Source organism: Pinus tabuliformis, chromosome 5_1 (assembly GCF_031772625.1).
Source record: "Pinus tabuliformis cultivar Carrire ecotype Pingquan chromosome 5_1, CPIR1, whole genome shotgun sequence".
Lineage (NCBI taxonomy): Eukaryota > Viridiplantae > Streptophyta > Pinopsida > Pinales > Pinaceae > Pinus > Pinus tabuliformis.
In genome coordinates this window covers 214,231,375-214,519,732 of record NC_142305.1, presented here as the reverse complement: position 1 = coordinate 214,519,732, position 288,358 = coordinate 214,231,375, and the positions used below count along the sequence as shown (strand labels likewise).

The following is a 288,358-nucleotide window of genomic DNA, read 5'->3' as shown; positions in this document are numbered from 1 at the left end:
TTCTATTAGATTAATTTTATTTGATGTTGTTGCTTTTGATTTTGAGGTAGAATAGATGGATGACAGATGTGAAGACAACATTTCTTCACGAGGATCTAGAAGAAGAGATCTACATGAAACAACCTGAAGGTTTTGCAGTGAAGGGTAAGAAAAAACTAGTATGCAGGTTAAAGAAGTCTCTGTATGGGTTAAAACAGTCACCAAGGATGTGGTATCATAAATTTGATACATATTTACGAGGACTTGGCTTCACCAGAAGCAAAGAATATCATTGTGTGTATTTTAAATTAATTGGTGACCATGTTATTTATTTGGTCTTGTATGTGGATGATATATTGCTGATTGGAAATAACAAAAAATTATCCAGGAATTGAAGACCTAATTGTCCTCCAAATTCGACATGAAAGATCTTGGTGCTGCAAACTATATTTTGGGCATAGAAATTAAATGAGATCGGGCAAAGAGAAAGCTCTCATTAATCTAGAAGAAGTATGTCGAGACAATACTGCAGAGGTTTAATATGCAGGATAGTAAACCAGTGAAGGTTCCTACTCTTGTATCTATAAAGTTATCTGTTGAATAGTGTCCCAAGATGTTGAGAAATGGCAACAAGAAATTCGAGTTTAATTTGTCCTTGAATTAAACTGAGAATTAAAATCGAATTTTATTCTCATAGCAACTTGTAAATATTTAATTAAGTTTAATTAACTTAATTAGATTAGGAATTTTGAGTTGGAAGTCTTTCTGTATTCATGTATATGTTCTCCCTAAGTTTAGGGGTCTAGGATGAGTTTAATTGTGAGTTGTAATTAGATCACTCAGTTTATTGAGTTATGTTCAATTAAATTAGTTCCAAACTATTTGTGGAACTAATAAAGAGTTAGCAGTTAGTTGGTGCACTAGTGCATCCATAAGTGCCACTCTAGTTAATTGAATATTCCCTCTTCGGAAACTCATGCATGTCGATTCTGAGAAAGACCCAGTTGAGACTAGAGTGTAGGGACAATGTACTATCAGTTGTGTGATTTATTGAGTTGTAAATATCATGCATGCAATCATAGAAGGACCTATGTTTGGATTGCGCAGTTTGGAAGCATGAATTCCCTTTAAATACAGGTTATTCATCCTAGGAATTACGCAAGAGATTAGGGGCTTGGAGAGCTGCTGAATAGTCTAAGGATTTGGCTTGAGCTAGCTTGTAAGTTGAGAGAGTTGAGAATAATTGTGTGGAATTGTTCTAGCAAGAAAAAGCTTTGTAGCATCACTCATATTTATGATATATGCAATACAGATAGCGGGGTTTTGAGTAGTGGCTTTCCCCAGATACATCTTGTGTTATGTGCCATTGATTTATCTTCTTCTTGTTCATATTGTTTTCATTGATATATTGACTTCCTCTGGTTGAAAGTAGAAGTAGATTCTAGTCCTGTGCTTTAGTTCATTGCATGAGCTTGTGAATCTACAAGATTTTCTACATGGTATCAGAGTTGAGAACAATATACTAGAGGAGATTCCAAAGTTTTGAGTTTTGGGTTACAGGTGAAATTCAAATTTGAAATACATACTTCAGGATCGACATATGGAATTCTACAGTTTGTGGCTCGAATATGCGTTGGAAGGCAACTCAAATTTTATAACCTGGAGGGACAGAATGGAAGCTGTGCTAGAGAATAATGGCTTAAAGGAATTTGTTGATAAAGAAATTCCTAAGCCAGCAGCATCAGATGCACAAAATTTGGTCAAATGGAAGAAGTGTGTGGCGAAGGTGAGGCGGATAATCCCTGAGAGGGTTCGATACCACATTGTCTCGAGTTTTCATGGCAAGGAAACTTCGTATGTTATGTGGAAAAAATTGACGGACTTGTATCAGAACAACAACGACCAAAGGAAATTGGCACTGAAGGACAAACTTCGAAAAATCAAAATGGAGAAAGACGAGACTATTCCAAAATACTTGACCAAGTTTACTCAATGTCGTGATGAACTTGGAAGTGTTGGAACCATTGTTGCCAATGATGATATGGTGAGTCTTGCTCTTCTAAGACTCCCAAATAGTTTTCATAGTTATTAGGACTCTGTCAATGGTCGGGAGAAGCTGCTAGATTGGGAATGACTGTGGTCCGATTTGATGCAGGAGGAGATTAGGAGGAACACACGGGATGGTTCTTCATCAAAGAATGATGATGAAGAGAATTGTGCCTTAGTGATTAAGGCGAAGAAGCGGAAGGGAAAGCTTCCCATTCCAAATCGGATTCTTATCATGGAGATAAGAAGAAAGACATGATGAAAGTTAAGTGCTTTCATTGTCATGCGCTGGACCATTTTTCTACAAATTGTCCACTCAAGAAGACCAAGAAGAAGTCCTCAAGAGGAGCGATGGGTGAGGCTTTGGCCTCTCAATTCGAATTGGACTTTTCCCCCATTGCATGCATGGTGTCATCAATGATGGGAAGTGTATGGTACCTAGACAATGGAGCTTCATTCCACATGATTGGCGACAAAGAGCTATTCAGTAACCTGGAGGAGAAATATCTCCAGGTGCATATCAAGATGGGTGACGACGGGAAGTATAGTGTTACTGGATTGGGCACGATTACTTTTTAGAGGGAGCATGGGGCTCCACTCACCTTGAAGAATGTTATGTATGTGCCCAGACTGAATAAGAACTTGGTATCCATTGCCATGCTTGAGGATAGAGGCTATGATGTGATCTTCTCGAAAGGAAAGACGTTCCTTCGACACATAGTCATGGGTCAAGTAAAGAATATAGGGATTCAGGTGAAGAATCTCTATAAGTTGGAGGTAGAGGAGTGTGTTGCTTTGAGCACAAAAGTAGAAAGGGTGCAGAGCCAAGACATTGGCAAGTTGTGGCATAGGCGATTGGGCCACTTGCATCATGGGGCTTTGAAGATATTGCAACAGATCTCTACTGGTCTTCCCAAAGGTACACTTGAGCAAGTTGATACATGCAAGGGGTGTACTTTGGGAAAATACACCAAGCCTTCCTTTCACGACAAAGACTGTCGAGCATAGGCTATTCTAGAGCGAGTCCATTCAGATGCGTGTGGACCATTATTGACAGCATCCATGGCCAAACACAGGTATTATGTTATATTTGTTGATGACTTTTCTCAAAAATGCTGGATATTTTTCATGCAGAAAAAGGATCAAACTTTCACAAAGTTTTGTGAGTTTAAAGCATTGGTGGAGAAAGAGTCAGGCAAGAAGGTTAAAGCTCTACGAAGTGATAATGGTGGTGAGTATGTATCAAACAAGTTTAAGAACTTCTGTGCAGTGGAAGGGATTAAACGGGAGTTGACGACACCCCATAACCCTTAGCAGAATGGGGTGGCCGAGAGGAAGAACAAAAGCATAGTAGGGGCAGTGAGGGCAATGTTGCATGATCAGGGCCTACCACTACACTTGTGGGCTGAGGCATGCAACACAACAGTTTATGTTCAGAACCGTAGCCCACATCAGATACTTGAGATGAAGACACCAGAGGAGGCTTATTCCAATAAGAGGCCAGATGTTGGTCACTTCAGGATTTTTGGGTCATCGGTATATTTCCATGTGACCAAAGATGCATAGAAGAAGCTTGAGTTGACAACAGAGTTGGGGATATTTGTGGGGTACACTGATACACCTCACAACTATCGGGTATACTTGTCGACCAGTAGGATGACAGTGGTTCGCAGGGATGTCAGATTCAATGAGGAGAAGGCCATGCGAGTTTCCCTTGAGAGGGAGCTTGAGCTACATGCATATGATGAGATTTTAGCTCCTAAGTTTGAGGAGCCTCAACTTGATGTGGAGCAGCCACATGCAGAGGATCCGGGAGTTGAGACATCCACTTAGGCAGAGTATTCCAGAGAGGGAAGAAAGTGCACTAGAGAGACTGACAAATTATTGGATGATGTAGGAGAGAATGTGGGAGCACCCACTTCTTAACGTAGGCAGAGGAGGTGACTTGAGAGGTACACTAGATACATGGATCTTATGGGAGAATGTGTTGTGACAAAGACACCTTCTTTTAAGGAAGTAGTGCAACAACCAGTTTGGGTTGATGCCATGGTGGAGGATTATCACTCCATAGTTCGTAACAATGTTTGGGATGTGGTCCTGAGACTGGAGGACAAGTCAGTGGTGAGCTCCCATTGGATTTACAAGGTAAAACACACTGCAGATGGTAGTGTGGAGAAGCATAAGGCTAAATTTGTGGCCCATGGATTTTCACAAGTAGAGGGGATTGACTATGATGAGACCTTTGCTCCTGTTGCAAAGTACTCGTCAATCAGATCCATATTGGAACCATTAGCGTAGATGGGTTGGAAGATACATCAGATGGATGTGAAGACAACCTTCCTTAATGGCATGATTGAGGAAGAGGTGTATATAGAGCAGCCTGACGATTTTGAGACCTTTGACCATGAGTCGCATGTGTGTTGGCTCAAAAGAGCGTTGTATGGGTTGATGTAAGCACCCCATGCTTGGTACACCGGGATAGATAGCTACTTCACCAGGTTGGGCTTCACGAAGAGTGAAGTAGATGAACCTGTACCACATAGTGGTGGAAGGTAAACTGTTGATCATTGTAGTTTATGTTGATGATCTCAGACCGACAAGTGATGATCAAGTGATCAAGTCTTGCAAGGACCTTGCAAGAGAGTTTGAGATGAAGGATATGGGGCTCATGCATTACTTTCTTGGCATGGAGGTATGGCAGGGAGATGGGGAGTTGTTTGTGTCTCATGGAAAAAATGCCAACGAGATACTCAGGAGATTCCGCATGGAGAGCAGCAAACCCATGGAGACTCCTCTAGAAGGTAACTAGAGGAAGGGGGATGCTACTTCAGGGGAAGTAGTGAAAGCTACTATTTACAGATAGCTTGTTGGTTCACTCATGTACTTGGTGAACACATGACCGGATATATGCTATGCAGTTAACCAACTTAGTCAAGCGATGGTTAGGCCTACCAAGTTGTATTGGAAGGCGGAAAAGAATGTGTTGAGATACCTCAGAGGCACTTCTTAGTATGGATTATGCTACAGACAGACAGAGGGAGTGAAGCTTCAAGGCTTCACCGATGTAGATTGGGTAGGGAGTCCATCTGACCAGAAGAGCACATCAGGAGGGATCTCCATTATTGGGTCAGCGATAGTTTCTTGGTATAGCAGGAAACAAAGATCGGTTGCACTCAGTTCGGCAGAGGCAGAGTACATGGCTGCAATTCAGGAAACATGTGAGGCCATTTGGATGAGGAAGACCCTGGTTGGTCTGTTTGGTTAGCAGATGGATCCGACAGTGATCTACTGCTATAATCAGAGTTGTATCAAACTCTCTGAAAATCTAATTTTTCATGATCGGTCCAAGCATATTGATATTTGATATCATCATCTCAAAGATTGTGTATTGAGGCAGATTATGTTATTAGACTACATTCACATGGAGGAGAAAGATGCTGACATTTTAACAAAGGAATTGTCAAGATGTAAATTCAAGTTTCACAGAGACAAGATCGGGGTAGCTGATAATTCCTTTCTTGTTGAGAGGGAGTGTTGGGAAATGGAACAAGAAAATCTAGTTTAATTTGTACTTGAATTAAACTGAGAATTAAAATCGAATTCTGTTCTCATAGCAACTTGTAAATAGTTAAGTACATTTAATTAGCTTAATTAGCTTAGGAATTTCAAGTTGGAAACCTTTCTGTAATCGTGTATATGTTCTCCTTAGGTTTTTAGGGTTCCAGGATGAGTTTAATTGTGAGTTGTAATTAGATCACTTAGTTTACTGAGTTATGTCTAGTTGAATTAGTTCCAAACCGTTTATGGAACTAATAGAGATTTAACAATCAATTAGTGCACTAGTGCATCCACAAGTTTCACTCTAGTTAACTAAAGATTCAAGCCTCAGAAACTCATGCATGTTCATTATGAGAAAGACCTAGTTGATACTAGAGTGCAGGGACAATGTACTATCAGTTGTGTGATTTACTGAGTTGTAAATATCATGCATGCAATCAGAAAATGACCTATGTTTGGATTGCGCAATTTTGGAAGCACAAACTCCCTTTAAATACGGTCTATTCATTCTAGGAATTATGCAAGAGATTAGGGGCTTGGAGAGCTATTGAATAGACTAAGGATTTGGCTTGAGCTAGCTTATGCGCTGAGAGAGTTAAGCATACTTGTGCAAAATTGTTCTAGTGAGAACAAACTTTGTATCTTCACTCATATTTGTGATATGTTCAATACAGATAGCGAGGTTTTGAGTAGTGGCTTACCCTAGATACATCTTGTGTTATGCACCATTGATTTATCTTCTTCTTGTTCATATTTTTTTCATCGATCTATTGGCTTCTACTGGTTGAAAGTAGAAGTAGATTCTTGTCCTGTGCTTTAGTACATTCCACGATCTTGTAAATCTACATGATTTTCTACACAAGACACAATAAGAGGAAGAGGACATGTCTCGTTGATCCAAAATGGATATATCATAGAATTCTAAGTCTATGAATTTTCCTCACAGAGGAAAAATGAAAGTCAAAGGATGATCTTGGGAATATATAAGCTTTGGAGTGGGAGAGGTTCTTGTAAGCTTGACAAGAAGCCTTTAGAGCCCCATATCAGATCGGGTGGTATTGGAGCCTCAAGTTGATTAACCCCACCTTCAAAGAAGGTGATATCAAAGCCCAAGTTATACTAGAGAAGGTGGTATCATGAAGCAGGTGGTATCATGATGCAAGTGGTATCAAATTAGGATGCTTGATTGACAGAGCAATCTATTTGCTTACGTAACTTGAAAGGTGTTTAAATAATCAAGGATTGATTGTTTGATTGTTTGTAAACTGACTATTGTTTGAGTTTGTAAAAGGGAAAGCTATTGATAGCTAAGTCCAAGAGAGGACAAGAAGGAAGAAGGGTTGAAGGCATTCTTCTTATTCCAAAGGACCTCAAAGCAATCCTTGAAGCACAAGAGGTTTGTTGCAAAAGGTTGCTTGAATAAGTTCTTTGTTAATCTTGTTTGAAGTTCTTTTGTTCATTTTGATAATGACTACTTCTACAAATGAGTCCTCAAATTCTTCTTTCTTCACAAGATTCTTTGATGAAGACATGAAGCAAGACTTGTTCATCATGATGTATATGGTGAGCGAAATGTATGGGGATGGAAGGAAGAGCATCATACTTCGAGAGCAGTTGAATTCGATGAAGGAAGAGAAGCAGTTGCTTTCTAACAAATTGCAGGAAATGGAGAGACAACTTCATATTGCAAATATGAACTTGAAAAGGATGCATGAGTTGGAGACACAGCTCCTTGTTTCCAAAGAAGCCTTAGTTAAGTATTAGCTTGAAGAAGAGGTAAGAAATTCCTGTTTGTCTTCAATTTCCTCTAAGAATGTTATATTGGTTCCTTTGAAAAACATACCAGAGGCATAGGTTCCAAGTTAATGTCCAAGATGGGCTATGAAGGAAAAGGCTTGGGAAAACATGCACAGGGTATTGTTGAGCCAATAATGGTTGAGGAAAGGCCTAAGTATTTGGGTCTTGGCTATGGACAATCTTATGGAGAAAGTTCCAAAGCTGCCATGAAGATGATTAAAACAGTTCCAAGAAGGAGTTTCTTTGCAAGTCTTCTACCTCAGAAGTGTAAGGATTGTATTCATGGGGAATGCAATTGCTTAAAACATCATTTTCAGGATGAAGGTGTTCATAAGCATACACTTGAACCAGAGAGTTGTGGAAACTATGAAACCATTGAAGAGGTTGATGGTGTTCCAAAGGGAGCTACTTCTTCATTCAATTCACCTCCTCGTGAAGGTAATAAAAGTGAAAAAGAAAGGTATAAATCTGGTTCTAATCATATTCCTTTTGATTATGTTCAACATGGTAAATTTCCATATAAGTATGGGAAAAGAATTGCATGTTCTTTTTGTGGTTTGGATAACCATAATGTTTTTAGATGTTGGAAGAGAATGGCCACATACAGGAAACTTTTGAAGGAAAGGAAGCAAGAAGCCAAAGGTCCACTGGACAAGGCAAATCATGTTGTCAAGAGGATGCACATGTGTTGCACGAACTGCCATAAGCAAGGACATATTGCTGCAAAATGTTGGACTCTGAATCCAACAATGCTTCCACGAAACTTGAAGAAGGTGGAAAGAGATAATGGCATGAATGGAAAGAAAGATTCCATGGATAATGTGTTTTAGGATGATTCACATGTTGTTGTTAATGTGCAGACAAAGGAAGGACCTCTGAAATGGATTGGTAAGAAATGGTTAGAATTCTTATCCAATTAAGATTGCATGTCTATTGATATAATGTATCTATTTGCATTTCTTTGTTAATTGAATGCAAGTTGCAGGGTTTTTACCAAGAAGGTGAATAGAAAAGTTGAGTAGGAGACTTACTTTATTGTAGCAACATTATGTTCATTTCAGCTTCAAAAGTACAATGTACTTAAGCGAAAGTTGAAAGATGAAATGCATGCATAAGCATGATATTCATGAACACAGGGATGTTAATGATTTCCTTGTATTTAAACATGTATGTGTGATTAACTTGAAAGATTGATTACTTTGTTGTAAACATGCATGTAATGCAATATTGACTTGGAAAAGGTTGATTTGGTCTCCAAGATGGAGATGATGATGAAGTGTTTCATATTTGAAAAAGAACTTTAGGGTCAATTGTTTATTTTTATACATGCTTAACTTGAAGGGTCAATTGTTTTAAAGGCATGTTTTATTGGCTTGTTATCTAATCAATCATTTGTATGCAGATGTAAAGACATGGAGGTGTTCACAAGATGTGAAATCTGTGTCTTTTGTTGAAGCAAGAGTTTAGGCCATCCATTTGTTGTTTGTAATCCTGTTGTTGCTAATAGTTGTTGTTGACATTATGTTAAACAGGTACAAATGAAAATTCTGTGGAGTAGATGTAACTTCACATTGGTTTGAGCCACCTTGGATCAATGATCAAGGCAAAGAAGTTCAAACTACCTTTTGTGACCTCCTCAACAGGAATTCTGCAGGAAGTCAAGGAGGAAGACAGTTCTTCCCAGGAGGAAAAGCACATCCAGGAAGAGAGTGTTCAAAGGCTTTTGTTCAGAGGCACTATGTAAGGCAAGTGTATGGAGGCTAAAAGAAGAGGGTGAGGTACTCTCATTTACTGTTCAGATCAATATATTAGTCTTTTGGAGTCCAAAAGCTTTGTAGTGGGAAGGCATGATCCAAAATGGATCTAACATAGACTTCTAAGTCTATGAATTTTCCTCACAGAGGAAAAATGAAAGTCAAAGGATGATCTTGGGAATATATAACCTTTGGAGTGGGAGAGGTTCTTGTAAGCTTGACAAGAAGCCTTTACAGCCCCATATCAGATCACTCGTGTTACATATGAAAGTGCAATCGATAGCCTGATATATGCAATGGTTTGTACTAGACTGGACATTGCACATGCAGTGGGAGAATTGAGCAAGTTTATGTCAAAACCAGGGAAGGAGCATTGGACAACAATGAAGTGGGTTTTCAGGTATTTGCGTGGCACTAGTGATTATGGTCTAAGCTACCAAGGAAGGCCAAGATTGGATAGAGTTTTGGAAATCCGTGGATTTGTTGATGTAGACTGGGTTGGAGATCTAGATCAGAGAAGATCTACAAGTGGGTATGTATTTAACCTATTTGGAGGTGAATTCAGTTGGATGAGCAAGAGACAGTTTGTAGTGGCACTTTCAACTACAGAGGCAAAATACATGGCAACCGCTCATACAAGTAAGGAAGAAGTTTGGTTGCAGAGATTGTGTTCAAGTATGGGGTTGGTACAACGAGCTATAAGGATATATAGTGATAGCCACAGTGCAATTTTTTTGGTAAAGAACCCTGCTTATCATTCAAAGACAAAGCACATTGATGTTCAATATCACTTTGTGAGGGATATGGTTGAGGACAAAAATGTGTCGCTAGTAAAGGTAGACACTTTGAAGAATGTTGCAGATGTACTGACGAAGTCTGTGAGCACTAAGTAGTTTTCTTGGTGTAGTGAAAGAATGGGTGTTACAGGGATGGACCAATGAATAAGCTCTCCTGTGGTCTCCCGTGGAAAGAAAACAAAAAGTGGGAGAATGTTGGGTGTGTGTTACATTCTTTCCAAAACTAGCCCCACGCGTGGGGGGGTCACAAGGGGGGATGAATCCCTCCCTATCGGGGTGTTTGAGGGGGGCGGTAGCCCCCCTCTATGGGGGTCAGGGTAGCGCCCAGAGGATTTTTTTTTGGACCCTACGTTAGGTGGGCAGACCCACCTAAGGTTTTGTGTGTGGTTTTCGCACATGGTTTTGGGCATGAAGGTTTTTTTCCCATGGTATTTTGTAGATCTGTTCAAGGGAACTACGATTATGTTCTAATCCAGGGTTAATAGATTGGGGTTTATGGATGCTTCGACATGTATATATATGTATTGTAACATTGAAAGGAATATAATGAAAAATCAATCTAGTAGTCCCGATTTTGGGATCCAGGGAAAAATCTCTGTGTATATTTGTTTTATGTTTTATGCCCTTGCTATTGTTTATTTTTTGTTTTTAGAATTTATAAGTAGGTAATTTATGTACAGGATTAAAACCTACACTCCTTGATTTTAATTTCTTGGAGTCCTTGATGGAGTACTCTTGTCTAATGAATATACTTGTGAATCTTTTTGTTCAACCTGATATTCTTCTGCTACATATTTAGTGCGCGTAATTGTTGTTTCAATGATTATGGATTTGTCTATACTTCCATCCCATAACTCTTCTTATTTAAACACTACATATTTGTTGATGATCACTTTCTTAGACATTGGATTGTATAACTTGTAAGCCTTGGACTATTAATTGTATCCAATGAAAATACATTTCTCGCTCTTGTCATCCAATTGCTTACTTAGTGTTTAGGTGCATGGGAATATTCTATGCAACCAAAAGGTAAGTGTGCTACACAAGAACTCTTACCCAACCATGCTACCTGTGGAATTTTATTTTTCACGCTTCTTATGGGTGACCTATTCAAAATATATAAATACAAGCCACTGATTCAATGTAAAATTCACGTAACAAGTTTTTCCATTTCAACATACTCATGGCCATGTTCATGATAATTTTGTTTTTCCTCTTGGCTACACCATTCTACTTTGGTGTATATCTAGCCATGAATTCTTGTTTTGTGACATGTTCCTTAAAAAATTCATTACAATCATTCAAATCATATTTGCCTCCTCTGTCAAATCTCAACACTTTAATAGGTAGCCACTATGTTTCTCGACCAATGATTTGAATTCTTTGAACTTTTCAAATGCTTTTGATTTCTTCCCAAGAAATTACACCTAGGTATTTTTGTTATAGTCATTTATGAAAATAAGAAAATATCAACGGTTTCTAAGTGAATGAGTCTGAATTGATACAGATAATTTAGCATGAAACAACTCTAGGGGATCCCTTGCTCTCAAGGATACACCTTTAGGGAAATTGTTCTTGTGTTAATTTAGAAGAATACAATGCTCACATGTGTTAACTAGTTCCTGGATGGAAGGTAGAGTTCTTACCATCCATTTTCTGTTACAATAAATCAAACTAGATAAATGAAGAAGACCATATTTAAAATGCCATAACCATAAATCATCCATGCATGTTTCCTTTTTGGAAAACAAAGAATTCTATTTTCCAAAATTCATGACAAGAATATACAATTGGTTCTTGGTCATCTGAATTTCAACAATTAAATTCTCACTAGGAATATCATCATAATTGAAACACTTTTCTCCGTTGAAGACTACGTTGTACTCTTTTTGAGTGATTTAGCCAACACTAATTATATTATGTTTCAAACCTAGGGCATAGAACACATATGATATATGTTTTTGTTGGCCATGTTTCGTCGTGATATTGACCACTCCTTTACTCTTCACATGAACAATAGATTCAATGCCTAATTTGACTTTTGTTTCACTGATTCATTCAAATTTGACATCAAATCTATATTTCCAGTCATGTGATTACTACAACCACCATTGAAAAACCATCCTTTGAGGTTTTGTGGGCAGAAACACAAACAAAGAACATAAATTCTTTATTGTTAATAATTGACATTGTGTTTTCTTAAGTTAATCCATTTTTCCCAATATTCATTTGTGTAATGAACTAATTTATTGCAATAATAACATTTGATTTTATATTTATCATAGCTATGAATTCTTTGTGAGCCTTTCCCCCCACTCCCCTGCCCCTTCTTGTCCTAAATATTCATCATTGTCTTTCTGGATTCTACCTCTACTTCCTTTTCCTCTTGATCTTCTTCTTCTTTGGAAAGGGAAACTTGAGTTTTTAATGCATTTTCAAGCGAGTACTTGTCATTTCTATTGATTCTAGATTCGTGGGAGAGGAGAGACTCCAATTCATCTATAGAGAGTTGACTTAGATGTTATTCTTATTTTATCATCATGACTATCGAATCAAACTTTTTAGATAAGGTTTGGAGAACCTTTTATACTACCGATTCATCACTTCTTCACAACATATGTTCAAATGATTTATATTGGTCATTACTCAATTCATGTACTAATATATCAACTTCAACTCCTTCATTACCAAGATTTCAGAGTCTCTCCTGGAATTTCACAATGTCAATTTTTTCACCTTAGTGATTCCCTAATAGGTTCTCTCTAACATATCCCAAGCGGTTTTAGATAACTTTGCAAGATAAATATTGGGGAATATGTTTTCATCCTCAGAACATTATGGATGAGATTTAATTCCTTTTCATCCTTCATTCTGTATTTTCTTGACTAATTCCTCCAAGTATTCATTAATTCCTATTCAACTGCTACATTTTTTTTTCTAGATGCATAATGCCAAGCACCTTGAGCACTGAATGAGGTCATCATTTTGATCAACAACATTAGTTCTTCCCCGTGAAAGTATGAACTTAAGCTAAGGCTTGGCTACTCGAATCCATTTCTGCTTGTTTTATGACATTTTATCCTTAAAACTTATGCTAACTATAATGATGCAAGAATGGATTCAATCTAGGAAAACAAAGATGCCTTTGATGACAAGATGATGGCATTAGGCTTGTGGGATGTTGTGCCAAATTGTTTGAGTGGTTTCGATATCACTAACTCTAAATTTTCATGTACTGAATAATGATCACTACAAATCAATTAAAGATGTACAATGAATAAGTGATGGATTGAAAGGTAGTAAAAAAGGCTCTCAAAACCCTATGCAAAAATTTCAATAGTTGTGGTGATCGAAGAAGAAATTGATCTAATTCATATCTTTGTAAATGAATTGTTGGATTCTAAATAGAAATGACAATTCCTCACCTGAAAATTCTTTCACGACTCAAGTTTCTCCATTTATAGGTATAAGAAGATTAAGAGGGAGAGGAGGGAGAAAAAAATACAATGAAGAAGATTTAGAACAAGAAAGCAAGAGAAATGGAAAAGGCTCACAAAGAATTTAGAGGCATGACAAATCTAAGATCGAATTTTATTATTGCAATAAACTAGGTCATTACTCTCGTGAATGTTGGAAAATGCAGATTGACCTAAGAAAACGAAATTCCAATTACTTAAATATATTTAAGAACAATGAATAATTTTTGTCCCTTCCCTGTCTTGCTACCCATGAAACTCAAATGATGTATGGTTTTTAGATAGTGGCTATGGTAATCATATGACTGCAAATATATATTTGATTTCAAATATGGATGAATAAGTGAAAACATAATTTAAATTAGTCATAGACATTGTTGTTGATGTGAAGAATAAACGAGTGGTTAGTATCATGACCAAACATGACCAAAAAAATATATCATATGTGTTTTATGCCCTGGGTTTGAAATTAATTTGATTAGTGTTGGCCTAATCATTCAGAAAGATAACAATGTGGTCTTCAAGGGAGAAGAGTGTTTCATTTATGATAATCCTCCTAGTAAGAATTTAATTATGAAAGTTTATATGACCAAGAAATGAATGTATCTACTTGTCATGACATCTGGAAAACAAGATTCTTCATTTTCCCAAAAGGAAACCTACAAGGATGATTTATGGTTTTGGCATTCCATATATGGTCATCTTCATTTATTTTCTTTGAAGTTGTTGCTGTGGCTACTAGATTAAAGTGTTGAGATAAGAAAAATGAGTCAAATATGATTCAAATGAGTATGGTGTGAGGAACATGGCATCAAATGAAACTTCATAGCTAGATATACATTGTAGGAGGATGATGTAGCCAGGAGGAGAAACATAACTATCATGAACATGGCAAGCCTAATATGTTGAAGAGAAAAACTTTTCACATGACTTTTTTGGGAGAAGTAGTAGCTTTTTCTTTATATATTTTGAATATCACCCACAAGAAGTGTGAAAAATAAAGTCCTGCAAGTAGCAGAGTCGGGTAAGAGCTCTTGTGTAGCACACTTCAAAGTTTTTGGTTGCATAAAGTATGCCCATGTACCTAAACAACTAAGCAAGGAATTAGATGACAACAGTGAGGATGTATTTTCAATGGATATAGTGAATGGTTTAAGGCTTAAAAGATATATAATATATTGACAAATAAATTGATCATAAGCACAACTATAGAGTTTAAAGAAGAAGAGGTATGCGACAAAAGTATATATAAATTCATAACCATCAGAATAACAATTCTACACATTGAAGATGTAGTAGAAGAAGAACATGTTGAACAAAAAGGTTCACAAGTATAGTGACAAGACATGACTACTTCATCAAGGAATCCAAGAAATTCAACTCAATGAGAGTTATCAAACTCATAAGGTATGTGATTTCCTAGTTCTAAATCTAGTAATAATTCTAAGTCACTTCCTAGAAAGTGGAGAAATATGCAAGATATATGTGAAGATCTAGGTTCTCATTCAAATTATTCATTGTTCACTTTTTAAATGACATTTTTTGAGGAGAAAATATGATATGGACAATGGGTTTTGGAAATGGATGAGAAACGATTATATTGAGAGAAATGAAACATGGGATCTAGTAGACTTGCCTAAAGACGATGAATGTATTGGAGTGAAATATGTTTATAAAATTGAATGAAAAAGGTGAAGTGCATAGATACAAGGGAAGCCTAGTATCAAATGGATTTTATTTACTCAAAATTGAAGTTGGAGAAACATACACACCTATTTCTAGATTAGACACAATATGAGTAGTTTTAGCATTTGATGCCCAAACCAAATGGAAGGTGTACCAAATGGACGTGAATTTTTATTTCTACATTGATATTAGATCCCAATGCTCAAAATGAAAGAAAGAGGTGTGATCTATAATGTTTAGTCCTTGTTGAAGGAGAATGCTTCATGTAGTTGCATGGAGAAGTTCATTGTGAATAGGAGGAGGCTTCGATTGTTGGGTTGCTATGTTGACACATATTTTAGGAAGACTTGTTAGTAAATGAGTGCCACTATTATTTTCAGGAAGGATATCCCCGAATCAGACTTGCTTCAATAATTTTGAAAGATCGGTTCAAATCCCATAATCTTGGAGGCTAAAATATTTGAACATATATTTGAGTGTTCTGGATTGGGTTGATATTCCTTGCTAGATCTTGATTTTGATCAATTTTCTTGGAGCAAGATAACAATTTAGAGTTAATGACATTGAAACCATTCAAGCAATTTAACGCAACATCCCCCATGCCTGATGCCATTATATTTTCATTAAAGGAATCAATGTTTCATTATATTTTCTTGTAAGTGGACATTCTATTCATCAGTAGAAAAATATTTATATCGTTTACCAACATGCCTCATTTGGCGGCATAGTTTTCCCTATTCTAGAACATTAAACAACATTAAATTTTCTCTCTTCTTGGATTTAGGTTCTAGGATTATACACTCGTTTTTCCTTTTTTCTTTCCTTTTCTGGACGTCTACCCAATTCAAGTGTTTGTCAGGATCTTGCAAAGATTGTGCAACGATTGCATTTCCTTAAGATGTACCCGATGCCTCATGCTCCAACATATTTTTTGGCTCTTTATCACTATCATAATGGTCAAATTTGTGGGTGCATTTTTTACCACTCATTTGTGGTCCCAAAATATTGGCTACCTCATGCAAAAAATTGGCCAACGTGTGATCTTTCTTTATTGCTGATTGGGATGTCACATCATGGGCCCGTGCAAAGTCTGAATGAGTGGTTACTTCATTAGGTGCATTCTGGTTTTGAGGGTTCTCAGGCCCGCGAGCTATAGAGGAGTTAGAAGATTTGGGTCGTTTCTAATCTTGCCATCCACACTTATTCCTTTTTATTTTTGGATGCAAAGGGTGACTTTGAAAATAAGGGTAGGCATCTTGAAGGTGGCCAATTGTTGACAATTTCTGAAACTAAAAGTTATGCTCTCATAATCCATTGGTTGTCCATAACCCGTCCTCTCCATTTGAGGATAATTTTTGTTGGAAGTCCTTTTCTAAGGTCCACTTCCACACATATACAGACAAAAGTCATGATTCCTTTTGAAATTCAATCAATGTCGATTTTAATGAAACACCCAAGAGCATTTCCGATGTCCTCCAAAACAATTGGGTGAGCCATATGGACAAGCAAATCAGGAAGCTGAACCCATACTGGAGTTGCACAAAATGGCATAAATAGAGGGTTAAATTTTGGGAACCAAGGTTGAAAGGAAATACCATCCTGACCCCAAAACCAAGGACCCTGGTCAAAAACCTTTTGCTCGTCCTCCATCTTCTAAAAGACCACAACAAAAAAACCTTTAGAACAAAAAAGGACCTCTGCATCCCGAGACTAGTTTTGATAAAACCACTCTTGAAGAGTTGATGATGATGACCAAAAGCCATCAAAGCAACAAATAATCAGTTTCCACTCGTAATCATTGGAAATGATGCTACATGAAATATTATTAACCTTAAGAGAAGGGTTTTAGCCTTCTGATCCACAATAAATGTAGGACCAACAAGATATTTAGGGTTTGGCGAGGAAAACCTAGGATTCAAAATGTCCTTAAAATATCTCGACAGAGTTGAGATAAGTGCACCCCCTCTGGATCAACCTCTAATTCTAGTAACAATGTGAATCTAGGCATCCTTGGAAATGTCGTAATCCCTGCGTGATTTTTCCTCCTGAAGCTTATGACCTTCATGAATAAGTCAGAAGCTTTTGTGAGGGATTTACACCTCTTGAATTCACAATGCTAGAGAGGAAACTAGATCTGTGTTTGAGATCTGCAAACCAAATGAATCCCAGAAATTGGGTTTACCAAGAATGAGAAAATCAATGGATATGGAGGAGAAAATGCATCATTGGCACAGTGCCCGCCCAACCCATACACTGATATAGAGATTTGTGGGTTTCTACTAAGATATGAGGAGAAAACTTGTAGATCTCGGATTGCATGGAGTAGATTTATCCCTGGAGTGGAGATAGATCTGTCCTTTAGGCCCGTACTAGGGTGAGGAGCTCATCCATTTGCATTTCATTTGAAAGTTGGGGTTGCAGAGCTCACAACCATGGTTCTACTATGCTTCATTACATTGAATACAATAGTGCATAATTATTATTAAAGTATATTTTAGGGAGAAAACACCAAAAATTAGGCAGGAATGGCTTCAAGCAACCAAACTTTGCTTAGATTCCCATTTTCATTGGGAAGAACTTTGAAATGTGGTTAATAAATGATGACCTTGTTGAGGGTTCAAAATGTTTTTGGATTGTGTATATTGTGGGTATACAAAACCAACATATGTTAATGTTTTTGTGTTTTCATAGGTTTGCATTGAAGAGAGTTTGGAGTCCTGCATGAAATTTTTTTAATTGATGTTTCAGGCTAAGTATCACAACCCAACTTTAGGAGATTCACGGAAGAATCTTAGATTAATTTAGTTGATAAAATATGTGAATGAATAGTAATTAATTCATAATGTTAAGGGTGTTATGTTACCAACATATGTATCAACCAAATAGGCCTTGACAGATACCCATAGCTTTGTTATTCAGAGATGAAAGAATAGAATTCAAATTTGATTGTTGCTATAGCCATGAAAAAGGCAGAACTACAAAAATGAATTGCAAAACCAATTCTATTTACTATTGCATCAATCCTTCTTCTATATTCATATGAAAACATTTTTTACAATGGTATAACTGACCAACAACCTTATAACTATCAATAACTGAAGAAGTTGTAAAGAACCAACTAACTAGCATGTGTAATTATGTTACTGTAACACTCCGCCTTAATTACTTTTGTTGAATGATTCAACATATATCACTTCTAAATTTTTCCTATGAAATTCAAAAACTTCTATTTCTAATGGATTTTGTGAACATGTCAGTCAATTGGTCTTGTGATTTACATAGTTCTATATAAATGTAACCCTATTTACAAATTCTCTACTAAAATAATATATAGTATCTATATGCTTTCTTTTCGAGTGGAAATACATGATTTTTGGACAATGCTATGGTTGAGTTGTTTTCGTAGTAGATTTAGGTTGTTCCTTTTTGTCTTTGTTGAAAACTATGTGTAACCAGATTGCTTGACAAGATGTTATTGTTGTTGTCACATACTTTTCGTCTATTGATGGGAGCATCACACTTGGATACTTCTTGGATGCCCATGAAGTTACCCCTAAACCATTGTGGAAAACATATGTTGAATTTATCTTCCTATCATATATACTACATGCAAAATAATTATCCATATAGCCCATCAAAAATTGATTCTCTATCAAAATGGCATATCATGTTGTTCCTGCAATGTATCTTAGAATTCTATTTCCAAATTTTGAATGCATGTATTTAGGTGTCTCCATAAATCTAGAAATAAAGCTAAGTACATAAATCATATCTAGTATAGTAGTAGTGAGATATATGAGACTTCTATCTAATCTCCTGAATGATGTCAGATATGTGTTTACACCTATGTCTTCTTTGCTAAGTATGTTCCCATTATTACAGGCATGGGTGTTTCTTTATATTATTTTAGTTTAAATCTTTTTAACAAATCAAATGCATATGTTGTTTGACATATAAAAATTCCATATTCTTACTGAGTCACCTCTATCCCATGGAAAGAATTTATCAAGCCCAAACAAATCATCTCAAACTCTTTTTTTATAGCAGATTTAAATTGATTAAGCGACAAATATCCTATATAAATCATATTATTGAATACAAGTAAAAAAATAAAATTTGGCCATGTTGATTTACCTTTGTGTAAATTGTAGGTTCATTGCTATTTATACTCAAATCATCCTTGATCATATATGAATTCATCCTACTATACCAAGCTATTGTAGTTTGTTTAAGCCCATAAAGAGCATTCTTTAAACGATACACTTTGTCTTCATGTCCTTTTTTTCATATCCTAGTGGTTGTTTGCACATAAAATTCTTCTTCTAGTATGCCATTTAGAAATTCATATTTCACATATATTTGGTGCACCTTCAATTTGTTTTGAGCTATCAATGCTAAAACTTCTTGTACTATCTCTAATCTAGGAACATGTGCAAATGTTTCTCCAAAGTCAATTCTGAATTGTTGTGAAAAACCCTTTGCTATTAGTCTTGAATTACATATAACCACTTCATGTTTTTCATTCAACTTGGTTCTATAAACTTATTTCACTCTAATAACTTCTTTGTATTTCGGTAAGTCTATTAGATCCCATGTTTCATTTTTCTCAATAGAATCTATTTTCTCATTCATTGCCTTAATCTATATAATTCTATCTTTTTGTAATCTATGAAGGAATTCCTATAAGGCCATTTCAATTCTTTCCAAACTTATCCTCATGCACCCAATTCTATCTTAAAAAAGCTGGTACGTCGCTTACAAAGTGTTGTGAAGACTTGTTTATTTGTTGGTGCTAGTGTTCGAGAATGATTGACAATTCTCTAAGGAAACCAATTACATGAGTTCTAGTTTCCCACATCTCTCCATGTGTGGAAACATTGGCAAATTTGTTTTATGATGAAATAATTAATAACCAATATAAATCCCACCTACTTCTTATGCCATCATACCGCCGATGTAATTTTTTGGAGGAATACAACATTTTTCATTGGTTCAATTAAGGTTGATATTGTTGCATTGAGAAGTATGAAGGAAATATTGTGAGGTGGCATTAGATAGTGTTCGATTAAAAAATGATAAGAAAATACTTATATTAAAAATAAAAAAAGTTCAAGTAGGTTTTAAAGTAAAAAAACTACGTGGACTCTAAAGTAAATTCATATTTCTATTTTTGAATTAGAACTAGAAATATAAAATATTGTTTATTTTACCATATGCCACTAATTATAATAACAACGATTCGCTCTTAAAGAAAATATTAGGCTTTAACTAAATTTAAATTTATGTTTTTGAGTTATACTTTTTTGTTTTTTGTTGTATGTTGAAAGTTTTTAATAATTCAGAAAGCTTTACAATGCATGACTTGCTTTACCAAAATTATTTCGGCCTCGTTCTAATTGGATTTGTTGGCTAGAAGGAAAACAAACATAAAAAAACCCGGATGTGGGTGAATTAACTGTGCATTAATGCAAGGGAGATGGAATGACGACGCTCAACCCAGCCAGCTGGTGGCCAGCGCACCATCCCAGGCTCGGCCTTGGCACTTGCAAACTTACCTCAAGCGAGAGCAGGCCAGCATGCAGAATTTCATAAATGCTCGCTCTGGCCGAGAAATTCAGACAGAACAATTCATTATGGCGCCTATTAACCCCTTTGCTCGCCCTCTGTCCTACAGTGTCTACCCGCTCCAAGCTGAAATCCCCTGCAATAGAACTGTTGTAGGAAAACACTACTGCCTGCTTTGTTGTCTGGCGTTCGGCAATGAATTCCATTATTCTCATTCCCAGTTTTTCCCTCTGAGCCATTCCCTGGCACCCTCTGCTCATTCTCAGATTTCTTCCCAAGCCCTCAATTCTCCAAAGCCTCTCATCCAGCGTAGCAAGATGGTTCGGCATCGTATGCGGAGTCGCAAAGGAGGGGACCTGGGGGCAGCTCTCGCTCTCAGGTTGCACGCAATGAGGCTCCGCCTCCACCTCCTACTTCTCCTCCGCCTTCTCAGACCAACTCTCTCCCTCCCAGTCCGCCTAGATGTCACTACCCTCACTCTGCCTTCCACTCGAACCATTTCAGGTTCCAGAGCAACCTGAACCGGCCCATAATATCGGCTAATGTCACCATTATCTTTTCTGAAGAAGAAAGCTAGCTTAGTGCTCCTACGCGCTTCTCTGCGAACCAAACTCAGAACATTCGCAGAATGGAATTCTGTTCGGGCCCTGAGCAGCCTCCGATGGATGAAGGCGGAGTTGCCTGCCGTGTCGACCTGAATGTTGATGGTGATTCTGGAGGCTACACCCAGCACCCAGGTGGCAACACTTGGGGAGCCACCACTTCATCTGCCTTCATGGGTAGCTCAAGCGGCACTCCTCCGGTTACGGGGATCCCAGGTGGCAACGCTCCTGATGCCATTGCTGGTTGTTCAAGCGACTTACCTCTGGCGACTGGTCCTCCAGCTGGCAGGGCAGACGGTGATGCGGCAACAGAAGGCGTGGTTTGGTATGGAAACAAATGTCCAGTTGTCGAGGAGGCTCCAGACTAGGATTTCCCAATGTGACGACACGTGGCCTCCCAAAAGCCACCTCAGAGTTCTCATGCTGAATGGTCAAGTCCTGGTTTCTGTGGTTTTGTATTTAGTTCTATCTGGTCTTTCAACTGTTTCAGAATGGTGATTTCTCATGTCTTCATTATGGTTTTGTTGTTGTTCTCCCGGTCTTTAATATGGTTTTTTGAAATTCCAAATTGGTTTCCCCAAATTTGGGGTAGTTATGTTTTCCAGAAGGGACTTAGTTGCTCTATGCTGAGGCTACAGCCACATTGTAAATATTTTTTGCCTTCCTTTTAATAGAATTAGCTTTTACAGAGAAAAAAAAAACATAAAAAAATAAATCAAAATGGAAGATCTACAACAAAAAGATATCCATATATCCCCTAAAAACTAGAAGGAACCGAAAATCCATATGCATATACTATTCATCCAGGATCAGAGGAATAAACCAATGGCGGGTACGCCAGTGCAGTTCTAAGTGAAGGAGGTAGACTGAAATCAAAGTGGAGATGTTTCTCCATGTGCTCTAACCTACTCTGCATCCTCTCCATTTTGCAAAGAGGTGTTGTTGCCATCTTTGTAGGGAATCCAATATATCCTACATTATCCACTGAGTACGTCGAATTTCATTTAGGAGTATAAACACCGCGTTGTTGTCCTCTTGTCTATATGTGTTCAACCTCTCCAAATGGGATGAAATGTCCAACAAAATATCATCTAAGGAGTCAAAAGTATGGGGGAGCTCTACATGGCTCAGGGACTGACAAACTGGAGGATTTACAACTTACCCCAGGTTTGCATCTCCTTATTCAACAAACCCTCCCTCGACTCGAGCACCACCTCCATGGCAGGGTCTACCCCTTTAGCACATAATCACGATAAGCGATTAAACCAACTCTAGAGACTCCCTTTCACCCCCAAATGCCTACTCACCAAATACCACCATGTGAAGCTCACTTCTTTCCAGATAAAGTTATCAACCATTTTACATCATAAGCCACTTGTCACCGACAAAGGAGGAGAGCAATGCACCTCCAGTCAGAATTCATGACAAGCCCCCAAAGATTTAGAGCACAAAAATATATGAAAACTCCAAAAAGCATTAAACATCATGTCACCCCATAACCATCCTAGGGAAAGCGGCAATGCTCGCACTAAAGAAATCTCTCCTTGGGACCGCATGAAAGGGCTTAGCCTCCCCTACTAACAACTAGACCCACCCCTATAAATCAAAGAAACAAACTTTATGCCCCAAAGTAAAAATATCAACAAAATGGATGACTCGTTCGAACTAGATAATAGAGAATTCACCTCCAAAATAGGAAACACATGGAAAAGACCAAATTCAAAGGCAAACCCTACCTTATTCGAATTCTAACTAGTATGAATAATGTCCCATCCAAGCAAACCCTTGCCATACAGACCGACGACTACGATCCCTCTGTGCCAGCTCCAACAGGCATTCTCGAAGTCTCAATCCCCAGGGGAATACTAGGTGGATGCCAATACACCACTCTCACATTATCACAATATCAGTAAGATCCCATACCCAAACCACATCTACATCACTGATTTTTCTAGCATTAACCAAACTAAAGCTCACCAATTCTTATCACTAGGGAAGCCCCAGTGAAGGCACACACCAGATGCCTCCCAGGATTAATAGAGGCTTAGAATCCTTGCCAATACCATATCCTTCTTTCACCCTCGCAATCGAAACTGTGCCTTTTCCAATACTCTCAGCTAAAATAAACATCAATCTCTAGATAGCGTGTAGATTCCCTCATGCCTGACGCATGGAGGGCACATATTGTCATCATTGGGCTGAGGTGGAGACATCCAAATGGGCTCCCACAAACCCACTATTGTCATGTCTTCCCACCCCCATCAGGGATTTTTGAGTTATAATTAAAAATAGAAAAGATTATCAATTTTACCATATGTCATAATAATAGGAAAAAATAATTACTTTTGATTTTGAGTTGGTTCTAAAAATCCATACTTTTGAAATAAGAATAGGCATCGAATAGAAATAGAAATTATAGATGTTGATACTTTCAAGTTCATAATGTAGAATGAACTTGAAATTACAAATGTTGATAATTTTTAGTTCATAGTGTTGTGAATAGTAAATTTTATGCCCTGGACATTTAACCTACATAAAGAAAGAATGATTATGTAAGACAAAAATATACGATCAACGTAAACCAACATTTAACCTACATAAAGCAAAGAAGGATTACATAAGACAACAAGATACAATCAACGTAAACCATGTTACCTCAAACTGTAGCACTTAATTATGTAATTTAAATTCTTAATTGCTAATGGTAAGATTAAATGTGAATAGAAAATATCTACAGTTTCAATCCTAAATAGTCAGTTTAGAAAACATTACCTAAAGTAGAGAGCATACTTATACCAGAAAACATATATATAAAACATTTGAAATATATATAAAACAAAGGCCTTGATAACATAACCACCAATACTTTAACACAAAAAGGGAAAGAAATTTAAACATTACATTATCTTATACCTTTAGTTTTAACGAGCAATTTAAAGGTGAGGTCTCATTAACATTGTGAACATAAGTTAGTAGTACAAACTTTGGATTTTTTAAAAAGTGAACACATTTTATTTTATATCATGTGAAAAACACAACTTATATGGACCTTAACTAGTGACCCGACCCTATTATTTCAGGAAGATAGTCACTAATATACACCAAGGATTGATATAACATATATCTCTTATCTATGGAGTCTGCAATACATTGTATTTATCTAATAAAATCATTTAATTCCTTTATGTTCTAGTCGACCATCCACTTTAACCTTGGATATTTAGGTCCACATATTTCAATCCCCTCAACTTGGTATATAAGGTAGTGTTCTTGTGTATAAAAGAAATTGAACATAAATAATTTGAATTTCGCACAATAATCAAGGAATTTATCTCTTTCAATACTTTAAATCTTCTTTATAGATTTATTTAGATGAAAACCACCTATCAATGATGCAAGCAAATCATAGGTTTCAACAAAAATACAAATAAATCACATATTAACAATTTTGAAACTAATTATCTTTCAAATATAAATTGTTACTTCATGTACTTGTTGAGATCATATATAGCCTCTTTCATGTTGTTATCAAGGATGACAAGGAGAGATAGAGGTAGAAATATTTTAACACAAGGAAGCTACGCTTTTCCCAATTTTTTATACTTCATGTTGTTATCAAAGATGACAAGGAGAGAAATATTATAACACAAGGAAGCTACACTTTTCCCAATTTTTTATTTTTTATTTTTATCAAATTGCTAGAAAAAAAGCATACTAATACAAGAATATATCAATTTATATTAATAAAGGCATATTAACTGTGGGTTTTTACCCCCACCAAATTCACCTTTCTTTGTAAATATTTCATTTATGTTTGAAGCAAAACCAATGGGAATTTAATCTTCCTAATGTCAACTTTCACAATATCGTTTTGCAACTTTATAAATAAGCATGGAATATTGTCTAGTTTTGCATCACTAAAAAGGTGAATCGAATTTCGCGTTACATGATTGACTTCATGAATGTCATTACAAGCTTTGATACTTTTATCTTATTACCCTCTTTATCTAATATTTTCATAATTATTATGTAGCATTCTTCCCAATATACATTGTAAATGAGCTACTTGCAAGTTCTTAGTAGGGAAACCTACTAAATTAGAGTATCTTTTCCCTCCTTGTGGAAGCCTAGCTAGTCTTTATAAAATGTAAATGAAACATGAATACTTGCTAGAGATGGTAGAAAGAATTGAATAAAAATAAACTATAATTTTACATATGATATAGAGTGCAATTGCTTACCTTGATAATTCTCATTATATTTCAATTTTTCATAGTCAAAGGTGCAATTCCTCATGGTTTTATTCTAGTCTCTTCCTTCTGAAACAAGTATTTTTTTAGTAGTTTGATCTTATAGTTCATAGGGAGAAGTGCCTATACTCATCAAAAGACCTTTTTTTCCTAAACTTGTTGAATGTCAAAAGATCATTTGAGCACAGCAAACTAAACATGCAAAATTTATCATTTGTTGAAACCCTCTAAGATATGGACTAATGCCAATACTAGTATACAACGTACTTATTCGAGAAATGCATTAATAATTGATAAAATTATACAATCTTAAAGTGCAATATTTTATATACTATAACAGTTTATTAGCCCTAGGGTATCATGAATTGCTCGTGTAATTATTCTATGGACTTGAAATTATTTTTATCCTATTGGCTTGAAGATGTCGTACAAAGTGATGTTAAGTCAAAAATTTAAAGTTAATAATAAGAGGATTAGTGTATGCATCCATATTTTTAACTTGGTGCCTAACTAATTATTTAAAGATAACATATTTATTACCTTGTACATATAAGAAATTATTTAACAAATGAGATAAATGAAATGTTTTTACAAAACCATTATTATAACTTTTTTGACATAAAACAATCATTAATTGCATTGTGTTGTGCGCTCCCACATCCAAGGAAGCTTACATCCTCTTATTATAATAATATACATATGTTCCTCACATGGAACATATGTATATTGTTATAATAAGAGGATTAGTGTATGCATCCATATTTTTAACTTGGTACCTACCTAATTATTTAAAGATAACATATTTATTACCTTGTACATATAAGAAATTATTTAACAAATGAGATAAATGAATGTTTTGACAAAACCATTAGTATAACATTTTTAACCTAGAACAACCATTAATTGCATTGTGTTCTCCCATATTCAAGGAGGAAGCTTACATACATACATATATATATATATATATATATATATATATATATATATATATATATATATATATATATATATATATATATATATATATATATACAATGTTATATATTCCATGTGACGAACATATGTATATTGTTGATGTTGTAAACATCCATCATGTAACTTGTGAGAATTGGACTAGAGTGGGGATGATTTCATTCCTACAATCCTGACCACCTGGGATAAGCCCAATTAAAATTATATATACATGCACACACACACACACATAAATAGAAGACGTCATACTGATTAAACAACCTGAGCTCTCCAACGTAGGACCATCTGCAAGCATTTGTAGAACCCATCTTCAGTTCTATTTTATGCATGGAAATCCATAAATTATGATAAAGTTTTGCACCTAAATAATCAAAAGTGAAATTATGGGAATATGATGAAGAAACTTGCGGTGCACCTTATTTGTTATTTAATCGGTTCAATAACTACTAATTCCACATTGAAGGCATTCTAAGTTTATTGCATGTTGTCCATAGTATATAATATGGTCATTAAAAAGTGTTAATGGATTGATACTCCAATTGTATAAATCAAAGTTTAATGACCATTTGCTTAAATACATACCTTTGGCCCCCAAAAAATAAGGTCCATTTCAAAAAATTACATTTTTATCTTCCTTAAATTCAAACATGAAGGAAAAAAAACCCATTCGTGCATGCATACATTCCAATATTTCCTTTCATCAATGGTTTCCATGTTTTCTCCACCATAGCTCCATGAATCTTGGGGATGACCACATTCCTATGAGCTTCCCCACTAAATCTTGTTATGAATATGCCAAAGAAGTTCTTCAAAACCCTGTGGGAAGGGACACTAAGAGAATAGTCTCTTCCTTCTTCATAAAATTTTCATGCAATTCCTTAGATCTATGATTTTTGGAGAGTGAAGCTAGAGGGCCTAGAAGGCCACATATTCATCTGTCGACAAGGGAACAAATCCATCCAAAGAAGACAATTCAAACTGGAGATCACACTTGCATAAAACAAGGTAGAGAGAAAAATATCTTCATGCCTCTGAAACAATGGCATCAGCTTACGAGGGATCTTGATGTAATAAAGTGAGGTGACGACGACACACCCAGTTAGCCACTAACCAATGATTTACGAAATTCAAAAATTCAGACAACAACAATGTTATTCATCGAAGCTACGATGGAACCTACGAAGCATCTATGCTTGAACTTGTAAAACTGCAGCAATTAGGGAAACCCTAGCCTCTAGGAAATAGAAGCCGTAGATCTCCACATATCTTCCAATGTTGATTAGACCAAATGACCATTAACAATGTTGACATAGTCAATAAATTTGACTATTGTAAATTTTCGTTGCTATTTCAATGATTGTATAAATTCTATATGTTAAAACTTGAGAGATATAGAAACAATTATGTGATACTTGTGAAATTTGCAATAATTTTTTTAGTCATTTTCCAAAGATTGAAATAACCTTTTTTTATATATGCTTTCAAAATCCATTTTTATTTATAGAGTTTGGATTCTCCACGTGGAAGAAAAGGTGATTCCTATTATTGCTTCAAGCTCTAGTTAAACTCCCATGGCTCAAGTGGAGGTGGCATAAATATACCAAGCCAAGGATAAGTCATTAAGGGGAAAAGGAATATTAAAAATATTATTACTTCTAAATCTAAGAAGGAATTTTGATATGATAATGAATTAGAGAATATAAAAAAAATAGTGAGGAAAATTTGAGAATTATTAAGTTAAAAGATAATGATGACCATGGATGTTATTTCCCTTGTAAATAATGCAAATGCTTACGAATAATAAGAATTAAAAGGGAATCCACTAAAAACATTTTTATTAGTTTGGGAACTTTGAAGGGAAATGAATATTACCCTTTGAGAAATTATTCATTATATATTTTTGTTATGGTCATTCTATATATATATATATATATTGTTTGTAATTACAAATATAAAATGTCACAAGCTTGAATTGTTTAAGGATGTGTTAAAATGTAGTTGAAATACGAGTGAACAAGTTGATGGAGATGGAGCAAATGGGGATGAAGATAATTCAATAGAAGAAAATGACATTCATATAATCTATAATGAAGGAATAAATAGATTGATCCATAATACCTTTTCTCCAGTTAATTATATATTTTATTATATTCATAATGTACCTCAAATTGATAAGACATGTAAACTCATATATGAAGACTTGAGATTAATATTGTCTCTAGTACATTGTTGTTGGTGAACTTGAAGGTATTGAAATATTTGTCAAACACTTGCCTCACACACATTCAATGGTATATAATATAGTTTTTCATAAATAATAATATTTTTTAGTTTTGTCTATTTAATTATTAGAATTATTATTTTATAAAAATGTGAATTGTTAGGTGATTTTATTCTACCATCAACAAATAATTTACATCACACATACCAATAATTGTTTATCATTATTAAATATAGGATTAGAGTATCAATCCATTGACACTTTCTAATGACCATATTATATACCATGGAAAACATGCAACAAAGTTGGAATGCATTCAATGTGGAATTAGTAGTTATTGAACTGATTAAATAACAAATAAGGTGCACCACAATGTTATTCATCATATTCCCATAATTTCACTTTTGATTGTTTAGGTGCAGAAATTTATCATAATTTATGGATTTCATGTTGGAGTGATGATTGTTTGCGAGCAATCAGAAATGAGTTGGGGAAATATCTTGATAGGTACAAAACCAAAGGATTCCAGTTTGCATGCATAAAAAAATGCGTTGAAGTAGACCTAGAGAAAGGGTTTCTCATCATAAATAAATCTCATATAGGGAGAATGGTCCCATTGTTACTCTTGACTATGAGAAATTACCTTTCAAATACAAATACTGCCATGAATATGTCCATTTTGCAAGGGAATGCAAGAATTCATAATCTGGTAAAGGGTCATATATGACATCAGGTCAAGAAGAGCAATGGTAAAATATAAAAAAAAGGGTTGGAAGAAAGGAAATATGGAAGCATCTAAATCCCAATCCACACAGGGTAGAAAAGCGGCTTCAACCTCAGAAAACCCTTTTAAGCTTGTAGTCTCAACTAGAAAATGACAAGGTGTAATAAGAAATAAGATCAGAAGCACCACATAAAAACAAGAAAAAAGAACTTCCGGAGGAGGAAAAAGTAACTAAAAAAGATGAGGAGGAGGAAATTCATGAAAAATAACATACAAAAGAAACAATTTCAATGGAAAAAGAGCAACCCCTATCCAGGGCTCAAATCAACAATCAAAACTCTCTAGTTTTAAAATAAGTTAACAAATCTATAAGGAACAAGGGGTAGAAAATGGGAAGAATGCTTACAATACCAAAGGAATTAACTAGACAAGAAAAAAAAAATGAATTGGGAAGATGAAAAAAGCAACCAAGAAACATGAAGTTCCAAAAGAGGATAAGGGAGATACTCTAAGAAGGAAGTCACAAAGACAGAAGCAAAATTAAATAAAAAAATTTGGAAGCCAACCTCAAATCAATGAGGTATTCCAATTAGTGCATTGTAAACCCCTTTGGTCAATAAACCAAATTAGTGAAAATAGAATGTAAATGCATTTGGATCTTGGGAGTATTTTGTAAAGTTTTTAGCTAGAATGAGTTTGAAATTTCTATATCATGGGGTAATTTCTTGAGAGATTGGATTGATCCTCTATGCTTAATCTCAATCCAAAAATGAATATTGATAATTTTGAAGAAATGTAATGGTTCTAGGTTGTATCCCAACTTTATTTTTTAATAAAATACTCATACTTGTTTCTTTAAAAAAATGGTCATTTGGTTTAATCACATAAACACCAAAATTATGTAATCCTAACATCGAAATTTAATATTTAAGAACATAATCACAATTCTAACATATATCGAGGGGGAATTAAGAAAGGAACTTTTTCAACAATTTCTAAAAGATTGACATCACAATCAAAATTTTCCATTAATGTCAATAACAAGTATTAGATTTAACTCCCAAATGTAGTAATGAGTACATGCAATGATGTTTTTGGTCAAGTGTAAGTTTGAGGAAACTTTCATGGAATAGATACCCCAATTTACAACTACATAGAAAAAGAGAAATTGGATTAATTTGTGCTAATAAATCTCCTATAATATTAAATTTAGAATCAGTATCTCATCATAATAAAATTATGTTTAATTAAAAAAGAAATTCCCACCATAAAATTTTGCTTTCTCAACCCCATGCAACTTTCAATGCTCATATACAAAACAAACACTTATTACAAAAAAAAAATATTATATGAACTCTCTTTAAATCCTTTGAAACCTTACTTCACTCACCGTAACTTTCCGTAATGTTGGAAACTAGAAAAACACTAAGAGAGTGGGGGGGCGGGGGAATGAATTAGTGTTTGATAAATTTTAACAATTATTTGTCTAGTTAAACACATTCAATCAAATAACAATGCATCAACCACATAAATATTGAACATGAGATATTTATTTGGAAATCCATACAGAAAACCACAAATCTTCTTTTGATTTTTAATGCAAATGCAAGCACCAACTTCAGTTTACATTAGACTTTGTAGGACCAACCCCATTTTCTATTATGCAAGCACCCACTTGCTAAAGAACCAATTCCCACTTGTTTGCAGGCACCAATCCTTGATATTTACAAGCACCAACATGAATAAGAGTCCTATTAGTTGATTTACATGCACTAACCTGCTTCTACCACTTAGATCCCTCTTTCATACATTTTCAGACTCAGATCTATGGCACCACAATTAGATATCACTCTTACAACAATATTTATTCTTAGACAATAATTAAAGTTTGCACTATTTGTTCACATAAAAGTTTTAATATTCAACCAATCTGATCTCTCAACCTCTGCACAACTCTCATTTCAAACTTGGTACTTAGATCTATACCAATTGACACACAACATCTCCATTCCTCCTTCACAACATTTCTCTATGTTTTTCTTGATTTGAATATTTGTTCCTCCACATGTGCACTGAGATCCTAATCATTGATTTGTATTTATAGTTTACTGGGTTTATTACCATGGGTATTGATCCATGGTTTTCACCCATGATATCATGAGTTGAATTTAACATTACCTTAGCTATTCTATTTGTATGTAGTAGTTTCATCATTAATTTGCATGTAAACAACTAAATCTCACATCATTTGTATTTCCATTTATAGACATAACTCAAATTCTCCTTTAACAAATTTCGGGCCCTAAATCACTTTCCTTTTACTAAATTTTGGTTTTTGAAACACTAGCCATGGCTACCTTAAGTGCTTAATGCCTAGCCCCATGTGACCTGTTATAAAACCATGACTTTAAATGGTACTTTCTGAATTTTCTGGTTCGCTTCCCATTGGCCAAGTCCATTGATGCTAACTACACCGTCAAACTACGCGATTCGGTAGATAGAAACTTCAATTGATAGTCATCCTATCCCATTACTTGATGCCAATATTTTCTCATCTATCATCCATCACTCATCAAACGCATTTTCTTGCTATTTACAACACCCTCAAACTGAATAATCCGATAGAAAAATGCATCACTTGATATTGATCTTGTTTTCTATAGATGTTCGTAATTTCTTCATCTATCAACCCATTGCTCATTCACTACCTGTTTAGTGCCCTCAAACTAGGCAATCCATTAGATGGAAACATTGCTTGATGGTAATATTTCTGCTTGATGCACTTGAAAACATTTTATCTCTTTGTTGCTCGTTGTCTAAGTTCACCAATGGTTACAACACTCTCCAACCATGTGGTTTGATAAATAGACACGTCACTTGACAATGATATTTATTGTTAATTTTTATAGATTGTTTCCTATCTGTCACTCACCACTTGTCAACCACATTCGTTGTTGTTTTGAAGTTCCAATGATTCGGTTCCCCAGTAGCCCGATAAGTGACATGCATACCATGTCACCTACCACCTCTGATTCCATGTGATTTTACATGTCATCTGTATCAACCAAGCAGAACATGCCATGTGTCTACTACCACCTGTCTAATTTGGCCACCCAAAAATGCCTAAAATGGGTGCCATATGTCATTCCTCAAGCTAGCATGTCAACTTCTTTAGCCACATCATCATCATTGCCACATGTATTCCATTGTTTCATCCACCTGTGTTGGTCCATTGCTTGTCAGCCAAGTTCATTGTTGTGTGCAAAAACCTTCAAACTAGGTGGTTCAATAGAAACCTGGGTGATTACTACTAAGTCCCTTATGACTGAGAGTTGTGACTTTAGGCTCATTCTGTCGATGGATCTTAAGATCTATGTGCCACCTCATCTGCCAAACTACGCATACATGTCATTTGCTATGGCTAATAAGTTTTCTCCACATGTCCTATTTCACACATGTGCCTGCCACATGTCACTCACCAATTTTCCATGTTTCTCTTCAAAAATGTTGAATCCACTTACTAAGTGCCACACTCACAAGCCACCACATAAGTATCCTAACATACAGTGTCCACTTCATCCAAGCCACATGGCGTCCACCTGTAATGTTCTATCAAGAAAGTCATTGATATTGCATGGGGGACCCTTCCCGGTTTTGGTACATAGTAAGGGGGGCCCAACCAATGATAGGATCCCACATGGCCGGTGGTAAACCATGATGGTTTCCATCATAGGGGCAGGTACCTCCTTATGAAATTTCAGGTGGACCTGGACCCCCTCCTATCATATATTTTCCCAATGTGCCTAGTCCGATGACGCGTCCCTTTGCAACTTGGTTGGATTGTACCTTTGTCAGCCATTTCAACCTTCTTCTTTGGCAAATGATGACTCACGTCGATTCAGTGAGGGGTGTTTGGTGGGTGCTAAGTTCTCAAAAACTCACTAGTTGGATTTTCTTGACCCAAAGCTCTAAGAATTTCCTTGTAATACTTCACTTAAAACCCAATTTTGTCTTTACTCTGTGGGAGTTAGACAAAGTTCTATATATCATTGGAAAGGTCTTTGAAGTAACTATCTAATAAAACATCTTTCAGGCTCAAATGGAATAAAAAAATGTATTCAAGTTACCTGCAAAAATAGGCTACTCAAACTAAAACTATCAATGACACAACATATTCAACAAGATCCCCTCGAACTTGACATCAATGACAACACTTGACATCAATGCCAACACTCTCAACAATCCCCCCCATTAGCATTGATGGCAACAACATAAGAAATCGCTGGTCCTTGATGGCTTTGTACTTGACTACCTCTGTCATGATGTAGGAGATAATGTTTGTGTACTCTCCCCCTTTAATATTAATGTAAAAGAGGTCTTTTATATTTCTAAATCCCCCTAAGTATGTGGTACTATTATCAATTGTGCATCTCCCCTTGATCTTATGTCATTTGTTGACCTCTTGGCACGCAACCATCCCTTACAAAATTGAACAATTGCCTTCTTTCCTGTGGAAAGGGTCGATGGAAGGAATGAGGGATATAACATTCCCAACATCTACCTTAAATATGAAAGGGTTCTTTTATTAGAGGTTTGGAAAATATATAAGCTATTTATTTCTTTGTTGATATATATTCAAGCATTGCAATTTGATTAGCCACCTGTTCTAAACAAAGTGATAATTTATGGGTATATTTTTGGTTTTTGAATGAAGAACATGGTTCTTGGACATACTTATAACACTTATATTATCACATACAATGTGAATCGATCCATCATAGGTTACCTTCATGTCTCGCAAAGTCTATTTCATCCAAAAAATCTGAGTTCAACACATAGTAGGTGCTATGTACTCGGCTTCAACTGTGGATAGTGAGATTCATGTCCACTTCGTCCTTAACCAAACCACCAAAAAGTCTATTAGGAAGAATGCAACACCACTTCTGATTTTTCAATCATCTACACTGATAGCTTAATCAACATATGTGTATGCAGTTAAGGAAAATTTCAAACCCTTTTGATACCACCAACCAAAGTCCATTGTGTCTTTTAAATCTCTAATTTTTTTTTTGCAGCTAATAAATGACTCTTTTTAGGGGTTGATTGATACCTTTCCATTAAACCAATAGCTTGGATTATATCTGGACTTGAGGTTGTTAGGTGCATGATGTTGCTAATCATTGTTTTGAACATTATTTGTTTGACCTTAGGTGATTCATCATCTTTGCTCAACTTACAACCAAATACCATGGGAGTGCTAATAGGTGAACAATCATTCATCCCAATCTTTTTCAACATTTCCTTGAGGTATTTGCTTTGGGAGATAAACATTCCTTTTTCTCATTGTATTATCTACAAGCCAAGGAAGAAGGATAGTTATCCTAACATTGACATTTCAAAATCATCTTGAATTTCAATTGCAAATTTTTGGCATAGCAAATCTGTGTCACTTACAACAATTATGTCATCAACATAAACAATAATGCTAAAATATTTTCATGTTCAGACGTGTTATACAAATTACTATCATCCATCCCTTTTTAGGAATCTTGATTTTGTAGATGTTTGTCTATCTTGAACACCATGCTCTTGGTGCTTGCTTTAGCCTATACAAAGCTTTCTTAAGTCTACACACATAATTTATATTGTCTGACAGCTATAACCCTTCATGTTGTTATATATAAACTTCCTCTTCAGGTTCTCCATTTACAAAGGTCAATTTCACGTCCATTTGATAAATTTTGAACTTCTTGAGACAGGAAAATGCTAAAAAAAAATCTTGTTTCCTCCTATCTTACATTAGGAGCAAAAGTTTCTTCAAAGTCGACTCCTTCAACCTATTCATACCCTTTGCACACTAATTTGGCCTTGTTTGTTATAAATTTTCCATCCTCATTTAACTTGTTCCTAAAGACCCATTTTGTGCCAATGATATTTTGATTTATTGGTCTTGGAACTAATTCCAAAATATGATTTTTCTCATTCTGATATAATTCCTCAGTCATGGAATTTATCCAATGCCTAGCCTGACTTTCCTAAGAAAAATATTTGGGTTCAATCATGGATAGTATGGAAATATGTGCTTGACTAGACGTGCATATTATCTTTCTTCTAGTTTAAACTCCTACTTCTTCACCACCTACAATTTGATTTATAAGGTGATTCTTTTGTACATGTATTGAAGGGGTTTTTGGATGAGATCATGATATCTTGTTTTCTTCTTCTTCTTTTGATTCCTCATGTTGTTCATCTTCATATTCACTGTTGATCTAATTAGGTGGGATGATATATCTTGGCTAATTATTTTTGAGAGGTAAAGCTTCATCCACCTTCACACCAATGTTGTCAACAATATTGCACAATATTTTGTTATAACATATAAAACCTTTGCTATTAGTTAAGTATCCTAAAAATATGCCTTCATCAACTCCAACATCAAACTTACCCAAATTGTCATCATTAATCTTGATGTAGCACTTGCTGCCAAAAACTTTGAAGTGCTTGATTGAGGTTGGTTTTCTATACCACAACTCATAGGGAGTCTTGTCACTATTTGGACTAAAGTGTGATTTATTTAAAATATGAATTTTTGTATGAATAGCTTTGTCAGACCAAGAGGTGACTCCTTAAATGTAATCGTATTATTCATTCAGGTTGTTCATTATTATATACAATAGGGAGTGACTCTTCAATTCATCTCCTGATGGCTCTTCATTTCCTTTATTATGTATTTACACTAATTACAATTGTTCACCCAATCCCTATGATTAGGTGTCAACATTCCCCCCCTAATCTGAAGGGATGTCGGTGAGTCTAAGCATCGTTCTGAATTTTTCAAGATTTTCTCTTCCAAGCGCTTTGGTGAAGATGTCTGCAATTTGCTCATTAGTGGAACAATGGCGAAGATGGATTGTTTTGGCCTCAACATGATGTCAAATCAAATGATATTTTGTATTGATGTGCTTCGTTTGATCATGGAACTTTGGGTTCTTGGCAACTTTATTGCCAAGGTGTTGTCAACCATGAGTGGAATCGATTGTACTTGTTTTACCTGCAAATCTTCTAGAATTTTCCTGAGCCACACAATTTCTTTTGTTGCCTCAATTGCTGCCACATATTCTGCCTCTATTGTGGAATCTGTTGGAACTGATTGTTTGCATGATCTCCAAGAGACATCTCTTGATCCAAGACTCACAGCCTAACCTAAAGTAGATACCCCAGTTTCTTTGTCTCCATCGAAGTCTGAATCAGAGTATCCAATTAAGCTGAAGTCGCCCACCTGTGTATACTTGATTCCAAAGTCTTGAATTCCATTCAAGTACTTTAGAACTATTTTTGCAGTAGACAAATGTCCCTCACAAGGCTTTTGCATAAACCTAGAGAGGATTCCAATAGCAAATGACATGTCTGGTTTGGTAGTAGTTAGGTAGTTGAGACTTCCTACAAGTTGTCTATACTTTGTTGCATCCTCAAATTATTTTCCTTCAATGGATGTGAGCTTTAAGTTTTGTTCCATTGGAGTAGTCAGAGGATTGAATTTAGTCATGCCAAACCTGTTCAACAAATCTCCAATGTACTTCTTTTGAGAAAGGAATATGGACTTCGGATCTTGAGTTACTTCAATACCAAGATAGTAATGAACATAGCCCAAATCAGTCATTTCAAAACCTTTCCTCAATTCCTTCTTTATGGATGCAATGTAGCTCTCATTATTCCTTGTCATCAAAAGATCATTTACATATACCACAAGATATACAACTGTTTTGCCAACCTTCTTGACAAACAAAGTTGCATCATCAAGATCATAATGTTTGAAATTGAGTTTCAGAAGATGCTCAGTTAGCTTTTCATACCAAGCTCGCGGTGCTTGTTTGAGGCCATGCAAGGATTTCACAAGTTTGCATACTTTATGTTCATGTCCTTTTATAGCAACTCCTTCAGGCTGGGACATGAAAGCATTCTTTTTTAGATCTCCATTCAAGAAAGTAGTTTTTACATCCATTTGATGGACTTTCCAACCGTTCTGAGCTGCTAGGGCAAAGAGTGTCCGGATGGTAGCCCATTTTGTTGTGGGAGCAAAAGTATCCTAATAATCGACCCCTTCTTTATGTGCAAAACCTTTTGCCACAAGCCTGGATTTGTGCTTGTCAAGTGAGCCATCAACTTTATACTTGTTCTTGTAGACCCACTTGCAGCCAATTGGTTTGGTTCCCAATGGAGGATCAACCAGCTTCCAAGTGCAATTCTTTATCAAGGCATCATACTCCTTTTGCATTGCTTCTTTCCATTCATCATGAGAAGTAGCTTCTTTGAAAGAAGTTGGTTCAAAATCTGTAGAAAAATTCAATTCACAATCATAAGAAACATCCATATCAACAGGTGAATCAGAGTCGTCTACATCACCTCCATTTTTCCAAGTTGAATTTCTAGTTCCTGTCTTTCCAACCTCATCAGGATGAACACTTTCAAGTGTCTTTGTCAGCCACTTTGGGGGACCTTTCTAAGATAGTCCAGGCTGCTCTGTTGATTGAGTTGGGACTACATCAAGATTGAGTCTCCCAATTCTATCAATCACATCACTCAAAGTATCATCCGTTGTTGGAGTTTCATGCGGGGGAGAGAGTGCTTCAGAAGAAGATTCCACAGGTTGATCTAGTATAGGAATCTCCCCTTCAAGATGTGGAATCTAATTATCAAATTCTTGAAATGATTTTGTATTTGTGAATCTATCCAAGCGATCAAGTTTCCGTTCAACAACATTGTCAGTTTTAGATGATTCAAGAAATATTACATCTCTAGATACAACAAACTTTTTATTGACTTCATCATAGAGACGGTATGCTTTGGAGGTGTTTGAATACCCCAGGAAGATACACTTACGACTTCTTGCACCAAGTTTGTTTCTATGTACCTTTGGTATCAAGGCATAACATGTGGAACCAAAGACCCTGAGATGCTTTACCAAAGGAATGTGCCCATACCACATTTCATAAGGAGTCTTGTTTCTAATAACATTAGATGGACATCTATTCTTTACATATACAACACATAGAACTGCATCAACCTAAACCATCATTTTTATATTTTTGAAAAACATCATGGAGCGTACCATATTTAAGATTGTCATATTCATTCTTTCAACTACTCCGTTCTGTTGGGGATTATAAGGCACAATTGTTTGATGTTTGATCCCATGTTGGCGAAGATAGTTTTCAAATTCATTTGAAGTGTATTCTTTTTCATTATCAGTGCAAATAGAGCCAATATGAGATTGTGCATCATTTTCAATCCATGTATGAAAGTTCTTAAATGTTTGAAAAGCATCAGATTTGTTCTTCAATAAATAAACCCAACACATTCTGGTGTAGTCATCAATAAATGTCATCATATATTTATTTCCATTTGCAGAAGGAACAAGCATTAGACCACATAAGTCTGAATGAATGAGTTCAAGTTTTCTATGTGCTCTAGAATGTGAATCATGAAAACACTGCTTGCTATGCTTTCCTAGAATGCAAGCATCACATTTCTTAAGTTTCCTAGGAATTGTAGGCAAACCAGTAACACCATTGTTCTTCAACAAGTAGAGACTGTCATAGTTCAAGTGTCCAAATATAGCATGATGTAATAAACTTGATGGAAATGTACCTTCTTCCTAATGTGAATTGTATGAGAAATTTTGTGCACATGCAGAGGTACCCTGCAGCTTGAGAAGCTTTTCTTCTTCTATCCCCGTCATGACAAGTGAGTGATTTGATGCTTTTCTCACCTCAAGCTTGCCATCAAACATATGAATGGAGTGTCCTTGCTAGTGGATGTGGACCAAGGACAATAAGTTTCTCCTCAGTTATGGGAGATATAAAACATGATGCAGAAGAAAGTTCGGATGACCAGGAAATTTAAGCCTAATTGTACCAAGCCCTGATGGCTTGAGTTTTGATTTGTCTGCAAAGTATATTGCTCCATCAACATTGTCAGTAAATTCTTCAAAAAAATCTCTTCTAAAATTCATGTGGCAAGTTTCTCCTGAATCAAGCAACCAATCATTTTTCCAAGAAGCAAGTGAAGCATTAAATAAGTCTTCACTTACTCCAATATTACAGTGTGCCACAACATAGTGAGCGGATTCAGGTGCTTTACCTTTCTCTTTATCATTAGTTTTACCTTTGGGTTGGTTTCTTTCATGCTCAATTCTATCCCAAGGCAACTTGCATGTGGATGCATCATGTGATCCATCTCTTTTGCAGTGTATGCAATGCAAATCTAAATTTTCTCCTTGAGAGTGTCTGTGCCCCCTGCGACTGAAATATTTTCCTCTTCCTCTTCGACCACCTCTTCCTCTTGAAGAATCTTGAGCAAGATTCTTCTCTCTATGCGCAAGGCACACAGCCTCTTCAGAAGACTGAGGAGCTGTCTTCTTCCCAAAAGCTTTCTCTCTTTCAACAATTTTTTTCACAAGGGAGTCAAAGGTAATATCTTTGAGGTTTCCATTTTCTTGCAATGACTCAAGATAATTTGAGTAACTGGGATAAAGTGCCTTGAGAAAAGCTATCAGAGGAATGCCTAGTTCAACATTAGTGACTTTGATATCATGCATAATAGATTTTACTTTTGATGCAAGAGCAAGAGGATCATCATTTTGTAATTCAAGGGTGAACAATTTAATCATGAGTTGAACAACTTCAAGTGCAGAGTCTGAACCATAGAGTTCCTTTAGTTTTTGTAAGGCTTCGAAAGTATTTGAAAATGGCGAAATATGGCGACTCACCTAATCATTTACTGATGCTGCAATCAATGCATAATCCTAGCTGTTCTTATTTTCCCAAATGGCTAATTCCCTGTCTGAGGTAAGCTGTTCTGGCTCTTTGTCTCTGTCTCCAACACACACTCCTTTCCACAGCTCATTATAAATGAGAGTGTGTTTGACTTTTCGCGACCATTCAGGATAGTTCTCCTTCCCAGTGAGAACCACTCCCACAATAAATATCAATGAATTCATTTCAAAAAATGTGTACTGTGTAATTCGACTACTAGTTAACTTTGTAACCAATCAGCTGCGCTTAAATCCCGTTTTGTACGTGTATTTTCCCCTTGAGGGTCCCGCTTATTTGACCAATCACTGTCGGTCCCTCATTGACTTCTCCTTTTATCAAGCGCTTCATTCCGTGCCGTTGATCTCACTTCTCCAGATCCAATGGATATCGCGTCTAATGAAACCAAAAGGAATTAGAAACTCCAGTTCATAACCTTTATCGTGTCCATTTTTAACATGAACTTGCACGCACTTTTGAAAGCGATATGCGTCCGATCAATCAACCAACGAATGGTCTTGATGGCTGGAACTCAACGAGGTTTTAATCCCGTTGTATAAAACCATATCACATCCGAAATTTAAATTAACTCACATGCATCTTCCGATGCGATCACAGTCAAATCTGACCCGTCTAATCGAATGACTATCGCGACACCCGCTCGCCAGCTAGCTTGGCCAATCTCCACTGTTGATCAATCCCGCTTGATCCAACGGCTATAGGGTAATCTCGCATGAAATCTTGCACGATGCATAATAAGTCGAGAGCGCGCGAGAAAAGTAGTTTTCTCGTGCTATGTGTTTCCTACTAAAGTTAATCGCGTGAAATTTTGGAATTCCACTTACAGCCTTTAGGGCACACGAGATACCGCTTACACTTATCAATACCACCCACGTGCTTAATTCATATTTATAATAAAAGCGTGCTTAAGGAAAGGTTTTGCGCTTAAACTTAGTATTAACGCTTAAACTCAGTATTTAGCGCTTAACACTAATTGACTGTGATTTATAAATAAAATGTATGAACAGAGAAAAAATACCTGATAACCAGTCAAACGTCTACAGCAGTTGCCAAAGAGGGTAAAACCTGTAGAACGGTTATCAAATTCTTGAGAGAGGCACACCTATGGTCAGTTCTGCAAAATAGACAGAACATAGGCACAAGGGAGTTACAAAGCAGAGAGGGAAGCCAAAAATGGCGTTGGCTCTGATACCATGTCAGACCAGGAGGTAACTCCTCAAATGTAATCGTATTATTCATTCAAGTTGTTCATTATTATATACAATAGGGAGTGACTGTTCAGTTCATCTCCCGATGACTCTTCATTTCCTTTATTATGTATTTACACTAATTACAATTGTTCACCCAATCCCTATGATTAGGTGTCAACAAGATTCAACCCAAAAGGTGTTTGGAAAATTTCTCTCATCTAACATTGCTCTAGCCATTTGTTGCACTGATATGTTTTGCCTTTCTACTACATTTTTCTGTGGGATGTTTGCTATTAAGAATTGCTTTGAAGACTTTGAACTTACAGAATGCTTCAAATTTCTCTTTCAAAAATGCAACCCAAGTCACCCTGGTATAATAATCAATAATCTACATAAGATATAATTCTACACTTGGGGTTTCAGTTCTTGAAGGTCTACATAAGTCTATATGAACCAACTATAGATGCCTAGTTGATTAGTTTACCTTAGTCTTCAAGGGTACTCAAACTTGTTTAACAATTTAATATAATTTACTAATTGTGTTGCTTGGCTTTGAAATCTTTGGAAAGTCCCTCACTTGTTGCTTTTTATTGATTTTCACCATATGATCAAAGTTTAAGTGTCCCAAACTTATGTGCCACAACTAGCTCTCATCAAGCTTCCCAAAACATCACTTCTCATTTTCCTCATTGAGTATGTACAAATTGCTTGGAGTTCTCATTGCCTTCGCCACTATTTTTCCTATGTTTTCCATTTTTATTTCACATCCTTTGGAGTGAAAGGTGACATCATACCCCTGGTCACACATTTGAATCACACAATAAGTTATGTTTGAGTTCACCCACATAAATAAAATTCTTAGCCTTTCCTCTTCCATTGTCCAAGCTAATTGTGCCTTTTCCCATGATTTTTCTTAGAGCATCATTATCAAAGGTAACACTTCTTATTTTATCTTCTCAGAGTGACTAGAATTTACTCTTATCACTAGTCATATGTTTGGAGCATCTGATGTCTACATACCAATGACTGCCTTGGTCTAGAGCATACAAGAATGATCCATGTGGATATCTTATCACTAGTCATATGTTTGGAGCATCTGATGTCTACATACTAATGGCTGCCTTGGTATAAAGCATACAAGAATGATCCAGGTGGATATTGATGGCCACCTGCCTATTCCACTTAGACCCCCAACACTATTTTCTATCAATTTCAGCACAATTTATTATTTTGGTAGTTTTCTATTTTTGGTAGTTTTTGGGTCTTGAACTTTCGGAGGCATTTTGAGGCCCTAAATGATGTTTTTTGGAGAAATGTTATTGTCCTTGGATAGACTTTTATAACCAACGATCATGCACATCAAATATAGATTGTATTCCAAAGTTACGCCACAGGAAGTTGACGTTCCAATAAACCCCATAGGGGACCATACCTTTTAGCGCTTCATCTCCTAGGGTTAGGTTTTTGGATTTTTAGGGTTTCTCATTGTTTCTTCATGATGAAAATGCCTTTGAACCTCATTGTAACATAGTTCAAAAGGCATGTAGCCATCACATGTCTTATTAGAGATAAGCTACCATCGTTGATCCAGGTGGATATTGGTGGCCACCCGCTAATTCCACTTGGACCCCCACCATTGTTTCTTTCAGTTTTTCAGTTTCCTTATTTGTAGCACAATTTACTATTTTTGGTAGTTTTTTGGGTCCTAAACTTTCGGAGCCGTTTTGAGGCCCTAAACGACATTTTTTTGGGAAAACTAGGAGCAACATGGGTCTATGAATTGATGTTACTCATCCCAAAGTTGTAGTCCTCGGATAGATCTTTCTAACGAGGTATTGTGTGCATTAATTGGAGATCGTATGCCAAAGTTACGACCCCGGGAAGTTGATGTACCAATTTACCCAAAACAGGGCCCATAGTTTGGTGCTTCATCTCATAGGGTTAGGGTTTTGGATGTTTATGGTTTTCCATTGTTTCTCAACACTAAATAGGCCTTCGAGCCTCATTGTAAGATATTTCAGAGGCATGTAGCCGCCACATCTCTCCTCAGAGATAAGCTACCATCCCTGAGCTAGTTTATTTCCATTTATGTTTGTAAGCATATTTCAATATTTTACATTAATGAAATGAAGTATTATTTTTGATGTATCTCTGTATTTATGGTTATCTCTGTAATTTGTTGTATTCCTGTTTAAATCTGGATCAGTGGTATCAGAGTGGTTTGCTCTTTCTTTGTTTTTCTTTGCATGTCCCCAACGAGGTCGGGATATAAGGAGTTAGGACTTGAACTGGTCGAGCCTTTGCAAGACCAGCCTCACAAATCCTGATGGCCTCCCATGGCAGATGAAAAGTGTTATGAAACCAGCTCACAAAAAGATAGAAAAGATAGATCAATGCCTTAGAATTCAGCCTCTTTGAGGGGGCAACCTCCTTTACATTACATAAATGAACAATTTTTGGATGATACAAATGAAAATACCTCCTTTCTATATATAGGAGTCTAAGGGGTCATAATATAATCAAAGCCGACATAACAATAATAATGTAAGGGCACAATAATAACAATAGTGGGCTTCTATGGGGCACAATAGTAACAATATGGGCACTACATGGGTACATCAATATAATAAGGGGGTTGTAGTAATAACAATAAGGGGTTACACTAGTAGTATAGGGGCCTAACATGCCCCTCTCCTTCAAAAAGTGTTGTCCTCAACGCTTGAGTAATTCTTGATGCTTCTGTATAAAATTTTTGTCCTCCCATGTGGAATCTTTAGTGGGTAAGTTCTTCCACTTGATGAGATACTCTGAAATTGATCGATTTCGTCGCTGTCGGGTTCTTGTTTCTATGACTGCTCCAAGTTCCAATATGATTTTTCCTTCCTCTTCAATTTCTGGTAATATTGTTTGAATTGGGATCTTTTGCAACTTTTGAATAAGTGGCCATACTTCTTCGTCCTTCTTCCATTCATCCCTTGCTTCATTTATCTAATCTAGTTGGATAATAGAAATAGCACAAAACAATGCTTCCACATCCTCATCCTTTCTTGAGAGTGCATTTGCAACAAAATTTTGCTTCCATTTTATATAGATGATGTCAAAGGCATAACCCAACATATTTGTGACACATTTTTTCTGTTCTTCTAAAGATAATAGTTGTTCTAAAAAGTATTTAAGACTATCATAATCCATTTTTACCTTGAAGTGTCTTCCCATTCGGTAAGGTCGCCATTTTTTAAGTGCATGTAGTATTTCCAACATTTCCTTCTCATAAATAGCTTGCTTGAGATGTAATAGTAAAAATACCCAATCACGATACGATGATCTCGATGATGGATGAGTACCGCTAGCGCTCGATCCATGATGATGATCACGCTCCATGCGCCCATGATGATCGCTACCGCTCGATTATACGCCCCGCTATCCATGCGCCCTGCTACATACGCCCTCATGGTGATGACCACTACCGCATATGCCCCCATGAGGAACGAGACCGCTCGATACCGAACCAGATGAGTAACACTACCGCTCGATACCCGGGGGAGTAAGCTGCCGCATAGCCGAGACACTTGATACCTCGTGAGAGATGGGCGGTACACCGGACGGAAACAGATACTCATAGATGGGCCAATGGATGGATGGATCGATACTGAAGAGAGAAGGAAGGATACATAGTTGGTTCAATTCGCCTGCATCCCGCCTGCCATTCTCGCATTCACGCATCCCCAATCCGCCCGCAGCCATGCAGCCACCCGCTTGTAAGTTCGTTCGTATTCAGTACACCCAGTCCACCGTCACCTCCCAGATACCCCATTCCATGAAAGTATATCAAAACATTTTTCACTACAATGTTGATCTACCTATTGTTTCATTCGATTTTGCACCAAAGTGGTGTTATCCTTTAAAAGTTGGAGAACTTGTTGTTGATGCTCGATGTGATCTTTCACTGCTTGAACCTTTTTCTTCTTGATATGTCCTTCTATCTTGAGAGTTTGAGGAGTGGTAATTTCTTCCAATGCTTTACAGGATATGGTTGGATTCATTTCTTGATGCTCGATGTGATCTTTCACTTCTTGAACATTTTTCTTCTTGATATGTCCTTCTATCTTGATAATTTGAGGAGTGGTAATGCTGGCCAATGCATTACAAGATATGGTTGGATTCATTTCTTCTTTCTCAAAGCGATCTTTCACTTCTTGAACCTTTTTCTTCTTGATATGTCCTATCTTGAGAGATTGAGGAGTGGTAATTCTTGCCAATGCTTTACAAGATATGGTCGAATTCATTTCTTCTTTCGTTAGGGTTGGTTCCTGGTGTATATACTCTTCTTTTGATGTTTCTTGATCCTTTTCTTCCTCCTCTTCGTAATCTATGTAAAATAATTTCTTCTCGGCACACTTATGACCTTTAGTGCATTTGCTATCACAATTGTAACAAAGCCCTTTTTCTCTTTTTTCTTCCAATTGTTGTGGTGTAACCCTTGTAGGTTGTGAAAGGCTAGGAGAAACAACACTTCCATCTTTATAATTGTGAGGGGTAGACTTCCTTGTTGCCATATTTTTACTTTCCACTATGTCACAAAGCCCTTTTACTCTTTCCAATTGTTGTGGTGTCGCTCTAAAGAAGGTGTTGCTCTTTGTATCCTCATAATGTGGTATCATTTCCTCCGTGAGAATTGACCACGTAACAAGTTGTTTACGAGAACAAAGCCCTTTATACCATAAAAATTGATCCATTTCTAAATATGAAGATGTAATACATACCTTTTGTAATAGTGGTACACCATGTAGATAAAAATATTGCTCCATCTGAAGTATCCAATTTACCGGATCCTTGCCATCAAACTTCCTCATATCACCTTTTCTTGATTTTAGGAGCTCGATCTTGAAATGACTATAACTCTATAATTTCGGTTCTTCCAGTTCTAAAATTGTGACCTACGGTAGCTCTCTGCGTCCTCTTTCCAATGCCACTAGTCTGATCCAAATTGGATTCTCCAGGGAAGAGTTATTCCAAATCTCCCACAGTGACCTAATTATAGACTAGTTCAGTAGAGCGACCTTGTATGACGTCCCATGAGTCACTGTTTCGACCTTTGGCTCTGAAAAATATACAAAAGAAACTATAGTCCATCCTCCTTTTGTACCTTCTTACGAAATTTCAATCCGATGCTCAGAGAGAAAGTTATGACGATTTTCCCAGGTCACCTGTTTGGAATGAAATTCAAGATTCTTCAACAAGACCCACTTCCTCAGATCATATCTCCGTAAATATAGTGCGAAAAGCTATAAAATTCAGACCCGAGGTTCAGTGCGATTTCGTCTCAAATGGATTTTTTTTTTAGCTTCTGAAACATCGCAGAAAGAAAGTTATAGTGAAAATGCCATGATGACCTATTTGGAGTAGCGAAACCCTACAATCCAAAGCTCTGATACCAAATGTTATGAGACCAGCTCACAAAAATATAGAAAAGATAGATCAACGCCTTAGAATTCAGCCTCTTCGAGGGGGCAACCTCCTTTAAATTACATAAATAAACAATTTTTGGATGATACAAATGAAAAGACCTCCTTTCTATATATAGGAGTCTAAGGGTCATAATATAATCAGAGCCGACATAACAATAATAATGTAAGGGCACAATAATAACAATAGTGGGCTTCTATGGGGCACAATAGTAACAATATGGGCACTACATGGGTACATCAATATAATAAGGGGGTCGTACTAATAACAATAAGGGGTTACACTGGTAGTATAGGGGCCTAACAAAAAGAAAGATGAGCGGGCAGGAGATCCTATCAAAATCTTGCTCGAAAAGGCCCTCGAGTGACAAAGGAACGCGATGATGGACAACTTTGCCCAGATCCTTCAGCGGCTACCCATGGGCGACACATCTACTTCCAGAAGCTACTCTGGAAGCACCACACCCTTTAAGGTACAAGTTAACTTTAACATTCCCATATTTGAGGGTCAGATAGATGCAGACGTTGTAGATAGATGGTTAAATCTGCTAGAAGGGTATTTTTTTGTTCATGATTTTTCCGATTGGGAAAAGATTACTTTCGCTCTTCTCAAAGTCACCCCTCACATCAAGGACTGGTGGGAAACCTATTGTGAGCGGAAGGATGAAAGTACGACCTCACTATTTTCATTCGCACCCACTTGGAATTCATTCTGGAATGCCATCAAAGAGCAGTACTACCCTGTCAGAAGCTATGAGGATAAATACCTAAAGTGGACCACGTTGCGGCAGGGAAGGGACCAAGACGTGTTGAAGTTTACCAATATTTTTCATACCCTTCGCATAAAGTTGGGTATCAAGGATTCTGAGCTACATTTGGTACTCAAATACCACGGCTGCCTACACAGGTACATCCAGGACGAGATGGAGTTCCTGGACATCTCCTCGCTCAGCACGACGTACCGATACGCTATCAAGATCGAGCAGAAGTTTAAACAGAAGAAGGGATACTTTGGATTTGCAAATCTGAAGAAATGGAAATGCACCCCCAAACCACTGAACAAAGGACAAATCCAAGGTGAGGTGGCCCAGGACAACTTGCCAAAGCTGTAAGCAAAGAACAACACCGCGAAGCCGCAGAAAGACACGGGAAAGTGGTGTGAGTTCCATAAGAGCTCCACTCACAACACAAGTGAGTGTCAAGCCAAGTAGTCACTGGTGGCCGAGCTAGAGTCTTCAGAATTATATGCATGTTCAGAGTCTGAGTCAGAACCCGATAAGGGGAATGAAAAAGGGAAGAAGATTATCGATGCAGAGCCCAACGCCACCGTTGCCACCATGAAGATCCAGAGGAGGAACCTGAAGATCTAGAGGAGGAGGAGCACCTCTTCCACTCCTAGATGTGGGTAAAGGGATCCCCGCTACAGTTCATTTTCGACAGCGGGAGCTAAAATAACCTCATTTCGGTAGAGGTCGTGAAGCGGCAGGGCTTACCGACCACAACACATCCAAAACCATACACCATCGGGTGGCTTCACCAAGGACGGGATCTTCGCGTAAGCCAACAGTGTCGCCTTCCATACAACATCAAGCCCTTCACGGATGAGGTATTGTGTGACATTTCTCCCTTTGATGTTTGTGATGTATTATTAGGCCAACCATACTTGTGGAAGCGACATGTTGTATATGATTCAAGGCCTTGTGATGTTATTGTTACTTTGGGAAATAAGTTGTACAGGATACCAAAGGTAGCACCACCTACCGCCATCTCTTTGGTTACTGCAAAACAATGCAGTAAGCTCATTTCCAAAACTGGGAAATTTGTTTTCCTGATGATACACCCTCAAGTAAAGAAGAAGACTGTGGCCATGACCTCTAGAGAGGGCCCCTCCGCACGAAAACTACATATGGACAAGGTTGTGGAGGAGTATGAGGACATCTTCACCTCCCCCGCAAGGCTTCCTCTGCACTGTCAGGTCAAGCACTCCATCGATCTGACCCCAGGTGCACTGATGCCCAATGGACAAATCTATTAGTGCTCCGTTCTGGAGAACGATGAATCGAGAGGCAAATTTGGGAGCTGCTGCAGAAAGGTCACATCCGACTGAGTTCATCGCCCTGTGGGAGCCTGATCATGTTGGTACAGAAGAAGGATGGGACTTGGAGGCTTTGTATTACTATTGGGCGTTGAACAAGATCACTGTCGGGAATAGGTACCCAATCCCATAGATTGATGACCTTTTGGACCAACTAAAGAGGGAAAAATATTTCAACAAGATCGATTTGAAGTCAGGATATCACCAGGTACCAATCGAACCCTCCGATGTGTGGAAGACCGCCTTCAAAGCCAAGGAGGGAATTTTTGAATGGCTGGTTATTTCTTTCGGTTGACGAATGCTCTTGCAACCTTCATGAAGCTAATGGATGACATCTTGCGGCCATTCACCAACTCATTTGTAGTGGTATACTTGGATGACATTTTGATCTTCAACAAGAGTTGGGAAGAGCACCTCCACCACATCCAACAGGTTCTCCAAACACTGCGGCAACACAAGTTATGTGCCAATTTGGAGAAATGCACTTTTGGCATGACCCAAGTTCATTATGTGGGATACATTATTGATGAACAAGGGGTGCATGTGGATCCAACTGATATCCAAGTCATTCGATATTGGCCATCTCCAACCACTTTGACAGAGCTCTGCAACTTTTTGGGTCTTGCTAACTTCTACCGTAGGTTCGTGTTGGGATTTTCTCATATCACTTGGCCCTTGAGTCAAATCACCAAGGGAGGAGCGAAAGCAAAATTCTTTTGGTCTGAATCTCAACAGAAGGCATTCATAAAGTTGAAACAACGCCTCTGCTCAGCACCAGTGATCACATTACCAGACTTGCAACAACCATTTGAGATCAAGACAAATGCCTCTGACTATGCTATTGGGGCAGTCCTTACTCAACATGGGCATCTAGTGGCATATCACAGTGAGACACTTTCAAACATAGTCCGAAAGTACCCCACTTATGACAAAGAGATGTATTCCATTGTGCAGGTCTGCAGACAATGGAAGCATTACATTTTGGGGAAGGAAATGGTCATCCACACAGATCACCGGCTCCTGTAGTTCATACAGACGCAAAGGAAGTTGTAAAATGATCGCCATCAGAAGTGGTCCACATACCTGCAACAGTTCCATTTGAATAAGAAGGGCAGCACCAATAATGTTGCAGATTGCCTCAGTCGACCACCCATCATGGCATTAACCACCGTGCTCAACTCTTGTGGGCACGAGACTTCTGATTGGCCATTTCTCTACAAAAACGACCCAGAATTCGGCCACACATACCAGACACTCTTCGAGGGTCAGCATGTTCCAGGTTTTCACTTCCAGGATGCCCCGTTATGCCACCTGGGTCACCTTTGTGTTCCTTCAAGAGAGCGTGCCAAGATGATTTGGGAAGCACACTACATTCGGGCTACTAGGCATTTCGGGGTCGAGAAAATGGTGGTAGTACTGCAAAAGTATTTCTATTGGCCAAATCTTCGACAAGACATCGGGAAGTACATCAGATCCTACACTGCCTACGCCATTGCCAAATCGACCATCAAGAAGCAAGGCCTCTATGTGGGATCCTTTTGTAGTTAATTTTACTTCTTTCAAATGCTTTGAAAGTATCTTCATGACAGGTTTCTTCTATGGAATGCAACACAGGGTCCACATTCTTAACATATATGTGCCATACAATGATAGGAAGGTTTTTTTTGATAGGTTGGACGCTTGCGACATTCTAAATATGGAGTCCTTTATTCTCGCAGGGACATGAGCCTGACAATATCCAGGGAGGAGGTTTCAGGTTCAAATGGTAGATTGGACCCATTGGGGCACTATTTCTATGAACTTTTCTTTGAAAACCACGTGGTTGATATTTTCCCTAATCACATCATGCCAACTTGGAGGAGTGGCATTAAGAAGTCATTGTTACAATAATAAAAATTATTTTCTTTATTCTTTTGACAAGTACATTTCATAATGACTCAAGTACATTATTGAAGACCGAACATAGTTACATTTTCTAACACTCCCTGTTAACTAGGGAGGTATTCATAATGTACATATACAATGGAAGATCTCAAAATATATGAAAAAATGAAGAACTTTTAGGCACCGCAATGGCAAGGACTAGATTCCTGACCAAGGAAATCTAACCAAACAGTCACTCAACAATTTAGGCACCGCAATGCCATGGACTAGATTCATGACCCAGGAAATATATCCAGGAGGGACTCTGGCGGACTTAAGCGTTTAGCCCCTCTAGGTACCATTAGGCTTACTTACTAACCACCAACCCAAACATACAGGTGTTTATCCAAAATAAATCTCAATAACTAGCACCACCTTTTCAACTTCGAGTTCCATACATCAACACAAAGTGTTGGCCTGATGTCTCCCAGGAAATGCTTCACTCGCAAAGTGCCAACAAATCTCTTACATTTCCTTATCATTAATACAGTCACCAATATCTACCAAACCCGACAAGTTCCCTAGATATTCAAACTTCTTATCAGGAAGAGCCTTTGTCAGTATGTTTGCTACATGTTCATCTGTCAATACATACTTTAACTTCACGATCCCATCCTGCACCAAGTTCCTAATAAATTGGAACTTATTATTGATATTTTTTTTCCTCGAATGAAACACGAGATCTCCAGACATCTTGATACAACTTTGATTGTCACAATTAAGCACAATAGGACCCAGAGACTTCTCGAACAAATATGTTAGAAGATTATTTAATGAAACAACCTCTTTTCATACTTAACTTCCGGCCACATATTCTACCTTGGCACTACTCATTATAATGGGGTCTTGCTTCCTACTCATCCATGAGATCATAACAGTTTCCATACTAAAGCATCCTCGAGTAGTTCTCCTTCCACCAATCTCACTACCACCCCAATCAAAGTCTGTGAATCCAATTAACTTAACTTCCTTACTATCATACTTTAGGTAGTGATGTATAGTGCCACGAAGATACCTCAATATATGTTTGGTAACTACCCAGTGACATGGTGAGGCTCCAACTAAAACTGATTAAGAATGTTCACTACAAAACATATATCTGGCCTAGTATTTACCAAATACATCGGGGAAGCCACCAACTACCAATATGAGGTAGGATCCATGATACTGGAGTTATAGCTCCTCAACTTCTTGAGGTTGGTGATCATAGGAGTAGTCATTGGCTTGGAATCCATCATCCCAAATTTCTACAATAACTTGATGATGTACTTTCCTTGCCCCAAATATATCTCCCTAGGTCTTTTCCATACTTCTAGACCTAGTTAATAGTGCATCAGTTCCTAGATCCTTTATTTCAAATTCAGTTGCCAACATCTTCTTGCATTCTTCACTCTACACCTGTGATGAATAGATCATCCACATATAGTAGAATAATGATGGGTTCATTTTTCATGACCTTGATGTATAGATTTGGATCAACAGAACTCTTCATGAACCCAATTCTAAGTAGATATGCTTCCATTCTTGCATACCATGCCCTCGGTGCTTGCTTCAAACCATATAGGGCCTTATTGAGTCTACAAACATGAGAGTCCCTACTGTTCACTTCAAATCCCTCAAGTTGTTCGATTTACACTTCCTCATCAATGGTCCCATTTAGAAATGTGGTATTAACATCTATTTGATGGATATTCCAACCCATTGTAGCAGCCAACGAAATCAATGATCTAATGGTAGTGTACCTTGTTGTAGGTGCAAAGGTTTCTTCATAGTCAATACCTTCCTTTTGATAGAAACCCTTGTGACGAACCTTGCTTTGTACTTGTCTATACTTCCATCAACAACATGTTTGATCTTATAGATCCACTTCGATGTGACAATCGATTTGTCAATAGGTCTAGGAACGATCTCCCAAACCCCATTATTTATGATGGATTGATATTATTCCTGCATAGCTTTCTTCCAAACCTCTTCATGCTCAACTTACTTGAATGTAGTTGGTTACTTCAATTAAATTTGTCATATATGCAGCATAGCCAAAATATCTCTTCAGTTTCTTACTTTCCCTAGAGGACCCTTTTGCAGCTTCATGTCCTTCAGCATCTTCTAATGTAGCTTTCAACCAATTTGGCCTCTTCCTTGTGGTTGGGACAACCACCAATTGAATAGGCTCACTTGGTCCTTATTCTTCAACATTTGTAGTAGAGTTCTCATGATGAACTTCTTCTTCTTCAAGTACGGGAACTTATTCATCATCATAATCAATAGGAATATCCTTTTATTTCTTGTAAGCTTGATTTTCATCGAATATGACATCCCTTCTTACTTCAATGTGTCTTCCTTCCTTTATGTCAATTCTATATGCTTTTGAGGAAATACTATAACCAACGAATATTCCATTGATACTTGTCAATTCCAACTTCTTTTGCTTATCTTTTGGAACATGGACATATGCTGGACTTCCAAAGATTCGGAGATGACCACACTCGACTTCTTCCCTATGAATACTTCTTCGAGTGTAGTATTATCGAGACTCCTACGAGGACTGCTATTTTGAATGTACACAACAGTCATCACTGCTTCACCCCATAAGAACTTCAGTAGATCTTGATTAAGGAGAATAGTTTGAATGTCTTCTTCAATTGACCTATTCTTCCTTCCAGCTAATCCATTTTGTTCAGGAAAGTAGGGAACAATGAGCTCCCTCTTAATACCTGCATCCTTATAATATGCAATCAACTCTTTATAAGTGTATTCCCCACCATTGTCAGGCCTCAGAGTATTTATCTTTCTTTCGGTTAAGGTTTCCACTTCAGCCCTGAACTCCTTGAACTTATCAAATACTTCATACTTAGTTTTGAGTAGGTAAAGCCATGTCTTTCTCGAATGATCATTAAAGAATGTTACATAGTAAATATGATCTCTAGGTGATTTGTTAGACATGGGCCCGCACACATCAGAATGGATGAGTTCTAATATTTATTTAGACCTAGTTTCACTATTATGAAATGGATTTCTAGAATGTTTCCCTAAAGAGAATCCCTTGCACACCTTCATGATCTAATTTCATATTAGGACTACCATGAACCAATTGACTGAGAGTACGGATGACCTTGTAATGAAGATGACCATACCACTTATGACATAGCTCAATGGGACTTATTTCCATATGAACCAAGGCTTGAGGAGATGGTGTAATGACTCAGTAAAGACTTCCTTCACAAACTTCAATAACCCTAGCTTTATCAATGCTATAGTCTTTTCCCCAAACCAATACTTTTCCATCAACAAAAGCAATTATTTCCCCTTTATCTTCTAAATAAGAAATAGAAAGTAAATTCTTTTTCAAACCTGGAACATAGATAATGTTGTTGAGATGTAGCTTCAATCCATTATCCAGCTTCAATGATGTTGATCCCAAGCCTCTAACAACATAGCTTTAGTTGTCACCCAATTCCACTTCATGAGAGGATGGCTCCTTTGATAGTGTGTGAAGTTGCTTGCGTTCACCTGCCATGTGTCTCGATGCTCCACTATAAATGATCCATGCATTGTCATCAGTAAGAGAACCTGTAAGGGAAACCAAGAATCCTTAACTCTTAACAATGTTAAATAAGTAGTAGATGACCTTCTTGATCCATCTTTCAATAGTGTTTTAACCCAATCTTATGTAGTTCACCATAGAGGGAGAATCCATGCCAACAAAGTGATCTTCAACTTCTCTTGACCTTAGCTTCAATACCATGTTGGAAAATCAAAGATATTATATTAGGGTTTGATTCTCCTTTCTTGATAATTACTGGTGAGTGTGTTGGCTTCTCTTCTTTATTGTCTTATCTTTCATCAAACAATTACCATATAAAGATCACAAAACAAGAGATACAAAATATAGGCACATTCTAGGGAAAAACCCCCTTCAAAGGGAAATGCCAGTCAAGATAATTCTTCCTTTCAACAATATTCTTTGAGACTCTTTACCCTAGACCAAGACAAGACTTTCCCTCCACACCATGTCAGCCTCCCAGATATTCGACCCCTTCTGGCAACTTCAACTAGGCAACAGCTTCCGACGACAATGAAATCTTAGGAGACTTCGATCTCCCAATCCAGAACACGAAACAGAGAGAGAGAGGCACCAAAATTTTGATTTTCTTGTTCTCTATAGACTTCCCCAAACTCACACTTCTTTAGACCTCCCGACAACAACCTTCGCACTTCTCCATCTCTTCTTGAGATATCAAAATTGCTTGAGAGTGAAAGCTCCAAATGACTTCGACTTCCTTATATATATAGGCTTCTTGTGGGTCGAATGAGGGTCCTTAGTCCGACTTGATCTCTCTTAGGCTGACATGATGCGGAGGGCACATAATTCATATTTGACTTGATACAAAACATTTTTACATGATTCAAAAACCCAAGAAGGGTCTCTTTGAATGTACAATGATTCTATGAACTCAATATTAATCCTAGGAGTCCAAAATGGGGACTTTGACTAATATAATGATGAGCCAAGCATGAAACGCATGATTTTATAAGTCATTGTTACAATAATAAAAAATATTTTATTTATTCTTTAGACAAGTACAATTCATAATGACTCAAGTACATTATTGAGGATCGAACATAGTTACATTTTCTAACATTTCTTTTGCATGAAAATTTGTTGGAATTGTTTTGGGTTGTTAGGATGGATATATCCTTATTTGATCTATAAATTGTTGTAGATATTCTACTGGATATTTCCTCACAACATTTACGATAAAATTATATTTAAAATCTGAATTTCTACACTATTACAGTTTCCTTAGATTTCTAGATTTGTAGATTTTAATATAAATAATGCATGCATGCAAATAAAACTTATGCAAAAAAAAAAGAGAATGGAAAAATAAAAGCTCACACACACATAAGACACAATATTTTCTTTGGGAAAGCCTTTTGGGAGAAAATCCCCGCTGGAAGGTGAGGTTGCCCTGCTCTCTTTCTCTGTCTGGAAATATGGCTACAAGTTAAAAGAAGTATGGCACGTGGCCTGTGGGCTGCTATAGTGCCAAAATGCTCTTTGTGTTATCTACCTTCCATCCCTTTTGGCTATTTTTTCTCATCTATGGAACAAATGCAAGAATGGAAAATCTCTTGGCCTCCTAGTGGCCTGGTTATAACACAATCCGGTATCCTACTAGTGGTTAGGTTAGACTACCTCAACTCTTAACCAAAGTTACAATATGGACTCTTCTAGAGTTTTTTTCATCATAATCATGTGGCTAACCCTTTTTCCATGAATAACGAGAGCTAACATGGCATCCTCTCGAATTATGGTGGTGAAAACAGGAAGGTCAAATTTTGAGTGGCATAACTTTCACATACAAACTTTCATTGACATGCTTCTAACATCATAGGAAAGGTCCGTGTGTGTAAAATAGAAATAAAAGGTGTACCACTAAAGCACCAAAGTTTTACCCATGAAAAAATCCATTTGATCCCTCAAAGAACTCCCAGAAGTTTTTAAACATTATTTTGCGAAACTGGGTCTTGCAAGTAAAAACGGTCTCGTGAGCTGATTCCTCTATTTTTTCCACTCTAAATGAAACGAAATGGATGAAAAAAAATATAATGATCCAATCTAACTCATCGACAAATATTTTAGGCCATGCCTTGATTTTTCCTCCAATGATAGGGAGAGAGAGCTTGGTCTAGTCTTCTCATTAAATTTAACCATCCATGGTTAGAAGACCAGAGATTATGTGAATTGATTGAAAAGACGTGGACTACATGTTTGGACTCTTTGGGAAAATCTGGTATGGATATTGTGGTTGCTAAACTGAAAGTTTTAAAAGGGGTTGTTCATATATGGATAGCTTAAAAGAAGGCTCAACACAGAAAATAACTTAAGGAAATTGATGTGGAGATGACCCTGATTAGGGATCCAAATATAAAGAAACTCTTATCTACAAATTTGCACCAAAGATTAGTGGAGCTTGAAACCCACAAAAGGCACATAATACTTATGCATGAAAAAGAATGGAGATTAAAAAGTCGTGCAATTTGGATTGCATGTGGGGATAAAATAACTATTTTTTTCTAGAAATTTGCTACAAACATGAAGCAAAACAATATAATATGTGAGATGGAGGATGGTAGGGGTCATAAATTTATGAAGATTGAAGAGATTCAGAAATTGGCAGTGGATTTCTTTGAAATTTTCTATAAAGCAAATGATTATGTTGAGTTAAAGAATCAATTGTCTTTCATTGAACATTACCCACAAATGTTCAACAAGTAGGAAGATAATTTGGTTGGTTCCCTTGTTACTATGGAGGAAATGATGAAGGTACTTAAATATTTTTCCAAAGACAAGTGTCCAGGACCGAATGGCTAGACAATCAAGATATTCATTCATTTTAAAGACATTATGGGTCCTGACCTGTTCAGGATGGTGGAGGAATCTAGGATACAGAGGGTTTCTGGTGCTATAACGCGACTTTTATCGCACTGATTCCCAAATCTTCGGCCCCAAATACTTCCAGGGATTTCAAACCGATTTCACTATGCAACATTGTGTACAAGTTGATCTCAAAAATCATTGTAAACATGATGAAGAGGTGTCTCTTGAATCATATCCCTTGTACAATTTGATTTTCTCAACATCTGGAATATACAAGAAGCGATTGCAATAACACAAGAATCTTTACATACTATCAAAACACATTGTAGGGATCAATTATTTTAAGACTAGATATCCACAGGGCATATGAAAGTGTGGATTGGGCATTCTTGAGATTGAATTTACATAAGATCAGACTCTTTGTAATGGTGACAAAATGGATTATGGTTTGCATTCAACTGGTTTCATATGTTGTTATTATAAAGGGTGTTTCGTCAGTATTTTTCATGCATACATAGGTCTTAAGCAGGGGTGCTCTCTATCACCATTGTTGTTCCTACTGGTCATTGAAGGCCTCAAGAAGAAGATTCTGAAGGACAAAAGTCATGGTCTATTTAGGGGAATATAGATCACAAGATAGGTATCTATTACACATTTAATGTTTTTAGATGATGTTTAATGTTTTAGCTAGGTTTCATTCAAACAATGGATACATTCGCAACATATTATCACAACCTTTGGAGAGGCCCCATGATTAAAAATGAGTTCCTCAAAATATGGACTTAGATATTCTTTTGCCAAGTTGGATTGAGTCATGAGGATTGTTGACTTTTGAGATTCATGACACTTCCTTTGGAGATGGGCTTGAAATAATTGGGATTAAGGATGAAACCTAATAGATACCTCATATAGACATATTCAAAGCTAGATTAGGAATGTGGACTTACAAATGGTTGTCTCTAGGCGGAGATTGGTACTTGTCCAAACTGTGTTACTAAACATATTGGTGTATTGGATGCACCTATACATACTCCCTAAGGAAATTATAAGGCATATTGGTTCAATTATTGCAAATTGTATATGGTCTGGTCCAACAGGGAGTAGGAAAATACACCTAGTTAGTTTGGATAAGATTACCAACAAGACCTTTGGGTGAGGCTAGGGTATTAAGAGAACATAATTTTTTTGTTGGGCATTGTTGTAAAACAGTTTCTAGAACTAGAATAGGGAATGAGATTATTATGGACAAATATCTAAAGAATATGTGGCGTATGGATTGGTTGAGACATGGCACTATCTCCACAAAGAATGGATCATACATGGAAAAGTCTATTGATGACCAAGCGGTGGACTATTGACAATATCAGGAGGTTTGTCAGATTGGGTTCAGACATCATGATTGGCATCAACTTAGTATATGGTTTGATGGGCTTGGATAAGTTGCCTATACAAGTCATGGAGAATTTACATGTGAGGGGCATCTTTTACTTATCATAGATTATGAAGGAACATGATTCTTTACATTTATATCCCATTTGAATGAATGTGGAGAATCTAGGTATGAGGTCTGACTTCTTGACTAAATGTAATGAATATATACACCAGTTACAAATGTTGGGGATATAATTGAATCAAAGGGAGGACAATCTTTGATAGCAAGTGGGCAGAAGCAATGGGAACAACTCGGTCTGCAATAAGTATAGACATATCTCAGATACTCTCAGAAATAGCCATGGAATTAGTTGGTATCACACAGTATGGACATGAAATATGCCGAGGGAAATTATACTATTTGGTTGGCTTGTGTGTAGGAATAATATACTTACTTGGGAAAACTTAGGTAAACATGGTTTCATTGGAACATGGATACATGTCTCCCAAAAACTCAGAATAAATATCAGTGGGGACTTCCCTACAACTGAGGTGGGCTTCAAACATTGGATTGTCTCAACATAAGTAGACAACATTATACCTTTCTTTATTTGTTGGCGTATTTAGAAAGGGCACAATGCATCCATTTTTTAAGACCGAAGATATGACATCGGATATATAGGCTCCAAAATTTGTGCCCTGTTATGTGAATTTAGGAGGGTCCCTTGCTCAAAGACGAATCACATTGTAAAGGCTCGACCTCCACAGTACTTTCCTAGAATCCATTTTGATGGAGTGGCACAGGATCATGCTTACAACTATGGAGCAAGCATCGCTACTAGCGAAGATCTCTGTTTCCATTTTCGGTGGAATGGAGGATAAGATACTAATAATAGAGTGAAAGTAATTGCTTTATGGGGTTTATTGTATTGTGTCAAACATCTGAAACCTTAATGTGCTCCATGCCTTTGGAGATTCTCAAATATCCATAGATTGGACTAACAAGGGTTGCAATTTTGCCCCGCCACACATGGCACAATGGATGCATTAGATACACTGAATCAAACGACTCTTCCAACAGGTCACTTTCTCTCTTTTGCATAGGGAATTCAATTTTGTTGCTGATGGATTATCAAAGGAGGGACTTTCAATGAATCTAGCAAGCATCAAATTTTCAACCTACTTGTAGGGACAATACATTAGTTCTAGTTTTTCCCCCTATTAGTAATGGATAAACCATTTGACGTTCACGGTTTTTGTTCTAATTTTTTGTTTTGTGGCTACTAAGTCTCCTTATTTGCTTTTTGGGGAGATTTTCCACCATTTTGGGATTGGTAGAATGTATATTTATATTGTACTCATTGGATAACTATTGAGTTTGTTGGTATTTACTTTTTGGGTGGAAATGGCCTAGTGGCCCTTCATGACTAGTTTTATTTACCATTTGGTATACAATCTCTCTTTATGTAAACATGGTTTTGTTAATAGAAACATGTTGGTTTTTCTTCAAAGAAGGAAACAAATTAGTAGCTTAAATAAAAACTGATTTTTATCTATATGATTTAGTGTTGACTTAGCTATCCAAATCTTTTCTAAATTAATTATATTATTTCAGAATTTATGAAAAAAAATTATTAATGATTTTCCTCACTAATTTACAATCTTAATCATATCTAAGTTAGCTATTCAATTTTTCTCTTTATTCACTCAAAAAAATACTTTTATGTAATTTTAATTTATATAAATTTATTTTAATAATTTCAATATAAATATGAAATAAATAACATTTAAATTATCTTATATATATATAGATATTTGATTGAACCTAGAGGCTCATTCTACAGCCTAGTATGATATGTAACTATGTCTATCTATTATCAAAGTTGAAATTTAGATCCTTTTCAGGCATGTTAGATCAGTATTTAAGATATATCTATATTAGTATAAAATATTTTAACTTTTATAAATTTTGTTTCATTTCATTTTAACTTTATAATGTAAATTCAATATACTAAGATAGATAATTATATAAATTTACAGATTTATCAAGCTTGTTATGATCTTGTGGCATCCTTTATGGAAGACAATAACATCAATGTATGAAAGACGGTAAAATTTTCTATAAAGGTAGAAAAATATTGATTGAATTCAGATAAGTTGATGAATTAAGTTAACGGAGTTGTCTATAGTGCGAATTTTTGGAATTTCCAGTCAGGAGATGAGTCAAAATAATTGACCATTTTTCTCACTTTCAAATTTTAGAAAAACTCCAGAATCTGCAATCACTTGGTAAATCTGAGAAATATCTTGGAATCTGACAGTCAGGAAAAGAATCAATTATACCATTTTTGTTTGGTTCTAAAATATTCCTGAAATCTGCAATCACTTGACTCTTCGGAATAAAACTTCCTCCGGATTTGAAACCATGTAATGAACCATCCCAGTCAAAGAAATGCCAAAATAAATTATCAAAGGCTTCTCCATACATAGGAGCTATTTGTGGCAGCCGGATTTCATGGAACATATGATCGGTCTCCAAAATGGCTTTCAATTTCTTAGCACGAGCATCACGGTAATAAGGGAAATACTTCTCATACATCAGGAATTCACTGAAACTGTTGCCTAATATGATAATTTTATTCAGATTGGCAGCCGTCCAATTTGCCTCCAGTACATTACCATACATGAAAACATCACAGTGAGGCATGAAGAACAGCGTGGGTCTGTCCACTGTCCTTTTGCCATTTTCGTTTACAGAGAGACAGTTGCAGTCCAAGGAATTAATGGCTTCTCGATCCGCTGCAGACAGAACGGGATCATACACGACAATATCACTCACCCATGGACAAATTTCTCTTAATAAAATGGCCAAACATAACTGCATGCGGTTACACTCTAGATGAATCTCAGTCTCGTACTCATCAGTCTCAGGTTTCTCCTCGTTAAAATCCATCCTTCCCACGCCATAGAGAACCAGTTGTAACTGTGAATGCTGTGGGTCCGTGCCTATCACTTTTTCTATCAGTGCGACAAATTTTGGGTCCTCGATTTGTTCGATAAAGTCGGCATAAAAAGAAGATTTCTGTAACTTTTTACCAGCGAGCTGTATTTTCCTGATTATTTGCCAAACTTTTTTTTTAGGTTTTACTTGGGAGGCAACGATCCCCATAACTGTCAATCAAAATATTCAAAGGCAGGAATTATTTTATGGAATGATTGGACATGCTAGGTGTATGTATAAGCCCCCTGTTTTGTTCAGATTGAAATATAAAGGGTGTAGGTCACAATTACGAAAAGACATGTCTCATCAATGTAGCTATTTACAAACCATTATACATCCAAAAACAACTAATAAATTTAATTTAAATCCAAATATTTATTATAATTATTTTTACTATTTTAAAATAAAATTAAAATTGTTTGTCGTGTGTTTTTTTTTTAACCATAGTGAATTGGTAATTCTTAATTAAGATGAGGTGTTTAATTTTTGAGTCTTATTATAAATGTTAAAGATGTTTCCTCTTGAATTTGAATTGGTAAAAAGATTACATCTATTGTTCCCACCACTTAATTTTCCCACGAGAAATATGAATTGGTAAAAAATTGCATCTCATTGTTCCCACCACTTAATCTTCCTACGAGAAAACATACCCTTAATTGTTAATTTCACAAAAACCTCCTCTAGAATCAAAGGATTCTAGAGGATAAGTCATGGGATGCATGTAAAGGAGAGGCCACTTCAAATAGTAGTGCCCATGAGGCTCCATTTCAAGGAAGCCTTCAAAAAATGATGTGAACCCAAAAAAAAAAATCTTGAGTTTGATTCTAGAGGATAAGTCATGGGATGCATGTAAAGGAGAGGCCACTTCAAATAGTAGTGCCCATGAGGCTCCATTTCAAGGAAGCCTTCAAAAACTGATGTGAACCCAAAAAAAAAATCTTGAGGAAACCTTTAAACAATGATGTTATTTGAAAAGAAATACTTTGTTAGAATGTGAGGAGATTATCAGAAAGAAGAATTGATTTACATTATCAACATTGAGGGTTGAAAAAAAAAAAAAAATAAGATGGGTTTGTTTATAAAAAGTTTTTATAAAATAAAAGGGTTAACTTCAAGAAAATAAAGAGCTTAATTTATAAAATTATAGAGTTTTTATTTAATGAATTAGAGATATGGTATGTACATCCATGGAATAATAGAGAATACCTTTAATTTCACTAAATATTGATAAATATTTTTGAAAATCTTTTCATTGAATTTACTTCTCAAAATATTTTTTCAAAACAAAAAAACTCCTTATTTTTATTAAATATCTCTCATCTTTGCTAGATATAGCTTCTTATAACCCCAATACTTGTAGATCCCCCTTGTATCTTACATCCATCCCTAATACTTGTAATTATTATTTTGACTTCATTTTTCTCAATTTTTAAAACCTCTTTTTTGAATGAATGTGATAAGATATTGGTGAACAACCCTATGTACAAAATTTGCAAACACAAGCACCAAGAAAACACCAAAGGAGAAGGTCATTAAAGCCAAGAATAATGCTAGGAAAAACAAATTTTGCCAAAAAAATATCATATTTTCCCACACAAAAAACACAAGGAGATGAGACAATATTCTTATTACTCCAATAGGTGTGTCCATTTTGGAATAAGGCTTTCACAATTTTAATTTAGTTATCCATAATCATTAAGTGGATGGTAGATTTAACCTCCACAAAATATTCTAGAAAAATGTTAACAATAGTCACATATCAAAGGTTGAGATTTATCTTAAAAGTAGTTTGTTGGACACAGATTGTCATTGATGTCAATATGGAAATATTCAAGGAGTAGACAGAGCCAAGAGGAGCACACAGAGTTATCGGAGCCAAGAGGAGGAGATAGAGCCACCAGAGGAACAAACAGCGCAAAGAGCAGACAACCATCGGAGCAACAGAGGAACAAGCAGAGCTATCAGAGCAACAGAGGACGCAAACAACCATCAGAAGAAGCATATAGAGCCATTAGAGGAGCAATATATATATATATATATATATATATATATATATATATATATATATATATATATATATATATCTACACACAGGGTTAAAGGAAACAGCGGAGAAATATATATATGCAGGGTTAAAGGAGTGGAGAATATATATATGAATAGGCAAATGCATTATCGGAGGAGAAAACCCTTATATATATGTGTTTAACGCAAACGGAGGCCATAGCATACATATTACAAATACACTATCGGAGGCGGAGCAGTATATTATATCGGCGGGTTCATTAAGTGTCACACCCAAAACCTCCGATTGCGATAAGGTATGTGGACCCGATGGTCCTATTATATCACACCCTATTGTTATGACGCATCTGCGGTAATCGCAATGAATAAAGAGTGGTCACCCCCGAACGTGCGATTGTGATTATAACACAGACCCAATGGTCCAATTGTAACACAACTTAATGCTAGATCGCATCCGCTGGAGGATCGGCCCGTCGGCCATCGACGATGTCATGGGGTCGATGTATAAAGGACCCCCAGAAGTCTTGAACGCCGATTGCGATTGCAAGTGCGGACCCGCTACGGAATTGTGTTATGGTTGAATGCTATATCGCATCCACCCATCGCAAAAATACACAAAGGAATTACACTCTCTCGAGCGCCGATTGCGATGTAAGTCACGAACCCGATGGTCCGATTGCAACATGGTCCAATGTAATATCGCATCCGCTGTGTCGCTAGTCTCGAAGGGATGTTAAATCCACCGATTGCAATGGAGCTATGGACCCGATACAGGAATAGAAGCGGGTAAACTAAATTTGAAATCCGCCATTAGTGTTTCTCACCTGTTTTTCATATATTTTCCTGTGTAACCATGTTTTTGCTTGCAGGGTGGTTTTAAGCCAAAAGGCTTACGATGGCTGTGTCCGATGGTTTTAGAAGGCTGAACGTCAGGTAAATGGGGTGATTCATGGCGAAATCTATTGCGATTGGACGGTTATCCGTTAAATGAAGCTGAACTCTGTGCATGCCCACAATCATTGTTAAAGGAGCATTGTTACAGTCGTAACCAGTAAGATGTGTTCTCCGTGGATTATTTGGCACTCTCTTATGAATTAACGTGTCCTATGAGCACGATGAGACAGAGGAAGCTACAGCGACAGACAAGCCAGTGGTGAGGAAGCTGAAGCAGGCGAGAAGGAAGCCAAAGAGCCAGCGAGTAAGCGGAAACGAATGGACAAAGGCATGAGAATGTATAAAATAGTAAAAACAGAGAACTGTTGGTGCTGTTGTTGTGGTGAAGAACCAGAGCGTGAGGTAGCAGAAGCAGCAGAGGCAGAAGAGGCTGTAGAAGCAGCAGAGGCAAGAGAATAGGAGTGAGAGAACCTCAGCTGAATAGAGTGTAGCAGCATAGCAGTTTATACCAAGGTTGGGTTGGAGCCCAAGAGGTTGGAGCCCCAGAACTGAACATGACTAAAGTCATTAGGGGTAGGTGCTCCTAAGTGCAGAACCACTGCAAAACGGAGTTGGTGCTTTGGAGGTTGGAGCCTCACTGAAGTCCAATTTGGAGCTTGGCAACTATTCACAATCAGATATATACTTATATTGCATTTATTTCATCGCACTGTCTTGAGTTTTAATAAAAGCATTAATTCCAACTGTTGATTTCTGTGTTTTGTGTATACATATACATATCTATGTATGCCTTTGGCAGTCACTAGAACAATTAAAAAGTAAGAAATACTGATTCACCCCCCCCCCCTCTCAGTATTTCCAACAATTGGTATTAGAGCAGGCTTCTTCATACTAGCCTAACAGCTTGAAGAAGGACCCGCAGCCATGATGAGAAATAACGAAGCATCAGGAAGACCTCCTTTGTTTGATGGCACTAACTTTGGTTTCTGGAAGGAAAGAATGACCTACTACTTAATGTCCCTTGGACCTGAAGTCTGGCATTTTGTTCAAAATGAATACCGAACGACTTCCACTCTTCCAACAGACCCAGACGAGAGGAAAGCCTACATCGCAAATGCAAAGGCCATGAACTCCATCACTAGTGGAATCACTGATTCCGAGTTTACAAAAATCATGCACGGTACCTCTGCCAAAGAAATGTGGGAGAAGTTGGTTGGCTTGTACAATGGAGACTCAAAAGTAAAAAAGGCAAAGCTTCAAACTCACAGAAGACAATTTGAAAGTTTGAGGATGGAAGATGAAGAAGATATTGCAGCATACCTCCTCCGAGTAGCTGAAGTGGTAAATTCCTTGAAAGGATTGGACGAAAAATTTGAAGAAAGTACCATTGTTCAAAAGGTATTAAGGTATCTTCCAGACAGAATTGACTCCAAAATAAGCGCTATAGAAGAAGCAAAGGATCTAGATACCCTCAAAATGGATGAACTCCATGGAATTCTCACTGCTTATGAAATGAGGAAAGGTGGCCCAAGCTCCAAAGATGCAGCATTCAAGGCTTCAAAGTCAAAGAAGGGGAAAGAAAGGAATGACTATAGTGATGAGTCAAATGTGGAATCCGAACTGGCTCAATTTGTATAAAAGCTGAAGAGAGGATCTAAGCTTTAAGGCAAGTATCCACTTATTTGTTTTAAATGTGGTAAAATAAGTCATTATGCAACAAAATGTCATCATAAACATGACAATGATGATGAAGGAAATTCTAAAAGAATGGCACACAAAAAGAAAGGGTTCAATAAGAAAAACTTCTTCTCCAAGCAAGATGAGTCTGATGAGGATGAGTTTATGGTCATCAAAAAGAAATTAGATGAGGAAAGTGATCGTGATGAAAGCCAAGAAACATTATTCATGGCACTCACAGATGATGATGACTCAGGGCTGGAAGGAAATGTAGATGAACTGTTAATTAGCGCCATTGAAGAAAATGAAAAACTACAGAACAAACTCATTTCTCTCAAAGTGGAAAACGAGGAAATAAGAAGGAGAGAAGATTTCTTGGAAGCAAAGCTTAAAGAAAAAGAAGAGACTTGTGAAGAACGTGAGGCCGAAATAGTGTCTCTGAGAAAGGAGTTGGAGAAAATTAAAAAGGGCTGTAAAAGCTCTCAAATACTTGAGACTATTCTGAAAAATCAAAAACCTCAACATGACAAGTCTGGAATAGGTTTCAAAGGAGAATCCTCAAGCACTAAGAATAGTGCAAAAAGCTATGCCGATGCACTTTCCTGCAATCCAAAAGATGAAAAAGTATGTTATCAAAAGTGCATCCCAGATCCCAAGAATGAAGAGAGAATTACTCCAAAGAAGAATGTGGAGTCGAATCATGGACACTACAGCAAATACAAACCTGTACTCCACCAAGGGCCCATTGGAAATCCAAAGAATGAGGGAGGAGTAATTCCCAGGAAGGAAATCGACTCAAACCGTGGTTGCTTCAACAAGTACAAAACCATCTTTCTTGGACACTACTTTCACTGTAAAAACTTCAGTCATCAAGCCAGACATTATATGGCTTGCAGAAGTGAAAAGACAAAGCTAAAGGACAGAATAATCAACTCATATGCCCCCAAAAGGCAGGGACAAATCAAAACCTTCAATTCATTTGATCCCTTAACCAAATTTGATCTGATTTGCTCTTTCTGCTACAATAATGACACTATGAACAACACTGCCCACTCAAAGGAAGAAAGACAAGTAGCAAGAACTATAGCATGGACAAATGCGGCCTGGCTCTATATGCTCAAAATAATGGAAACCAGTGGTTTGTAGATAGTGGGTGCTCCAGACACATGACAGGAGACAGAAGGAAGTTTGTCTCACTGAGCAAAAAGGAAGGGAATGTGTCCTTTGGAAGTGGATCTGGCAGAATTGCAGGAAAAGGAATAGTTACTCTGATCAATGGAAAAGGAAAAGCTCAAGATGCTCTGCTGGTTGACGGACTCAAACACAACCTCCTGAGTGTCAGCCAAATCTGTGATCAAGGACATAAGGTTGTTTTCAGCACCAAAGATTGTGAAATAAGGAACTCTGCCTCAGGGAAACTTGTGGAAAAAGGGGTGAGAACACCAGACAACATTTACATTCTGAACAAGATTCAAGAAAATAAATGCTACTTGAGTCAGACAGATGAGAGTTGGTTGTGGCACAAGCGACTTGGACATACAAGCTTCGAAAATCTGATCAATATCAGCAAGATCAAAGCTGTACGAGACATCCCAAGGCTGTTCAAACCAAATCAAGTAGTATGTGGTCCATGTCAACATGGAAAGCATATTAGAATCAACCACAAGACAAAGGAGCTCTCTACATCGAAGCCCTTGGAGATCATCCATGCTGATGTGTGTGGGCCAACTAGAAATCAAGCACTCCAAGGAGAAAGGTATTTTGTGTTATTTGTTGATTATTATACTAGAATGATGTGGATATATTTCATAAAGTATAAATATGAAACTTTTGAGTGTTTTAAGAATCTAAAATCCCTTGTAGAAAATGAAAAAGATTCAAAAATTAAGTGCCTTAGAACAGACAGAGGAGGAGAATTCACATCAAACGAGTTTAGTGAGTTCTGTAATATTCATGGAATTAAAAGGGAATTCTTGGCTGCCAGAACACCTCAGCAAAATGGGGTAGTTGAAAGAAGAAACTGAATAGTCCAAGAAATGGCAAGAACTATGCTATTAGCAATAGACTTACAACCTAAATTCTGGAGAGAAGCAGTAGGGACAACTGTCTATACACTAAATCGAACTCAATTAAGACCAAATTGTGAAAAAACTCCTTATGAGCTATGGAAAGGAAGACCTGCTTCGGTGAAGTACTTCAAGATCTTTGGAAGCAAGTGCTTCATAAAAATAAATGATGGCTCACCCAGAAAGTTTGATTCTCGAGTTGCTGAAGGGATATTTCTTGGATACTCTACACGGAGCAAGGCTTACAAGTGCTATAATTATCGACTGAAGAAAATAGTGGAAAGCATCGATGTAAAGCTTGATGAAGATCTTCCAAAAAAGGAAATTGAAGAACATGAAGATGACTCTCTCATTGAAGAAGAAGAACCTAAAGAAGAAGAAATAGAAGAGGAAGAAGAAGAAAAAGAAGAGGAAAGAGAACCACCTAATACCCCTTCAAAGATGAAGTATGTCCAAAGACATCATCCAGAAGAGCAGATCATTGGCGATAGAGATGAAGGTGTGCAGACCCGAAGAAGGATAACAATCACACCTAAGAGAAAAGTCATTGCCCTCCTATCTATGATAGAACCAGAAACATTTGCAGAAGCAAGTAAGGATCCTCATTAGGTAAAAGCAATGGAAGAAGAAATGTCCCAAATTGAGAAGAACAAGACATGGGAGCTAGTACGACGTCCAAAGGACAAAAACATAATAGGAACCAAATGGGTGTTCAAAAATAAAATGAATGAGGAAGGACAGGTTATCAGAAACAAGGCAAGACTTGTCTGCAAAGGCTATTCACAAATTGAAGGAGTTGACTTTGAAGAGACATTTGCACCAGTGGCCCGTATGGAAGCTATCAGGATGTTCTTGGCATTTGCTTGCTCAAGAGGATTCAAAATCTATCAAATGGACGTGAAATCAGCATTTCTAAATGGGGAACTCAAGAAGGAAGTCTACATGGAGCAGCCAGAAGGTTTTGATCTAACAATAGGAAGGGACTTAGTTTGTAAGTTTAAAGAGGCTTTATATGGGTTGAAACAAGCTCCTAGAGCTTGGTATGCAAGACTAGATCACTATTTACAACAACAAGGCTTCAAAAAGGGAGTGGCTGGAAGTAATCTATACATAAAGACAGATGAAGGTAAGTTACTAGTTGCTCTTGTTTATGTCGATGATCTGATTTTTGCTAGTAATAATGATGAAATGAGCCATGAATTTTCTCAAAGCATGTCAAAAGAGTTTGAGATGTCAATTATAGGAGAGCTGTCCCACTTCCTTGGACTTCAAGTATCCCAAACCATAGCAGGATTGTGTATATCTCAAACCAAATATCTAAAAGACATGCTCAAAAAATATGGAATGGAGGACTGTGCACCCATGAGCACACTTATGACCACAAACTGCAAACTGAGCAAAGATGATGACTCCCCTCTAGTGGATGCAACTCATTACAGGTCAATGATTGGAGCCCTTCTATACTTAACAGCTACACGACCAGACATAATGCAAGTAGTAGGAATGGTGGGAAGATTTCAATCTGCTCCCAAACAATCCCATTTATTAGCCGTAAAAAGAATTCTCAGATACTTGAAGGGAACTTCTGATTTCAGTCTTTGGTACCCAAAGAACTCAACACTGACTGTAACTGCATACAGCGATGCTGATTGGGCTGGAAGTATAGATGATCAGAAAGTACTAGTGGAAATGCATTCTTCCTAGGAGACTGTTGGGTATCCTGGCTCAGCAAAAAACAATCATCCATATCATTATCCACAGCCGAAGCCGAGTATATTGTTGCAGCAAACTGTTGTACTCAGATACTATGGATGAAGGAAGCTCTAAAAGATGTCGACATATGTACAGATCAACCCATTACCATCTATTGTGACAACACAAGTGCTATCAGTCTCAGCAAAAATCTAGTGATGCACTCAAGAACCAAACACATACCAATCAAGTATCATTTCCTCCATGAACAAGTAGCTGAACAAAACATCGTCCTGGAATATATCAGTACTAAGGAGCAAATAGCTGATATTTTCACAAAACCTCTTCCTCGAGAAGCATTCGAACATTTGTGTCAAAAGATGGGGGTTATTTCTTTATCATCACTTAAGTTCATTCATAAAGATGTAGCAGGACAGGGGGAGCAGGTTGACAGGGGGAGTCCGTATGCATTCCCTTGCCATTGATGTCAAAGGGGGAGAGAGCAGAAGAATATTGCCATCAATAACAAAGGGGGAGATTGTTGGACACATATTGTCATTGATGTCAATATGGCAATATTCAAGGAGTAGATAGAGCCAAGAGGAGCACACAGAGTTATCAGAGCCAAGAGGAGGAGACAGAGCCACCAGAGGAGCAAACAACGCAAAGAGCAGACAACCATCAGAGCAATAGAGGAACAAGCAGAGCCATCAGAGCAACAGAGGACACAAACATCCATCAGAGGAAGCAGATAGAGCCATTAGAGGAGCAATATATATATATATACACAGAGGGTGAAAGGAAACAATGGAGAAATGTCTATATGCAGGGTTAAAGGAGTGGAGAATATATATATGAATAGGAAAATGCATGCCCTTATATATATGCGTTTAACGCAAATGGAGGCCATAGCATACATATTACAAATACACTATCGGAGGCGGAGCAGTATATTATATCGGCGGGTTCATTAAGTGTCACACCCGAAACCTCCGATTGCGATAAGGTATGTGGACCCGATGGTCCTATTATATCACACCCTATTGTTATGATGCATCCACGGTAATCGCAATGAATAAAGAGTGGTCACCCCCGAACGTGCGATTGCGATTATAATACGGACTCGATGGTCCGATTGTAACACAACTTAATGCTAGATCACATCTGCTGGAGGATCAGCCCGTCGGCCATCGACGATGTCATGGGGTCGATGTATAAAGGACCCCTAGAAGTCTTGAACGCCGATTGCAATTGCAAGTGCGGACCCGCTGCGGAATTGTGTTATGGTTGAATGCTATATCGCATCTGCCCATCGCAACAATACACAAAGGAATTACACTCTCCCGAGCGCCGATTGCGATGTAAGTCACGGACCCGATGGTCCGATTGCAACATGGTCCAATGTAATATCGCATCTGCTATGTCGCTAGTCTCGAAGGGATGTTAAATCCGCCGATTGCGATGGAGCTATGGACCCGATACAGGAATAGAAGTGGGTAAACTAAATTTGAAATCCACCATTAGTGTTTCTCGCCTGTTTTTTCATATATTTTCCTGTGTAACCATGTTTTTGCTTGCGGGGTGGTTTTAAGCCGAAAGGCTTACGATGGTTGTGTCCGATGGTTTTAGAAGGCTGAACGTCAGGTAAATGGGGTGATTCATGGCGAAATCGATTGTGATTGGATGTGGCTATCCGTTAAATGAAGTTGAACTCTGTGCATGCCCACAATCATTGTTAAAGGAGTGCTGTTACAGTCGTAACCAGTAAGATGTGTTCTCCGTGGATTATTTGGCACTCTCTTATGAATTAACGTGTCTTGTGAGCACGATGAGACAGAGGAAGCTATAGCGATAGACAAGCCAGTGGTGAGGAAGCTGAAGCAAGCGAGAAGGAAGCCAAAGAGCTAGCGAGTAAGCGGAAACGAATGGACAAAGGCATGAGAATGTATAAAACAGTAAAAACAGAGAACTGTTGGTGCTGTTGTTGTGGTGAAGAACTAGAGCGTGAGGGAGTAGAAGCAACAGAGGCAGGAGAGTAGGAGTGAGAGAACCTCAGCTGAATAGAGTGTAGCAGCATACCAGTTTATACCAAGGTTGGGTTGGAGCCCAAGAGGTTGGAGCCTCAGAACTGAACAAGACTAAAGTCATTAGGGGTAGGTGCTCCTAAGTGCAGAACCACTGCAAAACAGAGTTGGTGCTCTGGAGGTTGGAGCCTCACTGAAGTCCAAGTTGGAGCTTGGCAACTATTCACAATCAGATATATACTTATATTGTATTTATTTCATTGCACTGTCTTGAGTTTTAATAAAAGCATTAATTCCAGCTGTTGATTTTTGTGTTCTGTGTATACATATACATATCTATATATGCTTTTGGCAATCACTAGAACAATTAAAAAGTAAGAAATACTGATTCACCCCCTCTCTCAATATTTCCAACATAGTTATGCTCCTTTTAATATTTTAATTAAATTGATTAATTAGAAAAAATGCCATATGACAAGGGTCATATGAAATAAGTTATGATTTTTGGGCATGTGGTATTGATTAGTCATGGTATTGTAACAAATCATATTTATAAGTTAAGAATATTCATGGCAAAGTCGGGTTTAATATTCATGGTTAAGAATATTGTTCCATTGTTTATGTTTTTATAAAAGTATATATGTTTAACTCATATGATGATGATGATGATGATGATGATGGTTAACGTCCACTGAGACCAAATTGGTCTATCGGACCTACAATTTTCTTAATTTTTACTTGTCTGGGTCCTCGTCTTTCTTGGCGAGATTGGTGTTGTAGCTTTCTTTCTTTTCTCTACGGTCTTCCAACTTCCTTTGTCTTGCATCTCCTCCATCTCTTCTGGTTCTTGGTACATTGGTGTCTTAGCTTCGCGATCTATAGTCGGAGAAGTTTGGTTTAGGAGATCTGCTTTGCTGTTAAATGAAGATTTATTTTCTGCGGTATTCAGATCCTCATACCTGTTGATTTTTTGGGGCGGGCTTTCTCCTTGCTTGCTTTGAGAGTTGTTTCCTTCTTCCTTGATTTCTTGTGACTCAGAGTTTTCTCTAGAATATTCTTCTTTGATGACAGTGTAGTGTTCTTTTTGTGCTCCTTCCCACCATGTAGATCTGTGATGGTTTTTTCTAGCAAAATTTTTCTCAGAGGCTTTTGGGCAATTTTTGGCTAGATGCCCCGTCTCAAAGCACGATCGACATCTGAAGAGGACACTTTCATAATCAAGCTTCTGGTTCCACACATAGTCTTTACTTGTTAGGTTTATTTCAGCTGGGAATCCGGCGCTGAAATCCATTTCCACACAGATGCGTGCATAGGTGGTTCTGGTATATTCCTTTGTTTCTGGGCACCTGCAGTAAAATTTCCCAATTGCATTTCCGATGGCTTTTAGCGAGGAGAGATTCCAGAGATGCAAGGGTAGGCTTGGCAATCTCACCCAAACTGGTGCTGAGGTTATCACTGCTGTAGAGGGATCGAATGATGGGTTCCATGGCTTCATGAATAGGCCTGATTTTTCCCAAAACCAAGGGCCAGAATCTAGAATACATTGTCTGCTTTCAGGATTTTCAAAATCTACTATAAAGAAACCTCTAGCACAGGGGTAGATATTAATTTCATCAGAAATGATAGGCTTCCATACCTCCGAGATCCAATTGTGGAGTGCTATCAGCCGCGGCCAAAAACCATTGAACCGGCAAATTAGGGCACTTTCGGAGAACTTCAAAGCTTCATCGAGTGAGTCCTAGACCACTTGGATAGTGGGAGCTGGGGCTTCACTTACGATATGGGCAGGAGATTGCCCTCCAGAGACGGATGAGCCACCAGTTATTTTTGCGAAGCTCGGAGCCATATTTTACGCAGATCGAAAGCCAAACCGCAGATCTGAGAATGCTGGAACAGCAGCAAATATTTGAACGCAGACCCTAAGAATGCTGGAGCAGCAGCTGTGTCCTCCACATGTTACGTTGCCTCCAAAAGATTCGTCCTCCACAAGTTCCGCTGCCTCCAGAAAGAGATCCAGAAGAGATCTGCGAATACCGTATCTTCGCAGACGAGAAGAGATCTGCGAATAGACGAGAAGAGAAGAGATCTCTCTGCGAATAGACGAGAAGAGTACCGTATCTTCGCAGACGAGAAGAGATCTGCGAATAGACGAGAAGAGAAGAGATCTCTGCGAATAGACGAGAAAAGATCGGAAGGTTTCAGAAGAGATCTGCGAATACCGGAAGGTTTCAGAAGAGATCTGCGAATACCTCTGCGAATAGACGAGAAGAGATCCAGAAGAGACCGTATCTTCGCCAAGAGATCTGAGAAGAGATCCAGAAGAGATCCGCGAAAAACCGCGAAGAGATCCAGAAGAGATCCAGAAGAGATCTGCGAATACTGTATATGTGTATGTCAATCTGCGAATAGACGAGAAGAGATCTAGAAGATACGGTCAATCTGCGAATAGACGAGACGAGATCCGATCAGTCCCGGAATCGGGGGGCTCACATGGTTGGACGGTAAACAAAAGCCAAAGTACAGATAGCCAAAGTATATACTAGTGCAACCATATAAATTAAATTCCGATAAACATCGATAAGTGTCAATCCATAATAATTATCAAAACTTACTTTATGGTACGTCCAAATTAACTAAATTAATCATATCATAAGTTGCTAGTAAATGTTTACATGTTTACATTACATTGCATTAATCTTTTTATTTTATTTTTATTTTTATGTATTTCGACCGAGTCAAAATATAGGACAAGACATTACAACCTCTCTTGCATATTGAGCTAGGATAGACATTACAACCTCTCTTGCATATTGAGCTAGGACAAACATTACAACCTCTCTTGCATATTGAGCTTGAGCTTGAGAGTGTTTCTAGGCACATCTAAATTAAACATACTTTAATATAGTTTTAAAATAATATAATATTAAAAATTAATATAAAAAATTTAACATAATAAGAGCTTAATAAATTTCATATTACAATTCTTTACATCTTGTTCCTATCTATTTTTTTATGCAACTTGCACAACGATCCACATGACATTGTGTTGTGCAAGGACTGCTACACTTCACGAATATAATTTCTTTTAGATTTTGTAAATTTTAATATCTCACAATTTATTTTAAAACCACATAAAATTACTCATCAACCAATTAGAAAAAAAACAATTTACATTTAAAATTTAAAAATATTTCTCAATTTTCAAAATGTTCCGTTTGATATTTTTTTTTTTCAAGTTTTCAATAAACTTCATAAAATGTGTTTAAAAAATTGAAAATTAATTGAAAATCAAAGTTTTTGATCAAAATAAAAAACAATATAACCTAGGTGTAATTGAATGAAGAAGCTCATTTTATAGCCCAATATAGGTTTAATTGAGTCGAGAAGCTCATTCTACAACATAGTGGATGTGTAAGTTTGTCCCTCCTTCCATCTAGTTGACAAGTGTCCATTTAAAATTAAAATACATTATGCTTTAAATATAAATAAAAAAAATCCTTTAAGTGTAAAAAAGTGAGTAGGATGTTTAAGCCTTATATTTTTTTCCAAAAATATTTCAATGGGAGATTTAAATAAACTATTTGAAGATGCATGTTGTGTCATATCAACTTCATATATATTTATATATAGAAAAATAATGTTAAAATAAAATGTTTTAATGTTGTATATAAAAAAATATTCAATTTGAGTTATCAATAAAATATTTTAATATGAACTAATATTGACATATATTTAAAAATATATTAATAATAAAAAACCATTTTAATTTATGCTGATAAAATGTGTTGATGTAAAATATTTTACTGTCAATTATATATATATATATATATATATATATATATATATATATATATATATATTATGTCATTTAAAAAAATATGTATATATCATGAAAAAAATTAAGCTTTTATAATTAAAACGTTTATTTAATCTTATATATAACATTCAAAAATACAACTTAAATAATGAAAAAATACACATTTTATTTTGCACTGTAAAGAAGTTTGCACATGAAGAAATTTGATCCTTATTCACTCATGTTAAGATGTGTACTTAATATGGATCTATGCGGGTAATATGCAAGCCAAATTGAACTAGACCAAACATTACAGGGTTATATATTTCATTTAAATACAATGATGCTATTGCACATTGAATTATTTGAATAAAATATAGACCAATAATCTTGACTATTTTAAGGTTTTAGAATGCATATTTTCATAATACAAGTTCATGTTGAAGACAAAATTTCCGGAAAAATTGTATGTTGAGAAATTGTAACGTGTAAAAAATAAACACTTCATCCATCTTGAGAGACTCAAATTCAAAAAATTTCTACATATTTTGAAATAACATCATAAAATTACAGATAACTCGCACACTGAAATTATTTCAACAAAATATAGACTAATAACCCTAAGTCTGGAGGGTTTCTCAACAAAATATAGGCTAATAAGCTCCTAGTCTTCTAGGGTTTCTATATGTTTGGTAAAAAAACACATTTCATAGGAAAAGGGCCATTTAAACTAAATGAATGGCATTGTCGAAAATATGAAAATGACTAATAAGCCGCATAATTTAATTTAATTAATCATAATATCTGGATATGTTTTTCGTTGAAATCTACTTTATCCAATGTGAGGGCATTTCACACCGAAAAGAATGCACGAGGATTGATTTACCACGGAAGGAGGTTGAAGAGAAAAAATCGCTGGTAATCTCGGTCGCGTTTCTCGGTTTTCTGGTAAGTGGGTATTCATCTCTCCCTCACTTCGCTCAATATGGCGTCATGGCATAGGATTTTTAGCATCGATATGGCATTTGCTTAATTTGAAGTAATGTTTATCTTAACAGATGGGTTGTACTATGTTTTATTGCATGTTGAATGTTGTTATGGCTTTTCAAGAAATGAAATGGATCTTTATGAACTTTGTGCTTTTAACCGATCGCTAAAGGCTCTAAATTTGAGTCTATGTTTCGAACTTTTTCCAAAATTTCAGCACGAATCAGTTACTAATGCCGTAGTCTAACGAGGATATAATTTTGCATTGAAAATGTTGGTAATTTTGATAAGTTTTCTTGAGAAGATTTCGCAGAATTTTTTCGAAATATAGGTTAAGTTAAAACTTAGGCTGAATCTATTTCCATTAAAATCATTTAAACACTAAAAACATTAATAACGGTGTTAGCAATTGCGAAGAGCAATTGAGAAGAGGGAAGATTTAGAGGACAGAGTAGCAGCATCTGCCGATTTCCTTAGCCATTACTAAGCAGCCCTAAGCAGCCCTAGTTCATGGTCATAAAGAAATTTATCTTAGGTTGGGATCTATATCAAGTTTAATGGGACAACTACTCGAGCAGTGGTTATTAACTAGATAACGGCTATGAGCGGCCATTCCAGCATAGTGGTTCTGTACCTATCTTACCAGAAACCTGATAAAAAAAACCTGATCAAGAGACTCATTTCGTGTTCCATTCTGTCGCCATTCCTGTCTTGACACTGCATTAGTATATTACTAATACTCTGGGGTATTTCACGTTACTTATCCTCCAAAACCCTCGAGCCCCATTTCTTGTTCTATTCCCATTTCTTTCTTATTTCAGTTTCTGTGTGTCATTCCTGTTAACATAGGTTTGTACCAAAGCCTGGTCATGTTTGTTGTAATTCACTTCCTACCACATTCTAGGTTTCCCTTAGAGTTGCCATCAAAGTTTTTATTTAAAAGGAGGAAGATCTAATCTCTCCCTTTTTCAGACATGTGATTATCCTCTTGCTTTTAAATTAATCAAAGTCCAGTGGGTTATCTAAAATTTAAATCGCAATTCCTAAGAATGTCTCTTCTACGTTTTCTCTTTAGACCTCCTCTGAGCCAGTTCTCTTTCCATGCAAGGTTCCTTTGTTTTAAGGCTTAAATCTCATTCCAATCATGTCTGTTCTATTTAAGACTTCCTTATACCTCGGATTCCAAATGTGCTAACATAAAAACATGGCGTCACAACTCCAAATTTTGTAAGGGTGTACTTCTTTAAACTTTTGTCTCGTTATCCTTTTCCATTTATTAAATTTCTTTATAAGTCCATATGTAGACTTATTGTTCCTTGCACAGATTTCCATGCCAAGACAGATTTTTGTCCTCACTTGTCTGATGTACCAACATCGATAAAATGGCTAAATAGTGACTCCTTTTCAATGCATCATCTCCTCTAAAGATGTGATTTTTTTTGCAGCCAAGCAATAGTAGTATCACATAGGAACAAGCGACATGTTTAAAAACAATGCAATATCTATATCAAAGATTTGCAACCAGAGTAGATGGAGGGTTGACCGACTTCTTCTTTCTCTTCATAATGCATTTTTGTAAAACATTGAAGTTCTCGATAGCTGCCCATTCCCGCATTCACGGCACATTCCCGCATTCACGGATGGTACCTAGTGCAAACCTGTTTTTGTTGTTTATGACCTTGACCCCTATGTCCCCTAACCTAGTGGGAACATCAAGTAAGGGATGCAACATAGGTAGCGCAAATCTGCTGGTGTTAATCATGACTCCTAACTTGGCGGGAACATCAAGTAAGGCATGCAGCACAGGAAGCCAGTGTGGAGAAGGGGAAACTACCCTTAGACCTTCTGCATCAAGTCCATAGCGCTTAACCACTCGGGCCAACCCACTGAACTAATCAATCATTTGGCCTATTTAGATCAATGTTCTAATTGTAACATCATCATGACCTATTTATATAAATGTGCTAATTGTAACATCATCATGTAGCACAAACCTACTGGTGTTAATTATGACTCCTAACTTTTGTAACATCATCACGTAGCACAAACCTACTGGTGTAATAATGACTCCTAACTTGGTGGGATTGGCAACATCAAGTAAGGCATGCAACACAGGCAGCCAATGTGGAGAAGGGGAAACTTTTAACTACCATTAGACCTTTTGCATCAAGTCCATGCTACCATAGCACTTAACCGCTTGGGCCAGCCCACTGAACTAATCAATCATTTGGCCTATTTAGATCAATGTTGTAATTGTAACATCGTCATGACCTATTTAGATCAATGTGCTAATTGTAACATCATCCTGACATATAACTTTAGGAAAATTTAGGGACAAAAAATCCTCTAACATTTTCTCATGTTCTAAATCTCCAGCTCTGAAACATGGACCAAAAGACCCTGGTAACCAACCTCAACGATTGCCATAGTTATGGACTAAAACATCCTAATGGTGCAATTACTATTTGTCAATCTGATTGGGTATGGGTATGCTGTTGCGATAGTCTCTATTTCTCTAGGGTAGTGCTTTATGTATAAGGCTTACTGTGATTCTTCTACTTTTCATATAAACATATCGAAACTCGAAAAGAAAGTGTTAGCCACAAGTTGGCCATCATGTCATAATCTGTCTCGTCTTTTTTTATCTTTAATGACATGTGGTTGATGGCAGTCTTATTATGGAAATTTGTTTTTTCTTTTACAGAAACGAAATAACACATTCATTATTAAATAGTCACAAATTGTACATTGTCTTGACTATAACTGAAAGGTGTGCCGATCCGCGTTTTGAGTATTGGCTTAGCAATAGTAAATGAGCAAAAATTATTGCTATGAACCAATAGCATAGCCATGATTTTTTTTTTATTCACCTCTACATTATGCTTTTATGTTTTGTTTCTGCATAAAATCTCCAAAATTGGGAGCTGTTTTGCTTCCTCTTTTATACAAAACTTATGATCTTAATCATTATATATCCCATGACTTTTATTTTTTACTTTGCTAGAGATGAATGCCATGGTTCTCACTCTATATATGACAATTTTTTTTGGAAGTTGAATGTTGAGAATCCAATGTCATATATTTATATATATGGCAATTTCTTTTTCGAAAGTCGAATGTTGAGAATCCAATATTACATATATGACAATTTTTTTTCAAAAATCGAATGTTGAGAATCCAATGTCATATATATGACAATTTTTTTTTCAAAAGTTGAATGTGGAGAATCCAATGTCTATATATACTAGTGCAACCATCTAAATCAAATGATTGGTAAATGCCAATAGGCATCAAAACGCTCACCTCAGGATACATCTCACATTGCTAAGATTAAAAAAACAACAAAAATTAACTCAGTTATAACTTAATATTATTAATTATAAAAATAATTGATATATGAGTTAAACATATATACATTTAAAAGAACATGTATGATGTAACAAGATCCTTAAAGATTCACTTCCACTCTACCATGGAGATTCTTACCTTGTAAATAGACTTTGTTACAATACCATCGTTTGTCAATACCACATGCCCAAAAAAACATATTATTATTATTATCCAATTTTAAGGTCACAGCCAAGGTAGACACCAAATTGGTGTATGAGACCCCCTCCGTGCAACGATTTGACAGCTAAGTCTATAAGGCATAGATACTCTACCCCCATCTGATTTTTGAACCCGTGATCTCTTAGGAAGAAACACATGCTCTAACCATTAGGCCCTCTCAAGCTGTACTTCACGGTCAAACTATTTTATATATGTTTTGTCAATTGGGGTTATCTTGGGTGGTTAGGCAGAATGGTTGTTATCTCTTTCACAAAGGTTCAATTCCCAGTGAGTGACGTGATGATGAGAAATATTGTTGTAATGGCTACGTGCCTATGAATATTGTTGTATTGACCCGCACTCGAGAGAGGATGATTTCATTTGATTTTGTCTTGCTTTTTTTTAATTATAATTTCTTAATATATCTTTTATTTTAATTTACACCATTTTTTTAATTAAATTGAAAAACAAAAAGGGAATAACTACCTTTGAGATAAATCCCAAACCTTTATCTTGACTAATACTAAAATATTTCATGGATATTTTGTAGAGGCTAAATCCTTGCCATCCACCTATTATTTGTTGATAATTAAATTAAAATTATGGAAGCCCTATTCCAAAATAGCACGCCTATTGACGGAATGACAATTTTTTTCAAAAGTTGAATGTTGAGAATCTAATGTCTATACTTTATCTTGTCAACATTTACGTTGATATATGCAATGTTAAAAAGAAGTTAAAAATATTCTAAAGAAATTAAAAAGATTTAGTGCCTAGGCCAAGGTCATGACCAAAAGAGTTTTATATATTTTACTAAGAAGCCATAAAGGAACTTGGCTCACCCTCGATGTTTTGAGAAATGTAACTAGTTTCGGTCGTCATAATTGTTGTACTCATTTCAATATGTAAACTATGTAACAAACAAGAAAAGAAAAGAAAAAATATTATTTTTAAAACATGGGTTTCATGTTTGTTGACCACACTTTGTCAACAATCCAAGGAAGCAGAATGCAAAGACATGAATAAATTTTTTCAAAGTTCAAAGTCATCAACCAACACAATTTTATCATTGTAAACCCAATTTTTGCAAGTTGTATTGTAAATGATGCTAGTATGACCGTTTAATTATGTAACAACACCTAGGTAAGCCTCTGACCTCACTGAATTATGTGTGTTTGTAAACCCGGATAATTGACATAGTTTCTCTTCCAGCTTAAACCCCAAAGCTAGGGTGGAATTCTTTGACAAAGGATTTAGGTGAGTCCTAGTGTTATATCGAGTCTTTTAAAAAATGTGTTTGAGAATAATTTAAGCACATTTGGCCAAATTATTTTATTACAAACCACTTGGTCTATTCTAGATCATTCTATGTTGCAGAATTGGATAAATTATTGAGGGTATGAGTCTAAATGTGTTTTACCCTTTCAAGGGTTGATATTGTAATAATTCAATGTGAAGAATATTTTAGTGCATGGTCCCTCGTATTTAGATACCATGGCTAAAATATTTGAGGGTGGAAAAGTTATTAGTCCCCTCTAGTGTCAATTAATTAATTTTTCTAGCTTAAATAAATAAAAATACTAAGCCAAAAAATTAATTAATTCAAGTAAAAAATAATTATAGAGAAATTAATTCATCTCCAAGTGGAAAATAATTAAAAAATCGTAGGCCAAAGAAAAGTCAATTTTTGGAGGTCCCCCACCAAGCGAAAATTGGATATTTTAAAAAAATGAGCCTTTAGACTTTGGTGGTGTTGTACTGTACAACAACCCCCCCATTTGTAAAAATTTGTATTAAAAACTTTAAATAGAAATGGGTCCCTTTTTAAGACTTAGTTGAAATTCAACGACTCAATAAAAATCGCTTGCCTAAAATTAATCATGACACATGGAAATCCTTATCAAAAGGTCCGATGCGATAGAACTAATATCCAAAACATTTTGTTAAAATGTAATATAATATGAGATATCCTTCTTTGAGAAGCCCTCATAAGCAAATTTCCAATGCGATAATACGATCGGAGATCGCATATCGCAAAATTAAACAAGGATGCATCCCAGATGGTTTATACTAAACCTCCGATCTAATAACGTAATCGCAATCGGCGATCGCACATATCACATGACACATAGCGAAAGCCCTTTCGAATTCCCCGATTGTGATATCATAAAGTAAGGCGCGCGTTTCAAGAAAAGACCGTCAAAAGGTATTATTAGTAGGCATAAATCTTAAAAGGAATAATAAATGAAAAAGCAATAAATCAAACGGTCCGCTAATTATTCCTCCGCCTTATTATATTCTTTACCTTTATCGCAATCGGGGCTATCAGCCCAAAATGTTAAGCCTGACCGATGAACCTCCCGATTGCGATTTATCGCTGATCGCTGAGCGGAAGATCAAAAGATACATTTTAAAGGACCATCAAGCATATGTGCGATGCGACAGATAATTATTACATTTATTAACTATGATTGGCGGTTATGGAGGTCATTAATTTTGCAGTTAAGGGTGAATCCTTCGAGGATTTCACCTGTGGTAATACTTAATTACATTTGGTTTATCATGCGTAAATTACCATAACTCTTTTCATTTCATATTAGCTTTGAGCAGGTATATTTCTCTGTTACGTTTTTCATTGTTTGTGCAGAGCTACTTTGAGCTGATGAATCTAGAGAAAATGGGAAAGAAGGTGAAGAAACCCAAGGCCCCTGTTGTAGCCAAAGATGAACCAAATAAGAAAGGATTGATATCTGATACTACCTGCCTTGGTTTAGGCAAAGCATCCTGGGAGAGTATCTACAATTTGCTGGAAGTAGAGGAGCCTGAAGAACTCGAAGAAGAAGCAACAACAGATTCCAAGAGCAAATCAGAGAATACTCTTAAGGAATTGAACTGTTCATATCTACATAGAATAGCAGCTTGTGCCAAGGTTTTACCCTATAATGATGTGGTCAAGTGGATTGTTGAAAGAATTGCGACCACAGACAGGACATTCTCTACAGTTGATGGAAAAGTGTTCGGGTCGTTTAGCATAGAGGATTTTAGATAAATGTACCATTTACCTCAGCCGGAGAAGCAGTATAACAAAGCATTTTTGGAGGTTTTTGCCAAGGAGAACGACATTGAATATGACCCTATTAGACAATAGAGACATTTTTCGACCAAACACAAGCACGAGACATCGGGTATGTACTATGTAGATTCATTGGCTTCTCCTTATTGTTATGCTAGTGCAATGATGTGCAGACTCTTCGGAGTCCATGATTTTGCTAAATTCTCTATAGATATGGTCCCATTAATGGAGGCTGCAATTAATGGTTATATCATGGACTGGGCAAACATTCTGTCTGATAAAATGGCCATCGAGATACTTGAATATAGAAAAAATAGGTTTGTGTCTACCCGGGTGATACCTCCCTTTTACATGAGTGCCTATATCATGGACACTATCTGTTTTAATTCCGAATACCCCGTTCTTGGATGGAAATGGACTCTGCAAGATCCCAATCCCATTCACATCTATCATAAGGAGCTATGGAAAGCCCATTATAAGAATCATCTGTATAGAATTTGTCATGGTTTTATTCTTCCTGTGTATTATGCCATATTCAATAAGCCTGCTCCTAGGTTATCTGAGGAAGCATCAGTCGACCTAACTGCAATTGGCAGTTGGTTTGGAGAAGAAAGATTCACCTATATAAGACTTTTTTCGGCAGCCTTGCCAACCCTCATGTTCTTCCTCTGTACATCCCTGATAAACTATTGGCCAGAGAATTAGCACATCAAATAATAGTTGAAGGGATGTCAAGGACCCTTAGAGACTCTAAAAAGCAAATGTGGCTGACATTTCCCCTTCGATGTGGAGCTTTTACCTTGCATGATTTTAAACATGCAGAGAAGGAGGCCGAGAAAATAAAGTTGTTAAAACTTGCCACTATCCCAAAAAGGTAGTACGATCCTAGAAAGGTTGCCTACAATGTTACCTCTCAGGCTAAAATCGCCAAATTTGATCATGAGGAGGATAGCTTCGATGACTTGTTTGTTTCTTCAGAAGTATTTTCTCAAGTCAAACATATGGCCAAAATCAAATTGGGAGCAGGACTAGAGGAATTCTATAAGCTCAGGGCGCAGAGATTGGAAACACTTCCTCTAGACTTATTAAATATAACTTCTATGGTACAACCACAAGGCCACAGTGACAAGGAAATTACTAAGCAGACTCCTGAAATTGAAAAGATTTCTGAGAAGGAGAAGACACCAGAAAAGGAGCAGAAGTAGGTAACAACTAGCGAACCCCTTGATACAGATATTAATATTGATCCCAAGTTAATCAAGGAATGGGAATAGTTTGATTCAATCATCAGTAATCCCAAGAAAACCCAAGGGTTCACTACACCAGAAGTGTCTACAGCGCAGAAATCAGTAGTCAACACAGTTCCGATTGTTGGAACAAGCGGCCCACCCAAGTTCCAGAAAGACATAGAGATTATCCCTGAAAATCCCACTGAGGAGATTGTACTACAAATTGAAGAAATACCACCACTGGATGTCTTCTACAGTCCTAAGCATAGGGTTGTAGTCAAAAGACAGAGGAAGAAGAGGAAAATTGATCACAGTCCTCTTTTCACTCCTCAGGTAGAAATGATGAACGTGGTATGGAGAGAAGAGGTAAATTCCTCAGAAGATTTAACAAAACTGTCACAATATGCTGGAGCTTATACAATAGTGACAATGGATAAGGCTTCAGAGGTTAGCCATCTGTTGAAGGAAAAGACTAGGCAATCATTCAGCTAGAGGCACAATCGACAGAATGACAACAAAAGATAGAGCAGCTTGAACAACAGTTGATAGAATAGAGGCAGCTTAATGAACAATTAAATGAGCAGTTAAAACATGAAAAGCAGAGGATTGATGAACATGCCATCCATAAACAACATGAGTTGTCTCAAGCATTGAGCAAACTACAACTATTGAGCGAGTAGGAGAAGAAATCAAAAGAAGAGCAAATTGTGCAAATGAAAGATCAGATAGAGCAATTCAAAGGATATCCCCAGGTAAATGAATTCAGAACTGAAGCCCTGGAAATAACCAAGGCTTTGTCCCGACAATTGGATATTCTATGTCATAATATATCATCCTTATGTGATATTTCTGCATCTATGATTGAAAAATCAGTGGATGCAAGGCTTGAATTAGATAAGGTAGATGAAAGATTAACTAATTTTCTATCATGGCAAGATTCAAAAGAGGGAAAAGCTGCCAATCTGCCAAGAATATAGGAGTCACATAAGGAAATCTTGTTTTCCTAATGGGAGTCCCAATTAATGAAAGCTGAGAGAGCTACATCCAGATGCAGAACAACAACAAATAATCTGATTGAATTAATCAACAATAGTTTGCATTTATCTAATCTAATTTCAGACTGCTCTCCAGGCCATTGTTTTACAAAACGGCTGAATCGACTCCGACTCGCCCGAGTCGAACCGAGTCAAAGGCCTGGGGAGTGACTTGGCCAGCTACCCGGTTCGGTTGACCGAGTCACATATGACTCGGCCGAGTCATATGTGACTCGGTCAACCCGGCCGAGTCACTCCCCAAATCACAATATAAGTGTTATTACTGAAGGTGAAGATTTGCTGAAGGTGTATAGTGTTATTACTGTTGCCAAAGTTTCACGGTCATAGTCACATATCAAAGTAAAGGTTGTCTCGTTGTCAATACTAATAGGTCACTGTCTCACAATATAGAAGTCACTGGTGTCAAATTTCAATAGGGTGACTGCTAGTGCTAATGCTGTCACATACCAAGGGCATTGTGATGTCATGTAGATCAATGGTATTGTCTAGAGGTAATGTCAACATGAACATCCAGTCATACATCCATGCAATGCATCTATATCATGTCAACTTTATTATATACTACCATACTATTGATAGTGTCATTGTCACTGTACTCAGAACTTACTCCTGTAGAGTTGTAGTGACTGTGAAACCAGGGTATTGATAGTGACTACGGTAGAGTCAATATTTAGACCTAAACCTTCACATGTGATGGATCAAAAGTTACAGAAGAGAAGGCTGCATCTTCTGTCTATCACAGTATGGACAATAATGTTTATGAAAATACTCATATCAACAATACAAACCCTTTCAAAAATTTTGATCAAGGATCCAAAGATCAATGCACATGTATGTGCTCCACCACCATACTGTTACCAAAACTTCTTCAATCACCTTAATGCTGCAAACAATAGGACTGGTTAATTGTGTAACTTTTACATGCTGCTGTAGGATGAAGAGTCACCAACAAAACTGTTAATGCAAACATTGTCATAACCTCAACAGAACTCATACTTAGCATGTGCAATGAACATGGAGATTCAAGCATTTTATGTGACTGCTCAAGATTATAGTTCCAGGTAGCTTCAATGGAGCCACAGATACTTCATAATACATATGTGGTCTAGAAGAAAGGGCCAAGCACCTTCAATAAATTCCAAAACTGTCTTCACCCACTGTGTGTTTGGAAACATGAATGAAAATCTTTAAAATTATGTTTAAAATATTTAAAATTATGTTTTTTAATAAAAAAATAAATATTTAATGTATTTTTTACAACGACCGAGTCATTGAAATCGAGCCGGCCGAGTCATTACTGAGTCGGAGTCGGAGTCGGAGTTGATCCTCGGCCGAGTCGGAGTTGTAAAACATTGCTCCAGGCAAACTCCCAAAAGTAAAATTGTTAGAACAAAAGTGGAAACAAGAGCTGACGCAAAGGGAAAAATTGATCGGAGGCATTCAAAGCCTAACATGGGAAATGTTCTGGTTTTTCCTTGTTAAACCACACAGTTAGCAAATGGCGATGAAGTGTCTCACGGATGCGATCAACTGCATGATCCCCGAACTTGTCGATGCCACCTATACAGCTCAGTTACACTCTCGGATGAGTCAGCCACCAGAAATCTAGCCAATGCTTGCCATTTGTCAACTGCAGTCACAAGAAGATAAGCCGATACAGTGAATCCATTCGACCGCCACAGCACTGCTATTTTCAGAATAAATCCCAGATTTCTATGTTTTTTGTTATACTAATGCATAGCGACTTTCTTTCATAGTTTGTTATTATTTGTAGTATTTAAAGACCCTTTCATGTTTTTAGAAGGGGTCCGCAATTTTGTATTAAGACTTAAATTGGAGGTTGCACTACTGTACTTCCGATATATATTTTTTATAAAAGACTGGACCAGAATTCTGAATTTTGACAAAGAAAGTTTTTATGAGATTTTCACTTTTGCATCCTGTGAAAGTATTCCCAAATTAGAAGGCAGAATTTGAATGTGATTTACATCAGAGGAGATCCAAATGCATACGGTACTATTATCTATGTTTTCGCTTTATTTCTCTATGTGAATTAACATTTATCAACTTTGCTATTATTGATATGTATATGTTTCTAAAACAATTCTTTAACTTGTCACTTTTGAATGTTTCAGAGTTGTCATCTTTTAAATATATATGTCAGTGATATATTATGATCAATGCAATAATGTTTTAATTATTACTTTGTTTAATTAATTAAACAAAGTAATCATCATATGAATGCATATTTCTATGTTATGAATAAGTCATCTTTATGTTTATTTGTTAATAGAAACAATCAAGAATCGCATTGTTAGAAGAACACCCAGGATAGATTAGTTATCTTTGTATATTTTTTGCACTTTAGAATAGAGCACTTATCACTCTCGTTATACATTACAAACCAATCACCCATCAACTCATATATCACTGGGAAACTGGTCCCATTACATCCAGTCGGAGCCACCACACCAAACGGAAAAGGAGCTGCTCTAAGGTCCGGACCGGGTGGTTTTCCCCGATGTTGATGCAGCGATTTTAGAGGCATCAACAGGTGGTTAAGTCAAAGTCAAAATTTTGAGGAAATTAATCCAAAATATTAGTTTTTGGATTAATTAAAAGTGGGTTTTAAAAACAAAATCTATTTTTTTTTTCTCAAAATTAAAAATTCGACAGTGGAGATTAAAAAATAATCAAGCTATATTCAACGGTCGAGATTATTTTGATAAGGATCAAACCAACTAGTCGTTATTTTCCACTTGGAGGGGTTTCTCTATATAAAAAAAGTCATTTTGTTTCTATTTGAATTTTGAATATTTTTGGATGATGTAAATCTTGAATGTTGGTATTGAGTTGCTGCTCTGCTAGGAACATTTTGTATCATAATAGAAATACTTTGGGATTCAATTCATGGTCTTTTTCTTTCGTTGAACTGTGGTATGTGTTAGCTATGTGTGATTCTATATTGTGCTAAACATTGCTAATAATTGTTATTTTATTTGTCAGTGATAAGAACATTCTATTGGTACATGCTATCTTAGGTGATCTGATTCACCATATGATCTAACAATTTTCTTGAGAATAGTATAGATATTTACAGGTACACTACCTGTTGGGCTCCAAGTTCACAGACTGTGTCGGGAAGAGCTGACTGTGTTTGGGCTTTGATATTTCTTTATGATATTTGATTTTACAGGAGGGTTTTAGCCAATATTTAATTTTTTGAAATATATTCATCCATTGTTATTTATCCAAAATTATTTCTCATTTTTTTTTTAAATTTGTAAATATTGTATATTTGTAAATAATTTGTAACTTATTTCTTACCGATCTGTTTTGTAGCACTTGGGGTTTTATATTTTGTATATATATTTGGGGTTTGGCATTTTTTGATTCATTTGTGCAGGTGGACTTCAGGTTGATCAAGAGAATTTTGCTGGGGCTTTGAGGCAGATCTAGGCCTAGGAAGGCGAGATCTAGCTTCCAATCATCGTCCAAGTTCAACATCCAACAATATTTGCAGTGATTTGTGGCAAATATGTGTTTTTTGCAGAGTTTTGAAATGTTTTAAGGCCTTTCGGCCTAGTCGTTTTCCTTCTTAGGTCTAGGAGCCTCCTAGGGCCCTCGACCTTCCCTTTTCCTAGGCCGCAAGCCCTTAAGGGCTAGTCGTGGCCCTTTACCCTAGCCGTCAGCCCTTCTAGGGCTTCTTTTCCCCCTTGGCCCCCCTCTAGGCCTCTCGTCTAGCCTCAAAAGGGCCTTGGCCCTCGTCCTTCCTCCTTACCATGGCCTCTAAGAGGCCTTTCTCCCTCTCGACCCTCCATTTGGCCTTAGCCGCAACACCTAAGGGGCTTTTGCCTTAGCCGAAGGCCCTCTAGGGGCTTGATGTCAGCCCTTGTGGGCTCATCTCTGCTCATTCATCTCTTTTCCAGCTTCATTTGTCCTATCTTTTCCCTTCTTTGGCCTCTAGCGTTGTCTTGTGCCTCTTCTGGCCCTAGTCTTAGGGTTTTCCTAGCCTTGAAGCCTTGTATTCAATCATCTCTGAATTCGATATTGTTTGAGTGGGCTAACATTGTGGTTTTGCAACAATATTAGAGCTAACTTGGTGGTTGCAGGTAGCCAAGCTCATTGGAAGTCAAACTAGCCTTCAACTAGGCCTTTAGGCCTCTTGGTTTGCCTCTCTTCCTCTCATTATCCTCTCTGTTTTGCTACAACCATTTTATTCAGTCATATAACTCTAATAAATCCATTAATATTAACCAAAGATCATCTAATAATCACTCAACTTGATTAGCTAATTGTTGGAGCATATTTGGCATTGATAAATTGACATCTTGTTGGCTTATGATGGACTGAATCATAAATTTTCTGAGTTATTACAAGTCTGATATATGTTATTTTGAGGTCTGGTCTGAATATTATATAGCTTCTAAGCAGTGTCATTATCAATTGGATATCATTGGAAATTTAATGCATTGATTTTTTAGGTTATATTTGATATCTTGCATTGTTTCTTGACTGCCGTTATAAAATTGCAGACCTCTAAAAACAAGATTGCAGCAGCGATAAATCACATTTTAGTCTCTAAAATTGGCTAAGGAATTTTTATAATTCATAATCATTTATGGTTGAAGTGATTTGGACTTAAAATTTGGTCATTGGCATCTATTTGCACTTTTGCATTCACACACATAAGTGCTCTAATCGAATTGATAAGTGTTAAATAAGATTGGCTAATTATTCTATATGACATTGTGATCTTGCTTCTCATTGCTATTTATTGGATAATTGGGTACATTGTTCATTGTTAAATTGGATATCTCTTGTGGATGCTATTGTACCTAATGAGCATATTGGTGATTCATTGATTATAATATTGAAGATTGCTAGTTGTCTTAAGCAATTATCTATTGGTAATATCGACAACACTTTCTGGCACCGTTTAGTTTGAGCACTTCCTTTTGTGGTTGAGATTGTTCATAATTGAAAATCATTATAATCAAGTACTTAATTTTTTTAATAATCTCACCTTAAGAGCACTCACATTTTGCACTTGCATCTTAGGATTAACCTCTTGCATTAATTAATTTACTTCCAAGCATAAGCTTGGTCGATAGAGATATAGGCCCACCTTTCTCATCTAGCTTGAGGAGTTTAACACCTCTTTAGTGGTTAACACGGTGACCTTGCAGTTGTCAGAGCCACAGTCTTTATAGTGCCGGAGGCATCGGGTGGTTAGAACCTAAGGGGAGGTATCATTAATCAAGCCTTAGCTTGCTTCCCCTTGGATTCTCTCTCACAACCTACTCTAGAGACTAGATTCAAAACAACTAAGAGGAAGGATACATTTAGAATAGGCATATAACTTAAAATAAACCAAGATTTTGCATCTCACCTAAATTGTAGGATTTGCATCTCATTTAGGATAGTGAAGCATCCTTAAGCAACAATTGTTCATCCGGTAACTTGGTAAATAATTTGTTTTAAGCAAGTAATTGACTCCATTAAGGCACTGGTCTTCCACGACAATCTCATTAAATCATTTAACTTGCTAATTCAACCAAGTTGCTAAGCCATTCAATCGTGTCTCCCGGACTTGTGTGACGCACTGGTTTCGGAAAATTAACGAGTTTGACAATTCGATACTAATTATTCAAACAGTGATATTTTAAAACATAATTTACCAATTTTATACACAGTACATACATGGCTTTCGCTTTTGAAGTCGATCCCGGGCTATCGTCGCTCCAAATTTGCTCCAGCTACCAAAATGACCAAATCCTCCCTGCCAAACTAGGCACAACCTTGGTACCCAACTCCAGTTACCAATATGACCAAATTCTCCCTGCCAAACTAGGCACAATTTTGGTACCCAACTCGAGAATACTTCACAATTGAAGCACTCTAGCCTCAGTGCCCAAAAACTTCAAGAACAATTGCTCAATTTCCCAGTTCTGATTGAATTTTCCTCCTTACTGCATTTCCCTTTCTTGTCAATCCCCTTTCCTCTTCCCTTTTGCCTTTCTTATCTAGAATTTCTTTTCTGTCTCCCCCCCAAACGATGGCCGCCTTGCCTCCCCGTTCAATTAATTAAGCGGATAAGGGATAAGGTTAGTTGGTTTCCAACATACATCTATCCCTGTACTGTACGTAGCTTAAGGGGCTAAGTTGATTTTGTATTTATATTTTGAAATTTTAAAACAAAATAATATATAACATTTGTTTATAACTTTATTAATTTGTATTTCTATTTTGAAAATTTTAAAACAAAATAATATATAACATTTGTTTATAACTTTATTAATTTGTATTTCTTTATTATGTTTATAAATTTCTAATATTTGTTTGAAAATATAATTTAATTATATTTCTTTATTAATTTAGTTATAATTATGATTTTATAACATTTATTTATAAATATAATTTATTTATGTTATTTCATTAATTTACTCAGAAATATAACTTAAATTTTCTTTTGAGTTAGGTATTTAATTAGTATGCATACTAATGCAATACTTGTGGTGCATGCATATGTAGCTATCATATGCATGCCTTGTATGTAAGCTAATATTCCATTTTGCACGTAATTTGATATGGGTCATTACATGTTGGTTGCCAAAAAGTCTCCCATCTTCACATTTCATAAGGACTACCCCCCATAGCTTGTTGTAGGGAGACAACTAGAATGGAGAGGGCGGGGATCAGAGTGACAACCCCCATCATGAGCGTTGTCGCATTTTGCCTGTACAGTTTGGGCGACAACATTTTCTAGCGCCATTGCCAGGGATAGAGTTTTTCTGTCCTTGGTTTTCATGACATTCTCTCCATCTCTTCATATTTTCATTCTATCATTTTTAATCCTCTCATCACCTTGTTCCCCTTTCTATTTGCACCTTTAGCACTTGGACATTTGGGTTAGTTTCCTGTTTGGGTGGCAACTCCACTTATTCATCCATTTACAGGAGATTATACTAGACGAAATCTTGGTAGCTTGGTTAACCCTGCTCTCAGGGCTTGGTTAAACAAATTACATTCTAGTAGACATTCATTTTTCTCAAATGGATAGCCCTCCCTGACATCCACTTGCTTTTTCTTGACCCGGGGATATAATTTTTCTTTTTCTTTTCCTGGTCCTTTACTAACCTTTCGGTTTTTTGCCTTTTGGACTTTAGAGTTAGATTCATGTTCAAGTGGTGACTCCACTTCTTTCATTTTTGGCAAAAAATTCTACTAGAAGCTCCCTTCTTATAGACTTCTTGTTTTTCTTGAACAAGGACCTTTCCGTGACATCCATTGGCTTCTTTTCCCTTTAAGCAAGTCATCATGAATGACTTGTTTGCCCCTTGTCATTTTACTAACATTCCTCATGATATTCTGGAAATTGCCATTAATAATTTACCTTCTTTCACGGGTAATAATGCAATCACTGCTAAAAATCATCTCATAAAGTTTACTCATTGTATGCTAAGGTTCTTTGACTCTCCACGTTATAATCATGAAGATGTCAAAATGAGGCTCTTTCTCATTTCCTAGGAAGGTGATGCCAAGAATTGGTTGTGATTTTCCTGACAATTGTTTTGATTCTTTGCAAGCCATTGTCAATGCTTTTAAAAATAGATATGAAGATCAAAGGGATTCACCTTGTACCATTAGCGCTATGAAGAAAGATGAAAGTGATCTTGTGAAAGACCCAACTATCTTAGAAAGGTTCCAAGAGAATGTGTTGTTAGTTTTTGTCGCATCGAAAGTGTTCTTGTCTCAAAACTTTGTGGAGAGGCTAAAACACAAGAGTTTTTCATAACCCATAAATCGTTTATGGAAATTCCACCTAGAAGTGTCTCAATTAGATTATTAGCTTACTTTTAAATATTTCTTAAGTGTAGACTTAGGAAAAGGGTTTAATTAATTTGAGATAAGGTGTGAATCATCTAGAAACTCACACATATCGACTGGGAAATAATCTGAGCCCTTGATTAATTTTAATCTTGGTCGTTGGAGGTCCAATAGAAGATTATAAGAAGAAGTCAGTGGGTAGATGGAGAACACATTTGAGGTCAATTTCCTTGGAGAGTTTGATTTTCCAGTGTTAAGTTATGGTATGTTCTATGCTTATAACAGTTTACTTATTTTTCTTATTATATTCCATCGATTAGCAATCACATGTACATAAAGTAAAGTGCAGATAGAACATTAAACGATCGACAGAAAACAAGCCAAGACAAGAGACACAAGATGTGGCGGCTAGCCAGGGACAAACCCCACAATGTGTGGGGAAACCCTTTGATCAAATCTTCTTTTATCTTCAATAATTCAGCAGAGAGAAATAGTACAATAAATCTGATTCATATCAGCAGTAGCAAACCCTAGATCAGTAGCATCAGCATTAGCGACTTCATTATCAAACTAGGGCAGACCATATCTCACAAAACGACAGTCGGATTGACTTCATTCCACCACCAAAAGTTTCGGCTTCTAGAGGAGGTTCAGATGAACCTACAACGCAGTTCAGATGAGGAGATCTTCTAGGCCACGCAAGTCAATTTTTACTTCTGCAGTTGCAGCTTCAGTTTCAGCAGTTTCCGGCTTCAAACTAGGGCAGTCGATATCTTGCAAACCGTTCGTCGGATTGACTTCATTCCACCACCAAAAGTTGCGGCTTTCAAAGGAGGTTCAGATGAACCTACAACGCAGTTGCAAAGAGGAGATCTTCTAGGCCACGCAAGTCAATCTTTACTTCTGCAGTTGCAGCTTCAAATTCAACAGCTTCCGGCTTCACATGTGTGAGAGAGAGAGACCCATTTCAGCGCAGTAGAGAAGAGACTCATATCAGCGCAGTAGAGACAGAGAGATGTGATGAGATGAGTGAGTCCAAATGAGGAAAATTCCTCTTATATTTATACACAACGTTGGTGGGTGAATAGATGCGACTGTTGGGCTTCTGAGCCTACATGAGTTGTAGGTCGGCTTGATAATAATTCCATAATCAAAATAAATTCATATCTCCATGAATACTTATCGGAATTGGATGATCTTTATATCAATCCTACACCTCTCGACGAGAGGAATCTAATAAAAATATTATTAGCCGTGAATAAGATGACCCACATGAAGTTTTGCCCTGGTTGCCAATTTTAACACTCCCTCTCAACCATGGAGAACTTCATCTGCAATCTGTCTATCGGTCGTTACTATTCATCCATCAAATGCACTGCCTTGTACAGCCTGACCCTTGCCCCGCTCTTCTCTATTTTGCCTGTTCTGCTTTGTCTTGTTCTGCCCTGCACTGATCTGTACTGTTTTGTTCTGTTCTGCTCTGCTCTTGCATTGTTCTGTTCTATTCTGCTTTTGTCTGAATTATGAAGAAGAAGAAATGATCGAGGATGTATCATACTGACTCAAAGTCAGTCTCAGAGTATGTACCACTGGTCCCAGACCAGTCTCAACCAACCCAAAGTCAGCGTCATAGTGAGTACAACTCTAATGGTCCCAGACCAATATCATCCTCCACTGTCTCAAAGTCAGTCTCAGAGTATGTACCACTGATCCCAGACCAGTCTCAACCGACCCGAAGTCAGCGTCATAGTATGGTACAACTCCTACCACTGGTCCCAGACCAGTATCATTGATCCCAGATCAATGGAGGTCATCCTAGCGTAGGGAGTACGGTAGTTACAATGATGCGTCCATCGGTACTACTATGGTCCCTAACTTCATTTCCTTGCTCATTGATCAGATGAGAGGTACTTCCCATGAGTCCCAGACTGCATGGGTAGGATGCCTCGACAGGAGAACTAATCAATCCTGTCCTCACAGGAGAACACATCAATCCTGCTACAATTTCCATGGAGAACACATCAATCTAGGCCTCACAGGAGAACACATCAATCCTGCTACAATTGCCATGGAGAACACATCAATCCAGGCCGCCATGGAGAACACATCAATCCAGGCCTCACAGGAGAACACATCAATCCTGCTACAATCGCCATGGAGAACACATCAATTCAGGCCTCACAGGAGAACTAATCATCCTCCTACACAGGAGAGTGAATCATCCTGTTCCACAAGAGAGCGAATCATCTTGTCCCACAAGAGAGCGAATCATCTTGTTCCAGTGTGCACCACCAGGGGAGGGTGAGTCACCCTGTGGTCGTATGTTGCTCCACTAATAACCGCAAGCCCTCAGAGCTCCCAGAGCTCAATGTATGCAACATGCAGGACCCTTGTACAAGGGTTTCTTACCGACTCCAAGTTGTTTGGGAAAATCACAGATTAGATCTTTCCTCGGGGCTTTGACAAGGTGTATCAACCTGTACATCATCTTAATGTGATGGAGCCTCCTTGCTCATCAACTTACCATATCCAAGATGATGTCTATCTGCTGGAGCAATCGACGAATACGAGATTCCTCAATAATCGAATCCCACCTCTGGTTGTTATAGAGAATCACAGTGGTATCCAATGTAAATCCAAACAGCTCTCTGAAGAGCTTTCGCAACTAGACTACCTCACACGAGGTTATGCTAGCAACAATATATCCTGCTTCGGCGGTGCTCAAAGCCACCGACTTCTGCTTCCTGCTCATCCAGGATATCGAAGCAGATCCCAAGGTGAAACAGCACCCGGAAGTGCTCTTACGGTCCACCACACTGCCTGCCCAATCAACATCAGTATATCCAAGTAGTCTCACATCTCCGGCAGTGTATCTTAATACATGAGAGATTGTGTCTTGAAGACATCTCAGAAGATTCCTGGCATCAATCCAGTGAGGCTCAACCAAATATGAGCTCACAATGCTAACTGCAAAAAATATGTTCGGATGGAGGTTCACCAAGAACATCAATGCGAATGAGTTTATGAAACTCAGAGGCATTTCCCAAATCTGGTCCGACATCACTACCATATAACTTCTAAAAGTTAAGATCCTCGAGGTAGTCACAGGCTTGCAGTCCATCATACCAAATCTTTCCAATATCTTTACCACATATTTCCCTTGAGATAGGAAAATTTCCCTTGGCTTCTGCCATACTTCAAGTCCTAGGAAGTAGTGCATCAGTCCTATGTCTTTCATTTCAAATTCAGAGGCCAGCTCCTTCTTACATTTGTGAATGAAAGGGTCTGCACCTGTTAGAAAGAGGTCATCCACATACAACACCAGTATGAGAGGCTTGTCATCTTCAACCTTAAAGTAAAGGTTAGGATCGGCTTCACTCCTAGTGAATCCCAGCTTCATCAAGTAGCTATCGATCCTCTCATACCATGCTCGGGGTGCTTGCTTCAGCCCATAGAGAGCTTTCTTCAACCTGCATACATGAGATTTTCGATCATAAATCTCAAATCCTTCGGGTTGCTCCACGTAGACCTCTTCTTTGATCGAGCCATGCAAGAACGCAGTCTTGACATCCATCTGATGTAGGTTCCATCCTTGTGAAGCGGCGAGGGCTATGATCGAGCGGATGGTCGTATATCTGGCAACAGTTGCAAATATCTCATCATAGTCTATACCTTCCTTTTGGGAGAAACCTCGAGCAACAAAACGAGCCTTATACTTTTCCGTGCTTCCATCTGCTGCATGCTTTATCTTGTAAAGGCATTTGGAAGTAACAACAGTCTTGTCCTGGGGTCTGGGAACTACTTCTCAAACATCATTCTTTATGATAGACTCATATTCTTCGGTCATAGCATCCTTCCATACTTGATGCTTGACGACATCTGAGAATGACGAAGGCTCATTTTGTATGATCGTGCTCATGATGGTCAGGTATCCTTGATACCTATTAAGTTTCTTACTTTGACGGAAGGTTCCTCAGGGTGCAGCATGTCCTTCAGCATCATCAAGTAACCCCTTAAGCCATGAAGGCCTCTTCCTAGAAGAGGAAGGCTCATATGGAGGAGGATCAATCGGATCCATGGGTTCTTCTACATCAGGCATTGATTCATCATCCTTTTCTTTCGGTTCCCTGGTGTCGGCTTCTCTAGAGCTCCTCAAAGTCGGAAGATTGATCACCTTGCTGAGAGCCATATCTTCGTCAAAGGTGACATCATGACTAATTATGACTTCCCTTTGACCGGCTACATAGATTCTATAGCCTTTAGTATTTTCACCATAGCCCACGAAAATTCCCTTCTTTCCAGATGCTCCCAATTTATTTCTTTTCTCTTTCGGCACATGAAAGTATACAGGGCTTCCAAAAATTTTAAAATGAGAAACATTAGGTTTCTTACCGGTGAATTTTTCTTCAGGAGTCTTGGAACCCAATGCTTGATGAGGGCATCAATTTTGTACATATGCGACGGTGATTGTAGTTTCAGCCCATAGAAACATCAGAAGTCTTTGATCATGTAGCATGGCCCAGACAGCTTCCATCATCGTGCGGTTCTTCCTTCCCACCACACCATTCTGCTGAGGAGTATGTGGTGTAGTAGTCTCCCTCTTAATGCCAACCTCAGGTATGCCTGAGTGAACCAATTGTAATATATCAGAGGTCTTGCTTTGGCTTGAGGGGAATGGTCCCCTTTTGAGCTTTCCTTCAGCACATCCTGGACATAGACCTTCATTCTCTATTCAGAATTCGGGCATCCCTATCACCATTTGTCTTACACCGAGTATAACTTTATAATGAAGGTGGGCAAACCTCCGATGCCAAAGTTCGGACTGAAGAGATGTGTCATAAGACATGACACCTAGCAGACTTCCATCGACCTGATATAATGAATCAACACTAAACCCAAGAGTAAAGGCATCTTTAACATTATTTTTCCATATACATACCTTGCCATCACTGAAGGTTACCTTGTAGCCTTTGTCTTCCGTTCCCGAGATGGACACTAGGTTCTTTTTGAGGTCAGGTGCATTTAATACATCCTGGAATTTCTGACCTTCTTGAATGCTTGTCCTCTTCCTTGATTCCCAACTCTCCTCTTACCTTTGCTGTTGAATTTGTCATTCCTTTGATTGCCATCAGAGGGATTTTGATCATTGTCCTAGAGTGAGTCCTTTCTATCAGGGCACTCTCTTGCATAGTGACTTGCTTTATCGCAAATGTAACATCGTCATTTTCTTCTAGCCTTAGGTCCAACCTTTCCTTTTGATTTAGTCCTGGAATTATTTCTTTTCTTTGCATGAAAAGAAAAGGCAGCAGGAGGACCTTTAGGCATGGGCATTTCTTACACTTCTTCCCTTGTTTCTTCTTGAATGCATCTAGCCATTAATTCCTCGAAACCAGGAATTACATTATAGTTCAGAAGAGTAGTCCTGAACAGATACCATTCAGATGGTAATCCTTCAAGAGTTGTGAGTGCCATTTCTCTGTCAGTAATAGTTTCCCCAATAGATAGGAGATCGTTCTTGATCTCGGTGATTCTTAAGAAGTATGCTTGCATACTTTCATCTTTACCCTTCTTGATTTCCCTCAGCTTATTTCTAAAAAACAAAACTTGATTTGCATCATTAACTTTAAATAAACTCACCAGTCTGTCGTAGATTTCCTTGGAGGTGTCTAGATCAGAGATGTAGGCCACCAAGCGCTTGTCGATAGAGTCTCGGATGATCTTCTTTGTTTTGACTTCTCCATTTTTCCATTTGTTCCAGGCAGCAGCAGATGCATTTGATGAAGGCTCAACAATATTGCCTCTTACATGGTCCAGCACTCCTTGATCTTCAAGGGTTAGATCGATAGACATCTTTCATCCGTGATAGTCAGCTTTCTCACGGAGCTTGTCTTCGGCAGGAAAGAGTGTTGAGGACCCCATAGTTCTTTTAGGATAGCCTTGCCAATCTTCTCTTCAATGATTGCTCTTGCTCTTGCTCTTGCTCGGGCTTTGTCTTCACCTCAGCTCCGATACCATGTTAAGTTATGGTATGTTCTATGCTTATAACAGTTTACTTCTTTTTCTTATTATATTCCACCGATTAGCAATCACATGTACATAAAGTAAAGTGCAGATAGAACATTAAACGATCGACAGAAAACAAGCCAAGACAAGAGACACAAGATGTGGCGGCTAGCCAGGGACAAACCCCACAATGTGTGGGGAAACCCTTTGATCAAATCTTCTTTTATCTTCAATAATTCAGCAGAGAGAAATAATACAATAAATCTGATTCATATCAGCAGTAGCAAACCCTAAATCAGTAGCATCAGCATTAGCGGCTTCATTATCAAACTAGGGCAGACCATATCTCACAAAACGACAGTCGGATTGACTTCATTCCACCACCAAAAGTTTCGGCTTCCAGAGGAGGTTCAGATGAACCTACAGCGCAGTTCAGATGAGGAGATCTTCTAGGCCACGCAAGTCAATCTTTACTTCTGCAGTTGCAGCTTCAGTTTCAGCAGTTTCCGGCTTCAAACTAGGGCAGTCGATATCTTGCAAACTGTTCGTCGGATTGACTTCATTCCACCACCAAAAGTTGCGGCTTTCAAAGGAGGTTCAGATGAACCTACAACGCAGTTGCAAAGAGGAGATCTTCTAGGCCACGCAAGTCAATCTTTACTTCTGCAGTTGCAGCTTCAAATTCAACAGCTTCCGGCTTCACATGTGTGAGAGAGAGAGACCCATTTCAGTGCAGTAGAGAAGAGACTCATATCAGCGCAATAGAGAGAGAGAGATGTGATGAGATGAGTGAGTCCAAATGAGGAAAAGTCCTCTTATATTTATACACAACGTTGGTGGGTGAATAGATGTGACTGTTGGGCTTCTGAGCCTACATGAGTTGTAGGTCGGCTTGATAATAATTCCATAATCAAAATAAATTCATATCTCCATGAATACTTATCGGAATTGGATGATCTTTATATCAATCCTACACCTCTCGACGAGAGGAATCTAATAAAAATATTATTAGCCATGAATAAGATGACCCACATGAAGTTTTGCCCTGGTTGCCAATTTTAACATCCAGAGAGCAGCAGCAGTTGCCAAAAGAGTTTGGGCTTCATAAAGGAAGCAGAGACAGAGAGGGGCAGGGACAGTGGGTTTGGAGGAAAGTTTTTCCAGATTCAGAGGGTCAACAGTAGAAGGGCTGTATTTCCTAGAGGAGTTGTGTAGAGGTAGCGCAGATAGCTTCAAAGGGAGATTGATTTTGCTAAAGGGAAGAGAAATCCAGTTACCGTTGGTTCCGAAATTGTCCAAGAGGCTAAGCGAATTTCTCCCAGAGGCAGAGTCAGCCAGGATGTCATTTTTCTTGCAGTTCCGGGTTGGCCAGTTGGGGTCTACATAAGCACTGCGCTGAGGCTGAATGATTGGTTAGTTTGGTCAGTTTTCAGAGTAGGATCAGGTGTGGTGTTGAGGTATTTGCCTCACAAATATTTCAGCCAGTTTATTTTGCTGATTGGATTTCCAGTTGGGTATCCATAAATTGTACTCAGAATTTCATCGCTTCTTAATAATAAATATTAAAAACCCTTAGCTGCTGCACTAGTTTTCCCGAGTTGTGTTTTTTTGGGGACAATTGTCCAAAAATAACGGTGTCAAATTTTGTGTGTGTGTGTGTGCTAGCATATTTCTCAGTTTCTAGCGCTATTATTTTTTGCAGATTTATTTGTGAAGGTTGCAGTGTGAATTATTCGATATTTGCCATAGCAAATAAATTGTTAAATTAATTAACAATTAGAAGAATTAATTCCAGGTGTTGCAATAAGATTTCAGTAGTGAAATTTTCACATGCGACACATCGACCTTTAACATATTGCAGACCTTGTGTGAGCATTTTCATGATGAATCCACTTGTGCCATTGCAAGAAGAATCCTCGATAGTCGAAAGGCAAAGACAAGTGATCAAATTGGTATTGAGAATAAAAAAGAAACTGATAAGCATCTTATTAAGGAATCAACTCAAATTCTTAGAGACATGCAGTTCAATCAAGCACAGTTGATGAAAACCATGGAACTCAATCAAGAGAATCACTCTAGGGAAATGAGATCCATGCACACCAAGTTAATAGCTATAGAGGAAAAGCATGTTGAGGAGCTAAGCACCATAAAAACAAATCATAAGAAAGAAATAAGCTCAATTCAAGAGAATCATAATAGAGTGATAAAGGACATGGAAGTCGGTCTTAAGAGCAGGTTATTAGCTATAGAAGAAAAACATGTTGAGGAACTAAAAATCATGGAAATTAATCATTCTAATCAGATGACTACCATGCAAGACCATTTGATCACCATGGAGGAAAATCATGTCAAAGTAATAAACGATATGGTAGCTGGTCAAATATGTCTTTAGAATAAGTTGTTGACCATGGAGGAAAACCATGCCAAGGAAATCAGTGCTATGAAGCTTGAACATTCTAATAAAATGAATGCCATGAGAATTGAACATATCACTCTTCAGAGTAAGCTACAAAAGATGAAAGGGTCACAGGTGTAGGACTCAGACGATGAAAGAAACAAAGGACTTTCAACAAATCGCAAGCCTCCTAGCTCACTGAAGCAATTCCCATCTCATTGCGAGGAGGTCACTTGCCCCATTGGAAACAGGTTAACTAGAAATGCCATGGTTGGAAAGGAAGATCAGGTTTATGTGTCACCTTTGACGAAATATATTTAGAATAAGATTGGGCATACCTCAGATTCTTCAAATTCTTCATCCAAGCATTTTCAAGATCAAGACAAAAAATCTACATCGGTCCCATTTTTAGCATCACAGCCTGCCGGAAGCAAAAGTAAAAAGCAGAAGAGAAGAAGGAAGAGGTTTGATGCATCTGATGACCGAGAGGAACTCGATATTCAGATAAGTCAAAGTCCTAGGATTTTCAGAATTCAGCATGGCACATCAGAGTAGCAACCCACGGACTTGCTTGAAAGTCAGCAGATGCTCAATATGCACTATGTTGAAGACATCTGATGCCATAGGGTATCTTTGTATTGTATTTCTAACCCTACACTCTTAGATAGGATTTTATTTATGTCATTAGTTAGTTTTCTTTCCTGCATTTAATTTTATGTCTTTACGTTTTGTTAGAGTAGATTTTTCTATTCCAGCAGATGTTCTATATATACATGATGATTTGGATTTTGAATGGATATCTATTTGATGGACTTCTGTTTTCTTGGATACAAGATTCTAGATTCTCACATTCCTTCAACAAAGCAACATGTCCCCAAGTAGAGCCAAATGTTGACCGCACATTGTCAACAGTCCAAGGAAGGATGCAAAGATATGGTTTTTTATTTTTCAAAGTTCAAAGTCATCAACGAGCACAATTTTATCATTGTAAACCCAATTTCTGCAAGTTGTATTGTAAATGATGCTAGTATGACCATTTAATTATGTAACAACACCTAGGTAAGCCTTTGATGTTGGCAACGGATTTCATCTTAGGAAGTTTTTTAACCTCTCGAATTATGTATGTTTCTAAACACGAATAATCGACAAAGTTTTTCTTCCAGCTTAAACCCCAAAGCTAGGGTGGAATTCCTTGACAAGGTCTTAGGTGAGTCCTAGTGTTATATTGAGTCTTTGTAAAAGTGTGTTTGGGAATAATTTAAGCACATTTGGCTAAATTATTTTATTACAAACCACTTGGTCTATACTAGATCATATTGTGTCGCAGAATTGGTTAAATTATTGAGGGTATCAGTCGAAATGTGTTTTCCCCTTTCAGGGGTTGATATTGTAATAATTCGATGTAAAAAATATTTTAGTGCATGGTCCCTCATATTTAGACACCATGGCTAAAATATTTAAGGGTGGGAAATTATTAATCCCCTCTAGTGTCAATTAATTAATTTTTCTGGCTAAAATAAATAAAAATTCCAAGGCAGAAAATTAATTAAATTTGAATCAAAAAATAATTATAAAGAAATTAATTTATCTCCAAGTGGAAAATAATCAAAACTTCCTGGGTCAAAGGAAAGCCAATTTTTGGAGGTCCCCCACCAAAGGAAAAATTGATATTTTAAGAAAATTTGAGCCCTTGGACCTTGGTGGTTAAGTCGAAGTCAAATTTTTGAGGAAATTAATCCAAATTATTAGTTTTTGGATTAATTAAAAGTGGGTTTTACGAAAATTCGAATTTTTTCTCAAATGAAAATTTCGACAGTGGAGATTAAAAGATGATCAAGCTATATTCAACGGTCGGGATTATTTTGATGAGGATCAAACCAACCAGCCGTTATTTTCCAGTTGGAGGGGTTTCTCTATAAAAAGAAGTCATTTTGCTTCTATTTGAATATCTTTGGATGATGTAAATCTTGAACGCTGAAATTGAGTTGCTGCTCTGTTGGGAATATTTTGTATCATAATAGAAAGACTTTGGGATTCAGTTCATAGTGTTTTTCTTTCACTGATTTGTGGTATGTGTTAGCTATGTGTGATCCTATATCGTGCTAAACATTGCTAATAATTGTTATTTCATTTTTCGGTGATAAGAACATTCTATTGGTACATGCTATCTTAGGTGATTTGATTCACCATAACGTTTAACAATTTTCTTGAGAATATTATAGATATTTACAAGTATGCTAGCCCTTGGGCTCCGAGTTCACAGACTACGGGGAAGAGCTGACTGTGTTTGAGTTTGAGATTTCTCTATGATATTTGATTTTATAGGAGGGTTTCAGCCAATATTTTTTTTCGAAATATATTCATCCATTGATATTTATCCAAAATTATTTCTCCAAAAAATTTAAATTTGTAAATACTGTATATTTGTAAATAATTTGTAAATTATTTCTAACCCATTTGTTTTGCAACACTTGGGGTTTTATATTTTGTATATATATTTGGGGTTTGGTATTCTTTGATTCATTTGTGCAAGTGGACTTCAAGTTGATCAAGAGCATTTTGCTGGGCTTTTGAGGCATAGCTAGGCCTAGGAAGGCAAAATCTAGCTTCTAATCATCCTCTAGGCTTAGCATCCAACATTTTTTGCAGGGTTTAGAATTTTTTTAAGGCCTTTACGCCTAGTCGTTTTCCAACCTAGGCTTAGCTGTGAGGCCTAAGAGCCTCCTAGGGCCCCCAAACCTCCCTTTTCCTTGGGCCCCAAGCCTTTAAGGGCTCGTTGTGGCCCTTTACCCTAGTCGTCAGCCCTTCTAGGGCTTCTTTTGCCCCTCGACCCCCTCTAGGCTTGGTCGTCCAGCCTCAAAAGGGCCTCAACCCCCCTCCTTCCTCCTTGTCGTGGCCTCTACGAGGCCTTTCTCCCTCTCGGCCCTCCATTTGGGCTTAGCCGCAGCCCCTAAGGGGCTTTTCCTTTAGTCGAAGGTCCTCTGGGACCTCTTCCTAGCCCTGTGCCAACCTCTAGGGGATTAACATCAACCCCTGTGGGCTCATCTCTGCTCATTCATCCCTTTTCTAGCTTCATTTGTCCTATCTTTGCCTTTCTTTGGCCTCTAGCCTTGTCTTGTGCCTCTTCTAGCCCTAGTCTTGGGGTTTTCCTAGCCTTGAAGCCTTGCCCTAGCCTTGTATTCAGTCATCTCTGAATTTGATATTGTTTGAGTGGGCTAACATTGTGGTTTTGCAGCAATATTAGAGCTAACTTGGTGGTCGCAAGTAGCCAAGCTTATTGAAAGTCAAACTAGCCTTCAACTAGGCCTTTAGGCCTCTTGGTTTGCCTCTCATCTCATTATCCTCTCTGTTTTGCTACAACCATTTAATGCAGTGATATAACTCTAATAAATCCATTCATATGAACCAAAGACATCTAATAGTCACTCAACTTGATTAGCCAATTGTTGGAGCATATTGGGCATTGATAAATTGGCATCTTGTTGGCTTATTAGGGACCGAATCATAAATTTTCTGAGTTATTACAAGTCTGATATATGTTATTTTGAGGTCTGGTTTGAACATTAAGAGTTTGATTTACAGGTTCTAAGCAATCTCATAATCAATTGGATATCATTGAAAATTTAATGTATTGATTTTCTAGCTTATATTTGACATCTTGTATTGTTTCTTGACTGCTGATATAAAATTGCAGACCTCTAAAAACAAGATTGCAGCAATGATAAATCACATTTAAGTCTCTAAAATTGGCTAGGGAAATTTTATAATTCCTAATCATTTATGGCTGAAGTGATTTGGACTTAAAATTTGGTCATTTGCATCTATTTGCACTCTTGCATTCTCACACATAAGTGCTCTAATCAAATTGATAAGTGTTAAATAAGTTTGGCTAATTATTCTAAATTTCTATGTGACATTGTGATCCTGCTTCTCATTTCTATTTATTGGATAATTGAGTACATTGTTCATTGTTAAATTGGGTATCTCTCGTAGATGCTATTGTACCTAATGAGCATATTGGTTATTCATTGATTAAAATATTGAAAATTGCTAATTCTCTTAAGCAATTATCTATTGGTAATACCGACAATACTTTTTGACACTGTTTAGTTTGAGCACTTCCTCTTGTGGTTGAGATTGTCATTCATTTATTGTTTAATTACCTTATTGTTCATAATTGAAAATCATTATAATCAATTGCTTAATTTTTTTTTAATAATCTCACCTTAAGAGCACTCACATTTTGCACTTGCATCTTAGGATCACCCTCTTGCATTAATAAATCTACTTCCAAGCATGAGCCTGGTAGATAGAAATAGAGGTCCACCTTTCTTATTTAGCTTGAGGATTTTAGCACCTCTTTAGTGGTTAACACAGTGGCATTGCAGTCGTCAGAGCCACAGTCTCTGCAGCCCCAAAGGCATTGGGTGGTTAGAACTTAAGGGGAGGTATCGTTAATTAAGCCTTAGCTTGTTTCCCTTGGCTTCTCTCTCACAATCTACTCTAGAGAATAACTTCAAAACAGTTAAGAGGAACGATACATTTAGAATAGGCATATTTAATTAAAATAAACTAAGAATCTGCATCTCACCTAGATTGTAGGATTTGCGTCTCATTTAGGATAGTGAAGCATTCTTCAACAATGATTGTTAATTCAGTAACTTGGTAAATACTTTGTTTTTAGCAAGTAATTGACTCCATTAAGGCACTGGTATTCCACGATAATCGAATTAACTCATTTAACTTGTTAATTCAACCAAGTTGCTAGGCCAGTCAGTTGTGTCTCCTAGACTTGTTGGTTGCCAACAAGTCGCCTTTCTTCACATTTCATAGGAACTACCCCCGATAGCTTGCTGTAGGGAGACAACTAGAATGGAGAAGGCGGGGATCAGAGTGACAACCCCTGTCCTGAGCATTGTCGCATCTTGCCTGTACAGTTTGGTTGACAACAATGCTCATTATTGATGATCTTTTAGGTAAAAGCATGTTCTTCATGCTTCTAGGGTTTGTTAGGTCTTAGGATTTATTGTCATGTGTCAAAAGAGTCAACATCATGTTTATAAGACCCTTTCGGACAAAATGTAATTGTAAAAAGAATTATTTTGAGTCTAGAAAGTCTGAGAAACTCCAAAGGTACAAGTCAGCCTAAAGGAGGGAATTGGACACCTTGAGAAGGCGATATAAAGAAGCAGTTCGACCTCATTTGAACATACTCCACAAGTTCGATCCGTTAGTTTCTATAGCATTGGAGGTATTCTAGTCTCAAAACCTCGTGGACAGGCTAAAACATGTTGAAGTTTCTAAGTTTACTTAGTTAGAAACCCTCCATGCACTTTATCTAATTTATTCTTACCTACTTGTTATTTTCCTTAACAGGTTATTTACAATGTAAATATTGAAAATAAACACTAGTGCATGCTTAACATATTACAGATCAACAACTAAAAGAAATAGAAACAAACACACCATATGACACCATTATTTTTGGACTAATGTCCTCGGAAAAACCTAATGTGGGAAAACCGGTGCAACTATCTGAGGGTTTTCTTATTAAGTAATATCAGAGTACAATCTGGGTGTCGGAACTGGCCTACCCAGCAGAGAATTTCCTTGGCAGTAATACCTCTCAATTTTTGACGAATCTCCTGGCTGAAACCCCGGATAATCCTTCCGGCAGCTACTCAACACAAATCTGCGCTAGAAACCCCAGCATCAACCTCTCTCTGGATTGCGTCAACCCCTCTTTGCCTCATGATGGCTTTGCATCACCTCGGATGGGTCTGCGTCAGCCCTGGGAGGCCCTACATCAGCCCTCTAGCCCTTTGCGTTAGCAACACTGGCCTCTTTGAGGCTTTGCGTAGCTCCCGGCAGCCTCTGCGTGATCCCTGGCTGGCTCTGCATCACTCTCCTTGGCCACTGTGTTGCTCTCTCGGCACTATCTCTGCCTCTCTGTCTCTCTGTACTCCAATGCCCCTCAGCTGCATCTCCCGATCACTAATTCTATCTCTCTTAGCAAACCCCGCTCTAGAGAATAGAATGAATGGTCACTCTGGTGTACTCTCCAAGTGACCTTCAAGGCTCCTCTTATAGTTTTCCTGTTGACATATCAACGGCTGAGATTAAGTCCCTAATCAACGACTAAGATTAGATCTGGCTTGATCCATGTCTTTTGAACCATTCTAACACAGTTTCATATTAATACACATTAATATTTTATTTTCCCTAAGTTTAGTCTTAGGGACTCCATTAAAAATATTAATTATTTTAATATCTCCTGAACTGTTTAGAATCTGCCCAAACCCTTTTTGGGTATTGAATATCTCATGTGCCCCAACCTTTCCACCAAATTTCAGGCTAGAGCACATCTGATGCTACCCCAAATCAACAAAACACATGAGTTCTCCATAACCCATAAATTGTTTATGGAAATTCCACCTAGAAGTCTCTCAATTAGATTATTAACCTATTTTTAATGTTTCCCAAGTCTAAACTTAGGAAAACTAGTTAATTAATCAATATTAATTGAGATAAGGTGTGAATTATCTAGAAACTCACGCGGATCGACAAGAAATTAATCTGGTTCCTTGATTAAGTTTTAATCTTGGCCGTTGGAGGTCCAACAGAGAATTATAAGAAGAAGTCGATGGGTAGATGGAGAACACACTTATGGGGTTCGATTTCCTTGGAGAGTTCGATTTTTCAAAGAGCCAACAGTGGTCGGTCTAGTTAGAGCTTCAAAAGGAAGTAGAGACAGTGAGGAGCAAAGGCAGTGAGCTGAAGGAAGTTTTCCAGATCCGGTGAAGAGCATTGCAGAGAAAGACCGAAGTTTCTCCAGAAGGCTACGTAGACCCTCAAGGGCAGTTCGATTTTTGCTGAGGGGAAGACGTTTTCCATTTCAGAGGTCGGGAAGGACTCCCAAATTACCGAAGAAGCATTTTCCTAGTCAGCAACAAGTGGGAAGGCTTGATTAGCAGTCGATTCAAGCAGCACGTGCAATATGCAACTTCAGGTTGACGCAGAACCTGTGCAGGCCTAGTTGGACGACTTACTTGTTAGTGGCTGTTGAGTGTCGGGATTACTCAAAATAGGGTAATTTCCCTCTAGATATTTTTGCCAGTGTTTTCTCTGTAGGATAAACAACATTTGACATCCAGATTGTACTCAAAATTTCTCACTACTGCATAGTAATAAAAACTTTCAGTTGCTCCCCCAATTTTCCCAAGTTGGGTTTTTCCGGGGACATTTGTCCAAAAATAATTGTGTTAATTTTTTTGATGTGTGTGCTAGCATTTCTTTGTTTCCAGCGCTATTATTTTCGCAGTTTTATTTGTGAAGGTTGCAGTGTGAATTATTTGGTATTTGCCCTAGCAGATAAATTGTTAAATTAGTTAACAATTAGAAAAATAATTTCCAGTTGCTGTAATAGGATTTCAGACTTGAAATTTTCACATGGTAGCAAAGCATGTTTGATCAGCCGGGAAGCTCAAAAGCGGAAAAGGAGGATTTTGCTGTTTAGAGGGAACAACAGGTCGAAATTCTCAGAGGCTGCACAGTGCCTAGCAAGGCAATGCAAACTACTGGGAAAGGGTTTGATTTTCAGTTGCAGGGAAAATTCAATTTGCCCAGATTAGTGATTCTAGCAGGCAGAGGGAGCAACAACAACTCATATTTTCGTTGAGCAGATTCCTTGGTTGGACGCAGAGGGTTTTACAGCAACAAAATCAATGTTGGGGGAAGAGAAATAACACACACCAGGGAAAATTTTTCTCAGGGGACTTTGAGTTTCAGAAGTTCGATTTTATGGTTGCAGATTGGCAGTGGCTGAGAGTAGATTTCCTCACTCCAGAAGGGAGTGCGAATAGCAGAAACAACAACCAAGTAGAGGGAAGAGGGAATTTTCGACTATATTTCAGAGATGGCCACAACTGGACTTAGAGATCAGGATAGGTTGGAGGGAGCTTCCAACTATGTCATCTGGAAGGCTAGGATGTCATTCCTTCTAGATGAATATGGTTTGAAAGCCTACGTAGAGAACGTGGTAACAATACCCCAGGATGTCGATCAACTCAAGGAGTACAGGAAGGAAATGGAAAAGGCGAAGAAAATGATTTTGGATGGAGTCCAAGATCATCTAGTCTCACATGTGGCAGAGAAAGGGACGACTAAGGAGATGTGGGATGTTCTCTTCGAGCTATTTCAAAGTTCTTCTGAGCAGCGGAAGATGTTTCTCTAGGAGAAGCTAAGGAGCATAAGGATGCAGAAGGGCGAAAGTATAGATGGCTTCCTCATCGGGATTCAGGGAGTTTGAGATCAACTAGCAGCTATTGGGGAGGAACCCCAACCAAAAAGCTTGTACGATTAGCACTGAATAGTGTCTCAGATCACTGGCAGGTGTTTGTCAAAAGTATCTTGGGAAGAGACAAATTGCCTATGTGGGATAGGATGTGGGCTGATCTATAGCAAGGGGAGTTGAGGCAGGCTCTAGTAAAGAGTACCATTAGTGGCAACAACAGCAAGGATGTGAAGGGTGAGAAGGAAGAGGAAAATGTGGCCTTAGCATCTAAGGGTCCTAATCAGGGACAGGGGGAAGAGAAGAAGAAGGACCTGTCAAAGGTGAAGTGCTTCAGGTGTGGTGAGTTTGGCCACTAGAGTACTGAGTGTCCTCTTAGGAAGAAGGATAAGCAGGTTAAGTAGGACCGGGCGACAACGTCCACAAAGATCGATAAGTTGTCCTTCAGGCTAGAGGACTTCACGTTGTTTGTAGCTATACCTCGAGGAGTGAGCTAGGGAAATATGGAGCTATAGTCCTAGAGTTGCAAAGTATGGGCATGATCCCTTGAGGTGTCCTCATGGATCCTTACCTTGCTAAGGGGGCCCACAGTACTCATTAGGAAGATGGATCTGAGTCAGTTCATGCAGTCAGATTCTGGGGTGACAGTTGCAGACTAGTAACAGTCAGGTGCTGAGGAGCATAATGCAGTGTTGGCAACATTGCAAAGTGGCACAGTGCAGAGTTAGCAACAACGCAGATTCTTCAGTGGACAGTGCAGTAGCTAGTAGCAATTAGGACTCAGGAGAAAGATGCATCGTACTGAACACAGTGGATTCAATATTTTAGATGCTTCTCAGTTGCAGTAGTAGCAACAATAGATGAGAGGGAATTGCAGTCCAAATGTAGGTTTGGCAGTAGTATGGCAGTGTCAACAACAACACAAATGCAACATCAGAGTTGCACAGTGGTTGGTGGGCAGTGGCCAAACATCAACAGCGTGATAGAGGGTGGTATAGAAACAAGGTGTTGTGGCAGAATGTGCAGCACTAGAGAGAACACCTTCTTCGATAAGAGGGAGTGTTGGTTTCTGTAGCATCGAAGGTGTTCTAGTCTCAAAACCTTATGGAGAGGCTAAAACACATGAGTTCTCCATAACCCAAAAATCGTTTCTAGAAATTCCACCTAGAAGTGTCTCAATTAGATTATTAACTTACTTTTTAATGTTTCCTAAGTTTAAACTTAAGAAGATTGATTAATTAATCAATATTAATTGAGATAAGGTGTGAATTATCTAGAAATTCACACGGATCGACAAGAAATTAATCTAGGCCATTGATTAAGTTTTAATATTGGTCGTTGGAGGTTAGGATTATAAGAAGAAGTCGATGGGTAGATGGAGAACACACTTGTGGGGTTCAATTTCCTTGGAGAGTTCGATTTTTCAAAGAGCTAGCAATTGCCGGAAGAGTTAGAGCTTCAGAAGGAAGTAGAGATAGTGGAGGGCAGAGACAACGAGTTAGAGGAAGTTTTCCAGATTCAGTGAAGTGCATTGCAGAGAAAGGCCGAAGTTTCTCTAGGAGGTTGTGCAGACCCTCAAAGGGCAGTTCGATTTTTGTTGAGGGGAAGACGTTTTCACTTCCAGAGGTCGAGAAGGAGTTCCAGAGTGCTGGAGAAGCATTTTCCTAGTTAGCAACAGGCAAGAAGGCTTGATTAGCAGTAGATTCAGGCAACACGTGTGGCAGGCAGCTTTAGGTTGATGCAAAACCTGCGCAAGCCCAGTTGGATGACTTGCTTTTTAGTCGTTGTTGAGTTCTGAGATTGCTCAGAGTGAGGGTAATTTCCCTCTAGATATTTTTGCTAGTATTTTCTCTGCAGAATAGCCAACATGTGGAATGCAGATTGTACTCAAAATTTCTCATTGCTACATAATAATAAAAACCCTCAGTTGCTGCATCGATTTTCCCAAGTTGGGTTTTTCTGGGGACATTTGTCCAAAAATAACCGTGTTAATTTTTTTATGTGTGTGTGCTAACATTTCTCAGTTTTTAGCGCTATTATTTTCCACAATTTTATTTGTGAAGGTTGCAACGTGAATTGTTTGGTACTTTCTATAGCAGATAAATTGTTAAATTAATTAACAATTAGAAAAATAATTTCTAGTTGCTGCAATAGGATTTCATACTTGAAATTTTCACACGATCTATGAAGAAAGAGTTCGATATGTAACTGGGAAGCAGGAAGAAAAAGAGTGAAGGTCTAGGAGAAGTCAGAAGGACGAAATATCTTGTTTTTGGGCTCTATCTCTCTCACTTGTGCAAAGATCTAGGGTTTATGGTGTTGCAGAAGGAGGCCGAAGTTGCAGGTCTGAATTGTAGGAGGACAAAGAGCAATATCTTGTAGCTGGGAGGAAGGATACCCTACCTTGACCTCATTTACCTTAGGAAGAGCTGTCTTGCTCTATGAAGGTCTTAGGTGGAGGCAGAATTAGGGTTTCCAGAGAAGCTACAAGGTCGAAATTGCAGGATGAGTTGTAGTGTTGAAGTTGGCAGGTCAAAGTTGTAGTTTGAAGTTGGTTGGTGCAAAATCAAGTAAAGTCTTGTTGGAGTGCTTACTTGGTACTTGGAGAAGGACTTGGTCTAGGTTTTGGGTCTTCATGTCTCATTTTGAAGCAGATTCTATATTAAGAGAAGAGTTTACTGGGATTTCCCCTTGGAGGGATTTTGCCTTGGCTAAGAGCCTAATTTCTTTGTCCTTTGTTGTTGTTGTTTCGTTCTTGATATTTGTTTTATGAAAAGATCTAACTAAAGAAAACAAGAAGAATAACTAAGTTCACAAGCAAATATTAAGGTTAAGGAAAATAAAAATCAAAGCTACATGTTGTCGCACAGAATGTCTAGGCATTGCGACAATGACTTAGATCAGGGGCTGTCACCCTGATCCCCAATCTCTCCATTTAAGTTGTTTCCCAACAATAGACTAAGGGGGGTAGACCCTACGGAAATGGATGGAAGGAGGACTATTTGAGAACCAATCAATCCGGGAGACATAGTTGATCGGCCAAGTACTTGTTTATATCTAGCAAGACTTTAAGGATTTGGTTAGATTTAGATGTTTGAAACCAGTGCCTTATGGAGTCAACTTTCTTGCTTGGTAAATTTCGGACAGTACATGATGGACAACTGTTGCATTAATGAGTAACTATCCTATATGAAATGCAATTTATATGACTTAAGTGAAATGTAAAAATCTTGGTTAATTCTATTTAAATGCCTATTCTAAGTATGTTCTTTGATCTTTGTCTATATTGAGCCTAAAGTTTATAGCGAATGACAGAGAAAAGTCAAGGTGAAGCACACAAGGGTGTGATTAACGATCTATTTCCTTGAAATCTAACGTACCCGTGCCTCCGACGTTGTAGAGGTTGTGGCTCTGACGACTGCAAGGTCACCGTTTTAGACACTAAAAAGACTAGACTTCTCAAGAGAAGACACAAAGGTATTCTTATCTTTCTTTCAACCAAGTTTATGCTTGGAGGTTGATTATTAAATGCAAGACTAACTTAGAATGCAGTCTGCAAGAAGGAATTAGAAGATGATTAGTGAAGTGAGATTTGACACTTAGATTTACGATTTTTTCTGAGTTATATGTTAAAGTTTCAATTTCAATTACAAAGATAAATGCTCACTCCAACAAGACAATGACTGAAAATGAAACTTCACATGATATTCAATTTACCACCAATCCATAACAAAAATCTCAATGTAAAAAATGCTGATGACAAACGCTTGAGATTCAAAACTAATTAACAAAGAGATATTCCAATATCCCAAATATTCAGTTAGATCAAGATCAAAGTGCAACTTTTAGAGTAAATAACCATCAAATAACGAAGACAATAACCAGAGTTTCTTGAGTCTGATTACTGAACTCAAGTATATGAAATAAATGCTCTTTAAACAGTGAGTTTTATGTATATGCAATTCAGATCTGGAACTCAAAATATAAATGCTAATTTCTGAAGTAAACTGTGTAAATGTCTTCTTCAAAATGAGCTAACAAACATTGAATTTCAGAGACATATAAATTGACAGCAGTTATGTTTTAGGACAATAGTAAACTTCAGAAATTTTAATTTATATTCAGGAAAGCAGAAAATTATCAGTGAAATTAAGATGACAAACCAATGCAAATATGCCCAAAAGTCCTCAATTAATTACTTCTAAAAAATATTGAATTTAGATGCAAAAAAGCAAGGGACAATCACTTAATTATATGAGCTTATATTCGTTGCTTATCTTGTCAATGTGTTTTTAATGCCACTTCTTAAGTTAATTCAATGCATGGGCAGCGAAAGAAAAGGAGGTTTAGAGAACAAAACCTGAGGCACACCAACCCAAAAAATTTGATTTCTTACCACATGGATAAGATCAAAGTCCAAAAAATTATGCAGTGAATAGAAAGATGGGCTGTGAGGGAGAGAAAAGGGGTTATTGTGGCAGCGTTGGAGTGTTGCATGGAGGGATAAAGGAAACACGACAGCAAGGAAAAGGCCTTGCGATAGGCCTAGGGAGACAGGGATGCCGAGAGGAGGAAGAGGAATGGAGGGATAAGGAGAAGGGAAGAGCATGGAAGAAAAAGCAGCGAGGGTTTAGCGGGGAAAAAAGGCCACGACAGCAGGAAAAAGGAGGCCACAAGCAGAGGAGAAGGGTTGTGTTAGGCAACAAGGGTCACAACAGGCCTGTAGGCAAGAGAGGGAAGGCATCCGCATGGAATAAAGGTTGGGGTAAGGGTTTTAGGGAGGAAAATAGGAAGGCCGAGGAGGAAAAAGGGTTGCGTGAGGGTATTTAGAGGGATCTTAGGGCCACGCTGAGGCTTTTAGAGGGCACTGTTTGGTCTCTAGGGCCCTAAAAAAGTTTGATTTTTTTTCCCAATTTACTAAGGGGTGCCAAAACCCCAGATTTGAAACTTTTAATGAAAGGTCTTATCGTTTCTTCCCTGCAAACAAAAGTTTGAGGTTAGATCTTGCCCTCTAAGGCCTAGATCTCCTTAAAAAACCCCAAGATTTCCTTGATAAATCTTAGATCTACACTTGCACTAGCAAAAAACGAAATACCCAAAACCCAATATTTACAAAATGAGACAAAAATCCCAAGACCCAAATGTTATAAATTTAAAATAATTTACAAAATACTTCAGATCTATACAAGTAATCTATAGATCTATCAGATTTGAGGAGTATGAGTCTGACTCCGCTCCCAGATCTATAGATTTAAACTCTCTCAAGCTAGATTTGTCTATTTAGCACAGATTATTGAAGATAAATAAATTTTTTAATTTAGGTACTAGCCCAAAAAATCCCTGCAAGAGGAAAATCGTTACATTATCTTAGGATTAGGAAGGCTCTTCAGATCTGATACCTCAGGAGTTGGCTTTGCCCAACTAAGGATTTCCCCAAATGCCCAATTTTCTGAATACAAATGATTTATGTAGACTTCAGATTATACTGTCAGATTAATAGAGACAGAATAACAATGTGATTTTTCTAGAATTAGAAATACCTGCTAACTCTATTAAATTAAAATGCTATTTTAAACCCAATAAACTATGCAAGATACCTGTACAATAGATTATTCCTCAAAGGCTATTAACCAACAATTTATAGAGATAATATTCAACAGAACATTAAAAACAATATCACCATAAGATGAAGCGGAAGAGCACCACCATCAATGTAAACCCAAAACCTTTGCATTATTATTATTTCAAAAAGGATTTTAAAAGAGTTGTAAGAGCTAGTACACGATCCAAAGATTGGATGATGTGAGACAAATGACCTCTAATTTATAGATAAATTCTCCAAACGACTAGTTGGCTTGATCCCCGTCAAAGTAATCTCGACCATTGATAAAGATTTAATTATCTTTTAATCTTCTCCGTTGAAATTATTTTATTTTTGAGGAAAATTTGATTTTTTCATTTAATTTATTTTTAATCAACTCAAAATTAATTATTTTGAGTTGATCTCCTTAAAAAATTAACTTTCACTTAACTACCAAGGCCCAAGGGTCCAAAATGTCTCGAAAATTTCAATATTCCCTTGGCCGGAGACCTCCAAAAATTTTCTCTAGAACCCATGAATTTTTTATTTGGAGAATTTATTTTCCCTAAGACTCTTAATTTTGACTCTAATTAATTAAATTTCTGGCTTAGGATTTTTAATTTATTTTTGCCAGAAAATTTAATTAATTGACACATGAGGAGATTAATTATTTTTTCCAACTCTAATATTTTAGCATCATGTCTAAAATATCATTTACATAAGATAATTACATTTGACCCATGAAGGGGAAAAGCCTGTTCGCTATAGACCCTCAATTATTTACCCAATTCTGCGACTCAAATATGATTTAGTAGACTAAGTGATGTGTAATAAATAAATTTAGCCAATTAGCTAAAATTATTTCCAAATTAATTTACAGAAGACTCGACTAGAACACTAGGACTTACCTAAGATCTTGACGACAAAATCCACCCTAGCTTTGGGGTGAGGTTGGAGGGAAAAACTCTGTCGATCATTTGTGTCTAAAAACACAACTGAATCAGTGAGACGAAAAACCTCCTATGATAGAAATCGTCACCAAAATAATAGGCTTACCTAGATTGTTACATACATAATGGTTTTACTAAGATCGTTTACATTATAAAAATGGAGAATGAGTTTACGACTTTAACAAATTGAAGATTGATGATGAATTCTGGATGATCTAAATGATGAAATCTCTTTTGCAAAAAAATGGGTGTATCGCTATAGGGTCGTTGACATGGAGTGGTCAACATTGCCACTTTACATTTTTCTAACATGGTATCAGAGCTAAGGTGAACAATGAAGGCAACTGGAAGGACACTAGAAGGAATTACTTGTTAAGGGGAAGGAAAAATGAAACTCTCAAGGAAAGCCTGAAGGAGAAGACTTCAAGAAGAATTATCTCTTGAAGGGATCTAGTTGAAGACTCATTGGTAGACCTCTTTAAAGGAAGCATTAAAGGATCTTATCATTCATCTACCTTGGAAGCTATTGTTGGAAGAATCCTAGGGAACATCTTTCAAGGAAGTCTCTTCAAGGATCTTGAAGGCATCAAGAAGGTTGAAGACATCATCAAGGAAGAGGAGTATCTCAATTATCAAGTAAGTATCATATTATTACATCATGTCTGAATCTACAGGTCATATGGGTTCTTTTTGCAAGGAGAGCAATAAGCTCATTGGAGCATCAAATTATCTAGCATGGAAGAAAAAGGTTGACCTGATACTCAAAAAACAAGAAGTAATGGAGTATGTTACTAGGGAAATTATTGAACCTAGCAAAGACAAGACTCAAGAGCTAGCAAAATACAAGAAAGGGGAAGTAAGGGCTCAAAGGATCATAATTGAATCCATTAAAGATTCTCTTGTTCCATTTGTTGCAAACTTGAAAACTTCCAAGGCTATGTATGACAAGCTAGTGAATTTGTACTCTATAAGTACATCAAGACAAAAGATGTCTTTGTGGAATAAGTTATATAGAATGAAGAAATCAAAGGATGAGGATATGGCATCCTTTCTCATGAAAGTCTCTCAGCTAAGAGACCATCTACAAGGACTTGGGGAAACAATATCTGATTCGGAAGTGACCATTTGTGTACTAAATGCACTACCACCAAAATGGAGCAGCTTTGCAACAAACATCTACTCTAAGAAAGTTAACTCCTTTTGATGAGTTGTGGGCTCAATGCATTATGAAAGAATCAAGGATCAAGGTAAAATATGACATTGGATCAGATGAGCAGTCTCAAGCCTTTCTAGCCCGAGTCAAGAAGCTGAAGAAGGGAAAGTTTGGAAAGTCCAAGAAGAAAGACATGTCCAAGGTTCAATGCTTTAAGTGCAATGAGTTTGGACACTTTAAGAGGGACTGTCCAAGCCTACAAAACAACAAGAGAAAGGAAAGGAGTGAAGCTCATGTAGCTGAGGCAATGGGAGAACCTGAGAAGAAGCCGAAGAAGGAAGAAGTGAAAGATCTTTACTATTAGAAAAGGCATCTTGGTTGGTTCTTGGTAAAATTGGCATGCATTGTTTAGAAAAGTTTGGATTTTACATAACATCATAGAAAGAAGCATGTGATAGTTGCATAAGTAGAGTCTACTTGGTTAAGTTGCTTTGTAGAAGTCATCTAGTCTTTAAGAATACATAGATAGACCATTTTGCATATTGATCATCCAAGCATTATCTAACATTATGTTAGTGGTAGTCATATTGCTTAGTTGGATCATCATGATCTTGGAAGAACCATCATTATAGAAGGTTCTTAGGAAAAACACTATGACAAGGTTAGTGTGCATTCCATGTAATGTGGAGTCAATACTGATATAGGGATGAAATGCAATGGGTCAGGATACAAGCTCTTTGTGATATATATATATATAGCTAGATGATGGAATAAGGAGCATAGGAATGCACATTGGAAGTGACCCTTGGACAAGATTCATGTGTAGAATCTTATAACATGCTTAGTATGAATGTATGGAGTTTGAAAGAAATATATTTGACTTACTTAGGAATGTATAAAATATTAAGACTTTCTCTAAAATATGTAAAATAATGATCAACATCCAGTTATAGTCTTTGAAAGAAAAAGTTATAACTTGGTAATCAAGTTTGATCCTTGGTCAGTCCGATGCATGAAGGAAGTTTCAAGTGGAGAAGGTTGATGAGGATGTTGATGGAACGAGAAAGTCATCATAGTGAGGTAAGTCTAATTTGTTTATGATTTGGTTATCTGTTTAACATATTATTTTTGCTACCTGAAAGAATGTTGCAGGAATACATGACGACAGCTGAGGCAAGTTCAATTGTGTGAATGGAAATGTATGAAGAATGTTGAGAGAAGCTCAATATCTAATACCTAACAACTATGAATTCAAGATGTGTCCATCTTGGGATTAAAAGGTAGTAGTATGAGAAGATAACTTGAAGTTCTAAGAAGATCACTTTCTTGAGGAAGCCATGATCAGTCTAAAGATCGGGAAGCTCAATGCAATGCCTTCATGTTGAAGATAAACGTGATGAGCAAAAGAGATGACCTGGATCTTGTCATAAGAATGAAGAGTAGAGATGGCTCCGTTATACCTCGAAAGAAAGCAAGAGATGTAGAAGAAAGAGGGAGTCATGCAGGGATGAGGATCAAGTAGCTGGTACTCTTATGAAGACACGCTGTAAGGCTTGTGGTGTTGATTTTCCAAAATAGAAAGGAAGTTTGGAATCTCCTCCAAATTTGAGAGGGAGCAATAGAGTCTCCTTAATAAGGAGCAAGGTTCTATTCTCAAGATTAAAGGAGAATAGGGATATTCTCTCTGGTTGAGAGGGAGTGATGTTGGACATCACATGCGTGTTCTCTTCGTCAGGTGATGAAGAGAGTATGACAGAGGGTTGGATAAACATATGTGGTTTCCTTGAGGATATAACATCCAAGAAAGAAAAGGTATTGACACTTTTTGAGGATGTGACAGGTATCCAAGAGAAGAGTGGTCGAAGAGGACCAATATTCTTGGAGGATTGTTAGTTTTTGGAGTATCAGAGGTGTTATAGTCTCAAAAATTTGTAGAGAGGCTAGAATACAAGAGTTTTCCATAACATAAATATTATTTCTGGAAATTCCACCGAGAAGTGTCTCAATTAGATTATTAACCTATTTTTTAATGTTTCCTAAGTCTAAACTTAGGAAAACTGGTTAATTAATCAGAATTAATTGAGATATGGTGTGAATCATCTAGAAACACGCACAGATTGACAAGGAAATAATCTGGGCCCTTGATTAAGTTTTAATCTTTGCTGTTGGTGCTCCAACAAAGGATTATTAGAAGAAGTCGATGGGTAGATGGCAAACACACTAGTGCAGATACTCAGTTGCCTAGGCAATTTGATTTTCTCAGTAGTAGAGATCTAGCAGAGGAGATTAAGCCAGAAGGTGAGTAGCAGGTGGTAGAGGAGGTTAACAGCATTTATGGAGGAATTCTTCCAGTTTTGGAAGAGGTAGTGAGAGGAAGTGCGAGTTTGCCCAGAGGGACTGCACAAGAACTGCGCAGGCATGAACAACAGAGCAGTTTGATCTAGTTGGAGGAGCAATCGATTCAGTAACTAGTGGTCGAGATTTTGATCAGGACTAGTGAATCAGTTCCAGAGCTAGAGAGAAGCAGAGATGCAAATTTCAGGAGCTTCCAGAAGCAGCAACAAGGCTTGCACAAACACTACATAGAGGCTGACGCAAAAGGAATTGCAAATTGTTTCGGGAGCTAAAATCAACCCTGGGGTGAGGAAAAATCCTCACAAAAATTTTGCCATTGATTCTCTCAGATTGGATTGTCAGTTTAACATCCAAATTATTGTACTCAGATCTACTGAAGAATATTAATAAAAACCTCATCCGCTGCATGGATTTTTCGGCATTGGGTTTTTTTTCGGGGACAAATATCGAATAATAACGGTGTCAAAATAGTTGTGTATGTGCTAGAATTTCTCAGTTTCCAGCGTTTTATTTTCCACAACGTTTTTATGGTGAAAATTTCAGTTGTGATTTTATTCATTGTTTGTTGTAGCAAATAAACTGGATAATTAAATTTATAGTTAGAAGAATAATTTCTAATTGCTGCAATAGTTGAAATTTTCACAAGGACTCAAGTATGTGTTAGTTTCTGTAGCATTGGATGTGTTCTAGCCAAGAAATTTGGTGGAGAGGCTAGAATACATGAGATCTTCGAAACCCAAAAATCGTTTTTGGAAATTCCACCTAGAGATGACTTAATTAGATTATTAACTGATTTTTAAATATTTCCCAAGTCTAAACTTAGGGAATATGGTTAATTAGTCATAATTAATTAAGTCAAGGTGCGAATCATCTAGAAACTCACATGGATTGACTTCAAGATGATCCTAGCCCTTGATTAAGATTTAATATTGGCCGTTGGAGACCCAACAAAGGAGTATAAAAAGAAGTTGATGGGCACTTGGAGAAGACACACTAGAAGTTCAATTTCCTTGGTAGATTGATTTCCAGAGAGCAACAATAGTTGCTGGAGAGTCGAAGATTAAAGCAGGGACAGTGAAGGGCAGAGACAGTGAGGTTGGAGGAAGATTTTCAGATCCAACGAGTGCATTTGCAGAGAGGCAGAAGTACCATAGTGAGGCTGACACAGGGGCTGCACAAAATCCTTTAGAGGGCAGTTCGATTTAGCTGGAGAGAAGTTGAGTTTTAGTTCTAGAGGTCGGGAAAGGGTTCCAGAAGGCCAGAGAGACAGTTTCTCAGCCAGTGGCAGATAGGATGGCTATAGGAGTAGTTGATTCAAGCTAAGCGTGGAAGATACTGTGCTATGGTGATGCAGGCCAGCGCAAAGGCAGTTCAGACGGCTCACTTGGAGTTGCAGTCATAGCTCGGATTTGTTTGTGGGGTGAGGAAAATTCCTCACCAAAATTTTGCCAGTATTTTTCTCTGTAGGATTTCCAGTTTCGACATCTAGATTATTGTACTAAGAATTTCTCACTATTGCATAATAATAAAACCCTCAACTGCTACACCGATTTTCTCAAGTTGGGTTTTTCTGGGGACTTTTGTCTGAAAATAATAGTGTCATATTTTTATGTGTGCTAGATTTTCTCAGTTTTCAACGCTATTTATTTCCACAATTTTATCTGTGAAGGTTGCAGTGTGATTAATTTGGTATTTGCTAGCAAATACATTGTTTTTTTTTTTTTTTTTTTACAAAGTCGGTTGCTAGATGCATTCAAAAAAGGAGGAGAATAAGCTCCGATTTTACAAAGGATGAGCTCACAGGATTAGCTTGTGGCTGTATTACATTATGACAGTTCACAAAAATGCTTTTACTGTTCGATTGAAAGGTCCTAATACAAGTATAAATTCTGATAAATTGGGACAGAAGCAGGCTGACTTTGCAATACATCTAGTCGATACTTATATGGCTGATCTGTCGGGCATTGGAGGCCTCCGGATGGCTGTCTACTGCTGCAACTCTTGCACTGGAGGAGCTGGTGCTTGGACCGTTTGAGCTGTTGATCTTGTCCAACATGAACTTGAGGATCTCAACTGACTCTTGGATGTGTGCACAGGTATTTGAGAGAGCGTTGAATTGCTCCTGCAGAGAGGAAATGCGGTGCAGAAAAAGATTGAGGTCAGCCTCATATTTTGCTGTGAGAATCCTTGTGGCAGCATCGATTTTCTCATCTAGCAGGCGTTGATGAGTTCTGACTTGTTCAATCTCGGCTTGAAGGTCCCGGCAATGCAAGCAATCCTCGCTTCGATCCATAAGGAGAACTTCAGCGCTGACTTGAGGCAACTTTGGAGAAGAGCACGCACTTACTGCAACTATAAGTCTGAATACAGTTCTGAGAGAGCTATCTATCTGAGAACTGGGCGCTAAAGCCGAACTGGATAAACCACAACAGAGCAAAACAGGGGAACAGAGGAACAGAGAAGCGGGAGTGACTGAATCAAAGAGGAGGATTCGGTCTAGGGGGGACCTGGAGTTAGAGGCGAGGCTCGGCCTACTGAAGATCACTACGGAGAAAGCGAAGGCAAATGAACAAAGGGGAGAAGGGCCGTGGAGATGAGGAGGAGGCTTGCTGGAATATATAGCGGGCAGACAGGGGCAAGAAGAGGACCAGATCACAAGGAGGAAGCAAGGGCGATCACGGGTTTTACTGTCCAAGATTCGATTTGCTGTGTCAAAATCTCCAGAGATGTGATACGACTGTAAAGTCAGGGATTTGCTGCAGTGAATATCAGACATCTTTTGGATTTGGTCAGAGTCCTTATTAGCAGAGGCGCAGTTCAATGGAGGGGATCGATTTGGAGCGATCATGAATATCAGGGAATGAATTGATGCAGGTTCGCGTGGTTGCATAGGATACTTCCTCTTTCCCGTGAGCAGGCTTGACTGGCTCTTTTGTCTGCATCTTGGTTGTTGGAGCGGAGGACATGAAAGAATTGGTACTCCAAATCCTGAGTTAGCAGACTTTTACATCGATTGATGATTTGATGTAAAAAGAGATTGGATGCTTGTCGATTGCTATTCATTAAGCTTATTATGATGGCAGAGTCACCAAATATGAGAGCTTTTTTAATCCCTTGGACCTGAAGTTGAAGGATGCCTTGGTAGAGGCCCAGAGCTTCAGCTCTGTTGTTGGTTAAATTTCCCAAACCCCATTCATAAGAGGACACTGGTACGCCTGAAGGGTTGAGAATGATGCCCCCTGCTCCCGCTGCTCCCGGATTAGATTTAGATGCTCCGTCAAAGAATAAAGAATGAGAATTCTTTGATTGGAGCCATTTACTAAATTCTTCCTTTGTTAGGCGGATTTTCCAATGTAGCAAATACATTGTTAAATTAATTAAAATTAGAAGAATTAATTCTAGTTGTTGCAAGAGGATTTTGGTTTTGAAATTTTCACATGGTATCAGAGTGTGAGTGATCATCCGGGAAGCTCAGAAGCGAAGGAGAAAATTTCCCTGCTCAGAGGAAATAGAAGGCTGAAATTTTCATAGGCAGCGCAGTTCCCAGACAAGGAGGCCGAATTATTGGGGCATGAATTCGATTTTCAGTTGCAAGGTTGCAGAAAAGTCGAATTGCCCGGGATTGTGATTCCAACAGTCATAGGGAGCAGCTGCAGCTGAGATTTTCGCTAAGGAGATTTCTGGTTGGATACAGAGGGTTTTGCAGCTGTAGAACCAACGTTGGGTGGAAGAGAAAAGCACACACAGAGAGAGGAATTTCTAGATTTCTCAGAGGGTTTCCAGATCCAGTTTTCTTGAGGAGATCTTAGATTTCTAGTTGCAACAGGCAGTGTAGGTTTGCCAAAGCATTCAGTTCAAGTTGTTGGGATTGCAGTTCGTGTGGCAGTTTCTGGAGAAAGACATTCGGAAAGGCTGAGCGAGTAGTCTTAGAGAGCAGTTAAACGCAGAGCTAGGTAGACAGTAGCAGTTATGTACATTCTAGGAGGGAGTGCGAGTTTCAGAGTTGGTAGCCGAGCAGGAAAGGGAGGAGATTACTGTTTAGTTCTCCATTTATCTGAGTTTCGCAGTTTTTTGTAGCTTTCTAGAGATGGTCGTACGAGATTGCCAGACGAGGCCGTGCGAGTTAGCTAGAATGTAGATCTGGGCAGTAGATCGACTTTTAGTTGTCAGAGACAGGTGCCAGAGGAAGTGCGTATTGCAAAGAAAGAAAGGGTCCCAGCTAGGGACCAGGCTCGATAGGAGATAGTAGGGCACCAGATCCAGGTGGATGAGGAATTTGAGACTCCAGTGTGCTAGTTGGGCAGGGTCCAACGCAGTTGCAAGAAAGAGATTAGTCAAATAGTTATAGATTGTTTCAACGGGACCATCACCTTTGCTATAGGGGCCCACAGTGTCACAATAGCAAGTTTAGTGTTAGCGGATGTAGTCATTCAGATGACAACTGCAAATCTAGTTGCAGTCAGTACACGTGAGATAGTTGCAGTGACACAAGCAATGTGAATTGCCCAATTGCAGTATGCAGGTGCAGTTCCAGCCATAATATTCCCAGTGCAGAGCTATGCAGTCCAGTTTCCAGTACAGGAGGACAGTGCGAGTTAACAAGAGGGAGTAAAGAGATTTCCCAAAGGGAGATCGAGACTTAGCGAGAGTCTAGCTTCAGAGGGAGCAACCCTATGGAAGCTAGTGCTTCAGGATTTGAGAGATCAGACTCATTATTGCAGTAGTTGCAGCAACAGTGCAGAGGTAGCAGTAGCAGTATGAGTAGATCAAAGTCCTAGAGTTGTAGAGTTGGGCAAGATCCTTGAGGTGTCCTCCTCATGGATCCATACCTTGCTACAGGGGCCCGCAATATTCAGTAGCAAGATGGATCCATGGCAGTGGATTCAGTCAGTACTAGAGTGACAATTGCAGACTAGTAGCAGTTAGACTCTGATGAGCGCAGTGCAATGTTAACAACAAAGCAGGTGGCTTAGTGTAGAATTGGGAGCAACACAAAGTCTTCAATGACAATGTAGATGCCAGTAGCAGTCAGAGACTCGGGAGACAAATGCATCACATAGAACACAGATGATTCAGTATTTTGGATGCTTCTTAGTTGTAGTTGTAGTGATAAGAGATAAGAGGTAGTTGCAATGCAGATGCAGAGTTGGTAGCAATATAGTAGTGTCAACAACAACACAGATGCAACATCAGAGTTGCGCAGTAGTTGGTGGGCAACAACAACCAGACATCAGTAGCGTGACAAAGGTGATACAGAGGCACGGAGTTGTGGCAAGATGTGCAACACTCTAGAAAGAGAACACAATCATCGCTAAGAGGGAGTGTTAGTTTCTGTAGCATTGGATGTGTTCTCGCCACAAAATTTGGTGGAGAGGCTAGAATACATGAGATCTCCAAAACCCTGAAATCATTTGTGGAAATTCCACCTAGAGATGGCTTAATTAGATTATTAATAGATTTTTAAATATTTCCTAAGTCAAAACTTAGGGAATATGGTTAAATAATCAGAATTAATTAAGTCAAGGTGTGAATCATCTAGAAACTCACACGGATCGACTTAATGATGATCCTAGCTCTTGATTAAGATTTAATCTTGGCTGTTGGAGACCCAACAGAGGATTATAAGAAGAAGTTGATGGGCTCTTGGAGAAGACACACCAAAAGCTCGATTTCTAGGGAGCAACAACAGTTGCCGGAGAACCAAAGATTGAATCAAGGACAGTGAGGGGCAGAAATAGTGATGTTGGAAGAAGATTTCTAGATCCAATGAGTGCATTTGCAGAGAGGCAAAAGTACCATAGTGAGGTTGACGGAAGGACTGCGCAAAAACCTCTAGAGGGCAGTTCGATTTAGCTGGAGAGAAGTTGAGTTTCAGTTCTAGACGTCGGGAAAGGGTTCCAGAAGGCTGGAGAGAGTTTCTCAGCCAATGGCAGACATGAAGACTACGGGAGCAGCTGATTTAGGCTGAGTGTGGGGCTGAGTGTGGCAGATACTGCGCTAGGGTGACGTAGGCCAACGCAGAGGCAGTTTGGACAACTCACTTGGAGCTGCAGTCAAAGCCCAGATTTGCCTATGAGGTGAGGAAAATTCCTCACTAGAAATTTGCCAGTATTTTTTTCTGTAGGATTGCTAGGTTCGGCATCCAGATTATTGTACTCGAAATTTCTCACTGTTGCATAATAATAAAACCCTCAACTACTGCACTGATTTTCCCAAGTTGGGTTTTTTTGGGGACTTTTGTCTGAAAATAACGGTTTCATATTTTTATGTGTGCGCGCTAGATTTTCTCAGTTTCCAATGCTATTTATTTTTGCAGTTTTATTTGTGAAGATTGCAATGTGATTTATTTGGTATTTGCCGTAGCAAACAAATTGTTAAATTAATTAACAATTAGAAGAATTAATTCCAGTTGCTGCAAAAGGATTTCAGTTTTGAACTTTTCACAATATGGAGATCTAAGATTAGAATAGTCCTAAAAGGACATATGTTGTGGACATCTAGATGGGGTATGTACTTTGTAGAGGTAGTGTCGTATCACATGTAAAGCCTCCCAACATAATGCTCTTGATTAAAGTAGAGCATGTCTAGTTAGGCCTTAGAGACAGTGTTGGTCATAATTATGATGCTTACAATATGGCTTATCAATCCAACTCTTCTTATGAGAACTCTTTAATTTGTGAATGATGTTGTACTAGTTGTACAATTATGAATACCTCCCTAGTTAAGAGGGAGTGTTGAGAAATTTAGCTAGTTTCAATCTTAATAATTGTTATAATCATTTCAATATGTATCTTATGTAACAAACAATAAAAGAAAAGAAAAATTATTATTATTTAAAGGATGGGTTTCATGCTCATTATTGATGGTATTTTAGGTAAAAGCATGTTCTTCATGCTTCTAGGGTTTGTTAGGTCTTAAGATTTATTGTCATGAGTCAAAGGAGTCAACATCATGTTTATACGATCCTTTCGGGCAAAATGTAATTGTAAAAAGAATTATTTTGAGTCTAGAAAGTTTGGGAAACTACAAAAGTACAAGTTGGCCCTAATAGTTACATCTTGGCTTAAAGGAGGGAATTCAACCCCTTAAAAGGCTATATAAAGAAGCGGTTCGATCTCATTTGTACATACTCACTCCACAAGTTCGATCTATAAAGAAAGAGTTTGATCTGTAGCTGGGAAGCAGGAAGAAGAAGAGCGAAGGTCTAGGAGAAGCTAGAAGGACGAAATATCTTGTTTTTGGGCTCTATCTCTCTCACACGTGTGAAGATCTAGGTTTTTGGTGCTGCAGAAAGAGGCCGAAGTTGCAGGTCCGAATTGCAGAAGGATGAAGAGCAATGTCTTGTAGCTGGGAGGAAGGATACCTTACCTTGACCTCGTTGACCTTAGGAAGAGCTGTCTTGCTCTAGGAAGGTATCAAGAGGAGACAAAATTAGGGTTTCCAGAGAAGCTGTAAGGATGAAATTGCAGGGTTGAAGTTGCAGGACGAGTTGCAATATTGAAGCTGGCAGGTCAAAGTTGCAGTTTGAAGCTGGTTGGTGCAAAATTAGGGAAATACTTGTTGAAAGGCTGACTTGGTACGTGGAGGACTTGGTCTAGGGTTTGGGTCTTTGTGTCTTATTTTGAATCATATTCTATAAGGAGAGAAGAGTTTATCGAGTTTTCCCCTTGGAGGGGTTTATCTTTGGCTGAGAGCCTAATTTCTGTGTCCTTTTTTGTTGCTGTTTCATTCTTGATATTTGTTTGATGAAATTATCTAACTAAAGAAAACAAGAAGAATAACCAAGTTCACAAGCAAATATTAAGGTTAAGGAAAATAAGAATCAATAAGTTGCCACTTTTCATTTTTCAAACAGGATGTTTGTGTTAAAAGACATACATCATTATGATAAGCGAATGAAACTTTTCTTATGAAGGATAATTCCTAGGAAAATCTGTTACTGTAGAATACCTCCCTCGCTAAGAGGGAGTGTTGATTATTTGTAGCATCGAGAGGCATTCCCGCATGCCAAGGAGCTTCCCAACTCAACAAAAAGAAATTATAATTATTAAAAGAAAAAATCAATTTTTAGTAGTCTATGTAGGCTCCAAGAAGCCTAGGTCAACCCCACCATTAGAGGTGACCCTTGGTCAAAAGGGCACCCATTTGACCACTATAAATGCACAAAGGAGATTTCCAATTTGTTGAGAAATCTAGGGCATTCAGAGTTAACATATTTCTTTGCTTGATAATTGCTTGTGATATACTTTTATAAATGCACAAAGGAGATGTCCAATTTGTTGAGAAATCTAGGGCATTTAGAGTTAACATATTTCTCTGCTTGATAATTGCTTGCGATATACTTTTACTTCTTAGCTTATAATCTTTTCTTTGTTAGCTTATTAATGTGTTCTCTTCATCAAGACGATTACCAATATGCATAATAAAAGACAAGTGACACAGTTTGTAGGCTTCTCAGCTAGGGCCAAAACCTATCACCTCTTGAGAGGAAAACTTGATCGAAATTCTTCTTCTAAATCTTCAATTGATAAGTACCGAGACCATGACACAGACCCTTGACTCTAGTATCCTCTCAAGAACCTTGTCACTAACCTTGATGCTCTTCCTCTTCCTTTTCTCGCCTTTCTTCTTGATCTTGAACTGTTCTCCTCAGCTTCTACTAGGGACACTGGGTCTCTATCCTGCTCACTACTCCTTTACGACTTCCCTTAGAGAATCTCGATCTCGAGGTCTTTGCTTCGACCTCCCGAAAGAATCCTTCTCTTGCTGCCCCAGAAGAAATTTCATTGCCCTAACTTCGCACTGCTCAGAAGAAACTTTGTTGTCTGAGAAGAAATTCCTTTTCCTTGATCCAGAAGAAACCCTAACTTCGCATTACCCAAAATAATCTTCTTTCTCCTTCGCATTTCTACTTCTTTTCCTTTCTTCGCACTTCTTGCAAGTCAAGTTGCTTGTCGAAGGTGTGCCCTTCAAGTGAGGCCGAGTTAGGCTATTTATACACTTCTTCATATGACCTTTAGGCCGACATGATGCTGCAGTTTGGCCAACTTCATCTAGAGAAAATCTTTCATCGTTGTAGGTCGACTTGAAGAGGATAGATGACAAGTTCTTGGAGGATACTTTACATAGACAATATTGATCTCTTACAAAGTGTAACATGACTTCATTACATGACAATGACTATCATTTTATGACTAGATGACAAATAAATCCTAAAGACTCTCAATGGAAGTCTTGACTCAAAAACAAAATCCCGTGCTCAGGAAACCCATGAAGCAAGTCAATATAATAATTTTAATTTTCTTATTTACATCTCATTACATAATTACATGTCATTATGAAGACCGACCTAGTTACACTTTTCCACACAATTCATCCATCCAATCAAACAACACTAACATCTAATCCACATGTGCGAAGTCAACAGAAAGAGAAGTGAAGTTTGACCAAATCTGAAGCTACCATGCAGTAGCATTGACCAAGTCTGTTCTTGCATGGTTTGACTGAAATTGCAGGCTGCCATTTGAGTATTGACTAAATCTTTGACAATTTTGATTGTGAAAGGATTGTTTTTTATTGCAGAGTCTCAAAAGTTTGATTGCAATTCTGTGCACTTTAACCAGTGTTGACTGCATGTCAACTGAGGCTGTTTGACTGAATTGACTGAGGAAGTTGCAGGACAGAAATTCGGCGTCCTTGGTTACAGTTGACTAGAAGCAAAATAGATTGAAAATCAGCGTATTGATACGAGTTGACTGAACTAAACAAAAATCAAATATCTTCTTTCCTTTGACCAGGTTTTACTGGTATTAGGGCTTTGAAATTGGCACAGATTTCTAGACAATTTATATTGTAAACTTCGTTGAAGATTGAATTCTCCTTAGAAGAAAATTTTGTTGGGTTTTTCCCAAGGTTGGGTTTTCCTAGGTAAATTTGTGTCTCTTGTGTTTGGATGTCTCTTTATGATTCTACTATTATCATTGTTCTACTATTGATATTTTCTATGTATAATTGCTTAATGTTTCATGTGACATATTTATAAATAATTAGAAGTAATTATCAAGATTAGAAGGTCAGTCTATTATAAGAAAAATCAACAACATTGAGAATTTATATTATAAAAAATCTATGTAGCAGAGAGCACATATGCCCAAAGAGCTTTGAAGCAAAAAATTTTTGAGATTTATTGCATTCCTTTAACAAAAATGGTATTAGAGGGCAATTGACTTATTGATGTTGAATTTTGTAAGTCTAGCCGTTAGAAAATTAATCTGTATTCTATTGTTTTATTTCTTCTACTTGTTTAAATTCGAACAAGTTATTTAATACATTTAAATACCAAAATAAACACAATACAGTCACAACATCTACAAATCATCAATTGAAAGAAAACAAGCACACAAGTGACACCGTTATTTGTGGAAAATGTCTCCGGAAAAACCCAATGTGGGAAAACCGGTGCAACTATTTAGAGGGTTATATGATTATGCAGTCTATCTGAGTACAACTGGGTGCCTAACCGACTCACCTGACAGAGAAAAATACACAACAGCAATACCTCTATATTTGGAAACAGGTATTCAGAAAACCTGTCCCACAAAACCCTCTCCGACACAATTGAAGCTTAGTGCTGGCCCTTCTGGCCTTTGCGTCAGCCTCTTGCTGACCTGTGTTGGCCCCAGGACCCTCTGCGTCAGCCCTCTGAGGCACTACGCAGCCTCTGGGACCCCTTGCATCACTCCAACAACGTTTGCGTGGATGATGCAGTCCCTCTGGCCTTTGCGCTGTCTCTGTTGGGCTCTGCGTAGCCTAGACTGTCTACTGCTCTCACTCTCTCTGCTTCTGCGCTGGTCTCTCAGTGTTGTCTCTGCCTCTTTGCCTCATACTCACTGCCCCTCGCTACTGATCACTGATTTAACTTTGCTTAGCAACCCCACTCTAGCAAAATGAATCACTGATCACTTTGGTGTGTTCTCCAACTGACCCTCAAGCCTCCTCTTATACTTTTCTCGTTGGTCCTTCAATGGCCGAGATTACATCTCTAATCAATGACTAAGATTAGATTTGGCTTGATCCATGTCTTTTGGAATCTTCTAACCCAGTTTTATATTAATACCCATTAATATTTTATTTTTCATAAGTTTAGACTTAGGAACTCCATTAAAAATATTAATTATTTTAATATCTCCCAAACCACTTACAATCTGTCCAAACCATTTCTGGGTCTTGGAGATCTCATGTGCTTTAGCCTCTCCACTAATTTTCATGGCTAGAGCACATCCGATGCTACCCCAAATCAACACTCCCTCTTAGCGAGCACTGTGCTCTAGTAATACTCCACACTGAGCATCACTCTGATTATCTGGCACTGGTAACTGTGCTAATGCTAGGCCTCCCCTCCCAACATCCTCTGCACTGCTGCATCCTGTACTGCTGCCCATGGCCCTGCCATTGCCAGTGCTGCATCCGTATGGAAGCTCCCTTGGCATCCGTGCTGCTGCTGGTCCAACCTCCCAACACTGCATCTGCACTGCATCCCCCTCTCATCATGTTGCATCGTGCTACTACATACTGCTACTACACTGCGACTCAATCACTGAGAAGTAAGTAACTGATCTAACCAACTTCTGACATCCGTGTTAGGCTAGAAACACTCCTGATGCTGAAGCTCTCTCTGCTGCTAACAAGTGCTCCCTCTACTGACCTCTGCGCTGCTGCAACAACTCGCTGCATCTCGCACCGTTGCACACCTCTCAGTGCCATCCTGCACTGGTACAACACTCCCGTGCCTCTCGCACTATTGCAGCCTACTAGCCTCGTGTGCCCGGGACTCCTGCACTGTAGCACTCTCTGCTGCTTCATCCGCATTCATTTCTACCGACATCCGCCAATCCTGCTACTCTCTCTTCGGGGCTCTCGTAGCAAGGTATAATCCAAGAGTTTGGGTACCTCAAGTATCTTGCCCCTCATCGCCTGTAGTCTTCCTGACTATAGCTCGATGTCTCCCCACCTCTTCTCTAGAGGTACATGAGCACTCATGCCACGATCTTCATCCGCCTTTACTTCTTTCTCTGCCATCGTTGGCATTGCCTTCGAGTCAGAAGCCTCTCCCTTACTCTTCTTCATCATACACTAGTTCGCATAGTGACCCAGTTCCCCACAATGGAAGCAGTTGACTTTGGAGAGGTCCTTCTTCTTCCTCTTTTCCTGCTTTCCCACAGATGTTAGAGCTGCATCCTCTTCCTCTTCCTTCTTGATCCTGATCTCTTTGCCACTACTTCTCGCCTTGGTCAGCTGTCTGATCTCTTCTTAATGAAGAGCCGCCCACAATTCTTCCTAATTTGGAAGACTCGTCTTGCCCAGTATGCTTTGGACAAATGTCTCCTAATCCACAGAGATTGCGTTGAATGTGGTCCTTACCATCAACTCCTGATCCAGCGTGGCCCCTATGGAAGTCGGTCACGGATCTCCTTCAATTGACCGAGGAACACATCGATCTGCTCTCCCTTCTTCCTCTGGTATGACCTTAGTTGATTCTCCAAGAGCATCTTCCTCTCCATGGAAGTATGTTGGTATAATGTCTTCAAAGTGTCCCACATCTCCTTTGCATTTCCTTCTCGGCAATATGTGGGACCACCTGATCCTTGACCCCATCAAGGATGATACACTTTGCCTTTGCCACTGCCTCCTCGTACCTTTCATTAGCTATCGGGTCAACTGGGATAGCCACCACTCTCAAGGCAAAGCCCTTGATATGATGTCTGTCTAGAATGGACAAGATCTTGGCCTTCTAGACCACAAATTCGGACGCTCCGTCCAGCCAGTCTTGATCTCTTAGCCCATTCACGACCATCTCGCTGCTCTTCTGTCGACTCCTCCGAGTCTCTCTACTTCCCGCTTGGAAGTTCTCGGTTCGACTCCTGCCGAGTCTCTCTACTTCCGTCTGGAAGTTCTCGATTCGACTTCTATTGAGTCTCTCTACTTCTTGTCTGAAAGTTCTCTTCTGGACTCCCTTTGAGTCCCGATTTCCCTCCTGGAAATCTTTCTACCAACTGTCAAGTTGCTTCTCTCCGATCGTCTGTGCAATTGCAACACTGATCTGGATTCCTTGGCTAGAAATCCGCCTCGGCAACAACTCCCTCTACCTTGGTTTTGCCTTGTTAGGTACTGTTCTAACCACAGTACCCCACTAGCTTTGCTCCTGCAAACTGCCCACAGCTTCCTTCGCCCTAGCAACTGAAGGATTGAGCCTCTTGGCTCTGTGCAATCCCAACACCGACAAAGCAGCTCCCTCAGCCAACTGCGTCAGCCCTCCTGGCCTTTGTGTGGCTCTGCGTGAGCCTCTTTCTGCCCTCCTCAGCCTCTGCGCTGCCTCTCTTTGGCCCAGACTGATGACGCAGTCCCTCTGCGTCAACCCTTCCTTTGTCGCTTCTGCAAGGATCAACTACTATCACTCGGGACAACTGATTCTGCTGCAAATGCTCTTCTCAGCTGATGCCTTCAGTTTTCCTGTGATCTGCAACCACGCTCTGATACCATGTTGAATTTTGTAAGTCTAGCTGTTAGAAAATTAATCTGTATTCTTTTGGTTTATTTCTTCTACTTGTTTAAATTCGAACAAGTTATTTAATACATTTAAATACCAAAATAAACACAATATAGTCACAACATCTAGAGATCATCAACTGAAAAAAAACAAGCACACAAGTGACACCGTTATATTTGGAGAAATGTCTCCGGAAAAACCCAATGCGGGAAAATCGGTGCAGCTATTTAGAGGGTTATATGATTATGCAGTCTATCTGAGTACAACTGGGTGCCTAACTGGCTCACCCGACAGAGAAAAATACACAGCAACAATATCTCTATATCTAGAAACAAGTATTTAGAAAACCTGTCCTGCGAAACGCTTTCTGGCACAACTAAAGCTTAACGTTGGCCCTTTTGGCCTATGCGTCAACCTCCTGCTGACCTGCGTCAGCCCTTTGAGGCACCGCGCAGCCTCTGGGACCGTTTGCGTCACTCCAGCGACCTATGCATGGATGATGCAGTCCCTCTGGCCTTTGCGCTCTCTCTGTTAGGCTCTGCATACCCTGGACTGGCTGCTGCTCTTGCTCTCTCTACTTCTATGCTGGTCTCTTAGTATTGTCTCTGCCTCTCTGCCTCGTACTCACTACCCCTCTCTGTTGATCATTGATTCAACTTTGCTTAGCAACCCTGCTCTAGCAAAATGAATGACTGATCACTCTGGTGTGTTCTCCAATTGACCCTCAAGCCTCCTCTTATACTTTTCTCGTTGGTCCTTCAATGATCGAGATTACATCTCTAATCAACGACTAAGATTAGATTTGGCTTGATCCATGTCTTTTGGAACCTTCTAACCCAGTTTTATATTAATACCCATTAATATTTTATTCTTCTTAAGTTTAGACTTAGGAACTCCATTAAAAATATTAATTATTTTAATATCTCCCAAACCGGGTACAATCTGTCCAAACCATTTCTGGGTTTTGGAGATTTCATGTGCTTTAGCCTCCACCAATTTTCATGGCTAGAGCACACCCGATGCTATTCCAAATCAACAATTGAAAACACTACTTATATAGATCCTTACATGCAAGCCTTGGAGTAATTTAATCTTGCAAAACATCAAAAAAACCTTTAGAGTCTAGACATTACAGATTTAGGTCTAGATTCACTAGATGCTGAGTTCCTTTGAGTTGTTCTTGAGTCCATAATTATTGATCCAAATTTCTTTGGCACTGATTTATTGAAACCTCTTCTATTGGAACAAAGGATCCAATGTGTGACTGATTTGGAATTGTAGATTGTAGGCCCATTTGTGCCAATTTTTTCTTCAACATATTATTCTCATTTCTCAAAATGAAAATCTTTACTTTGTATGTGTGGGTGCTAAGGATGAACTTGATTTCTTGGTCTCAAGCTGGACTCTGATTGAGTTGAAGTTGTCTAATTTGCTTCATTTCAACACTCTACCTCTTTACTTAAGCTCTAGGAAGAGAGATGCTTGCACAAATTTTTAGAATTTGAGATAAAAGAGGCTTTGCGACACATTGAGGATGTCCATGAACGAGGTGACAAGAAGAAAAGTAGAGAGGGGAGGAGTCTTGATAAGTCTCTACGCAACCACGAAGAAATGGGAATTGACCTTAGGAAACAATAGACCTAGCGAAATAGAGCAACCAAAAGAGAATTAACAAAAAAATCCAAAAGGAACAAGCAACGACCTGAAGGGACAAAAGGTTGGATAGAGACCAATTAGACCCAACTGAATCTGTAAGTGAGGTTGATAACACTAGACACAAAGTAGCAAAGGAAACATGGCGAAGTCAAGCAGGAAAGGCCTGTAAATACACCGTGGCACATCACTAAGCACAGGAGCTGAGGAGATTATACCACTAGGGATAATCATAATACATTCGAGGGAATTAAATGGAGGGGATCAAGCCATCATAGGTGTAGTAATTGCCACCTCCAAACATGGAAGAGAAATATAATGTGATGCAACATATGCAAGCATGTAGTGAGATAACTTAATGGTTCAAGTGAGTGGTGGATTATTGAAAATAATGCCCAATTGTGTTTGATTAGATGCATAATACAAATCAATTATGGAATATCAAAGTCATGATTCCCTAAAGAGGTAATGAGAACTCCTTATTGGAGGGAGGATGCCTTTTTAGCCAAAGTATCGACACATTCATTAAATTTTCTGAGTATATGGAAAAATTTAACCTCTTGAAAGTTTCAGATTTCTTGTTGGATTCTGATGTTTTGTTCCATGGGTGAATGGATGTTTGCCTTTGCATATTGCATAGCGTTTGTGATTATCTCAAATTCTCCTATTACCAATAATTTGGTGATCCTCTGTGAGGATGCTAATTAGAGCCTAATAAAAAGAGCACAAGCTTCGACTTGATTATTGGTTGAGTGTCCTAATTCCCATGAATAATCCAATTTCTTTGTTCCATCTAGGTTTAGAATGACCCTAGCGTTCTTTTATCTTCTTTGGAAATTGAAAGGGAGGAAGCTACACTTGGCTTCCTCAAGAGAAATTTGATGGAAAATCTTGTCAAGGAGATCTTAGAGCCACAAAACATTCAACAACACTTTGGTGAAAATCTCATTCAAACCCTAATTCTTCAACAAGTACAAGATGGAAGAAGATACTTTCAATAAATTTGCACAAATGATCATAGAATCACCAATAATCATCCAAGAAAGAGAACCATCCAATCACAATATTCTCCCCAAGACAATTTTTCTCATTAATGCTCCATAGCAACCAAGAGAGAAGCAACTAACTAGTGTGTATTGAATTTCAAGTGTGTCTGACAATGAATCAAGGATAAATCGACTGCTCGATATTTATATGAGGGCAACTAAGCCAATTTTATCTAAAATTAGACTAGAAGCCCTAAAAATAATACTAAATGTGATTACAAGTTGGATAGGTGACAAGTTGACCCCCAAACCTAGGTAGCTCAATCATAAAGTATAAAAAACCAAGCCGAACAAGCCTCTTTTAACCCACACATATGCACTAAACCGCCTGCAAAGGTGACATCATCCCCCTCAACAAAATGTGCCATTGATGACTCAAGGGGGTGCAGCTCATCCCATAAGTCGAATATCCTCATAAAATGGTGTCCAATCATCAAGCAAGGCTCCCTCTTCCAAAACGTCATCTTCAACAAAGGCCACATCATTAATCCAAACCTCATGAAGGGGGTGTCATGGGGCTAGAGTATGACTTCATGATGCAATTGCATAGCAGTGTGCCATCCTCTCCAGAGGTATCTCAAGTCATCATCATCAATACCATCAAATATCCTTAGAAACAGGGCAACATCCACCAAGTAGGTGCAATGCTAGCTGGGGGAGCATGGATGGCTAGATGTAAAGAAACCACTAATCGGACTTGTGAAGAGAGGCATCTGAGGTTAGCAATCTGTGGATCATAATAGGATTGCTGGCTAGTAGGGTGAAACAATAGGAGAATTTTTTTCTCCTAGGGGCTACCCACATGGGTGGGTAACAGTCCTCATAACTTCTCTAATTAATTATTAAACACACCAATTGTATGTGAACATTATATTACTTTTTTTTTCTAAAAGAAGCTTTGAGGGAAACCCAAGGGATGCAAAATATTTCCACACATTCGTGAATGACATCCTTAGTAAACTTGTTAGTGTAGACTAATGCGTCTTGTCTAGGGTTGTTTGAACTGGGCACTTGTTGGCATGAAACAAGCCAAATTCCTAGCAACATTAGCAACAAGTGGTTAAGTTAACCCCTTGAGCTGTAAACATTAGAGCAAGCACTTAAATATGCTTGAAGATTAATGTTGATTTGGGGTAGCATCAGGTGTGCTCTAGCCATGAAAATTGGTGGAGGCTAAAGCACATAAGATCTCCAAGGCCCAGAAATGGTTTGGGCAGATTCTAACCGGTTTGGGAGATATTAAAATAATTAATATTTTTAATGGAGTTCCTAAGTCTAAACTTAAGAAAAATAAATATTAATGGATATTAATATAAAACTGGGTTAGAAGGTTCCAAAAGTCATGGATCAAGCCAAATCTAATGTTAGCTGTTGATTAGAGATTAATCTCGACCACTGAAGGGCTGACAAGAAAAGTATAAGAGGAGGCTTGAGGGTCAGTTGGAGAATACACCAGTGATTAGTCATTGGATTTGCTAGAGCGGGGTTGCTAAGCAAAGTCGAATCAATGATCAGTAGCGAGGGGCAGTGAGTACTGGGCAGAGAGGCAGAGACAGTGCCAAGAGACTAGCGCAGAAGCAGAGAGCGAGAGGCAGCAACTAGTTCAGGCCACACAGAGCCCAACAGAGACAACGCAGAGGCCAGAGGGACTGCGTCATCCACGCAGAGGCTGCAGGAGTGACGCAGAGGGTCCCAGAGGCTATGCAGTGCCTCAGAGGGCTGACGCAGAGAGGTTTGAGGCTGATGCAGGGCAGCAGGAGGCTGACACAGAGGCTAGAAGGGCCAACGCAGAGCTTCAGAGATGCTGGAGAGGGTTTCGTGGGATAGGTTTTCTGAATACCTATTTCCGAATAGAGAGGTATTGTTGCCGTGTATTTTTTCTTTGTTGGGTGAGCCGGTTAGGCACCCAGTTGTACTCAAGGAAATACTGCATAATAATAAACCCTCAGAATAGCTGCATCGGTTTTTCCGCATTGGGTTTTTCTAGGGACATTTGTCAAAAAATAACGGTGTCACTTGTGTGTTTGTTTTCTTTCAGCTGATGATCTGTAGATGTTGTTTCAATTTTTGTGTTTATTTCGGTATTTAAATGTTTTAAATAACTTGTTCAGAATTTACAAGTAGAAGAAATAAATCAGTAAAATACAGATTAATTTTCTAACGGATAGACTTAGAAAATTCAACAATTAATGTGGCATTTATTCAACTATTGATTCATCCAAAAGGTACAATATCTTCTTTAGCAAGTATAACATCCCCAGAAGCACAAGGAGAAACTTCACATGGTTCAACTGATTGATCACATGAATGTCAATTGTACTAACAATGTCAGTCTTCTTAGAATGGACTCAATAACATTTACTATGTTTATGTCACTTTATGTTTTAGTAACTTGTGATCAATGTAATGTTAAATATTGATCTCAAAGCATAGGTGGTTAAACCACCTAACCAATTATGGTTGCTATAAATATGTCACCTATGGTGATTTAAGTAGTGTGAGAGATACATTTTGAACAATAACAATAAAGAGTTTTATTCATTTTATCTCTTCAGCATTGTTTATGTAAATATCTGCACCCTAATTTCTCACAGGTCTATTGATATGAGTCAATCAATGATATTTTCTTTCTTGAGCAATATCAACCGACTATAACTTCTGTAATGTAAATATTTTTTTTTCTTTTGTAGCAAGCTTCAATATTCTATAAATAAAACATTATGGAACAAATCATATTACAAGAAAGAGAATGGAAAAATATATTCACTAAGAACCAACAAATCTCCAAATCCAAGAAAGTAAACTGGAGTATTGCAGGCCTATAATATAAAAACTATCACAATGAAACTTCCATCTTTCCTTTGATTGAAAAGGGACAGGGATCTTCATTGAGTGGTGAAAATTCATCCAACGCTAGAAATTTACATGGATTTCATTCACTATGATCAATCATCACAGAATATGAATTCTCTGGCTGCATGTCAAGCTTCTAAGTGTAAATCAATTCCTGGCTCAACAAACTCAGCTTTAATACATTTATTACCTAACTTCACTGAGAAGAAAACAGGCTGCCTGTGGACAGGAATGCAAGTATACATGAGAGAAAGACCTTCAAAGGAGGGAAAAAAATAAACGACTTATTTATGTAGTGACTAGTTGATTGGACAATTTGGACTTGATTAGCACAGGTGGGTACAACATTCCAATTAATCATAGCAACACAGTAATTAAGGGAATAAATCAACAAAAATCATGAAGACTCTACCCACAGTTTGCAATGTGCTTCGACCTGATTGTTCAACATTTTGGTATGATAGTTATCATCAGATGATCTTGTTGACACCTAATCTTCATGATTGGGTGAATTTATGTAAATAATTAAATTAGGAATGTGAACAGTCATCGGGAGATGAACTAAATAGTCACTCCCTATTGTATATAACAAAGACCTACCTAATGGAATAATACGAATCAGTTTTCTGCTAATGGAGTTACTGCCTGGCCTGACATGGTATCAGAGCCAGCTCCTTTTTAGCTCTCATGCTCCTTGTAACTCCTCTGCCTGTCTGCCATATTCTTTTTATACAGACCTGCACCTGACATTGCAAACGCTCCTCTGCCTGACACTGCCAACGCTGCCCCTCCATACTGTCCTGACTGTCCTAGCGTTTCATGGTAATTATTAGCGCTGTCCTGGTAGCTTGCTCCACGTATTAGGTGGTAGCCTGAAACGTTCCTCTGCTCTCTGGTGGCCTATGCAGGTTTCATCGATTATTGCAAGAAACCGAGGTATCACATCAAATCTTTTCAGGCTCTCCTGCTGTTACTTCTGTGTGGACAGCTTCAGCTTGTTCCGTATCCTCATGCTTTCTTTTCTTAGTAGTCTTCTGTTCTTCAGCATGTTGTTCAAGGCTTGCATCTGCTACCGCTGGCTTTATTTTCTTCTCCGCTGTCACATTTGAATGCTGGACTGATTTGAACGCTGGACGCTGGAGAGTTGCGCTGGAAGAGTTAAGCTGGGCGCTGAAGAGTTGAACGCTGGAAGAGCTGAACGCAGTCGATTGGCCCGGATTCACTGTTGTTACTGCGTTTTTTGGTGAGAAGATGGAACGCTGTCCTGTTGCAACATACACCTGATATGCGTATGCGTGGTCATGTTTTGTTAATAGACCTGATATGCGTGGTCATGTTTTGTTAATGGATTTGCGTGGTTATTGTGGTTATAACACTTGATATGCATGGTTATTGTGGTTATAACACTTGATATGCATGGTTATTGTGGTCATAATACCTGTGATGCGTGGACACTAATATGAACCATTAAGTGTTTTATACCTTTGTAATGTTGCTGATGCATGGACATGGAGATCGATGAGTGTTTGAAGTGGACATGGAGACCGATGCGTGGACATGGAGTTTGCCTTTTATATGCGTGTTTGCCTTTTATATGATGGACATGGCATATAATGCATTAAAATGTTATATGCAGTAAAGATTTTTAAGGCAGCGAGGTATAATGTTTGTATTTGATAATACATACATATGTATTATACCTTAGTGTTGTTTGGGCTACCATAGTGTTGTTTTCATAAAGCTGTTTTCAAAGTGACTAACATAGTTAACGCTCCTGCGTTTGACTGTGTTTAATATATTGTTTGAGGCCAGAATACATTTTGATATCAGAATCAATTTTCTTTTAGCAGCAGAAGCATTTTTTACAGCTCTTGGATTTTACAATGCATTCAATCATATCTATGGTGGGAATAGTTCTCACTGGCAAGGAGAACTATCCTGAATGGTCCCGGATGATAAAACACACCCTCATTTTCAATGAGTTGTGGAAAGGAGTGTGTGTCGGAGAAGGAGACAATGACCCAATACAGCCTACCTCAGACAAAGAACTTGTCATTTGGGAAAACAAGAACAACAAAGCTTATGCATTAATCACAACATCTGTAAATGAAGAGGTGAGTTGCCATAATTCGTCATATTGAACTGCCTTTGAAGCCTTACAAAAGCTGAAAGAACTCTATGACTCACATTCTGCACTTGAAGTTGTTCAACTCATGATTAAACTCTTCACTCTTGAATTGAAAAATAATGATCCTCTTGCTCTTGCATCTGAAGTAAAGTCTATAATGCATGATATCAAATTTACTAAGGTTGAATTGGAAATTTGGATATTCCTCTTATTGCTTTTCTCAAGGCACTTTATCCTACTTTCTCCAATTATCTTGAGTCATTGCAAGCAAATGGAAATCTCAAAGATATAACCTTTGACTCTCTTGTGAAAAAGTTTGCTGAAAGAGAGAAAGCTTTTGGAAAGAAGACAGCCCCTAAATCTTCTGAAGAGACTGTATGCCTTGCTCATAAAGAAAAGCATCCTGCTCAAGATTCTACAAGAGGAAGAGGTGGACGAAGAGGAAGAGGAAGATATTTCAGAGGCAGGGGGGGCAGACATTCTCAAGGAGAAAAGGCAGATTTGCATTGCATTCGCTGCAAAAGAAATGGATCACATGATGCCTCTACATGCAAGCTACCATGGGACAAAATTGAGCAGAAAAGAAACCAACAGAAAGGTAAAATTGATGATACAGACAAAGGTAAAGCACCTGAATCCGCTCACTATGTTGAGGCACAATGTAACATTGGAGTAAATGAAGATTTGTTTAATGCTTCACTTGCTTCATGGAAAAATGATTGGTTGCTTGATTCAGGAGCAACCTGTCACATGACTCATAGAAAAGATTTTTTTGAAGATTTCATTGACAATGTTGATGGAGCAGTATACTTTGCAGATCAATCAAAAATCAAGCCATCAGGGCTTGGCACAATCAGGCTTAAACTGCTTGGTCTTCCAGACTTTCTTCTGGATCATGTTCTATATCTCCCACAGCTCAAGAGAAACTTGCTGTCCTTGGTCCACATCCGCCAGCAAGGTCACTCCATTCATATGTTTGATGGCAAGCTTGAGGTAAGAAAAGCATCTGACCACTCACTTGTCATGAGGGGAATAGAAGAAGAAAGGCTTCTCAAACTGCAAGGAACCTCTGCTCATGCACAACATTTCTCATACAATGCTCATCATGAATAAGGTACACTTCCATCAAGTTTATTATGGCATGCTAGATTTGGACATTTGAACTATGACAGTCTCCGCTTGTTGAAGAAAAATGGTGTTGCTGGTTTGCCTACAATTCCTAGAAAACTTAAGCAATGTGATGCTTGCATTCTAGGAAAGCATAGCAAACAGTCTTTTCATGATTCACATTCAAGAGCACATAGGAAACTTGAACTCATTCATTCAGATTTATGTGGTCCAATGCTTGTTCCTTCTGCAAATGGAAATAAATATATCATGACGTTTATTGATGACTACACCAGAATGTGCTGGGTTTATTTATTGAAGAACAAATCTGATGCTTTTCAAACATTCAAGAATTTTCATAAATGGATTGAAAATGATGCACAATCTCATATTGGGTCTATTCGCACTGATAATGGAAAAGAATACACATCAAATGAATTTGAAAACTATCTTCGCCAACATGGGATCAAACATCAAACAACTGTGCCTTATAATCCCCAACAGAATGGTGTAGCTGAAAGAATGAATAGAACAATCTTGAATATGGTACGATCCATGCTTTTCTTCAAAAATGTAAAGATAATGTTTTGGGCTGATGCTGTTCTATGTGCTGCATATATAAAGAATAGATGTCCATCTAATGCTATAAGAAACAAGACTCCTTATGAATTGTGGTATGGACATGTTCCTTCGGTAAAACATCTCAGGGTCTTTGGTTCCACCTGTTATGCTTTGATACCAAAGGTACATAGAAACAAACTTGGTGCTAGAAGTCGTAAATGTATCTTCCTGGGGTACTCAAACACCTCCAAAGCATACCGCCTCTATGATGAAGTAAATAAAAAGTTTGTTGTATCTCGAGATGTAATTTTTTTTGAATCATCCAAAACTGACAATGTTGTTGAGCGGCAACTTGATCGCTTGGATAGATTCGCAAAAGCAAAATCATTTCAAGAATTTGATAATCAGATTCCACATCTTGAAGGGGGGATTCCTATACTAGATCAACATGTGGAATCTTCTTCTGAAGAACACTCTCCCCCGCATGAAACTCCAACAACGGATGATGCTTTAAGTGATGTAATTGATAGAATTGGGAGACTCAATCTTGATTCAGTCCCAACTCAATCAACAGAGCAGCCTGGACCATCTCAGAAAGGTCCCCCAAAGTGGCTGACAAAGACACTTGAAAGTGTTCATCCTGATGAAGTTGGAAAGACAGGAACCAGAAATTCAAACCGACAAAATGGAGGTGATGTAGATGACTCTAATTCACCTGTTGATATGGATGTTTCTTATGATTGTGAATTGAACTTGTCTACAGATTTTGAACCAACTTCCTTCAAAGAAGCTGCTTCTCATGATGAATGGAAAGAAGCGATGCAAAAGGAGTATGATGCCCTCATAAAGAACGACACTTGGAAGCTGGTTGATCCTCCATTAGGAACCAAACCAATTGGCTGCAAGTGGGTCTACAAGAACAAGTATAAAGCTGATGGCTCACTTGACAAGCACAAAGCTAGGCTTGTGGCAAAAGGTTTTGCACAGAAGGAAGGGGTCGATTATGAGGAGACTTTTGCTCCCACAGCAAAATGGGCTACCATCTGGACACTCTTTGCACTAGCAGCTTAGAACGGTTGGAAAGTCCATCAAATGGATGTAAAAACTGCTTTCTTGAATGGAGATCTAAAAGAGAATGTTTTTATGACCCAGCGTGAAGGATTTGCTGTGAAAGGACATGAACATAAAGTATGCAAACTTGTGAAGTCCCTGTATGGCCTCAAACAAGCACCGCGAGCCTGGTATGAAAAACTAACTGAGCATCTTCTGAAACTCAATTTCAATCATTTTGATCTTGATGATGCAACTTTATTTGTCAAGAAAGTTGGCAAAACAGTTGTATATCTTGTGGTATATGTAGATGATCTTTTAATGACAGGGAACAATGAAAGCTACATAGCATCCATAAAGAAGGAATTGGGGAAAAGTTTTGAAATGACTGATTTGGGCTATGTTCATTACTATCTTGGCATTGAAGTAACCCAACATCCAAAGTCCATATTTCTTTCTCAAAAGAAATACATTGGAGATTTGTTGAACAGGTTTGGCATGACAGAGTGCAATCCTCTTACTACTCCAATGGAACAAAACTTAAAGCTCACATCTATTGAAGGAAAGGAATTTGAGGATGCAACAAAGTATAGACAGCTTGTAGGAAGTCTCAACTACCTAACTACTACCAGACTAGACATTTCATTTGCTGTTGGAATCCTCTCCAGGTTTATGCAAAAGCCTTGTGAGGGACATTGGTCTGCTGCAAAAAGAGTTCTAAAGTACTTGAAGGGAACGCAAGACTTTGGAATCAAGTACACACAGGTGGATGACTTCGATGGAGACAAAGAAACTGGGGTATCTACTTCAGGATATGCTATGAGTCTTGGATCAGGAGCTGTCTCCTGGAGATCACGCAAACAATCAGTTCCAGTAGATTCCACAACAGAAGCAGAATACATGGCAGCAACTGAAGCAACAAAAGAAATTGTGTGGCTCAGGAAAATTCTTGAAGATTTGCAGGTAAAACAAGTACAATCAACTCCACTCATGATTGACAACACCTCTGCAATAAAGTTGGCCAAGAATCCAAAGTTCCATGATCGAACAAAGCACATCAATACTAAATATCATCTGATTCGACATCATGTTGAGGCCAAAACAATCCATCTCCATCATTGTTCCACAAATGAGCAAATTGCAGACATCTTCACCAAAGCGCTTGGAAGGGAAATGCTTGAACGATTCAGAATGATGCTTGGACTCACCAACATCCCTTCAGATTAAGGGGGGAATGTTGACACCTAATCTTCATGATTGGGTGAATTTATGTAAATAATTAAATTAGAAATGTGAACAGTCATCCGGAGATGAACAAAACAATCACTCCCTATTGTATATAACAAAGACCTACCTAATGGAATAATACGAATCAGTTTTCTGCCTAATGGAGTTACTGCCTGGCCTGACAGATCTTCACAATAGGCTAGCATAACTCTTCACTTGGGGAACTGAAGTCTAATACTGACAATATGTTTTGGCGATGATATAAGCTTCTTACAATTGTGAACACCCAAGAAGAAGTCTTTAAGATTGCAATCATTGGATGTACACCGGAAACAATTACAGACCAACAGAACTTAAGATCTTCTACGCCTCAATCTACTACCATGTTCTCAGATCGGTCTGCTCCTAAATTCTACCAGAATTTCAGCAATGTCAGCGAGCAAAAATTATAATTTTATCATAGCCAATTTATTTACATAATTTGACATCTGTAACTTAGTCAGCTGATTTGAATCTTGAGGCATGAATCATCTCTGCAAATGCAGTGAGAACATCCTTCATAAGTCTATAGCAGTAGACCATCCTTGATTTGTTACCTCGGCAAGGACTTTTGCAAAACCCCTCATTGTGTTGTCACCCGTTCATGAAAATTTCTGCACTTTCCCTCCCTCAATAGTTCTACCCATGTTCAATTATCCTGTCAACAACATCACTAAATGCTGGAAGCCAAGCATTACACAATCACATTAAGAACTGGAGATAGGATTGGATAATAATATAAGATCTCTACTACAGATTTGATGTGAGAGTACATTGAGGGTCATACTATGTCTTGTAAACACCATCTTAAGGCTGTAAATGTTAGTACATTATATGACATGATAATGCTACGAAGAATTGATATCAGAGGGAATGCTGAATTCATACCATACTTTAAAGTTTAGATATAACAGGGAAAGGGTAAATTGTAACAAGCTTTTCCTCAATTGAATGGAATGTAAGTTTATTGGCTAATAATGATGCTCGAATTGTTGGCTTGCATTGGGGTCTGATGCAGTTTTAACATGGCTTGCTTGTAGGTTTTGCTACTTGGGAATACATTCAGCAACAGGATTTCTTGGGGTTTACATCCAAGATGGTTGAGCTCTTGTTTGAGGATATTTTCACTGTGACACGGATTGACCCAGATGGAAAGAAATTCGATAAAGGTATCTTTACATTCAATAAAGTGATCCTATTGGTTATCTTTATAAATAATATCTATTATTTGATAGATTGCAACATCTGTGATTACATTTTCGGATTTTCCCTTAAGCCAGGTATGTCATGTGCAACTTTAAACCATCAAAATCTTGAGCAAAAGGATATTTCTTGGCACATATGGAGTAAGAGTGGAAAACTAGGGATTGTGTATTTAAATATTCTTTACTTGAGTTGTCTTGACAAGCCTATCTATTAGACGTAGAGAACGATGACATTTAGAAGACAAGTAATCAAGGCAAATGCTTCTAAGAGCTTAATTGTCATCTATTTTCCTTAACATGGTAGAGGGTTAAGAGGAAAGAAAAACCAATTGTTAGGACATAATGCTTATCTTATAATTACTTTTTAGTCATTACTGTTAATAAATTAGGCTGTGTACAACTCTCCCAAAGGCATTGTGACTCACCCCTACATTAAAATAAGATGCTATATATGAACATTACAAATCAGGTTAATAAAAGTTCTGTTCTCTCTCATATTCTCTTGTTCTTTTTCTATCTTGTTTCAACTAACAATGGTGTCAGAACAATATGGATTCTCAAGTCTATGATCAGTGGATTGTGTGGGACCTGTTACTACAAAATCTAGCTCCCCATATGATGTAATGCTCCAAGTATCAAGGGGCTAGTCTTGTGCAACTCAGGGAGGTTATTCACTGTCACCACAGGAGCTCTGCCACTCACTTTTGGTTGGCTCCACTCCAATTAAAGTGGAACTCCCCTAAAGATAGGATATCTGAGACCATAGAGTGGAGACACAATGTGATATATTGGAGAGTAGCTCAAGCAAAACAAGTGGTTGTAATATGAATGGGTAAATAAATGGCCGGAGAACAAAATTGTGAATGAAAATCCCAATACCAGTGCCAATCCAATTATGGGCTAAATGGAGTCAGATTAATATGAATCCAAGAGGGCAAGTGCTTGGATATGTAAGGTTAATAAAAGCTGCTATGCATGCCACAAATCAGCCTTAGCTTGCTGAAGTTTATGCAGAAAACTAACCTTGGAGAGGTAGGATTGCTACTTTAAAACAATGTTATGAAGGTGATGTTATATTATTCCAAGCAACAACCTAATTTGGTAGATTCAAGCTTAATATAACAGAAATGAATATAAGAGTAATCGACTCTTCATATTACATTATCCAAACAATGCATGGTTCATTGCAAGGCCCTCATAAAATGCTACAAGGATTTCCTACAATAAAAAGTCGGCATATGAAAAATAAATTGCACACATGAAAGCCTCACACAAACAAGATATTATACCTCCAATCTTCCATCAAGCTCCAAGCATGTGATGTACAAAGGTAGTCCAAGCGGGGAGCTCCTCAATCTCTAGAGTCTCAACAACCATTACAATGGAGATAAGATAAGATAATTTTATTAATGTCCAACAAGTGACCAGAAAAGTAGGTCATTGGGACCAAAGGATACATCCAATACGAGTACAATGTGGGAATGCAAACACAACTCCAAGAAAATGGCAAAGCTAAATCTAGGATATAATGAAGTAAAGAAGGATACAACTAAAGGACAACCTCATAAACATGTATATAACCAGACCAAAGGCCCCAATGATGTAGAAGACCAAGTGAATAAGTCCAGGGCCGGAGGTTGATGATGTCAAGAATGCCCAAGTCTGATCGTTGACGATAAGGGGGGAAACAGTGGTGCTGGTTCGCTATCCGAGTCCTCTAGATCCAACGAGGTGTTTGGTTGCACGATTTTGGGGGGATGTAGGAGCGAGGGATGCTCCTAGCATCCAAGGCCGAAGGAAAGAAGCTCTGGATAAGTCTTCGATTGCTTCGCTGGGGTTGGGGAGGAGTCCTTCGGGGGGGGGGGGGGGCCACCCTGCTTTGGAACTATTTGGAACTAATCCCTTTTACACTTTAGGTGTGAGTGGACTAATGTGTTATTCGACACCTCCGCAACGGTCTCAAAGCTACCAGTTGGCCTCCCAACGGGGGGGTTGAGGGGAGACCTGAGGTGTCACTGTTCTACTATCTGAAATACTGTGGAACTTAGCTTGTTTCTCGTTTCTTTGATTAGCTGGATCAACTTGAAGGTATGATGTGATCATTCGAATCGTCCCCGAGTGAGGCGAAGTATGTAGGATCTGAGATTTGTGTCTGAATATCTCCCCGATGAAGAGGGCTAGGCATCTCTGGTTAGGATATCAGAAGAAGGTAGAGAGGAATCATCCTAAATATCTATAGAGGCAGTGGTAGTGCCCTCTAATCTAGTAGTATAAGGGGAACCTAAAAATGAGGTGCTGCTCTGTCTCTGGCTCCCGAAGGTGACACACCTAGTAGATCCTATTAGATCTTGTTATATGGTGGTTAGTCTCTGCTTGGACTCTATGAGAACCAACCTGAAGCTGGCCTAGTGGGGAATCTAGAATTCTTCACAGTAATTTCTAGATTCTTAGTGAGAAAGGGAGATCGATTTATTTGCAGAGGCCAATTTCTTCCAGCTAGTGCAAATTGTTTTAGGGAGGTCGAGTTGCCAATGCGAGTACGAATTTTCCAGGAGGTTCGATTTGCATAGGAGAAATCGAGTTTGTTAGTGAAGGACGAAATTCCAGTGGAGGCCGAGTTATTTTCCCAGTAGGTGTGAGTTTCTAGAGTGGCCGAGTTATTTTCCGAAACGCACCAATTGGATCGATTTAGGGTCACAAAGAGGCCGAATTGATTTAGGGGGCTCAGCTGCTTCCAAGAGTTTTAGTTAGCTTGCAGAAGTGAAGAAATAAATTTGCCAGAGCTTTGCTAGTAAACGACAAGCAATTTATGTAATTCTCAATTGTTGAAGAATAATAAAAATCCCTCATCTGTAGAACTAGTTTTCCCTTTGGGGTTTTTCCAAGGACAATTTGTCCAAAAATACCAGTGTCAAATTTTTATGTGTTATTTTCTCAGTTCCTGTGATTATTTATTTGTGAAATTGCAGTTGTGTTATTTTTAGTATTCTTTGTGAATTAATTTTCTAGAAGACAAATAATTTGCAAAGATAGAAGATTAATAACCAGTAACTGCAATAAAATTTTCACATGGTATTAGAGCAAGTTCAGTGAAGCGCAACTTTGAGGGGAAAAGAGACTCAACCAATGTTGCACGAAGCGAGGACGGTTTTTGGAAGCAGGGACGCGTAAGCGCCTATATATATATATATATATATTTTTATATTTTTTTGCATTTATATTAAAAAAGACATCCAAAATACCAAATTAGTTCTAAAAGACATGAAAATATGCATATTTTTACGGAAATCAAGATAGATATGGCATCCATTGTACATCAATGATTAATTATTCTAGCGTCAACCATCTACAATCTAGATTCCTCTTCTCTTGTCTAGCCTTTGCCTCTACTTCAATTCTATAGGGATTTTAGGCAACATTGCCTAATTTTTTATCAAACAGCTTAATCCAAGCCTTATAATATGGTAGAGAAAGCTTAACATGCCTGCTCAACGATTTTGACTTGAGTGAAGGGTACATAATTGCTAAGGCCATGACAAAAGAGTTCAACAATCAATAACACCAACACTGGGGTACATATAGGGCTTGTTGCTCTTGATTAAATGCCAATTACCTGCCCTCATATATGATATAATCTAATGAAACACCACAATCCCATTGATCCTGAAAATTGTTAAGTCTGCTGAATTTTGAATGGGATATGAAATTCTATTTTCTCCATATGAAATCTAATGAGGTTGGAACTACTCTCAAACATCCTGAGTCATTTCATGGTAATGTTAAAAATTTAAGTAAATGGATGGAAATGAAAGATAAAGGAGAATGTCACTTTTACTTAAAGAATTTAACATTACCATTAGGAAGCATCTAGAGAGCATCAAGGGGCACCTTGGGAGTATTCAGAAAGTGTAGTTTCTCACAGAACAATTTGAAATTTCCAAAAACAAAAAAAGCCTTGCAGAACCGTCCACCTTCTCTTGGATCCGCTCACAATCCGCTGTGGATACACGCCCGAACCTCCACAGATCCGCACTCGGTCCTTTTTGGATCCGCGTATCAGGAAATAGGAACCATGGATTGGGCAGTAGGAGCCGCAGATCGGGCCCCCACGAATCCAAATTTGCAGGGATCACCAAAAAAAGGAGGAACCACAGATCCGATTTTCCGATCCATGGTTCTGCCGAAGGATCGGTGGCGGATCCGTACGGGATGTGGATCTACCTTTGGATCCTTGGGGGGGATGGTTCCTGCAAAACTGGACTCAACGCTGGGCATAAGAAGAGAAATCGAGGTATATAAAACCCAGTTCGAACTTATCTAGATTTATTTGGGTTTTGTCTATTTTATGAGGTTTTTCAAAAATGGCTTCAACAAGACTAAGAGATCAAGACAGATTGGATGGAGGTTCAAACTTTGGTGTCTGGAAAGCCTGAATTTCCTTGTTTCTAGAGGAGAATGGTCTCAAAGAATACGTGACCAATGTTGTAGCTGTACTGATAGATCCAACACAGCTCGCTCCGTACAAGAAGGAAGATGCCAAGGTGAGAAGAATAGTCCTTGACGGGGTTAAGGACCATATTGTTCCACATATCGCAAATCTAGATACAACGAAGAAGATGTAGGACGCCATTCTAAATTTGTACCAGAAGCTACCACGAACAGGAAGTTGATTCTCAGGGAGAAGCTAAGAAATACACGGATGAAGAAGGGTAAAGACATTGTTAGTTACCTCACCAGAGTTCGACTTGTTAAGGATGAGTTGGAAGTCGTCGGAGATCAGTTTGTTAATTTTCCACTGCTCTATGCTATGTCAATTACTTTAGCCAAATTCAGTTCTTCATTAAGCTATCCTATCAGTAACATTTAATTCTTCCAATGTTCAACAGTAATTGAAGATAAAACAATAAATGCAATGATAATAGGAGGCAATCAAGAACATCAACAAGAGACACCGATTTGGTCAAAGACAATGGAAAAGCCCCACAAGGGGGAAAACTCTTTGAAATTCATCTTCTATTAGATTGTCATAAAAAGCTCAACATAGAGTACAATGAGTCCAAATCCATAAACAAGAGTCAAAGTCAAAGCCTTGACTTATTAACCAATCAACCAACCAAGTTTCAATTTGCCAATGATGAAACAGTTAAATATGGTTAGCTGTCATAATCTACAATTTTGGTCAACAATCAACAATAGTCAACATGCTCTAACCTGTCCACAATCCTATGGTCAAAGAGCTCCAATCAAACTTGTTCAAAGGTCAAATAGTGTGGCTTGAAGTGCTGGTCAAACAGAGCAAAAAATAGTCCAAAACCATTCAGTCGAACTCGATCAAATGAGAGAAACTTCTGCGGTCAAGTTTTCAATTTTTCCTACAGTCAACCCAAGTCAAACAACTCCAAATGCCTCGGTTTTTGTGCCAAAAGATGCGACCTGGAGAGATAGAAATACCCCAGAAAAATTGAAGTCAAACTCTCATCCAAAGTTCAAAGTCAACACTGGTCAATGTTGGTAAAAGTTGCAGAATAGTTTAGATTTTCAACCACCTATAATTTTGTCCTCCTTTCTACCCACACGTGTGAAAAAGAGTTGCCTCAGACCTGTACAAACCAATCAGATTTAGAGAAAGAAGATGAGTTGATGTGTGTGATATCCAAATGAAGTTGAGGTCACTTGTATTTATATGCGTTGGAGGAGGGGGTCCTTAGGCCGACCTTAACAATTTGTGTACCTGTAGGATTGGCTTCAAAATACATTTTTCCTTATCCAAACTCAGTGCTTCAAAGGTCAGTTTTGGTGCTCTCAGAAAGAGGAATGTAGTCCAATGATTGGAATTTGTCATTGCGTTGCCAAATTAACTCCCTCTTAGCTAGGGAGAAATTCCAACTGCATCATGTGATCATCGCAAATATCTCATCATCAAGTCATGTTTGTTCATCTCGACTCAACTCTATATGTTGATTCATTTTCTAATCTAAAGAAGAAGAATCATAGGGGAGCTATAGCTACCACCCTCTATCCATCGGGGAGCCACTGCTAGTCTGCTACCACTCGGAATAATTGCCAGCAGGGAACCAATGCCACTACTTGGGAATCATTTGCCAGCGAGGAGCCAATGCTACTACCCGAGAATCATCTGCCAATGGGGAGCCATTGCTACTACCCTGAAATCATCTGCCAGTGGGGAGCCAATGCTACTATCGGAGAATCATCTGCTAGCGGTGAGCCAATGCTACTACTCGGGAATCATCTTCCAATGAGGAGCCAATGTTACTACTTGGGAATCTACAAACAATAGGAGGGATGCCACTTACCTTATGAGGCAAGCACTGCACCTATCCCACTGCCTGGCAATAATAGGAGGGATACTACCTACCATAAATGATAAGGATTGCACCTATCTATTATCTGTTGATCTTCCCAACTTGACCCTTAAGAGTCAGTGGTAGAACACCTACATCTTTAGTTTGAGCGGGGTGCCACTTACCATAAATGGTAAGGATCTCTCCTGACTCAAGCAGCCAAAAGCCATTGGCCAGATGGGTGGGAAAGACAGATGCCAACTGGGGTATGCTTGTCAAATCTAGAGGTCCCTCAACCCCAAGAGCTCCAAGGCTCAATTCCTCAGCCTGAGAGCTCAAACAGGGGGGAAGAGCATAGCTCAGTGTCCTCGATCAACCAAGAACCTTACTCGAGATAGTTACATCTATTAGTCCAAGCTGCTCTATATCTGCAATTTGCTCATCAGTCAAAGTATGACGGAGTCTTACAGTTCCTCTTTGTACCATATCACGTATGTAATGATATTTGATCTCAATGTGCTCGGATTTGTCATAAAATACAGGATTCTCTACCAATCGGATCCCACTCTCGTTGTCACAATCTATCATTGTCGTATCTAGGACCTGCTCAAACAACTCTTCCAGGCTTACAATGTATCATGCCTTGGTCGTGCTTAAAGCAACAAACTTCTGTTTCCTACTTATCCATGATATCATCGTATATATCGAGCAACATTCAGATGTGCTCTTCCTGCCACTAACTTTTCCAGCCCAATCATCATCGGTGTATCGATGCAGTTTCATATCTCTGGAAGTGTATCTCAAACCAAGATCTTTCAACCCGAACTCAGAAGCCAACTCCTCCTTACGATCAATCATCAAAGGCTCACTACCTATCAAGAATAGTTCATCAAAATATAAAACCAAAATCAAAGTCATACCTTGGATCAATTTGAAGTAGGGGTTCAAATTGGGATTGCTTCCAAGCTTCACCAGGTCACTGTCAATTTGGGCATACTAGGCTCGGGGAGCTTGCTTCAAACCACATAATGCTTTCTTCAATATGCAAACATGAGTCTTTTTGTCCTGCACATCTAACCCTTGAGGTTGCTCAAAACATACTTCTTTGTGCTTTTCAATGCTTCCATTTGCTTCATGCTTCATCTTGTATAGCCATTTTGAAGTTGCATTAGACTTTCCTTGAGGTCTCGAAACAACATCCCATACATCATTCTTCATAATCGATTCTTCGGCCATAACATCCTTCCAAACCTGTTCTCTCACAACTACTTCATTCTGTTTGGGATTATCATCAGTCTTGATCTTGCTAGAGGGGAGTGGCCCCCTTGACATCTTTTTATTTTGATGCCATAGCTCACTTTGATGGTTAGTGTCGTGGACCATTGCTAGAAGACGTTTTCCATTGACTTTATAGAGTCCAACTCTAGATCCTAGTGTAAAAGCATCTCTCATTTGAGATTCCTTCGACCAGGAGAGGACCTTTCCATTGATGAAGGCTACTCTCATTCCTTTATCTTCCAAGGCAAAAATAGATATCAAGTTCTTCTTTAGTTCCGAAACATACATCACTTCATGAAGAATAATAGATTCTCCATAGTCTAAATTAAATTTGACAGTACCAAAGCCTTTCATTGGATATGAAGTGTTGTCCCCGAGAATAATCTTCAAACTTGTCTCCCTCTCAACTAGTTTTGAGAGGACTTATACCCGTAGAGGTGTCTAGAAGCCCCACTATCTACCTACCAACTATTATACGAATATGGAGGGGAAGAACCAGAAAGGGCTGAAATAAGAATGTGTTCAGATTGACTAGCAGCTATGTTACTTTCATACCTGGAGTTTCTTGACTTCTTTTGAGGACGAGGACTTTCTTCACGATCATTCGGAGTATCTCTTCTCCTCTAATCTGTTGAGAAATCTATTAGTGCAATGATTAGAGTGATTTCTCTTTTATTGATAATTGCTTGTGATTTCTTTTTACTTTTCTTACTTATTTAGCTTCTTTACTTATTATTATGTTTGTGTATCATCAAACAACTACCAAAACAAGAAGAACAAGAACACAAAATATAGGCTGCAAGCCAGGGCCAAAACCTCTCCACTTGAGAGGAAAACCCGCAAATCTCTTCTCTTCTTATAGATTCTTCAATTGATGAATTCCAAGACCTCTAGACCAAGATCAATACCCTCCAAGACCAAGTCCAACCCTTCCGGATGATGTGCTTCCTTTGTCCAAGTCAAACCCAGTCAAATCTCTTCCAATAACACAACTTTGACCTCCAATTGCAGAATTTCGGCCTCTACTGCAGGTTTGAAATTTTTGGCCCTCTTGCAGCAGCTGCTGCCACGTGTGAGCTTCTTCTAGCCTCCCAAGGCTTCCTCAGACCTTCGCTTGGCTTTTCTCTTCCTTCTGGAGCTTGAGGATGGCTTATTGTGACCTTCACTGACCTTCTTTTCCTTCTTCAAGATCAAACCTGTAGAAGAAAATCCTAGACCAACTGCAGAAACCCTAGCCTTTCTTCGTATGTGTGAGAGAGAAATAGCCCAAAGACAAGTCTTCTTCGTCCTCTTCCTTCTTTGCTGCCTTCTTCTTCTTCCTCCTTTGCTTGAATGAGTGAGTGATGAATGTGTTCCAAGGAGGTCGAGTTTCATCCTTAATTTAGGCCGACTTACGAGTTGCCAGGCCGACTTGGTCTTGAAGGGTATTTTGACACTTTTAAGGACAAAAATAAATTTCTTTACAATTTACAGTGTGCCCGATGGGGCCTTCAACTTATGACAATGACTCTTTTGACTTCTTGACCTAGGACAAATCCTAGAAGCACTCAATGGGTGCTTGACCTATAAAATAAAAGACTCAATAATAATAATAATAATTTTTCTTTCATTTTACAATATACAAAAATCAAAAGTACATTTCATATTTATGAAGACTGAAGCTAGTTACACATTTTTCAACACGACCGTCTCTCCCTCTTCTATCATCTTGCCTTCTTCTATCATCACTTCTTCCATCATTGTACCTGTTGTTATTGTAGCTCCGGTCGGATCTTGGAACATCTCTCTTTCTCGAATAGTCTTGGGCATAGTGACCATGCTTGTGACAATTATAACATTCAATATCCCTTAATCTTTTATTAGAGTCCTTTGACTTTGGAGAGGGCCTATTTGAATAAGATGGTCTTCCTTTTCACTTTTTCTTCTTGTCTTGAGTAACAAATACAACGAGCTCTCCTTCTCCATGTTTTTGAATTCCCCCTCTTGAAATCATCTTGGATTCTTCTTCAGTGAGCTTTCCAACAAGCTCATCAAATGACGGAAATTGTTGTTATTGCTTATGGTGGTAATGAAGGTTTCCCAAATAGAAGGGAGACCTCTAAGGGTTACCAACACAAACGCCCTGTCAGGCACCGTTTCCCCAATTCTCTGCAATTGATCTTTAAGACGAGATATCCTCGTGATATAGGATTGCACATATTCTCTTTATTGATCTTCATATCTTTGAGTTGATCTTTCAAGGAGATGATTTCATTCAAATTATTGATTTCATACATGCCAACCATCTTATCATACATATCCTTGGACTTCTTCAAATTCCCAACATAGGCAAGTAAATGATCTTGTAAACCATCAAATATAATTTTCTTTGCTTTTAACTCACCTTTCTTGTATTTGTTCTTGGCATCATCGGGAACATTTTCCGGAGGCTTAGGGACTTTCCGTTGAATATACTCCAAGACATCATTGTGATCGGATATGATTTCCAACCTAATCTTCCAAGCAACAAAATTTGATGACTCTCCTAGCTTCTCAACCTCCTTGAAGTATGAGGTAGACATCTTGACCTGTTCAAAGAGATTCCTTCAACTTTGCCAAAGATGATTGTTCTAGCTCTTGTCTCCTTTGGGCTTGTCCTTCACCTTATCTCTGATACCATGTTAATTTTCCACTTCTCTATGTTATGTCAATTACTTTAGCCCAATTCAATTTTTCGTTAAGCGATTTTTCAATAACAATTAATTCTTCCAATTGATCAACAAAAATTGAAGATAGAATAGTAAATGCAATGAAAATAGGAGACAATCAAGAACATCAACAAGTTACAAGAGACACAGATTTGGTCAAAGATCAGGGAAAAACACCACAAGGGGGAAAACCCTTTGAAAATTCTATTGTCGTAAAAAGTTCAGCAGAGAGAACAATGAGCCCAAATCCATAAACAACAATCAAAGTCAAAGCCTTGACTTATCAACCAGTGAACTAACCAAGTTTCAATTGCCAATGATGAAAAGTCAAATCTAGTCAACTATCATATTCTACAATTTTGGTCAACAGTCAACAACTGTCAGCGTGCCCTAACCAGTCCACAATCCTGTGGTCAAAGTGCTCCAATCAAACTTGATCAAATGTCAAATAGTGTGGCCTAAAGTGATGGTCAAATAGAGCCAAAAATTGTCCAAAACCATCTAGTCAAACTCGGTCAAATGAGAGAGAAACTTCTACGGTCAAGTCTGCAATTTTTCTTGTGGTCAATCCAAGGCAGACAACTCCAAATGCCTTGGTTTTTGTGCCAAAATATGCGGCCTAGAGAGATAGAAATACCCTAGAAATTTCGAATTCAAACTCTCCTCCAAAGGTCAAAGTCAACAATGGTCAAAGTTGCAGAATAGTTCAAATTTTTGGTCACCTATAATTTCATCCTCCTTTTGCCCACAAGTGTCAAAAGGAGCTTCCTCAAACTTGTACGAACCAATCAGATTGAGACAAAGAAGATGAGTTGATGTGTGTGATGTCCAAATGAGTTTGAGGTCTGTTAGGCCCCTATACTACTAGTGTAACCCCTTATTGTTATTAGTACAACCCCCTTATTATATTGTTGTACCCATGTAGTCCCCATATTGTTATTAGTACAACCCCCTTATTATATTGTTGTACCCATGTAGTCTCCATATTGTTATTATTGTGCCCCATAAAAGCCCACTATTGTTATTATTGTGCCCTTACATTATTATTGTTATGTCGGATCTACTTATATTATGACCCCTTAGATTCCTATATATAGAAAAGAGGTCTTGTCATTTGTATCATCCAAGAATTGTTCATTTGTGTAATGTAAAGGAAGTTGCCCCCTCCAAGAGATTGAATTTTAAGGTGTTGATCTATTTTTTCTATCATTTTGTGAGTTGGTTTCATAACATTTGGTATCAGAGCTTTGGATTCTAGGGTTTCGCTGCTCCAAACAGGTCATCGTGACATTTGCGCTATAACTTTTTTCTGCGATGTTTCAGATGCTAAAAAAAAACCCATTTGGGCCGAAATCGGTTTGAACCTCGGGTCCGAATTTCAGAGCTTTTCGCACTATATTTGCGGAGATATTATCTAAGGAAGTTGGCCTTTTTGTAGATTCCCGAATTACATTCCAAATAGGTGGCCTGGGGAAAATCGTCATAACTTTTGTTTTGAGCATCGGATTGAAATTTTGTAAGAAGTTAAAAAAAGAGGACGGACTGTAGTTTCCTGTGTATATTTTTGAGATCCTAAGGTAAAAACAGTGACACGTGGCACTTCATACAAGTTCGTTATTCTGAAAAGGTATATAATCAGGTCATCTTGGAATATTGTGCATAACTCTTTCTTGGAGAATCCAATTTTGATCAGATTGGTGGTATTGGAAAGAGGACATAGAGGGGGGCTACTGCAGGTCACAATTTCAGAACTGGAAGAACCGAAATTACAGAGTTATAGTCATTTCAAGATCGAGCTCCTAAAATCAAGAAAAGGCGATATGAGGAAGTTTGATGGCAAGGATCCAGCAAATTGGATACTTTAGATGGAGCAATATTTTGATCTACATGGTGTACCACTGTTACAAAAGGTATGTATTGCATCTTCATATTTAAAACCTGATCAATTTTTATGGTATAAAGGGCTTTGTTCTCGTAAACAACTTGTTATGTGGTCAATTTTCATGGAGGAAATGATATCACATTATAAGGATACAAAGAGAAACACATTTTTTAGCTAATTGATAAATCTCAAACAAAAGTGTTCAATGGCAGAGCACATTGAGGACTTCAAAAAATTGAATATAAGGGTAAATGATATCTCAGAGAAGCAAATGATTGATGTCTTCATAGGTACTTTAAAGGATAACATTCAACATGAGGTTCGTCTTTGGGAACCTGATTCATTGGAGAAGGCATTCAGGTGGGCAAGAAAAATTGAAAGCGAAATTATGGAAACAAAGAATCCCACCACTCACGACTATAATTATGAAAGTGTTTCTTCGCCTAGCCTTCCACAACCTACAAGGATTACACCACAACAATTGGAAGAAAAAAGAGAAAAGGGGCTTTGTTACAATTGTGATAGCAAATCCATTAAAGGTCATAAGTGTGCTGAGAAGAAATTATTTTACATAGAGTATGAAGAGGAGGAAGAAAAGGATCAAGAAACATCAAAAGAAGAGGATATGCACTAGGAACAAACCCCAGAGAAAGAAGAAATGAATCCCATCATATCTTGTAAAGCATTGACATGAATTACCACTCTTCAAACTCTCAAGATAGAAGGACATATCAAGAAGAAAAAGGTTCAAGAAGTGAAAGATCATATCGAGAAAGAAGAAATGAATCCAACCATATCTTGTAATGCATTGGTTGGAATTACCACTCTTCAAACTATCAATATAGAAGGACATATCCAGAAGAAAAATGTTCAAGAAGTGAAAGATCACATCAAGCATCAAGAAATGAATCCAACCATATCTTGTAAAGCATTGAAAGAAATTACCACTCCTCAAACTCTTAAGATAGAAGGACATATCAAAAAGAAAAAGGTTCAAACAGTGAAAGATCACATCGAGCATCAACAACAAGTTCTCCAACTTTTAAAGGATAACGCCACTTTGGTGCAAAATCGAATGAAACAACAGGTAGATCAACATTGTAGTGGAAAAAGTTTTGATGTAGGTGATTGGGTATTTTTACAGCTACATCTCAAGCAAGCTACTTATGAGAAAGAAATGTTGGCAATACTACATGCACTTAAGAAATGACAACCTTACCCAATGGGAAGACACTTCAAGGTAAAAATGGATCATGATAGTCTTAAATACTTTTTAGAACAAATATTATCTTTAGAAGAACAAAAAAAATGGGTCACAAATATGTTGGGTTATGACTTTGATATCATCTACAGAAAAGGGAAGAAAATTTTTGTTGCAGATGCACTCTCAAAAAAGAATGAGGATGTGGAAGTATTGTCTTGTGCTGTTTCTATTATCCAACCAGATTGGATAAACAAAGCAAGGGATGAATGGAAGAAGGACAAAGAAGTGTGGCCACTAATTCAAAAGTTACAAAATATCCCAATTCAAACAATATTTCCGGAAATTGAAGAGGAATGAAAAATCATATTGGAACCTGGAGCAGTAACAGAAACAAGAACCCGACAACTACGAAATCGATCATTTTTAGAGTATCTCATCAAGTGGAAGAACTTACCTGCTGAATATTCCACATGGGAGGACAAAAATTTTATACAGAAGTATCAAGAACTACTTAAGCATTGAGGACAACACTTTTTGAAGGAGAGGGGCATGCTAGGCCCCTATACTACTAGTGTAACCCCTTATTGTTATTAGTACAACCCCCTTATTATATTGTTGTACCCATATAGTCCCCATATTGTTATTATTGTGCTCCATAGAAGTCCACTATTGTTATTATTGTGCACTTACATTATTATTGTTATGTCAGATCTGCTTATATTATGACCCGTTAGACTCCTATATATAGAAAGGAGGTCTTGTCATTTGTATCATCCAAGAATTGTTCATTTATGTAATGTAAAGGAGGTTGCCCCCTCGAAGAGGTTGAATTTTAAGGCATTGATCTATCTTTTCTATCATTTTGTGTGCTGGTTTCATAACAAGGTCACTTGTATTTATATGCATTGGAGGAGGGGCAATTTGTCCTTAGGCCGACCTTGACAATTTGTGTAGTTGTGGGCTTGACTTCAAAAGTACATTTTTATTTATCCAAATTCAGTGCTTCAAAGGTCATTTTTGGTCCTCTCGGAAAGAGGAATGTAGTCCAATGATTAGAATTTGTCACTAAGCTGCAAAATTAACACATTTAATTGATGATGAGCTCGTGAGAACAATCTTAAATGGGTTCTCAAAGTAGCGGGATGTGTTCGTTCAGGTGATTAATGGATGAGAAACACTACCGAGTTAGGATTGATTGTGGAGCGATTTCACTCAGGAGGAGCTTAGACTCAGCCTTATCAGTGGTGGCAGTAGTAGTAAGACCCAGAAGTGTGAAGATGACGAGAACATGGCCTTAGTAGAAAAGGCAAGGCCAAGAAGGGTTCTAGCAAAGGATCGAAGGGAGGAGAGAAAAAAAAGGGCTTGAGTAAAATTGATTACTTTTGTGGCGGTCAACATGGTCACTATGTCAGTCAATGTTCGAACTGGAAGAAGGGTGACAAGAAGAAGGGGAAGCAACGGACAACAACTTCAACAAGCATTGATGAGCTATCTTCGAGATTTATAGGATGAGTTCGCTCTCATAGCTTGCCTCTCTTGTTGATTTTGGGTAGCATCAGATGTGTTCTAGCTCCGAAATTTTGTGGAGGGGCTAGAACACATGAGATCTCCAAGACCCAGAAATCATTTGGAGAAATTTCACCTGGATGAGGAGTTATTAAAATAATTAATATTTTTAATGGGTTCCTAAGTTTAAACTTAGGAAAATAAAAATATTAATGGGTATTAATAAAAATATGGGTGTAATGCTTCTAAGAGGCGAGGATCAAGTTTGTTTTAATCTTAGCCGTTGATTAGGGACCTAATCTCGACCGTTGATTCATCAACAAGAAAAATATAAGAGGAGGCATGAGGGTTAGTTGGAGACACACCAAGTGATCAGTTAGTTCGATTTTTCTGGGGCGAGGTTTGTTGAGAAAATTGAATGGCTGATCTGAGTTGAAGTGAGAGGGGCAGTAGCAGAGAGTTGGATCGGAAGGGAGTTCCGAGCCAACGAGTACCAAGCAGAGAGGCAACAGTAGCATCAGAGAGGCAGCGCAGAGGCCTACGCAACCCAGAAAGGGGCTCACGCAAGCCAAGAAGGTTTCTTGCAGTGGCAGTGTGAGATAATCGTCAAAAGTTCGAGATTTTGTTGGGAGTTCGATGTTATGAGCCGAGAGTGCTGAAGTCAAATCTCTTGAGAGAAAATCGATCCAACAGAGAAGTGACGCAGCCTCGCAGAGGCAAGGCGCTGGCCCACACAGAGCAAATTGTGCTGGGATTTTCGCAGTGCTTGTTGGAGTTAGCCATTCAGTGGCTCAGTTGTGACTTAGAGAACGAGGTAAACCCTTGTATGTATTTCTTGCTGCCGATATTTCTTTGAAAGGTTAGCCAGTGTGAGAGGCAACTTGTTGTACTCAGATTTTGCTCGCTTAATAATACAAACTCTCTATATGCTGCACCATTTTTCCTGCGTTGTGTTTTTCCGGGGACGTTTGTCCAAAAATAACGGTGTCCCTTGTGTGTTTGTCTCATATCTATTTCAGTTTATGATCTATATGTTAGTGTAGGTTGCAGTAGTGTTTTTCATCAATGTTTAAATAATTAAATAACTTGTTCAATGTAAAACAATTAGGAGATGATAAAACAGTGATTGCAGTAGGATTTCTGATGTGTAGATTCAGAAATTTTCACATGGTATCAGAGCATTGCAAATCATAGGAGACTGAAGACACCAGCCGGGAGATCCAGAGAATTTGCTGCAGAGAAGCAGCTGTCCCGAGTGACAACACTGTTTCAGAGGCAGAGGAGCAGCTGAAGGTGTGATGCAGAGCCAGAAAAGTGATGTAGAGGCTCACGCAGTGCCTGCGTCAGCATTTCGAGCTTGCACAGGGTGACACAGAACCCAAGAGGAGCTCATGCATTGACTGCGTCAGCTCTCTGGGCCAGCGCAGAGCCTTAGAGGCTTGAATCAATTAGTTGCCGGGGCTGGAGGAGCAGAGCAAATTCGATTTGAGGAGCTAGTGGGACGCTATTGTTGTTGGTGTAGAACAGTGTCTGGGGAGACAAAGCCAAGGTAGAGGGAGTCACTACCTTGACAGATTTCTAGCCAAAGAAATCTAGATCCGGGTTGCAACAACAAAGGAGGATTGGAGAGGAGTGATTCGACATTTGGTCGGAGGATTTCCGTGAAGGAAATCAAGACTTAGAGGGAGTCTAGAGGAGCTTGTTCCTTAGAGGGTTTCTTTCACCAAAGAAATCCAGATCCGAGTCTTGCTGGATTAGCAGCAGGAGAGGGAGAAGAGAACCAATCCTATATTTTTTGAGCAGAGATGGTGGTTAATGGACTAAGGGATCAAGACAGATTGGATGGAGCATCCAATTTTGTCATCTGGAAGGCCAGGATCCTGATAATCCTAGACAAACATCGCATCAAGGACTATGCCTTGAAAGTAGTTGTTGTTTCAATTGACGCTGATCCATTAAAGAAAGTACGAGGAGGCCCAGGCGAAGGCCAAGTGCATGATACTAGACTGGGTCAAAGATCATGTAGTACCACATTGCTGAGAAGGAAACAAGGGAGATGTGGGAGGTGCTGACCACCTTGTACCAGGGCATTTCCGTCCAACGGAAGATGTGATTAGAAAATCAGTTGAGACGGTACCAGATGCAGAAGGGACTAGTTGACTTCCGTGAGGTCTACACTAGATCCTGAGTTCATGGTCAGGACTGCCATGAATGCAGTGACCGAGGACTGGGAGACATTTGTCCAAAGTATCTTGGGCAGAATGACTCTCCCTAATTGGGAGGAGATGTGGGCAACTCTTCGACAAGAAGAGATCATGAGGTTGACCAAGGCAGGGAGTAGCGGCAGAGGAGCCCGGGTTAAGAATGAGGAGGAGGAGGATGCAGCTCTCGCATCATCGGGACAACAAGGGCAACAAAAGAGAAAGAAGAAGGATATTTCCAAGGTCAGATGCTTCAAGTGTGGGGAACTTGGACATTTCGCCACTTAGTGCCCTTGAAAGAAGGGCAAGGAGGAGGCGTCTGACTCGAAGGTTGCTCCAGCAAAAGTTGACAGGGAAGGCAAGGATGACGATTGTACCATGAGTGCTCACACGCCTCTGGAGAAGAGGTGGGGTGACATCGAGCTGTAGTCGGGAGGACTACACCAAGGACAGGATCCTTGAGGTGCCCAAATTCTTGAATCACATACGGCCATGGGAGCCCTTAATGACAATAGCAAAATGATGGGTGTCAGTTAGAGCGAGGTGTGATGGAGTGACAATGGCAGAGCTAGAGTGCCAAAGTTTGAGGCAGCGCAGTGGTTGTTGTAGTAGTGCGAGAGGCATAGAGCAGTTTGCAGCAACATAGTAGCAACAAAGGATCAACGTAGATTAGCAACAAAGGTAGCTTCAGCGTGACGAGGGATCCATACTAACCAACATGTCAGTGTTTGGGTGAGTTTTCAGTTTCTTACTTCTTAGCAACTGAGTTGTAGTGCAGTAGTTAGCAGTGGCAGTGCTATGGGCAACAGTACAAGAAGCAGCAGTGCAATGGATGAAGGGAATTAGGCCAAGCATCAACAACACAGAGGACCGATGTAGTGGATCAATGTAGTACTTCTGTTGAGAAGTGTTACTAGAGCACATTCCTCGCTAAGAGGGAGTGTTGATTTTGGGTAGCATCGGATGTGCTCTAGCTCCGAAATCTTGTGGAGGGGCTAGAACACATGAGATCTCCAAGACCTTGAAATTGTTTGGAGAAATTCCACTCGGATGAGGAGTTATTAAAATAATTAATACTTTTAATGGGTTCCTAAGTCTAAACTTAGGAAAATAAAGATATTAATGGGTATTAATAAAAATATGGGTGAGAAGCTTCTAAGAGGCGAGGATCCATAAGATGGAAGTTAAACGATTTCTCTTATTATGATATTACCTTGTCATGTTTTCATTATTATTATTAGATCTTTCAATTTATCATCAAGACTAATGCCAAACAACAAATAGAAGAGGACACAAGATGTAGGCACACTGCTAGGGAAAAACCCCACTCTTTGGGGAAAACCTAGTCAAAATTCTTCCTTTAGTAGATTCAAGATGAGACGACCAAGGCCCTTACAATCTAGACTAGAGACTCCTTCTATCAAGTCATCCTTGTCACTGTAATGCCACCAAGAGATCATCATTGTAATAGCACTCAACATCGAGACCTCCTCACTGTAGTGACATCGAACCCTTCGCACTGATCTGCACCGAAATACTCACTGTTGTAACATCGAGCCCTTATCACTGTGGTCATACCCTTGAACTCAGACTGAACTATGATCAGTATAGTTATACCCTTCTCACTGCTGTGGTACCGAAACAGAGTTATTGTAGTAACACTGAACCTGTGGTAATCCGAGCTTCATTTTAGAGATATCCGCACTTCATTTTAGAGATAAAACGAGCTACATTTCAGAGATGTCCGAACTTCATTTCAGAGATATCGAGCTTGTCCTTTGTGATTTTATGCAAGCTTCTGTGGTGGTATAATATGAAAACCTCAGTTTGGTATATATAGTAGTTCGTCCATCATAAATTAGCCGACATGACCATATGAATAGATGTGTCATTGTATAAGGCCGACATGAATATGTTTACTTGAAGATAATTTATTTGAGGCGACTTGAAGACTTTGTTGAAGAGGATGACTTGATGAAGGAGTCTTTGACCAAACAATAAATGACTTTGACAACAACCTAAAGCCTACAATGGAGGCTTGACCTATAATTGACCCAAGCATGAAACCCATGCTTTAACAAGTCAATTTAATAATAATAAAAATTCTTTTTTCTTTACAAATATATTACATTTGACTCAAATACAATAATGAAGACCAAACCTAGTTACATTCTTAAACACCATGCATATTTGATCATTATTTAAAGGCTGTAATAATATTTCAAGTTCTGAAATTTACTGCATAAAGTCTGATATAACAAGTACACCATTGTTAAAAGTGGTTGAAAGTCACCTAATCTCATTTACCCTTTGTTTCTTACATCTTGTGGATCTTGGATAAGTGTTTATTTGAGGAGTTGAGTGATCTTCTTATTACCACAATCACATGTGTATTGGCTGATCCATATTGTATTTCTCAATCATTGGCATCTAGTTGCACTATTGTATTCACACATAAGTGCTCTAATCAAGTTGATAAGTGTTTAATTGGCTCATTGCTCTAAGTGACATTGTGGATAATGTTCTCATCTTTTCATTGCTAATTTGGATATCTCTTGCAGATGCCATTCTAAACCATAACTGTGATAAGAGATCTAACTTTCTCTCTTATGTATCTAATTGGCATAAGTGGTGATATATTGGTTATTATCTTGAAGATTGATAATTGTCTTAAGAAGCATTAATCTTGTATTGTTTATCTCTTGAGCTACTTGTCTATTGATATTACTTGTGACATTTTCTAGCACCGTTAACCTTAAACACTTTCCTCTTGTGGTTGAGATTGTAATTCATCTATTGTGCAAGTACTTCATTGTTGGTAACTGAAGATCATTGTAATTAAGTACTTAAATAATTAAATAATCTCACCTTAAGAGCACTCATGTCTTGCACTGGCATCCTAGGATTAGCTTCTTGCATTAATAAAATTTACTTCCAAGCATAAGCTTGATTGATAGAAAGATAGACCCACCGTTCTCATCTAGCTTGCAGAGTCTAGAAACTCTTTAGCTCTTTAGTGTTCAACACGGTGACCTTGCAGTCATCAGAGTCATAGTCTCTGCAGCGCCAGAGGCATCTGGTGGTTAGAACCCTAGGGGAGGTATCATTAACCAGGGCTCACGTTGCTTCGCGCCCATTTCTCTTTCATAACCTACTCTAGGGACTAGCTTCAAAACAATTAAGAGGAAGGATACACTTAGATAGGCATATAACTTAAAATAAACCAAGATTCTGCATCTCACCTAGTTTGTAGGATTTGCATCTCATTTAGGATAGTGAAGCATCCTTTAAGCAATAACTGTTCATCCGGTTACTTGGTAATAAATTGTAAAAGCAAGTATTTGATTCCATCTAAGGCACTGGTCTTCCACGATAATTTAATCTAATCCTTAACTTGCTAAATTCAACCAAAATGTTAGACCATTCAGTTGTGTCTCCCGGACTTGTTGGTTGCCAACAAGTCTTCCTCCTTCATATTTCATAGGGACTATCCCCCATAGCTTGTTGTAGGGAGACAAGTAGAACAGAGAGGGCAAGGATTAAAGTGACAACCCTCAACCTGAGCGTTGTCGTATCTTGCATGTACAGTTTGTGCGGTAACAGGCAGGAAGCTGGAACAAACTGCAATGTTGAATAGATCAACAATATAGGACTCATGAGATTGGATGCCATGCTTCAGGAATTCTGCCTAAAATCCTTCCTCGTTCGTCACTTTGTTGGTGCTCATAGATTTGATTGCTTTCTTGATATCCCACTCAGAGAAAAAATGACATGAGGGGAGAGAGGGAATATGTGTTGGGGGTTGTCTGAAGATGCCATAAAGGGAGGTGGTATGGGAAAACATAGCTTGAGGGTCAAGGTCAAATGGGCTGTCATGGTGTTTAGGAAAGAGGGCACGCTAGAATGCTTTTGGAGAGTGGTGGAGGGATGCACATAGTTCATGTCTTCTTTGGGAAAGAAATTCTCATTTTATACAATGAAGAAGTTGACAGTAGGCAGTGGAGAGGTGAGGAGAGGATGGGTTGTCATGCATGAGAGCAAAGTGGAGCCGCTGGTAGAAGGATTTGCATTCATCACTGAACCAATGGTTCATGGGGTAGGATCTCAAGGTAGGTTTATGGACATATTGAAGGGGTCGAATGGGGGTAGGAATTAAGGGCAGCGTCTCTAAGGACTATGGAGAGGGCCTTGTATTTGGATGTGGCTGTGTCCATTGAGATGAAGCGAGAAATTGGGGGAAGCAATGCTTTAAGGTGGGTTGTGTAGGAGACGACATAGTCTCGATCAAAAAGGAAGGTAGTATGGTGAAGGGAGAGGGGGATATGTAGAGAGGGAGAAGGCGAGGAGGGTATGGTCGGCCAAGGGAAGGAGGGATATGGAGAAGTGTTGGATGTGTGGTGTTGCACCTATTTTGTCACAAGTCTAAGGAAGCAGTTGTACAAAATTTTTTAAAGCTCAAAATCATCAGCCAACTAGTTCTATTGTCATTGTAAACCCAATTTCTGCAAATTGTAATGTAAATGATGCTAGCACGGTTGTTTAATTGTGTAAAAACCTAGGTAAGTCTTTCTTTTGATGACGAATTTCATCCTAGGAGGTTTTTTTCTCACCGCATTATGTGTGTTTCTAAACACAGATAATCAAAAAAGTTTTTCCCTCCAGCGTAAACCCCAAAGCTTGGAGTTCATTGGCAAGGCCTTAGGTGAGTCCTAGTGTTTATAGTCGAGTCTATTGTAAAAGTGATTTGGGAATAATTTAAGCTATTTGGGTAAATTATTTTATTACAAATTATTTGGTCTACTAGATCATATTGTGTCGCAAAATTGGGTAAATATTATGAGGGTCTATAACGAATGGGTGTTCCCCCCTTGATGGTTGAATTTGTAATATCTGATGTAAAAAATATTTTAGTGCATGGTCCCCCGCAATCAAACACCATGGCTAAAGTATTTGAGGGTGGAAAATAATGAATTCTCTCTTGTGTCAACTAATTAATTTTTCTGACAAAAAAAAAAATTAAATCTAAGCCAGAAAATTAACTAATTTAGAGTCAAAAATTAAATTCTAGAGAAATTAATTTCTCTAAGTGGAAAAGGACCAAAAAATTCGTGGGTCAAAATGAAGTTAATTTATGGAGGTCCCCCACCAAGGCAAAAATGGATATTTTAAGAAAAATTAAGCCCTTGGACCTTGGTGCTTAATGCAAAGTCAAAATTTTGAGGAAATTAATTCAAAAAATCAATTTTTGAATTAATAAAAAATGGTTTTTATAAGAAATTCGAAAATTCATCAAAAATAAATATTTTTTACGACGAAGATTAAAGATGATAAAATATTTATCAACTGTCGAGATTATTTTGACAAGGATCAAGCCAACTAGTCGTTATTTTCCACTCGGAGGATTTATCTATAAATTAGAAACCATTTTGCTTCTCAAGTCATGATGAAAACTTTGACTTTGGTCTATGTAAGTTTGTAATGCCAGTGTTGTTCCACTGCTCTGCTGGGAACGTTTGATATATCATAATAAAAGACTTTGGGGTTCAGTTCATGGTGTTCTTTGTCCGATGATCTATGGTATGTGCATGCCTATATTGAGCTTATAATTTTATAAGCTTGTTTATCCATTAGATGGTGATAAAAACATTCTATCGGTAGATTTTGGGTCTATCTTAGGTGATCTGATTCGCCATATGTCTGACAAGTTTTCTTGAAGAAATATATAGTGTTTGCAGGTTCCCCGACCCTTGGGATCCAAGTTCATAGACTTTGGAGAACAACCGACCTTGAATTTTGTTTGATTTTCTTACTTCGCTAAGGCTGTGGGAAACACTATAACTTTCGAAACACATTTAATTGTTAAATTGACAATTAGGGCCAAACTCCATGTGGGTCAGCTTATTTATGGCAGTTGATATTTTTATTGGATCCCTCTCGTCGAGAGGTGTAGGATTGATCCAAAGATCATCCGATTTCGATAAGTATTTATGGAGATGTGAATTTATTTCGATTATGTAATTATTATCAAGCCGACCAGCTCTTACGTAGGCTCAGGGAGCCCAAACGTCATGTCTATTCATCACCTACGTTTTAGTATAAATTGAACAGGACTTGAGGTCATTTGGACATACACATTCTTCATGTATTCTCCTCTCCACATCTTGGGTTTTTGGAGAAGGAGAGACACTAATGAAGGATGCCTTAAGATGATGCCCTAATGTACATGTTGGAAATGTAGACACTTAGCCACAGATTTAGGAAGACATTTACACGCTGGCAAACAATGAGGATTTATGCTGGTTAAACGCAGTCAAGGCATGGACCACACACGCTGGATGATTCATATACTTAGTTCACGTGATGTGATATGGTTCATATATGCAGTTCGTAAAAGATGTGATACGGTGGACATATTACGCTATTTAGATACGCTGGATGATTCATATATGCAGTTCACACTGGATGTGATATGCTGTTCAGACCATGATACATACAGGCTATACAACGCATTACACACTGCTATACGCTGAGACCTTATACGCTGGAAACCCTATGCTCTACACGCAGTCATGGCATATATATATAACACGCACAGCAATGAAACAGTTAAGTTACACGCTGTCATAAAAGGGAATCACAGTCAAGGCAGCAAGGTAGCAGTAAACGCTGGTCACTGGGTAGTAATGTAAATGATGGTCACTGGCTGTAACATAAACACTGGACACTGGGCAGTAATATTCACGCTGGTCTAGAATGCATATAATATATGTAGAAATGAAGAGAATGCACAACTACATGAATTTGTTGGTCAATAAGACAATAATACGCAGTGTATAAAGACATACATATATATATATATATATATACGTAGGTCCAGAATGACATAGTAACGCTGTTATGAAAAAGTACTAAGAGCTACTGTTCATACGTAGTCCTGAATAAGACATACGCTGCCTCTATACGCTATATAATGAAGTTATAACTAGAACTCTAACTACTGTCAAGAAGAAGATATAATCTCATCTATACACTGTTTGATGAAGCCTCTATTTGCCCTAATCACAAGAAGGTTCTGGTCACTGATAACAAGGTCTCAAGTATTGTTGTAGGGGACAACATGAAAATAGAAGGATTGTTTAAGATGGGACTGCATGGAACTATAGCCTAGCTGCTTTGCTAGGCTGCAAGCCATAACAAGCAGCTAAGGCTGATATCAACAGAAGCAAATTGTTGCAGCATGATGAAGCAACGAGAACGCAGTGGCAGCAGCATGGTGAGCAGCACTATGAGATCATGGGCATGGGCAATACAATGATACATTAGCAGGGGCAGCAACATGATGATGATGCACATTAGTTTGAGCAGCATTATGATGGATAAGATCATGGACATGGGCAGCATGATGATAATCATGATTAGTGTAGCATGGTGTAGTATGCAGTGGTGCAACTAGAGGACCAGATGCAACACGATGATAGGTATCAGTGGAAGCAGAATGTCTTCAACTGATCTCATCGTTATAGGATTGATCTATGCTCAGATCTAGACAAGTCAAAGTGTTGACTTCTGTTGTAAATGTACTATCTCTCTCTCTCTTTCTTTGCTGAGCTTTGAAGATAAAAGAAGATTTGATCAAAGGGTTTCCCCACACATTGTGGGGTTTGTCCCTGGCTCGCGCCACATCTTGTGTCCTCTTGTCTTGGCATGTCTTCTGCGATTTATATTTATGTTCTATCTGCAGTTTAACTTAATGCTGATGTGATTGCTAACCATGAAAATTTAAATAAATTGCTCTAGCATAGAACGTACCCAAAACTTAACATGGTATCAGAGCTGAGGTGAAGACAATGCCTAAGCAAGAGTGAAAGAGCAATCACCAAAGACAGTTGGCACAAGACAGAAGGATCAATGGGTTCTTTATTATTCACAAAGGGTGAAGTCGAAGTAGAGCATATTATCAGAATGGCGCAACAGAACTTCTGATGGCCTACCTAAAGATCACTTCATTGAGAAGTTCGGATCTAAGGGTGGAAGGAAAGGTAGATGTCTTGGTTAAGTTCGGCCATTATGCGAAGGAGTGTCCAAATGGCTGAGATGTAGGTCATCTAGGACATGGCCAACTCTTCAAGGAAGCAAGGAACCCCAGGAATGGAAGTTGAAGTTTTTAAGGTGGCATTCGTCGATGGAAAGGTACGTGTTTGAAAATATAATTTTCAAAGATGCTTTTGAGTTCAGGGTTGTATTAAGTTATATGAAGTCCACTGGGGACCATGTCCATTGACACATAGCACCGGAGGTCTAAAGGAGCATGAAAGTACATGTCTGAGATGTACCGAAGGAAAATCTTACAAGAGGACCATTCCCCTCATGTAGCAGGGCCACAATTTTGAAACAACCCATGGAGTTTGAGATTCATGAACGGGAATCTCATGTATACAGGTGGAAGAAAGCCCTCTATGGCTTGAAGCAAACCACCGCAGGCGTAGTATGAGAGGACTGTAGCTGTTTGATGAAGCTGAGATTCATTAGGAGTGAAACCGATCCAAACCATTATCCGAAGACTGAGGATGATAGACCTCTCATACCGACACCTTATGTGGATGAACTATTTCTGACAGGTGCAAACCCTCTCATTTACAGAAGTGAGAGGGAGTTGGACTTCGAACATATGCTTTGCAGTTAGCACAGGGAGCTCATATTTGGTCGAGCCTTACTGGATTGGTGCCAAGAATCTTCATAATGTCTTCAAGGCACAATCTCTCATGGATTGAGATACACTGCTGAAAATATGAAACTGCATGATTATTCGAATGCTGATTGGGCAAGCAGTGTGAAGGATCACTGGAGCACTTCTTCGTGTTGTTTCTCTTTGGATTTTGCTCCGATATCATGGATGAGCAGGAAGCAGAGGTCAGTTGTTATAAACACCGCCGAGACCAGATACATATCTACGAGTATGATCTCGTATGAAGCTGCCTGGTTGGGGAAGCTCTTCAGTGAGTTGTTTGTACACATATCACTGTGATTCTTTGTAACAACCAGAGGTGGGATTCGATTATTGAGGAATCCCGTATTCGTTGATTGCTCCAGCAGATAGACATCATCTGGGATATGGTAAGTCGATGAGCAAGGAGGCTCCATCGCATTAAGATGATGTACAGGTCGATGCACCTTGTCAAAGCCCCGAGGAAAGATCTAATCTATGATTTTCCCAAACGACTTGGAGTCGTCAAGAAACCCTTGTACAAGGGTCCTGCATGTTGCATACATTGAGCTCTGGGAGCTCTGAGGGCTTGCGGTTCTTACTGGAGCAACATACGACCACAGGGTGACTCACCCTCCCCTGGTGGTGCGCACTAGAACAAGATGCTTCTCTCTCTTGTGGGACAAGATGATTCGCTCTCTTGTGGAACATGATTGATTAGTTCTCCTGTGAGGCCTGGATTGATGTGTTCTCCATGGCGATTGTAGCAGGATTGATGTGTTCTCCTGTGAGGCCTGGATTGATGTGTTCTCCATGGTGATTGTAGCAGGATTGATGTGTTCTCCTGTGAGGCCTGGATTGATGTTTTCTCCATGGTGATTGAGGCCTGGATTGATGTTTTCTCCATGGCGATTGAGGCCTGGATTGATGTGTTCTCCTGTGAGGCCTGGATTGATGTGTTCTCCATGGCGATTATAGCAGGATTGATGTGTTTTCCTGTGAGGATAGGATTGATTAGTTCTCCTGTCGAGGCATCCTACCCATGCAGTCTGGGACTCATGGGAAGTACCTCTCATCTGATCAATGAGCAGGGAAATGAAGTTAGGGACCATAGTAGTACCGATGGACGCATCGCTGTATCTACCGTACTCCCTATGCTAGGATGACCTCCATTGATCTGGGATCAATGATACTAGTCTAGGACCAGTGGTAGGAGTTGTACCTACTATGACGTGACTTCGGGTCGGTTGAGATTGGTCTGGGACCAATGGTACATACTCTGAGACTGACTTCGTGTCAGTATAGGACTGGTCTGGGACCAGTGAGAATGGTACATACTATGACGCTGACTTCGGGTCGGTTGAGACTGGTCTGGGACCAGTGGTACTCTCTCTGAGCCTGCGATACTGGTCTGGGACAAATGGTAGGAGTGGTACCCACTATGACGATGACTTTGGGTCGGTTGAGACTAGTCTGGGACCAGTGGTACGCACTCTGAGACTGACTTCGGGTCAGTGGAGAATGGTATGAGGCATTCTCGATTAATTCTTCTTCTTCATAGTTCAGCAGAGCTGAGGAGAGCAGAGCTAGAAGCACTGAGCAGAGCAGAGCAAAGCCAACAAAGCGAAGTAGAGCTGCGTTGAGCAGAGCAGAGCCAACAAAGCTGAGTAGAGCAAAGCAGAGCCAGCAGAGCAGAGCCAGCAGAGCTGGGCAAAGTAGTGCAGGGCACTGATGGCAGAGGCAATACAATCGGACATATGGATCAGCGGATGGAGTTCTCCCTAGTTGAGAGGGAGTGTTAAATTGGAAACTAGGGCCAAACTCGACGTGGGTCAACTTATTTATGGCAGCTGGTATTTATATTGGATCCCTCTCGTCGAGAGGTGTAGGATTGATCCAAAGATCATCCGATTCCGATAAGTGTTTATTGAGATATGAATTTATTTCGATTATGTAATTATTATCAAGCCGACCAGCTCTTACATAGGCTCAGGAAGCCCAAACGTCATGTCTATTCATCACCTATGTTTTAGTATAAATTGAAGAGGACTTGAGGTCATTTGGACATACACATTCTTCATGTGTTCTCCTCTCCACGTCTTGGGTTTTTGGAGAAGGAGAGACACTAATGAAGGATGCCCTAAGATGATGCCCTAATGTACACGCTGGAAATGGAGACACTTAGCCACAGATCTAGGAAGACATTTACACGTTGGCAAACAATGAGGATGTATGCTGGTTAAATGCAGTCAAGGCATGGACCACACACACTGGATGATACGCAGTTCACGCGATGTGATATGGTTCATATATGCAGTTCATAAAAGATGTGATACGGTGGACATATTACGCTATTTAGATACGCCGGATGATTCATATATGCAGTTCACGCTGGATATGCTGTTCAGACCATGATACATACAGGCTATACAACGCATTACACACTGCCATACGTTGAGACCTTATACGCTGGAAACCTTATGCTCTATACGCAGTCATGGCATATATATATAACACGCACAACAATGAAACTGTTAAGTTACACAAGGTCATAAAAGGGAATCGCAATCAAGGCAGCAAGGTAGCAGTAAATGTTGGTCACTGGGCAGTAATGTAAACGCTGGTCACTGGGCTGTAACGTAAACGCTGGACACTGGGCAGTAATATTCACACTGGTCCAGAATGCATATAATATACGCAGTGATGAAGAGAATGCACAACTACACGAATTCGTTGGTCAATAAGACAATAATACGCTGTGTATAAAGACATATATATATCTATATATATATATATATATCTATATATATATATATATATATACGCAGGTCTAGAATGACATAGTAACGCTGTTATGAAAAAGTACTAAGAGCTACTGTTCATACGCAGTCCTAAATAAGACATACGTTGCCTCTATACGCTATATAATGAAGTTATAAATAGAGCTCTAACTGCTGTCAAGAAGAAGATATAATCTCATCTATACATTGTTTGATGAAGCCTCTATCTGCCCTGATCACAAGAAGGTTCCGGTCACTGATAACAAGGTCTCAAGTATTGCTGTAGGGGACAACATGAAAATAGAAGGATTGTTTAAGATGGGACTGCATGGAACTATAGCCTAGCTGCTTTGCTAGGCTGCAAGCCATAGCAAGCAGCTAAGGCTGATATCAACAGAAGAAAATTGTTGCAGCATGATGAAGCAACGAGAAGGCAGTGGCAGCAGCATGGTGAGCAACACTATGAGATCATGTGCATGGGCAGTACAATGATACATTAGCAGGGGCAGCAACATGATGATGATGCACATTAGTTTGAGCAGCATTATGATGGATAAGATCATGGACATGGGCAGCATGATGATAATCATGATTAGTGCAGCATGGTGCAGTATGCAATGGTGCAACTAGAGGACCAAATGCAGCACGATGATAGGTATCATTTGAAGCAGAATGTCTTCAACTAATCTCATTGTTATAGGAGATGATATATGCTCAGATCTTGACAAGTCAAAGTGTTGACTTCTATTGTAAATGTACTCTCTCTCTCTCTCTCTCTCTCTCTCTTTCTCTGCTGAACTTTGAAGATAAAAGAAGATTTGATCAAAGGGTATCCCCACACATTGTGGGGTTTGTCCCTGGCTCGCGCCACATCTTGTGTCCTCTTGTCTTGGCATGTCTTCTGCGATTTATATTTATGTTCTATCTGTAGTTTAACTTAATGCTGATGTGATTGCTAACCATGAAAATTTAAATAAATTGCTCTAGCATAGAATGTACCCAAAACTTAACATTAATCTATTGTCATCATTCATCATTCAAAAAAAAGAAATATTTCTGAAAAATGTTTTTATTTTCAAGCATTGTACATTTGTAAATGATTGTAAATATTTTTGTAGAATAATTTTCTAACCCTTATTTTATAGCTAGTTGGGATTTGAGATTTTTTTTTTTCTTATTTTTTTTTGTTTGTAGATATTGGGGTTTTGGGTACTCTCAATTTTCATTTGTGCAGGTAAGATTCAAGAAGATTTGCTGGGGTTTGAGCTAGATCTAGGCCCATGAGGGTAAGATCTAGTTTTTAGAATTTTCGCGGGGCTAACACCAAATTATTTTGAGTGAAATTGAGCAATATTGCAGATCTGAAACTGATTAAATGTTTGGGCAAGGGTTTCAAATTTTTGTAGGGATTTCAGGTGCAGCGTCCTCCCTCTAGCGTAGCCACTGCCCTTGTTTTCCCTTCCTTGGTTGGTCGTAGGCCTGAAAAGGCCTCTAAGGCCTTGTCGTGAGCCTTTTTTCCCTTTTGTGGGTATTTGCAGGTCTCTTAGGCCTGGTCGCAAGCCTTAAGGCCTTTTTCTTTAGCCATCTTCCCCTCTTGTCCTCTACGACACCCTTATTTCTCCTTGACGCGGGCCTGTCGTGGCCTCCTTCCATCCTCGACCCCCTTATTTCTCCGCCTTATCCCTCTGCTTAACCTCTCCTTTCCTCGACAACCTTCCTCCCTCTTAACCGCAACCCCTTTAGGGCTTATGGCAGGCCTTTAAGGCCTTAGAACCCTAGGCCACAAGCCTTAGGGCTTGTTCATGTCCCTCGACCCTTCCCTTAGCCAAGCGGAAACCTCTCCTGGGCTTGCCGTGGGCCTCCATTGGTCTCTTGACCCTAGCCACAGGCTTGTAAGGCCTTGGAAGCCCTAATGCAGGCCTATTTGGCCTTGTGTCCCCTCTTTCCTAGCCCTAACCTTGCCTCATTTGCCCTCTCTTTGTCTCTGTGGGTGATCATTCAATTTTTGAGCTAATCTATTGATGTTTACAGTGGTTTTCAAGTGAATTCTTGAGCTAACATTGGTGGATGTAGGTAGCCTAACCATTGGGAGAAGTTGGGCAAGTTTCTTCAAGGCATCAAGGCCTAAGGGTTTGATTTCTAAACCCTATTCTCCTCACTGTTTGCTACAACAAGATAATCATCTCATAACAGTGACATTTGACTCATTTAATTGACATAAAATTAACTCACACATTGTCTAATGCATTGATAAATCAAGTGGATAAGTTGGGCATTCATAATTTGGCTTATTTCATGAAAAATAGGTGACTGTCATAAGTTCACTGAAGTCTGATCTATAACAGTGGCATTTGCATCATAAAAGGGCCTAACTTGTTTAAATCTTGTGTTTGTCAAAGTAGTTTGGAAATTGGGCTTCCATCACTCGCATTTTGCATCTAAAAGTGCTCTAAAGTAATCTAACTTACTGCTGTCATAAAGCTCACTTACTGCACATTTAGATAACATTGGAACATAAGTAACATAAGGCTTCTATTGTTGATGCTCTAATAGTTCATTGTGGGGAAGATTTTGTTCGAAGTGCTATTATTGTCTAGCATTGGTTATATTGGATAAGAATACTAATGCTCTCTTGTGAGTTTTTCATGATCTCCAGAGTCATAAGTTTGCACTAATAAGCTCATTCCCTAAAGCACTTTAATCTCAAGTGACATCCTGTTATGGTTTAAGTTATTTATCTTGTGTTACATCACTTGTCTTTTGGCAGATCTAATTGTTTCTATCACTCTAATTGGCATTAAAGTAACTTGTTCCACCTGTAAAGAATATCATTGAATGTCTCTTGAGCAACTTATGATCTATAAATGTCAAAGAGCTTTCATTAATTAAGAATCTAATTGGTAATAGTTGTGATCTAATTACAATATTGGCTTTATCTTGTTGACATATCTTGGAAGGCTTCTAGTTGTCTAAAGAGCATTGATAATATTATTGTCTCTTTCTTGAGTAATTTTCATTGATAATAACATCATGGATAAGTGATGTCATTTCTCTTTCTTACCATTACTGTCATTATTGTTTTATGGTTGATATCTATTGTGGATCTTTGTCATATCGGTGATCTTTTCTCTAAGAGCATATCTCTTGTAGTTATTGAGCAATTGTATCGTGGATATATCTAGTATCTTGTTGGCACTTGTGATATTGAGCACATTTCATCTTGTGTTAAGATCATCATTAATTTGTTATTAAGTACCCTTCGTCATAAGACAAATTATAACTAAGTACTTAACAATCTTAACTCAAGAGGCACTCATTAACTTTGCATCTCATTGTAGAGCTAGTTTTGCATCTAATAATTTACCTCTAAGCATAAGCTTGGTTGAGAGAGAGATAGGAACACCCTTCCATCTTTGCTTGAGAAGTTTGGCCCCTATAGTATTTAAAATGTTGACCTTGCAGTTGTCAGGGCCATAGTCTCTGCAGCGCCGAAGGCACCGGGTATGTTAGATTTCAAGGAGAGGGATCATTAATCAAGCCATTGCTTACTTCACCTTGACTTCTCTCTGCTACTTACTTTAGTGACTAGGCTCAATATAGATAAACATCATGGGATATATTTAGATAGGCATATAATTCAAATAAACCAAGATTTTGCATCTCACCTAAGTCATAGGGATTACATCTCATCTAGGATAGTTAAGCATTCATTAAGCAACAATTGTTCATCTGGTCATTTGGTCCTTAATTGATATAAAGCAAGTAAGTTGACTCCATTAAGCACTGGTCTCATTAAGAGTTCAATCTAATATCTAAACGCTTGCAAAATCAACCAAGTGGCCAGGCCATTCAATTGTGTCTCTCAGACTTGTCGGTTGCCAACAAGTCTCGAATTTATATCTTCCATAGGGACTACCCTCCATAGCCTGCTGTTGGGAGACAACTAGAGTGACAACCCCCAACCTGAGTTGTTGTCACACCATGCCTGTACAATATGAGCGACAACATTTGTTGGTGCCATTTCCAGGGACAAGTTTTTCTTGTTTTAGGCACTTCAACGATATTCTATCATCTTATCATTTCTCATCCTTTCATTTGCTCGTCAAGCAACACATTTTCTGGTGCCGTTGCGATCTCTTCATCTTCTCATCACTTTATTGCTTTTCCTCTCACTAATCTTTTCGTCTTCTTTATCTGCACCTTTAGCACTTGCGTTTCGGTTGGTTTCCTGTTTGGGTGGCGACCCCATTTATTCATCCATTTACAAGAGCTTACTCTAGAAGGAATCCTGGTAGCTTGGTTAACCCCACTCCTGATCCTGAAAAGGCTTTGAGAGCTCAGTATAACAAATTACATTCTAGTAAGCATTTAATCTTTCTCGGACAGGAAGCTCTCCCTGATATACACTTGCTTTTCATTAATCCCGCCAATCAAGACTTCATGGTTATTACAAGCCTTGCAGTTTTGCCAACACCTAAGGGTATCCTCATGATCTCCCAGATGATTCCACTATGAACAAGCTTCCAAATTTCTGAGGGAATAATGCAATCAATTTTGATGCACCCGTAAAAAATTTCATGACTTTTATACAAAGATATGCTCATATTGCTGCATACAATCACGAGGATGTTAGAATGAAGCTATTTGTCCTTTCACCAGAAGATGATGCATTGGATTGGTTTCATGACAAGCTTGATAATAATTTTGGCTCTTTGCAAGCTCTTACCCAATGTTACTTGGGAGCGGGAGCGGAAGCGGGGAGCGGGAGCGGGAGCGACCATTTTCAGAAGCTCCCGGTTTGGGAGCGAATCCCGGAGCGATTTTTTAAAAATATATATATTTTTTATATTTTTTAATTTTTGATACATATATGTCAACAAAAACATGTAGAATGATGAATTAGATATAAAAAACATAAAAAAGCATAGATTGAACCATATAACAACAATCATCTAGAAGTTATAATCTTCATCAACCACGTCCGCAAGTTAGTAACATAGTAACATACAACATATTGAGTCTCATGATTCATCAATCTTAAAGTTTCAAGCTTTCAAAATTCAATATATAACATTTATCATCATTGATCACCAAAGTTGTACTTGTAAGCTAAGTGTAACCATTACAACAAATAATATCTAACATGAAATGAAATGTTATAAAATGAAATGAAATGAAACAACTTTCAACTTTCATGAAGCATCATATTCATAATTCATTACTAATGAGTTATAATTGCCAACTTCAAACTTAAATTGTCATATATTGTTTAAAAAAATATCATAATAAATATGAAAGAGTCAATAGTTATAAAAGCTACTAGAAACTAGAAAAGAGAAGTAAATCTATTATCTATTTCTTATGCTTGGGCCTCTTGCCACCACGAGAAATGTCTAATTTTTTAGTCTTGTTGCAAAATCAGGATCTTTGTCATTAATATCACCCTCCAAGCATTAATATCCAGAGGTATCTTTGTCATTACCTTTGTATCTGTATAGGGATCTTTGTCATTAATATCACCCTCTAAGCATTAACATAAGATAGAAAAAGCATAGCATGTCAAGTCAAGATTTTGTTTGAGTGATGCGTACATTTTTAGAAGGGTCATGATAGAGGAGTTCGACAACCAATGTCACTAACATCAAGGTACATAGAGGGATTGGTACTCTTGATTAAATATGAATTCCATACCCTAATACATGACAAAATTCAATGGAAACATTGCAATCCCCCAATCCTGAAATCCTGAAAAACTGATAAGTCTGCTGGATTTTGAATGAAATCTAAAATTCTACTTTCTCCATATGAAATCCAATGAGGACGAAACCACTCTCAAACATCCTGAGTCATTTCATGGTAATGTTAAAAATTTAAGTAAAAGGATGAAAATGAAAATTAAAGAAAATGTCACTTTTACTTTAAGAATTTAACATTACCATGAATAGCATATCAATACTAGGACCTAGACTTGATCATTAAGTTGCCCCACTCAAAAACTATTTGTTTCTTTCAAAAAAATTGCATTTCGAACATTACTACAAAAAAAAATGCAAAAAAGGCAAAACGCTCCCGAAAACGCAGGGAGCGAAATTTTTTTTAGGGAGCGCGCTCCCGAGTCGCTCCCGCCCGGAGCGCGGATTGGGAGCGGGAGCGGGGGGGGGCGCTCCCCCGCAACACTGCTCTTACCAATGCATTCAAAGATAAATTTGGGGACAAGAGAGGGAAAATATTTGGTTAAAGAGCTTAATTCTATTAAGAAAAGGGAAAATGAGACAGTTGAAGAATTTAATCAAAGATTCAATGGTATCCTTAAAGATATGAACCAAGATTACAAGCCACCTGACAAAACAATATTAGAGCAATATCTTTAAGCCTTTGGTATTGACACTCAATATGATATAAGACGTGCCAAAACTACCAATTTAAATGCTGCTCAGAACGTGACAGAATAATTAGGAAAGGATGAGAAAGCTTTGAATAAATCAGAGATTCATGGTTTTGGAAGAGGTCCGGTTAAGTCTAAAGGAAAAGAAATTAAGGAGGTAGAGCATGATCCCATTAAGGAATTAACGCAAATGGTTAAGGAAATGAGAATTGAACATGCTCAACAAATAAGTGCCATGTAGTCTAGGTTGATTCAAATGGAACAAAATCAAACTCATAATATTCAGCCTAGACATAATAATAACAATAGAGGAAACAATAATACATGGTCAAGAAGGAATCCTCCTAATGATCAAAGATCTCATATTCCTCTTGATTTTGCCAATGTTGTTGATCAACCTATGCCATTTTGCAGACCATGTGAAAGTTTCCATGAAGAAAGTGCTTGTGCTATTGCTCGAAAAATCTTGGTTGAAGCAACAAATGAATAGATAAATAATGTAAGTCAGAATTCTTCCAAGAAAGGTCGTTGCACATATATGATTTCCTCCTCCTTCGCGATCAATAACTTTAGCGATGAAAAGGACCTTATGACACAAATATATGGTGAAGCTCCATCTCAGGAGAAAATTTTGGAAATTGCTAGAAATAAAAGGTTATACTTATCAAAGAAAAGGAAAAGGCCAGAATCAGAATAAACAGGTTGCATCTGAAAAATATAAGTCAGGATTAAAAGTTGATTGGGCTGCATGGATTAACAATATAAAAATGTCTGTCTCAGTGCTTGAACTCTTAAAGATTCCTTCTCAAAGGGCAACATTCTTCAAGGCTTTAGGCATGACTCAACAAGATAAGGTTGATACACATCCAAAAGATGAAGAAATTAAGTTGAAGGATTTAAATTGTTATATAACTAATGAAGATAACCAATCTTTCTTGCTAACATTAGATATCAATGATCACCTTCTTCATAATTGTATGCTGGATTCTGGGGCTTCAACAAATGCCATGACTAAGAAAGTTATGGATCAGCTAAATCTCAGAATCTCAAGACCATATCATAACATTTGCTCAATGGATTCTAAAAAGATTGAAGTTCTTGGTGTGGTTAAAGATCTACAGGTTTTCTTAGGAAATTATCCGTACAAAATCATCACCATGGATATAACAATCATTGATGTTCTAGATGTATGTGGAATGCTTCTCTCAAGGTAGTTTGCAGCCAATTTAGGTGGATATATTCAGATGGATCTCTCATATGCTACTATTCCTGCAGCAACAAGTGGTATGGTCAGATTATACAAGGAAGTTGAAAGAAGATACCATGTAGAAGTTCCCAAGAGGCCAGAGAATGGTGAAGAAATTGAACCACATGGTCATCCATCGCAGTATAAGACTGAATACATTCAACTGGTTTACCACTTTTCTTCATCTCATTTTTCATCCCACTTTCCAAGCAAGAAAAGAAGAAGGCTTGAATTTGACAGAGATATCCAACACAGTGATCAAAATCTTTGAATGGTGAAGAAATTGAACTGCATGGTCATCCATCGTAGTATAAGACTGAATTCATTCAGTCGGTTTACTACTTTTCTTCATCTCATTTCTCATCCCTCTTTTCAAGCAAGAAAAGAAGGAGGCCTGAATTTGACAGAGATATCCAACACAATGATCAAAATCTTTATCAAGCAAAAAGGGTCAAGTTTCAGCAAGGAACATCTGACAAACAACCTATGGACCCACCAACAAGCATAAAGGTGTTCCAAATTGTGTCACAAGGATGATATCTGATGCTATGGGGCATCTTTGTATAGTATCTCTAACCCTATTCCCTTTCATTTATGTCATTAGTTAGTTTTCTTTTTTATATATGTCTTTACATTTCAGTTTATTAGAGTATATTTTTCTATTCCAACAAGTATTCTATATATGCATGATGATTTCGATTTTGAATGGATATCTATTTGATGGATTTCTGTTATCTTGGATACATGATTCTAGATTCTCACATTGCTCCGATGAAGCAATGTGTCCCCATATGGAGCCAGATGTTGCACGGTTGCACCTATTTTGTCACAAGTCCAAGGAAGTAATTGTACAATTTTTTTCAAAGCTCAGAATCATTATCCAACCAGTTCTATTGTCATTGTAAACCCAATTTATGCAAATTATAATGTAAATGATGCTAGTACGACTGTTTAATTATGTAACAACTTAGGCAATCCTATGGTTTTGGCAATAAATTTCATCCTAGAAGTTTTTTTGTTTCACCATATTATGTGTGTTTCTGAACACGGATAATCGACAAAGTTTTTCAGTCTAGCTTAAACCCCAAAGCTAGGGTGGAGTTCATTGACGAGGCCTTAGGTGAGTCCTAGTGTTTTTAGTCGAGTTTATTGTAAAAGTGATTTGAGAATAATTTAAGCTATTCGAGTAAATTATTTTATTACAAATCACTTGGTCTACTAGATCATATTGTGTCGCAGAGTTGGGTAAATATTATGAGGGTCTATAATGAATGGGTATCCCCCCTTTGAGGGTTGAATTTGTAATATCTGATGTAAAAAATATTTTAGTGCATGGTCCCTCGCAATCAAACACCATGGCTAAAGTGTTTGAGGGTGGAAAAATAATTAATCCCCTCTTGTGTCATTAATTAATTTTTCTGGCAAAAAAAAAAAAATTTAAATCTAAGCTAGAAAATTAATTAATTTAGAGTCAAAAAATTAAATTCTAAAGAAATTAATTTCTCCAAGTGGAAAATGACCAAAAAATTCGTGGGTCAAAAAGAAGTTAATCTATGGAGGCCCCCCACCAAGGCAAAAATGGATATTTTAAGAAAAAATAAGCCCTTAGACCTAGGTGGTTAAGTCAAAGTCAACATTTTGAGGAAATTAATCCAAAAAAAATCAATTTTTGGATTAATAAAAAATAATTTTTATAAAAATTTCGAAAATTCCTCAAAAAATAAATATTTTCGATGACAAAGATTAAAAGATGATAAAATATTTATCAATGGTCGAGATTATTTTGATAGGGATTAAGCCAACTAGTTGTTATTTTCCACTTGGAGGATTTATCTATAAATTAGAAGACATTTTGCTTCTCAAGTCATGATGAAAACTCTAACTTTGGTCTATGTAATTTGTAACTGTGGTGTTGTTCCACTGACTTGTTGGGAATGATTGAAATATCATAATAAAAGACTTTGGGGTTCAGTTCATGGTGTTCTTTGTTCGATGATCCGTGGGATGTGCTGGGTATGTGCTTTCTTATATTGAGCTTAAAATTTTATAAGCTTGTTTATCCATTAGATGGTGATGAGAACATTCTATTGGTAGATTTTGGGTCTATCTTAGGTGATCTTATTAGCCATATGTCTAACAAGTTTTCTTGAAGAAATATATAGTGTTTGCTGGTTGCCCGACCCTTGGGTTCCAAGTTCACAAACTTTGGAGAAGAGTCGACCTTGTTTGGGCTCCAAGAATTTAGTTTGATTTTCTTACTTCGCTAACACTGTGGGAAACACCATAACTTTCAAACACATTTGATCTATTGTCATTGTTCATCATTTAAAAAATATTATTTCTCAAAAATATTTTTATTTTCAAACATTGTACATTTGTAACTGATTGTAAATATTTTTGTAAAATAATTTTCCAACCTTGTTTTGCAGTCAGTTGGGGTTTGAGAATTTTTATTTTTTATTTTTTTATATTTATTTATATATTTTTTAATTTTAATTTTAATTTTTTTTTTATTTATTTTTTAAATATTTCGTATATATTGGGGTTTTGGGTACTCGCAATTTTCATTTGTGTGACTAGGATTCAAGAAGACTTGTTGGGTTTTACCTAGATCTAGGCCCTTTAGGGTAAGATCTAGTCTCTAGAATTTTTGCAGGGTGAACTCTAAAATATTTTGTAGTGAAATTGAGCAATATTGCAGATCTGAAGTTGATTAAATTTTTGGTTGGCCTCTAGCCCCACGTCCTCCCTCAAGCGTAGCTTCTACCTTTCTTTTCCCTTCCTTGGCTGGCCGTAGGACTGAAAAGGCCTCAAAGGCCTTATTGTGAGCCTTTTTTCCCTTGCCCTCAAAGGCTTGGCTGCAGGCCATAAGGCCTTTTTCCTTAGCTGTCTCCTCCTCTTCTCCTTTGCGACACACTTATTTCTCCTTGTCGTGGCCTCCTTCCATCCTCAACCCCTTTATTTCTCCTCCTTATCCCTCTGCTTAGCCTCCCCTTCCCTGGACAACCTTCCTCCCTCCTAGGCGCAACCCCTTTAGGGCTTGCGGCAGGCCTTTAAGGCCTTAGAACCCTAGGTTGCATGCCTTAGGGCTTCCTCCTGCCCCTCAACCCTTCCCTTAGCCATGTGGCAGCTCCTTCAAGGCTTGCCGTGGGTTTCCATTGGCCTCATGACCCTAGCCACAAGCCTATAAGGCCTTGACAACCCTAACACTAACCTTGCCTCATTTGCCCTGTCTTTGTCTCAGTGGGGGATCATTCAATTTATGAGTTAATCTATTGATGTTTATGGTGATCTTCAAGTGAATTCTTGAGCTAACATTGTTGGATGTAGGTAGCCTAACCATTGGGAGAAGTTGGGCAAGTTTCTTCAAGGCATCAAGGCCTAAGGGTTTGATTTCTAAACCCTATTCTCCTCAGTGTTTGCTACAACAATATAATCATCTCATCACAGTGACATTTAACTCATTTACTTGACATAAAATAAACTCACACATTGTCTAATGCAATGACAAATCAAGTGGATAAGTTGGACATTCATAATTTGGCTTATTTCATGAAAAGTAGGTGACTGTCATAAGTTCACTGAAGTCTGATCTATAACAGTGGCATTTACATCATAAAAGGTTCTAACTCATTTAAATCTTGTGCTTGACAAAGTAGTTTGGAATTTGGGCTTCCATCACTTGCATTTTGCATGCATATGCATTTCACAAGTTGCATCTAAAAGTGCTCTAAGGTAATCTAACTCATTGCTGTCATAACGCTCAATTAATATTCATTTGGATAACATTGGAACATAGGTAACATAATGTTGAGAAATCTAGGGCATCAATAATTAGGTGATTTCTCTACTTATGATAATTGCTTGTGATAGACTGTTTACTTCTTGATTATGATCTTCTCTTCTGAGTTATTACTGAGTTATTTTCATCAGGACAATTACCAAATCCTGAACAATAAAGAGACAAGACACAGTGTTGTCGCGCGGATTGACACGACAACGCTCAGATCGGGGGCTGTCACTCTGATCCCCGATCCCTCCGTTTAAGCCTGTCTCCCACGGCTAAGGGGGGTGGACCCTATGAAAAGATGAAGGCCAACTGCCAAACAGTTGGGCTGGGAGACACGATGCACTAAAATGGTTTTATTGATTTGGTGGACCAGTGCCTTGTGAGATTGGTGCTTAAATGATTACTTGCTAGACGATATAAGAACATGAACCATAAACAACAATCATTTATCATCAAATAATGAGAACAATGCTTTAAATATCCAGTAAAACCACAAAGTTCCTCAAATAACGATATCCAACGACTAAAAAGAAATAAATGCTTTAATCAATCACACAGTCATTGACTAGATACCATATGCAGCTAACATTCATGTACGAGTAAATATTCATTCCACATCAGTAACTTTTGAATCTGAACATGAAAATTTCTGCAAGCAAGAAAATTTTCCAAAAGAATTTTTTTTTTATACTTTTTCAAAATTTTTTTTTTTTTTAAACAAAAAGACAATTTCTATACTAAAACAAAATCTAAAATCTAAAATCTAAAACCCTAATCTAAAATAATAAACAAAATTTAAATGTTTAAAATCCTACAAAACCGCAACGCATTTCTTTTGTTTTTATTTTAATTCTTTATAGAAAAAACAATCAAAAATAAAGACCTACGTTAGACAAAAAAGGCCGAAAAATTATTTGAAAGCTGATAAACTGAAACCAAAAAGAAAAAAAATACGTAAATCGAAACCAAACGTAATCACATAAAAAGATTTATGAAAACGACTAAATCCAAAAGATATTAAGGCGTAAAACTCAGCACGTGAAAATGGTTTGCGTGACAAGGTTTTTCGAAGGCGAGATCGAGGGTTTCATAGACGTCACAAGCATAACCAGATGTATGAACAGGCTTGGATGATTTGATAAGGGTCGATGCGGAAGGTGGAGCTCAGTTTTTTGGTGGAGAAAAGAAAACGCTGCGACCACTGATAAATTGACTAATGCCGCAGGCAAAAGAAACGATGACACACGCAGAACCCTTCAGGACGCTTTCCAAAATACACACTTAGCTCAAATACGAGATACAGAACGATCGAAACAAGAGAAATTGATTTCGCTGTTACCGTGCATACATGAAGTTTTCGATAGCGTTCATAAATCGATAGACTTTACCCTGAAGCCGCTGTTTGCTTTTGGGCAGGATTCCGATGGTTAATCAAGAAAAATTCGGCGGCAAATGCAAACCCGAGAAGATTTTGCAGAACTAAAATGTGATCCCGACAGTAAAAAAAATTGACTTAGCTGTCATTATGCGTAATTTCTGGAAAATACGGGCTGAGAAAATCTCAATGAATAGATCATTTCACTCAGAGATACCCCTGTTCTTAGTGAAGGTCGAAAAATTGTTTAGGATTTTTTACCTGGCCCGGCGGATGATTTGCAAATACCTGAGATCTTGAAGCTTTCGTACTGAATAAAGATACGCAGATGCTACCTCTCTTTGTTGACAAAAAGCCACGCAGCTGAACTGCAAGCCCTCACAGGTTCATGGCAACCTGAGAAGGAAAAGATCACTGAAAACCCTAATTAAACCTATATGAGCAAAACCCCAAAACAGCTGATTAATCTACAAATTTTGGCCCCTCTTCAGCCAGATTCAACAAATAAGAACAAGAGTATTTTAGAATATCAGATAATGTTTCAGAACTCTCTCATGCAAACCAGAAGAGAAACTCTTAATGATTAACCCAGGGCCAAAATCAGCTAGGCTCTGCAAAGAAAAGCCTGTGGGAGTCGGCTGGTTCAGCCTAGAACTTCCCCAAACGCCCACCAATATCCTTCACCTAAAGATTTCCTGCACATCTCAAGCAACCATCAATAAAGAGAGCAAGAATGCTGCTAGATCTCAGGAAATAATGGAGATACCTGCCATTATTTCAGAAACCCTAACAACACTCAAACCCTAGCAAGTGAACAAGATACCTGTGCTCACAATACTCTGAAAACAAGCTATTATTAATGGCTGAAAACTGAAATATGCAGAAAAATAAGCATCTCACAGCAATTCCAGAGAGTAACACCAGCAAGATTTGGACCCCAAAGTCTTCTTTTATTAACCAGAAATCAGATTACAAGAGAGCTTTTTCAGTACAGACTCACAGATCCAATAAAACCCGTGAAATGACCCCCTAAGACCCTATATAAAGGAAATGATCCCAACGGCTAGTTTGAGTGATCCATGTTGAAGTGATCTCGACCGTCGATGAGGATCAAGACATCCCTTAATCTCATCCGTCGATTTTATTAAAAAATGATATTTTGCATGCATTCACAAAAAATATTATTATTATATTATTTAGGGTTTTTGCTTTATTTTATGATTTTTTTTTTTTTTTATTTACTTGATTTTTTAAATTTTTAATTTTTTTTTTTTAGTTTTTATTTATTTTATTACTTTAGTATTTTATTTATTTTCTTAAATGGATCATTCGAACTAAGTCGTTGGAAACATCACCTAGGACCTAGGACTTAGGACTCATGAGGGGACTAAAACATTTTTCAACCCTCAAGACACATTACATCATGACTTTTACAATTTACATCTTAAGGGGACAAACCCACTTTAACATAGACCCTCATAAACCACCCAGTTCTGCGACACAACTATAATCTAGCAGATTAACACGCTAGGATTCTCCTAAAGTTCTAATAACAAAATGCATCCCGGCTTTGGGGTCAGGTTGAAGGAAAACTCTGCCGATCGTAGATCGGTGAGACGAAAAACCTCCCGGGACGCAGATCATCATTAGAAAGTTAGGTCCACCTAGGCAATTTTACATACATGACTCTGATCTGCTTAGATTATTTACAATTCATACATGCAGACTGGGTTTACAATTAAAATGATCAAGCTGCTGATGACTGTAGGCTGGCACGGACACGTCGTTCAGGTGCTACCCCTTTCTGCCAAGAGAAAGGGGGTGTACTGCATGGGTAGTTGACCGGTAGTGGTCAACATCTGGCTCTACTTGGGGACACGTTGCTGCACTGTAGGAATGTGAGAATCCAGAATCTGCATCCATACAACACACAAATAAAAATAAGTAGCGTCCATTCCAAAATCATCATATACATTAAGCACAGGAAAGATAAAAGCTCTTCATTTATTGACTAACTAATAACATGAAAAGTAAATCTAATCCTAAAAACAGAAATGAAATGCTGAAAAGACAAGGAGTAGGGATAGAAATACAATACAAAAGATGCCCCATGGCATCAGATATCATCTCTGAAGAACAGCTTGAGCATTTGGCCGTTCGCTGGTAGATCAAGTGGTTCACCATCCAATCTGCTCAAGTAGAATGAGTTTGGCCCAGCTATATCTCTAATGATGTATGGTCCCAGCCACAAGCTGTCAAACTTCTTATGCTTTCCCGGTTTTTCATTTTTGCGATCCCAAAGTAAAACCATATCTCCAACCTGCAAAGATCTAGATCGAGAGCATTTATCAAAGCTTTTCTTAATATTAGATTGATTTTTACATATAGTCTCAAAAGCTGTCCGACGAGCCTCATCTAATTCCACAATCTGATCTATCCTATTCTGAACAACATCTTTATTAGCGGAAAAATTTTGGAGAAGCTGATAAGCTGGCAATTTTAGGTGCACAGGTAAGGTAACATTCAAGCCATAAACCAATTCAAAGGGAGATTTACCAGTAGATTTCTTCTTAGTAATTCTGTCTGCCCACAAAGCATACTTGATTTTGCTGTCCCAAGATTTCTTGTTATCTCCTACTATCTTCTTGATAATGGTTATGAGATTTTTATTACTTGATTCAGCCAAACCATTACCCTGAGGATAGTAATTCGACGAATGAGATAAGACAATGCCATACTTGAAACAAAAAGATGTAAACTCTGAAGAACTAAAAGCCTTGGCATTGTCCGTAGTGATCTTAGCGGGGACACCAAATCTAGTAATGATGTTATTTTCAATGAAATCCATAATAACCCTTTCAGTGGCATTCTTAGCAGGAATGGCTTCGACCCATTTAGTGAAATAATCTGTAGCAGTCAAAATCCAAGAGTAGCCATTGCTAGAATTTTCATGGAACTTCCCTATGAAGTCCAGACCCCAATGCTGAAAAGGTGCCTCTACAATAACAGGTTGTAGAGGAAGGGCAACAAGCTTCTGTTTCCCAGTGAACAGTTGACAGGCTTGACACGTTCTAACAAACTTGTGCACATCAGAAAAAATCAAAGGCCAATAATAGCCAGCTCTCAGGATTTTGTGGGCGGTAGTTCTAGCGGCATAATGACCACCACAAAATCCTGAATGAAATTCGGAGATTAATCTTTTGGACTCAACATCGTCAACACACCTAAGCACTATGCCCTCAGGATTTCTCCATCCAAGGCCATCCTTCATAAGGCAATACTTAGTGGCCTTTAGTCTAAGAGCCCTTCTCTTATGAGCGACTAAATGGTTAGGACATGCAAGATTTGTCAAGTAGTAAACTATGTCCTTATACCTTTCATGCTCTGCTAATCTTCTCAATTCTGGTGAAGATAGATTGTCAAGGCAAAACAAACCAAGAGTCTTTTCATTACTTTCCGTTAACATTTGAGCTAAACCTTGGCCTTTGATCAGCTTGGTGGGTCTAATTTCTAAATCATACTCCTGTATCTTAGTAACCCACCTAGCACGAGTCCCTAAGCAATCAGTTTGAGTTAATATGTCCTTAACAGCAGAATGTGGGACGAAAGCAATGATCTTAGAATAACCCACATAAGTTTTAAAATGCTTGAGAGACTTGACCAGGGCATAGGCCTGCTTCTCCATGGTATTGTACTTCAACTCAGAGTTTTGAAGTGCTCTACTCATGAAAGCAATAGGCTGCTCGTGACCATCTTTATTCTTTTGAAGCAAAACACCGGCGATGGTATCTTCAGAAGCGAAAGAAAAAATCATGAAATCCTTGGAGTAGTCAGGACTAACCAAGACAGGAGCTTTTGCAATAGCAGACTTGATTTCTTGGAAAGCCTTTTTGCCCTCTTCTTGCCAGACAAATTTCGCATCTTTCTTCAGAAGACTTTGAATGGGCCTAGCTATTTCTGCATAATTTGGGATGAATCTTCTAATAAAATTTATCTTTCCAAGGAAAGACTGAAGGGATTTAAGATTATGCGGGAGAGGAATCTTTTGAATCGCTTCAACTCGTTCGGGATCGATCTTGATTCCTTCCTTAGAAATGATATGACCGAGTAATTTCCCTTCTGTTACCCCAAAAACAGATTTAGCCGGATTCAAAGAAATTCCATATTCTCTACATCTATCGAAAACTTTCCTAAGATGATCTATATGACTGATACCATCTTTAGAGAAAACGGTAAGATCGTCTTGGTAAATTTCGATAATTTTCCCGATCAACCCTTTGAAGGCATAATCCATGGCCCTCTGGAAAGTAGCTCCAGCGTTTGTTAACCCAAATGGCATTCTAATGTATTCAAAAGTGCCCCATGGTTTTGTAAATGTGGTCTTGTGTCGATCTTCCTTTTTAACCCAAACTTGATTGTACCCAGAAAAGCCATCTAGCAATGACATCATTCCAGACCCAGTTACCCTTTGCAACAAAGTTTCCATGTTTGGCAAAGGGTAATTATCCTTTTTGCATGCTAGATTAAGGTTTCTAAAATCGACACAAAGTCTTATTGTACCATTCTTCTTCCTGACAATCACCAAATTCGAACACCATGTCGAATGCCTAGTTTGAGCGATGATTCCTGCTGCAAGCATCTTCGCAAGCTCTTTCTGGACCAGGGGGGCTAACTTAGGATTAATCTGCCTAAGTTTCTGCCGAAAGGGTTTAGCATTTTCGTCTTTTAAGGGAATAGTATGCTCCATAATATCTTCCCTATAGCCCTTCAACTCATCATAGGAAAAAGCTAAAACATCTCGATATTCGCAAAGTAAATCAGTTAACTTTTTCCTTTCCTCCAAACTAGTACCTTTACCGATTTTAACCATTTTCGGATTTTCAGAAGTACCAATGTTAACTTCAAGGTACTCGCCTGGGTCCAACTTGTTTTCTTCTCTCAGCTTCGTGGCATCATGCCGATCAAAATGTTGCTCTAAGGCAACCACATTTCTGGGAGTAGGATTTATGATATGTCTATGATCTAAAGAACCATTCTCGCCAGAAACTATCCGGAAATCCTCAAACTCATCCAAACTATTGAGAAAACGAACGACTTGTTTTTCATCATTAAAAACTTGCCAATGCTCTGAGTTGTCTGGAACAGATGGTCTGAATATTACTTCCATTTTAATTTTATCGTTAATTAACTCGTCAGACAACTGGAAAGTGGTAGCAGCTACGGCAAGTTCATCTGCCAAACTATTTAGCTCTCTAGGAATTGCTTCAAGGTTAAGGGCATCGAAGTGCTCCATAGTATCCCACACAGCATTTCGATAGTTTCTTAATCTCTGATTTCTACATGTGAATTTGTTTTTAAGCTGCATGATAACCAGATCGGAATCACCCTTGATGCTAAGTAATTTAATCCTCAAAGCTTTGGCCAATTCAAGTCCCAACAATATGGCTTCATACTCAGCGACATTGTTGGTTGCTTCAAATTCTAAACGATAGGCAAACTTGAATATGTGACCAAGGGGAGATTTAAGCACTACTCCGGCACCTTTACCATGACTAGAGGACGCACCATCAAAGTACATATACCAGACTTCATCCTTAAGATCTTTAATCTCATCATCGGGAGGAATTATGAAATTGGACATGATAGAGTAGTTCCCGATGTCAGATTGTTCTCTAATTATTTCGTTATGAGGCTTCTTAGGATCTTCAACATGAAATTTCCTCTCAGGCTCTCTATTTAGTCTAACGAAACCACCACCGCTAGGAGAAGGAATCATAGCATATGACCAATTCATCTGAATGCTTCCCCCTAGATCAGAGGCCCACTTTCTAGATAACAGCATACCCCAAGCATCAGGTACATCAACGACAACAATATCCATAACAACCATGATGTCTGGGTAAACCGAAAGATGAACTTGCAAATCCTTGATTAAACCATGTACTTCGATTTTCTTAGAATCCATGGCACATATATTATAGTAGGGTCTGGAAACTCTTAAGTTAAGCTGTTCCATAACCCTTTTAGTCATAACACAAGCAGATGCACCTGAATCCAACATGCAGTTATTCAATTTATACCCATTGACTAATAAGGTGATAAAGAAGGGTTGATGATCTTTGTTATCAGCATCTACGCTTTGCAGATAAATAGGAGCATCATGATAGTCAACCTCACGAATCTTCTGTTGAGAAGTGTTGACTTGAGGACCCTGAATTGCTTTTAGTAACTTGTCTCTTTGGGAAGGGATCTTAGTGATCTCAGATACAGGAACCCAGATTTTAGCATTATTAAACCAATTTCCCAAATCGACATCTATTCCAGAGTTTATACCAGGATTTAAAGTTCGAGGGGGAATTTGATTCCCGCTCTGATCTTTATCCCTTCTCTGGTATGTTAAACCCTTATCTCTAGCAATTTCTAAAATTTTCTCAGGAGAGGGTTTCTCACCATATAACCTAGCCAAAATGTCATCTTCGTTTTCAAGGTTATTTATACTAAAAGCAGATGAAGGATTCATAACATCATAGCTCCTTTCCTTAACCTCTATCCAATCATTCATAAGCAAAGGAAATTTGCTCCCTACTACGTTTATTTGCTCACCTGTCCCAAACATTCCATTATCCAAGAGTCTTCTGATGATGGGACAAGAGGATTCTTCGTGAAAGGCATCGCAAGCACGACAGTAAGGAGGAGCATTATCAACCAGATTAGTAAGCGGATTAGGAGGCCTCTGCTCATTAGATTGACCCTTTCTTTGCCAATTACTATTTCTCTTATTATTATTTCGAGGTTGAAAATTTTGCGATTGCGTTCTTTCCATTTGAATCAATCTATTCTGCAAAGTGTTTATCTCCTTATTATGATTAATTTCCATAGTTTCAATTTTTTGAAGCAATTTAAGAACAAGCTCACTTTCTGGCTCTTGGACTGCTTTTCCCTTAGGTTCCTTTAGTTTCGTAGCAGCCCTATCAAAACCTGGGATTTCAGACTTCCCAGAAGCTGCCTTGTCCTTTTCAAGTTCTATAGCTAAGGCTTGGCAATCTCTATAATCATTAAGTTTAGCACGCCTTAACTCATAAGATGGTTCAGGACTAAAGGCATCAATGTAAAAGTCTTGGAGAGTTTTATCTGTAGGTTTATAGTCTTGAGGTAATTCTCTAATAATACCATTAAACCTTCTATTAAATTCTTCAACAGTTTCATCCTCTCTCTTTTTCATTAGAGTAAGAGCTTTTACAAGATGTCTTCCCTCTCTCTTATCTCCATATTTTTCTCTAAATGAATTAATGATTGATTGTAAAGAGTCAAATGTATTTGGAGGTTTTTCTGTAAACCAGTCATAAGCATCACCTCCTAGAGTCAAGATAAAAAGAGTCATCCTGACATCTTCATGATCAAAATCAGGAGATCTAGCATACTTAGCCATCCATATGTTGAAATCTCGCAAATGGGAATTAACAGTAATGGCATTATCTCCTTGAAAGTTAGGCAATTTGTCTATCCCAACAGATGGAATACCATTGGGGTATCCAGGAATGTTAGAAAAATCACAAGGGGCATACAGACTCATGGTGCTGCGCCTAACTTGACCTTTAAAGAGCAAATGAATATCGGAGAGGGCTTCTTGTCCAAGATTTGCAAGGAGTGTACGAGAAGCGAGTTTGTGTGATCGCACCCTGTAAACCTTTTCAGGATCAGGAGTGGGGTTGCACAGACTGCTTGGATGTCTTCTAGTGTACACTCTTGCAGATAATATAGGAAATGGAGTCGCCACTTGAACAAGAAGTTAAACACAGAAAAGCTTGAAATGAAAGGACCAAGGACAGAAAAACTCTATCCCCGGCAACGGCGCCAAAAAATGTTGTCGCGTGGATTGACACGACAACGCTCAGATCGGGGGTTGTCACTCTGATCCCCGATCCCTCCGTTTAAGCCTGTTTCCCACGGCTAAGGGGGGTGGACCCTATGAAAAGATGAAGGCCAACTGCCAAACAGTTGGGCTGGGAGACACGATGCACTAAAATGGTTTTATTGATTTGGTGGACCAATGCCTTATGAGATTGGTGCTTAAATGATTACTTGCTAGACGATATAAGAACATGAACCATAAACAACAATCATTTATCATCAAATAATGAGAACAATGCTTTAAATATCCAGTAAAACCACAAAGTTCCTCAAATAACGATATCCAGCGACTAAAAAGAAATAAATGCTTTAATCAATCACACAGTCATTGACTAGATACCATATGCAGCTAACATTCATGTACGAGTAAATATTCATTCCACATCAGTAACTTTTGAATCTGAACATGAAAATTTCTGCAAGCAAGAAAATTTTCCAAAAGAATTTTTTTTTTATACTTTTTCAATTTTTTTTTTTTTTTTTTTAACAAAAAGACAATTTCTATACTAAAACAAAATTTAAAATCTAAAATCTAAAACCCTAATCTAAAATAATAAACAAAATTTAAATGTTTAAAATCCTACAAAACCGCAACGCATTTCTTTTGTTTTTATTTTAATTCTTTATAGAAAAAACAATCAAAAATAAAGACCTACGTTAGACAAAAAAGGCCGAAAAATTATTTGAAAGCTGATAAACTCAAACCAAAAAGAAAAAAAAAATGTAAATCGAAACCAAACGTAATCACATAAAAAGATTTATGAAAACGACTAAATCCAAAAGATATTAAGGCGTAAAACTCAGCACGTGAAAATGGTTTGCGTGACAGGGTTTTTCGAAGGCGAGATCGAGGGTTTCATAGACGTCACAAGCATAACCAGATGTATGAACAGGCTTGGATTATTTGATAAGGGTCGATGCGGAAGGCAGAGCTCAGTTTTTTGGTGGAGAAAAGAAAACGCTGCGACCACTGATAAATTGACTAATGCCGCAGGCAAAAGAAACGATGACACACGCAGAACCCTTCAGGACGCTTTCCAAAATACACACTTAGCTCAGATACGAGATACAGAACAATCAAAACAAGAGAAATCCATTTAGCTGTTACCGTGCATACATGAAGTTTTCGATAGCGTTCATAAATCGATAGACTTTACCCTGAAGCCGCTGTTTGCTTTTGGGCAGGATTCCGATGGTTAATCAAGAAAAATTCGGCGGCAAATGCAAACCCGAGAAGATTTTGCAGAACTAAAATGTGATCCCGACAGTAAAAAAAATTGATTTAGCTGTCATTATGCGTAATTTCTGGAAAATACGGGCTGAGAAAATCTCAATGAATAGATCATTTCACTCAGAGATACCCCTGTTCTTAGTGAAGGTCGAAAAATTGTTTAGGATTTTTTACCTGGCCCGGCTGATGATTTGCAAATACCTGAGATCTTGAAGCCTTCGTACTGAATAAAGATACGCAGATGCTACCTCTCTTTGTTGACAAAAAGCCACGCAGCTGAACTGCAAGCTCTCACAGGTTCATGGCAACTTGAGAAGGAAAAGATCACTGAAAACCCTAATTAAACCTATATGAGCAAAACCCCAAAACAGCTGATTAATCTACAAATTTTGGCCCCTCTTCAGCCAGATTCAACAAATAAGAACAGGAGTATTTTAGAATATCAGATAATGTTTCAGAACTCTCTCATGCAAACCAGAAGAGAAACTCTTAATGATTAACCCAGGGCCAAAATCAGCTAGGCTCTGCAAAGAAAAGCCTGTGGGAGTCGGCTGGTTCAGCCTAAAACTTCCCCAAACGCCTACCAATATCCTTCACCTAAAGATTTCCTGCACATCTCAAGCAACCATCAATAAAGAGAGCAAGAATGCTGCTAGATCTCAGGAAATAATGGAGATACCTGTCATTATTTCAGAAACCCTAACAACACTCAAACCCTAGCAAGTGAACAAGATACCTGTGCTCACAATACTCTGAAAACAAGCTATTATTAATGGCTGAAAACTGAAATATGCAGAAAAATAAGCATCTCACAGCAATTCCAGAGAGTAACACCAGCAAGATTTGGACCCCAAAGTCTTCTTTTATTAACCAGAAATCAGATTACAAGAGAGCTTTTTCAGTACAGACTCACAGATCCAATAAAACCCGTGAAATGACCCCCTAAGACCCTATATAAAGGAATTAATTCCAATGGCTAGTTTGAGTGATCCATGTTGAAGTGATCTCGACCGTCGATGAGGATCAAGACATCCCTTAATCTCATCCGTCGATTTTATTAAAAAATGATATTTTGCATGCATTCACAAAAAATATTATTATTTTATTATTTAGGGTTTTTGCTTTATTTTATGAATTTTTTATTATTTACTTGATTTTTTAAATTTTAATTTTTTTTTTTTTTTTTTTTAGTTTTTATTTATTTTATTATTTTAGTATTTTATTTATTTTCTTAAATGGATCATTCGAACTAAGCCGTTGGAAACATCACCTAGGACCTAGGACTTAGGACTCATGAGGGGACTAAAACATTTTTCAACCCTCAAGACACATTACATCATGACTTTTACAATTTACATCTTAAGGGGACAAACCCACTTTAACATAGACCCTCATAAACCACCCAGTTCTGCGACACAACTATAATCTAGCAGATTAACACGCTAGGATTCTCCTAAAGTTCTAATAACAAAATGCATCCCGGCTTTGGGGTCAGGTTGAAGGAAAACTCTGCGATCGTAGATCGGTGAGACGAAAAACCTCCCGGGACGCAGATCATCATTAGAAAGTTAGGTCCACCTAGGCAATTTTACATACATGACTCTGATCTGCTTAGATTATTTACAATTCATACATGTAGACTGGGTTTACAATTAAAATGATCAAGCTGCTGATGACTGTAGGCTGGCACGGACACGTCGTTCAGGTGCTACCCCTTTCTGCCAAGAGAAAGGGGGTGTACTGCATGGGTAGTTGACCGGTAGTGGTCAACACACAGTATATAGGCTTGTCAGCTAGGGCCAAAACCGCTTAGTCTTTGAGAGGAAAACCCAAACAAAATTATTCTTATAAAACCTTCAATTGGCGAACACTAAGACCATGACAAAGACCCTTGACACTGTTGATTTGGGGTAGCATTGGATGTGCTCTAGGCCTTAAATTTTGCAGGGAGGCTTGGGCACATGTATTTCAAAGAACCCAAAAAACGTTTTGGGAAATTCCACCTTGAGTCAATTCTATTAAAATAATTAATATTTTTTAATGGGACTCGAAGTCTAAACTTAGGAAATTAAAAATATTAATGGGTATTAATCTAATTGTGGGTGTAACTTCTAGAAGAAGACGAGGATCAAGCTAAAATAATCTTAGCCATTGATTAACGTTTAATTTGCGGTGTTGAATGTTAATGAGAAGATTATTTAAGGAAGCTTGAGGGTCATTTGGAAAACACACCCAGAGATCAAGAGATCGAATTTCTGAAGTGAGAAGTTCTTAGGAGGAAATTCTGAATGAGGAGATTTCTTGCAGAGAGGGGCACTGAGTATCAGGAAAAAGGAAGTTTCCCTAGGCTAGAGAGTACGAGGTAGAGAGAGGATAGAATGACGTTTAGTGAGAGGCAGACGCTGGCCCATGCAGCGCTGATGCAGTGACAACGCAGGCCTTAGAGGGAAATCAAATTCTTGCTGAGGAAATCGAGTTTCAGTAGCCAGGAGCGTGGGTGTGAGACCGGGAGGTAGAGATTCGAATTTTCCAGCTAGCAGAGGGTCCAGAGAAGGAGCAACGTGATACCCAACAGGGGTGACGCAGGAACTGCGTGGGAGTGATGCAATTATGTGTAGAGGGTACGCAAAGGCTCCAATTCAACATGATTAGACTCAAATTCTCCCTTTGACAGGGTGAGATCATTTCACCGTTCATTTTGTCCAATTTCTCTCTGTATTAGATTGCTAGTTGAGCATCCAAGAATTTTACTCAAATTTACTATTGCATAATAATAAAACCCTTAGATCTGTTGCACCAGTTTTCCCACATTGGGTTTTCTGAAGGACATTTGTCCAAAAATAACGGTGTTATTGTGTTGTATTTTCTTTCTTTCTCAGTCTCTTGTTTCCGCATATAATTTAATTAAGTGAAGGCTGTAGTGTATGTATTTCGATATTTGCTGTAGGAAACTGCAAGTAGATTATTTAAAGGAATTTAACAAATAGGAGAAATATCATCAGTTGCTGCAATGGGGATTCCGGTTTAGGAATTTTCACATGGTATCAGAGGTGCAGGTGAAGCAAGAAGAGCAAAGCCAATAGATCCAACGCTGAGCAGAAGAGGGAGATCGAAAAGCTGCAGGAGGCAGCAATTCGAAACCCCAGAGGGTTTGTGCAGTTCTTAGCCGGAGGGCTGAAATTTCAAGGCAGTCTCTCTTCGAGTGAGTCGACGGAGAGCAGGACTCCCAGTTCGAAATTTTGCTGGGGCAGAAGGAGCAGCGCTGAAGCCTTAGCGTAAGGAGAGCTGGTGGGACGTAGATTTTTCTGCAGGCAGTTTGCTAGGCAAAAAATCGTCAGAAGAAAGAGGAGAAGCACAATTGAGGGAATTTCTTCCTCAGAGTATTCCTAGCCAAGAAATTCGAATTCTCCAGAGTTGAGTAATAGCCAGGGGCAGTAGTTTTACTAGCTCAAGCAGGGAGTGCGTAGGCTAGCCCAGTAACAACACATAGGAGAGAGGAGATTTTCGACATTAGTGGTAGAAATGGTGACCAGTGGCTCGAGGGATCAGGATAGGTTGGATGGGGCGTCCAACTATGTCATCTGGAAGGATAGAAAGTCATTCCTTCTAAATGAGCATGTCCTCAAGACATATGCCGACAACATGGTGGTTGTCCCTGCAGATGTAGATCTATTGAAGAAGTATAGATCAGAAACGACGAAGGCGAAGAGGATGATCCTTGATGGAGTAAAGGATCACGTGGTGTGTCATGTCGCTAGCAGAGGGATTGCTAAGGAGATGTGGGATGCCTTGTCTACGTTATATCAAGGATCTTTCGAGCAACGAAAGATGTACTTGGAGCAGAAGCTGAGATCTGCTCAGATGCAGAAGGGAGAGTGTGTGGATCCATTCCTCACGAAGCTTAAGGAGACCTGTGATGAATTGTCTGCTGTGGGGCATACACCTCAAGATTCAGAGTTGGTTAGATTGGCCCTCAATTCTATCTCAGATGAGTGGCAAGTTTTTGTCTAGAGTATCCTGGGTAGAGCAACATTGCCGAATTGGGATGAGATGTGGGCAACTCTAAAACAAGAGGAGCTGAGGAGAGACTTAATCAAGGTTAAACTTGACGGAAGCAACAATAGTGGGTCGAAGCCCAAGGAGGAGGAGGAGGATAATGCAGCCCTTGCATCGAAAGGACAACCGGTGTAGCAGAGACGTAAGAAAGACGTCTCGAAGATCAAGTGTTTTAGGTGTGGTGAGATGGGTCACTACGCTACTTGATGCCCTCTCAAGAAGAAGGACAAGGATGAGAAACATGATCTGAAGGCTGCGCCCGCGAAGATCGAAGAGGAGGAGTTCGCCATGACAGCCGAGATACCTCCAGGAGGGAGGTGAGCTGATTTGGAGCTGTAGTTCGAAAGAGCTACAGATGGGCAGGATCTTTGAGGAGTCCACCTCTCGGATCAATACCTTGCTACGGGAGCCTAGATCAGGAGTAGCAGGATGGATTAGTGTTGGATGGTGTCGAGGAGTGTTGGGGAGACAATTGCAGTGGCTAGGAGCACCAAAGATTGAACAACGCAAAGCAAATTTGGTAGCAGTGCACATGGCACAAAGTAGAGGTCAGCAACAATGCAGTAGATTTAGAGGGTTAGCACAGAGACTAGTAGTAGTGAGGCTTCAACATTCACATGGTATCATACCAAGGTTGCACGAAACGGGGAAACAGGTACGAGTTTCCGAAACGGGAAGCGATACGAAACGCGACCTCCCCAAATTTTGGAAACGGGGAAACGCGAATATATATATATATATATATATATATATATATATATATATATTAGAAATTTAAGAAATATGTGCAATCATAAAGCATATATGATACATTCTAATTTATTACATTATGATAAAATTGTCAATTGTCAATGCATAGACTATAAGTATCTAAATTTACATCACATTTACTCATGAATAATCACATAATGAAAATAGAAATATCCAAAATCAGCCACGAGAAATTTCTAATTTTTTGTCTCGTGGTTGATTGGGAGTCTCCTCCTACATAGTCGAATGACCTTAGTGCTCTTGATTAAATACAAGTTTCATACCCTAGTACCCTACATTCTCTTGATTATTGGGAGTCTCCCCTGCATAGAGGGCTTTGTTCTCTCGATTAAATACAAGTTCCATACCCTAGTACATGATAAAATCCAATGGAAACATTTGAAATCCCCCCAATCCTGAAATCCTGAAAAACAGATAAGTCTGCTGGATTTTGAGTAAGATCTAAAATTCTACTTTCTCCATATGAAATCCAATGACGGCAAAACCACTCTCAAACATCCTGAGTCATTTCATGGTAATGTTAAAAATTTAAGTAAAAGGATGAAAATGAAAAATAAAGGAGAATATCACTTTTACTTTAAGAATTTAACATTACCATGAATTGCATATCAACACTAGGGCAAACAAATGTAAGAGATCTACATTAGAAAAAAAAAATTTAAAAAACAAATGTTTTTTTTGGGGAAACGTGGCCCTTACGGCCTGGAAACGCGTTTCCGGCCGTACGGCCACGTTTCCGTTTCGGGAAACGTGGCCGTACGGTACGGGGAAACGCGTTTCGTTTCGTTTCCCCTGGCGAAACGCCCCCTAGGGCCACGTTTCCTGCAACTTAGTATCATACTGAACACAGTTAGTTCAATAATTTTGGATGTTTTTCCGTTGCTGATAGAGTAGCAACAACAGTTTGCAGTGCAGTAGCAGTTGGCAGTGGCAGTGCTAGCAACACCACAGAGGCAACACTTGAGAGGGAGCTGTAGTACCGATGCAGTGTTGACAATGGCAGTGTCACCAACAGTACAGTTGCAGCAGTAGTTGGTGGTTAGCATCAGCAGTGCAAAGGATGATGCTTCAGAGTCAGAGCAGTGTGCAACAACTTATATTGCTAGAGCACATTCCTTGCTAAGGGGGAGTGTTGATTTGGGGTAGCATCGGATGTCCTCTAGGCCTCAAATTTTGCAGGGAGGCTTGGGCACATTTATTCCAAAGAACCTAGAAAGCGTTTCGGAAAATTCCACCCATAGACAATTTTATTAAAATAATTAATATTTTTTAATGGGAAACTAAATCTAAACTTAGGAAATTAAAAATATTAATGGGTATTAATCTAATTGTGGGTGTAACTTCTAGAAGAAGACAAGAATCAAGCTAAAATCATCTTAGCCATTGATTTGCTTTTAATCTGGGTTGTTGAATGTCAACGAGAAGATTATTTAAGGAAGCTTGAGGGTCATTTGGAAAACACACCCAGAAATCAAGAGATGGAATTTCTAAAGTGAGAAGTTCTCAGGAGGAAATTCTAATTGAGGAGATCTCTTGCAGGGAGGGGCAGTGAGTATCCAGAAGAAGGAAGTTTTCTTGGGCTGGAGAGTACGAGGCAACGAGAGGACAAAACGACATCCAGAGAGAGGCAGACATTGGCCCACGTAGAGCTGACGCAGTGGTAGCGCAGGCCTTAGAGGGAAAATGAATTCCTGCTAAGGAAATCGAGTTTCAGTAGCTAGGAGCTGGGGTGTGAGACCGGGAGGCAGAGATTCATATTTTCCAGCCAGCAGAGGGTCCAAAGAAGGAGCAACGTGATACCCAATGGGGTGACGTAGGAACTGCGTGGTAGTGACGCAATTTTGTGTAGAGGGTACGCCGAGGCTCCAGTTCAGCATGATCAAACTCAAATTCTCCTAGTGTCAGGGTGAGATCATTTCACAGTTCATTTGGCCAGTTACTCTTTGTATCGGATTGCTAGTTGAGCGTCCAAGAATTGTACTCAGATTTACTATTGCATAGTAATAAAACCCTCAGATCTGCTGCACTGGTTTTCCCACATTGGGTTTTTTTGGGGACATTTGTCCAAAAATAACGGTGTTATTGTGTTGTATTTTCTTTCTTGCTCAGTCTCTTGTTTTTGCATATAATTTAATTAAGTGAAGGCTGTAGTGTATGTATTTCGATATTTGCCATAGGAAACTGCAAGTACTTTGTTTAAAGGAATTTAGCAAATAGGAGAAATATCATCAGTTGCTGCAGTAGGGATTCTGATTTAGGAATTTTCACAAACACTATGGTCCTCCCAAGACCAAGTCACTAGCCTTCTCTTCAATGTTGCTCTTCTTTTTCCTCTTCTCGGCTTCTTTTAGATTCTCGACCTCTTCTTGTAGGTCTGCAACTCTACCACAAAAACCCTATATGATTTTTGCTCCTTGTATAGTCTCCTCAACACGGAGATTCCTTTCACCTTCTTACTAGACCTCCTTGAGCGAAGTCCTTTCCCAAACATGATCACCTTTTTATGATTGCCAATTTCGGTCTATCGTAGCCAACTTCGAACCTGCAATTTCTCGCATGTGTGACGATAATCTGACCCAAAACAGTCCTCCAATGTTGACCCTTTCCTTCACTCTCTTCACATCCTCCTTCGTTGAACTAGAAGCTCTTTCTTAGTATGTTTCTCACACCCATTTCTTAGACTTTCTTCATCGAATTCCTTGTCTCCAAAGCAGGCCAAGCATGGATATATATAGTGCTCGGTATATATATTCGTTGGTTCATGACTGTTTAGGTCGACATGATCTTTGGAGTAGGTCGACTTCATCTTCTAGGATTCTCCCTTCGTTGTAGGCCGACTTGATGAGGGCTAGTGACAAGGTCTTGGAGGGTGACTTTACATAGAGAAGTATGATCCTTTACAATGTGTAACATGCCTTCATTACAATGACTCTTTAGATTTTTATGACTAGATGATAATATCCCTAAGGGCTCTCAATGGGAGCCTATACTGAAAATAAAATCTCTTGCTCATGAAACCCATGATGCAAGCATTACAATAATTTTATTTTTCTTCTTTACATCTCTTACATAAAATCACAATTACATGTCATTATGAAGACCGAACCTAGTTATACTTTTCAAGACTCCCTCTTAACTATGGAGGTATTCATAATGGTACTTGGTCATTTTCAATATGAAGAATTTCTCATAAGAATAATCGAATTGGTAACCCATTCCTATAGCATCATATCAACCATCATTGTTACACAACAAGGCCTTGACTAACAACTCTATCTCTCCACAAGATGTGAGCTCAATGCTGGCGAGACTAATGATTTATAAACACTCTCATCATTGTCTCTCTCAGAACATACCCCACTCGGGTTCTCAGGGTGTGTTCCATCAGGACTATTCTGATCTTGGACTTCCTAGTCCTCAAAGAATATTGGTCCTCTATGACTACTCTTATATTGGATGCCTTATCTCATCCTCAAAGAGCATTGGATGCCAAATGATTACCTAATCTTCCATTCTGTCTTCCCAGGTGGAGACCAGAATGATGTGTCTATCTCTTCCTCTCAATTAGGAAGGACATATCAATTCCAATAAAGGAATGTACTCATTCCTACAACAACAATGTACATAAGCTCCCTCTTGGCTTAGGAATTTCCAAGTTTCTTCCAAGTAAGAAACTTGTTGCCAGGTTGCCCCTTAATTAGGGACCTGCAGTAGCTCCTCAAGTGGAGATAATGGGACATTTAGCTGTTTGAAGAACTCTTTGTTTTGATGTCATCAATTTCTTTGTCACAAAGTCTTCATCTTTTGGGTCTTCTACATAGGGCACAAACCATCCATCACTTTCATCCATGAGTCAATCATGTCATTACTCCTTTCATCAGAAAGTGATCCATTAGTCTACATCTGGCTTTGCTTCATGTTATGCTGCCTTCATCGTGCTTTCTTCTTTGGGAGGATCTTACATCTTTCTACATGGTTCTCTTGGAAGACATCCACAGTTCTTCCCTTTGGCAGCCTTGCATAAGCCCATCCAAATACTAGTTCACAAATAAGAAATGAACACTCAAATCATAATTATCTTTGTGATGGTCTTTCATCATCACATCTACCTGTAGGAATCAACGTCTAGCATATATGTTGAAACATCTTCTAAAGATATGTGTTGTCTGTGAAAATTTCTAAACATAAATTCTATTACTGCAGTAACTGATTTATTTCACCTACTTATTATTCCCAATAAGCTATTTATGAACTCCCTTTAGTAAACATTAAAATAAATTCTACTGTAGATATCACATCATTATACAAAAATAAATATATGCACAAGAATCAATCACATCAACACGATTATTTTTGGACAATTGTCACCGAAAAACCCCAATGCGGGAAAATCGGTGTAGCGGAGGAGGGTTTTATTAATCTTCAGCAATAATCGCTTTTACAGAAATTTTTTACATAAACATTGGGAGAAAACACCTGAGACTTTTTCTCTGAGACTTTTTTACACCCTGGAGAGCTTCCTTTCTCTACTGTGTCAGCCCTGCGTCATTCTGTGTGGCTTTGCGCAGTTATGGTGCCTCTTTGCATCATTCCTGCGTCTCCCTCTGCGCTGTCTCTCAGAGTCCTTGCGTCACTTCTTCTGAGGTCCCTGACTGCTGCTAATCCCCCCTCTTCCTCCACCCTGCAACTCTCCCTCTGAAATCGATCTCCTTCTCTTTGAGAATCGATTTTCCTTGAGATACTATGTATCTGCTGGTGCATCTCCAAATGACCCTCAAGTCTTCTCTTATACTTTTCCTTTTGAGTCTTCAACGACCTAGATTAAGTCTCTAATCAACGGTTAAGATTAAAACATACTTGATCCTCGTCTCTTAGAAGCTTCTCATCCTTATCTTTATTAATACCCATTAATATTTTTATTTTCCTAAGTTTAGAATTAGGAGCCCATTAAAAATATTAATTATTTTAATAACTCCACATTCGGATAGAATTTCTCAAAATGATTTCTGGGTCTTGGAGATCTCATGTGCCTTAGCCTGTCCACGAATTTTCATGGCTAGAGCACATCCGATGCTACCACAAATCAACACTCATTCTTAGCGAGGAATGTGCTCTAGTAATGCTTCACCATTGGAAACATCACACTAATCCTCCGCACGGTACCTGTGTTGATGTCTGGCCTGCTGCCTTACATCATCTGCATTGCTGCTTCCTGTACTGCTGCCCATGACACTACTACTGCTACTGTTACATCTTTACTGCAACTCCCTCTCAATTTGTTGCATCATGCTGCCCATAACACTGCCACTGTTAACTGCTGCATTGCATCACCTGATACTTATTCATTTCTGCTACTGAAATGGATTCTTTACCATCCCTATCTTCTCCCTGAATTAAACGAACCTTGTTCTTCTTAGGGCCTTGGTGAGGATGTCCGCCACCTGTCCTCCTGTAGGAGTGTAGCTCAACTGTACTGGTCCTCGTTGGACATAGTCTCTGACAAAGTGAGTCCTAATATCAATGTGCTTCGACCGATCATGAAATACTGGATTGTAAGAGAGCTTGATGCAACTCTGATTATCACACATGATCCTGGTCGCACCCATCCTTCTACTAAATAGGTTCACAAGCAATTTTCTAAGCCATATGGCTTCGCACGAAGCTATGCTAGCGACCACATATTCTGCTTCAGCAGAGCTCAGAGCTACGGATTTCTGTTTCTTACTGCACCAGGAAATCATCCCCGATCCAATGTTGAAACAGTACCCCAGTGGTACTTTTCCGATCTACTGAACTTCGAGCCCAATTTTTGTAAGTGAACCCACTTAGTTTGATGTCATTGCCTCTGGTGTACAATAGTCCATGCTCGACTATTCCCTGTATATACCTGAGAACATGTTTGGTTGCTGCCCAATGCACCCTCTTAGGTTCCACCATGAACTGACTGAGGGTGTTGACAACGTAATAAATGTCTGGCCTGGTATTGACTAGATACATCAAGGATCCTATGAGCTGCCTGTACAAGGTGGGATCAACATCTTTATCTTCTGATGCATCAATTTTCTTCTAGTTGGTGATCATTAGAGTATCCATAGGCCTATAGTCCTGCATCTTGAATATCTTCAGGATTTCTGTAGCATATCTCCCTTGTCTAAGGAAGATCTCACCCTTCTGCTGCCAAACTTCCAACCCTAGGAAATAATGCAGTTGTCCCAAATGCTTCATGTTGAATTCTGTGGCTAGATTCTTTTTGCAGTGCTCGATGAGCCTGGATGATCTTGTTAGGAAGAGATCATCTACATATAATACTAGGACTAGAGGTTCATTCTCTACAACCAGATAGTAGAGATTGGGATCTGCATCACTCTTGACGAACTCCATCTTCTACAAGTAGCCATCAATTCGACCATACCATGCTTTAGGTGTCTATTTAAGCCCATACAAGGCTTTCTTTAATCTACATACATGAGATTTCTTCTCATGTGTCTCAGAGGATTCTGGTTGTTCAATGTATACTTCCTCTTCTATCACCCCGTTCAAGAATGTCGTCTTGACATCCATCTGATGAATCTCCCACCCCATCTGTGCTGCAAGAGATATCATGGTTCTAATAGATGTATACCTGGCTACTGGGGCGAAGGTATCTTCATAGTCTATTCCTTCCTTCTGAGCATACCCATTAGCCACAAACTTGGCTTTATATTTCTCCACACTTTCGTCTACAGCGTATTTGATCTTGTAGATCCATCTCGAACCTACCACTGATCTGTCCTGAGGCCTAGGCACTACTTCCCAGACATCATTCACCATTATAGCGCTGTATTCTTCCACCATCGCATCCACCCATACTTGATGCTGAACGGCCTCCTGAAAACTAGAGGGTTCCCCAACCTGAGCTACTAAGGCCTGGTATCTGTTTGGTTATCTTCGCTCCCTTTTACTGTTCTTGGGTACACCAGTGAAATCTTCTGCATTCCGTAGAATCTGTCGGAGTTCCTGGCTCGTTCTTCCTCTGGTAGTAGGTGTGTCTGTCAACTCTTCCTCTTCTTGTGATTCCTCTTGTTTTGAAGGAGAATTTCTGATACTAGCTTCCGCTAGTTGAAGTGGTTTGACCAACAACTCATCTTTTGGCTGCTCCTCGGAAGGCATTTCTCGAGATTTTGTAAAAGCTCTATCCTCCATGAACTTTACAACTCGCCGAACTACTACCTTCTTGCTCCCCAAAAGATGGACTCTATATGCCTTAGCATTCTCGCTATATCCCATAAGAAATCCTTTCTCTGTAGTTTGATCTAACTTCTTCCTCTTCTCGTCGAGTATACGACAATATGCTAAACCCCCAAATATCCTGAAATGACTAACTTCAGGTGTCTTTTCGGTGAAGACCTGCTCTGGCGTAATCTTGCCCAATGCTCTCTGAGGAGTTCTATTATGGACATAGACTATCGTGCTGCATGCTTCTGCCCACAGGAATTTTGGCATATCCTGATCATACATCATTGCCCTAACTACTTCCATAATAGTACTGTTCTTCCTTTCTGGTACTCCATTCTGCTCCGGATTGTAGGGAGCTGTCCACTCTCTTTTGATGCCCTAGCTAGCACAAAAATTGGTGAGGTCCTTGTCAACATACTCTCCAACATTGTCTGAATGCAACACTTTTATCTTCTTTCCTGTCAGATTCTCCTCTAGAGCCTTGAACTCTTTGAATCGACCGAAAACCTCATCTTTGGTTTTCAAAAAGTAGTTCCAAGTCTTCCTAGAATGGTCATTGATGAATGTGACGAAGTATTCGACACCACTAAGAGCTTTTGTGGACATCGGTCCGCAGATGTCTGAGTGTATCAATCCTAGTACACTCTTGGCCCTATTGTTACTTCTTGGAAACACTGCTTTGGCATACTTGCCCAGAGCACACCCTCTGCATACATCATCTCGTTTAGTACTAAGATCTGGAACTCCTGTTACAGTTTTTCTGAGAATTCTCAAAGCCCAATGGTGCAAATGTCCCATCCTTCTGTGCCATAGTTCATTCAAATCCTTGTCTCCATCATTGCCTATTAGTGCCATTGGTGATTCTAGTTGCAACCTGTACAACCTGTTACTTTTGATTCCGATCTGGACCTTCTTTTTCCAACTCGGGTGTTTGACGTATACTTTCTCTTTAATGAAGAAAATGTCATAGCCCTTGCTTTGAAGTTGAGATATAGAAAGTAAGTTCATCCCCAGTCCCGACACATGCAGCACATTGGTAGGTCAGAACCGCTCTCCTGTTTCTGTTTGAAAAACTATAGTACCTTTCCCTACTGGAGTACACTTGCCTTATTCCCCATGGTGATCTGAAAATTCATCCTTTCTTTCCGACGATCTGAAAAACATTCTCGGATTCCTATCATATGCCGGGAAGCTCCACTATCTATATACCAAACCCTTGAGGAGGCAGAGCTTGCTACACAAGCAACTTCTTCTTTCAATCTGGGAGCCAACATAGAATAATCATAATTTCTGTCTCTTGTGCATTCTTTTGAAAATTTGCACGAGTCTTCTGGAGTGGATGCTTCTGCGTCGTGCTCTTCACTCATAATTGATTTTCCCTTCCTGTCATTGAATCTTTGCTCTGATACCATGTGAAAATTTCTAAATACTGTAGTAACTGATTTATTTCACCTACTTATTATTCCCAATAAGTTATTTACGAACTCCCTTCAGTAAACATTAAAATAAATTCTACTGCAGATATCACATCATTATTCATAAATAAATATATGCACAAGAATCAATCACATCAACACAATTTTTTTGGACAATTGTCCCTTGAAATACCCAATGCTGGAAAACCGGTGCAGCAGAGGAGGGTTTTATTAACCTTTAGCGGTAATCGCTTTTACAGAAAAATTTGCATAGACACTGGGAGAAAACATCTGAGACCTTTTCTCCGAGATTTTCTGACACCCTGGACAACTTTCTTTCTCTATTGCATCAGCCCTACGTCATTCTACGTGGCTCTGTTCCCTCTCTGCACCATCCCTGCATCTCTCTGATCTGCGTCTCCCTCTGTGCTGTCTTTGAGAGTCCTTGCGTCACTTCTTCTGAGCTCCTTGACTGCTGCTAATCCCCCCTCTTCCTCCACCTTGCAACTCTCCCTCTGAAATCGTTCTCCTTCTCTTTGAGAATCAATTTTCCTTGAGATACTGAGTATCTGTTGGTGCATCTCCAAATGACCCTCAAGTCTTCTATTATACTTTTCCTGTTGAGTCTTCAACAACTGAGATTAAGTCTCTAATCAACGGCTAAGATTAAAACAGACTTGATCCTTGTCTCTTAGAAGCTTCTCATCCTTATCTTTATTAATACCCATTAATATTTTTATTTTTTTAAGTTTAGAATTAGGAACCCATTAAAAATATTAATTATTTTAATAACTCCTCATCCAGATGCAATTTCTCAAAACGATTTCTGGGTCTTGGAGATCTCATGTGCCTTAGCCTCTCCACCAATTTTCATGGCTAGAGCACATCTGAGCACATTTGATGCTACCACAAATCAACACTCACTCTTAGCGAGGAATGTGATTTAGTAATGCTTCACCATTGGAAACATCACACTGATCCTCCGCACCGGTACCTGTGCTGATGTTTGGCCTGCTGCCTTACATCATCTACACTGTTGCTTCCTGTATTGCTGCCCATGATACTGCTACTGCCACTGCTACATCTGTACTGCAACTCCCTCTCAATCTGCTGCATCATGCTGCCCATAGCACCGCCACTGCTAACTGCTGCACTGCATCACCTGATACTTATCCATTTCTGCTACTAAAATGGATTCTTTACCATCCCCATCTTCTCCCTGAAATAAACGAACTTTGTTCTTCCTAGGGCCTTGGTGAGGATGTCCGCCACCTGTTCTCCTGTAGGAGTGTAGCTCAACTGTACTGCTCCTCGTTGGACACAGTCTCTGACAAAGTGACACCTAATATCAATGTGCTTCGACCGATCATGAAATACTGGATTCTCAGAGAGCTTGATGCAACTCTGATTATCACACATGATCTTGGTCGCATCCATCCTTCTACTAAATAGGTTCACAAGCAATTTTCTAAGCCATATGGCTTCGCACGAAGCTATGTTAGCGGCCATATATTCTGCTTCAACTGAGCTCAAAGCTACGGATTTCTATTTCCTACAGCACCAGGTAGTCATCCCCGATCCAATGCTGAAACAGTACCCCAGTGGTACTTTTCTAATCTACTGAATTTCCAGCCCAATCTGTGTTAGTGAACCCACTCAGTCTGATGTCATTGCCTCTGGTGAACAATAATCCATGCTCGACTGTTTGGAATTCTTGATGAAACCTTGGCTCCTCCTCATGATTGGTGAACCTTACAATGAAGATTACATCAGAGAATCTCGAGGATCTAAAGCATCCCCATCAATAGATATTTCCTTTTGATAGATGTATGATGACCTTTTTCCTAGATGACTTCTTCCTTTTTCCGTAAGTATCCGTTGAGATTTTAATGAGGTTTCGAAGAGCTATATTCTACATAGTTGACTGCCATATCCTGCAGGTTGCTTATGACATGAGCTCTTCTAATTTTTCTACCATGAAGCCATACTCTAATATGATGCATCCTATCATATTTTCAATGCTTCCTATGATGTAATTTACACAACAGAAGAGTACCTTTTAGTGAAGGAAATTATCTCAGTCATAGTAGTGATCTCTCACTTCCTCCTCCTTAGGCTTCTTCATCTCAGGTTCTTCGGTAATATGGGCTTCTTTCTTGTTTCTCTTGTTATTGTCCCTTTTAGGACAGTATCTTCTATAGTGCCCATATTCTTGACATCTATAGCATTGAACTTTAGCCATGTTCTTCCTTTTCTTTTGAGGACCAAATTTACCAAACTTTCCCTTTCTCTTTGTCACTGTTTGACCCCTTTTATTTGATCCTTTATCACTTTCTCTCTTCAAACTGTTTTTTTTGTCTTGCATAGAGACCACAAGTTGCTGAATGGGATAGCTTCTCTTCCTTATTAGATACGAGGTTACCTTGTTCATCAGTCAATGCATTTAGAATAATGGAGATCATTTCTTTATCAGATATCATCTCTCTTAGACCTTGCAGTTGAGTTTTTATTTGACATGCTTTTTGAGAGACATAAAGATATCCCTTCATCTTTTGATACCTTTAATTTATATAGACCAGACCTAAGTGATATGATCTTCCTTATGGTACTTTCAGAGAATAGTTCTACCAACTTATCATATATTTATTTTGATGTCTCCAGCTCGAATATATAGGGAATGGGGGGATCTTTGATAGATTCCCTAAGAATCTTTTGAGCCCTTAGATCTCTTTCCATGTATTCAGATAGTGCTTGATCTTCAGATGGTTTGGAGACCTTTCCGTGGACATGATCAATGACTTCATTTACTTCAAGGACTATGTCTATCTTTCTTTTCCATGCAAGGAAGTTCGATGTCCCAACCAGCTTATAGTTCTCCTTGAAACATGAAGTCATTTTACTAGATTATAAGAAAAAGGTACTTACTTGATAAGTGAAGATAAAATCTTCAACTTGATCCCTTTGTTGATGATGATTGATTTAATGCTTCTTGGATGGTCTTCTTTTAAGGATAAGGAGATCCTTGTTTCAATAAGGGGGATATTGCCTTGGAACCTTTTAGAAGATGATGATAATGCCTTTAGCCTTCTATCCTTCAAGATAATTCGACTTCTTTGCAGATTAGAAATACTTCTAGGGTTTTGACTCTTCCCCTGCTTCTTCCTTGATGATGATTCCAAGATTCTTGCTGAAGTAGAATTCTTCGATCTAGGGTTTCAGTATGTTGTGGATCTTGAACTTTCGCTTTGGTAGTTTTTGTCTCGCTTTGATCCCTTTCTCAAAAACTTGATCCTTGTGTAGTTCCTTGATTCGATGCCCCTCCTTGACTTTAACACCTTAGCTCTGATAACATGTTGAGAAATCTAGGTTATCAATAATTAGGTGATTGCTCTACTTGTGATAATTGCTTGTGATAACCTTTTTACTTCTTGATTATGATCTTCTCTTTTGAGTTATTATTGAGTTCTTTTCATCAAGACAATTACCAAATCATGAATAATAAAGAGACAAGAGACACAGTATATAGGCATGTCAGCCAAGGCTAAAACCTCTCACTATTTTGTGAAAATTCTTACACTCGAAGGAACCCCCACTGCAACAAATCTGAATCTATTTTGCCTACTTGATTTTTAAATTACATTAATCAAGTTATTCTTCTGAATACTAAAGCAAATTACTTCTACAGCGTACACTTATTAAATATTTGATTTCATGAAACAAAAAACAGAGCAAAGAACAAGATACCTAGGACACATTTTTGGACACAATAGTCCCTGGAAAAACCTAATGCGGGAAAATCGGTGCAACAACTCTGAAGGTTTTATTATTATGCAGGAGAAATATCTGAATACAAATCTAGTATGCTCATCTAGTAATCCTTTACAGAGAAAATACTGGCGGAAAATCTGAGTGAGTTTTACCTCACTTCACCTCGCAGCATTCCAACTGATTTGGAACAAGACTGGTTAACCTCGACTATTTCTGCGTCACCTCTTCTGCCCTCTGTGTCAGCTTTCCCGACTGTTCCAGTCGTCCCTGGCAGTTTCAGCAATTCCCGACAGTTCTAGCAATTCCTGGCAGTTTCGACTTCTGCCCTCTACGTTAGCTTTCCTGGTTGTTCCGGCAGTTCTCGATAGTTCCGGTTGTTCCCGACAGTTCCAACTTCTGCCCTCTGCGTCAGCTTTCCCGGCTGTTCCGGTAGTTCCTGACAGTTTCGACTGTTCCTGACAGTTCCAGCTTCTGCCCTCTGTGTTAGCTTTCCCACAGTTCTGGTTGTTCCTCACAGTTCTGACTTTTGCATGACATGCAACTTTTCTGCTTTGCTGGCTCTCTCCACCTCTCTGTTTGTATTCTCTGGAAATTCCTTCTCCCGGATTTTCATTGCCCCTTTGCTGCAGAATGATCACTTAATTCAAAATTCTTAGCAAATCCTGCCCTAGGAATCGAATTCTTGATCAATTTGTTCTCTTCGTGTGTGTTTCCAAATGAACCCCAAGCCTACATTTTATACTTTTCCTGTTGAGTCTTCAACGACCGAGATTAAGTCTTTAATCAACGACTAAGATTAAAACATGACTTGATCCGCCTTCTAAATCATTCTCACCCATATTTTGATTAATACCCATTAATATTTTAATTTCCCTAAGTTTAGACTTAGGAAATCCATTAAAAATATTAATTATTTTAATAAAATACAATTCGGGTGGAATTTCACTAAATGGTTTATGGGTTCTTTAGAACTCATATGCCTTAGCCTCTTCACCAATTTTCAAGGCTAGAGTACTTCCGATGCTACCAAAAATTAACATCTTTGAGAGGAAAACCCAAACGAAATTCTTCTTATAGAACCTTCAATTGATGAACACCAAGACCATGACAAAGACCCTTGACACTAGAGTCCTCTCTTCAATGTTGTTCTTTTTTTCCTCTTCTAGACTTCCTTCAGATTCTCGACCTCTTCTTGTAGGTCTGCAACTCTACCACATAAACCCTAGATGATTTTCACTCCTTGTATAGTCTCCTCAATAGGGAGATTCCTTTCACCTTCTTACTCGGCCTCCTTGAGCGAATTCCTTTGCCAAACTTGATCATCCTTTTATGACTGGAAATTTTGGTCTATCCTAGCTAACTTCGGACCTGCAATTTCTCACACGTGTGAGGGTAATTTGGCCCAAAACTCTCCTCCAATGTTGACCCTTTCCTTCGCTCTCTTCATGTCCTCCTTCGTTGATCTAGAAGCTCTTTCTTAGTATGTTTCTCGCAACCTTTTCTTAGACTTGCTTCGCCGAATTCCTTGTCTCCAAATGAGGCCGAGCATGGGTATATATAGTCATTGGTTCATGACTGTTTAGCCGACATGATCTTTGGAGTAGGTCGACTTCATCTTCTAGGATTCCCCCTTCGTTGTAGGTTGACTTGATGAGGGCTAGTGACAAGGTCTTGGAGGGTGACTTATATAGACAAGTGTGACTCTTTACAATGTGTAACATGCCTTCATTACATGACAATGATTCTTTAGACTTTTATGACTCGATGACAATATCCCTAAGGGCTCTCAATGGGAGCCTATACTAAAAGTAAAATCTCTTGCTTATGAAACCCATGATGCAAGCATTACAATGATTTTATTTTTCTTCTTTACATCTCTTACATAAAATCACAATTACATGTCATTATGAAGACCAAACCTAGTTACACTTTTCAACACATAAGGTTTCTATGGTTCATGCTCTAATAGTTCATTGTTGGGAAGATTTTTCTCAAAGTGCTATTATTGTCTAGCATTGGTAATATTGGATAAGAATACTAATGTTCTCTTGTGAGTTTTTCATGATGCTAAAAGTCATAAGTTTGCGCTAGTAAGCTCACTCTCTAAAGCACTTTAATCTCAAGTGGCATCATGGTGAATGGTTTAAGTTATTTATCTTGTGTTACATCACTTGCCTTTTGGGAGATCTAACTGTTTCTATCACTCTAATCGGTATTAAAGTAACTTGTTCCACTTGTAAAGAATATCATTGAATGTCTCTTGAACAACTTATGATCTATAAATGCCAAATATCCTTGGTTAATTAAGAATATGATTGGTAATAGTTGTGATCTAATTACAATATTGGCATTATCTTGTTGACATATCTTGGAAGGCTTCTAGTTGTCTAAAGAGAATTGATAATCTTATTGTTTCTTTCTTGAGTAATTGTCATTGATAATAACATTGTGGATAAGTGCTCTCATTTCTCTTTCTGACCATTATTGTCATTATTGTTTTATGGTTGATATCTATTGTGGATCTTTGGCATATTGGTGATCTTTTCTTTAAGAGCATATCTCTTGTAATTAGTGAGCAATTGTATCATGGATATATTTGGTATCTTGTTCACACTTGTGATATTGAGCGCATTGTGTCTTGTGTAAAGATCATCATTAATTTGCTATTAAGTACTCTTCGTCATAAGACAAATTATAACTAAGTACTTAACAATCTTAACTCAAGAGGCACTCATTCACTTTGCATCTCATTCTAGAGCTAGTCTTGGATCTAATAATTTACCTCCAAGAAAAATCTTGGTTGATAGAGAGATAGGAACACCCTTCCATCTTTTGCTTGAGAAGTCTGGCCCCTAGAGTATTTAAAACAGTGACCTTGCAATCGTTAGAGCTACAGTCTCTGTAGCGTTAGAGGCATTGGGTATGTTAGATTTCAAGGAGAGGGATTGTTAACCAAGCCATTGCTTGCTTCACCTTGACTTCTCTCTACCACTTACTTTAGTGACTAGGCTCAATATAGATAAAGATCAACGAATATATTTAGATAGACATATAATCAAAATAAACCAATATTTTGCATCTCACCTAAGTCATAGGGATTGCATCTCATCTAGGATAGTTAAACATTCATTAAGCATCGGTTGTTCATCTGGTCATTTGGTCCTTAATTGATATAAAGCAAGTAAGTTGATTCCATTAGGCATTGGTCTCATTAAGAGTTCAATCTAATATCTAAAAGCTCGCTAAATCAACCAAGTGGCCAGGCCATTCAATCATGTCTCCTAGACTTGTTGGTTGCCAATGATGTGAAAATTTCCAATACGAAATTCTATTGCAGTAAATGATTTAATTCTCCTACTTATTTCTCACAATAAGTTATTTACTAAACCCTTTAGTAAACATTAAAATAAACTCTACTGCAGTTATCACATAATTACATAGAGAAAAATAACAGTGATATACAAGCACGAGAATCAATCACATCAACATAGTTGTTTTTGGACAATTTTTCCCGGAAAAACTCTATGTGGGAAAATCGGTGCAACAGATGAGGGTTTATTTATTAATGTTCAATAACAATCGCTTTACAAGGAATAATTCTACAAAAATGCTGAGACACTTCTGAGAGAAACACCTGAGACAAAGTTTCTCCTCCTCCTGGAGAAGTTCTGACACCCTCGAGACCCTTCACCGACTTCTACGTCACTCTGCGTTAGCGAACATGAGGATTGCGTCTTCGATGGTGTTGTCTCCCTGCGCTTCTCTCTGCGCTGTCCATCGAATTCCCTGCATCACCTCCTCCTCAGTCTGTGACTGCTGCTAATGCCCTCCTCTTCCTTCACCCTGCAACTCTCCCTCTGAAATCGAACTCCTCCTCTCTGAGAATCGATTTCCCTCGGGTTACTGAGTATTTGCCCGGTGTGTCTCCAAATGACTCTCAACTCTTCTCTTATACTTTTCCTATTGATGAATCAACGGTTGAAATTAAGTTTAAAATCAATGGCTAAGATTAAAACAGAGTTGATTTTAGTCTCTTATAAGCTTCTCACCCATATCTTCATTAATACCCATTAATATTTTTATTTTCCTAAGCTTAGACTTAGGAACCCATTAAAAATATTAATTATTTTAATAACTATTCAATTGGCTAGAATTTTTCCAAACGATTTTTGGGTCTTGGAGATCTCATGTGTTCTAGCCCCTCCACAAAATTTCAGAGCTAGAGCACATTCGATGCTACCCAAAATCAACACTCCCTCTTAGCGAGAAATGTGCTCTAGCAATACCTCCCAATAGAAGCATCACACTGATCCACGACATCGGTCCTCTGCGCTGTTGATGCTCGGCTTACTGCCCCTCATCCACTGCACCGCTGCAACTTGTACTGCTACCCATGACACTGCAATTGTCACTGCTACATCTGTACTGCAAATCCTTCTAAATTTGCTACAACATGCTGCCCATAACACTGCCACTGCTAACTGTTGCATTGCAACTCGTTATATTATCTGCTTCTACTACTACAACGGATTCTTCACCATCCCCATCTTCACCTCGAAGTAAACAAACTTTGTTCTTCCTAGAGCCTTGGTGAGAATGTCTACCACTTGTTCTCCTATTGGGGTGTACCTCAACTGTACTGCCCCTCGTTGGACACAGTCTCTGATAAAGTGACACCTAATATCAATGTGCTTTGATCGATCATGAAAGACTAGATTCTCAGAGAGCTTTATGCAACTCTGATTATCACACAAAATACTGGTTGCTTCCATCTTTCTCCTTGGACCTTAATAGATTCACAAGCAATTTCCTAAGCCATATGGCTTCGCACAATGCTGTGCTAGCTGCCATATATTCAACTTCAGTTGAGCTCAGAGCCACGAATTTCTATTTCCGACTACACCAGGAGGTCATTCATAATCTAATGTTGAAACAATACCCAGTGTTACTTTTCCGATCTACTGAACTTCCAGCCCAATCTGCATCAGTGAACCCACTCAACCTGATGTCATTGCCTTGGGTGTACATTATTCCATGCTCGATTGTTCCTCGTATATATCTAAAAACATGCTTGGCTGCTGCCCAGTGCACCCTCTTTGGTTCCACCATGAACTGACTGAGGGTGTTGACAGCGTAACAAATGTTCGGCCTGGTATTGACCAGATACATCAGGGACCCTATGAGGGTGTTGACAGTGTAACAAACGTCCGCCCTGGGATTGACCAAATACAAGGTGGGATCGAATTCTTTATCTTCGGATGCATCAATCTTCTTCCAGTTGGGGATCATTGGAGTAGACATAGGTCTACAACCCTGCATTCTGAACCTTTTCAAAATCTCTGTAGCATATCTCCTTTGCCCAAGGAAAATTTCACCCTTCTGCTGCTAAATTTCCAACCCCAGGAAATAATGCATCCGTCCCAAATTCTTCATGTCAAATTCTGTAGCCAGATTCTCCTTGCAATCTTTGATGAGCTTGGATGAGCCTGTTAGAAAGAGATCATCCACACATAAAACTAGGATTAGAGGCTCATTCTCTATAACCAAATAGTAGAGGTTAGGATCTGCATCACTCTTGACGAATCCCATCTTCTGAAAGTAGCCATCAATTTGATCGTACTATGCTCTAGGTGCTTGTTTAAGCCCATACAGAGCTTTCTTCAACCTGCATACATGAGGTTTCTTCTCCTGTGTCTAAAAACCTCTGGTTGTTCAATGTATACTTCTTCTATCACCCTGTTCAAGAACGTCGTCTTAACATCCATCTGGTGAATCTCCCACCCCATCTGTGCTGCAAGGGATATCACGAATCTAATAGAAGTATACCTGGCTACTGGGGTGAAGGTTTCTTAGTAGTCTATCCCTTCCTTCTGAGCAAACCCCTTAGCCACAAACTTGGCTTTGTATTTTTCCACACTGCCATCTGCAGCGTATTTGACTTTGTAGAGCCATCTCGACCCCACAACTGACCTGTCCTGAGGCCTAGGTACCACTTCCCAGACATCATTAACCATTATGGAACTGTATTCCTCCACCATAGCATCTACCCACACTTGATGCTGAACGACCTCCTGAACACTAGAGGGTTCTCCAACCCGAGCCACCAAGACTTGGTATCTGTTTGACTATCTATGCTCCTTTTTCTCATTCCTGGGTGCCCCGACGAAATCCTTTGCATCTCGTAGTATCTGTCGAAGTTCCCGGCTCGTTCTACCATTGGTAGTGGGTATATCTATTTGGTCCTCCTCTTCTTAAGGTTCCACCGCTGGGGTTTTGCCTTTAGGAGAAATACTAGTGCTAGTTTCTGCTGGTCGAAGTGGCTGGACTAACGGATTATCCTTTGACTGCTCTTCGGAAAACATTTCCCGCGATTCCCTGAAAGCTTTGTCCTCCATGAGCTTTACATCTTGTCGAATTACGATCTTCCTATTCCCCAGAAAATAGACTCTATATGCCTTAGCATTTTCGCTATATCCCACAGGATATCCTTTCTCTGTAGTTTGATCCAATTTCTTCTTCTTTTCTTTGGGTACATGGTAGTATGCCAAACTCCCAAATATCCTGAAATGACTCACTTCAGGCTTCTTACCGGTGAAGACACTCTTCAGAGTAATCTTACCTAATGCCCTATGAGGAGTCCTGTTCTGAACATACACTGTCGTGTTGCATACTTCTTCCCATAAGAACTTGGGCATATCCTGATCATACAACATCGCCCTGGCTACCTCAACAATAGTCCAGTTCTTCCTTTCTGCTACTCCATTCTACTCCGGATTATAGGGGGCTGTCCACTCTCTTCTGATGCCTTCCCTTGTGCAAAAATCAATGAAGTCCTTGTCGATGTATTCTCCACCATTGTCTAAGCGCAATATCTTTATTTTCTTTCCTGTCAGATTCTCAACGAGAGCCTTGAACTTTTTGAATAGACCAAAAACCTCATCCTTGGTTTTTAGAAAGTAGATCCAAGTCTTTCTGGAATGGTCATCAATGAAGGTGACGAAGTATTCGACACCACTAAGATCTTTTGTGGACATGGGTCCGCAGATATCTGAGTGTATCAATCCCAGAACACTCTTATACTTCGGCACCACTAAGATCTTTTGTGGACATGGGTCCGTAGATATTTGAGTGTATCAATCCCAGAACACTCTTAGCCCTATTGTTGCTTTTGGAAAATGCTGCCTTGGCGTACTTGCCTATTGCGCATGTTTTGCATATATCATCTCGCTCAGTACTTAATTTTGGAGCTTCTGATACTGTTCTCCCGGGAATTCTTAGAGCCCCATGGTGTATGTGTCCCATTCTCCTGTGTCATAGTTCATTCAAATATTTTTCCCCACTACTGCCTATCAGTGCCATTGGAGATTCTAGCTATAATTTATACAACCTGTTACTTTTAATTCCAATCTGGGCTTTCTTTTTCCAACTCGGGTGTTTGACATACACTTTCTCCTTAATGAAGAAAACGTCATAGCCCTTGTTTTGAAGCTGAGATACAGACAGTAAGTTCATCCCCAATCCTGGCACATGTAGCACATTGGTTGCTTGAAGCCAATCCCTTGCTTTTGTTTGAAAGACTACAATACCTCTTCGTACGAGGTTACATTTAGACTTATTTCCCATGGTGATTTGGAAGTTCATCCTTTCTTCCTGGTAATTCAAAAAACATTCTCGTATTCCTGTCATATGTTAGGAAGCTCCGCTATCTATATACCAAACCTCAGAGGAGGCAGAGCTTGCCAAGCAAGCGACTTCTTCCAGTCTGGAAGCTAACATAGAATAATCATGGTCCATGTTCCTTGTGCTCACTTCTTCCTCTGGAGATATACATGAGTCCCTCTGATTTGATGCCTTGGCATCATGCTCCTGACTCATAGCAAATTCTTTAATTCTTTTCCCCGATCTCTGCTCTGATACCATGTGAAAATTTCCAATATGAAATTCTAATGCAGTAACTGATTTACTTCTCCTACTTATTTTTCACAATAAATTATTTACTAAACCCTTCAGAAAAAAATTAAAATACACTCTACTGCAGTTATGACATAATTACATAGAGAAAAATAACAGTGATATACAAGCACAAGAATCAATCACATCAACACAGTTGTTTTTGGACAATTGTCCCTGGAAAAGCCTAATGTGGGAAAACTGGTGCAGTAGATAAGGGTTTATTTATTAATCTTCAGCAACAATCGCTTTACAATGAATAATTCTACAAAAAAACTAAGACACTTCTGAGAGAAACACCTGAGACAAAGTTTCTCCTGCTCCTGAAGAAGTTCTGACACCCTGGAGACCCTTCACGCACTTCTGCATCAACCAGCGTGAGGACTGCGTCTTCGATGGTGCTGTTTCCCTGCTATTCCCTCTGCGCTGTCCCTCAAATGCCCTGCGTCACCTCCTTCTTAGTCTGTGACTGCTACTGATGCCCTCCTCTTCCTTCACCCTGCAACTCTCCCTCTGAAATTGAGCCCCTTCTCTCTGAGAATTGATTTCCCTCAGGTTACTGAGCATTTTCCCGGTGTGTCTCCAAATGACTCTCAAGTCTTCTCTTATACTTTCCCTGTTGATGAATCAATGACCGAGATTAAATTTCTAATCAACGACTAAGATTAAAGTAGACTTGATTCTCGTCTCTTAGAAGCTTCTCACCCATATCTTCATTAATACCCATTAATATTTTTATTTTCCTAAGTTTAGACTTAGGAACCCATTAAAAATATTAATTATTTTAATAATTCTTCAGTTGGGTGGAATTTCTCCAAATGATTTCTGGGTCTTGGAGATCTCATGTGCTCTAGCCCCTCCACAAAATTTTGGAGCTAGAGCACATTCGATGCTACCAAAAATCAACAAATGAGTCTTGCATTTCTATCTTCCATAGGGACTACCCCCCATAGATTGTTGTTGGGAGATAGCTAGAACGGAGAGGTCGTGGATCAGAGTGACAGCCCCCAACCTGAGTCGTCGTCACACCGTGCCTGTACAATGTGAGGGACAACAGGAGGAAATCCTAGTTGGTTAAAACATAATCCTTCACATTGGCCCCCACACTATTGGGGAAGCAAGTGAAATAACTTGAATCTGGGAAACGGAGGAGCCCCTTCAAAATCAATAGATCGTGGGATTCCCCTAGCTACAAAAGATGCCTCCCATAACTTGTGAGGGGTTGGTTTCTGTCCTGTGGGCACCTATGGGGACCCATGGACTCTGGCTCTATTTCTTGGAGGTAGAGTGTGTCCTTAGCTCAATCATGGAGGGATACATGAAGGCTTTTGGTTCGCCATTGAAGTTTCCTAGAAGGATGGTCTCCCCAAGAGTGGAATAGTGGGAGATGTTTGCATAAAGATGAAGAAAAGGTCCCCCCTTGGACTCCCTATGAGGCACAAATTGTGACGAAGTAGGGGGAAAGTAGCAAACCTCAATGTAGATGTCTCAAAGCAAGGAAGTTTTTTGATGGAATTGGACCCAGACCCATAGATATCTAGCGTGCTCATCCAATGACATCATAGTAACTCAACCCTTAAGGGAATCTTGTACAAGACAAGCAACCTCCCCGAACCTTTGACACTATTGGATTGTGTCTTTTGCCTACATGACCATATCCAGTGGTACGCTTGAGTTGCGAGTGGTGTCTGCATGGTACATGCATGTGTCTTGGTGAGGAAAAGGAGGTTGCAAGACCTGATAGCATCACGAAGTGTACCTAATGAAGATGAAAACATTCCACCGTAGTTCTAACAGGAAATGGAGATGGTAGGGCAGCTCCCCCTAAAATGTCCCCCATCAAAATGACACTGTCGTTTGGCCCAAGGTCGAGACTATTGTCAACATCCTTTAAGATTAAATTTAGATTATGGACAATGCAAGAAGTCTAGAAAATGTGATCATATCTATTCTCAATAATCAACTTGACAACTTTGCAAACCGATGCATTGTTTGTGATAACTTGCAGCACCCTAACAGGTCCTACTTGTTCAATAGCTTTGATTAAGATATCAACAATGAATGGAGCATCTTTTACCTTCCTCGAACAATATTCATCCTTCAAAAACATTACTCCTTTTCTTGAACTAGCAATGATTTTAATTAATGGCCTATGCCTAGTATCTGCCCATCCATCTGACATAATGCTAACCCCAAAGCTACTCCATGAAGCACAAATACATGCCAAAACATCCTCAAGAAGCTCTTTCTCCTTTTTGAGCAGTTTAGTTCAGATCTTTTCATAGTTAGGTCCCTTGTACCCTTGAAGGGCTATGCTAATTTCCCTCACCAAGTCTTGGCATTAAGGAGACCAAACAACATTGAAAGGAAAACCACAAGCATAGATGGCCCTTGCTACTCTTGAATCAACTTCTTCTCTCCCTTTAGCATTGATCATTTTAACTAGTCTACTATCTTGAATTGATTGGCTCCTAGCATTTTTTGATGTTGGTTGTTCATGTTGTTGTTGAGCTGCTCTTCTCTTCCTTGCTTCAAGAACAAACCTTGGCTCAAGGTTTGGAACCTGATGAGTAGCATTGGCAAACTGTTCATGTCTTTTCTTAAATCCATTAGCCTCTTCTTGCTTAATTTATGCTTCCTCCTTTTTCTTTTGGGTCAGTTGCATTGGGCAAACATCCACACCCTTTCTCTTGTCCTGCAAAAATGTGTGTTCACTCTTGGGTAAAGCCGCTGTAAAGTTTTTGACATAGGTTGCATATCCATTCCCATGCACCCCCACCTCCCATCTTGGAAACCTTTGTTACGTGCTTCCAAAGAGGATAAAAGTCAGTCCTTGTGTTGCTTTTGGCCCCTGTAGCAGCAACACCTTGACCATAAGCCATTGTTGCTGCAAAAAACATACAGAAACAAATTTGCAATAAATACAATGAAAAAAAAAAGAAATAACACACTTGTATATTTCCTTAAGGGGCAAGGCTTGAAAATTTCAAAAACCCTTGCAAATCGGAAACATATTCTTGGAAAATCTAAAAAGTAAATAAACTGAAGTGTTATCTTCTTACCATGAGAAGTTTGCTGTATCTGAAGTTGCTCAAAATACACCACAAAACAAAATGCAATGATCACTGTAGCTGCCCAAAAATGTTACAAAACAGCCAAAAACTATGGTTGTAGCTCCCAAAACACCAAAAGACAGCAACAAGGATGGCTGTAGCTGTCGAAAAACACAAAAATAAATAAACTAGTAACAAGGATGGCCGTAGCTGTTTAAAAACACCACAAAGCTGCCAATAACTATGGCTATAACCGAGGAAAACACTATAATACAGCCAAAAACTATGGATGTAGCTGTCTAAAACACCAGAAAACAGCAACTGTATGGCTGTAGCAAACCTGTTAATCCAAATACTCTATTGCTGACGTTGTCCTTGCTAAAATCCCCTTTGCTGTAATCGCCCTTTCTCAATTTCCTTTCTGTGTGCTTAATTCTCTCTTGCTTGTGCCTCAAACAGTGTGGAGAAATGAAAAGAGTAGCCTTTTTTATAAGAAATTTTTTATTCCTAGAGGGTCTTAGAAATCTCTAAAAAAAAATTATTAATTTTTTTTTTTAATATATTAAACCATAGAATAAATGTTTTTCTTTTGTTTTTTAGTGGGTTCTAGGCAAACCTGGGCCCTCATTTTGGAATTCACGTGCGGAAACGCGCTGTACAGCGTCTGAAACGTGTTTCCGCGGGGAAACACATTTTAAAATCATGAAAGGCATTTCACCCCCTGCAAAAACGTGTTTTGGGTGTGTTTCCAAGTTCCCGTGCCAAAACGCGGGTGGAACGCTGGGGGTAACACATTTCCTGCAAGATAGATTTAACCCTACGAGCGGACTATCAATTTGTCACTGCAAACTTGTCCAGTCCTGTATGTAAAGCAATAATTATATCTTCTCAATGGTAGCTGGATACTTCATGGCCTATGGTGTGTCTTATTTAAAGTTTAAACTTTTTTTTAATCAATTGTGTTGGTATTTAGTGAATGTTTTCTGTCACTAATTTTTTTCTTTGTTCTGTTATAAGCATATTTTGTTTATACCTAGGCTCTAGGTATTGTTGAATAAAAAAATTTTCAAGTATTTTTTCACTAAATCTTTTTCAAAATGTGCACTAATATTGGACAGATGTTTTTATATTTTCAAATATGTTGTTGTCGCTCTCATCTTAAATGATGTTTCCTGTTAACATTCTATACTGTGCAATAACTTCACTTGCAGTCTCTCGAATTGAAGCTCGCAGTGAGCAGTTTGACATGTACATGCTTCTAGATGTGAATATTGACGTATATCCTGTTTCTGTGGGAGAAAAATTTGCTGTTGCATTGGCACCTACTCTTAATCTAGATGGTACTCCAGACAATGGTTATTTTATTCAAGTAAGTGATAGATTTTCTACATAACACCCTGTTGCAATGTTTTCTGTTGGCTTTGTACATTGCTTTGCATATGTATCTCCAGAATATTCATTTTTGTTATACAATGAAAGATGTTATGTTTCTATCAAGTCCATATATAGAAGAAAGATGTTTCTATCAAGTACATATACAGAAGAAAAAGAAAGAACAAAAGAAATTATTTTAACCTCCACGAGGCTATATGAACATTAAAAATTGTTATTTTTTTGAAAAAGCACATAAAAAATTACACATCATGAACCCAAAGTGCGACTACACATGTTGTCCCTCTCTACGTAGGAGAGGAAAGATCATTTTAGCTTTGGTTCTAATCTGAAGAGAATCTACATCTTTCTTGAAAATGCCAGTCCTTGCTGAGATATATACCACTTTGATCCTGAATGTTGTTACTTCTCTGGCATGCAATAATGAAACCATATGCAGAAAACTTAATACAAGAGACAAATCCAGAATTAATAAGAATTGGAATAGATGGTTTACTTTCATTCCTTAGGCAAGTGTTTTATATAAAGTTTACAAAAGATCCATCTGGAAAAAGTCAAACTTAACGAATACAAAGTTTGCATGGAGCTCTATAATTGACGTGCATTTATTTACTTAAACTGTATATTTCATAAGCCTAGTAACGAGTGACCTAGCTTTCATGAAGAGTCACTGTTATGGAGATGAGATCCTCCCAGTTTAACTTGAAAACATCCCTTCTTTCTTCCTGATTTAGGAACAACAGTAGTCACCAAATGGACAAAACAGCGAACAATAATAATCTGTTATGCCCTGAATACCTGGGCACTGACGTGTGCATCTATAAAGAACATGTACACGAAAATGTGGTTAGGCATAATAGTTTGAGGGCTTTGGACTTGAGCCAGCTTGGCATCTTCACTATAGGCTTGCTGGACATGTGGTGAAGAGGCAGTGGAAGAGTGCGATGGCTGAAAAATCCTTGAAGCCAAATCTGGAGATGTGGTATAGACTGTCATATGGTGAAAGCGTTTGTGCAACACCTTGGGTGCTGGCTGAATCAAATTGAACAAATAATATTCCATTGGAGCTGTTCTGCATAACCATCCCTATCATCCATGGCGGCATTTGCCATTAACACCAAGGAGAATATGAGAGGAAGCATAGACCAATAAAGAACCATCTTTCCAATGGTCCAGTTGGAGTTTAACAGAAATAAAAATGAAAAAGTACAGCTGGTAGCATTGCAAATGTGGTGCATGATCTCGATGTTGCAGCAAAAGGCCGCTCCACCAGGTGTAGATCATGCAATGATCAATAATAACAACTACAAACATGTGATACCTAACACCAGTCAAGTCATTGGTTTGCTTGATCTGTGGCAATAGATTTGTGCCAGTGCTTCACCAACCATATCAGTTTTGTCGAGGATGATGTGGTCAGCATAAGCAATTTGTACAATGTCCAAAATTCAAATTCACCACCCGTCGGTTGAACTGGCTCCAAATGTCTTTTGGGATTGCGGACAGCCACCAAAGTGGCCACTCCATCCCGTTTTCTCTGTGTCGTAAGATTTTGTTCAACATAGAAGGTTTAAAGTTTTGAACGATAGATGCCAGATTTGCAAGACCTGTTTTAATAATGATATGATCAAGTATATCTATCATTATGTGCACCAGTGAGGAAAACGTTTCCATGACATTCGTTCTGACTGGAAAACATAGATAACCCTTATTGAGGAGCTTAATATCTTCAACTTTGAAGGATTTGTTGTCACACAGAATGTCTAGGCACTGCGGCAACAGCTCAAATCGGGCGCTGTCACTCTGATCCCCAATCTCTCTGTTTAAGCTGTCTCCCAATAGTAAACTAAGGGGGGGGTAAACCCTACGGAAATGCAATGAAGGAGAATTAGTTGGGAACCAACCAATTCAGGAGACACAGTTAAGCGACCAAGTACTTGATTTAGATTTAGCAAGACTTATAGGATTCGATTAGATTTAGACGATTGATATCAGTGCCTTATGGAGTCAACTATTTTGCTAGGAAATTTAGGACCAAGTAATTGACAAGCAATTGCTGCTTGGAGGAATAACTATCTTATATGAAATGCAGATCCTAAAACTAATGTGAGAAGCAAGAATATTGGTTAATTTTAGCTAAATGCCTAAGTTTTAACCCTTCAATCCTTTTTATATTGAGCCTGATTTCGTAGTAAATGGCAGAGAGAAAAGAAGGTGAAGCACACTAAGGCGTGATTAACGATACCTTTCTTGAAGATCTAACATACCCGGTGCCTTCGATGCTGTGGCTCTAATGACTGCAAGGTCCCCGTTTTAAGTGCTATTAAAACCAGGCTTCTCAAACAAAGATGGATCAATACCTATCTTTCTATCGACCAAGCTGATGCTTGGAAGTAAATTTTAATTATGCAGGACTAACTTAATATGCAAATGCACGAGGTGATTAGAAGACAGAGCGAGATGAAGCTAGATTCAAGGGTTGAAAGGGCTTATGTCGCGATTGATTTATGAGTTATATGTCAAAGCCCTTAATCGCAAAATGAATATTCACTTCACTAGACTGAAAGATAAACTTCTCAGCAATATCACAATATAATGCCCAATTAAATCACAAGCTTATCACTTCAATTTATTTAAATTCCTCCCAATGCAATTATAGCTCAAAGAGAACAAAAATTTCTTCGTAAATCTTCAATATCACCTTCAAGATAAATGCCAATTATATAGATGCTAAAATACTTAGTTTAGGAAACAAAAGATATGCAATTTACCACAATTCCATGAAAGAGTACTTAACAATTGCTTGAAAAATTATCAAAATTTTAATATGCAATAAATATCCAATAATTCAAGTAATTAAAACCACACTTAGAGTTAATTAAACGACGAGCAATTTCAATATATGTCAAGCACAAAAATGTTCAAAACCCAATGTCTATTATGAAATTTAGCATGCAAAAAACTTGAGCACTTAAATTTTGAAAATTAATTACCATGAAGAACCATGAAATTCAAATGCTAAACACTTCAAGAAATTCCAAAATTAAAATGATTTTTCTTGAGTGCTCCAATCCAGAATTTTTTTTGTTTTCTTATGGTCAAACTTTAGAGATAATTTAAAAAATTTAAATGTACCTTGACTATAGAAGAATACAATTTTTTTAACCCCACAAAAATTTCCCTTTTAAAGATTTAAAGTCCTAAACCCAAACAAAGAACCCCAAAAAAGAACTTTAGATTTAAAAAAATTATATTATTTGTTTGGCAAATTTAATTAAAATTTTAATGTGGCAAATGTGAGGATCAAAAGGCTTGATTAATTAAATTTTTAATGGGCCAAAGGCCACATAAAATTTTTAATTCGAAATGTTGAAACCTTGAAATTTGATTTAGATTTAATTCCTTTTAAACGTCAAAGGCACACTAAAATTTCAAATTGAAATTGTAAATCTTTCTTTTTAAAACCTAAACAAAATCAAAATAAAAAAGAGCAATTAAAAAAAATTGATTTCTTTTTGTTTTGAAACTTTAACCCTAAAGAAAAATAAAAACAAAATATGAAAGGAAATCGAAAAGGGAGTCGAGGGAGAGTTTTGCTGGTTGGAGCGACGATGAGGAAGAACGATGTAGGTACGCAGATGGAGAGGACGCTGACGCACAGGATAGGAGAAGGTAGGGATGGACATTGGAATTGCAGGCAACGGAAGAGGGGATTGAAGAGGAGAACTGCTAGTTCAGGAAGAAGAAGGAAGGGACACGCCGAAGAAGAGGCTGCGGGAAAGAGGGAGAAAGACTGCGAGGATGAGGAAGGATCTAAGACACAGTAGGACACGAGGTAGAGGAGGAAGAAGAAAGGAAAACACAGGGATGAGGGAATGAGGAGGCCACAGGAGAGGGAACTAACGCAGGCAGAGAAAGAAGATAGAAAATTTACTTAGTTTAGAAACCCTTCATGCACTTTTTCTGATTTATTCCTACCTATTTGTTATTATTCTTTAACAAGTTATTTACAAAGTAAATACTGAAAATAAACACCAGTGCATGCTCAACATATTACAAATCAACAACTAAAAGAAACAAGAACAAACACACCACATGACACCATTATTTTTGGACCAATGTCCGTGGAAAAACCCAATGCAGGAAAACCAATGCAGCTATTTGAGGGTTTTCTTATTAAGAAATATCAGAGTACAATCTAGGTACCGAAACTAGCCTACCCAACAGAGAATTTCCTTAGTAGCTATACCTCACAGTTTGAGAGAAATCTCTTGGCTGAAACCCTAGAAAATCCTTCTGGTAGCTCCTCAGCACAAAATTGCTCCTGCAACCCCAGTGTCTGCCCAATCTAGACTGCGTCAGCCCGTCTCTGTCTCATGTTGGCCCTACGTCAGCCTTTCTTGGCCTGCGTCATCTCCAGGAGGCCTCGCGTTAGCTCTGAGAGCCTCTCCGTCAGCTGCACTAGCCCCTTTGGTGTTTTGCGCAGCACTTGGCTGCCTCTGCGTGGCCCTGCGTGAGCCCTTGCTGGCTTTGCGTCACCTTCCTTGTTTGTTGTGTTGCTCTCCCGACACAATCTTTGCCTTCTCTCTTTCTCTATATTCAATGCCCCTCAGCTGGTCTTCCGATCACTGATTTTATCTCTCTTAGCAAACCTCGCTCTAGAGAATAGAATGACTGATCATCTGGTGTAATTCTCCAAGTGACCCTCAAGCCTCCTCTTATACTTTTCCTGTTGACATCTCAACGACCGAGATTAAGTCCCTAATTAACGGCTAAGATTAGATCTAGCTTGATCCATGTCTTTTGGACCACTCTAACACAGATTCATATTAATATTTTATTTTCCCTAAGTTTAGACTTAGGGACTCCATTAAAATATTAATTATTTTAATATCTCCTGATCTGTTTAGAATCTGCCCAAACGCTTTCTGGGTATTGGAGATCCCATGTGCCCCAACCTCTCCACCAAATTTCGTGGCTAGAGCACATCCGATGCTACCCCAAATCAACACTCCCACTTAGCGAGGACTGTGCTCTAGCAATACTCCTCACTGAGTATTACTCTGATCATCCAGCATCGGTACCTGTGCTGATGCTTAGGCCTTCCTGCGCAACATCCTCTGCACTGCTGCCCATGGTTCTGCCATTGTGACTGCTACATCTGTACGACGACTCCTCAGCATCTGTGCTACTGCTGGTCCTTTCTCCTAGCACTGCATCCGCACTACAACTCCCTCTGCATCCGTGCTGTTGCTGTTCCTTCCTCCCAGCACTGCATCTGCACTACACCTCCTCTCATCATGTTGCATCGTGCTGCCCACAACTGCACTGCAACTCAGTTACTGAGAAGTAACTAATCTCCCAACTAACCTCCCTGTTGGGCTAGAAACACCCACTGACGCTGAAGCTCCCTCTATCGCTGACAAGTGCTCCCTCTCTCTGACCTCTGCGTTGCTGCAACACCTCCCTGCATCTTGCACCATTGCACACCTTTCTGTGCCTTCCTGCACTGGTGCAACACTCCTGTGCTTCTCGCACTGTCCCGGGACTCCTGCACTGTAGCTCTCTTTGCCGCTCCATCTGCATTCGTCTCTACCCACTCAGCTAGTACTGCTACTCCTCATTGGGGCTCCCGTAGCAAGGTCTAATCCAAGAGTCTGGGTAGCTTGAGGATCTTGCCCCTCATCGCTTGTAGTCCGCCTGACTACAGCTCGATGTCTCCCCACTTCTTCTCAAGTTGCGCAAGTGCACTCATGGCACAATTATCGTTTGTCAAAACTTCCTTCTCTGCCTGTGCTGGCGCTGCCTTAGTCTTGGAAGACTCTGCCTTACTACTCTTCCTTGGACACTGGGTCGCATAATGACCCACCTCGCCACAGTGGAAGCACTTGATCTTAGAGAGATCTTTCTTCTTCCGCTTCTCCTGCCTTCCCTCAGATGCTAGGGCCACATCCTCCTCCTCCTGCTGAACTCTGATCCCTTTGCTGCTGCTACCTGTCTTTGACTGCCGTCTGATCTCTCCCTGGTGAAGAGCTGACCACATCTCGTCCCAAGGTGGGAGAGTCCCTCTACCCAGGATACTCTGGAGTCAGTCTGGACAAACACTTCCCAATCTTTTGAGACAACATTCAGGGCTGTCTTCACCATAAGCTTCCGATCCGATGTCGCTCCTATAGCAGTCAACTAGTCTCGGGTTTCATTCAGTCCTCCGAGGAAGGTGTCAATCGATTGACCCTTCTTCATCTGATATGACCTCATCTGGTTCTCGAGCAACATTCTTCTCTGCACAGAAGTATGCTGGTGCAGGTTCTTGAGAGCCTCCCACATCTCAATTGTCGTTTCCTTCTCGGCTATATGTGGTACCACATGATCCTTGACCCCGTCAAGGATAATGCACTTGGCCCTCGCCATCGCCTCTTCGTACTTGTTGTTATCATTAGGGTCGACTGGGATAGTTATAACCTTCAAGGCAAAGTTCTTGACACGATTCCTGTCAAGCACTGATAAGATTCTAACCTTCAAAACTGCGAAGTTCGATGCTCCGTCTAGTCTATCTTGGTCTCTTACCCTGTGTAGTGCCATGACGCTCCTCTACTTCCCTCGTGGAAGCTCTCTGTTCGACTCCTCCGAGTCTCTACTTCTCATCTAGAAGTTCTCTTCTAGACTCCTTTTGAGTCCAAATTTCCCTCCTGGAAATCCTTTTGCTGCTTGTCGAGATGCCCCCTACTCTGATTGTCTTGTGCAACTACACTATTGATCCAAGTTCCTCGACTAGAAACCCTCGGTAACAACTCCTCTGGCCCTGCTCTGTCAGGTATTGTTTTGACTATAGTACCTCACCAGCTCCACTCTATAATATTTCTGCAACCTTCTAGTCTCTGGCAATTGCCTCTCTGAGAACTGCGTCAGACCCTCTCTGCCTCACGTTGGCTTTGCGTTACCTCAGATGGGTCTTCGTCAGCCCTAGGATGCCCTGCGTCAACCCTCTGGCCCTTTGTGTCAGCAACGCTGGCCTCTCTGAGGCTTTGCGCAACTTTCGACTTCTTCTGCGTGGCTCTGGCTGGCTCTGCGTCACACTTCTTGGCTTTTGTGCTGCTAGAAACAACTTCTGTCACCTCGGGACAACTGTTTTCTGCTGCTATTGCTCCGCTCGGCTGATGTCTTTTAGTCCTCCTGTGATCTGCACCCTGGCTCCGATACCATGTTGAAGTTTCTAACTTTACTTAGTTTAGAAACCCTTCGTGCACTTTTTCGGATTTATTCCTACCTACTTGTTATTATTCTTTAACAAGTTATTTACAAAGTAAATACTGAAAATAAACACCAGTGCATGCTCAACATATTACAAATCAGCAACTAAAAGAAACAAGAACAAACACACCACATGACACCATTATTTTTGGACCAATGTCCCCGGAAAAACCCAATGCGGGAAAACCGGTGCAGCTATCTGAGGGTTTTCTTATTAAGCAATATCAAAGTACAATTTGGGTGCCAAAACTGGCCTACCCAATAGAGAATTTCCTTAGCAGCTATACCTCACAGTTTGAGAGAAATCTCCTGGCTGAAACCCTAGAAAATCCTTCCGGCAACTCCTCAGCACAAAACTACTCCTGCAACCCCAACATCTGCCCAATCTGGATTGCGTCAGCCCCTCTTTGTCTCACGTTCCCTGCGTTAGCCGCAGGAGGCCCTGCGTCAACTGCGCTGGCCCCTCTAGTGGTCTGCGCAGCACTTGGTTGCCTTTGCGTGGCCCTGTGTGACCCCTTGATGGCTCTGCGTCACCCTCCTTGGTTGTTGCGATGCTCTCCCGACACAATCTCTGTCTTCTCTGTACTCAATGCCCCTCAGCTGCTCTCTTGATCATTAATTCTATCTCTCTTAGCAAACCCCGCTCTAGAGAATAGAATGACTGATCATCTGGTGTAATTCTCCAAGTGACCCTCAAGCCTCCTCTTACACTTTTTCTGTTGACATCTCAACGGCCGAGATTAAGTCCCTAATCAACGACTAAGATTAGATCTGGCTTGATCCATGTCTTTTGGACCACTTTAACACAGATTCATATTAATACACATTAATATTTTATTTTCCCTAAGTTTAGCTTAGGGACTCCATTAAAAATATTAATTATTTTAATATCTCTTGATCTGTTTAGAATCTGCCCAAACCCTTTCTAGGTATTGGAGATCTCATGTGCCCCAACCTCTCCACCAAATTTTGTGGCTAGAGCACATCTGATGCTACCTCAAATCAACAAAAAAACGCAGCAGCAAAGGGAAAGAAGGCTGCAGAGGTAATGAAGGTTAGCAACAAAGAACACAGAGAAAACTGGTAGCGAAATTGTAGAGGATGAGGAGAAAGCAGCGAGCTGAGGGAAAAATGCAGAGGGTGAGGCCCAAAAATTTATGAAAACTTCAATTTTTTTCCCAGAAATTTATTTTAATGATCTCAGAGAAATTTTATGAACAAATCCAGATTTAAAATTCTTTCCTGCACAAATTATTTATGAGACAAGATCTTGCCCTCTAGGGCCTAGATCTGTCTCGGATCTTGAAAAATTTCCTTGAAAAATCCTTCAGATCAACACCTGAAAAATGGAAAACGAAAATACCCAGATCTCGATATATTCAAAAACTAAACAAAACCCGGAAACCCAAGTTAGAAAAATCTTCAGATCCATACAAAATATCTACAGATCTATGCACAAGAGTTGCAGATCTATCAGAGCTGAGGAGTATGAGTCCAACTCCGCTCCCAAATCTTAAGATCTAAGGTTTTTACTAGCCAGATCTATCAATTTTTCCACAAAATATTTAAAAGATTTTGGTTTTTGAGAGAGGTACTAACCCAAAAACTTCATTCATAAAAATTTAATCTTTAGATAAATCTAAAGTTATGATGAGGTAGGCTCTTCAGAAAATATGTGTTGAGAGTTGGCTAGTCCAAACAAGGACAATCCCCAAAATCTCGATGAAAACCTAAGAGATCTTCCGCAAACACTAAATCAATCATCAAACCAAGTAGAGAAATAGAATAACAATAAAATTGTGAAGAAATAGAGATACTTGCTAACAATAAAGTTATGAAGAAATAGAGATACCTGTTAATTCAATCAAAATTAAAAATGTTACTCTAGATCCAACAAACTGAATAAGATACCTGTATTGAGATTATTCTAAGAGAGCGATTGATTGATAGTTTTCACATAATATTAAACATAAATTAAAATAATGTTACCAATAGATTCATGAAGAGGAACACGACCGCAAGTTGAAACCCCAAAGACTTTTACATTTATTCTAGAAAATAGACAAGAGAGCTTGAGAGCTTAGTACACGATTCAAAGATCGGATGAAAAATAGATTGACACCGACATCTAATTTATAGATAAATTATCCAACGGCTAGTTGGCCTGATCCCTGTCAAATTAATTTGGACCATTCATAAAAATTTAATTAATCTTTAATCGTTATCATCGAAATTTTTTATTTTTTGAGGAAAAATCGAATTTTTCATTTAATTGATTTTTAATTAATTATTTTGAGTTAATTTCCTCAAAAAATTGACTTTGACTTAACCACCAAGGTCCAAGGGTCCAAAATTTTTTGATTTCTTCAATTTTCCTTTGGCTAGGGACCTCCAAAAATTATTTTTTTAAAACCCACGAATTTCACCTTTGGAGAATTTAATTTTACCTATGACATAAAATTGATTAAATTTTTGGCTTAAGATTTTAATTTAATTTTTGCCTGAAAATTTAATTAATCGACTTATGAGGAGATTAATAACTTTTCCAACCCTCTAATATTTAGCCATGGTATCTAATTATGAGGGACCATGGACTAAATATTTTTCACATCAAGATATTACAATTTAATACATGAAGGGGGAACACCCGTTCGTTACAAGACCCTCAAACATCTACCCAATTTTGTGACTCAAAATATGATCTAGTGGACTAAGTAATTTGTAATAAATTAATCTAGCCAATTAACTAAGATTATTCCCAAATTACTTTTACAAGGATTCGATAAAAAACACTAAGACTCACCTAATATCTTGATGACAAAATCCACCCTAGCTTTGGGGTGAGGTTGGAGGGATAAACTTTGCCGATCATTTGTGTCTAGAGACTGATAAATCAGTGAGATAAAAAGGATAGAAATCATCACCAAAATACGATGCTTACCTAGGTTGTTATATACATGATGGTCTTACTAAGATCGTGTATATTATAACCATGCAGAAGGGGTTTACATCTTTAACAAACTGTCGACTCATGATAAAATCTGAATGCTGCGAGCACTTGAACATGATAGATCCATTTTGCGAAAAAAGGGGTGCAATGCTATGGGGTCATTGACACAGTGGTCAACAAGATCCATTTATATCTATGCTACCATGTTTAATTGTTGTGGATGCAAGTTGTTTTCCATCTGGAGGTTAGAATATTGTTGTCCAACATCTTGTCAGCATCTAAGCAAGTGATTTTCTAGGGAACAAAGAAATTGAATATTATCTAACATTAAAAATGGAGAACCCAATTAGCTTCCTAGTATATTTGGAGCATCAGCCATCAAATCAGATAAATAAAATTTCTGAGGCATGTGTCCCAAGAATCCAAGTGAACCTTTGTGTTAAGCTGGGTCAAATTCCTTGGGGGACTGCACTTTACCTTTTGGATGTGTGGCACTAGAGTTAAAAGAAGGAAAGGAAACCTTGATGACTACAAGAGGCATGTTTGTAGGGTTTCCAATAGCATGAAAAGAAATGGGTGAAGTGTTTGCAAATTCTAAAGCTGCCTGGATGGTTGTCTCACAGGTTGGAGATATTCTAGAATGTGTAGGGAAAACTGGTGACACAACTAATGTAGTTTCCATCCTTCCACTGGGAATTTAATTGTCTTCAGAAGGGTGAATAGTCTCAGGAAAGGAAGCTTCTGTATGTATCTGGCAGGGATTTGAAGGTACTAAATTCTTGCTCACATTGGGAATCCTGGGCACTGCTAGTTGTTGTATGTTGTTGCTCAGATTGTACATGCACCGCAACAAAGACTCAGGGCGGGGGCTGTCACTCTGATCCCCGCTCACTCCGTTCTAGTGGTCTCCCAACAACAGGCTATGGGGGGTAGTCCCTATGGAAGTGAGATGATGAAAGACAAGCTGGGAACCAACTTGTCCCGAAGACACAGTTGAGTGGCCTAGCTACTTGGTTAATTTATCAAGATTCAAGGATTTGATTAGATTTAAAAATGAGACCAGTGCCTTATGGAGTCGAAACTCTTTCTTATTACAAATTTAGGACTAAGTAACTGGATGGACAACCGTTTCATGAATGACTTATCAACCTATATGCTGTGAAAATCCTATGATCTAGGTGTAATGCAAAGATCTTGGTTACTTTTAAATTATATGCCTAATCTAAATGGAACCTTCCTCTTAACTGTTTTGGGATCAGTCTTTAGAGTAGGTTGTGGGATGAGAGCCAACAGGAAGCATGCAGAGGCTTGATTAACAATACCTCTCCCTGTGTTCCAACCATCCAGTGCCTTCGGTGTTGCAGAGACTGTGGCTTTGACGATTACAAGGTCATTGTGTTAACCACTAGAAAGGTGCTGAATCCCTCAAGCTAGGTGAGAAAGAGTGGCCTTAGACATCTATCAACCAAGCTTATGCTTGGAGGTAAATTATTAGTGCAAGCTAAGCCTAGGATGCTTATGCAATGAGATGGGTGAGTGGGTATTGATTTAAGATTGTTTATGTTCTTTATGTACTTAATGTTAATTTCCTTATAACAAGAGTACTTGATAATGAATTGAAAGACAATCTTAAAACAAGACAAGTGCTTAATGATACAAGTGTAAATATTAAACAATGGATCAATGCACAAGATGCTTTGAACAAATATCTAATTCAACAATGATTACTTGAGACCATTTAAGATATGCCAATGATTGTTAAGAGATGCTCACTTAGAATGATAACCAATGAAACTTAAGATGCCAAGTGCTTAAGATAGACAACAAAGATATCAAAGCTTCTTAAAATTATGATATTGAACTTTCAATGATTTCACAACAATGCTTCAATTAGATAATAAACCAATTGAATCAATGAAACTTCAATGCACAAAGTAACTTAAACAATTCCACAAGATTAGAGTTATGATGTGTGAGTGATTTTAGTGCCAAATGGACGAGATTTTGATCTAACACAAGACAAGTAAATGCTAGTCTTCAATAACATAAACCATAACAAGTCAACTTGATCATGAAAAACCACTTCTAATGATGTATAGGACAGCCACATGTATATCACTTCAAATCAAGGAATTAACAAGCATATAAAACTAAAAATAACCAATGAACAACCTAATGACTTTCCAATTGATAAAACAACCCTGCCAATGTAAATTTATGAACCTTTGACCCTCTTAAGATGTTATATTAAGAAAATATCAGATCTGATTATGCCTTTTATGCAGAGACATCAGCCACTAGAAATGCAGATTCAAGCCAAAAACATTAATGCCCAAATAGCCAAAACACTAGCAAAATTTAACTGTGAAATTATTAAGGAGTTTAGACCACTTAGATGTGATTTTAGAACTTTTAATTCACTGTTATAAAATGAATATGAGCGCTGTAGCAAAACAGTGATAAAGTGAGGGTTTAGAGAGCAAACCCTAGGCCCAAGGCCTTGTAGCTCACTTGCCCAAAATGCCAAAACTTCTCCAATGATTATGCCACTTGAAAATACAAATTTTGAACCAATTTCTCTGCAAAACACACCAAGTATTCAGTCCCAAAATCAAACTTACCCACAAAGATGGAAGAGAGGGCAAATTAGGGCCAAGAGAGGGCATCGCTAGGCCCAGTAGGGCTAGTGTTGAGGGGAAGATGGCTTAGGAGGAGGATAAATTCCAAGAAGCCTTGGCGTCTTAGCATAAGAGCCCTACAGGGTTGTCGTGGGCCCCACAAGGGTCACGACCAAGGGAAAAAGGGCCCTAAAGGCCTACTGCAATCCCTGAAGGGGCTGCAGCTAAGGGTTAAAGCCTCAAATGAGGTTGCGGTTGAGCCTAGAGGGGAGGCCGAGAAGAGAAGAGGGTTGAGGAGGGAGAGCAAAGGGATAAGGAGGAGGCTGGGAGGTTGGACATAGAGTAGAAGGGAGTGCGAAAGTAGAGGAGGAGGGCCGAGGGCTAGGGGAGGCCCACGAGGCCTATGACCAAGGGAAAGAGGGTAAGTCAAGGCCCTTAGGGGCTACGACCAGCCTCCGAGAGGCTAGAAGGGCTGACGCAGGGCTCGAGGAGGAAGACGCTGGCCTTGGAGAGGGTAGATCAGGGCTTGGAGGCCCTAAAACTTGAAACCCCAGCTCTAAACAAATTTATTTGCTTCGAATCTTCAGTTGTGCTACAAATTCTTCAGTGGCTGGCCCTGCAAAAAAATTTAGAGGCTAGATCTTACTTTCAAGCGCCTAGATCTAGCTCTAATCCATCTCTTCTTGCTTGATCACACCTGCAAAAATGAATTCACAAATACCCAAAACCCCAATATATACAAAAATCTCAAAACCCCAAAACGCCAGCTAGAGAAAATAATTTACAAAAGATATTATACAAATCTATTTACAAATGTACCAGTGTACAACGTTATTAATTTTTTTTTTGAGAAATAATGTTTTTAGAGATTTTTCGATGAATGGCTAAGGATACTTTGGAAAATAAATGCGAGCTACAACTTTAGCAAAGTTAGATAAACCATGAAAATATTTGAAGTCCAAACAAAGTCAGCCTACTTCCACAGTTTGTGAACTTGCAACCCAAGGACTAGAGAACCTGCAAACACTATATATTTCTTCACAAAAGCTTGTTAGACATATGGCGAATCAGATCACCTAAGATAGACCCAAAATCTACCAATAGAATGTTCTTATCAACATCTAATGAATAAACAAATGTTTAAAATTTTAAGCACAATATAAGAATAGCCGTACCCAGCACGTACCACAAATCAGTGGACAATAAACACCATGAACTCCATTCCAAAGTCTTTATTATGATTCAAAAAACGTTCTCAGCGGGACAATAGCGCTACATCAGTTTTTTTGTAGAAATTTCTTAGCCAAACATCAGATGGATTGAGACACAAATGACTCTTAATTTATAGACAAATCCTCCAAGTGGAAAAATAATGGCTAGTTGGCTTGATCTTCGTCAAAATAATCTCGACCGTCGAAAAATATTTGATCATCTTTTAATCTCCACCATTGAAAATACTTATTTTTGAGGAATTTTCGAATTTCTTATTTAACTCATTTTTTATTAGCTCAAAATTAAATTAATTATTTTGAGTTAATTTTCTTAAAAAATTGACTTTGACTTAACCACCAAGGTCCAAGGGTGCAATTTTTTTGAAATTTCCAATATTCTCTTGGTGGGGGACCTCCAATTTTATTTTTTTTTGATACCCACGAATTTTTCCACTTGGTGAATTTAATTTCTCTACGACTTTAATTTTGACTATAATTAATTACTTTTTTGGCTTAGGATTTTAATTTATTTTTGCGAGAAAATTTAATTAATTACACTCGAGTGGATTAACAATTTTTCCACTGTCTAATATTTTAGCCATTGTGTCTAAGTATGAGGGACCATGCACTAAAATATTTTTTACATAAGATAATTACATTTTCAACCTGTTGTTGCCCGCATTGTACAGGCACTGCGACAACTGCTCAGGGCTAGCGCTATCACTCTGATCCCCGCCACTCTGTTCTAACTGTCTCCCAACAACAGACCGTGAGGGCTAGTCCCTATGGAAATGAAGTGAAGGAAAAGAAGTTGGGAACCAACTTGTTTGGGAGACATGGATGAGTGGCCTAGCTACTTGGTAGAATTTTAGCAAGATCAACGATTACATCAGATTTCAAGTATGAGACCACTGCATTATGTAGTCACAATTCTTGCTTAAAGTGAATTATTGCCAAGTAACCAGCTGGACATCCACTGCTTAAATGATCGACTAACCTATATGATGTGCAAATCCTAGAATCTATGTGTGATGCAAGAATGTTGATAAATTTTAGATTAAATGCCTAATCTAAATAAAACCTCTCTCTTAACTGTTTTGAGAAACATTTTTCAAAGTAGGTTGTGAAATGGAAGCCAACTGGAAGAAGGCAGTGGTTTGATTAACAATACCTCCCCCTGTGTTCCACTCACCCAGTACCTCCAGCATTGCAGAGACTGTGGCTCTGACAACTGCAAGGTCACTGTGTTAACCACTAAGAAGAGTTGAATCCCTAAGCTAATTGGAAAAGGGGTGCCCTAAGAGTCTATCAATCTAGCTTATGCTAGGAGGTAAGTTCTTAATGCAGGTTAGATCCTAGAATGCTTATGCAAGATAGATTAAGTGAACTTATTTTGAGTTAAGATTGGTTTATGTTATTTAAGTACTTAATGTGAATTTTCTTATAGTAAGAGTACTTAACAATGATGAGATAACAATCTTAAACAAGACAAATACTTAAAGATACAAGTGCCAATATTCAACAATATTCCACAAGATGCTTAGAAAATGGCAAATAACCAATGAAACTTAAGATGCCAAGTGCTTAAGATAAACAACCAAGATATCAAAGCCTCTTATCATTATGACAATTATCCAATGGTTCCTTAACAATGTCAAAATGTCAATTAGATCCCATAAGGCCAAAGCTTTAGAGCTTAAGTGTAGGAGTGTTTTTAGTGCAAAATTCATAAATTTTTGTAGAACTTAGAATGAGACAAGCAAGTGTTAAAAACTTAAATCTCAATAAACAAATTAGCAGTAACTTCAGAAAATTTCAGCACTTAGTGTTATGACAACAACAAGAAAGTCACTTTAGATCATAGATTTTACCCAACATGTAAAGCATAAAATTTTCTAATGACCAGCAAAAGTAAATTTATGTGTTTAACCCACTTTATGATGATGTATTCAGTGATATATCAGATCTGAAACAAGTTATTACAAAGGTAAATAAACTAACAGATCAGCAAGCTAAAGATGCTACAACCAATGCCCAATATGCCGAAAAATAGTAAAATTTCACCAAACTTGAAAAAAATCATTTTTTGAGCATTTTTTAGATGTGTGATTCAGAAAAATTTCAAACTTGATTCAATAATTTATGCAGTAAATTCCAGCAAATAGAAAATCAGATCTAGGCTAGATCTAAAATGCTAAGTGACCAAAATTCACTGATAAAGTAAAACAGAGGCAAAATAAGAGTTTTGAGAGCAAACCCTATGCCCAAGGCTTTGAAGATCAACTTGCCTGATGAGCCCAAAATTCCTCCAATGATCTTGTATTTGAAAACACAATTTTTTGAGCAACTTTCTCCTGCAAAACCACCAAGGAATCAATTTTGAAAATTAAGATATGGATCTAGGGTAAACTAGGGCAAAATAGACCAAGGAAAGCCAACGCTAGGCCTACCAAGGCTAGCGTTGAGGGCTAAGGAGGCTAGGATGACATATTAGGGGCGAAAAAGAGGCAACGTTGTTGGAGGAGAGACACCAAAGGCTGGGCGCTGGGGTTTTTTGGGGCAAAAACGACTAGGGTTAGAGGCTTGAAATCCCATGGCAAGCCATCAAGGGCAGCGATTAGGGTCAAGGAAAGGTAACCGTGTGGCCTAGGGCCCACGACTAGACCTTTAAAGGCTTTAAGGCCCCAACGTTGGGCCTAGAAGGGGAGATGCTATCCTCTAAAGGTTACAACTTGCCCTAAAAGGGCAAAATAGATGATGCAAAGGTTAAGGAAGGCTGATGCAGGCCAAGGAAGGGAGACACTGGCCCTAGGAGGACTAGATTTGGGCCCGAGAGGCCTGAAAAGTGAAACATGTGCTTTAGAAAAAAATTTCTCCTCTAGATCTGAATTTTGCTACAAAATCTTCAATGGATAACCCTGCAAAATTTTCTAGAGACTAGATCTTACCCTCAAGGGCCTAGATCTAGCTCTGCTTCAGCTTGATTTTTTGATTCAACTTACAAAAATGAAAATAAAACACCCAAACCCCAAATATATACAAAATCTCTTAAAACCCCAAAACCCAAGTTAGCAAAAATAATTTACAAATTATATTTACAAAATCTACAAATATACAAGGGTTTTGAAAATTTAAATTTTTGAGAAAATTATTTTTATTGGTTTTTTCTTTGATAAATGGCTAAACACGCTTCATAAATCCCATGCACACTATAGCCTTAGTGAAGATTTAATCCACCACATAAATATTCAAGATCCAAAGAAAATGATCCTTGCCCACAGTTTGTGAACTTGGAGACCAAGGACTGAAGTACCTGCAAACACTATGTATTTATCTCAAAATAATCATATATTAGCACAACATAGGAAGCTTGTAGTCAGTACATACCACAAATCAATGAACATAGACACCTCGAGTTGCACCCCAAAGTCTTTATTATGATAAAAAAAATAGTTCCTGGCAGGACAATAGTTTACACAAATGCTTTAGCAACAATTTTTTAGCCAAAAATCAAATGGCTAGAGACAAATGACTTTGTAATTTATAGATAAATCTTCCAAGTGAAAAATAATTGCTAGTTTCTTTGATCCTTGTTAAAATAATCTTGGTTGTCAAATAATACTTGATCATCTTTTAATTTTAGTCATTGAAATAATTATTTTTGAGGAAAATTCGAATTTTTCTTTTGATCCCCATTTTTTTTAGTTCAAAATTAATTATTTTGAGTTAATTTCCTAAAAAAATTGACTTTGACTTAACCACCAAGTTCCAAAGGTCCAAATTTTCTTGAAATATACAATATTCCCTTGGTGGAGGACCTCTAGAAAGTGATTTCTTTTAAACTCACGAATTTTTCCACTTGGAGAATTATTTTTACTAAGACATTTTAATTGACTCTAATTAATTAATTTTCTGGCTTAACATTTAATTTTATTTTGCCAGAAAAATTAATTAATTTATAGACGAGGGGATTTAATTATTTTTCAACCCTCAAAAGGGCTAAGTCACCTGACACGGGGATTCGGGATTCGTAGTATTGGATTCGGACACATTGACCCCCTGAAACAGGACACGTAGGATTCGCTATATATATATATATATCTATCTATCTATATATATATATATATATATATTATAATATATATATATATATATATATATATATATTAAAAATTAGATATTTCTTACACAAATTTTAATTAATGATACAAATTTATTGATTTCAAACATAGATCTTCATCTATAGCATGCATAGTACATACAAAATTCAAATACATGTCAGTGGTCACATAAATCATGATTCATAATTCATAACTGAAAGACAACTTACAACTACAAGATAGTAAGATAAACACACTGACAACTGTAGTTTTCTCATTAAGTCATCAAATCAAAATGTGTTACATAGGTAGTGCTGGTGCAATGCCAATGGAAAATGGAAATAGAAAATATAAAACAACTACAGGTATACAAGCCTCAAGGCATCAATCCTTATCATCAACATCAATGTCCTCATCATCGTGGTCCCCACTGCTCTCCTCTACATCCTCCTCCTCCCTTGTATCCATAGTCGCCTCTGCATGTGCTGCTGTGGAGGATGACCCCTCTAAGTCATCAAATCTAACAGGCTCTAGCACTGGATCATTGAGATCCATGTTGGCCAATGCCAACTCAACACTGGTGTCTAGACCCATATCATCAGGAAAGACATCCCACATCTTTGTCTTTCCCCTCAACCACTCTTCCCTCTGCCTGTAAATAAGACGAAGGTGTGCACATACACCATTGTCTCTGCCCTGGACTGCTCAAGCCTGCTCTTCTTCACACTATACAAATTCCCATATGTGCTCCAATTCCTCTTGCAACAAGAGGAAGAAGTCACCTAAGAGAGGAGCCTCATGGCTAATTGCTGAAGAGGAGGGCTTGTTGCTCCATGATTTGCCCACCAAGAATAGGGCTTCTTAGCCCCCCTATCTCTAATCACATCATAACCTCCAAATCGACCACTGCCAGTGGAAAACTCTACAAAGGCATCCTCCACCTCATCAAGCAATGCAGTATCCTAAAAAATCCGCCTGAATGCCTTTTTCCTCCCTTGTGAGATTTCACCATCCATGTGAGGAGGGAATCTGTGGGAAGGTCCACCATTCAGTCACTCATGGCTGTAGTATTTGGGGTTCAATGAGTGAGCCAAACAATGTAAAGGTGTACAATTCTTGTCCCATCTGCTGACAAAAATATTCTGTATAGTATCACAGAAGGCCTCTGGTGATGTCTCATACTCAAGGCACTCACTTTGTAGAATAATGCTCCTCACAGACTCAATCATGGAATCCCATCCCTCATAAACCTCTCCTAGGATGGGTTTGTCTGTATTTGCAAATCGAAGCAAAGAAATGATAGGGTCCATGATCCGAATAATTAGATCTACCCTCTCCCACCAAGCATCATCTAGCACTGTGTCCTTCACTTTTTTAGAGGCTCCCTGATCTGCCTTTCTCCAAAAAGAACAAAACTCAGAAATAACCATGGACCCAAGAGCGGTCTTGACCTCCGTCAACCTCTTCAACATCATGAATGAAGAGGCAAACCGTGTATCAACAATCTTCAACAATGATAGATTGGTGTATGATTTTGCACAAAGTTACGAATATTTCTTGCATCCTCAATAATGCTTCCAATCCAAAGCACATCAGAAGCAATGGATTTCAGTGCTAAGTTCAATGAATGGACAATGCAAGGTGTCCAAAACACTTGTGGATATTTAGCTTCCACAATCATGCCAGCAGCCTTGCAAACAAGTGCATTATCTATAATGATTTGCACACAAGAATCAACACCTACATTTTCAATAACTTTAATAAATAACTTACCAATAAATTGTGCATCCTTGTATTCTCCAAGTGTATCCACTGCTTTCATGAAAATTGGACCACTCAAGGAAGACACCATGAAGTTGATGATTGGGTGTCGTGCTGGATCTGTCCATCCATAAAAAACAATGCTAACCCCAAATGTTGGCCATGATGCTACAATAGGCTCAAGCATTTTTTGCACCTCTTTTTTTGCCTTCGTCAACAATGTGGTTCTCAGCTTCTCTGACCCAAGAGGTACATACCCTGCTGGAGCCCTTTGAGTTAAAACTCGGCACATCTCAATAAATAGAGGTGAGTGTGCAACATTAAATGATATGAAGTTTTGATAGAAGAAGAAGGCAACGGTGAGATCAAGCTCTTCCCGTCTCTCATTTTGGAAAATCTTGTCCATTGGACCAAGTGCTCTTCTTTTTGCTACATGTCCCCTGGTAGAAATAGAACTCTCAAATGGAAATTTGGTGGTGGCTTTCCTCAAAAATGGAAGGGGGTCTTCATTCTTGGGTTTTTTTGATTTTGAAACCACATTTTCCATACCAACAGTGGACTCCTTTTCCAATTCTTTTCTCTTTTGTAAAGAAACAACTTTACAAGCTCCAATCCCACAACCTGGTAAAGCAACAAATGTGCTTTCACACGATAATATGTGTTTTTGAAAGAAATGTGACAAAAGTTGCATCTCCATTGCACATTGCCTCCTCCCTTTCCCTTGGTGCTTGTCCCATCCTCTCTTGTGACATATTTCCACAATGGATACTTATCAGTATTGTTTTTTGGTCCTCCTCTTCCATCAACATTACTTGCAGCAGACTCTAATGATATTGGGGGAGGAGGGGCATCTCCAATGGAGACATTCTTGCCCTTCCTTTGCCCCCTAACTGCTGCCTTTGATTGAGCCATGAATACTATAAAAGAAATGAACAAAACATGCACAAATTTGTAAACAAAAAATCATATACAAACTGCTGTAATAGAATAAGAAATGCAAAAAAATGGAGCTGAAATGCACTTACCTGGTGCTTGAATCTCCTTGCCGAACGCTCTACTCCCTTAGCTCCTTGCTCCAAACCCTTCTCCACTTGCAAACAGCTCAAACAATGCAAGCCAAATGATAAACAACGTGACTGAAATGAGGAAATGCGGCCTTTTTTAACCCGCGGGAGTCCCTTTTCGGCGAAACGAATCCTGGAAATCGGGACACGCAGGCAAAAATCGGGACACGCTGGCAAAATTCGGGACACGTTTGGGATTCGAAGAATCCTAATAGGATTCGACGAATCCTATTTTGGGACACGTTTTTTGGCCGAATCGTATCCGACACTCCGGATTCCGGTTCGCCAGGCCATTTGGACGAATCCGGTTACTTAGCAAAGGGGGAATACATAATTTGCTTAGACCCTTAAGACACATACCCCATCTGTGACACAATATGGACTAGTAGACCAAGTGATTTCTAATAAAATAATTTATCCAAATAGTTTAAATTATTCCCAAATCGCTTTTACATCAGAGTCAACTAAAACACTAGGATTTACCTAAGACTTTGATGAAGAATTCCACCTTAGCCTTGAGATGAGACTGGAGGGAAAAACTCTGTCGACCATCTGTGTTTAGAAACCCACATGAGTCAGTGAGACAAAAAACCTCTTAGGATGAAACTCTCGCCAAAATAATAGGCTTACCCAGGTTGGTAAATACTTTCATGGTCTTACTAGCATCATTTACATTACATAACTTGCAGAATGGGTTTACGAATGACATATAAGCTGCTGATAGATGATTTGCTCGGAAAAATTTGGCCTTTCAGCATCGTAGGAACTTTGACAAATTGAGTGCAACATTTGGCTCCATATAGGAACACGTTGCTTTCTTGAAGTAACGTGAGAATCCCAGAATCCTGCATCCAAGAAAACAAAAGTCTATCAAATAGATATCCATTCAACATCGAAATCATCATGCATATATAGAAAATACCACTAGAATAGAAAATCTACTCTAACAAACTGAAATAAAAAGACAATATAAATGCGTGAGATAAAACTATCTAATGACATGAAATGAAAGGGAGTAGGGTTAGAGATACTATACAAAACGATGCCCCATGGCATTAGATGTCATCTTTGTAGTACAACTTTAGCATTTGCCCATTCGCTGCTAGGTCCATAGGATCGCCTTCCGTAGTGTTGAGATAGAATTTTCTCCAGCAATCCCTCTGATAATATACGGTCCAAGCCATAGACTATCAAACTTTCCATGGTTGCCGGGCTTCTCATTTTTGCGATCCCATAATAATACCATATCACCAACCTGTAAAGATCTGTTCTGTGAAGACTTGTCGAATCCTTCCTTTGTTTTGGCCTGGCTCTGGCATATGTTATCAAAAGTGTTCCTGCAGGCTTCATCAAGTTCCATTATTTGATCTATTCTTTTATGTACTGCATCTTTGTCCTCTGTAAAATGTTGAAGGAGCTGATAAGTGGGAAGCTTTAGATGAATAGGCAAAGTTACTTCCAAACCATAAACAAGCTCAAAAGGGCTTTTTCTAGTAGCCCTCTTCTTTGTGATTCTGTCGGCCCATAATGCATACTTGATCTTACTATCCCAAGATCACTTATTATCCCCCACAATCTTCTTAATGATGGTGATTAAATTTTTATTGCTTGATTCAGTGAGACCATTTCCTTGGGGATAATAATTTGAAGAATGTGATAGAATAATGCCATACTTGAAGTAGAAAGAAGAAAACTCGGAAGCGCTGAAAGCTTTGGCGTTGTCAGTCGTAATCTTCGCTGGAACACTAAATCGGGTGATGATATGATTTTCAATGAAATCCATAATAACTTTCAAAAAAGCATGCTTTGTTGGAATGGCCTCAACCCATTTTGTGAAGTAATTTGTTGTTGTTAAAATCTATGAATGACCATGGCTAGAATTCTGGTAAAATTTGCCAAAAAAATCCAACCCCCATTGCTGAAAAGGGGCCTCTGCTATAACAAGTTGGAGAGGCAAGGCTGCTAATTTATGCTTTCCTATGAAAAGCTGGCACTCCTGACAACTTCTGACGAATATATGCACATATGAAAAAATGGTGGGCCAATAATATCTCGCACGCAAAATCTTGTGGGCTGTAATTTTTGCTACAAAGTGCCCTCCACAAAATCATGCATGGATTTCAGTGATAAGTTTCTTAGATTCATCTTCATCAATGCATCTAAGTATTATCCCATCCAGATTTCTCCATCCAAGGCCATCCTTCAAGATACAATATTTGGATGCCTTTAATCTGAGAGCCCTCCTTTTATGGGCTACCAAGTGATCAGGACAAGTCAAATTTGTCAAATAATAAATGATGTCCTTATACCATTCGATCCTTTCCAGTTTCCTAAGCTTAGGGGAGATAGAAGGCTCAACCACTTCATTTTGGCAAACCATTTCCAAGGCTTTCTCATTACTTTCTGTCAACATTTGGGCTAATCCTTGACCCTTGACAAGCTTGGTTGGTTTAATCTCAAGATCATATTCTTGAATCTTAGTCACCCATTTGGCATGAGTTCCTAAGTAGTCAATTTGGGTCAATATATCTTTAATAGCTGAGTGTGGAACAAATGCAATGATCTTTGAATAGCCCACATATGTTCTAAAATGCTTAAGGGACTTGACCAATGCATAAGCTTGTTTTTCCATAATGTTGTATTTCAACTCTGAATTCTGCAATGATTTGCTCATGAAGGCAATTGGTTGTTCATGGCCATCTTTGTTTTTCTGTAATAGATCACCTGTTATAGTGTCCTCGGAAGAAAATGAAAAAACAATAAAGTCCTTTGAATAATCTGGATTGACCAAAATAGGAGCTTTGGCTATAGCATCCTTGATATTTTGAAATCCCATCTTACCCTCCTCTTTCTAAATAAACTTTGCATCTTTCTTTAGAAGGCATTGTATGGGTTTAGCAATCTCAACATAGTTTGGAATGAATCTTCTGAGGAAATTTGTTTTACCTAAGAAGGATTGCAATGATTTAAGATTATGAGGCAATGGAATTTGCTGAATAGCCTCAACTCTTTCAGGATCAATCTTGATGCCATCCTTGGAGATGATATGACCCAATAATTTCCCTTCAGTTACTCCAAAAACAGACTTGGTCGGGTTTAATGATATACCAAATTCACGACATTTGTCAAAAACCTGCTTTAGATGGTTGATATGAGCTTTACCATCCTTAGAGAAAACAATAAGGTCATCTTGATAAATTTCAATGATTTTTCCAATTAATTCCTTGAAAGCATAATCCATAGCCCTCTACAAAGTAGCCCCAACATTTGTCAATCCGAAAGAGAGCAGAGCGACTTCATCTTCTAGCTGGGATTTCTCCTAAAAGGGTTTCCCAGGATATATCTTGTGTCAATTGTGGTTTGAGTTTTTATTTTGTTGTTCTCTATTTTTTTGCATAATTATAATTTGCATGCATATGCAATAAACAATAACTAACAAATTCAGAAATCTAAGGAGAAATAAACCCTCATAGTGTAGATTTTGGATTTTCTAATATATTTTTGTACATATGCTGTGAAAAATTGTCCAATGGAATATCCACGATAGTTTACAGATCAGTTGGCATCTGAGTAATTTTTTTGGGTATATGTGGGGAGTTTTAGGGGATGTAGATCGATTAAGCTGAAAATCATAAAACCTTATCATAAAACCTTAGTCATGGTCGACAAACCTGTGATTAATCCTCTAGATCTTGCAGAGGAGAGGTTTTCGTGGCTAGAAGCACAAGTTGTAGATATAAATCGTAATGTGAGCCTCCTCATGGCGGCCTTGACCAATAAGCTCGAGCTATTCAAAGAAGATGGGGGTTCCATTGCAGAGGTTCGATCAGAGAGGAGATTTGGAGATCGGGAAGAAATAAAGGAGTCAAAGAAAGAAGTCAAAAGAGATCAACCTAGTTCAAGTGTCGTGAACCATTCATAGTCCCTGTTCCAAATGGAAGTGAAAGTTGACATCAAGATATATCAAGGTGAGATTGACACTCTGAAGCTAAATCACTAGTTGCAACAATTAGAAGCTTATTTTAGTGTCCATCATATAGATGAAGAATGAGAGATTTTGTTTGCTCGGTTGGAATTAAAGGGCTGACTGGAAAACCACACAAAGGCCTTGAGGTTGGAGGTGTTAAATTTCTAATACTATCCAGATTTATTTTCTCACAACAACTTGCCCCTGTAATCTCTTGCTACTCGACCTCCCTAGATTCGCACGAACCCACTCGCACTTCTCCTTTTCTATGCACTGGTCCACTAAGCCACTCACATTGTAGAGAAAATTTCTCTCTCTCTTCATGATGACTTGCTTACTTGTGCTCTTCGTCTTGTGTCTTCACCTTCTTGCTAGGCTCCCTCTATAATCTTCATTGAGTCCAAATCCCTAATCCCAATCTGAATTCTAGAACCATCTTGGGGATCAATGGTTGAGATTATTTCTAAGTCACTTAAATAATTAAATTATTTATCCATAGAAAATAACTCAATAGTCCATAATATTTAATTTACTTTAATTATTGTACATTTTCTAAGTTAGACTTAGGAAAGAAGACATAAATCACTAGAAGAGGCAAATAATGTCTTCCACACGCTAAGACTCCAAGCCGACGTAGAAGACCTTTCGAGGCTAGTCACATCAAAACTCCCTCCTAGCAAGGAACTGATTCTCCACCACCCCCAACTTATCTCGGTACTTCACAAACTTTCCCTTCACTAGAGGATTCTTGAGAACATCTGCCACCCACTCCTCTGTAGAAATGTACTGCAATCTCACAACACCCTTGTGGACCCTGCCTCTGATGAAGTGATATCTGATCTTGATATGCTTGGACTAATCATGAAACAAAGGATTCTTAGAGAGCTTAATGCAACTTTGATTATCATAATGGATCATTGTTGGCCCCATCTACAGATGAAATAGCCCTGAGGGCATCTTGCGAAGCCACACTGCCTCACAACTCACCATACTCGTTGCCATGTACTCTGCCTCTGCTGAAATAAGTGCTACTGCTTCCCGTTGAGCCATGAGATCATGGCTAATCCTAAGCTGAAAAAAACCTAGATGTGGATTTTCTATCCACCACAATCCCTACTAAATCTGAATTTGTTTACCCCTGCAACTCCACTCCTCCAGCTTTGACGTATCTCATTCCAAAGTCTACTGTCTCAATGAACCTATCTCGGCTCCACAATGAATTGGCTGAGTGTGTTCACAACAAAACATATATCTAGCCTAGCATTGACCAGATACATCAAGGAATCTATCAACTGCCTATACAATGTGGGATCCACTAATTCAACTTCAAAAGTGCTCAACTTCTTCAGGTTAGTGATCATAGGTGTAGATATAGGCTTGTAATCCTCCATCTTGAATCTCCTCAAGATCTCCACTACATACTTGCCCTGTTCAAGGAAAATCTCCCCTGGGTTCTGCCACACCTCTAATCTGAAAAAGTAGTGCATCAAGCTGATGTCTTTCATGTGGAATTTTGAAGCAAGATCCTCCTTGCACATATCTATGAGCTTCTATGATCCTATCAAGAAGAGATCGTCCACATATAATACAAAGATGAGTTGTTCACCCTCAACGAGAACAAAGTACAGGTTAGGATCTGCATAACTCTTGGTGAAGCCCAAACCAAGAAGATATCCATCAATTCTGGCATACGATGCGCGCAGAGGCTGCTTCAGCTCATAAAGCGCCTTATTCACCCTACATACATGTGAATCTGTTAATTTTAGGTAACAATAAATGTTCTATGCTTAGCACAATCACTTCAATGTTCCTTTAGCAACCTAATGACAATTTCAATTTAATTTTCCAATAGAAATCACATTGACAATCACTGTAGATAGAACATAAAATAAAATGCAGAAGACAAGCCAAGACGAGAGGACACCAGATTTGGCGGATGCTAGGGAAAAACACCAATGTGGGGAAAACCCTTTGATCAATTCTTCTTATTATTATATCAAATTTTTAGCAAAGAGAGAGATTACAAAAGTCAAAATTGACTTGCCAAATCAAAGTCAAAATGACTCTTTCAAATCTACAGTCAAACTCAGCCCTAAAGAGAAAGTAAAAAATGGTCAATGCAGCAGTCAAACAGTCCTCTTGAAGCTCGGTCAAACCCAGTGAAATTCGGCCTGAGAAGGTGGTCAAATTCAACCCCAAACAGTGCTGAAAATTGCGGTCAAACTTGGTCAACTTTATGGTCAACCCTATGGTCAAAGTGCCCAAAATCCTCGGTTCTTGTGCCAAACTATACGACTTGCCAAAAATGAAAATTTCTCACAAAAATCGCAGTCAAATGATGAGTCAAAGTTCTCGGTCAATGCTGGTCAAACTCTTGCAACAGTTCTGAAATTCGGCCCTGCAATTTGCCCATAAAATTTGTCCTTCTGCCACACGTGTGAGAGAGAGAAGATCTGCCCAATAGTTGTACGAACCAATGAGAGAAGGAGAGAGAAGAAATGTGTGTGATGATGATGCCAAATGAGGTGAGAGGGCACTTGTATTTATACAAGTCATTGAGGGTGAAGAGTCACGTCCATTGGGCTTCATGAGCCTACATGATGATGTGGCTGACCTGAACAATTTGCACGTGTGGGCATAAATTCAAAAACACACTTCTGCTTGTCCAAATTAGATGATCTTTATATCAATTTTGATCCTCTCAAAAAGAGGAATTTAATGCAATCATCATCTCCTTCAAATGAGTTTTCCCAAGGTGGAATTTGGCCCTAGTTGCGAATTTTAACACTCCCTCTCAACTAGGGAGAATTCCACCTGCTAATCCATCCATCATCATCGATCATCATGCCACCCTGTCGTCATGTACCATCTTTGAATCTTATCTCATCTCTGCTTTGCTGAACACTGATATGAATAATGAAGAAGAATCGATCGAGAGTGAGTCACAAGACCTGACCACTCTCCACCGACCTCAGTCAGACTTGATCCCAGATCAACTTGTTGAACACCATGCATCCTAGTCATAGGGAGTACGGCAGTACACGATGCGTCCATCGGTAGTGCTATGGTCCCTAACTAGTTTTCCCAACTCATTGGCCAGATGAGAGGTACTTCCCATAAGTCCCATACTACATGGGTAGGATGTATGCTAGGGCATTGGCAGGAGAAGGTGAACCACTCATCCTACTCATATGCTTAAGGAGAAGGTGAACCACTCGTCCTATGCATATGTCAATCGTAGGGGAAGGTGAACCACTCACCCTACACACGTGTCGTCAATCGTAGGGGAAGGTAAACCACTCACCCTACACACATGTCACCCATCATGGGGTATCACAAGGGAAGGTGAACCACTTACCTTGTACATGGCACGCCAATAGGGGAAGGTGAACCACTCACCTTATGTTCGCTCATAGCTCCAAGAAGTACCACATGAGTCTCGTACTACATGGGTAGGCAGGGGAAGGTGAACCACTCATCCTGCTCATATGCTTAAGGAGAAGGTGAACCACTCATCCTATGCATATGTTAATCGTAGGGGAAGGTGAACCACTCACCCTACACACCTGTCATCAATCGTAGGGGAAGGTAAACCACTCACCCTACACACATGTCACCCATCATGGGGTATCACAGGGGAAGGTGAACCACTTACCCTGTACACGGCGCACCAATAGGGGAAGGTGAACCACTCACCTTATGTTCGCTCATAGCTCCAAGAAGTACCCCAAGCCCACAGGAGCTTCCAGAGTTCAATGTCCAATTGAAGCGAGACCCTAATGGGAGGGTCTTTCCACGACTCCAAGTCTCTCTCAGAAGGCTAAGAATTTGACCTTCCCTAAGGGATTCGTGAGGATGTCGACGACCTGCTCATCAGTCTTGATGTGTTGGAGCCTTATTGCTCCCCGTTGTACCATATCCCAAATAAAGTGGTACCTAATCTCAATGTGCTTGGAGCGGTCGTGGAACATGGGATTCTCTGAAAGGCAAATCCCACTTTGGTTGTCACGAAAGATCATAGTGGTATCCAACACATGCTCAAATAGCTCACTGAAGAGCTTCTTCAACCAAACAACTTCACAACAGGCCATACTAGCTGCAATGTATTCGACCTCGACGGTGCTTAAAGAAACCAATTTCTGCTTCCTGCTCATTCATGAAATCAAAGTAGACCCTAATGAGAAGCAACATCCTGATGTGCTCTTTCGATCCACCACATTGCCAGCCCAGCCAGCATTAGTATATCCATGTAGCCTCAAATTCTCGGTAGTGTATCTCAGTCCATAGTTGATTGTGCCATGGAGATATCTCAAGAGATTCTTAGTAGCAATCCAATGTGTGTGATGAGGCTTGACCATAAATTGACCTAATGTATTCAAAACGAAGCATATGTCTAGACGGGAGTTTACCAAGAACATCAGGGCCCCACAAGTTGTCTACAATTCAGAAGGGTATGCATATTGATCATATGCATACATACCTCTTTTCTTCCTTGGTCATCTAGACTTCCTTCAACAACTTCCTATCCTTAATTGAGAGTGCTTCAATCATCTTTGACTCGCTACATGCTGAAAAATGTAACCAGGTTCGATCTTCATAATGACAGATGTAATAATGATTTTATGTATTTAATGAAAAGAGAAATAAATTTATTATTGTGAATCTTGAGTCATGGGTTTCATGCTCAAGAGAATTTATTTTTATAGGTCAAGCTCCCCATTGTGAGCCCTTAGGGTTGGTCATTGAGTCATCAAGTCATTAAAAGTCATTGTCATGTATGAAAGACCGATTTGGGCATTGTAGAGCTTTGAAATTACACCTCTCCTACACATTTTTCTCAGACTTTTTCCCTCACCAGTACTCCATAAGCTGTCAGAAATCATTGCATATTGATTTTAAAAGAGCATTTAAGTGGTTTTCTGACTATGTTTTTGTGTTTGCTGTTTGAACTAGATTTTGCTCATTAGCTGCGGAATCCAGTCACTTTCCACAGCTGATTCAACTTTCCGTAGCTATTTTTGTTAAACTCTATGTTGCAGGTGTCATCAGGGAAAACAAGCCACATGGGCAAGTTAGAAATGACCTGGACATGGATCAGGTCCTATTGGTTCAACCAAATTCATCAAGGGAAGCTGTGGTCAACCGTGGTCAAATGGTGGTTCAACGTAAGAGTCCTACGGCAGCCAGACTCTGTTTTCAAACACGTGAAGAATTCTGAAGGATGCGTGGTCGTTCCTAAATCTCTGGGGTCATGTTACCACTTGTAGACTGATCCATGACGCGAATCCAACAACCACAATTGATAGATTTAGTATTCTTGGCAACCATTATGCTAAATCCATGGACGCTGTCTTTTACGTGTCCCCTGTTCACGCAGTTTTACAAGAAAACAGTTATGTCACCTTTGTTATAAATAACGTGTTTCTATAACGCATAGTCTTAGTCTTTTGTTAATATAATTTTGTTGTTCAAGTTCACTGTGCCGTGACACTAGTTTTATTGTTGTAATTGTGTTTTGAAATATATGAGAAGACTCTGTTTCTACATGATTGCGTGAATATAATCTTGGAGTGATAGCCTGTTGACCGACGCTGTGCAGAGGGCCCCTGTACGCTGAGGTTTCGTTTCCCTTGTTGCTGTAAAGTTTTATGCATCATTTTCTTATTTCCACTGCATATATTCCACCTGTGTATATTTCAATTGTCATGGTATTAACATTCCACTTCTGTTCATAATTTTACAGCTTTGTATAACACTGATCAGTGCATGTATGTTTCAGGATAGAGTAGGCAGCCCGGGCATCTGCATATAATTTTCACAATGACTAATGACATGGGATTAATTCTCTGCTGACTTTGCTTTTCTTAGTATTTTAATTCCAGTTCTGTTTTGTTGATTTCAGTCTTGTTCATTTGTTTTGTTAGTTAGTTTAGAAATCAACTTGCTCATGTCATTGACGATTACCTCTGAAAGCCATAGCTAGACTAACTGGCGAGGGATCAGATTATGAATGTTGTGAATTGATTTTAGTTTTACTTTTCTGCAAGTAGATATCAGATTGCTCATGTCATTGATGATTATCTCCGAAAGCCATAGCTAGACTAACTGGCGAGGAATCAGATTATGAATGTTGTGATTTGATTTTAGTTTTACTTTTTTGCAATTAGATATTAAATTGCTCATATCATTGACGGTTACCTCCGAAAGCCATAGCTAGACTAACTGGTGAGGGATCGAATTATGAATGTGTGATTTGATTTTAGTTTTACTTTTCTGCAATTAGATATCAGATTGCTCATGTTATTGACGATTATCTCCGAAAGCCATAGCTAGACTAACTGGCGAGAGATCGAACTATGAATGATGTAATTTGATTTTAGTTTTACTTTCCTTGCAATTTTTTATTTCTTTGAGTGCAGTAGCTTAAATCATTTTTCTGTATTTAGACAACAGCAGAGATGATAGTTTCATGATCAGTAGTTCATTACTTATTTGTTTTAGATAGCAGCACATCTTTTATTCTTGTTCAAGCATTACTGTCATCACTAGTACATTCTAAGATCTTCTGAAGTGTTAAGTGCTGGAAACCATTATAGAGGACATAATTGCCTAAAATCCATATCCATGCTTGCCTTCTAAAGACCCAGGAATAGCCATTCACATTAGGAGATAAACGAAGATAAAAACCCCCAAAACAAAATAAAAATTGAAAAACGACAAAAATATAAGAAAGAGGTTGTCTTGCACATATAGTGCGACACACTTCATCAGTTTACGACTCCCGGATTGATAATTAATGTAGCAATTTAGGACACACTAAATTGACCAAACAGGCATGTTACATATTGTAAGAAAAATTTATTTAAGTCAAATTCAAGTCAAAGAACTCTCCAAAGACAAAGTCATAATGCAAAGAACAATTCGTCCTTCACAATCTTCAAGTCAGCCTCAAAGCATAAAGAAAAAATCTATATATAGGACTCGACCTCACTCAAGGAGGCATTCAATTCATCTTCAAAAAGTTCGATCTAAGAAAGATGAAGTGAGCATAAAAGGGCAACGAAGGAGGAGACAATCTCATTAGAAGAAATTAGAAGTTTGCATATGTTTTAGGGCTCAAATCTGTCACACATGCGAGGAAAGATTAGGGCATCCACTTGTTGCAAAATGTTGATTTGGGGTAACATCGGATGTGCTCTAGCCACAAAAATTGGTGGAGAGGCTAAAGCACATGAGATCTCTAAGACTCAGAAATGGTTTGGGCATAATCTAACTAGTTTGGAAGATATTAAAATAATTCATATTTTTAATGGAGTCCCTAAGTCTAAACTTAGGGAAAATAAAATATTAATGTGAATTAATATAAAACTGAGTTAGAATGGTCTGAAAATCACGGATTAAGCCAGATCTAATCTTAGCCGTTGATTAGGGACTTAATCTCGGCCGTTGATGGACCAACGAGAAAAGTATAAAAAGAGGCTTGAGGGTCAGTTGGAGAACACACTGAGGGAGACTAGTCAGTTCGATTTCTGGAGCGGGGTTAGCTGAGAAATTCGAATTGGCGGTCCGAAGAGCAGCGGGAGGCAACAAGTACGGAGCAAAGAATCTAGATCAACAACAAAAGACCAACGCAGAGGCAGGAGAGGCTGACGCAGGGCCTTTCAGGCAGACATTGAGGCAGCAGGAGACTACGTAGTCACTAGAGGGCCTGTGTGGGTGACGTAGAGAGGCCCTGGGCTGACGCAGAGTGTCTAGGAGCTATGCAGAGGTCAGCCAGGTTGACGCTGGGACTAGGAGAAGTGCTGGAGAATTTTTCTCTCTGTTGAGTAAGCCAGTTTGGCACCAGGTTGTCCTAAAGAATTGCTAAATAATAAAATCCTCCCTTGCTGCACTGGTTTTCCCACATTGAGTTTTTTCCGGGGACTGTTGTCCAAAATAACTGTCGATGTGTTGATTCTTGTGCATGTGTTTGTTTCTGTATTATGGTGTGATATCTATAGCAGAATTTATTTTAATATTTATTGAAGGAATTTCACAAATAACTTATTGAAAATAAGTAGGCAAAGTAAATCAGATGTTGCAGTAATAGAATTTTCACATGGTATCAGAGCGAGTAATCAAAGACAGGAAGGGAAAATCATTTTTGGGTCGAGACCATGATGCAGTGACATCCACGTCAGAGGACTTGCACAAATTTTCAGAAAATTGGACAAGAGATTCGATTTCTGCATGTTGGCTTCCAGGATGGAAGAAGAAGTGGCTTGTATGACTAGTTTTGCATCATCAGAAGTATGGTATATAGACAGTGGAGCCTCTTGGCATATGACAAGAATCAGGGAATGTTTCTCAGGGTATTGAGAAGAGATGATGAACTTTCAAATCACCATGGGGAACAAGGCAAAGTGTAATCCAGTATTGAAGAGTACCATAGTTTTCCAAACAGAATTGGGAGAACTGTTCCACGCTACAAATGTGCTTCATGTACCAGGATTGGGGATGAACTTACTTGCCGTGTCGCAACTTCAAGGCAAGGGCTATGATGTCTACTTTATCAGGGAGAAGGTATACATCAAACACCTCAGCTGGAAAAAGAAAGTGCAGATTGGGATCAAAAGTAACAGGTTGTACATATTACAACTAGAATCACCAATGACACTAATATGTAGTCATGGAGACAAGGACTTGAACGAACTATGGCACAGAAGAATGGGACATTTGCACCATGGGGCTCTATGAATTCTCAAGAGTACTGTAACAGGAGTTTGGGATCTTAGTACAGAATGAGATGATGTATGCAGAGGATGTGCTCTAGGAAAGTATGCCAAGGCAACATTTCCTAGGAGTAAACACAGGGCCAAGAGTGTACTAGGATTGATACACTCAAATATCTGTAGACCTATGTCCACCAAAGCTCTTAGTGGTGCCGAGTATTTCCTTACCTTCATTGATGGCCACTCAAGGAAAACTTGGATTTATTTTCTGAAAACCAAGGATGGGGTTTTCTGTCGATTCAAAGAGTTCGAGGCTCTGGTGGAGAATCTGACTGGGAAGAAAATAAAATTTTTGCGCTTAGATAATGGAGGAGAGTATGTTGATAAGGATTTCATTGATTTTTGCGCTAAGGATGGCATCAGAAGAGAGTGGACCACTCCGTACAATCCAGAGCAGAATGGAGTAGCAGAAAGGAAGAAAAGGGCTATTGTAGAAGCAGTTAGGGCCATGATGTATGATCAGGATATGCCAAAATTCATGTGCGCAGAAGCATGCAACGCATCAGTCTATGTTCGGAACAGGACTCCTCATCGGGCATTGGGTAAGATTACTCCAGAGAAAGTTTTCACAGGGAAGACGCTTGAAGTTAGTCATTTCAGGATATTTGGGAGTTTAGCATATTGCTGCATACTCGAGGAAAAGAGGAAAAAGCTGGATCAAACTACTAAAAAGGGATATCTTGTGGGATATAGCGAGAATGCTAAGGTATACTGAATCTATCTTCCAAGGAGCAAGAAGGTAGTGGTTCGACGAGATGTAAAGTTCATGGAGGATAGGGCTTTCAAAAAATCTCGTGAGATGCTTTTCGAAGAGTAGTCAAAAGAAGAGCCGTTGGTTGAACCTCTTCAACCAACAGAAGTAAAGAGCTCTTCCATGGATCTGGAAGATTCATAGGATGAGGAGGAGCTAACAGAGGCACCTGTTGGCAGAGGAAGAACTAGCAGGGAACTTCGTCAGATTCTGTGAGATGCAGAGGACTTCATCGTGTGCTAAGAAACAGTAAGAGGGAGCGAAAACAGCCAGATAGATATCAGGCATTAGTAGCTCATGATGGGGAGCCTGCCAATTTCCAGGAGGCAGCTTAACATCAAGTTTGGCTAGATGCGATGGTAGCATAGTTTTTAAAACCGGAACCGGTGACCGGACCGGTCCACCTAATGAACCGGTTTACCGACCGGAACCGGTCTAACCGGGACTGATTTGGTCTAAACGAACCGGTTTTAGAAAAATATATTAAATAATTATTTTTTAATGAAAAAAACTATTTTTAAGATTTAAAACCATGATTCCAAGCCAATAGAGACAAAATATGCAAAGATTGCTCATTGATATACCATGTAAAGCCTTAAAGGTGAATATATCAAAATGGCACCGAGTGCAATACATATCATTGACAAAATACATAAGCAATGAGGCTCTAAATGGCCACTAGAGTGCAAAAATAAAGCCTACAAACTATGGGGCCAGTGGCCTACTACAAGACTTCAGTCTAGACTCTACATATATGATAATAGTAATACTATAATAGTGATCAACATTATCACTTGAAGTTGAAACTTCTCATGAGTCTCAGTCATCATGATCAAACTCAGTTGGTTGAGTCTCGACTCCCAAACTGTGTAGCCACAAACTTCTCTATTGGTTCAGTGACTTGAGTCTCAAACTTCTGAAGGTATTCTGCCCTAATATGCCCTATTATTTCATTTGGTGCTCCACATGGCTTTACATGGCCTCCTATCCCAGCCAAGTGTTGCTTGAACCTGTTAATACCCCCTCCTTGAATGGATTTTTGGCAATATTTGCAGATCATTTTGCCATCAATCATATCACAATGAGCCCATGCAGTATCTTCGGCTTTTGGAGGCATGATGACTCCCTGGATGGTAGATCATAGAAGTGAGAAGTTTATAACACAAAAAAAAAATTCATGGACAGCAGACTCAAATGAGGAATTATCAAGTGCAAATCCTTACCTGGAAATGCAAACTAGCTCCCTTAGCCTCCTCTTGAAGATGGCAACTCCACTGACAGCTACACACTATCTCCAAAATAGCTCCAACTCCAACTCCAAGATGACTACTTCAGCAAAAACTCCACACTCTCCAAGCTCACAAACAAACTCACAAACACTCCAAATCAGTTGTGTGAGACAAATGAGAGTGAGAGGGGTCTCTTATAGCTTGGAGAGGGTGTTTTTGGAGGGAAAATACCTTTACCTCCCCCCCAAAACCCCTAAACCACAAACCAGCCACGCCTTTTTCCAACATTCGATGGGCATGCCATAAACCGGCCGGTTTGATACAAACTGGCCGGTTCCGTCCTAAACCGGCCGGTTTTTACCGGTTAGGTCAAAAAATCGGGCAAGTGATGGGTTAAACCGGGTTTTTAGGCCGGTTCCGACCGGCCAGCTAGCTAACCGGCCGGTTTGACCGGTTACCGGTTTTTCAAAACGGTTTTTAAAACTATGGATGGTAGAGGAGTACAACTCCATAATGGTGAACGATCTTTGGGAGGTAGTGCCAAGGCCTCAGACAAATTAGTAGTAGGTTCGAGATGGATCTACAAGATCAAATACGTTGCAGATGACAGTGTTGAGAAATACAAGGCCAGATTTGTGGCTAAGATGTATGCTCAAAATGAAGGAATTGACTACGAGGAGAGCTTCGCCCCAGTAGCCATGTATATATCTATTAGGACCGTGATATCTCTTGCAGCTCAGATGGGGTGGGAGATTCATCAGATGGATGTCAAAACGACTTTTTTGAATGGGGTAATAGAAGAAGAGGTATACATTGAACAACCAGAGGGCTTTGAGACACATGAGAAGAAGTCTCATGTATGCAGATTGAAGAAAGCCTTGTATGGGCTGAAACAAACACCTAGAGCATGGTATGGTCGAATCGATGGCTACTTGCAGAAGATGGGATTTGTCAAGAGTGACGCGGATCCAAATCTCTACTATCTGGTTATAGAGAATGAGCCGCTAGATGATCTCTTTTTTACATGATCATCCAGGCTCATTGGGGATTGCAAGAAGAATCTAGCCACAAATTTGATATGAAGGATTTGGGACTAATGCATTACTTCCTAGGGTTGGAAGTTTGGTAGCAGAAGGGAGAGATCTTCCTTGGGCAAGGGAGGTATGCTACAAAAATCTTGAAAAGATTCAGGATGGAGGACTATAGACCCATGGCTACTCCAATGATCACCAACTGGAAGAAGATTGATGCATTAGAAGACAAGGATGTTGATCCCACCCTATACAGGCAGCTCATAGGGTCCCTGATGTATCTGGTCAATACCAGGCCAGACATTTGCTACATTGTCAACACCCTCAGTCAGTTCATGGTGGAATCGAAGAGGGCACACTAGGCAACAACCACACACGTTCTCAGGTATTTGCAGGGAACAATCGATTATGGACTCTTGTACAGCGAGGGTAAGGATATTAGATTGAGTGGATTTATTGATGCAGATTGGGCAGGAAGTTCAGTGGAACGGAAAAGTACCTTTGGGTACTATTTCAACATTGGACTAGGAGTGACTTCCTGGTGCAGTAGGAAACAAAAGTCTGTGGCTCTGAGCTCATCTGAGGCAGAATATATGGCGGCGAGCACAACTTCGTGTGAGGCCATATGGCTTAGAAAATTGCTCGTGAACCTATTCAGAAGGAAAATGGAGGTGACCAGGATCATGTGCAATAATCAGAGTTGCATCAAGTTCTCTGAGAATCCATTATTTCATGATCGGTTAAAGCATATTGATATCCGGTGTCACTTTGTCAGAGACTTTGTCCAACGAGGAGTTGTACAGTTGAGCTACACTTCTACAGGAGAATAGGTGGCAGACATCCTCACCAAGACCCTTAGAAGGACAAAGTTTGATTACTTCAGGGAAAAGTTGGGGATGATAAAGAACCCGTTTCAGTAGCAGAAATGGGGGTGATAGCAGCACAGATGCAAAGGGAGTTACAGTGCGGATGCAGTGTTGGGAGAAAAGGACCAGCAACAACACTGATGTAGAGGGAGCTGCCGTACAAATGCAGCAGTGACAATAGAAGAGCCATGGGCAGCAGTACAAGATGCATCAGTGCAGAAGATGTTGGGCAGGGAGGCTTAGCATTAGCACAGGGACCGATGTCGGATGATCAGGGTGATACTCAGTGAGGGGCATTACTAGAGCACAATCCTCGCTAAGAGGGAGTGTTGATTTGGGGTAGCATCGTATGTGCTCTAGCCACGAAAATTGGTGGAGAGGCTAAAGCACATGAGATCTCCAAGACCCAGAAATGGTTTGTGTAGAATCTAACAAGTTTGGAAGATATTAAAATAATTAATATTTTTAATGGAGTCCCTAAGTCTAAACTTAGGGAAAATAAAATATTAATGTAAATTAATATAAAATTGAGTTAGAATGGTCCAAAAGTCATGGATCAAGCCAGATCTAATCTTAGTCGTTGATTAGGGACTTAATCTCAGCTGTTGATGGACCAATGAGAAAAGTATAAGAAGAGGCTTGAGGGTCAGTTGGAGAACACACTGAGGGAGACCAGTCAGTTCGATTTCTGGAGCGGGGTTAGCTAAGAAATTTGAACTAGTGGTCTGGAGAGCAACAGGAGGCAACAAGTATGGAGTAGAGAGTCAGGATCAACAACAGAAGACCAACACAGAGGCAGGAGACGCTGATGCAGGGCCTTTCAGGCATACGTTAAGGTAGCAGGAGACTACGCAGTCACTAGAGGGCCTACGTGGGTGACACAGAGAGGCCCTAGGCTGACGTAGACAAGCAGGGGCTGGCGCAGAGTGTTTGGGAGCTACATAGAGGTCAGCTAGGCTGACGCTGGGATTGGGAGAAGTGCCAGAGAAATTCTCTTTGTTGGGTAAGCTAGTTTGGCACCAGGTTGTACAGAAGAATTGCTGAATAATAAAATCCTCCCTTGCTGCACCAGTTTTCCCACATTGGGTTTTTTCGGGAACTGTTGTCCAAAATAACTGTGTCGATGTGTTGATTCTTGTGCATGTGTTTGTTTCTGTATTATGGTGTGATATCTGCAACATAATTTATTTTAATATTTATTGAAGGAATTTCATAAATAACTTATTGAAAATAAGTAGGAAAAGTAAATCAGATGTTTTAGTTATAGAATTTTCACAGGACCGAGTTGCAGACCTTAAGGAAGCCGAATCAAGACAAGGAATCAATCTATCACTCAAGCCGAGATTACAAGTAAACCAACTCTAATCAAGCAAAGGAGTAAAGGGCTGAAGTTGCCCCAAATTTGTCACAAGTGCGAAAAGTTCGGTGCATTACAGGGGGCCGAAAATCGCAGTAAAAAAGGCCGAAATTGCAGACTAGTGTTGTAGGAGCGAAGGCTAAAAGTTGAAGAGGAGATTGCAGCTGAATCAAGAAGGGTTTAACTTTGACTTGAGGCAAATTGACTTGGTCTTGGAGAAGTTCTTGATCAAGGGTCTAGGTCTTGGAATTCGTCAAATCAAAGATTCTATAAGAAGAAGAATTTTGTGGGTTTTCCTCTCAAGATTGGAGAGGTTTTGGCCCGGGCTGATCGCCTACATCTTGTGTCCTTTGTCTCATTGATCTTTATATTTTGGTAGTTGTTTGATGAAGAAAACACAACACTAATCAAGCTAAAGAAGAACCTAAGTAATAAAAATAAAAAGTCTTCACAAGTAGTTATAATTTCAAGAGAAATCATCTAATCTTTAAGCCCTAGATTTCTCAACACTGCATTCCTTTGTCATTAGACCATCATTCTTCTAATGAATCCCATCCCAAGTGGAATTCTAAGCTAGGCATCTCTCAAGAGATGAACCTTCTAATGAAGATTCCAGCAAAGGATCTTGATTGTCCTCATCTTGCAGATGCTCCTTCCCAAAGATGTATGACGAGTTCTATACTAGATGACTTACTTCTAGCCATAAGTGCTATTTATGCTTATATTGGGGTTATCAAGAGCTACTTCCTTCTAATTATGTCTGTCATAGAATCCTACTTCAGCTTTCTTTCAAGCTTCTTATGATGATGTCTTGAGCTCTTGCTTCAGTCGTATGTTCATACAATGCCATCTCCTAAAATGATGCATCCTATCATGCTTCTAATGATTCCTACCATGATAGCCATATTTTACAAGAACTAAAAATAACTAGGTGGAGAAGACTTATCTCAATCATAGTAGAGATCTTACTTCTTCCTTTTGGATTTCTTCTTTTCAACGTCTTCCACTTCTCCTGTGATATGGGCTTCTTCCCTTCCTCTTTTGTTGTTGTCCTTCTTGACCTTAGGACAATCTCTCTTGTAGTGGCCATATTCTTGACATCCATAGCATTGAACCTTCGCCATATTCTTCTTCCTTTTCTAAGCACCAATTTTCCCAAAATTTCCTTTTCTCTTCGCCATGGCAGCATATGCTTGAGTTTGCTCATTTGATCCTACATCAGTTTTTGCCTTCAACTTGATTTCTTTAATTTTGCATAGTGACCATAGATCATTGAATGGAGTAGCTTCCTTCTTCCCATAAATGCTTGATGTAAAGTTACCCCATTCCTCTGGTAGTGCATTGAGTACTATAGTAGTCATTTCCTTTTCAGACATTATCTCTCCCAACTCTTGTAGTTTGTCTCTTATTTCAAATATCCTCATAAAGTACGAGGCTATTCCTTCTTCTTTTGGTATTTTCATCTCATAGAGTTCTTAACAAGATCACTTCTTTTGCAGTGCTCTCTTGCGGTGCTTACAGAGAACAATTCTACAAGTTTGTCATATATTTCTTTTGATGTTTCTAATTTTGATACATAGGGAATGAGGGGATCCTTAATGGATTCTATGACAATCCTTTGAGCCCTTACATCCCCTTTCATATATTTTGCATGAGCTTGAGCTTCTTCCTTTGGAGGTTTAGTGATTGAGCCCTTAACGTGTTCCATAACTTCATTTTCTATGAGGTTCAGGTCTGTCCATTTCTTCCATGCAAGAAAGCTTGAAGCCCCAACCAACTTGTTTCTTTCCTTACAAAAATACATTTTGATAGATTCAGATGTAGACACAAATGTACTTACTTGAGAAGATACTTCTCTTCAACCTGCTGCCTTCTTGATTTTTGATGATGATATTGGTAATAGAGGACTTCTTCTTGATGAAGATGCCTTTCTTCAAAAGTGATCTTTGATCCAAGGAGAGGGAGATCATTTTGAATCCTTGATGATGAAGACAATGCCTTTGATCTTGATTTCCTTGGATGAGTAGACTTCAAGATGCTTCACCTTTTGATTTCTTCTTGAATTTTGAAACGAGGTAGGGTCTATTGAGGTCTCCTTTCTTGAGCAAGATTCCCAAGAGTGCTTTGTAGAATCCTTCTTTGAACAAACTAGGGTTTTGTAGGTCTTCTTCCTTCAAGATGATGATGTAGTCCTTAACCTTGAAGATGCCTTGGAGATGATAGGATCTTCTTGATGATTTGATGCCTTTGGTAATCTTCTAGAACTTCGGTCCTTTGATGAGCCATTCTTACTTGACTTGTCACCTTAGCTCTGATACCATGTTGAGAAATCTAGAGGCAACAAGGTACGTGATTTCTCTTCTTGATGATAACTACTTGTGAAGACTATTTAATTTTCTTTATTATATTGTTCTTTAGTTTGATTATTATTTAGTTCTTTTCATCAAATAGTTGTTGATTTGGGGTAGCATCGTATGTGCTTTAGCCACAGAATTTGGTGGAGAGGTTGGGGCACATGAGATCTCCAATACCCATAAAGAGTTTGGGGAAATTCTAAATAGATCAGGGGATATTAAAATAATTAATATTTTTAATGGAGTCCCTAAGTTTAAACTTAGGGAAAATAAAATATTAATGCGTATTAATATGAATCTGTGTTAGAGTGGTCCAAAAGACATGAATCAAGCCAGATCTATTCTTAGCTGTTTGATTAGGGACTTAATCTTGGCCGTTGAGATGTCAACAGGAAAAGTATAAGAGGAGACTTGAGAGTCACTTGGAGATGACACCAGATGATCAATCATTCTATTCTCTAGAGCGGGGTTTGCTAAGAGAGATAGAATCAGTGATCGGGAGAGCAGCTGAGGGGGCATTGAGTATAGAGAAACAGAGAAGGCAGAGATTGCGTCGGGAGAGCAGCACAGTAGCCAAGGAGAGTGACACAGAGCTAGCAAGGGCTCACGTAGGGCCACATAGAGGTAGCCAAGTGTTGCACAGAGCACTAGAGGGGCTAGCGTGGCTAACGCAGAGGCTCCCTGAGCTGACGCAGGGCCTCTTGGGGCTGATGCAGGGTCAACGCTGGTCTAGAAGTGGCTGACGCAATCCTGATTGGGCAGATACTAGGGTTGCGGAGCAGTTTTGTGCTGAGGAACTGCAGGAAGGGTTTTCTGGGGTTTCAATCAGGAGATTTCTCTCAAACTGTGAGGTATAGCTACTAAGGAAATTCTTTGTTCGGTAGGCCAGTGTCGGCTGTAGAAATTTACAGGGTAAGTTCCTCAGAAAGAATACCAAAAGGACACCGCTCACAACCAGATCTCAAATCAATACACCAGTATTTTTGACGTGGTTAAAACCCTCAAAGTGCAAGGAGGGAAACAGTCCACGGCCTGTCCCAACGTGGGTACTACAGGCAATTTATTAATCAAAGAATGAAAATTTACATAAGCTTCTCTCATGCACGGATTACCCGAACAATGACCCTCCATGCGCTTTAAATAGAACTCATGGACCAATCGGGTGTCAAGCCACGGATCAAGTGTCGGTAATACCGAGGTGAGAGTGAACCGTCGGATCACTACATATCGTGACCGTCGGATTGTAAGTTACAAAATGTACAACGGTAAAGAAACACACTTTACCTAACTCTAACCTAACTCTATACTAGACCAAGTTGAACTTAACTATATCCTATGTGTCGGAATATCCTAACATCCCCCCTTAAGAACAACTTGGGATAGGATTGAAGGATTTACAAATATGACACAATAGGAGAAGGAAGGAGGCACTAGAGCCTATCCCCCCTTAGTGACAACTTCCTGAACTCCAAGCATATATCGAAGTTTAGTGAACTTCGCCTCTGTGAGAGCCTTTGTGAAGATGTCTGCAACCTGATCATCTGTTGGACAATATTGCACTTCAAGAACATGGTCATGAATGAGCTTTCTGATGAAGTGCATGTGTAGTTCAATGTGTTTGCTGCGCTGATGCTGAACTGGATCTTTGCATAGCTGAATGGCACTTTGATTATCACACCAAAGTGTGGTTGGATGCTGCTGCTCAAAGCCAAACTCTGATAGGATCTGACGAAGCCACAAGGCTTCCTTACTAGCTTCCACGGCACCACGATACTCTGCTTCTGCTGACGAAAGAGAAATGGCAGCCTGTTTCTTACAAGCCCATGTAATAGGTCCTGAACCAAGAGTGAAGACATAACCGGCAGTAGACTTCCGATCATCAGGATCACCAGCCCAATCAGAATCAGTGAAACCAACTAACAGAGGAGCTGCTTTGGCACTGTAATGAATCCCAAACTGTACTGTACCTCGAACATAACGAAGTATTCTTTTAGCTGCTTTCCAATGACTTTCACGGGGGTTTTGCATAAAACGAGCAACAAGGCCAACAACAAAGGAAAGATCAGGACGAGTATGGGTTAAATACAAGAGTTTTCCGACAAGTTGACGGTATAAGGTAGCATCAACTTCAGGAGAAGTACAAGAGACTGAAAGTTTGACTCCAGACTGAAAGGGAGAAGGGGCTGGCTTACAGTCTTCCATGTGAAAATGACGAAGAATATCACAAGCATACTTGGACTGGGAAAGGAAAATACCCTCTTGGGATTGCAAGACTTGAAGACCGAGAAAATAGTGTAAGTGTCCTAAGTCTGTCATTTCAAATTTCTTTTTAAGGCTGGACTTCACATGGTTTATAAGGTTGGGATCACTACCAGTAAGAATAAGATCATCAACATAAAGAACAAGGATGATAAGAGAGTTGCCCACTTTCTTGGTGTAGACAGTATTGTCAGAATGACACCTAGAAAAGCCAGATTCTAAAAGAAAGCTATCCATTTTGGCATACCAAGCCCGAGGAGCTTGCTTGAGGCCATAAAGGGATTTCTTAAGTCGACAAACAAGGCTGGAGTCTGTTTGTATGAAGCCAATGGGTTGTTCCATATAGATTTCTTCCTGCAAGTCCCCATGCAAGAAGGCAGATTTAACATCCATCTGATGGACTTCCCATTTTAAAGAGGCAGCAAGGGAAAGAACAAGGCGGATAGAGTTCATTTTGGCAACAGGGGAGAAGGTTTCAGTGTAGTCAATGCCTTCAACCTGTGAAAAGCCCTTAGCAACGAGACGAGCTTTATGTTTATCAACTTTCCCATCTGGTCCATACTTGGTTCTGTAAACCCATTTACATCTAACAAGTTTGCGTCCCTTTGGTAGAGGAACAAGATCCCATGTATCATTTGTCATCAATGAATGATATTCTTCATTCATAGCTGCTTCCCAATGTGGATGGCCTGAAGCTTCTGCAAAAGTGTCAGGATCATGATTTACTGGAGCTTGAGCCAGTAAAGAAGAGGCTCTTTCAAACTGAGAACGTGTACGTCGCTGATCTGTAGGATCACCGGCAAGATCACCTGCTGCATCTCGAGTAGCACGGACCCATCTTGGAAGTTGAGGATCCTGAGAAGGTGGGGGAGGATTATCATCCTCGCTTTCATCATCTGAAGAAGAAATGTTTTCAAAAGTAGAAGAGATAGGAAGAGGTGGCACATCCGCCGGACTAGGCTCGCAGGCCGATTTATTTTCATCAAATTTTACATCTCTTCTAATGATAACATTTTTGGACTTAAATGGAATAAGTCTATAACCTTTTACATCTTCAGAATATCCAACAAAAGTACATTTCTCACTCTTAGGTTCTAAAGCTTTATGCTTTTCATCTGGAATATGGGCCCATGCTTCACTTCCAAACACACGAAAGTGACTTACATCTGGTTTAATGGAACTCCAAGCTTCTTCTGGAGTGATATTCTCTAGAACCTTAGTAGGAGTGCGATTGATTATATAATTTGCACAATTAATTGCTTCGGCCCAAAAACTAAGACTGAGTCCTTTAGATTGCAGCATACAATTAGCCATTTCCTTTAAGGTGCGATTTTTCCTTTCAGCTACACCATTTTGTTGTGGAGTGTATGGAACAGTATGTTGCATTTGAATTCCATTTTCGGTGCAAAAGTTGATGAATGTGTTTTTAACATATTCTCCACCATTATCAGTTCTTAGCTTAAGAATTTGATGTCCAGATTGTTTTTCAACAAAGGCTTTGAAGGCCAAAAAAGTGTTAAATACTTCGCTCTTGAGTTTTAAGAAGTATACCCAAGTGCGTCTGGAGAAATCATCAATGAAAGTTAAGAAGTACTTGCAGCCAGAGAATGAAGCAACAGGAAGAGGACCACATAAATCACTGTGCACAAGCTGTAAAGGGGCTGAGGCGTGCCAAGAGGCACGTTTGTCAAAACTGTCCCGATGATGTTTTCCGAGTACACATCCGGAACAAACACCATCTCTGCAAGATACCATAGGAAGACCTGTCACCATATTTTCTTTACATAGATGCTGAAGGGAGCGATAGTTTAAGTGACCAAATCGCTCATGCCAAAGTTTGCTCACTTCATCATTATGAGCAACAAATACTGAGGGAAGATTTGATGACCCAAAGTTGTGAAACTTATACAACCTTTTGGAATCATCAGCAAGACCAGTAGCTAGAATCTGTTTAGGATCTTTTAGATCCTTGATTACAACATCATGAGGTGAAAATTCAACAATTTTACCTTCACCTGAATGAGTTATCTGATAGACAGATAGAAGGTTGCAGGATAAGGTTGGAACACATAATACATCATTAAACTGACCATTGTCTAGATGAACAGTTCCAGTCCCTACAACATTAAGAGATCTATCATCACCAATATATATATTTTTGGTGTTACAATCATTTAAAGAAGAAAACATGGCTTGGTTTTTGGCCATGTGACAAGAGGCTCCAGAATCAATGAGCCACTCATGAGAATGAGAAGAAGAAGAAGATACATTTAATGCATAACCAGACTGAGATGATTGACAATGACATGCAGAAAGTGCCATTCCGGAAGTTGAAGTTGAAGTAGGCTCCACATGGATGTTATGTTTCTTCATTGCGGCTTCCAAGGCTTCCATCTTCTTAAAGCATTTAGATTCTAAGTGGCCATCTCGATTACAAAAGTTACAATGTCTATCAGTCTTCTTCCATTTGTTTTTATTGGTCTTATCATTTTGCTGAAATGATCTTTCATTTTGAGGCTGAGATGGTTTAGGACCATTCTTTTGAGGATATGACTTCTTAGGATTCTTTGAATTTGGTTGCTGCTGGGCGGCTAACGCTTTCGTGGAAGAGTTTCCAAGATTAAGAAGACCAAGGTGTAAGAGTTTTTCTTGTTCTCTTATTAAGGAATCACAAAAGGAGTCAAAGGAAGGGGCCTTGTAGTCTTGTCCTTGACAAATGAAAGCTTCCCTTGTAGAATGGAAAGTGGAAACAAATACAGAGTAGGCTGGTCCCAACTTAGTAAGGATGGAATAAATAAGGTTACCATCTTCTTTCTTAACTTTAACACCTTCCAAGAGATATCTAAGGGTCTTGAATTTGGACAAGAAATCTTCAATGCAAGAAAAATTATTAGGATCCAAAGTAAGCAGCTCATTTTCAAGTTGATGGGCTCTAATTTCATTTTTAATTCCAAAAACTTTAGCAAGTTTTTCTAATGCTTCATGAGGAGTCTCAAGTTCTGCAATGTGGAATCTAAGATCAGGAGAAACAGACATCCCTATCAAACCACGTGCTTGATCTTGTCTATTTTCCCATTTTGCCGCCTTGTCTTCATCTTTTGGTTTCTTCTCTTGGTCTGTGGCTATTCTGTAGAGACCTTTACTTCTAAGTAAATCTCCCATGTAGGCTACCCATTGGAAGTAGTTAGTGCTGTCAAGAATGACTTGGCATGGACTTTCCATTTTTTTTTAAAAAACTGAAGCTGAAGATGCTGAAAGTAAGTGTTCCAATGGATAGATCTCGAAAAAATAGGCGGTTTTAAAAAAAACGGCTCTGAAAAAGGCTTCCGGATGAAGAAGTTATGGCTTTTTGAAAAAAAATTGTTGACGTTGCCGGCAAAGTGCGCGAATGTGCGGGAATGAAAAAAATCCGCCCCCACAAAATGGAGACTTGAACCCAAGACCTCTACTCTCTTAAAATAGCTTTGAACCAATTGATCTATACAAAAAATTTGAGAGAGAGAGAGAGAGAGAGAGGGGGGGGGGCCTTGGTTTGCGTGCTTGCCTTGAGAAAGCTCTTTTTCCCTACAAAACACAAAACACAAAACCCAACACGAATATGCAAAGAAAAACGAACCTTACGGCTCGAAGTTAGCTTTAGCCAAAAAACTAGAAATTTTAAAAAAAATCTCAAAGTTAGCTTTAGCCGAAAAACTAAATATTTTTCTCAATGTTTCTGATTTTCCGAGATCACACTAAGGTGCAGGGAAAAGAGCATACGCATGAGAAAAATCCTTCCTTTCTGTTTCTGATTTGCCCAGATCGCACAGAGTCGCAGGGCAAAGAGCATACGCAGAAATGAAAGGTATAGATCCGGTTAAAAAAAAAGGCTAAATAAACTGAGACCGAAATAAGCAGAGAGAAAATAACAGTAAACTGCAAAAAAAACTGTATACCTCCCGATCTAAAAAATGACGCAGCTAGGGCTACCAGAAACCTTTTCGCGTGAAACGAAAGGGGTTCCTCACTGGAACAGATGCTCCGAACGCAACAGAGCAGTCCTCTCGGCCCGAAAGCAGTCAGAAACAGCAGATCTAGGAAACGACAGCCGCATGCAGTTCTACCGGCTTCAGATTTGGATCACCAACGGACGCGGCCCTCAAATAGCTCTGATACCATGTAGAAATTTACAGGGTAAGTTCCTCAGAAAGAATACCAAAAGGACACCGCTCACAACCAGATCTCAAATCAATACACCAATATTTTTGACGTGGTTAAAACCCTCAAAGTGCAAGGAGGGAAACAGTCCACGGCCTGTCCCAACGTGGGTACTACAGGCAATTTATTAATCAAAGAATGAAAATTTACATAAGCTTCTCTCATGCACGGATTACCCGAACAATGACCCTCCATGCGCTTTAAATAGAACTCATGGACCAATCGGGTGTCAAGCCACGGATCAAGTGTCGGTAATACCGAGGTGAGAGTGAACCGTCGGATCACTACATATCGTGACCGTCGGATTGTAAGTTACAAAATGTACAACGGTAAAGAAACACACTTTACCTAACTCTAACCTAACTCTATACTAGACCAAGTTGAACTTAACTATATCCTATGTGTCAGAATATCCTAACATCGGCACCCAGATTGTACTCTGATATTGCCTAATAAGAAAACCCTCAGATAGCTGCACTGGTTTTCCCACATTAGGTTTTTCCGGGAAAATTGGCCCAAAAATAATGGTGTCATGTGGTGTGTTTGTTCTTGTTTCTTTTAGTTTCCGGTCTGTAATATGTTGAGCATGCACTGGTGTTTATTTTCAGTATTTACCTTGTAAATAACCTGTTAAAGAATAATAACAAGTAGGTAGGAATAAATCAGAAAAAGTGCATGAAGGGTTTCTAAACTAAGTAAAGTTAGAAACTTCAACAATAGTTACTGAAACATAATGAACAATGAGACAAAGGACACCAAATATAGGCTATCAGCCATGGCCAAAACCTCTCCAATCTTGAGAGTAAAACCCACCAAATTCTTCTTCTTATAAAATCTTCAATTGATGAATTCCAAGACCAACACCCTTGACCTAAGAACCTCTCCAAGACCAAGTCACAAGGCTTCCTTGAATAGCTCTTCTTCCTTTTCAAGTCAACGCTGGTCAAATTGACTTCTATACCACTATTTTCGACTTCACTTGAATTTCGACCTTCTATTACAGGCTTGCAATTTTCGGCCTTCCTGAAATCACTGAAACTCCGCACGTGTGGGTTGATTGGGGCAGATTGGTGAGGCTCCTTCCCTTCGCTTGACCTGAACACTTCTTCTTGAGACTTCGGCTAGCAAAGATTCTCTTTTCTTGACCTTTATCTTGGCTTCTTCAAGCACTGTTGAAACCCTAGCTGCAGTGACACATATGAGTAGAAGGACCCAAAAACAGTGCTAAACTCCTTCAATCTTCTTCTTCTTCTCTTCGTTGGATGAGAGGCTTCCTTCCTTCCTTTATTCACACTTCTTTCTTCTTTTTGGATGCTGGAATGATGCCTTTGCAAGTGAGGTCGCGTCCTCCTTTATATAGTCTTCTTGTCCATCCATTTGAGCCGACTTGTCATCATGTTTAGGTCAACATTGCATTTGAGATGGGCCTTGTTACCGCTCAAACTAGCAGGGGCTTAAAAGAGACTCATAAAGGGACAATTTCTAGATCAAGGGCAACAATGGAGACTTAGCCCACTATCACCTCAACTAAGACTTCCTACTCTTTACGAACTTTCACCGATGGGAGGAGATCCGGTACATGGAACGTTACTTTTGAAGGATGAATCAACAAATGGATATGAAGTGGCCTTAATTACCCTTTTCCTAGAAGGAGGTTAAGAATGGAGCTTGCTTGCTCTTCAAGCAAGGTACAAAGATTTCTAGGAGGAGGTGAGGATTTAGGGCTAGGTTTAAGGAATGTGTCTTATAAAGGAGTTTCCCAATCCCTAAAATCCTTATTGAACTTGATTTCCCAAGTGGTTTTTGAACAATTAACTTTTCAAAGGTATGGGACCACACGGACCAAGTGGACCCAACCTAGGTTAAGGGGAGGGAGCTTAGCAAACAATGATGATCTTAACCCAGAGAAGGAAGGGGAAAGGATCAAAACAAAAGTTTTCACTTAGAGGTGTCAAATTGATCCTGTGAGGTACTAGCCTAGGGAAAACCAAGGCAAAGTTTGATCTCAAAGCTAGGTCTTGGGATATCTCACAATCCCACTGTGGAAATTTCTTCAAATTTGGAGGGCCTCTAAAGCAAAATCTAACGCAGTTGTGGACCAAAATTCGAAGTGTTTGGATGACTAGATTGTGAGATAATTGATGCCCTAAGTGACCTATGTAGGCCAGACTTAGAAAGAAAGAGAGAAAGGTGAGAAAAATATGCTTTAGGGTGATCACCTATGGAGGACCTGTGCCTAATCCTTTGGGAGAAATGGAGTCAAGATGATTCCAATGTTTGGGATGGTTTCACTTCATCACGGAGGCCTTTCGAACAATTTCGCCTGACAATGAGGTCATGGGGCAAATGCTTCAATGCATTTATGCTTTGATGTGCAATATGTGATTACTTATCAAGATAAAAATATCTTTAGGAATATTCACTTATTCAAACATGGCCCATGACATGATGCAACACTATAAAAAGACAAATTTCCACCATTTCACACAAGAAAAGCAACAAATTTCAGCCTAGAATAGCAAAATTCCCTAGCAACATGCATGTGACATAAGAAAAAGACAAAATAGCATTAAAAGAGTACTTTCATGTGAGAACAAGTATATCCAATCATCATCATATGCCAATATAGAAGCTCCAAGACAAAAATGAAGAGGTCCAAACATCAAAATTCATCCATCCATCCAATTTCTCGTCCAAAAAGAATAGCGAAGATCTCACAAGAGAGAATGATCCATCCATGTGATGATCCAAAGTAAATTCATGTCTCTCATATTTAATATTTATACACTCATTAGGAGTTCGAATTACCTAATTTGAGCCTACATTAGCCCATCGATTAAAATAATGTGCAAATAACTATCTTTTGGTGACAAGCCCACCAAACTAGCTCATAAACAACATAATAAGCCTCCCAATAGGTCGAATAATCAATAATGCATGTAGTTGGGCTCTCTAAGAGGCCTGATGAAGTCCATAAGTGCCAAAATGATGAATTGGACTTCCAAAAGAAATGGACAAGGGGTTGACCCCTTGTTCTCCACATAATAAACTTGTGGTGCTCCCAATAGATGTGAGGGCACACAAGTGACCTCATGGGTCTCTAAGCAGATTGAATATGTCTGTAGACCATCTCCAAGGGCTAGGATGATGATATAAGCGAGGCCACATCATCATATAGATCTTGCACCATCTGCCAAGTGTATGGTGCAACTGTGGAGCCCACTGGGCATGATGAACCAGGTGCATCGTCTTGTCCAATAAGCAAACCATGAGCAATCTCTGAATAACTCTGGGGATCCATGGAATGTTGTCTGTTGTTGTGGAGGCCCATGGCTCTCTACCCACACCCTACATGTGCCAATGTAGCCCTCTAGAGGGTTAGGACTCGTATAGGGAGACCAAACCCAAAAAGTAGACCATCTATAATCTTGCATAAGATCCAAGTAAAAGAGTTTACAAACCATGGAAAACAGGTGGGCACTTCATAATGGCATGCCCTTCCATAGTGGGCTTTGGCATGTGCAAATGTCTCCAAGCTCAAAGGGGGGTTAACCAAGCACCCTATTAGGTGGTTTCTGCTTCTAAAGGGGGTGGTATGTCCATGGTACATCCTTCAAATGGTGGTGGCATGTGATAAAGTGATGGAACGAAGTAGGGGATGAAGGGGAAAACCTAGGTCACATGCCATGGTACAAGGGTAGCTAATGAAAGGGAAGCCCATACTTGGGTAAATGATGTGTAGGAGGGAGCAATCGTGGTACATGAGTTACCCCAACCTTGATTTTTCCACCCTTCTTCATATGCCTTTTTCCTTTTATGATTTTTCTTTGGTTAACTGCTTGGGGCTCAAGGGAATGAGAGCATGATGTGTAAATTATAATAGTGGATACCCCTTTTAAGGTGGGGCAGTTCATCACCCATCAGGGGTTGGGACAATCATGGGTTCCTGAATGATAAAGGAGGCTCATCTAGGGCCTATAGGAACTAGGGTGATGGCCATGGAAGGGGGTAGAGCTCATGTATTGGCTTTTGCCCACGTGCCAAATGTGTGTCCCTGCCATCTTTTGCATTTTGTGGTACAATTTCTTGTTGAATGTGACCAATTATGCTTTTTCTTTTCTTTTCTTTTGCATCAACCTCTGGACATCGTTCCAAGCCTGACCCAAGGTGTGGGCAAAGGGGGGGGGTGGTTGGCTGACCCTTTGTGGACCCAGGTGGGAGGAGTGATGAATGGGATTATAATGAGCGAAAGGGGGGTGATATATGTGGATTGGGGAGTGGGACCACGCAACCAAAATCGATATTTCCCATGTAGTACCATCCCTAAAGCCCAAAGGTCAGTAAAAGAGATCCCACAGGACTAGGGCCAAGGTTAACATCCAAAAGAGGCCTAGGGGACAAGAGCACAAACCTAGTCCACTCTTTCCGCCGAATCCCCCCATTAATCCATGCCCAAGAGTTTCCATGATAAGTAAACTAAAATACTCAATCACCAAATGACAAGGCATACCTTTAGGTTTGTGAGGCCCACCTTCAAACATACGATCATGACAAATGGGTGAAGGACCACATCGCTGGCTCAGCTGGCCGAGAAATGGCACAATGAGGTAGATGGTGGCTGCTGGTTGTTGGCTGAGGACCATCATGGAGAAAAAATTTCTCCTGGGGATATTGCCCTTAAAATGGTGGGTAACAAGTCCATAGTTCCTTTTGAAGGCCGACTTGATGTGCACTTGTGACGAGGTCTTTGGAGGGCCTTTTTGACTCTTACAATGACTCGTAAATTTTCTTGCAATATGTCCAAGAAGGGTCCTTCATACATGACAATGACTCCCTAGACTTGTAGACTCAATGACAAGCCCTAGAAGCTCTGAATGGGAGCTTAACCTAAAAACAAATTCTCGAGCATGAAACCCATGCCTCAAGATCAACAATAATAAAATTATTTTTCTCATTACATTAAATACAGAAAATCATGATTACATATGTCATTATGAAGGCCAAACGTAGTTACACATTTCAACACAAATTTGGCTCCTATGTTGTACTGAATAAGGGGTATTCAAAATGTAATTATTTTTGACAATGAAGAAGCCCTAATTTTGCCCTACTTTGACCAAAATTTTTGACCCTTGATTGGCACCAAAATTGAGCCACAAGCTCATCTCCATAAGGGTATCCAAACATGTGATCAGATTTTGAGAAGATAAAATTTATAAATAGAAATTTCAAATATAGCAAATCTTGAAAATCTGATTTTATGATGTTTGGAGTCTTCACCTGCCCATGCATGCACCAATTAATGCATGTGATATGCTTGTCTGAAAATCCTGCTAAACTCTAAAAACCTATTGACTGAGCTACTGAAATTGGTCCCCTGGTGTTTTGACGAAAAGCTGATCTGAAAACTGATGCAAGGCAACTTTCAAAATAAAGATATCTGGCCACAGTACTCATGAATTGCTGAGGCCAGAGCTGCCACTAATGTATCCATGAACCATCTATGTTGAATCAATCAAGATGCACTTTGGAGAAGTTCACCCTGATCACGAAATGGTAGTCATGAAAGTGCTGGAACTTAAGAATGAATCTACATATGGAAAATTCATTGTTAATGGATTCATAAAATAGGGTCTCTTCTTGAAGATCAAATCTCTATCCTCCAGCTCAAAGAAGAAGGCATAATAACCTATCCTGCAAGTGAAAGTCTGCATCTACCCTTTAATGAACACGTGGCAATTTTTCTGAAGCCAGGTTTCAATCGTTCGTGATGAAGGCCACTAACTAGTATACTATCCTATAAGAGCCCTCTCTGAGAAGATTAGGGCCTTTGCCTTTGGAGTTGCAGGGGGGAATGATCATGCTTGGGGCCTGTTCAAGTTTCTTCACAATGCAAAGGGCTCAGAATACTCTGATTTCACTATTTTTAATGTTACCATGAGAATGGCTTGGAATTCTGATGCATCTTGACTGATGGATGAGCCAGAAGGGTCAAGCCCTCCTCCTGGAGCTGCTGCGAGAGGGCTGAAAGGCTGTATCAGCAGAAACTCTACTGCTTAAAACAGTGGTAAACTGATCCTTATTTTCCCATCTCTGTTATTATACTTCGTACAGTAAATACTATTGGTATGATGATTGTGAATGGAATTGATTGGATTAAGGAGGGTCTATTGCTCTGATCTTAGAGCTCCTATTTTTCATATGTTTTTTGTCTTACCTAGTAAAGATTTAGTAGGCCATGTTGACTAATGTAAGCTCTCTTTTTTAACTTATACCGTTAATGATGGTATTGAATCTCAACTCTTGGTCAGCATGGTTATCTTACGACTTCAGTATATATGAAAAATGCCAAGTGTGTCACTTGAGGACACAAATCAAAACCAGAACATTCAATACTTGGATTGTAAAACTCTAAGAGTTAGATCTGATGGTACTGAGTTCTTTATGATTGAAGTTTTGATATTGCTGTCTGTACCTGCTTCAATTGGTAAGAAGAAAACATAACTGCGTGGATAATTCAATTTTCTTGGGAGCCATGATTCAGTTAATAATGGCTTGACAATGCATTTATATTCGAGTGTTGTAGGGTGGGCGAAAATCACTTGCTGACAAATATGAATATGTGATGTATGGCAAACTCTACAAGATCTCTGAAGAAGGTTCTGGAGCCAATGTAAAAGTGTAGGTGCCTAACCTTGCTGACATCCATATGATCCATTAGTGTATGTGTTCTCGCATTTATTATTTAATTTGTTATAAGCACTGTTAATCATTGGAGTAACATGATGGACATGATCCAGAAAAGGTATATTTCTGGGATTTTCAACAGAAAAAACACCAGTGAGGCTACTTGTCAGTTTTTAACTGAGCTGGCTTTAGATGCAGTTTTGCATTGAACAATTTATGCCACCAAGTTGCATAATAGGCATTCATTCATTATTTGGTTGTATATATGCAGTTTGCCACCGTACACTTCCCAATTTTGTTCTTCAACATCTTAAGATTTGTTTGGTTTGTTACATTCAGGGAGATTAATGCATCATTTGGAGGGCTTTTGATGTTGTTAAAGGGAGATCCTTCAAATGCTGGCAATTTTGAGCTGGACCAGAGATTGTTTCTTTTGATGAGGAAAGTTTGGTGAGTAGATTTTCCATCTTATGTGATGGGCCAATCCCAGGTAGATATCAAATGCTAATTTTTCTTTCCAGTAATCTGAAATTAAGTGTTAATCTCATGCAGATCTTGTGGGCAACTTTGGAAATACGGATTGCTGACAAATGCATCCTAGTGAAATAGTTACAGAGATGGGAGGAATACCATGGAGTATGTGGTGGCACATATCTGTAAAGGTTTTTTAACTTTCTTGGATTATTAAAGTTCTATATTGTAAGATCATGACAGAATTCTCAATCTCTCTCTGTCTATTTATTGCTGTCACTGGCTGGCTGATATTAAAGTCTTAAGATTAAGATATGTTCATGGATATCTCTTATCTCTTGTTTTCTATTAATATCTCTGCTGATATAACTGAGCTTTATTATCAAAATCCAATTAGGGGCATGATTATGGAGATTAAGAAAAGGCCTTCATATATGAACTATTCAATCACATGATATGGTAAACCTGCCTAGGTAACCTGAGAAAGTAAAGAAGACGCAAGCTATTCAGGTAAGATGTGGACGAATTAAAAGTGATAGAGGGAATACGAGTACAATTTCCCTAAAAGTATATGTCAAATCAAATTAAAATTGGAAGAGATAAGTATATACCCTAAAACACTATGCATATACCCCTAGAAAGATAGTAAACCTATTAATCCGATAAGAAGATGGAAAAATGTGTAAAGAGATAAGGTTTTTAGTAAGCAATGGAAACTTCTAAGTTTGATCTCCAACTTTAGCAATGTATATTTGATAAAGTTATTTTGGGAGGAAGGGCAAAGGAATAACTTACAAATTTTCTAATGGTGATGACGAATTATCCCTTGTAACCACGACCAACCTAAAAATATGAGATGAATGGAAAAAGAGACTACATAGATACTTAATCTGGGGTGAGTGGAAGTTTCTCCAACAAGTATAAGGAGTCAATGACAATGAGTAAACTATCCTACAACATGATAGAAGCTTTTTGATTTTCATAAGGAAGTAACTTAGCACTCTTGAGGTAGCACATGAATACGTAGCCATTTGAAAAATTGTTATTGAAACATAGAAAAGTTTCTTGCTAGGAGTCATGATGAGAATCACTATAAGGTCTAATGAAAGATGATACCTATTGAGAAGAAAATATTATCAATCAACCAATGAAGTTAAAGGATCAAATAATGATGGTGGTCATTTTTAAGTTGTAGGAATTATGGTAACATTTGATTACAGAAGTAATAAACCCATGAATGTCTGTATGATGGGAATAAAGAAGATACAAATAGAAATTGGAAAGATTTTGCGAGTGGAAAAAGGGAAAACACCTTAACATTACGGTAGTATTTTCATGGTAAGTCCAAGATTAGTTATAGTCAAACATGGTGCTAATAGGAATAACAACAATACAAAATTTTAGGATTGGAATAGCTAATTAAATTCATACTATTATAACATTAAAGTGTGAAGGGAATTGTGAAAATGTAATAATATCTAGGGCTAATTCATGGAGCATATCTCAAGTGACAAGTTCCCTTAAGGATATTGATGAGTGGATTGAGCAACATGATTGGTAAGGACCATAATGATAACTTACATAACTTGAAAGTCTCCATATAGGAAGTTGTGAACACTCATAATTGAGGAATGACAAGTGATAAACTAGGAAAATGTTGAAGGTTTTGGATGATCAAGGATAACAATTGTCTACCTTTTGGCAAAAGAAATATACTATGAAGATTAATGAGAAAAATCCTAGCATGAAATGTAAGAAGGAAGGTTGATAGAAATTCTATAACAAGGCCTTGAGAAGAATTATGCATAAATTGATAAAAATAAGTGTATCAATTAATAGGGGGTGAATTTGACTAATCTGCACTCATTTTTTCATGAATGAATTGATGCTATATTAATACTTTGTATAAAACAACTTATTGAGTTTGTGCCATTAGCATTGAAATAAGTTATTGTCAAACACACCAAACCTATAAAACCTTTTGGTGGATGATAATGGTGGTAGTAGTTCAAGTGCTTCAAATTCTAAAACACATATAGTGGCCACAAGCCAAAAGTGAAAGGGAATAACTCTCTACAACAACTAGAAGAAGGATGAATCTACGATTAAAGAGATCAAGTGATATTGAGATGGGAATTTGATGAGATAAACAAATATTTTTGAGGATGAACAATGATAACTACCAAGTGATGAATAAATCACAAGGGATGAACAAGTGCTTTATGCAAGTGAACGAAGCATGATAGAAAATTTAAACCATGATGACTTAGTGTTTATGTGCTATTGCATATATGGGTAAGGAAATTATGTAAATTGATGTAAAAAATCAATGGATTAAGGAAAGACAGTAAGGCCGGCAATAACGTAATGATGAATTCCACTTAATTTATTAGGCAAAAAAGAATAAATGGCTAGAGATTAAAGGTCAAAATGATGAGGGTTGCTTGAAAGTTTAATAATGTACTTAATTGAGTAGAATATGTGAAAACTTGAACAACATACTTATGAGGTGACTATCCCTACCAAGTAAAATTTCAACTTCATTTTTGGAAGAATAAGAATTGATGATCTAGCCCTAACTAATAGACATAATAAAAATAGATCTTCAATGGATGATTAATGATAATGTTGCATTAAATGAAATAGATGGTATTAATTGTTTATGCATGTTAAGGAATTTGATTGCTGAATCATGCTAATAATGCTTATGGTTTGGTTTTTCTCAATGTGATATGTGTTGAGATGATTATCATATTTATGATATTAAGCTATGTTGTTATTAACATGTGGTTCTATTAATGATGTTGATACAATGCTATATCTTTGATAAAGAGATGTTAATGTCATAATGCTATGATGGAATTTCATGACTTTATGGCATGTGGTAATTGCAAGCAATTTTAATGATGATATGTGTAATGATGGCATGCATGAACATGCAATTCCTTACTATTCAGAGTGTTGTGATAACAATGATGTTGTATTCTCGTGATGACATGTAGATTATTTTCTACGAGATGATGATGTTATGATTATAGCTTATGCATTGGTTGAATGTTGTGAGGTGCTGATTGACGGGGAACCCTCCAGTGGGTTGAGAGGGTCATTTTATTTGATGATCTAGTGAGAGCCCATACCTACAAGAGAGAATATGTAACACCTTATGGGCTGGGAACATACTCAATCAACTACTTATGCTAGTGTTTCTTTTGCATTGTATAACTTTTGATCGGTTATGGGACCATCTTGAGAAGGTCGAGTGCCTGTTATTGTAGTTATGATGCTGAACTCCGGAAGTGGGTGTGGGACTTCGATGCTTGATGTTGTACCTAGTAGGAGCTATGGATGGAGTTTGTATCAATCTTTCAAGATGCTTAGGGTACGTGAGTACTAGATTGGATGCCTGCCTTGGGGGCTTTAGTATAGATTGATGGGGTTTTGAAAGTTGGGAAAGAAGAACTTGAGAGTACTCGCGCTTTCTCTCGATGTTGCGATGTAACATTTGATGCCTATTGTGACTTGAGTGACCCTTATACTAGTTACAACAAAGGGTGTTGGATAGGAGAGAAGAAATAAATAAATAAACAACTTATAAGTTATATGATTAAACTTAACTTCAGGACAAAGTTCCTTGAAGATGGGAGTATGCAATTCCTCATCTTATTAAATTAATAAATAATAATAATAACAACAAAAACAATAAAAAAATACCAAAATAAATAAAAAATAATAAATAATAAATTTGAGGATAATAATTAATTAATAAATAAAATAGTAAATAACAAAATTAAGTTCATAAACAATAAATAAAGGAAACTATCAATTAGGGTTATGTAGAGTCGGTGGGCAGAATGGTTGTTATCTTTTCCACCCAAGTTCAAATCCCCACTAGTGACATGATGAGTTATAATGCCTTGATAAATATTTTTGTAATCACTTCGTTCCTATGAATATTGTTGTATTGTCTTTGAGCCTTGTGAACTCTTAAGTGAGTATACCTATTGGCTGACCTAGTACCAACAATCTCACTCTAGCCCTTGGGTTGAGAGAAATAATGGTTTCTTTCCTCAGAAAAATAAATGAAACTATTTTATAAAAAAATAAGAGTAAAAATAGTCAAAATAAATTTATGGGAAAATATCAAATTAATAAAAAAGTAAAAGAATAAAAGAAGAGTAAATTATGTAAAAAGTTAAGTTAAGAAAAACTAAAACAATAAAAATCACATGATGGCACATGTATTATGTGCACGAAGAATTTCTTTTCATTTTTTGGAGCAAGTTGTTCTATTTAATGGAAAAGAAGAGGATGCGATACATTTTTTTCCTACTGGGATTCTAGGATATGCGAGATCCATAAGTAGTAGTAGTTGATTGAAGGTTCGGGGGTGACCAATTGTAGAAAGACATAACACAACCGAACCTTTGATTGGTGAGAGTTGCCCCTAAAACATTAGTTGTCGTCAATAGGATTAGAATAATGCAACGATTCTAAAATTACAAGCTAATTCTTTGTTTTAAATGTAAGTTCTCACCACTCATCATTTGTGTACTAATTAATGAAGATCTTCCTCATGTTGATGTTTAATAGTCTTAAATTTCTACAAGTAATTTGTTATTTGTATATGTTTTATGTTTGGACCATCACTTGTAATGACTTGGACAAAAAACATAATTGAATATGAAAAATTATTGACAAAAATTCAAAGCCATTGATCATCAACATAAGGAAGATTTCGATCAATTAGTACAAGAACGATGAGTGGTGAGAACTTACCTTTAGAACGAAGAATCAACTTATTTGTAATTTCCAAACTGTTTCGTTATCTTGATCTAGTTGATTGCAACCAACCTTTTGGGGACGAGTCCACTTAACCATAGGCTCAACTACACACTGTCTTTCTACAATTGGCCACCCTAGAGCCTTGAATCAACTATCTCTACTACTGAATCCTTCCTTCCCCAAAATTCTCTTAGGAAATAATGCTTCACATCCTCCTCCCCCTCCTTTAAATAGAACAATTTGTTCTAAAAATGGAAAGATAATCTTCATGAAGATAATCTATGTGTTATCATGCAAATTTCTATTTTTGGTCTTAAATTCTCTTAACTCGACTTTTTCAATAATTGAATTTTGTTTATTTGTTTACTTTATTTGTTTATTAACTTCACTTTATTCTTATTAGTTTTATAGTTTCCTTTATTTATTTTTTCAGAATTTCACTTTATTATTTATTTATTAATTATTATTCAATTATATTGTTTTATTATGTATTAATTTGATAATATGGAGTATTACATACTCCCTCTCTTTAAGGATCTTTGTCCTAAAGTTAAGTTTAATCATATAGCTTATAAGTTATTTATTTATTTATTATTATTTTTCTCCTCTCTATCACCCTCCGTTGTAACTAGTATAAGGACCATCTAAGTGACCACAACGGGCATCGAAAGTTACATCATAGTACCAAGGAAAGCGCGAGTACTCTCAAGCTCTTATTTTCTAACTTTCGGAACCAAACTTAAAGTCCCATTGGTCTATACCAAAGTCCTAAGGCTCAAACCTCACCTGCCCCAAGGTAGACATCTAGTTTGGTACTCACGTACCCTAGGCATCTTGAAACACTGACTTAAACTCCCCCACAACTCTTACCAAGTACAACCCTAAAAATCAAAGTCCCACATCCTACTTTTGGACTTCGAAGTCACAACTCCAATATCATGCACTCGACCTTCTCAAGATGGTCTTATAACTCTCCAAGAGTTATTCAAGGCAAAGATACATTGGCATAAGTAGTTGATTTAGTGTATCCCCAGCCCATATGATGTTACCTATTCTCCCCCGTAGGTATGGACTCCCACGAAATCATCTAGTAAACTGGCTCTCTCGACTTGGTGGTGGAATCCCTTTTAGTCATCACCTCTCAACATGCAACCAATGCATTAGTTATATAATCATAAAACATCCATATGATAATTCTCACACGTCATCATGAGAACATAATAACACTATTATCACAACATTCTCATTAATAAAGCACCACATACCCATGCATGACATCATTAGCATTTCATTAGAAACTATGTCCAACTACCACATGTCTTCACATCATGAAACACTATGACAATCTAAGTCACCTGAGATGGGGACACGTAGGATGCACAAATATGAGAGTTTGACACGAGACATAGAGAACCACCAAAACATGACACGAAGGACACATTATATACTATATATATTATAATTATATATATTAAAAAATTAATAGATATTACACAAATTCACATGATGATACAAATTCAATCATACATGTACATTATAACATTATGCATAACGTCAATGACGAATACGATAAATTGTCATTGGACAAACACAGGAAATTAACCATAAATTGTAGTTTTCTCATTAAGTCATCAAAATAAAAATGTATTACATATGTACTGAGTCATGAGGACTCATGACTAGGAATTCCAATAACAAATACAAAACAAGGTAGACACTTGAACCCATAACCATGGAACATGAAGGAAGAATCTCATAGGTTGTTGCTAGCAGACTATAGGCTATGCCTATAGCTCATCAACTTCAGTATCATCATTGCTCTCTTCTGCATCCTCCTCTTCTGTATCTAAT

At 38.6% G+C, this 288,358-nt stretch overlaps 1 protein-coding gene across 2 annotated transcripts; it reads left to right on the top strand.

Moving 5' to 3' along the window:
• Positions 1-76,654: 76,654 nt before the first annotated feature.
• LOC149164160 (DNA-directed RNA polymerases II, IV and V subunit 8B-like) lies at positions 76,655-282,052 on the top strand. Of its 2 annotated transcripts, none has more exons than XM_089431974.1 (6): positions 76,655-76,811; positions 146,564-146,692; positions 226,650-226,807; positions 281,154-281,248; positions 281,594-281,704; positions 281,807-282,052. In XM_089431974.1, coding segments are annotated over exons 2-6 (438 nt in total). In that variant the 5' UTR covers positions 76,655-76,811; positions 146,564-146,619; the 3' UTR covers positions 281,808-282,052. The 2 variants fall into 2 exon arrangements, with proteins under 2 accessions (XP_089288100.1, XP_089288101.1); XM_089431975.1 differs by lacking the exon at positions 76,655-76,811 and adding an exon at positions 113,727-113,751.
• The last annotated feature ends 6,306 nt before the right edge of the window (positions 282,053-288,358 follow it).

Bases quoted from the DNA above. Each gene is read 5' to 3' on its own strand.
- LOC149164160 (XM_089431974.1), top strand. From the start codon at position 146,620: ATGGTTGAGCTCTTGTTTGAGGATATTTTCACTGTGACACGGATTGAC. The intron at 146,693-226,649 runs GTATCTTTACAT...CTTCACTTGCAG, and splicing joins TGGAAAGAAATTCGATAAAG to TCTCTCGAATTGAAGCTCGC. The intron at 226,808-281,153 runs GTAAGTGATAGA...CGAGTGTTGTAG, and splicing joins ACAATGGTTATTTTATTCAA to GGTGGGCGAAAATCACTTGC.